The 242,651-nt window shown below is 37.3% G+C and overlaps 1 protein-coding gene across 6 annotated transcripts; it reads left to right on the forward strand.

Moving 5' to 3' along the window:
• The first annotated feature begins 7,059 nt into the window (after positions 1-7,059).
• Positions 7,060-226,999, forward strand: B3GALT1 (beta-1,3-galactosyltransferase 1). Of its 6 annotated transcripts, none has more exons than XM_074911335.1 (6): positions 7,060-7,216; positions 51,964-52,032; positions 104,981-105,120; positions 164,866-164,969; positions 221,568-221,606; positions 222,176-226,999. In XM_074911335.1, exon 6 carries the CDS (start codon positions 222,405-222,407, stop codon positions 223,383-223,385), a length of 981 nt encoding a protein of 326 aa, XP_074767436.1. In that variant the 5' UTR covers positions 7,060-7,216; positions 51,964-52,032; positions 104,981-105,120; positions 164,866-164,969; positions 221,568-221,606; positions 222,176-222,404; the 3' UTR covers positions 223,386-226,999. The 6 variants fall into 6 exon arrangements, with proteins under 6 accessions (XP_074767436.1, XP_074767437.1, XP_074767435.1 ...); XM_074911336.1 differs by lacking the exon at positions 51,964-52,032 and adding an exon at positions 102,505-102,601; XM_074911334.1 differs by lacking the exon at positions 51,964-52,032.
• Positions 227,000-242,651: the final 15,652 nt, after the last annotated feature.

The following is a 242,651-nucleotide window of genomic DNA, read 5'->3' on the forward strand; positions in this document are numbered from 1 at the left end:
GGTTCTAGAAATTCAGAATCTGGATCCACTTGAAAGTTCTGAAAACTGTTAAGGCCAGCACCAAAATGTCATGCTTTATGGACTGTTGGAGTTCTAAGTTTTATAATATTAGGAATAATTCCTCCTAATAATAATTCCTAGTATTAGGAATAATTCCTCCTAATATTAGGAATAATTCAAGTTTTGGAATGATAAAAAATTCTAGAAACTTCTATAATTATTCTTTAAATCACATTAAATACTTTGGTGGAGCAGAAAAGACACCAATACGTGTCAGGGGTGACTTTTGTAAATGACACACTCCTACTCGAGTAATATTATCCTGCTAAGCTGTGATGCTAAAATCTGTGCTTTATTCTATCCCACACTGTCATGTATCATAGAATCATAAAAACATAGAATGGTTTGGGTTGGAAGGGACCTTCAAGATCATCTAGTTCCAACCCCCTGCCCTGGGCAGGGACACCTTCCACTAGCCCAGGTTGCTCAAAGCCCCGTCCAACCTGGCCTTGAATACTGCCAGGGAGGGGGCAGCCACAGCTGCTCTGGGCAACCTGTGCCAGTGTCTCACCACCCTCACAGGAAAGAATTTCTTCCTTATATCTCATCTAAATCTACTCTCAGTTTAAAATCTTGTTACCCCTTGTCCCATCCCTACATTCCCTGGTGAAGTGTCCCTCTCCACCTTTCCTGTGAAAGACATGTCTTAATTGTAGGAAAAGGTAATACCGTTCTAGCAATAGTCTTGCACACTTGCTATTTAAAAAATGCTGGTTTCAATTGCTTATAATTTTGTATGACGTAATCTATTTGGGTTGAAGCTTTCTGCACATAGGAAATGACAGACAGACTGATTTCTTTTTAAAGCTTTACTGAAAAGGCTTCCTCCATTTCCAAGAAAAACATCTGGTAAAGGTATAGAATTTTGCCCATGCTAAAAAATATCTTTCAGTTGAATAAACTTAAATCAATCTAGCGCCTCAATTTTTATATGGTCCTATTTTGACTATATTTACAATATAGATTTCAATTGCAACATCTCACATTATTTTTTTATGGTACAGATCATGTCCTGGTGATATATAGCCAGCAGAATGCTTTTAGGACTTCTATCTGAATTGCTGCAGCAGCTAGAAGATACACAGGAGATTGTAATCAATAAGGCCTGAGGTCATATTTTTAATAATTCAATAAATCAAAGTATTAAATAATTGTGCAAGTAGCAGGATTCATCCATTCTACACTCTGAATAAGGTAAGAGTCCTAAGAAAAACACCATGCAATCACAAAATTAAAGACTATCAGACAGCTTTTGAGTTCAGGCATTCTCACTTTCAAACTTAACGTTCGTTTAATGTAATATGTCTGTATGCATATAAATAGGTAGATACTCATGTATACATAAGTAGAACCACAAGCAATCAGCAAATTACTGTAACACCAGCAGTGTATATATAGAACTAGCAACATCAGTACCACTAAATTGCTTTGTAATCTGGTGGCTTCACTTTTTCCCTTCATTCTTTCTAACTATATACTTCATTTTTTCTTTTATCTTTGCTCTGCTTGCATTACAAGCTCTTTGGGGCTGCGATGATGGACGACTTTTTCTTCCAGGTGATAAGCAAAAGGACACAGGCTTCTTCTGTCTTTACTTTGAATAAATTTTGGCAGCAATGTCCTCAAGCCCCTTCCTAGGCAGACATTCTTATCTACATGGATGCCACAAACAGAAACAGTAATTTTTCTTAAGATGCTCTTCAATGAAAATAAGTGTGACAGAACGAGGCCGGTGTGTCAATCATAAAATAGTACCAGTGATGACAATTCCAACCTTTGCAGTGCTAGTACCAAGGGACATGAATCCTGAATTCTGGGAGATGTGTCCTTTAAGAAAATGCAATTTAATGTCAAGTCACATTCATCTGCTGGTCACATCTCCTTGCTGGTTAGCAAATCAAATGACATCTTTATCAGATGACACAGAACCAAGATCTCTGGTTTCTGAATAGCAATTGCCAAATAATCCTGCAAGAGCCTGAAAAAAAAGATTGCATGCAAAATTATAAAATAAATGAAAACATTAATCATGATTAAAGAGAACCACATTGATTTTTGCCAGCTGGATTCAGGCACTGACTGTGATGTGAAGGCTCTTTTCTCTTGGTTAACCCAGCTGAGAGCTGGATTATTTTTTTTAATAATTTCTTAGGTAATAGTGCAAATGTTTGTCAAAACAAATGATCCACCACAAAATGAAATTTGGGGTGGGGAACAATAAAATCTCTAGTATATTAAAAACAAAGATAAAAAAACCTAAATTGACTGGACCAGTGAACAAAAAAAAAAAAAAAAAAAAAAAAAAAAGGTTTCTTTCTATGTCCTGGTCACTCATGCAAAGCAGAATTGCTTGGATCTTTAAAAACGCTCCACCGCTCATCCCTTCCTCAACACAAAAGGCCTATTTTACATCACTGTTCAAGGCACTTGCAAAGAAATATGTATTTGTGGAGTCTTTAAATATTTCTAAGTATATTCATTATGTTCATAGTGACATTGCTATGAAGGACACTATATAAATGGAAGCTGCTGCTTGCAACTGATTGCTTCAGATAAACAAACATCTTGAAGGACTCACCCAGAACACAAAGGAAGTTGCTTTGCTTTGTTTATGGGGAGATTAGCTCTCTTAGCTGACATAATATGGTAGATAAAATAACAAAAGGAAATACTTCTTTATGCAGTGTGAAATCAGATCACAATGCACTTCCAGAAGAGATCATGTGAGCAAACTCTTTGGGGCAAGAACTTTGTTTCCTTACTTGTCGATGTAACACCTAGCACATAACTGGGATTTGCATCTCACAACATACATCTACATAATATTAACAAATGGATTACCAAATGAGGTTAAATAACAGTAGCAAATTGTAATGCATTTAAAAAAAATCAGATATTCCTCCCACAGATCTGTGAAGGCAGTGCTCCATCTATGCATCAGTTAAATATTCAAATCCTACCAAAAGGGAGGAGTGAGATAATGTTTATCTCTAAAAGGTTATTTTACAGTTTGATGTAAAAAATCTGCTGATACACTATGCCTCACAGAAGATCTCAATTAATACATCGTTTGCCTTCAAACACTAACTGCCAATACACAGCGAGGACAGTTGACCCCAACTGACCGAAGGGATATTCCATGCCAGATGAGGTCCTGCTCAGCAATAAAAGCTGGGGAAAAGGAGGGGTGGAGGGGACATTCATAGTTACGAAGTTTGTCTTCCAAAGCAATCACAGCATGTACCGACGTCCTGCTTCCCAGGAAGTGGCTGGATGCCTGCTGATGGGAAATAGTGAAACAATTCCCTCTTTTAGTTTGCTTATGCACATGAGCTTTGCTTTTCTTATTAAATTGCCTTTATCTCAACCCTCAGGCTTGTCCAAATTATTTTCTGCCTCTGTCCAGTTGAGGAGGCAGAGGAGAGAGCACCTGGGTGGGCATCTAGCCACTGGCCAAGGTCAACTCACCGCAGTGGGGAATATCCACAGTATTTCATAATTTGGAGGTTTTGTCAGTCTGGAGATTATTTTGTTTTCTGGTATCCCTCCTGGACATCAAACCCATATTGTAATTATTCCTCTTAGGAAGTTGGTCTGGGATAGACTCAGCTATTTACTGCCCATACAGTTATTTCCTAGTAATCAAAAATGTGACTCATGTCAGAGAACAGTAGCAGATAATGATGTAATTTATGTACGTCTACAGGTAGAGCCTTCATCTGAAAAAAATGGGAGCAGGGCATTAAGAGACGAAGAAGACAGATGAATCACTGGAGAAAAGACTAGATGAAGCATAAAAAATCTGAAGATTTGATGTTTAGTATAATCAGTCTCCAGCTGGATGCACAGTTAATATCAAAACATAACACTAAGACGCCACTTACTGCTACCTACATTAGCAAAATATCAACTCCCTGTGAGGTGATTCTCTCCAAAACCAATAAATTTCTTATGTATAAAAAGATAGCAGAGAGATGAAAAAAGTAAAATGCCTGCATGAAGTCATGAACAGAACAGGTGGAAACATAACTGGGAGTGCAAACCACTTTCTTTAATTGGGGAACCACCTGGGTCCACAAAGACTTTCTGGATGGAGATGGAGTAATTTTTCAAAGCATGCACATTGTTAGTAGAAAGCAGAACCCCTCCTAAAACCTGAGGTTAAAGAACAAAGGAGATACAGCAACTGCATTGCTTTTTTCAGTGTTGAATTTCAGCATCATTCCTACTGTCTGCCAAGGTCCCCAATACCAGCACTCAGACCACAGTTCATACCTTGCTGGCAGTCTTAACAGCTAAAACCATGATTTAGTAGGTGTGATTCCTGACTTCTTCTGTCACCCCTAGAAGCCTGTTGATCCAGGACAGAATGGACTCCTGCTGACAGAACTATATGGGGATTATATTTCTTATACTGTTTCTGCTGTGAGTAAGAGTAGTTCAGCTCCTGTTAGTACTTTCCAAAAATACTATATTGTTTACCAGAAAGAACTGTCAAACTCTTCTGCCTTATGAGAGTGAAGGCTAAATTACAGTTTTGTGGGCTAAACCAATCTATGCAATTTTACTGGGATACAAAAAAAAAACCCCAAACAACCAGCTTACCAAAGTACTAAGAGCCCTACTAAATTTTAGAAAATGTTATGCATACTATAAAGCACTTTAATGAACAGGCCCATATTTCCCACGTGCTGCTTTCTCTTTCCCATGTTTTCTGCAATTACTCCACCAATTATTTGGTGCTTCTACGCCTGTAACAAGTCTCCCTCTGAGAAATTTTGTCTCATCAACAATTTAGCTGTTATGTGGTGTATTGTCTATTTGTAACAATTTTGTTCAGCACTTTTGAAAAATTGTCTGAAGATATATTACTTGTTTTTTTTTTTTTTCATTCTTAGCTAAACTGCTGGTTTATCCTGGCAAGTAATGATTAGTTACCTTACACACTGAGTTGTGTATATGCTTGCGAAAAGCTGCTGTTGAACCTTCAAGGCCACTCTTTTAACACGAAAATAACATTCAGACAGGATATCTGAATTTATGTTTACATTTTTAGCTAAAGTTTAAAATATTAAGAATAATGACATTTATGTTCTAGTTACTATGAAAGAGCTTCACTTATAAGGATTATTTCTCATATTTCCTTCTTCTTTGCCAGAATTATTAAGTTATAACTGTGCAACGCTTTAGTTAGTTCTGCAACATCTATAAAACCGTCAACAGTAAATAAAGTATATTTGGTTTTTTTTTTTCCAAGATAAAGATATGGCTGACATCAAATGTTAAAAAACCCACCTGCTTTAACAAAGAGTAAAAAACCTCATACTTTCTAAAATACTAACAACACTGTACTTTCTCAAGGCTTGAGGTGGCTCCTGAACTAATAAAACCAATTTGCTAGAAGAAAGACATCTCTGACTGAGCTATTGCACAGTGTCTAAATCTGTAAGCATTTAAAACATTTATTTCCTTCCAAACAAAAGTGGGTGTATACAGTGATCACAGCAACAAAGTAAACTCAAATGTATCATTGCCACCAAAAAAAAGGTAAACTGTTGAAGAGTGGGAGGAAAAATCTGATGCTGTAGTGGATCAGTCTCACCAGAATAAAATTGGCATTAAACAGTTGCTATGAAAGGAAAGGGCATGACTTTCAGGTTGTTTAACACTAGTAGCAGTTCTGAACTCAGCAAAGATGAGGGTACCCATATGATGCTCATGTTTATTTCTTCTTCCTCCTCGAGGATCCACTTGAGGTAATTTTTATCTTTGCTAACATGCGTTTCTACCTTTCTATTTCTTCACTGGTCTGCAGCTCCAATTCTACACCTGAATTTACTCTCTGTTGCCTTTTAGATAATTCAGATACTATTTCTTTGCTACCCCCAAACCCAGTTTTGTCTAGCTCCAGGCCTGCATTTCTTTAACTTACGATGGGTAAGGCATTTATAGCCATTAGGTCTCCAGTACCAAGTCTGTGCCCCTTCTCTTATCACCTTACGCCAGTACTCCTCTCTGGTACATCCCAGGTCTTCACTTCCCCAGGGCCTTTGCTACGCCACCAGGCCTGCACACCTCAGCGCTACATCACTGTGGTTAGGGTGCAAAAGACCTCATTCCGCATAGAGTAACTGGGATGCAAAACTAGGGTTGTGCCCCATAAACAACAGTTAGCCAGAGACACCGGGGTCTCCGGCAAAACTACTGCTACAGCTGAACCAAGTAAAACACGGGTGCAGGCAGGTCAGGCACAGCCAGGGGAACAAGCCCCTGTTCTGAGGCCTTATAAACTCGTTACACGCCTCACGGCGCAGCGCCAGCCGTGGCGGCAGAGGGCACCGGAGGGCCCACGCGGGGCGGCGCGGCACACCCACACCGCAGCGCGGCAGCTCTTAAGGACGCGGTCCCCTGCCAGCCGCGGCGACGCCAAGGTCGGCGGCAGGCAGCCGCCGCGGGGATGTTGCCGGCGGACGCGGTTTCAGCCCCGCGGCATTCTGCCGGAAAAGATACATCTCCCCCCTTTTTAAATTTTATTTTAAACAAAGCGCCTCGGCTTGAAGTTCGATGTTGCTGCGCACGCGAGGGAAGGGCGACGCGCGCTTCCCACCTGAAAGGCCGGCCCTCAGCCCCGCTCCCCTTTTCCGGAGCAGCTGGGGAAGGGCGAGACCGGCCCCGCCGCACGCGTTACCCTTGCCGGCAGCCACCGCCGGGGCCGGAGCGAGCCCCGGAGAGGCCGAGGCCCTGCCCCAGCCCCGCTCAGACCCGGCCCAGCGATCCGCACGGCCCCGCCGCCGGCCCTGCGGGCGCACCCCGACGCCTCACACCCGCGGCGACCCCCGCTACCCGCCGCGGCCCCCCCTCCCGGAAACAGCGCTGCCGCAGCGGCGAGCTCCCATTGGCCCCTTTCCGTCACACCCTCCCGCCTCCTCGGTGCTGAGCGGGCGGCGATTGGCTACTAGCCGTTGTCAGTCGGAGAGGGCGAGCCCCGCCGGTGCCCGGGCTGCGCTCTCCTGAGGCGGGCGCTGCTGCCGGGCGCCGCGGCGGCTGGTGCGGCTGCGGGCGGAGCAGTGATGCCGGCTGCGGGGCGGCGTATGGCAGCGGGAGCCCGGCAGGGAGCGGCGTGCGCCCAGGCGGGCGAGGGCGGCGAGCGCGGCCGGTAAGGTCCGGCCGCGGGGAGGGCGGATGCCAGCCTCCGTGCGCGTCCGATGCGCCTCGTGCTGAAGGGGCCGGCGGCAGCGCCGGGCAGCGGTACCGGCACGGGCGGAGCGGCGGGCGGGCAGGGTGTCTGGGGCGGGCGGCAGCGCTAGGCGGCGGTGGGCCGCAACGGGCCGGGGTCGCGGGCGGGCGCGGTCGTCCGCCGCCCCTTGCCGTGCCCTTCGGCGCGTTGGCCCTGGCCGTGCCCCGTCCCGGTCCCCGGGCGGGACCGGCGGCGCGGCGGGAACTTCGGTGCCGCCGCCCGCTTGGTGGCGGCCGGCGGTGCCGCGGCGGGGGGCGATACTAGCCCGCCGGTCGGGTCTGGCGGAGGGGCTGCCGCGCCGTCCCCTCCGCTCCTCCGTCGCCTCGGGAGGGCCGGAGCGCGGGGGCGCCGCCGAACGGTGCCGCCGAACGGCGTCGCCGCTGGCCCCGGCGCTGCCGGTGAGGGGCTGCCGGGGAGGTGGGGGTGGTCGCTGGGAAGGGCGGACGGCGCCGCGTCCCCGCACCTATCCGGCGGGGTGCTGCGGGTCCCGCTTGCCGCGGGGGGGGCTGAAGGGGGCGGCGGGCGGGATGCCCCAAGCCCGGCTCGCGCGGGGCGGGCGGCCGCTGCCCTGCGCGGGGAGCTCGCGCGCGCGTGGGGAGAGCGGCAGCTGCCAGCGCGGGCGCGCGCGGCCCCGGCCGGTCGGTCCGTCCGTCGGTCGGTCCGCCTGCCTGTCCGCCGGCGGCGCCGGGGGTGAGCGGCTCGGCGGGGTTTGAACTTCCCCTCGCGGAGGGTTGTACGCTACCGTGGTCCTGGACGCTCAGCTGGGTGGTTCAGAGGCGGGGGAAGCTAACGAAGGTGGTGGTCTTGTTGCGGCCGCTGCCTCAAAGCTAGAACTGTTCAAAGAAAAGTTCCTTTAAAGTAAGTGTAACGGTGACGGTTGAATGTGACCACCGGCTGTTGAGATGGAGGAATTCCAAAGATTAAATCCCCTTTTTCCGTGCACGCTTTTTCATCATTATTCAACCTGCTGTACTTTTAGTGATATAAGATAATATTGGAAGGCTTTGAAGTCTTGTCAAATCTTGTTAATTAAAAAATCTCAGCCTTTAGATGCTCTTTATAGACGTTAAGGTAAACAGTTGGAATCGTGATTATATAACATTTTAGAGAATCAGGATGCTGCCAGACTTTGTGATGATGGACCTGCTCCTTCAATCACGGAAATCAAGAGGAGTTTTGACACTGATTCAGTAGGAAACAAGACAGCATCCACAATTCACAGTTGAAGAGAAAATAGTTTTCTGTTCTCTTGGCTATTTTGTATGTGATGGGTTGGGCATTTTAAACATTAAGAAACAGTGTCTGCTGAAAACACAAAAAGTGATAATTCGGTTCTGTTTTTCCTTCTTTTGTGGCTGGCTGTAAGCTTCCTTCCCTACTTTCTAGAAGCGCTAGTAGATTTGGTTCTTTCTTTCTTGATACGGAGTACTCCGATACATTAATTCGGTTATAAGGACATGTTTGATCACATGATGCATAACATGCTTTCAGAATTTTTTTAGAGTCATGGGATAGGTGGCAAGGATGAATAACCAATGTAAGCACCATTACAGGTACATGCTCTGCTCTGGAGAGCTGAAGGCCAGTTTCACAGCTGAGGAGGCGGCAGTAGTAAGTGGAGAAGATTTGAGGTGTGGAACATATAACTGATACAGGTTAATGTTGTTCCCTCCCTGCATACTTACCCACAAAATAACGTTTTTGACAAAACATATATTGCTACTGAAATTTGAGTTTCTTATTCATTACAGATTCTGGATAGATCCAGCAAATGTCATATTGGCAAGCCAGTTTTTAAGAAACCTCATATAGTTAACTTGAGTCAGTGTCCTCAGAGTATTTTAGCTTAATTGAGAGAGCAATCCTGATCCAAGTAGACTGCATGTAGCTATGATGCAATGTCTGAGATGCACTCAGTCGTGCTAGTCTGCCTCATACCTCACCTGTGTTTTCCTTACGTGGTTTCTTAGGAAAGAAACCCCTGAATTTTTGTGGTGGTTTTGTGGCACAGACCAGTGGAGTTTTTGCAAAAATTACAGGCTGAAAACACCAAGCTTTTTTTTTTCCTCCTTGTGAGTGACACCAAATTTTAATCTAAAAATCTAGTTTATGAATGGGTGAACTGTATCATTTGTGATACTCTTTTCACTGGGATTGTTCTCAGGAAGACACACATACAGGAGAATGTATGCCAGTGTATTTGCTACACACCTTATCTTTGTCTTAACTGCTTTTTTTCCTCAGAGTTCTTAGGAAACGTTTTTCTAAAAGATCAAAATATTTAAATTGTATATCTTCAGAAGGGTGCTTGATTCAGTGTTGATTTCTCTCTTTGTCCATTAATAAATAATGAAATTTTGGGGAGCAGGGAGCATCCCACCACTAAAGTGAATATAAGTGTATTAACTACTTACTTATCAGCTATAGACTTAATTATTGTCATTATATAATATTATATAATATTATTATACCTAGTTAAAGCTAGAGGAGAACACAGAAGTTTGTTTTTCATAGTTTTTTTCTGTAGAAAAGGAGTCCATCTGTATGCCTCCCAAGTAAAAGGACACTCATTAGAAAACAAAATCTTAAATTTTTCTAAGTTGCTTTTGTAGTAATAATTTTTACATAGAAGTATTGCTATATGCAATATAATAGGAAATTTGGAACTGAAGCAGTCAATTCTGTCACATTCTCCAACCTGTTGCCAGTTTAGTTGCTTAGATAAAGATGAATACTAAAATATTATTGATGTAATTTGCCAGTAGTAGTAAAATTATTTCGATACAGCTAGAGAAAACAAGTGGCATGCTTTTTTAGAAAGAAGAACATATGTACATTTAGATTAACTACTGAAGACTTGCAGAAGACCATAGAAAAGATGAATGAATGATGAATCTCTGAGTTGTATTAGAGCATGCAAACAATATGCAGATCTTGGAAGAGCTAGTGCTGTTTTTGAAATACAGTTAAAATACTGACTCGTAGCTGTTAGCACTGTCTCCAGCAAACACAGTGACTGTAAATGCTGATGTATGGAAGCTCTGCAGAATTCCAGATAAACAGAAGTATAAAGTGTGTCTGCATTCAAGTGTTCCCTTTGTCACTTACTCACAGGCTTCAGATGTTTCCAAGCCATGATAGTATCTGTTGCTGCCTAACACTGCCGTAGGCGTATGTGAATGACCAAGATTGCTGTTCTTCAGCTCCTGTGTCTCCAGTGAATGTTTTCCAAGGAACTTAACAAAAGATGCTCTTAAACAGGACATGGGAATTCAGCCCCTGATGCTGAGGACACAGCTCTTCAACAGAGTAACAGAGGGAGAGAGGTGAAGATGGGCAAGTTGTTCTTTGATAGGCAGGCAGGCGTAAATTTCAGCAGAGCTGTGCAGACTACAGATGTGTTGGTGGCTGAGATCAGCTTTCTAGAGTCCATCCAGGAGAACAAAAGGATGCACAAGAGTCTCTCTGAGCCTTGGGCCTGCTTGTGGGTAGCATTAATACAGAGATAAATCAAGATGTGATAAAGAATTACAGATGTCATTTAGAGCATGTCCTTCTTCTTGTATTACTACCTAAAATGTAAAATTGCTAGGTATTTTGCAGGTGTAGTAGGGGGTGGACACTCTTCTTTAACCTTCCTGCATTCTGATTTTTCTGGCTCTCAATTTAACGTCCCAAACTATTGGGAGTAATCTAAATATCTGCAATAATTACTCATCAAAACTGTACTGTATTATTAATTTAAGTGTATAATGTATATATAAAGGTATAAATTATAACATAATGTATCACTATCCTTATTTATGAAATACATAAGTATACATTCTTTTCTTCTGAATAACAAGACGTTACCAAATACAGGAGAGGGAACTAATGATTAAGAGTGAAGTGAATGAAGAATATGCTATACAACTGAAACCATGTGAGAATTCTGTTCAGCTATATTAATTTCTGTGGAATGTTGCCAGTATACCTTCTCCCTTTGCAGAAGGTGTTCTGTATTATCAGTAGCCTCAAAATATTTTAGTTATTATATGCCTGTTTCATGTATAAATACTTTCCGTAGCAAGAAGGGCAGAAAATACCCTATAGATACTGGCTTTTGCACTCACTTTTTTAAGACTGCCATGTGAGTACCAGTAAGCTTTAACTCTTGCTATCTTTTGAGACTTTCTGTAGTAAAAATGTGGATGACTTGCATGCCTAACCTTGCTTCCCTTTGAGCTGTTCTGCAGCTCTGCTGTTTGAGGGGCCGATGTTTGTTTCTTTTGTCCCTCAGCAGGTGGCTACATTTTCACTGAAATAGCTCATCCTGCTGTGGAACAACATCTGTGGCTTTGCAGGGGGTCATACAGGCTGGAGTAATTCATATATTTCCTCCTGGGTCTGACCCTTGTTTAAAGATATAGTAGTAATTTATTGCTTAACACAGGCTATTATATGTTAGAATTTATACTGAAGGTCTGCTTTTACTCATATCTGATCTGTACCTTTCACAGTGGTTAAGAAGCAGAAGTGTAACCTTTTTTTTGTGTTATTTTCAGAGCTTAACAGAAGATATTAGAGACATTGAAGTTAAGAATATCAGAAAAGCTCTGTTGGGTCAGATCAGTGGGCCTTCATACTCAGGTTTCGGTCTCCAACAGTGATGTTAAGGGATGCTATTTAGGGGCTGCACACAAATCTAGCCCCCTTATGTATCTGTTCTCTTGTATTCTCCCAGTATATATGTGCTCAGAGCCCATTTGTGGACCTGCCAACCAACAACTTCTCTTTTTTCAAACTTGCTGATGCTCGTTACCTTCACAATCTTCTGTGGTAACGAGTTTCAGAAGCTTACTGCTAGCTTTGTAAAGAAGCACTTTAATCTTTTGTAAACTGATGTCTTACTAGCTTTTTAAATGTCCCCTAGTTCTATTACTGGAGGATTTAGCTAGCAGAAGTTTTACATTAGTTTACTTACCACTTTCATGGTTCAATTGATCATATCTTGCTTCAGCCTTCTCTCCAACTGAAAAGACTCTTTAGTATCTTTTTCTAAGGCAGGCACTTCATCCTTTTGATGTTTTGTTTGCCCTTGGTCTAACTAGAGTCTGTCCTTGAGATACAGAGACGAGAACCTCACACGCTGCTTGAGGTGTGGGTGAACTAAGGTTGTATAAATGTGTTCTATCTTGTTCTCAATGCCTTTCCTCATGATGCCCGATGTTTTGCTATTTTTTTTGGTTGCCGTTGAACATAAAACTTAATTCCAGAGAATCTGTCAATAATGACTCCTAGATTTTTCTTCCAAGTCATTTCTCAGCATGGTGATTTAGATTATATTTCATTAGATGATTTAGCTTACTTGTATCTACACTGAAGCTCATTTGTCATCTCTTTGTCCACTCTTGAGTTTTGCAAGGTGCTTCTGGAGTTCTTTGCCATCAGCATGGCATTAGTTCTGTGCTGGAAGGCAACTTCTTGTCTTTGTCCTAATTTTGCCAACAGTATAATTCCTTAAGAGTTTTTTTGTGTGTATGTCTGATGTTTGAGAGAGTTAAAAGAGTTGTGGCAACTCAGTCAATGGGTTCATAGATCTTAAAAATATCTTGTAGGTAACACAGGCTTTGCTTTTTGTTGTTTTTTTTTACTTTGAACCTCAGTAAACATGAACTCAGAAGAATAACAGGTTAAGGCTGTGTCCAGAAACCCAGAACAGATAAAAAAGAAAGAAAATTCTGAAAGATGACATTCATAGCACTTAATCCAACTGCACTAAATGGGAAAAAAGAATGATGGTACATGGTATTTGAGTTGCATTGATTGCTTTTAAAATTATGCTTAATTAAAACTGAAGAAGCTTTTAAAAATATCAGCGTGCAAAGTGATGTTTACTCAAATAACTTTAATGCTTTTCTAGCCCCTCTACAGATTGACTGCACAACAGTCTTAACTGCAATACCATCTAATTAATCGTCTTCTATTTGTGAACTACATTTCATAGTAATGTGAAAATAATAAGCAAAGGTTTTCCCTTCCTCCCTCCCAGTTTTATAGAAAGGATCCCACCATATAGAAAGGATCTCTTCATGTTCCTTGTTCAAAACCAGGCTGGTCATTTGATATTCAGAGCATGTAACTTAGAAGAGCTGCTGCACTGCAAACAGCGTTGAGAGTGAGGTTTAAAGAAACGTTAGAAATGTATTATTAGTGTGCTGCATTATTACTTGGTGTTACTTAGTAATAAATGTGGTTTCACAGCAGTATAAGTGACTCCAGCAGTATGTCTGTATGATCCTGTCTTCCCTTCTCCCAAACACAATGACTCCATCCTTCCTAACCCTTTGCAGAACCATTTCAGCACATTAGTCTGGCAGAAGACAACTCCTCCCCACTGTCCATTGGTTTAAAAAACAAAAACAGAACAGAAAACCACTTTCTGCCAGCTTGAATCTGCTTCACAATGGACCCTATGAAGACTGATGCAAGGGAGGACATAGAACTATGAAGGTAAAGTCAAGAAGAGAGCAGGATGGTTGACAGGCAGCAGTTAAATTGCCTTATGTGCTTGTCAAACCCCAGCCCGAAGTGCTGTTCTGTTTCTTGATTTATTGTTGTTAAAGTACTTGGCAGAATTACAGGACCATTTTAGCAGTCACCCTTTTGCTTTGTTAATTTAAATATTTAGCTTCAAAGAATGTAAAATGAAATTCTTTAAGGAAGGTCTCAGCTGTTCTACTATCCATTGATGAGGTCATCTCCTGTGTAAATCTGTTTTAGGCTGTGATACCAACTGTAGTTATTTGCAGCAATAGAATTCTTCTTTCATTTTGTTTTGTACCATAAGACAGTTCAACAAAACAGCTTTTTCAAATTAGCATTTGTTCAAATATGTAACAAATATAATATTTCTGCTACTTGTATTTAGTAATGGGTCATTTAAAATCGGCTTCCTGATCTATTTCATGAGTGCTGTTTGCCAAAATCTGTAGCAACCAAGCCAAGGCAGTTGTTTGCAATGGGAAAAGGTTTTGGTGTATCCCTTTTGTATGATCAGCTTGAAACCCACCTAATGCTACTGTGACAAACATGTCCTTGTGTACACTAGCTGTGAAGTCATAGCCTTCTGTTCGCTGATGCAGCTCAAGATTAGTTTAATGGAGAACAGTGAATTCATGGTAGCCTGCAAGGATGTCATGGATGGACGTGAACACTGTTAGTGGATAGGCTGCATAGTCTTTCTACAGGCCATGGTAGTGGTAATTGATGAATCTGTGCTGAATACATTTAGCAGCATAATGATAGAGCAGTGCCACTTGCACTGCTTATCTGCCTTAAACAGACTATCATTGTAAAAAGTGGAACTTGTCTTCCATTGTTTAATTATGACAATATCTTCTTGTGTTAAGATGTATGCAATCAGTCATCTAACATTTTTATAAGATACTTCAGAATCATCAGTCAAATTTTAATATATTCTTTCCTAGAAAAATACTTTTATGTAGGTAGGATGGTACATGTAAAGGAATCCACACTGCTGTGGGCATCCACAAAATATTCTAAAACCGTTAATTTCTTCTATGTACATTTTCTAATATGACAGTTTAAATCTCAAAAAGTCACTTGGTCTGTTAGGCAGTTAGTAAGAGTGGCATTAGTACATTCATGGCATTGTACTGTAAAAAATTATTTTATAAAAGTTAAAGCTTTCAGAATTTGAAAGATCTTTCTTTGTAGAAAAATACTACATTTTGCTTGGATTTCAGACTTTGTAGTAAACCCACTAGGCTTTTTTTTTTTTTTTTTGCTAAGCTTTTGAGTATACTAGGTGTTTATTAATAGGCCTCAGAAAATGCATCTTATCTCAAATGTAATCATAACACAAATTCTGCTATATGTAGTTCACTACTGTATTTGCTTAAAATAAGCTAGGAAGTAACATACCACTGCTGAAAGTTGGCTGAAAGATTCAAACGTATGAGCGTAGCTGATCATACTACAGGTTTTCATCACATGAATTAAGCTTGAAATGAAAGTTTCTCACCAAGTTAGTGGCAACGAGGTCAGGTTGAGTCTGAGGTCTCAAGTTTATGTAAACTTGCTTGGGATTCACCTCTATCTTACCTGTTTGTTAAAGAGCACATTACTCCTTCTGCTCTGTAATACCTATTACACAAATATTTCTTTATGTTGCAGCTCGGGTGAAAAAATGTTCTGCAGACTCTGAAGAGACTGGCCTACTTGCTGGAAACTTTCATGTGCAGATTACTGTACAAAGTCAAACATAGCCATTGATAAATTGGGTTGAAATAGACTATAATATAAAGTCTGGAAAAGAATTTGAACGTCTGCTACTGATGTTGCAAGTTGGAGCATATTAAATATTTCACATGGAAAATATACTGCTACTTCGATAAAATTGTTTTATCCATATCTCTGTATAGTTTATAGAATTAGAACTGAATGGGAGTAGAATTCAACACATTATGTCCTAGTTACAAGTGAGGAGGAGATACTGAAATGCTACATTATGGGTATCTTACATTGAATATTTCTCTGGAGAAAATACAAAGTCTTTATAGGTGTGGGTATGAACAAAAGAAGCATGTATAGAGGCATCAAAAAACTAGTTAAACTAAGAAATAACTTACAGAAGTTCTATACTGTTTATTCAGTAATATCCTCACTTAAAAGGGAAATGAAATACTATTGTTTGTTACTGGCGCATATTCTAAACATCAACAGACAACTCTGTTGAAAATTTCCAAACTAAAATATTTGCTGTGGATTGTTTTTTATTTGTAGAGAAGAAACAGTAATTCTTGCTCTTTAAGGTTTTGTATTTACATCACCTGAAGTCTTCTGCAAAGTGAATTTGGTACTTCACCTCATTTTGTAAAATTGCTCTTTGTCTTCTGACTCAACTAGACAATACTGTAATCTCTGGAATGGTCATGACAAAAGTGAGTGGCAAGAGAATTTGCTAGTAAAAGCAAAAAGCTCACCTGCAGGTTTTTGGAGAGGGAAGTTGTGCCATAGCATGAGCTGTCCACATTCAGACATTTTGTCATTCCAGTTTTCTGAAACAAAATTCATTCATTCTTTTAGAAAGTAAAACAGAAAATGACACACTGCAAAGTGGCTCAATAAAAATTGCACAGGAGATAACTGAGTCCTAAGTAATAGGTTTTCTTCTAAAGATATTGCACTGTACTAGGTATAAGCCTGTGCATCAAGTCATAGTAAAATGTGTGAATGAATTGGATGATGCAGCAGAAGCGGTGGATCTCGTAACAGGAAGACTGTCACAGTAGGCTTCTGCTAGGTTTTGTTTGCCCTGCAAGGAAATCTTGGAACAAAGTCACCCCACCTGGGGGTGGAAAACTTCCCTGAGCCTCTGCCTATTGCTGCAGTTCATCACTGGCTTTTGACTGAGGCTTCTTGACTGTTGTTGGCTGGGTTATTGTAGAATATTCTGCCTGGCTTTCAGGGGATGACAGGTCCACTTAGAGGCAGGTGCCAAGGCATAGGAGTTTGATCCTGGGCTGGGCAATATCCACTTTATATAATTTTAAACTATATATTACTATATGAACCACAAAGTCTGGGGATGCCTTATATTGATTAATGTGTCACAGCTGAGGTCACCTGGAAATCATTTCCTTCATAATTTGAAAACTCTGAGAAGGGAAGATTTCTTTATAACCTAATAAAAGTAAGCAACATACAAGTGCTAATGTGTCTTTTGTAAAATATGTCTGTATTTATATGGGACACACATACTCATATATAAATATGTCCTCTGCACACACCTGCAGGGCTGTGATCTTATTGGTATCACAGAGATGTGGTGGGATGGCTTCTAGGACTAGAGTGTTGGAATGGAAGGATACAGGGTCTTTAGGAAAGACTGATAAGGAAGATAAGGAGGGGGGTGCCCTTTGAACAAGGAGCTCCTGGGCAAGATCAAACATAAAAAGGAAGTCTACAGAGGAGGGAAGCAAGGACAGGTAGCCAGGGAGGAGTAGAGAGAAACTCTCTAGGTAGACAGACATCGGGTTAGGAAGGCCAAAGCCCTGATAGAATTAAATCTGACCAGGGATGTCAAGGGCAACAAAAAAGCTTTTTCAGGTATGTAGATGATAAAAGCAAGACTAAGGAAAAATGTGGGCACTCTCTGGAAGGAAAGGGAGACTTGGTCACCTGGGATATGGAAGAAGGCTGAGGTATGCAATGACTTTTCTGACTTAGTCTTCACTGACAAGGACTCCAGCCACACCATCCAAGATGCAGAAGGTAAAGGTGGGGTCTGAGAGAAGGAAGAACCACCCACTGTAGGAGAAGATCAGGTTCAAGACCACCTAAGAAACCTGAAGGTGTACAAGTCCATGAGACCCAGTGAGATGCATCCATGGGACCTGAGAGAACTGGTGGATGAAGTGACTAAGCCAGTATCCATCATATTTGAGAAGCTGTGACAGTTCAGTGAAGCTCTCACTGACTGGAAAAGGGGAAACATAACCCTCACTGTTAAAAAGAGAAATAAAGAGGACCTGGGGAACTACAGGCCAGCCAGACTCACCTCTCTGCCTGGCAAGATCATGGAGCAGATCCTCCTGGGAACCATGCTAGGGCACATGGAAAATAAGGAGGTGATTGGTGACAGCCAACAGGGCATCGCTAAGGGCAAATCATGCCCTGACAAATTTGGTGGCCTTCTACAATGCAGTTACAGCACTGGTGGATAACAGAAGAGCTACTGATGTCATCTACCAGGACTTGTGCAAAGCAGTTGACACTGTTCCGCGTGACATCCTTGTCTCCAAATTGGAGAGATATGGGCTTGATGGATGAACCACTCAGTGGATAAGGAAGGGGCTCGATGGTCGCACTGAAACAGTTCTGGTCAACAGCTCAATATCCAAGTGGAGAGCAGTGACGAGAGGTGTTCCTCGGGGGTGGGTGTTGGGGCCAGCACTAACATCTTTGCTGGTGACATGGGCAGTGGGACTGAGTGCACCCTCAGCAAGCTTCCCAGTGACACCAAGCTGTGTGGTGTGGCCAACACGCAGGAGGGAAGGGATGTGCCATCCAGAGGGACCTGGACAGGCTTGAGAGGTGGGTCTGTGCAAGTCTCATGAAGTTCAACAAGGCCAAGTGCAAGGTCCTGCACATGGGTCAAGGCAATCCCGTGCACAAATATAGGCTGGGCGATGAGTGGGCTGAGAGCAGCTCTGCAGAGAATAATAGTGGATAGAAAACTGACTATGAGTCAGCAATGTGCATTTGCAGCCCAGAAAGCCAACTTTGTCCTGGGCTGCATCAAGAGAAGCGTGCCCAGCAGGTTGAAGGAGGGGATTTTCCCCTCTACTCCACACTTGTGAGACCCCACCTAGAGCTCTGGGGGTCCCAACATAAGAAGGACATGGACCTGCTTGAGTGGGTCCAGAGGAGGCCACAAAGATGATCAGGGGGCTGGAGCACCTTCCCTGTGAGGACAGGCTGAGAGAGTTGGGGTTGTTCAGCCTGGAGAAGAGAAGGCTCCAGGGAGACCTTATAGCGACCTTCCAGTACTTAAAGGGGGCTACAGGAAAGATGGGGAGGGACTCTTCATCAGGGAGTGTAGGGATAGGACAAGGATTGTAGTTTTAAACTGAGAGTAGATTTAGATGAGATATAAGGAAGAAATTCTTTGAGTGTGGTGAGACACCAGAACAGGTTGCCCAGAGCAGCTGTGGCTGCCCCCTCCCTGGCAGTGTTCAAGGCCAGGTTGGACGGGGCTTTGAGCAACCTGGGCTAGTGGAAGGTGTCCCTGCCCCTGGCAGGGGGTTGGAACTAGGTGATCTTAAGGTCCCTTCCAACCCAGACTCTTCTATGATTCTACGATTTTCTGGATGGTCACCCAGCCAAGTTACTGCGTGCTTTCATTTCACTATTAGATTTCATTTGAGGTGACTGCCCTGTAGTGAGACTTCTGACATGAACCAAACAGGTCAGTTATGACGTTTGAGGAAGTCCTATGCACTTTGTACAGCTGTCAGTGAAATGAAAACTCATACTTGTGTAAGACCTTTTGGGCTCAGGTGGGTTTGACTCTGACTGTAGGTTACCTGCTTTTTTGGAACTAACTTAGAGCGTATACAATTCAGAATTACTGTTAATGCAGTTCTTCCTAGCAAAATACCAGTAAGAGTTCAGCATGGTTTTTCCAACTTTTATAGACCTACCCAAAATTTTTTAAAACATGTTTTGCTTGTCTTTCAAACTGTCAGTTTTTATGTGCTTGGGCCAATATGACCTATACGCAAGGTTACACTTGGGTACAACATGTAGTTGTTCGAAAGTAACTTTTAATCACAGTTTTAACAACATGGCTTCAGGCAGCACTATGAAAAATATTACATGTTTTTACTTTTTAAAAGCTGTAATTAATTTTATAATAAAAAAGCATGCGTGCACAGATATAAAGAAGTGTCTATGATCCTGTATGTTGAAATGTCCTCTGAATAAAAAGTACAGTTAATAATACCAGAAATCAGTTTTAGTATGTTACATTACAAATTCTTTGAGTAGTACTTGTTTCTTTATGTCTTTGAGACTGAGTTACCTGTAGAACAATTTAAGAAATTTCTACACAGTGCAGCAGAGACATGCTGTCAGTTTTGGTTCCTGGATTCCATGTTGCTCTGAACACCAGAGCAGATCTGCTTAGGCCAGAGATGATCAAGAACAGCAGTCATGGCTGGATGTGGTGGATCAGTTTCCAAGTCACATTCTGGCCACTGCATGCTGTAAAAAATTGGTCCCAGCCGCTAGAAAGCAGCTGAGAGGGCCAGATGAGATCTCCTGGGTCTGAAAGTGCTCACAGACAGATGGACATACTGGTGTATTTGTACCTGGTGGCACTTGTGCTTGCTTGGATGGGTGAAGCTCAAGGGTACTGCAGTTTGGTCCCCAAGGAACCTTAGCCAGGTGGCCTAAGCCAAATCTGTGTTGGTGCTGAGGACACTACAGAATCAAGTAGCTGTTAACTGGCTTTGTGACAGCCTGCTTCTCTTGCAGAGTGGAAACTTCATGCACCCGAGGGCCTGGCCTAGCATTTCCACAGTGATGATAAAAATGCTGCTCAGAACTTTAGTTTCATCTTTTCTCAATGCAAAAGCCTTCTAAATATGCAGTACGTATATATTTATGCATGCCTAAATTGTTAATCTGTTATGTTGTCTTGTGTACTACCTGTGAATTCTGTAATTACTTCAGTTTTGTATATGTTATTCTTATGTGCCAGGTTTTTGTAACTCACTGGATGACGTTTTTGCCTGATTTGCCAAGAAGAGCATAGTATTAATAAAGTTGGCTCTAGTTTGTCATCTGATGGACTATTTCCATGGAAAAAAATAAAATAATTTGTTTGACTTTAGTATCTTTTCATTGGTGAAAAATAAAATCATGTTAAGCTTTTGAAGATGACCATGGCTTTCCCATGTAAAACAATACAAATTGTTGTAGTCTTAGTTTCTTTTGCTGTATAGTAGCTAGGTAAGAATATAGTTATATTAGATGGATAAGTATAGTTACAGTACCAGGTTATCTCACAGGATATTAAAATTTATGTGATTGTTCCTCTCTGTCTTGAAAGACAAAGATTTATAGTCTTTGAACAGTTCTGATAGGTGGAATTACAAAAGATATTTAGAAGTACCATGGAGATGACATGTGGGGTGTAGAAAATCTGTAATGAACCCCAGACTGGTTGAATTGAGGACTCCAAACTGTATCAACACTTTTTTTTTTCCCACTAGTAGAACTTAGTTAGGCTAGACATTTTTTTGATGAGATGCAGTGACATACTTAAAGACAAATAGATTTTCTAAATGTGTAAGTAATAAAACAATATATTGTAATGAAAATTCGGGAGGCGTTTCCTGTGAAGCATAGCCCTAATATTTCACATATAACCAATACGGAAGTGATCAAATCGCTTTACAAGGAAAAGTTGGTACCATGGTAGCAAGGAATATTACAAGCTAATACTGCCCCTATCTGAAGATGTATTGTTTTTTTGGTTATGAAATATTATAATAACCTTGCACACCTCTAGAGAAGAACCTTAGCTATAGCTCTCTGGAGTTATTTTTCAAACTATTATTCTGCATAAATAATTTTTATGCAAAGAACAGTTACAATAAACAGAACCATAAGAATGAAATGACCATATTCAATGTTAACAAATGCATAAAAGGCAGGCTAATATACAAGTATGTAGATAGAAATAGCATATTAAAGAAAAGTAAAAATAGTTGATTGCCGCATGAGTTTCACATTAAAATCCTTATCCAATACCCACTGGACTAACTAGAAAGTGATCTTTTAAGTCCTCAGTTAATTTCAGTGAACTTTGAGTCCTTTTCCTTCTTCCATGAGCATGAAAAGCCAGGACTTCCCTGAATTTCAGTGAATCCACCTTCAGTGCATTTACCAGCTTTCTCTTGAACACAGTGTTGTGAAGATTTATAGTTTCCTTTGCCCCCAAAACTGCAGCCTGTGGGTTCATCAGGATAGTATCTGTACTATTTCATAATGTTTGTTTTATCAGGGATTAGGAGGACTTTGCTTTTATAGTATTTGTTTACTGTCAGGAGCACCTTGCTCAGTTTTTGTCCTGTATTTGTTCTGGAAAGAGTGGGAGAGATAAAACATTGAAAACTGTATGAGTTTGGGCTAGAAATTTAAGTTGGCAGCATAGTTAATATTAAAGATTACATGCATTTTAAGGTTTTAAAGGAGTTTTGAATGAATTCTTAGAGGAAAGGGAACTTTGTTGTTTAGCTCATTCAGTCGGTTGGTTTTTGTTTTTTTTCTGAAAATGTTGCCTTCCAAGCAAAACAATAGTCTCTTGTTCATGTAGCATTTCAGATATTTAACTTTAATTGGTATTATTGGGAGTTTTGGACGTATATCCAAGACATAGTACAATTTGATATTCAAGAAAGTAAAAGAGAGAAATGATGACAAAGATAAGATAAATAATGTTTTTCTCAACCTATGTTAAAATTTTTCTGGCTTTGTATAAGGGGTAAAACTGTGACACTTGTTGGTCTCTTTATATTTAAATCTTCAAATATTTTTATTTTCTCATTTGTACAGCAACTTGTGTACTGCACTTGGCTTTTTGAACCAAAGAAACCTTCTTTCTTTCCCAGGCTGCTTTTCTTTCTTTTTAAAATTTATTTTATTATTTTTAATTTAACAAAATGTAAACAGATTTGCATTTTGGAAAAGGAAAAAAAAGTCAAATAAAAAAAAAAAGTATGCTCTGTTTTACAAGGATGGTTTGAACATTCCTAGGAAGCCTGTATATTATTTTTTGTTTTTCTCTGAGTGTAAACCATGAAAAACTATTTATCAGCTTTTCCTCTTCTGATTCAAGTGGATTTTCATACATAGGAAGACATACCATATGCATATGGTGCTTTGTTCCCTTCAGATATACAACTTTTTCATCATTTGGGGAGTAAGTATAAGGCAGTTACATCTCATTATGAGGAAATACTGAACTGTATTAAAAGGTGTTACCCAGAAGTTTTTGTGCCTGTTTTTAGCTTAAAACGGAAACAGCTTTGCCTCTCTTCTTGGTATATTACACCTTGTGTACTGGTATGAAAATTGTTCTTTTGATTAGGTCATTAAGATATATCCAGGAGGCCTGACCTTGCAGACCTAAAGTACATGAAGCTCATAGAAAAGTCAGCAGGATGTTTGTTCATGAAATGAGAATCTTGCTGAACTGAAGACTGTACTGCTACTACTAAAACTTTGCATCAAGCTTAAATTCATAATACCATACCAGCTACACCATATTGAACTGTCCTGGAAATGCAGTTTGAACTCCAGTGCTCACCAAAGTGATGAATACATGGTTTTAATGGAAATACTGGGTTTTGGTGCCAGGTAGTTACCCAGTCACACTGAAGATGATTACTTTGGTACAGGAACTGGAATGTCATTTAGCAGTGTTCTAGTTAGGATTCATTTCAGTGGCATTTTATTAAATATGTCCTTTTCTATACAGCATTTGCCTTCTGGTGGCAGTGACATACGGCTTCTTAGAAGATGCATTTCTGCTTCAGAAAGTCAGATGGTCTTCAGGACCCTGTTCTAGGGTGATGTCAAAACTTGCCGTAAACTTGTATGTGAATGTCATTTGCACTTTTTATTGGGGTCAGTTTCACAGAAGGGTATCAAGAAGGATGCTTAAGGAGTAGCCACATGCAACACATGCAGTGCTTTTTGTCAGAGAAGTATCAATCAACAGAGGTTTTATTTATTGTCTTTTCCTGTTCTATTGAAAGGACAAATTTCATTCCCTCTAGAACTCTGTAACAGTTGCAAAGATAACTAGAATTTCCTAAAGGGAAAGGATAAGTCTGCTCTGCTTTTGCTGTTTGTTGAATTGCTGTTGTCTATGGCTAGCTAACAGGTGCTGTTTTCTATTCTGGAATTGCTATCTTTTTGACCATACACAAGGCTGCAAGCCAGTGGAAGCTGATGTAAATCCTAAATTCTTAAGCCGTTATAGGATTTCTCTTTTGAATTGATAAATCTGCATGCATGTACTTATTTTTAGACCATTTGCAACTGAAGCACATATGTTTAACAGCATGATAGGGTACAAGAGAACTGGTTAGGCATGATTAACGATTCTGGCAGCATGAGGGCTGTGTGCCTTTTTAGAAAATAATGTTGCATAGTAGGTGTTTTTGAAAGTGCGGTAGGGGTTTTTCAGTTGAATTTGGTAGTGGTGACAAGCGTTGACATCTGTAAAACTTGAGCTCATCTCTTTATCCACAAGACAAACACAGCACAAGTAGCAGCATCTTAATATTCTCTGTGCTAGTATTTTTGTCTTTTATAATTTAGTATCAATGCCTAGTGAGCAAATTTATACACATTCTTTATTTTTTGCTTACTTACTGCCTTTAGTTAAAGGTTTTTCAGGGTTAATTTTAAATTGCCAACAAGTGCGACAATAGCAGTGCTTTTATTTTTGATGTGGACAAAATATGCAGTAAACTACTCTAAATGAACACAACTACACTGAAACTCTACTCTCTCTGTGTGCAGAACAAATATACCCAAATGCCTCCTGTAATAGAAGCAATATAATCACAATAGCATGGAGCTCCTTATATGTTGACTCAGTTGAGAAAATGCAATTGTGGAAGAATAGTGTAACACCTAAACTGAGCTGTCTACCTCTTCAGTGAATCCAGAGCAAATCATGTGACTTTTAAGGATCTTGTAATTTTTATGCTGAAGCAGAAAACAATAGTTCTGGTAGCAGAAATGCCTGTAAAATCTTAATTAAGATTTCTTCAGTGTGCATCGCTTTCTTATATACCGGTATTATGTAAAGACAGCAAGAGAGATAATGCATTAATGAATGTTATTTGGAACAAAAGTTTCTCTAATGTTCCTTAAAATATTTACTGTTCAGAAAAAAGAATTAGAGAGAATGGAGAAAAAGAATTAGAGAGAATGGAGCTGTAATCTAATAAAGATGACAGAAGTTAGTTTGGGAAAATTCTTTATCCTTTTGGAAAACTCAGAAATTCACCTTACACAGCACTGTACACTGTACAGTACACTGTGCTGCTCAATTTTCCAGAGGCTGGTGCATGACAGGGGATGTGATATACCCACTCAGTGCCATGTTCTTGTTCTTTTGTTCAAGTGTCTATGAGGTTATTTCGGAAATGAGTCCCATTATTTGACTCAATTCTTTCTGGGGTACCATGCCACCACAAGACTTTCAAGGCCCAGGATAATATTCCAGGCGGTGGCATGGGGCATGGCTTATGTTTCCAGCCATCTGGTGACTGCTTCCACCATTGTGGGCATGTAGCATTTGCCATGCCGAGTTTGTGGGAGCAAGATATAAATCAATCTGCCAGGCCTCCCCATATCTAGGTCTTAACCATCACCCTCTATAACAGTTACTGTTTGGCTTGATCACAGCCCATGTTTCACGTTCATGGGTAAGTTGTGCAATAGTGTCCACGACAGATTCAATCTCTAGGAAATATGCTTTGCATAATGTAAGACCAGCACTATGTTATACTCTGGCTGTCCTTGTCTGCAGTGACTACCACCATGTTAATTAATAATCTAAACATGGTACCTAATCTAATCAAGTGTAGAGATAGACCCATAGTACAAAGATGCCTAAAGTTAGTTTGACATTTTATGTTGAGAAGCCAGATGAATAGTCTGGATTCAAACAAACTGTTACGAGGAGGTATCAAAGATGCATTGTATGCTCCAGTCTTCAGCTTTTCAGCAATTCTCTCACAATTATTTTGGTAATAGTTTTGATTCACTAGTAGGGCCCTATACAGCAGCACAACAAAACCAAACTAGCCATTGCCTAAATGTGCTAACCTCCCCAGCCTGGATAACATCAGATTTGAAGGCTCGACTTTACCCTTTCCCATGGCAGAGGGGAAAAATTCCTAAATTTTGATGCTGTTTGGTGGAAGGCTCTGTTCATGTGTGAAGTATTAATTAGCTATTATTACTCAGTTACTTCCTTCAAAATATTTTATGGTGTATTAAATGAATACCAGTCTCACAACAGCCACATCTTATTCACTAGGTGTGATTTAAGGATGAGGCTAGTATTTTTAAATAAGGAGTAGTAATTTCTGGCTTTCCACAGATATTAATTAAGTTCATTTAAATAGATTTGGGGTAACATAGGAAGCAATAGCCTATTTAAAAAGCTCATAGTCCTCTTCAGTATGTGAATAAAGTCCAACCAAAAGACCCTTTCTGGTGTTCTGCAAAATAAATCCCGTGTCTCCACTCTTGTGAGCATGCTAGGAGTTTCGTTTCTCAAATGGATTTCTAGCTCATGACATGATTATAATTCTTGTATAAATGGTTAGTTTTTATTGGGAAGATGTTTCTTGGTTTGGAAATTTTTTTTTCATTGGTGCTAAAATTACTGAGGTAGGAGGTTTGCAAGAGAGAAGCTTCAGTATCAGAACCCAAACTAAGCAAAGGGCTAAAAATGCATCTTAAGGACTATTAGTCAGAATAATTTGAGCTGACAGTAGCCAAGATTGTTTTATATATGAAGTTCATAATATAGCAAGTTGGTTTCTTTAGCTGGGAAAAATACTAAAGGGGTACATTTTTGCTGTGGTTGCTAGGGAGCAGCTTATACTATGTCTGTGGGATATAATGGGAGTCACGTGTGAAATGCACTATGCTGATAATTTATTTCAGAGTGGTTAGAGCTGAATATTACATTCACAGAGTACATCTCATTGTACAAAATAAGATGGTGAGATGGATGCTGTTAGCAATGTTAGATGACAGAGCCACTGTGGTATACAAGGTACAGTACACATGTCAGTAGTCTGTCCAAGAGCATGGTTCATAGGTGGGGCTATGATTAGGTGAGCAGAGAACTAATACATTGGCTACATGGGTGGAAAGAACAGACCAGGTAAGAAGAAGGTAAACCTGTATTTTTATCTGTTTGACAGATCTGGCAATGAACAAGGTCCTGAGAATCCTAGGTCATGGATTCTTTTTAAGACAAGTGCATTGACTGGGAGTCCATGTTGCCAGTAGTATGTTGTTTAACAAAAGAAGGATGGGTAAATCGTAAGGGGATCTGACTGACCCTGCTACAAAGTGAAGTCGCCACTGCATTTGGAAAAACAGCTGCTTAGTTATGAAATGTCAACATCTTTAATAGCAACCTTTATAATGACTTGGTTATAGAACTTCATTATTTTCTTTCCAAATCTGTCTGACTGGAGTTATTTTTGTGGAAAAAAAAGCCTTAACAGTTTATTATTATAACTGTAAATGTAATACAAAAATCAGACATCCATAACACTGATTTCTTATTTTTGTAGCATTAAGCATTTCCAAAAATTATCCAAATATTCCTAAAGATTTCCATTTTAATATCATATTTAAAATTTCAGAATATTTTTTCCTTATTGAATCAATACAATTATACTGTCTCAAAGCTTAAATTAGTTACTTCACTCCTTTGAGCACTGGTGCAAGTTTTTCTCACATACTGTACACAGAGATTGAGTGTGTTTTCCTCAGCAATTACTACATTTGTTCAAAGTGAATTAGAAAATCAAAAACAACAGGAACTCTCTTTAATTAGATGATTAAAGAACCCAGCAAGCAGTGTGATGTTCCGATGAAAATGAAAGGTATTTCTTAGCATTTTTAGGCCATGTTAGAATTCAGATAGAACACTAGTTGTGCTGTGCAGTTAAACTGCCAGAAAAAGGTTTGCAGTCTCTTGAAATGTTGTATGGCATATGTTCTCAACCAATTTTATCTTTCCAGGCTCAGCTGCCTCACCTTGAAGGATGCTTTCAATAAGCAATCTTACTGTAAGCAGTCTGAAGACGTGCTGTTATTTCTAACAGCAATTTGAAACCCATTGGACTTGGCCTTCACAAAACTTTGTGAACAGATTCTTGACTAATACATACTATCAAAATGCAGTTGAAGTTAGTGAAGTTATTTATGACTGTGTACACTTGTCAAAGATTTTTTCGACAAAAAAACCTTCATGATCTGCTTTTGCAGATTACTAGCTTCTCCAACCTTTTCTAAATGTTAACGAGTTTTTTTTCTTTTCTGCTCAACCTTTAGGTATTTGACTTTTAGCCTTCTTCTATCAGTTTAACTTTGGTAATTTTTTCATAAAGGTCCAACATTTTTTTCCCCCAAGAGATCTTTTGGTATTGAAGCAACATCTCAAATTGATTTCAAAGGCTCTGTTCACTGTTCAGACTTTGTGATGCCTTCTTTTAAATACATTTGTTCCATGCACATTGTACTTAGAAAGCTATTTAATTTCAGAAATGGCCCTTATTAAATAAAATTCAGAAGCCTTCTTCTGTAACATTTTATATTTTTATAGAATTGATTTCTGTGTGGCTTATGTTATCATAAATTTTAATTATTGTTACCTACATTGACATGCTTTTCATTTAGCTGTTTGGGTTTGCTTTTATGAATGAAGCATGTAAAACTAATAATTCAAAAGAAGAAAGGACTAGACATTGTAGTTGCTTTTGTATATAGTTCTCTATTATCCCACCTTTGTTCTATGTTACTTCAAAAACAGCATAATAACATTTCCAGTATTAATACAAAGAAGAATTTTTTATAAAGAAACAGTTTAACATCTGGAAAGTATTTTTTTTTTTTAATGTCTCTTAAAATATGAAGTACATTATTTCCTCCCAGTCAGTTTAACTGTTCAGACCTGGACAATGAGCATGGGAAACATCAAGGCAGAGTCAAATACTTTTTCTTTCCTTGGTATAGTGAAATCTCTATATGTTTTTTAAAGTATCTACTGTTGCAAGTCTTTCTAAGATAACTTATTTCAGTTGAAATGGTTGGTACTTATAAGATTGTTGGTTTATTGCCCGTAATGATCCTAATATTTAAACTGTTTCTTAAAAATCCTTGAAAAGTCTGTACAAAAGGTAGCTAGGACTAAGAGCTTCTTATTATGCATTCTTTATGTAAAGTTTTAGAGCCACTGGAGCAGTAAGAAAACCATTAATTGTAGTTGATTTTGTAGTTTGGCATTTTTCATGCCCTGGATAATGCCTATTTTATTTAAAAATACCAGATCAGAAGAGATGCTTTGTGTTTCTGCTGCAGCCTTTTTGTATTAGATTTATAGTGTGCTCTCCAACTACCTTAACTCTGTGGAAGTGGTTACAATTTGCTTTAATGAACCTGAAGCAGAAGATTTGATGGAAAGTAGTGGTTCCAAATATCCAATGTCTTATGGGAAGAAGGGACAAAACTTGAAAAATAAATCTAGAACTGGATTATGAATATTTAAATGACACTGCTATTTAGAAAGGGCAAAACCCATCCCATCTGGTTAGCTACTTAATAAAAATCTATTTTTTGCTGAAGTCCAGCTCTAAATTCTTAGCATGTTTTTGTGAAACTAGACAAAATGTTATATCTTGTTTAAAAAAAACCCTTTTCAATCTGCAAATGCCAAGTGAGTTGTCCCAGAGATCATACTCAGTCTTTTATAGTGAAATATTATTTTTCTTCTATACCTGTGAAGGCAAATGTGATTTTTAGGTAAATATCTCTTCATGAGGGGCATTTATAGCAGGTTGCAGTCAGTTGATACTCTGCTGGAGTTAGTCCTTGTAGTTATATTCACAGAAGTCTGATATAGCAATGTAGTTTAATTTCTCAGATAGCCATATAACATTGCAAAATGGAACATCTTCAGAGAGTCACACGTCATTTTAGAGCCACTCTATTATTATTGGTAGTATTATAATAGTGTTACATACCATGTTGTTGTTATTATAGTATTTTTCCTTACATGTGTGTAACTTCAATGCCTTTGCATAAGGCAGAGTAAATGTAAAAAAGGACAACAGCCTTTTCTCTGAAGCACTTGAAGTTTGCCATTAATGATTCAATCTACATTACATATATGAATTATAGGGTATCACTGACTTTGTAATTTTTGCTGTCAAGAAAAAACTTGTTTAAAGGAAGGGAAATATCTTCTAGTAAGCTAGAAGCCATTATATATGAAGCTAACTAGAAGCTTGTTGACAACCCACTGATTTCTCTTGGGAGATCTCTTAAGTTAACTGAGAATTCAGGGTTTCATGAAAGATAACAAAATTTGTGAAGTCAACATGACTAGCGATGTCTTGCAGACTGTCTGCAAATTGTCTTTGCACTTCCAGTATTTTTTCATTTTGTAATATCACTTCAAGTTGATTTGAGGAGAAATATTCTAAAACATTACTAGTGGAAAAAGGATGTAACAAATAAGCACATTAGCAGTAACCTGTTTTAATAGCTACCTATTAAATTGATATTTGCATATGCTAATAAAATATATTTATATTTTGAGACGAGTGAAAAGGCTTATCTGTTTATCAGGCTTGCCTGTGCTTTTGTTTTGGTTTTGATAGGAATTATGCTTTTCACAAGATTGGGATTTTCAGGACCTACAGAAGAAAAACACATAGTAATAGTAGTGCATTCTAATTTTATCATTCACTGTATTCTTGTTGATTTTGTTGGAAACAAAATCAAGTAGGCCTTGGCAGATATTTATAGGAGGCAAAATGAACATCTGTGAAATCTCTATTTCCAGAGCAGCAGTCACCCAAAGTGTAGGCACTTGTATGTAAATCCTGAGCCCTCTTAGGGAAATGTTCAGTAATTTGAGGTGTAGCGTACGGAAAGTAACTGAAATACTGCTTCTGCTCCTTTAATCCTTATAAATACCTACCAATAAAAATATGTAGCTTGTTTGGCTGCAGGGGTACACTGAACAGTGTTGGGCTGATAAAACTTGAATTAACAGTAATAGTCCTGGAGGCAATAACAGTCAAGAGTTGACAGTGTCATTACACCACTGGTATATCTCCTGTGTCTGAGCGAGGGCTGGCATTCAGTTAGTTTGTTGGTTTACACCACATACATAAAATTCTTAAATGTCCAGAGAGAGAAATTTTATGACTAGTAGACTAATTTCAAGGTTAAATTCTGACTCCTTGTCTTTAATGCCATATATTCTATATTCTTAATGCTACACTCTTCCTGATGAACTTGCAAAGTTTGCAATCAAAGTATATTCTTAGTGCAGACAGCAGCTAAACTGCAAACAAAATCACGTGAGTTTGTATGAGTGTACTGGTGGATGGTATTCAAAATATATATATTTAAAAAAAATAATTGCACGAGTTTGGTTTTATCTGACTTTGCTGGTGGGATAAGGTTATGTACCTTTTTAGAAGCACTGGTATTCAAGCTGACAGCACATTTCATCATTCATCGTGGGCATCAAGTTGATGGAAACAAAATAGATCTTCAAGTGCTCGTTTTTATAATATGCTCATAATCAAGATGTTATCTCTTTTCTCATGGGCTAACCACACATACAAAATTACTCACTTTGTCAGTATTTTACTAAAGACATCTTTCTTATGCCCGTACATTTAAAATGGTATTATTAGATGGTAAAGTTCTCATACTTTATGATTTAAGTATGTGACGTGTCAAAATTAGATATCACAACTGAAGCTGGTTATGAACAATTCTGATAATGACAGTTATTAACAGAAAGTTTTTCAGAATGAAATATTTTTGGGTTGTTTTTTTTGAGACACACATCTAAGGAAAGTAAAAACAAGAAAGGGAATTCTGGGATTTAAAGAAACAGAAATAAAAGGCTCAGTTAACATGAATGAAAAATGCATGCTAAGTTTATCATAACCTCTGTTGAAGTGCCTTTCCCTGAAATATGATCATAAAATGCTTATTTTTATCTTCTGGTCATATTGCATAATAACTGATTTCTGTATTTCAAGTCTTTAGCCATATAAATCTGTACAAATCCTAGTGTATCTAGGGAAGAAACCTGCAGTACCAAAAATCTGAATGTTTAAAGATGTAAGAGAACTATAAAAAGGAATGAATTATTAGTCCTCAGAGGGATTTTTGTAGCCGGAGTGGATAGGTAGCTTTAGTCTCTTTGAGAGATAAATATTATATAGGAACAAAATTCATAACAGGGAAGACTAATTTGAAAGCATATATTGTCCATTTCTGAGTTATGTTTACGTGTACAGATCCAAATTAGGGAAGGCGGTACAATCAATGTTCATTGGAAGAACTACAATGTAATTAATCTTCAAACAAGCTGCCTCCTTCCCAATCATGCATTTGTTCCTCTTTCCTGCTTGGGATAGTTTGGGGTGCAGCAAACCCAGATAACACCTGCGTGTTTGCAAAAGGCTGAATGAACTATGGGCTGCTCAGAGACATGGTCTGGGGGAGCAAGCGTTCTTCTGTGCTGTTCTGTGTTGCAACCATGGGCTAGGGCTAGGAGCTGTTTCAAGCAGACAGCACTGTAGCTACTTGAGGAGGTAGCCTAAGGTGGTGTACCCCTACATTACACAGTTTGGCCTTGAACAGTAGTGAATTATCTTCTTCTGCCATTGCACCCTTAATTTTCACTGCAGTCTTTACCCCATGTATTGTATTTCCACCCAACTTTAGAATGGCTATAAATTGCTTATGCAAGTTGTAAGGCAAAGAAAAGGATCTATAGGAGTGAAACAAAATAGAAACTTGAGTGAATTACAGCCAAGGTCCAACAATCCTTTTCCTAGTAAAGATTCCACTATTGCTGCACAGCAGGCAAATATTCAATTTCAAACATTAATTTTGACTCATTAAAATCTCTTGGTCCCTCTCACCCTCTCTGTTTTCTAACAGCAAAGGTGGTTCTGCAATGTAGTTCATTTGATAATCCCAGCAAATGGTTGGACTGTTCAAGAAAGACCAACTGCTACTGTTGCTAGACATTTTTATCATGTTTGTGGATGGTTTCATATTACATTAGCAGAGATATTTTCCTGGATCATTCAGCCAAGCCAAAATCAACAATATAACAGAATGAGGAATATTACTTAGAATTAAATTTTTGGCATAGTTTAACATAACTTAAAAAATGCTTCTATCATAGTATGTCTAAATGTGATGTATTTAACGTGATATTTTAAATACTAGCAATTCAATGGTTAACATACTGAATCTTGAGATGTGCTCTGAAAACTCCTTTCCATCAAGGGTTCTCAGGGAATCACCTGTGAACCTATTACAGTCCACATAACTTTGCATATGACTAGCAAAAGGTCTCTGTCATAAATCTGTCCTGACTAGACCCAGCTGGTGAGTTTGGCTGTAGGAACTACAGGTTGTCTCCAACTGTGTGAGGATCGAGGTGAGAGGTCAGCCAAAGCAGGTAGCTGGATTCCAGTCTGTGAAGAATTCAAGCTGAATTCTTTTAAAGCTGACTAGTATCAGTCTACCCAGGAAGTTACCATTTCTTCCTCCCTACCCACATACTAGCTACTCTTTTTAGAGCCACAGACTTATGTAAGAAAATCTTTCAGTGATCATTATTAAGTCTGAGCAGAGACTGACTAATGAGCAACTTCCTTCAGCTTGCTACATTGTGGCATCAAGTTTTGAACCATCCTTGACTCCAGTCACCAGCTATAAGGACAGTCAGTCAGTCACGAATTAAGTGATGTTACTGAGTTCTCCCCAGTGCAACTCTTTACATGTAAATAAAGTTGCAGGAGTTGCACTGCAAGATAGTTTTGTTACAGTAGTGCCCTTTGGTAGATGTTCTGACTTCCTCTGGGAATGAAGTTGAGAACTCTGGGTTTTTTAAACTGATGAAGGTACCTAAATCAGTAGCAATTACTGTCCTCTTAATTTAACAGTTGCTTTTAAAAGGAAAGTAAGAAGGCCCACTCAGCAACTACATCATTTGTTATTTTTGCAGATTCTGGAGATGCTGAACAGGCATCACGTCCTCCACGTGGGTTATGCTTGCTTAGTGCAGACTGGGTTTTGTTGTTGGGGTTTTTTTTAGCTGCCAACTAATTTTAAGAAAACTTGTGATCAGCATTTCCTCAATGATAAATGAAGCAGGTAAACAACTAAGACAGAGCTCTTTGTCTGCTATTCTGAAGTATGGGACCAGTCAGATTGATAGCATCTGCAAAACAGCACAGTCACTCGCACTTTCCTACTCTCCTGCTGCTGTCTTTGTTATCATAAGATATGGGGTCAGGATGGAACACCAAAATTAATCATTCCAAGACCTTGATGAATGGGGAAGAAGTTTTTGTTCGCCCATTTTCTAAATGGAATGTGATGCAGTACAAGGATCTTTCAATAGCACTGTATAAAGGATCCTTTCTATGCCTGCATTAGACAACCAAAAGGGTAAATGGCAGAGTTCATGCTTCCCTTTTCTAGGAAAGAAGATTGGCATGATACATTGACTAAAATGGTGAGAGCTTGTAGTCAAAAGAGAGGCCTCTAATGCCACAAGCTTGTCATACACGTTTGTCTGTACCATATCCTTTGTGTCCATGTGTCTGGCTTGTGGACAGCCTGCAGACCACCTACATGCATGAATTTAATGCCCTAATTTTATTTTTTTTTTTGACTACACCTGACAGGCAGATAGTAGCCTTCTTAGAAGGTGATTTGTCCCAAACATGACAAGGAGTTTCTGTGGTCTAATCTGATATGTTCTAGATATGCAAAATGTAACAGAAGAACTGCATTAAGTATATATTCTATAGTTTTTATGAATCTTTGGATTCAGAGCCCCCTGGAATTAAAAAAAAAAAAAAAAGGTATATCTAATAAAGATACTTCTCTCTGATAATAGCAGTTTAATTTTGCATTGCTTTTCACCAAAATCAGTGGTCCTCCAGATAATTGCTGCTAATTTAAATTCTAAATCACTGTTAATGCCAATTAAGATTACTCTTATTTGTAGTCTTTGTAACACATCTGATGACAGAGAAGATGGTTCTGAAATATTGGTATGGTACAGGAGTCCTTGACCTTGCAGCCAGTCCTTTTATCAACTGAAGTGCAGAACTTTGAGGGGAGCAGTTGGGCTTCTGACCCTTTGGGAAGGGCATCTCCTTTTGACAGACCAAGCTGTTTCAAACCACAAGTCAAGAAATAGGGTTAATAGATGTGAAAAGCAGTTGCCTGCAGACCATAGCCAACAAGAAAAAGGTTAAGGCAAGATTCAGACAAGCAATAAGTCTGAGAAGGTAAGAGGTGAAAAAACAGTGTTGCAGCTGCCATTTGTTTACTAGTAACCACACCTAAAACTATTTGTCCTGTATAGAAAGCCAAAGAAATTAATAATTAGATTATTTTGGAAACCTTCAAAATACCCCTTGGGAAAGCTATTGCTTTCTACCTGTGCATTTAACATGTGAATTATTTTAGTGTAATTCTTTTTATTATTCCTGAACACTGGAGTACTTTGTTTAGAACAGACATCTTCATATAGCGGAGATGAACTTGCAGTAGATACATAGATAAATGTCTAAATTATGCTGTATGATGATAAGCATTCAGAGACTATAGTATGTCCAAACCATTTTTTCATACAGGATGTCAAGAGCCTAGTAGACAGAAACTGTAATGATGATTGGCACCTATAGGAGGTAGAATAATACAGGCAGCAAGTAATAAGAATGATCCTAATCGAGCCAAAGGAATATCTAGCCTGACTAATTGGGTGGTGGGAAGTTTGTACCATTTTTAATGAGGTTCTTCATATGTATGTCCTGGCCTATCAGTCAGCTTTCTTTATCTGAAGCCAGCTGGCAGGTGACAGTGCAGTTTATCAACCACTAGTAAATAAAATGTTACGCTCCAGAAAAATTAAATTCTCAAAGCCCAGCCCTAAAAATCAGTAAAGCTTCTCCTCCAGCTGAAGCATCTTATAAACATTAAGCTTTCAAATATAGCATTTTTCCTCACCTTTCTTAAAAACACAGATAAAATCAAAAATCAAATTAAAACCAAATAAAACTTAAAAGCTACAGAAACGATGGAACTAGAAACTACAAATCTGGTTTTAATTTTCATAGACTTTAAACATTTTTTTTCATTGGGGTTGACAAATAAACATCTAAAATTACTAAAGATGCAAAGATTTATTATACAAGTCCTTAAAAATTAAAACAACGTTTAGAATTTTGAACAGTTACAGTAAACCCTTATTTTCACTTTCTGAAGCTCCTGTTCCCAAGTAGAATATAACAAGACCAGTTACTCAGTTTAGGATTTTACTGCATTAAGGTGTATCATAATACACCATCTCAGTGCCCAGCTGTGGTTTAGTTTGGAGTATCAAACTATAAAGAACTAATAAAATCCAAGTTAATCTTCATTAGAATTTACGTTTTTCCCTTTAAATATTTTGATGCAATCTCATTCAGGAGACGGCAGAGGAGTGTGAGCAGTCCAGTTATGGAGGCAAAGGGGTCTTGTATGCAAAGAATCTGAAGCCCACATAAGCTGCCACACAGTGCAAACACCTTTTCCATCTCCCTTCCCACATCTCCTCTTGTTCTGAAATATTTTCTTAATAGGGTCAGTTTAGTTATCCAAATACTTATCTGGATCAAACTGAAACCCAATTCTGCTGTCCTATAGCAGAGAAAAATTTAATTGGTTTCTGAACAACCTAAACGTTTGAAGACATTTATGTCTTTGAGCTCTCCTTTAAATGGTTACATTCCAGCTAAGTCTTCTAATGAAAAGCACTTGCTCTTCCATCTAAGAAATCTAAGAAGAATCAGTGTATCAAAGCTTAAAATGCTTTAACAGATTATATATAATCTTCCCTGATGTTGTGGTTTTATAAAATTAAACCTCCTGGAATTCTTTGTGTCATGCTGTATTTCTGTAGTCTACAATGATGTAGTTTTGCTCTCAAAATTACTGAAGTAGCCAGGCTTCTTTCTAAGTTAACTTTTAGGATATTAATCATTTGATGCATTCCTCTTCTTTCTGATCTTTTCCAGAGCCTCTAGAGCTCTCTAACTCAAAATGGTTCCTACAGCTTGCTGTTGGTGCAAACTAAAGCATTCAGCCCTTCATGGAATCGGTGGAGTCTGATAACTTTATTGTATAAACATCCTTAAAAAGATTGTGGGACCTTCATTGATGGACACGATATGATTAATTGTCCATTTGCTCTGTATTCTGTGTACAGAGTGAATTGTATTATTTTCTAATCCCATGATCGTCCTTCAGAGAAGCCTGTGTAGATCTCTGAAGAAATACCTATTCAGACCTGATTGCTTCAACCCTCCTCCGAGATGAGCCACCACACTTTTAAGGTGAATCTCGAATGTAATCAAAGTATTACAAAAAAACAGAAAAATATCCATATGGAATTCTAACAAATTGATATGTTGGAGAGCTCATGTTCACTAACATATGTTTTTGCTCCAAAAAATGTTACATAATAGAAAAATGAAAGAGTTTATTTTGTTCATGATTATACAAAGAAAAAAACATGCTTGAATTTAGGGGCTTTTGTTTGGTTGTTTTGTTGTTTGGTTTTTTTTTTTTTAAATGGGCTGCTTGAGTGCTCATAGGTTTCTGGACAGGAATACTACTAGTACTCCTAATACTTTAGGGAGTTGTGCGGCACACTTTCAGTGGGAAAGAATTACCATCCCTCTATCTTGAAGATAAATCACATGGATAAATTTACTTGATCAAAAATAAGAAATAAAAACATTTCCAAAAGAAGATGAAATTCAAAGAAATCATCATAAGACCCAAAAGTAAGCTCAGATCTGTGTATTAGAATTGAGCTCATTCACTAAATTAAAAAAATTGGTATAGCATTTATATATTTCTGACAGTTACATTTTCTTATCTTACAGCTGAACATCAAGAAGGACATTATATTCTGATATATTTGGTAACATCATCTTCAATAACTAGAAATACATTGAGGCTTGTATTTCTCAGTAGCATTAACAAGGAGATAACTGCTAAAAATTCTGCCCAGTGTGTGGAACAGGCATTTTGGGAGTTTGTTTTGTGTCAGCTCGCTCTTTATGCTATAGCTGTAAAAAAGTTTTCACTAAGGGGAATGCAGAAATATAAGGAAGAACCTGAAAGACAAATTTTTGCCCACAGTTTTTGCTCGTCTTGGTAGTAGAATTTATTTTTCTCTACTGAATAAATTTTACAGGCACTGGGAATAAAGTACTGCATTTTTTGTGGTCCCACTCAGAAAACCAGTCTGTGTGCAGAGAGTCCACTCAAGCTGGAGCTTCCTTGGTTTGGGCTTGCTCCCCTGCTAGCATGCAGCAGGCCTCCCTGCACTCTGTGACTGAATGACTGTCCCTGCCTTATGTAGCTGCAGAAGCAACTCCTGCAAATTACCAATCTATGTTAAGAATGTGTCTTTTCTGTAAATAGTTGTTTTCATTTCAAAGCCATTTTCATCACTGAAAGTCTTTGACTTTTATTGATGGTAGCTAATTGTTATGGCAGATGAACTTGCTGTTGGGAACAAATAGTGTTCCAGCACCTCTGGAAATAAGACCATGTAGCACTGTGATGCGACAGGGTAAATTCAGGACACCAGGCTGAGGCTCTGTCTGGTTCTAACTAGCTTCCCAGGATAAAGATTCCCTAGTTCTTTGTCTTTCTAAAAAATGACTTGCCTACATTGGAAAGAGGAAAAGCTACCAGGAAAACATACAGCTTTCTGTTTTGAAAGCCTATTAAAAAAGTGAAACTAATTTACTTCACTTTGTCATCTGGATGATAAAATAAATACTGTATTTATTTATTTATAATTATTTAATTGTAATTACTATATATAAATATTGTAATATTTTTTTTAAAAATCATTCTTCACCAAATGATATTGGTGCACAGAAATGAGGAGAGCTGTGTTGCACATGGCTCTTCCCTGATAACTACATTTGCTTTATTCTATTGTAATTCCCATGTAAATGCAATTACTTGTATGTAAACAATAAGCAGAATAGTCAGGACCCTTTTACCATTAGAAGATCTATAGCATCTTCAAATAAGATTATTTTTTTTTTTTTCTCTCACTCAGCTGAGAGGGAGTTCATCTGTGATGAGACTTGTGGTTTTTACATTTCCTAAAAAACAATGTGGATAGGAGGTTCAACTTAATGAGTTTGAAACCACATGTGACCAAAAACATTGCCACAGCAACCTTTCTAACATTACTTATGGATGTAACAAGGACAGTCAACTCCTATTATGTCATCTTCCTCATTGGCCCCCACCCCAGCCCTGCTGAGGTTTAGGGCTGGAAACACAGAACCCAGCATTCAGCTACATTCTTACAATGAGGTGTGAGAGTCCTGACCAAAGCCAGCACAAACAGTGAAAAAAGGGGGAATTTGTAATAATAATGAAGAGAGATGGTATTGACAGTCTGACATGGCACATCCTTTTTTGCAGTGGGAATGACTTGCAGTTAGCAGATAAGGTCAGACAGAGGATGTTTCCTATCCAAGTCATCAGCTACAAAAAATGTTGCTACTTCACCCCTAGGCAAATCGGCCTTGTCATCTACACCTGCCTTTGCCATTTTTCCCTGATAGAAAACTGAGCTTTTTATTTTTGAAGCCTATATGCTAACTATACACATGTGTATCCTGGGCAAAGAAGGTAAAGGGAGGAAATGTGAGCTTCTATTATCTAAACCAACATTTAAATACATAAACAAAGCAGCTAGTTCCTTAGTTTGTTCCATAAGGTATTCTGGTCAGTAAATACCTTAGTCTTGACTGTATTCATAGCTGTTTTGCCAAGGAAGATTCTACATTAAGATCTAAAAGACTTGTATAAATATATCACCCTCCAATATTTATTCTTGGTTTTTACTTTTGTGCTATTCCTGGATCATTCCATCCATGGTCTGCAGCTACGTGTGCACAGATGTACCAAAGGTCACTGATACCCAGGGGAAAGTCAGGCAGTGCTGCACTGAGTAGGGAAAACAACTGCTTCTGTTATGCACACCCCAAGGATAATCCCTCTCACGGGAGGCATGGAAGATGCTTGTGGATTTCTTGGCATTATTTTCTAACAAAGATGTGAAGTTTTGATGCTCCTTTTCAGCCTTGAATTGGCTAGCTAAAGCAGCATGGTGCTGTTTGAACCCTCCCCAAAATCACTTAAGGTGATTCACTCCAGATCTGTAGAGAAATGTCATATCCTCTTTGGGTATCTAACAACCCAACTCTCTCTATTAATTACATGAAAGTGGTACTTTTTTTACTCCACTCTTACCAAACCTGTCCCCTGATATTCATGTGAAAGAAACATTTTTACACCTTTTAATTCCAATTATACTCTGAAGAGTGAAGCATAGCAGAAGTTTAATTCAGTGTCACCTTTTTTTTCTCCCTGAAAGCATCAGTGAATGCAGGGAGACTGTGCAAGTTCTTTCTGTACCTATAATCTACTAATAGAATCCTTTTCTTAATAATAATAATATATGTGAAAGAAAGAGCTTCAATGGACTGATTGGTTCCAGGTGCTCTAACCATATGCCTCAAATGATAACAATGAAAGCAGGGTTTTTAGGGATGGGGGTAAGAAAAGAACGTATTTAATATGTTCTTTTAAAAATAACTTCATATCCGTTCATTTTATGGGAGCTAATCTAACCACACACTTTTAATACATATTCAGTTTCTGCACTAATCTAGGATTTTCAGTTTTTGTCAAAGCATCCCTGCTGTACTTTTGTCAAGCAGAGTTTGAATAAAATGCCTGAATAGAAAGTAGAAGACGCTAAGAAAGAAATCAAACAATAAAAAAAATAATAATATTGTAATAACTATATAATATATTGTGCAATGAAACAAAAGGAATGTTCAGTGATTTTCCAGTGCACTCCACTGGCATTCAACCTTCATCTGTGTCATACCTGCTATAATAGTGAATTAAAATAAATTAATTTTCAGCTTTCATTGTTTGTTGTGCCCTCTCTCCTTCTTCTTAACTTACTTATTGAGTTGACTTCCAAAAGGCTTTGATCAATTTTGGTGGAAAAGACAGCATACATTCAGGCTTCTAATCTATTAAAATAGGGGACAGATTACTAGATAAAATGGGAAAATTATTAAATATAAATTGACATAGCTGGAAGTGGAATTTCAATCTCACTCTGAGTTATGTCTTATTATCAATTGAATTTTGTGTAACAAACCAAAACACATGGAAATAAAAGTACAAAGGGAAAATTAAATAATTCTATTTTTCAACTTTAATAAATGTTTCATTTTTAGTAGAGAAGCAGAGCATCTTCCCTTCATAATTATAAGCAAAAACCAATGAGTTAGAGATCGAATGAGGCTGGAACCAGAGGGGTGGAGAGCAGGAGGGTACACAGGAGGATTGACAGCTCCTGGAAATGAAGAGAGAGAGTGAGAGTGTGTGTGTGAGAAAGAGAGAGAGAGAGAGAGAGAGAGAGAGAGAGAGAGGGGGAGAGAGATATCAGGAAAAATTGATGGAATACAACTGTCTAGGATATAGAATGAAGAGTAACTCAGCAAGGAGATTAAGAATGAAACTTAGAGGTGCTGGGATGTGTTTCCTAAGCAGGCTGCTGCTACTCTGCAGGCAAGAGCTGTGCGACTGCAGTGAGAAGATAAGAGTGAGACCAAGGAGGAAACAAAGCAGAAGTGGGCAGATAACCCACAGAAGTGGGTTATTTTTGAAAAGGACAAAAGTCAGATTTGCAAGCTGAGTCAGCATTATCACTAAATATCACCTAAATATATACTCTGAAAGCTCCCAGGAACCTGACATTAAGCTTTTAACTCCTGTTGTATCAATATAAGCAATAACTCAAACTTTTAAATGTTTATTTTACAATCAGCATTTCAGCTAAGCCAAGTGGATCCCACAGACATGTAAGCAATTCAGTTGGCTTTCACAATACAAACGTTTTGTACTTGCACACTATTATTAATCACTGTTTATGGTCTTAACACTATTTATAGTAGACATATGCTTCTGGATAGTAGTTTCGTTAGCCAGAACGGATGCAAACAGTGACAATATATTCTGTCCTTTTTAGGGTTTGTTTCTTCAGTAACAGTATAGCAACACCTGCTAAAGATGAAGTTTATAGCATGTTTGCCAAAGAAATAATTTGAAATGGCTACTTTTGATGGCTTTCTTTGCACCACAACATAAAAACATGGTTTATTATTTTGTTGGTCAGACTAAGTAACTGCAATTCAATAATTCAGAAGCTGAGCACCCGCTGATGTAGGACACTGTGCATGGGCATTGCTAAAGAGAGCGACGGGGCCCCAGAGCATCCCCCGTGACAGGGAGTGCGGCGCAGGGTTCTGAGTCATCGCCCGTCCCGGCTGCCTTGTGCTACTGCTGCTGTATTGCTGCAAAAACTGAGCTGCCTCTCTGCAGCCACATTTGTGCCTTTCACTTCTCATTCCAGGATTGGATGATTATTTGCATCAGGACTGTATGAAACCCATAGAAATAATTGAGTTGTACAGAATATAAAGATCTCACAACAGTGTATTAAAACAAATGATTGTATCACTAAATCCTCACCTGTGATTTTGAAGACATACAGAACCCGTGTGTTTCAGTGTGCATCAGGAGAACTTGTAGTTAAATTTATATAAGCTGACAATATGCACCATTAGTAGAATTGCATCTGGCTTTCCACAGGTATTCTCCAAACATAAACTATTTTATGTGCTGAAAATCCTGAGATGGAGCTGTTGAGAGTAATTGTGGAAATACAACTTGCCCCAGGAGTGATACGCTTTTGGAATCAGATTTTGAATCCTTTTTGTTATGAAGAAGATAACCTACTGTTTAAAGACAACTGTACAGTTTCTCAGGTTTGCATAATTATACCTTCATCTTACCAACTCACTGTGGAAAGTATCATAATGGAAGATGAGAAAATGTTTTAAGGGGGATGGAAGTCTTTTTATCCACAAAAATCACCGGTAGTCCTCAGCTGTTCTTTTAAAGTATCTGTCAAGACATGCAGAAAAATGCTCTTGTAGCTTGTCATTTTAATTTTATCACAATCAGGATAACTTTTCTTTCATATTCACATACAATTATTACCTTAAGAGAACACTAAGGTCACAAAAGAAGAAAACACAACCATAACAAACCTGGGTATCCTGGTAGCTGTGTTTTCCTCTATTATTCACTGAGCTATCTTTGGTTCAAATGCAGCGTATGTTGTTAAAAACACTCATTTTCTGAACTTGGAGTTCAGAAGGATTTCCAAAGGCTTCCTGATCAAAATGTACCTTTTTCCAATGAAAGCTGCAAAACTGCCTACTCATTGCAAGGCTACTAAAGACACAGAGATGGATAACTTTGGATCAGTGATATGCTTTCTGTATGTTATTATTTTAGTGATAAAGCAGAGCAAGAGCAAAAGCACAACTTCTCAGTGCCAACATATGACCGAAGTATGCAGACACATTTGAAAAGAATTAATTAAAAAACTGAACACATGGCAGAAGAGATTTGAGAAGTTTGTCTTCCGAAGATTTTAAAAAGTTGACTTCTGAGAACAGTCTTAAGTCGTGAGGCAACCTATTCCCAGTTAAGAACTTTACACCTAACATCTATTAACATAATGAAAAAAGCTTCCCTTGGACCTGGGTGATTGTTCAATTAAGTGTTCGTCTGCCTAATGGCAGATTCCTCACCTTGCAATGCTGATCTTTGTATGAGATCAGTCTGTATCAACGTGGGCTGGGCAGTAAGGAGAAACAAAACAGAAGGGAAAAATAACTGGAATGTGATTGAGAGAAAAGCTTTGTCTGCCTTTGCAACATGTGATATTATTTAGAGTTCTAAGAAGGGGATGCAAAAAATACTTTCCTGTAACACCATTATGTTTTTGTGATGCAAATTGATCTCATATTTTACAGACCATAGGAAATGCTACACTGTACAGCAGACTACTAAAGAGTGACCACTGATTAGTTCTTTTTATATCAGTGTTTTGACTGTGGAACAGTCTTGTTGGGTCTACTAACACCTTAAATCATAGGGGAAGGCAATCAAGTCAGACTGAGAACTCAAATTCTCATTATAGCAAACAGCATATAGTACCTAATAGACTAAGATACACATTCAGTGAAGTAAAGGTCAAGTACCACGAAGACAAGAGAAAAATCTACTGCACACTGTGCTTATATTATGCTTAAATTATAAAGCAAGTTCTTTGTCAAATGTGTATTATAGTATTCCTAGAAAAGAACTCCTTGGTACTGAGGATTTAGATTATTTATCTTTCTAAAAATCAAAATATTTATCATACTAAACTCACTTGAAGTAAACAAATTTGGTGTAAAGATAGTGATTTAAAGAGAGATAATATTTTATCTCTGCCTGTAGTAGCAGTATATGTGAAAAAGCCAATCAATTCTGTCATGGACCAGGATGGTGGTTAAGAAATGGAAAACATTTCTCCTGGCAGGTTCACTATTCATTTCTGTCACCTGGCTGGTACAATATTGAGCACTTAAATTTATGGAAGATGATAGTCTGAAAATAAAGCATTATGCTTTCATCCACAGAACCCCCTTCTGAATTTCTTCACAGCTGATTTGTACAAACTTTTTTTTTTAGTAAAGAATTTACTTCAGAAAGTTTCCTTATAACTGCTTGGTTATACATGGATAACCATTTGCTTTTCATGCTTGTAAAAATTGTATGAAGTCTACCTAGAAGCCTTTTGCATCTGTTACAAGACTAAGGTTGTTTTGGTTTTCCTTTGTATTTGATGGGTAATTTAATCTACAAACGGAAAGCGTATTTTGCTTGCATATTGTTTGTAGCAAAGGCTGACATTTTACTAAAGTTTTTTGGCACTGAAACTTGCAAGTCTACTGTTGGCAAGTAAACACTCTCCCACCTACTGAAAGAACAGTAGGAACCTGATTTTTTAAATGACACTCAACAGATGAAACAGGTAGACTCCTTCCACAGCCCTACATTTATTCACTTTTCTATATTGCAGTTGCCTTTAAAATGCTAGAATTGTATAAAATTGGTCATACAGCCCCTATTGGAAACAAGCTTCCTTTTTTTACTCACTATATAAACACACAGTCGCAGAAATCCCAGAAGTGTTTATTTTCACGTTCCGTAGACTGTGTCCAGAAGTTTTTATTTGTTTTACTAGCTGTAGTGAAAACTAACCTACATGTGTTTTTCTGTAGATTAGCAAACCTATACAGAAAATAAGTGCTCAAAGACAACAAACACCCCACATTTCCTACAAATGCAAGAATTCGATATAATATTTCAAAACTGGTCAGCTACAGTGCCACAGTGAAATAGCCTGATACTAAGAACTGTACAATATTTGCATCTCCATTTAACCTTGATTTTCTGTCTGGGTGTTGAGCCTTGAAAAATCAAAGCTGCTTTGTTTAAATGCTTTTATACTATTCTTGCTGACAGGATTGACTGCAGGATTTTGGGGAAAAAATAAACTGTGTGATTTCAAGCTGAAATCTTACTGGAATAGGAGTAATTTGAGTAATGGCCAAGATTTTCAAAGAGAACTAGAGTATCTCTGATTTCTCCTTCTGAGAAAGCCAGAATCAACATGCTGTAGATGCATTAATTAGCTAGTTTAATTAAGGTTTTATAAAAATTTGCAAATAAATGACTTCTTTTGTATGAAACATTCTTTGTTATACTTTGTTATGTGTGCTTGTTAAAAGACCACCCACAGTGGTAGTACAGAAGGATTGTGCTGCTCGGGCATAGATTGAAGCGCATGAACTGCAGAAAATCTGCAGTCACTGCAGTTGTGCTACAGGCCTCTGTTTGCTGCAGTACAACACATGCACCAACTTGGGAGCAAAGGCACTTGCTCTGTTGGCAGTGCAGAAGGGCAAATCCCGAGAAGAGTTAAATTAGAGGGGATCTGTAAAGCTGCTTTGGGTGAAAATAAAAGCTAAAGGGGGGGGGGGGGGGGGAAGACTTTCAGGGACACATTTTCAATACAAATTTTGAGAAATATTTGACTGTAGTTTTAAATGAACATTTAATTTAGCTGGACCAATGCACTGACTCCATTTGATTGCATTTTTTCTGATGGATAAATTTGCAATGTCTTTATGTGGTAGAGGAGAGCCATACTCAGTACAAAGTGTTTTCATGTCTGGGCAAAATTTGTAGTAATAAAGATGGATTGTGAAGATGGTCCACATTTACATTGTTAAAAACAGTTGTGAAATCCTTATCTTATCCATTCTGTATTACAGTTTAGTCTCCAGAAAGTGGAGGGGGAGAATTAACAGGGGAAAAAAAGAAAAAAATGACAACTAAATTAACTGGTTTACAGAGATTACTAAAATGTTGTAATTGCATACAATTATCTGTAACTAGATAGAAAAATATGTGCCAGTGGAGATGTAACATGAAGTTACTTCAGACAGCTGTTATTTTCTACCAGAACAGTCTGTGCTCAATTATGTAAAATCAGAATAATATGAAGGGATATTTTTATTTTTTATATTTTAAGGCTATAAATCAGCTCTCTCAATTTGTTGAAATACAATCTATATTTCTACACAGTACTGATCATTGTGGGAGAAAGTGTTTTGAAGAAACTTTTAAGAACTAGATTTATTGTACTTAATTCCATGCTAATTCTGTGCAATTATATTTCAAGTGGGGAGTGTACAGGACCACTGCCATTTAGTGTAGTGGTCTGGTCAAGACCTAGATGTTCAGCCATGGCTGAGGAAGCAAGCAAATCATCTGTGGTGAGCAGGCTGTTAGTAATTTTTGTAGAAGTTTTAAGCTAATTTCTAAGAGGAGTCTTGTCTAGCTTCCTCTCCTCCTCAGCTTTACATAATGACTCTGACCTAAAGAGTCTGATGAAGTCTGTAAATCTGGACTTGACAAAGCTAGTCAGGACAGCCTGCAGACACTATGAACCAGTACAATTAATTCTTCATAAACACTGAATTCACTTTTGAGAGAAAGTGTGGGAAAACTTGTTTATTCTATAAAAAACATTGCCTCAGCACCACAGATTTACAATAACTTTTTCTTCTAGTAGCTTGGCATATTGATCTTTGGTGACTACACTGTATAGTAGCCCATCATCAGTGAACTGCTAAACTGGCATTTCCCTTTTAGAACAAGTTAACAGTGAAGTCTCAGCTCATTACTATGAGTTTTCCCATTGATTTCTGTAGCACCTGGACTTTGTGTAGCATGAAAAAGTTTTACAGGCTAGAATAGCTGCATGTTAATTACTTTGTGATACCTACACATTTGTAGAAACAGAACGTGTAATTCATATAATTTCAGGTTTTGAATAATTAAGGGCATCTTATGAAGAGGAAAACATGAATAAGTAGATAAAAAGCTGAATAAATCCAAATAAGTGCACAAGACAAGAAATACATGTCTCTCACTGATGGTAAAGTTATAGAAGATTATTTTAAAAAGCAATTTGGAAGAATAAGGAATGAGATCATCAGATCTTTAACACAGGAAGAATGAATGGCAGTGAAAAGAGGAACACCTGAATATGAATGTAAAGTATACATATGTTTTGGGGTTTTTTTAAACATGTGTGACATTTTTTCTATAGTGCTATAACAAAGGTTTCAGTAACTTGGGGTTAGCCCCCATTTAAAGGAAAATGATGTTGTCTCTCAAACACACCAAAATGTAAAGAGACTGAGTCTTTGTCTTTAAGAAACACAGGTGTGAAGGTGGTGTAGCCAAATATTTTTTATACCTAACACAAATAGCAATTATTTCTAATACAGGTGAGGGAAAAGAAAATGTTAAAAGTGAAAAAATTAGTATTCACTATGAAGTTAAACGAAGTACAAGCAAATCAGAAGGCCTTTTCAGAGTTTCACATCTGTCTTATAAAACAAACATTATTCCTGTAAGGCCCATGTCAGGCTAAAGAAAGAATAGAACATTTGTCTAAAGTGCTTCTCAGTTACACAGAGACAGACAATAAGTACTGCAGTATCATTTTTAAAGATAAACCTGTTTCTCAGAGAAAGTCACAGATGTCTACATTATTAAATTGCCTTTTATGGAAACTTTTGAAAAAGTTCGTAATGTTCATTGTGCACCAACTATCTCATTTTGGAACTGGCAAGATTTGTACATCCAAGATTGCTTAAATGTTGTAATATTATTTACAGTGTTTCCAGTAAGAGGAAAAAATATTTTCTGAAGCATTAAAATCAAGTCAACACTCCATTACCTTCAATGAAAACAGACTGGAAGAAGCTCTCTTTCCCAGATTGAGGAAGAATTTAATTGCACTGCTTCTGAGGCTTGGTGTGCCACCCGTAACTGGCTCTCCCAGAACGGCTCAATGTGCACACTGCTCAAACACATGGAGCCAGGTCAGGTGCTGCATCTGGGTCTGCCTGACGCAGCAGGACATTTCGGAATCAGTAGGGCATGGCAGGCAAGTTCAAACTGGCTTCACTTCAGTACATTACCACACAAGTTGTGTCCTATTTGACCTCTCCAGGAGCCACATTCTGTGAGCACCCCAGAGCTGGTATGACCTTGTTGGACCTGAGCTGGCCTGGACTGTATCAATTTTTTTTTCCTGACAGACAAGACTACAGACCTCAAATTTCAGGGAAAGAAGCATTTTGGTAGAGGAGAAAGATAAGGGGTTAGGATCACTAATGAGTGAAAAGATGCAGTATGAACTGTATTATATTGCCAGGGAGTCCATGCAGGGCAGAGATACTACAAATGAAAATTCAGAATATAGTAGGGCTCATAAGATTTGCAGGTTGCAGGACTGCTTGTTCTTGCAGAACTATTCTGTTTTCTGTCAAGATAGCATATTCTTAGTTTACATCTATTTGTTGGGCATGTCTGCTGCCTCCAGTCACTGCAGTGATGGGGACCTCATCTGCCTCTAATGAATCAGCAGATACCGTGTATTGGAGAAAAGAAAAGGGAGGGAAAATTGTTATCTTAATGACATCTGTCTAAGATGGTTGTAAACTGGCTCCATCACAATCTAGTCTAAACTAGCTATGATGTTTTCCAAAAATAAATACTCAGATTTTAATTTTGCTGTACTTAGAAACATTAAAGTAATTTTCCTCGACTTCTGCTATTTTTTCTGATTATCAGTAGTTACTCAGAAACTCAGAACTGCCCTTGCAAGGCAGTTCCACCTTCTCCTGATTTGAGTAGTTTATTTTGCAACCAACATCATTATTTTGGATTTTTTTCTTCTAACCTTTCTTACTAGGTCACCATCTGTTATAGCAGCTGCATATTTTGTGTAAAGTAGATAGGAAACTGATTTTGTATTTAGGAGCATGCACCTATGAGAACCCAGTGTCCCCAGCTCAGAAGACCTTAGCTGAGTATGGAGCCAGTGCTCAGGCCCACCTCCGGACCACTGCTATTACTCCCTGCAACCCTAGGACGTTTTATTGTTCTTGAGACCCACTGGCATCAACTGTAGGAAGGACATTAGAAATAATGGTAAGCAGTACTGAAATATTTACAAATGTATAATTTGGACAGGGATGTTCAGCACAATGGGCATGCCAAAGTGCTTCCAGTTTTGGAAGCATTAAGATTAATCAAGTATGAGGTTTGACTCTGCAGTTGTTACTGAGTAAAGACTATAGATGTTTTTCCTTAAAAGTTACCATAGGATTTATCTTGAATATCTTAGAATAGATGCACAGAATGATCTGAAAAAGTAAAAGAATTAAATAGCTGGTGCCCATATGCAGCTTTCAGTAAGAAGCACACATTTAACAATATCTGTAAAATACACATGCTGAAGGAATGCTTTGCATTTAACAGATTATGGTAGAATAAATCTGTGCAAAGCCTACTGGGAAGGCAGCAGTAATACCACTGATTTAGGATGTACTGGACATATCTTTGCAGCGTCTGTAAGTGAGGCAATAACTAATCTAATTTTTGTGCTAATAAGGTGATGAGAAGTGAATTGATTACTACTTCATTATATAAAATTATGACTTGTTTGAGAAGATAGCAGTTTGGGGTTTGATGTACCATTTAAAAGTAATTTTTGCTGATAATACCTTGTGATATAGTTGGAAGGATTTACTTTTTAGAAATATTGTAAAATTAAAACCAGCCAGCCACAAAAACATCTCTTCTTCTCCCTGCCCTTCTTTTAACTTGAAATAACAAGTGTGTAACAAGTGTGTAACAGACTTCACCAACAGTTTACAGTCTTAACCACTTCCTCATTGAACCTGATCAAGTAGATACAGTTATGGCTGATATGCCAGCCATATATATGGAGAATGAGTTATTCTTATGCAGAAGTCTGTCTCCTTTATTTTTTATGGATACATATATAATGTGTATTTATGAAAAAGTATATATTTCCAAAGATATATATACATAAGAAGTATATATAATTATCTACATTTGTATATATTACTAATAGCAGTTAACTTTTAAGCAGGAAATCAACTTGACTCTACAGCACCTCATGATATGCCAACCTGCTTTTAATAATAGAAAAAAAAATGCAGATTTCCACTCACATGTACAAATTAAGAGGCCTTCCCTGCATCTGGAAGAATTTATGCGACTGCTCTGAGAGTTGCAAGCGTGTCAAACAAATACTGTGCAGCAAGGGAACTAGTTCTGCTTCAGGCACCTATGGACCACATTCAGTGCTAAGTCAGGAACTTTTTGATAGCTACAGTTTTTTCATAGAAACTATCTATTCACATGAATAATCAGTTTTCTTAGTGATATTCCTTTTTTTTTTTAGTAAGAACTCATCAGAAGAAAGCCCCTTTTTGTTTTAGCTGCTTTTTCAAATAGTTTCAAATTAGTTCATGACTCCACGCAGACTTAGTTCATCTGCAGGATGACAAAAAGCTTTCTTGATCACATGAACGTAATTTTCTGTTAATGAGAACTCTTGAGATTTCTAACATGAGCAGTGAATTTACAGAAATGGCGCTTTTTTTAAGATTCATTTAATGAAATACTGCTAAATTAGGTCAGGCATGAAAGTTTGCGGCTCATATCTCTAGAAAGAACATAACTGTTATCATTCGCTAGTAATAATGTATTTTAATAACATTCATGTTGAATCTCTAGGCATCCCCATTTGCCTCTATTTAAAACTACTGTAGTATAAATGAAATACCAGTCCCATGTTTCAGATAAAGGTAAAAATTGAGTCCTGTGACTAAACTATGCTGGATGTGATTTAAAGAAAAGTTTCACTACGCTATATAGAGCTATTAATAAAATTATTAAAAAATCAATAATGAGATTTATTCTGCTTCTTAATACTATTGATTTTTTTTTAGTGCAAAGAGTAGATCATATTAAGCACAATATATTTTCTAGTTTCATTACTGAAAATGGTCTTTTTCTGTCTTTGAATAGCCAATGCTCCAAAAAGAGAAGGAGACAGATATTTTTTTCAACATGTTACTTTCCTATCACAGTTTTGATTTTCATTTAGAGACCTGAAGAGTTCATATGGTACGTCTAGCCATAATTTCTCTCTATTTCACATACCTTGCAAAAATTGTTCAACAAACTTCTTTTTCTATAAATTAAATAATAAAAGTCTGTCAGTATTTGCCCATTATGCTATGAAGAGTTGAGTGCAAACAGACTGCATATAGCAGCTTTGTGATCATAACCACTGTTAATGGTAAACAGAAAAATTATGTTTAAAAAAAGCCAACACTTATTTGTAATATGTAACCAGTGTTAGATTGATTTTCCTCTGGTGGGTTAATATTTAAAATAGGGTTTACATGATTTCATTGACCAGCTGGCATTTTCTTTGCCATCCACAGGGGTTTTTACTCTGTCTTCAAGTGTAACAGAAGTTATTTTAATTAGTATTTCATGAGTATTATTAATTTAATCTTTATTATATAATTTCAGGATGGCTCTCAGGATGACTGATAAGAATTCAGGTGTAAAACTGATATCTTTGGAGCAGAGATGGTTTGACTCTGCTGGAGTTTGAGCTGTCAAATTCCTCCATGGAGAAGTAGAGACTACTAGAAAATATTTTTCTGCTGCTAGAAAATTGTGGGAAATAATTTAAAAAGCAAAAAGAAATGCCCTTATTAGGTAATTTCTGTTTCATATAACTTTTAAAACTCTAGATTAATTTAAGCTGTTTGTTATTTCAGGATACAGAAGACTTGGTGATGGGGGAAGGCATGTGAAAGAGAAACTAACCAACAAAAGGCAAAAGTCAGGTAGAACGAATTGTTAGACTTACCAAGAAAGAATGCTGAATTCCCTTATGCAAGTTGTTCCTCTAAAGTAAATTCTTCCTTCAATTTGGTTTTGTGGTGCTGCAGTACTGGGCTAGACTCTAGACTGGAGACCAGTAGCATCAAGAAATCCAGTGGTAACTCTTGAAGGTTACTGAATTAGAGTGTCCTACTTATGAATATTTGGAGAATGTATATCTAATCTTTATTATATAAACTCCTTTGTATCAACTCCTGTGTTTCTCAGAGTGAAAGCTGCCGCATCATTCAAAGCTAGTAGGTGGTACTGGATTTTGTAAAATCCAGTTGTAAAACCTGAAAGTTTAGTGCCAGAGCTTCAGGTGGCTGTCCTTGTACTCATCAAAGAACATTCTAGCAGACCTTGATACAAAATAGGAAACCTCTTACTAGAGTTTTCCACTCATTAATGGTTTTCCCAGTTGGCAGTATGGGAATAAAGCTTTTATAAATGGATTGAAGGGGTGTGGGGAGAAATACAAGGAGAAAATCATTATAGGAATTAATGAAGAGAGGATGAAATTTATCAGTTTTAACATAGTTGACGTGCTGAATAAATGTATTCAAGAAAACATGCTGTCTTCCAAGGGATAGGAGGAACAGAATATAACGTAGAACCTGTAAAAACAGCTATTAAAATAATACTAATCAGGAAATGCTTGAGAAATTTTAATATTCAATATATTGTCAACATTTGCGCTCATTTTAAGATGCTAAAATAAATTATTAATGAATTTTCTGAACTTTCAAGAATTGGTTTCGTAAAGTTATGCACAAACTTCCATGAAATCTCTGAAAAATGCAGGAAGAGAGAAAACGAAAGCAGCATCATCAATCTTTGTTCTAAATTTTAAACCTGAAGAATTTAGTACTACCTGCCATTGTCCATACGCTTGCACCAGCTGGTAGTATTGTTCAGGCTTGCACTATGATTCATAGGCAGAGCACACTCAAAAACTGTGTATGTCAAAGATATTGTTACTTCTCTTGTAGTTTCCTACTAAGAAACTAGGGGAAAGATGGCATATGTAATGTTACCTCTGTGTTATGCCAGGGGTGTCAACTGAACAAATTGATGATTTATTTCTGTGCTGAATTAGAACAGTGTTATCTCCACAAGTGTCTGCTACTTACACAAAGGCAGAAAGTGCTGGCAGCTATTTGGAACTTTTAAATTGTGATTTACAAGAAAGTTACATAGAGTGCTTGGTTGAGAATTTCTTCACAGCTTTGTTCCCCAGTCTCCTGTGTTCAATATTCATCATATAGCAACTTATTCTTCTTTACCAGTTATCATATCCTAATAGTTCAGTTTGTGGGTATATCAGTAGGCAAGGACATTTGTCATTTTAGCTCCTTCTCTTAGTTTTAGTCTTTTTTCCCTTTGTTTTCATCATTCAAGGTCTTACCAGAAAATGCTTTAAATCTGCTAACGTCAACAACAGAAAAAGAATATGTCGCATTTGAATATTTTTGGCTGAATGAAAAGTGGCACTTACACCATAACAAGATTGTAAGTGGTCTACATGCTATTCCATAATTATTAATGTAGAGCTGCAGTTCAGTGTTTACAAGTTGTAACTACCCAAATTAAATTACATCAATTAAATATATTTTAATTTAAGAAACTTTTAAGAGTTGAAAAAAAATCACTCATACACTGCAAAAATAGGTCTGGCCATGATTAATGCAGTGCTGTGTTTGTGAATGGATAAATAATTCATTATTCCATTAAATAAGTAGTCTGACTAAATATTCACAGATATTCTGTTACATGCAAATTAAGTAAATACCAATTGATCCTTGGGGTAATGTTACCAATATGGCTATGTTTTATAGTGTCTATGTGAGAAGATAAATTTGTGAGGAAAAGAGTAAGGTGAGGTCAAGCTGTGGAAAAGGCAATCAGAACCTCTGAGGGGGCAAATGAAATGGAATTTGAACGTTCTCACATCCTGACAAAAAGGAAGTATTTTCTCTTTTTGTTGATATTTCTTTTGAAATATCACAGTTGCCTGAAAATGTGGTTGTTAATGGTACCTGAATATGATGGTAACAATGATGCTTTCCTCAAATCAACACATCAGCAGTTTAGGGTGTTACAGGAGAAGCTCAGATGCCTTGGAATCAGCTGATTACTGAAATATCACTTGTTCAAATGTCAGAAAGAAACCACATTATATGCACCCTTTGACTCTTTACGAACTTTCTTACGTTGGCTAACTTCATTATTTTACACAGACAATTTTTTTTCTCTTTTGTCCCTTAATGCAATTGTATGAACAGTAAAATTACATATATACACAGTTTTTATGGTTTGCTTCTCAAGGTCCTATTTTGTTTGTCTATATGCAACTGATAATGAATGACATAAGACACATTACCAAGCATAAAACTATTGCTTTTGACCTGACAAAACTGGGGAAGGGAGGAATCTGGCGCTTTTTTTTTTTTTTTTTTTTTTTCTTCTTTTGACACTAACACTAATTTAATATACAGTGCTCAGTATTCCTTAGTTATTCTACAGATAACATCTGTGAAAATCCCAGATCACTCCTGGATGACCCAAAGATGACAGGACACAGAAAATTTCATATTCCAGATCTTTTTAAACCAAAGCCTGAGGTTTTAGAGTGAAGTAAAATGTGGCACCTTCGGTGAACTGCATGAGAAGTAAGGGGGGGAGGGCAAAGACTCCTGCTTTCTTTAGTATCTCTTTTTTATGACATATTTCTCCCACTGTAACAAGCATTTACATTTTGAGAAGCCAGAAGTCAAGTCGTTTTCTATAAACACATACTGGTAGGGAGGTGTGAACTCCTTTGACATCATTCTGATCCTGTTTGAATGTCAGTGGTTAAAAGTTCACTGCTACCATTCTGAATCCTTTAAGGAAAATTGAAGTCAAAGAGAAACAGACAGAAAAGTTCAAAGGGGGAAAAAAGGGGATGGGAGAATGAGGGGAAGCAGTAGAGAGCTCTTAAGTAAAGCATGGTCAGTGGGAAGACTCAGGAAGAAATGGGGAGGTAACAAGGTGGTAATGACATTCTTAATTTTCAGTGAAACGTGGATACCTGCTATATAGGTTATCTTTCTATTCCTGTCTGTTCATGTAGGTCACATCCTATGCTGGTTTACCTTCCCTGTGAGTAACATAGAGAAATTTTTGCCTCCCCAGGAAGTAGTGAAGTTTTCTATTAAAGAGAATCTTTAAATAGTGTTTTTTATATATATTATATACGTATGCATATACATATACACATCTATATTATATGTATATGTGTACAGAATCATAGAATCATTTAGGATGGAAAAGACCCTTAAGGTCATCAAGTCCAACTGTTCACCCAACACTGCCAAGTCCACCACTAAACCATGTCCCTAAGTGCCACATGTACACGTCCTTAAATACCTCCATGGTAACACTTCCCTGGGCAGCCTTTTCCAGTGCTTGACAAGTCCTTTCAACAAAGAAATTTTCCTAATACCCAGTCTAAACCTCACGTGGCACAACTTGGGCCTTTTCCTCTTATTCTGTCACTTGTTACTTGGGAAAAGAGAGTGACACCCACCTTACTGTAACCTCTTTTCAGGCAGTTACAGAGAGCAATAAGGTCTCCCCTCAGCCTCCTTCTCTCCAGGATAAACAACCCCACTTCCCTCAGCTTCTCCTCATAAGACTTGCATATATATGTAATATACATATGTATATGCTATGTATTTTTAGTATGTACATATATATGCATAAAAAAACCCAGATACTCTTATTAACAGGTGCCCTTTTAGAATGCTGAATTGTTGCCTAGGACTATTGCCCTGTTTCAGGGCCTATTTTTTAAGACAATGTCTAGATGACAAATAACAGGCAACAACTTCTATGTATGTATGCTGGCAGTTTGCTAAAGAAAAGTTTGTACTTTGCAGACTTTATTCTGAAAACCATGCAAATGCAAGTCTAAAACAAACTGCTGGAATCCACATGCTAATTGCATACTATTTTATGATATAATACATTGGTATATATTTAGTGTGATAATTATGTTCGTTATGGTTCACAAGTTCTATAAATAATTTCTAGTACTACAGAGGTGATAGGTTTTACAAGCTTGAAAGAGACCATAATTTCTGCAAGCTAACAAAATAACGTCAATTTAAAATAAATAGTCTGTTACGTTTTATTTTATTTTATTTTATAACAAAGAGTGGACCCCTACAATGGGTAAACCACTTTTCTATATCCATTTCCAAGGCAGTATGTAGCTCTGAGAGTGCCTAGTGAGGGTAACACTGCCAGCTCCTGGTTATCAAAATTATTTCTTCAGGTAAATTAGCAGGGAAGTGAAAAAATCTCTTGAAGTTCTGTGTCCCCTGTTTGGCACTAAGTGTAACAATTCTATTTACCATGGATTTTATGACTCCACCAAATAATCAGCAAAACTGAATTCTCAAATGGCTAAGTCAGGCTGAAAGAAGGGGTCTTTCCAAGAGCTGAGCTCCTTCTGGTTGTTGGATATGCACTCAACTGTGTTTTCATCTACACTAGCAGCTAATTAGCTAACTGGAAACCACAAAAAAAACCCATCATGTCTCAAAGGCTTTTAGTCCAAAGAGTCATAATGCTCGATGGAGTGGTAAACTAGGGTATTAGGGTGATTTTATGCTTTCCATATTTCAGAGGGGAGTGGAGTTCTTTGGTTGACTGAAGAGACAAGACAACTCAAGCTGAAAAAAGAGATCTCAGTTGAGACAAAGTTGAGAACTTCAGCTACATGTCATTGGAACTGATCGAAACCCTGTCTTGTTTTAGCTTGATTTAAAGAGAGTACAATGCCACCCAAAAGAAAGCAGTGTTGTACCTACAAAAAATATGGAGGATTAAATAATATTGCAATCAGCTGACTCACTATTTAGGTGGGAGACAGTAATGTTGTTTTTCATTGTTTCCTGTAAAGTGTGTGAACTGATCCATCGCTTCTCTAATTTTTTAAATTATTTTAGAGGTTGAGACTAGCATTTTAATTACATTCCTCATTTACCTAATTTAGTTAATTAAATATTAAAATATTACTGTGTCTGATACTGCAACAGTATGAAAGCGTTTAGAATCAAATATCACCTCATTAAAAGCAAGATTTAATTTTTCATACTCCTTCTATGTCTCACAGTAAGCAACAAAAATACTAGAGAATCAGTAACAACAAAAGGTATTGATTCAGGTTTCATTCGCATTTTCTTCCAGCACGTGGCAAATGCTACTGCATCATATAACACCAGAAGACAAGAAGTAAAGCAAATGTAGTTTCTTCATTTATTTACCTCTGTCAGTCTAAAATAAATTATTTTCAGAAAAAAAATAGCATTAGACAAAGTAGCTTAATACAGAAGCCTCAAGCTGACATTCACCAGTTCCTACCAGAACGAAAGGTAATTCTAGCTATCTCTGCTTACTGTTGAAAGTTTGCGGCACCGTACGATGGCTACATCTACTGTTAGAGCTTGTAATACTTCTCAGACTCCAAAAATGCCTTAGTAATCTTTGCATCTATTCTAGAATTTCTAGACCTAGATGAGTTTGGCCTTTTGGGAAATTTGGCCCTGTAATTATGTTGCTTTCATGCGAGAGTGATTCTTGGAATCCATATATCCCCCCTCTGTCTAATGTTGTACATGACCCAAACTCTCTCTCTTCAGAGGCCTTCCTGTGAATGGTTTCTAGGTTTGCCTTTGCGCTATTGACAATTACTTTTCTGTCACTCATTTATTCTAAAACAAAGCCTAAAAATTAAATGTTCCTGTCTATGTAGAGACTCCTCAGGATTCTGATGATGAACAGAAGTTTCTTTCATTTTCATTACTCTAGCACATAAAGCTATTGAGGGTGACAACAGAAAGATACGAGTTGGCTGGCAGGTTGGTTAGAGGAACCCTATGATACATACAGCAATGATTTTGTCAAATGTTAAATAAAAAGTAGAGAAAGGCATGTAGCAGTGAAGATGAGCTAATGATATACTTTCATATCAGTATGTCAATTTACTTAATTAAAAGAGAACAATTTTAAGTCACTGGAAAAACTGATGGAGTATAGTAGCTGTAAAGTCTTTTTTCCTGTTTCTTAACTGAGACAGCATTGACTGGCCAGACATAATACAGCACCATATATACCAGATTGGTACAAGATTGCAGCTAACTGGAAAACTGCTTGTTCTTCAGCAGGAAAGCTAGATGATAAGCTATGTAGTGTGGTATGAATTTAGTTGCTTGAAAAATGAAAACCGGTTTGAGAACTCTGATACACAGATTTCAGGATAGCAAATGAAGAAAAAATTATGGTAGCTGTCTAGATGTCTTGATTTAAACTTGGCTTATCTGGCAAAACTGGTACTGGCATATTTGTATCATGATTTCACTCAATAAATGCATAACAAGAGTGTTATTAGGAAATAAGCTGAAGCATTTTGGAACAGAATAGTTCAATGAGGCCACAAAGAGAAGAATAACCTCAGGTAGAAGAGTTAGTAATAGTTGCAAGTAACTTCTTACTGGCCAGTCTATAGTCTGAAATATTTGCCTGTCTCATTCATCTTGGGAAAGATACAGAACATAAAATCAACTATTTTTTGATGTTGTGCTAACATTCAAGTGTTAGGTAACATACACGAAGACTTAAACAATAAATGCTATCTTTTGATACTGGTTGTAAGGGGCTGAGGTTTTCTTCCCAAAAATAATTATCAAAAAAATACAACAGGCATAAAAGAGATTATTCATTTAAATTACATTTTCTAAAAGTAATTCACAACAAACTGCTACTTAGAACACAAACATGCCAGTTAAATATAACTCCTTATTGTAGAAAATCATAGAATCATAGAATGGCTTGGGTTGGAAGGGACCTTCAAGATCATCTAGTTCCAACCCCCTGCCATGGGCAGGGACACCTTCCACTAGCCCAGGTTGCTCAAAGCCCCGTCCAACCTGGCCTTGAACACTGCCAGGGAGGGGGCAGCCACAGCTTCTCAGGGCAACCTGTGCCAGTGTCTCTCCATCCTCACAGTAAAGAATTTCTTCCTTTTGTCTTATCTAAATCTACTCTCTTTCAGCTTAAAACCATTATCCCTCATCCTCTCCCTACACTCCCTGATCAAGAGTCCCTCTCCATCTTTCCTGTAGCTCCCTTTAAGTACTGGAAGGCCGCTATAAGGTCTCCCTGGAGCCTTCTCCAGGCTGAACACCCCCAACTCTCTCAGCCTGTCTTCATATGGCAGGTACTGCAGCCCCCTGATCATCTTTGTGGCCTCCCCTGGACCCACTCGAGCAGGTCCATGTCCTTCTTATGTTGTGGACCCCAGAGCTGGACACAGTGCTCCAGGTGGGGTCTCACAAGAGCGGAGTAGAGGGGGAGAATCCCCTCCCTTGACCAGAAGGTTGGCTTTCTGGGCTGCAAATGCACATTTCCAGGTCATTTTGCTTCTTGTCAACCAACATCCCCAAGTCCTTCTCTGCAGAGCTGCTCTCAGTCCACTCATCGCCCAGCCTGTATTTGTGCTTGGGATTGCTTCAGTCCATGTGCAGGAACTTGCACTTGGCCTTGTTGAACTTCAGGAGGTTTGCACAGACCCACCTCTCAAGCCTGTCCGGGTCCCTCTGAATGGCACATCCCTTCCTTGCACAGCTTGGTGTCACTGGGAAGCTTGCTGAGGGTGCACTCAGTCCCACTGCCCATGTCACCAGCAAAGATGTTAAACAGTGCTGGCCCCAACACCCACCCCCGAGGAACGCCTCTCGTCACTGCTCTCCACTTGGATATTGAGCTGTTGACGAGAACTGTTTGAGTGTGACCATCCAGCCCCTTCCTTATCCACCGAGTGGTTCATCCATCAAGCCCATATCTCTCCAATTTGGAGACAAGGATGTCACGCGGAACAGTGTCAACTGCTTTCCACAGGTCCTGGTAGATGACATCAGTAGCTCTTCTGTTATCCACCAGCACTGTAACCGTGTTGTAGAAGGCCACCAAATTTGTCAGGGCATGATTTGTCCTTAGCGATGCCCTGTTGGCTGTCACCAATCACCTCCTTATTTTCCATGTGCCCTAGCATGGTTCCCAGGAGGATCTGCTCCATGATCTTGCCAGGCAGAGAGGTGAGTCTGGCTGGCCTGTAGTTCCCCAGTTCTTCCTTTCTTTCTCTTTTTAACAGTGAGGGTTATGTTTCCACTTTTCCAGTCAGTGAGAACTTCACTAAACTGTCACAACTTCTCAAATATGATGGTAATCCCTTATATTAACCTGATGACTACATATTTTGCAATAAACAGAAGATCTAAAAGTAGTGAGAATGCCAGAAGAGTCTTTGCCAGTAAAATAAGAACTCATGCTCAGAATCCATAAAGCTTGTATTTAGTTAAGTGGTAATTTTCTGATAATATGCACATTTTACAGCATGTGTATGTCAGTGTCCTGATACATCTTAATTTTTATATAATTATACCTTAGTTCATTTAGCACAGGGATGCTTTGTGTATGTAATGAAATAGAATGATGAAATGTCACTGTAGAAAACCTGCAATCTCAAGATTCACCTGCATAAATAATACTGGCAGCTTTGCTACTAGTCTACTTTCAACATCTTCCTTCCAAAAAATAGATGGCAATGTATTTCCCATACAGAAATACTCCATGCTACTATCTGAAAAACAAGACCAAAATCCCAAAATATCTACCTATTAAGCTCTGTCTATACAACTGTATGCCTTCCTCTGTTTCCTTTTACTAGCCGTTGTTGTACTTCTACCTCTCAAGAGAAATTATCCGAAGGCTTCATTTCTTGCACCCTGAGTTTTAACTATTACTTGAACCATTGCACCAGTCTGAATTCTAAACCCAAATTTTGATGTTCTTTTAAAATAATCAAAATGCAGTGGTTTTTCCTGTTTAGAGACACTTCATAGGAGACACCAAAACTGGTACCAATTTAGGCTACAATTTAATGACCGGACCAGTGCATGTAAATTGTGTGTCAGCTTTGTTTGAGTACCAAAATCATCCACAGTCATGCACTGCTTGAATATGCATCACAAGGCAGTTTGATACAACGTGGCTTTTTGATGACAGAGGAGGCTATTCAGGAGCAAATGACAGTGATTTGTTCTGAAGGCCGCTGAAGTCCACATGTTGTGTGTACATATCACAGCCTCAGGATTAGACTCAGAGGGCTGTTGGATTCACTAGTGTCCCTGCTAGGCTGACATCTAAAATGTTTGCCTGCCCTACTGTCTACTAGTAAAATCCTTAAGTGCTTGAGTATTTTTCAGAAGGAAGATGAGAATACTGAATATCCTGAAGCTTGGAAGATTCGTATGGAAACGACCAAGTTCTAACTCTGTCTTCAGTTGATATTTCGCTATTAATACCAAGTTCAGCAGCTTCCATAAGTCCATTTCAGAATACTAATGCTACGGTACACTGGCAGGAGTCTGATATTTGGGCAGATACAAAATACACATTTCAAGCCTCCTAGAGATTAGTCAGAGATCTAAATCCTAAATTTGGACCTGTTTTTTCTCACGCCTTCTTAATGGCTCTGAATATTGGATGAATCTATATGAAGCTTCTCAGTTCTTTTTTGAGAGAGTACAATACCTGGCTTAGACCCAGCTTGGGGGCAATGCTCAGCACTCTTGACTCCTTAGTGGAAATGGGCACCTTTCTTAAGTATCAACATGTCAGGCCTCCATTTCCATCCTGTGAATGCAAGTGGCTGCCTACTGACTGGTTACTGTAGCAATCATTTCTAAGCATCTTGCAATCCCTGTGGATACCACAGAAGAAACTTGGTACTTATTTCAGGACTGTGATTTCAGCTAGAGATGAGGGACCTAATGAATATATGCTCCCTGCCATTTAGTCTATGTTTTAGTAATCCAAAAAAAAGTCTGTATTTTTCAAAGGATATTTTGCATGCCAGATTTTCTTTGTCTGTTCATGACCTTCTAATAACTGTTATGTGAAATTGCTGAGTACAAAACTGGAAATATTTCTTGTAACATTTAGTAGGACTGAGCAAATACTTCACAAACATGAATAATTTAATAGCTTTTAATCTCTTTCCTCACAATTGTCTGCGAATATATTACCTTCCTCAAAATATAGTTTTTATTCTTTTTTTCTGCCAAGATGCAGCTATACAGTGTAGTATAAGATGTAACTAAAGTATATTTACATTGATTTATCTGCTTGACGTTACTCCATTTGACTATGCAGAGCTAATTTTAAAAAGAGGCTATTAGAAAAAATAATCTGGAAACAAATCAGTGGTTGGAGGTATGAAAATGTCTTGTGACTTTGTGATATCAAGAAAATAATGTGTGGGCAGGTAGAAGGAAATTATCAATTGGAAATAAACGTTCTAGTAAACTGACTAGCCAGTGTGCAGATATTTAAGGTGGCAGGGAAAAAAGTAATACTTGTAAAAAAGGCTATCCTAATCGTACAGAGGTTGCATGGTAATGTGGGATCCATGTAAACACTGGAAAAACAAATGTCCTAGAGCAACCTACAAGATCTGTCTCTTGTAAGAGCAAGGTAACACGGAAGATCTAGCTCAGGTGTGTAGGCTGCACAGTGTATCTTGTCATATAGAGGGAAGGTAAAAAATACTATTACAAGACTGATACTCAACGGAGACTGCAGTAAGAAGTCTCTCTTAGCACAACAGTACAGCGAGGATAGGGTGCCTCACAAATTATGAATTTCAGCTGCATCACAAAGTGTAAATTTTACTGGAGGGGGAAAATTGAAAAGTAGAGAGATCAAAAGTGCAGCTTGTCTCTGAACTATGATGGAAGTTATGTTTAGAACTAGAAATAAATCTGAATTTGCCTTTGAATATTATTTAGGTGACAAAGGTGATGAATGAATAGGAGCATGAAGGTGCATCCTCAGAATTTTATATTGATGGTTACTAAATCTAGGAGTGTTTTTCTCTAATATGAACAGAGTGCCTGTGCATACTGCCTCTATACTACAGACAAACGTAACTGAGAGGCAAAAGACAGTGGGTTTTTAACCCCTAGAGATTGTATTATTTGTTAAACACAATAGGAATTTAAATTATTTTCAAACTAAAAAAAAAGTATACTGACTGCATTAGGAGAATGTGTAGGTCTTAGGAGCTAGAGGAAGAATATACAGATTGTAATAACAGCATAATGAATGTAAAGTCATATTGTTTGAGACTCATTATATATAGATGAGGATTCAGTATAGTTAGGAATACCTATGTATTTGTGTCCTTTCTCTGAAATACAGAGATGGTGCTTAGATGTGAAATTCAGTATGGTCTCCAGTGAGACACAGCTATTAATTTTTAAACTGATTAATTTAGGTTAGTATTGATGAAAGACTTCATAGGACTAAGTATAGAGATACCATGGGCAAGTATACTGTTTTATAAGTAGGTATCACTGGCCTAACTAAGCTTTTAAAGGTAGCCATTTTGTCAAGTTTTTCTATATACAAAATTACAATTAAGTAGAAAACGTAAAAATAAAATTCAGTGTGTTATTCCATACATGGAATATGGTTTTTAGTCTTTGTAGTGAAATGTGCTGCACTAGAAGCACAGATATGATTAAAGAACCATAATCTTGAAGAAGAAATGGACAGAAGCATGCAGGCTGTTCTTCAGTATAAGAAGAATTGCAAAGAAAATGGCACCTATGGGTTTATCTAATAAGTTGTTTCTTATAAACTGTAGAAGGTAGGAATATGTAATCATCATCTAGGCAGTCCTTGGGGAAGATTACCTGGTTTTGCACAGACTGGAAACATCATTGGGAGTTTCAGCCTGAACATCAGAGTTTGGAAATTACAGGGAACGGAACAAGTTAGAGATTAGGCTTGGAGTTTAGATCATTTAGTAAAAACTGATATTCTGTGTTTATTTTGTGCCTATTGGGTGAATAAGTTAAGAAAAATACCCATCAGAGATACTTGGTATTATCACAAAGACTGAAAGTCACTGCAAAATTAAAGCATGAAGTGAACGTGTTATGTTAAGTCATTCTCTGGGTATCAAGTGTAAATCAAATTGGATATACCTCCACTGAGAAGAGACAGTACATTCCTCATGTTTGTGTGTTACATGCTCTTAAATTTGCTGATTAACAAAGAACCGGTCCCCTTTACTAAGTCTCAGCTGTAAATCTCAAAGGATTAATGTGCACATCTAATGAACACCATCATAACTGACTTATTATGGTGAATAATAACTGTAGTTACATAGCACTATTGCCTTTATTAAATGCATTTACTGAATATTGAACATCCACAAAAGTGACTCCTGAAAGAACTTTTCTAAACAAACAAACAAAAATAAACAAAATGGCCCTTGGCTGTGCCAGCGGGATGTTTTAAAATGATAGAGTAATAATTTTTTGCAGTTTTCTGTACACTTTTTCTAGTGAAGTGATATATGCAAAATATAAGAGATTTAAAGTTTTAGCAAACAATTGATTCACTGTATAGACAAAATTTAAGAATAACAGATGTGTTTATAATACAGAACTCTACAATTAACTTGAGTGTTTAGAAAAATGATGAAAATTATTCACTCTGTAAAATTATTACTTCATTTACACTATGTCTCTTGGAGCATCTAGCATCCAACCAGATGTCTTGAATTAATTTGAGTAGACAGGAGTGATAAACTTTCAAAGCTCTGCTGACCTGTGGTAGCTATCACAAATTGCTGTACCTGATGATCTTATCCTTTTGCTTTTATGAATAATTTTATCTTTGGCTAAAGGTCAAAATTAGTCCATTCAATAAGCAATTTCAAATTAAAAGCTGTAATAATGGTTCAGTAAAGTTCTGTCATTCTTCTGCATAAAGTGATTAAATATGTAATTTTATGATTAAATTTTCTACTTACTGGTCTTCATGTATTAAAGGAGTCTTAAAATACCCCATGCCATTGTCAGAATAGTGTATATAAGTACATTTTTTTACATAGATTTACTGATGCCTGTAAGTTCTGGGCTGTGTTTTTTTTTAAACATATTATTTTTCATGGGATTTACCTCAGAAGTCTTAACTGTGACTTAATATAATACTTATTCTGAAGCAATATTTTTTTTAAATAGAGGTGTTCATCTTTTCATGCATGTTGAACTAAGGTTTTTGAGTACTTCCAATAGAATAATCTACCCTGCAGGGTTTACTTTTATTATACTGGTTTATATCACATAATTGTCTAAGCACTACTGTTACAAGATATGGATACAACAGTATCAGCTCAAAGAAAAGATAAATTTACTCATAATAAACTACAAGAAGAAAGCTAATTTTTTTTTTAATAAATTTTGTACAGTAATAATTTTTTAGTATAAATAAGGAACTGTATCTTATTGCTAGTAACAGTGTATAAATCTTGAAGGTAAAACCTGATTTCTAAATGGATAGAACAAAAAATTCTGACAGATTTGTTCATGAATACCTTTTTGCAAGGGGAAAAATCAGGAACAAGAATCAGAAATTACAGTTAAAAATTAATCAAATTTGATTTACATCTACCCAGTTTTGTTAGAGCATCGTGTAAAGGTTTTCCTTGAGTATGAACTCACATTTATTTCATTATTAAATACATATAGGTTTTACATTTGCTGAAGTTTGCCAGGGAAAGCTTAGTCCTTTCTGTGAGGGTCTGTGTGCAGGCAACAACTTGTGTTGTTAAACAGTGCAACTCAGTTGTAAAGTACAACTTTACTTGGAGAGATAAGACCATAGAATCACAGAATAGTTTGGGTTGAAAGAGACGTTAAAGATCATCTAGTTCCAACCCCCTGCCATGGGCAGGGACACCTTCCACTAGCCCAGGTTGCTCAAAGCCCCGTCCAACCTGGCCTTGAACACTGCCAGGGAGGGGGCAGCCACAGCTGCTCTGGGCAACCTCTGCCAGTGTCTCACCACCCTCACAGTAAAGAATTTCTTCCTTATATCTCATCTAAATCTACCCTCTGTCAGCCTAAAACCATTAGCCCTTATCCTGTCCCTACACCCCCTGATGAAGAGTCCCTCCCCATCTTTCCTGTAGCCCCCTTTAAGTACTGGAAGGTCACTTATAAAGTCTCCCTAGAGCCTTCGCTTCTTCAGGCTGAACAATACCAGTTCTCTCAAGATTAGGAAGACTTCTTTAGCTTGGCTGCACTTTTACGTATTCTACCTTGTTGAGATTGTTGAATGAACTGAATTTATTCCATATTTAATATGGAATTTAATTCCCTAGGAAAGTCAAACTGGAAGACAAAACTCCATGAACCTGGACAATGTAAATTATTTATATAAAGACTATATTAGTAGAAGCTAAGATGAACTAAAAACAATTCCAGGGGCAGGGGAGTGGGGGAGAGAGGAAGGAAAGGTTGAGCTGTTTTATTAAAAAATAGTGATCAAGAATCACAAGTAATTGTTAGTGTTCTGTTAATCGTCTGAACAGTTTCCTAAAGACAGAGATTTAGAGACAGTGAATGTCTCCAGAGAGAGCCTTTATTATTACAACTGCTTTAAAAAAGAAAAATTAATACATTCAGGGAAAAAAATAATCCTGAGTTCCCCATTATATGCTTCATTTTGTGAAAAGTTATTTTCTATCTTCCACCCAAGAAAAGGTATTACAACTCCTGCTGTACACATAAGAGTGCTTCAAGCCCAAAGTACCTCTATGTCCAGATTTTCTTGTTGGAATCCATTTAATCAGTTGCTGAGATAGAGCATACTAGTGCATGCTAGTTTAAAGGTATAATACAAGCTTCAGTACAAGTTTACAAGGAAACACTTGGTCAGCCTCAAAAAAAGTCTTTGAGTTTCAGCTCGCTGTGCCTTTTCACTTGGCCTAAATCCCTTGATCTGCTCTTACCTGGGATGCTACAGAGAAGCACAGCAGTGCACTTACTAGGAGAGCTGAGGCCACTGCATTTGAGGCATTTGCAGCTTTCTCTAGCCCAAAGACTTCAGGAAGAAAACTTGGTGTTTCCTATAGTAGCTGGAACATGAACAACAGGAACAGCAATACATAAAAGAAACCTTTGTAACACTGACAATATACACAGTAAAAGCATTCAAAAGCATGATATGGGTTAAAAGAAAGTATTGTATGTGGGAAGCTGGGGCAAAGAAACAAACCTATCAAGCCTAAACAATGACTCCTGCCAACTTTTTTCTTGTGTTCATATATTCACATCTATTCAGGTTTCTTTGCTGTGCCCTTTACTGATGGTTGACTGTTTGGCATAAGCCCTGACCGCACATTCAAATCTGTGAGGGAGCAACACTGAGCCTCTCTGTCAGAAATCCTGCTCCTTCAATGCTCCAGGCAGGCCATGAGCGAGTCTTGATAGCTGCCCAAGCAGCGTGGGCACAGATTAATGATTACCTTGTCCAGTTTCTGGCCATTCTAACACAGCCCTGGGTGGCTGCTGGATGCCATCCAGTCAGCAGTTTTCCAGTCCAGGAAGCTGTAGGTAGCTGTGAAGAAGCACAAATCACAGCTATCTGTCCTTGGCCTGTGCAGTAACAGCCCATGGTCAAAACCCAGTCAAAGATAAAAGAAACCTAGGGATTTGACAGTGCTATTTACACTGGTATATGACATCTCTGCTGTTTATAAGGGCACTTGGCTAAACTTGCTGTACATTTTGGGGATCACAGCATGGTATTTTAGTCATATTAATGAGCCAAGATCATGCTGTGTGGAGATCTACTGTACCAAAAAATTAAAACCATATTGCAGTGTCTGTTAATTAATATTATTCCAGCTACTAATTTAGTCGCTGTTTCATTGATATAATCTGCCCAAATTCTTAACTGATGAGGCGTAACAAATCCAACTCATTTGTTGTGACTGACGACATCAGGGGCTTTGTATTAGTAACAAATGTCAGCTATTAGATTTGAACCCCTGTCCTTCCATTTGAATTTTGTGGGAGGTTTTTTAAACTCAAGGCTTCAGTGGGGAAAGAAAAAACCCTCCCAAAGTAATATGAAGATGGATGCATCCTGTACAGTTCTGCACACTCTTTGCTTTTAATCTTCTTTATCACTGTGCTGTCAGAATATATTTAATATCATTTAAATTCTGATCTAAGAGAATTAGGTTAGTTCCATATCCAGTGAATGACTTCATTGTTTTGGAACAGTGAAGTCTTTATCTTGTAGAATTAAGTTGCTGGCCCAGCACACCATTAGCTTCAGGTTATTAATGCAAATTTAAGTACATTAGCACAGTATTTAATAAAATAGGTCCTAGCCTTCTTCAGAATTCCTGGGACCTTGATGAAGGAAGCTGTCAAACAAAAAGAACCTGGTAGTCACTGGTAATGGCATATATTTAAGTTTACATGCTCCTACACAGCAAATCAGTTTGTCACTTACTGACTGCTGGATTGGGCAAAGTTGGCTTTAGAGACAAGGTGGGGGTCAGCTGGCCCAACAATTCCTGGCATGCCTCAGTGTGGTAAACAGATGGCTAATGGGCATGCACACATGGTTTCCTATACCCTCCCATAGGCAAGGGAGAGACCATAGGTACAAGGATTTTGTTCGGAAGAGGCTTAAGCTTGTCCATCCATTTCCACTTTCTGCTCCTGCTAAGAGACATTCAGGTTCCCAACTGCAATGCTGTGGCTCATCTGAAGAACCGGGAAGAGGGCAGTGTTGCACAGCGTATCAGTAATATCAGCACCATGACAGGGCAACAGAGGATGGGAATTAAAGGAAGATGGGTGGTTTAAGATTTACAGTCTTCTGTATAAGTCTTCACCTTAATCCTTGCTATTTTTTTGCCCACTTAATAGGATAGCTTTGGGTGTGGGGAAGAAATCTTCAAGAGTGACATAAACTGTAGTTTTGACCTGTGTCACATACAGCAATATGACATAGCTTTGGCAGAGATGATTTCTAAATCTGAAAATCACTCGAGTGCTAAAACAACAAAATAAAAGATGAAAAGGCTGCTGTATATCAGATTCAAAGTGTGTATTTTAAACATGCCAGTAAGAAATATGAAAACATCAGTTGCACAAAACTGAGTTATCAGATCAATGCAGCTCAAAACTGAGAATCAAACATGACAGACTTATGGACGTACATTTTTTGTGGCTGAAGGAATCATTTCTAGGATAGAGAAATAGAATATAAACTAGTCATAGAATATATCAAGAATCTATGATCTCCAGAAGCATATTTTTTGTATGCCTGTTTATCTGAGATGCTGGTTTAGAGTAAAATTGGAGATTATGGTGGTTGATTGACTAGAATCAGAACAGGCTTTAGCAATTACAAATTCCAGAAATACAAGAGGTGAGATATTTGTACATAGGTATTTTTTGGACATTCAGAGCATATCAAATACCAAATATAATTAGCTCTAAGGTCATGCATCAGTCTGGAGATGACGATATTAATGGTTTTCATGAATACAAGGTCACAGTATTTTAAGTAAATCATCTGACATCAAATGTAGTTTGACAGAACCCAGTAATATGGAACCCACAACTGCACTGACTGCTTGTCTAATTTTGCTGATAATTAAAACTTACCCAATAATAATACTACTTATAAAATGACCTGCACTAACAGAAGTGAAATATGATAAAGCAGTTAGCTTGCTCTGACTGCTGCAAGTAATGCTAAACAGTCTAGATTTGATCCATGCCTATCTTGTAAACAGTTATTTTTGTTACTTACTGAGATTGGGGAAACAGACTTATTTCATGTAGATGCTCAATTTGCTGTTATTTTTTCTCAGTCCTGTCTCCAGAGATAGTTGTTTCAAATTGTACTGTGCTGTTGCTCTATGTGATGACATCTGAACAAAGTTTTCTCAGGCAAACAAACATAGCCAGGGCCCAAGAGTGAAATGATGATGTAAAAAGGCAGCAGCAGCCTCACACCAACCCCTGCACTGACAAGTTTGACCCAAAGATCAATACTAAGAAAAAGAACTACACAGAATATAGACACATCTCCAAACATCATTTCAGATAATTCCTGAAAGGAAGGACCTAGCAGCAAGTCTCCAGAGAAAAAACATTTGGGTCCTGCCTTGCTTCAGGAGGCAGGATGCACGGACGGCTGAATCTCTGAAGGAAGGAGCAGCCTGCTATCCTGGACTAGGACTGGAGGCCTGTTGTGTCACTTCAAGCACTTGACATTCCAAAAGAAGTAAAAAGTACCATGAATATTGAATTATGAGCAACTGAAAGGACCAACTTTACTCCCCTAAATTCTGCAGTAATACCACAGTCATTTAAATCAGCTGTCTAGCAGATGTGATATCTGGAGTATGCTCTGTTAGAAGAAGCCTCATAAGCTTTGGGGTGACTTTATGTACTCTTTTCTCCTGCATGACACTGCAAGATCCATCAAAAGTAGAAGGTTTGATGGTATGTGAGGAATCTAGAAGAATTTTTGTACACAAAGATGCCTTGGACTCCAAAGTCAGTTCTGATGACACATTTTGGAGAGCAGTCCTATAATCATAGTTTAACTGATACAGCCAGCATCCGCTCTCTGAAGAGGACATAAGCTCTCTGCTAACCAGTTACTTGCAAGAGGATTCAGTAGCACATGGGAAAAGAGGAGATAAAAGATACTTACTCCAGTGGTAATTGCTGTTCTTCGAGAATGTTATGTTTAGAATGGATTCCAGAATCTTCTCCCTAGTTCATTACGATGTAGGCGGTAAGGGAAACCTGGAAGATTTTGGCTTTCCAGACTTTTATATCTTTACATGGAAACAGAAACTGGCACAAGGTACTTATGTTACTGTTCCAGGGTCTCCGAGCTTGCTCAGATGACAAATAGAGGTCCTGTATAGTAAAAATTATATTAGCAGCAAGATCTTCAACCACTATAGCTTTTCTAATGTAAGTGATGATAAAAAATGTGGAGCATGAGGCAACATATTTTCAAGAGGGAGATGGGATACTAGAAATTATCTGCAATAGCTCAGGCAAACACATCAGTTATTCATTTACCATTAGATGAAGGCAGTGATGCACCTACAAGCTTCATTCTGTACCTGACCAGTTACTACTGAAGGAATCAAAGTATAAAGAATAACCATGAATGGGTTTCAGATTTTATTTGTTTTGCCAGAGACATCCTGAATAGCAAAGACCTGATGCAGCAAATATCCTCTGAAGGGTGTACAAGGATTATATTTGCATGATAGCCTGATACTAAAATAAGGATAAAAATAGAGAATAATAATAGCCACACCTTGAAAAAAAAATTTTAGTATGCCAAGTGTGTCTAAGCCTATATTTAGTGCTGAAACATTTGCTTCCTTATAGGTGTCGATGAATAAAAGAGGTATAACTTTCAGAATTACGATGTTAAGCTCTCCTAAGGAAATGACTAATTCCATCATACATTCACAGAATCATCTAAGTTGGAAAAGACTTTGTAGATCACCTATTCCAACCCTTAACCTGACATTGACAGTTCTCAGCTACACCACATCCCTAAGTGCTATGTCAATTAGCATTGAATTATTTCTATTTTCTTTTTTAAAATTAACTTAAAGTAGAAGGAAATTATAACTACAGTTGCAATATTTCTGTGACTGTAACCACGGTGTGTTAGTGTGAAGCAAATTTTATGTTGTCTCATCAAATCTGTGGCCAAGGCCACTCCAGGCAGAGCTAAAGTGGAAAGCCACAAGGATGTTCTGTGGATAACAGTAATCCCAGATTATGCCTGTCTGTTCAGAGTTATACAGAAGAGTTCACAGGTATGAGGTGTATGAAAAATGTATCTTTTGGAAAACTTATTTGTGTGAAAACTCATCTGATCTTTCAAGATGATAAATGCACTTTCAGTTTCAGTAAGGAGATTTTAGAGAAAAGTAGAAAAAGGAAAAGGATGATGATGAACTCACAGGGGAACATTTTAAGTGAACAAACATTTCAATACTATATTCTAAGACAAATATTAATTTTTCATTTTCTGACTACTTTTTTCCTGGAAAAGTTTATGCTAATTTCATACATATAGAGGCTGGGAAGGTTAGTATTACTTGGGAAAAATTTATAGATGAACTTTTTTTAATTATTACAAATTATTGCAGTATGTTATCAAAAGGTCCTCAAATTTAATGCCAGTGCACAGTCGCAGAACACAGGATTTACAAAACCAAATTAAGGTACTGTAACACAATTTAACTTTTCTAGGTATGCTGGATATGTAAACTCCCTTCTATGTAGGGTCAGATTAACGTATTTATTGAGGTTTGGTTCTAGATTCTCTGTCTTTCTAAATTTTCTTTTCTCTTTTTGCTTCTTTTGCTAGACATCTCAAAACATTAACATCAGCAACAGAAAACAGATCTGTAAATCAGCTTTACAGAGCAAACAAATACCAAAGGAAGTAAACTTAGGGATAAACTCTACTACTCCTGCATTTTTCCACATATTACATGTTTTTGTGCCTTCTATAGACAATCTTGTTACTATGCAGGCTGCTGGAAATGACTGAAATCATTGTGCAATTGTATAAAGGTAGGGAGTATTTTTTTCTTTGATGAATGGAAAGCAACAGTTAGAGGTAAAATTGTGTCAAAATTGTGACAAAGTTGAGGAAACAAGTCTTAGCCCATGAAAAGTAATATTTTAGGTTTTGAAGATGAATTATAAGACAAGGAATCCCAAAGCTCTTCACACAGGAAGAGAGAATATTGCCTACTGCCAAAACATTCGTACTCTGTGGATTTCACTGAAAACTCCTCTTAAATCATTATTGAAATGACCAGAATGCAATACTTCTGGCCAATCAGAGAGAACAATCCTAGACATGTTATCAAAATACTGAAAAAAGACAAAGAGCAAAAATGAGTTGGATGCACTGTTTCATCCTAAGCAACGTGTTTATAGAGAAATTTATTCATTATGTCAAAATGAAATACAGTAATTTAAAAAATATAAATATATTAGCAAACACAGAATCTTGTAAACATTAACTGAAGAAGTGTACCCATCTTCTGTCACACTGGAAAGAGCCCTCCTCATTTCTATAATCTTGTAGTCAGGTTGTTAAGAAACATAATGCTACATGCGTGTAATTTGAAAGCCAAATCATATCAAATTGTTTCGATAATGGAAACTGTACATGCATCAAAACCGAAATTACCAGCATTAAAGGTGCTTAAACATTCTGAACAGAAATTTGTATTTCTGAGTATGAAAACCTGTGCAAAAGCATGTAGAGCAAAAAATGTAGGAGATTGCTATGGAAGTGTTAGCTTTAGGTGACTTTTCTCCCCATTTATCTTGAGAATGAAGGTGCTAGCTAGAGGTGTGAAGCAGGCCCTGCCTCTTCCTGCTTATATAGCAGTTGGGTTTTTTTTCTTTTGTGAAGTCTTAACCTGACATTTCAATCTAAGTAAATCACACCGAGAACAGAGGTGAGGCTTTTTTCAAATGCCTGTATCTTGCACAAATCCTTCAGTGTTTTAAAATGACACTACATTCTGTGATAGCTTTTCTTTTTCTCAAATTGCTTTATTCCATTTCTGTTGCAAAGGGAAGTATTCAAGTCTGTGGGTAAACATAGGTCAAAGTCTCATATGGTGTCATACATTCTTCTTGGCAGCTGCAGCTGAGCACATTTCATAACCTGGTTTTAGGTTTGCGTCTGAAGAATCATAGGCAGTCGCAAGGCTGCAAAATTCACCTAAGCCCCAGACAGCCCCATTCACTAATTAAAATATGAATTTTGTTTCCTTTTAAGCTTGTTCTCTTCAATGTCCTGACATATGGCTTGTTAGGGTTCATCTTTAGCCTAGCTTCCTTCCTCTGTATATATGTATTTTAGCTAGGTATTACACAAATTAACAGATAGCCTGCCATCTCTGTCTAGCTGGCAGGTCTACATCTCCCCATGTAAAAAGATTATCAGTATATATCAACTCAGAAGCTCAGTGTGGATTTCTACTGGTTGTCATTGTCTGCATTTGTCTCTTCCTCTTTTCAGTGGGGTAAGTGACAAGGTCTTAAATTTTCCACTATAAATATTCCTACAATTTCCATGCTATCAAGGCTCATTTCCCCCTCTGCTCTCCCCAAAATGAGAACACCCATTAACTTTCATTATTGTCAGGAAATCCTTGTAGGACTTGTGTTAGGAATCCAACCTGAAGAACACAACACTCTGAAAATGGCTACAACAGTTAATTTTTCTGTGCTTCAGAACAGTCAGTAATCTGGGGCTGAATCAGCCCTCTAATTGATACAAACTGCATATACCCCAGATTAAAGTAGAAATAATTCTTATTTATAAGTAATGTGCTAATATTATGTTTAAGACACTAGTTTGGAAAATCCTTTAATCACTCCCATGAATTTTAATACATAGTTCTTGTTAATGCAGTTTTTGTAAATAATTTTGACAACAGGTGCTAAAAAGAAGAGAATTACTAATTAATTCCAGAACATGTATGAGCAAATCCTGAAATTTCTTTAATTGTAGAAATCCTAGCATGGGTTAGTTATTGATGAATAATGCATAAATAGTGAAAAAAAAGTTATTTATGGTAGGAAATGTTTATTTAATTTTGTCCTTAATGAAAAATTTACATGATTTTCATTGTTTTTCTCCCCTGGAACTTGAGTACTTGTATGGAATCTTAATCTTTGTTATGGTGAAAAAGAATCCACACTGTCTATGTAATACTTGAATTAATTTTTAACTGAATATGGTAAGAAAGCATGATGTAGCTTTACTTTTAACAACCCTGTTGCAACTGGAATAGCTCCATCAAGTGAAGTAACTCCATCAAGTGAACTACGCAACTTTAGGATAACTGGTAGCAGGATCTGGCACTTGTGCTTCTGTGAATATTATTGTAATGAAGCATTTCAATGCACACAAGAATTTAAAAAATATTATTAATCAAATAAAAATATTAATAAGATTCATGATATGGGCTTGACTTAAATATGTAACTAGAAAATAATAATACTGAATGTAAATAAATACCTAAAGTGCTTAAAGATTTCACAAGGTTAAAAATTTGGATGTTTCTGTTCCTGCTATCTATCAGATAGATATCCAGAAGCATTCCATAGGACCCCATTCTGAAATCCTTCCCCCAAAGGTAATGCATTACCATTCCTTAATATTCATTATTTCTCCTGGTCCTTTTACCCTTTTAGTTACCTAGATGTTAGTCTTTTGTTCTGGCTACTGATTGCTTTTTGGTTCCAAAGAACAGAATTCGTCTGGCTGCTGCTCCGAAGTTATGCTGTTTTACCATCAGATTTGCTGTTCTTTGTTCTTTCTCCAAAGGAAGTGAACAATAGACTGTGCAATCCTTAAGCAAGGATCCGTGTAGTGTGGATGATTTAGCGTCAACATTCCAAGTGATCTAAGAAAACATACTATCTTTGTTTGAAATAATCATAACTACATAAATGTTCCATAAGCCAACAGATAAAAATAGTGCCAAATATGCTGCATCTTTCAAAGTTTTCATTGCCAAGAGTACATTTTGAACTGGCCAAGTTCAAGTGGCTTTCTTTTTATTTCTGAAAACACAGTGTGAAAAAGTTGTGTACAGCTTTTTTGAAAACATACAGCTGCAAATCATAAAATGTTCTATTTATGATTATTTGATTAAACTAATGCACTACATATTGTCATCACTTTCAAGCCTTATGGAAAATTTTGGCTCTAGAAACATTTATTATTAGGAAGGAAATGAGTAGATACAGTCATTGGGTATTCACTTTAAAAGCAGGCTATCTAGTATCAAAAGCAATGCTCAATATATTGCTCACAGGGCTGGCGTGATATCTCGAGAGCTCCAGAAACCAATTCATTTGAACCTCCAGCAGCTCATTTCCCCTCCCACTGTTTCAAGACTCAGAGCCAAATTCCTTCCCTGATGTAGTTTTGCTGAAACATTTTGTGTTACTGTAATCTGAGTTTAGTACTGTCTCTCTCCTTTCTTTTACATGTTAAATCTTTTGGGACAGATTTTCTTTTATCTTATGCTGGTGTTTCTCTGTTGACCTGAGTAAGGGCTGCTGATTACTTTTGTCCAAGTGAAAAAAACTGGGATCTTTGCAATATTGTGTTGGAAATTGTCGTTTGATGAGTAGCTCTTTCATGCAAATCAGATGTTTCTTGATGCCATCCTGAGTTAACATGGAGACACCTCAACTTGTGAAAATGGGAGCCCTGATCCTCTATTTCAAACAGTTAACAGGGCTTTTTTCCTCCCTTTGGCTTCCAGGTTGAGCAGGGCTTACTGCCTGATTGACACTACAACTCCATGGCTGCTTTAACGCAAGATACGTATGGGCAGCTGCTGAAAAGGGTGACAGCACCTTCTCTTCCCAGATTTGCACATTTGTGCAATGAGTCTGACTGAGCCAACTGAAAACTAGTTTTTTTTTTTTGCTAGATTAGTTTTTAGCCAGATTAGTCCATGATCTGATTCATTGCCTGACTATGCAAATGTTAGCCTGCTAATGTAGGGTTGGTCATGAGTAGACAGACCAATGGGAATCACACCTCCAGTGAGGGGCTGCAGCACTCAAATCAGGTAAAGGTGACTGTACACCTACAGCTGAATTACAGCACCTTGTCTTGACAAAGCAAAGGAAGAAGGGAGGATGTGATGATCTGCTGTTAACTGACCATGAAGCAATCCCGTAGTTTCACCAAACACATGGGAAGTGCACAATGAATTCAGTTTCTTACTGGCCTGGGTAGAACTGTGTCCTGGTTTCGGCTGGAATAGAGCTAATTTTTATTTTTATTTTCCGTCCTTCTGAGCAGCTAGAATGGTGCTGTGTTTTGGATTCAGTATGGGATTTGATATGAGAAGAATGTTGATAATGTACTGTTGTTTTTAGTTGTTGCTAAAAGGTAAAGGACTTTCCAATTCCTCATGTCCTGCCCATGTGCAGGTACAAGAAACAGCTGGGAAAGAGCATAGCCAAAACAATGGACACAAATTGGCTAGTGGAATATTCCATATCACCTAATGTCATGCTCCATATATAGATAAGGATGGTTCAGGAAGCTCACTCTGGCTTCTGGGAATGTGGTTTCAGGATTCTCTCTTCCCTGGGATCAGTAGCTGGGAACAGGATGGGAATTGGTCACAGCGTGGTGAGCAATCACACTGTGCATTACTTGTTTGCATTTTCTAATATTTATTATTATTTATTATTATCATTATTATTATTTTATTTCAATTTTAAAATCATTTTTATCTCAGCCTACAAGTCTCCTTACCCTTACCCCTCCAACCTCCTCCCACATTTCCCAGGGTAGGGGAGGGTGAGCGAGCGGCTGTGGTGTTCGACTGCTGGTTGGGTTTAAATCACAACAAACTGTAACACACTATCTGTCCTGTTTCTGATGTGACAGAATTCGTGTCATGTATTTTCCCTTTTGCCCAAATATATGAGGTTTAATTAATGACTTCTGTTAAATAAAAGAGGTAGAACAATAATGGATCAGAGTGACCAGATTACAGTTACAGAAATGCTTACATTCAGAAAGTCAGAAAGCAATTCTAATATTCAGAGATATATATATAAAGGGGTAGAAAATGGAAACAGCAGAGTGTATCTATAAATAACTTCCAAATGAGTATGCAGTATATGGATGAGATGAAAACATTTTTACTCATGCAGAACTCCTAACGTATCCTCAAGGCAGAACAAGTACTCAGCTAACAGATACTCTGTATTTCAGGTCAGATTTTCTAGTAAACTGCATGGAGTTCTTATAATCTGTCTTTCTATTAACATTTTAAGTGCACAAAAAAAGCATTAGCAGGAATACAGAAACCAGAAAGGATGGTGGAAAAGAACAACAAACGGAGAAAAAAACCCAAAGAATACAGTCAGGCATGGGCAAAAGAGCATTAAAGTAATCATGTGGGGAACAGTCCCAAAGTAAATCCATAATAGGTATCATTGTGGGTTAATCTCTGTTGTAAATTACTAGTGTAAATTATAGAGTATAATGCCACCACTAAAAGCTAAAGGAAAAAATAAGCACACTATAGTACTGTCTTAACCATTGAGACAAAGATATTAACAGCATTTGTCAATGTATTTTTTTTAAACTCAGGCCTTACTACATTCTGCAAACATCTATGTCTTAAATCCACCAGATGATTGTTTAATCTATTTCTGTTATCTAATAACTAATTCAAAAGACCTTATAAATATTCATTTAAAAATGCTTGAGTAAATAATAGTTTAAAAACAAATAATACATAAGTATGTCTGGTTTGCAATACAGGTGTTTTAATATAATTATAAGTAAATTATTTCATATGTACAGCATATATCCAACATGATTTGTAGAAGTGTTGAGCTTTTGTCATTCTTTTGGTAACATTTATCTTTTGTAAGGTAGAGGCAGTTGTGAACACAGCCTGTGTAACTTGATAGAGTACTCCAGTACAGGTAAGCAAAAGTGAAACACTAAGCTTCTTGGTATTGTTCCTTTTTTAGCCAACTCCTAACCCTGATGTCTTTTGTTCACACACTGATCCAGTATGCCTTTGCAGAACTCCTGCTGTTGGCCCTTCCCCCTATTACTGATAAATAAATACTAGGGTGACATTTCTTAACTCTTCTATAAATGCAGACAATATTCACAAGACTGGTAATGAGTGAATAACGCAACAAAAAAAGAAGAGTAATGCTATTAATATTTGGAGAAGTTGCAAATCTTGGCTGTGGCACACAAACTTCCAGTTTTCCCATGACCTGACCACTCAGATGAGACACAAAATCTGAAGCAGTAGCAAAATCCTGTTATTTATAGGATACTATTTGCTGCTTGTGCAGAATTTGTATCTATTAACTCTACAATTTCAGTTCAACTTCCTTAAAAGCATGAGTCCATGTTTTATTATCATGCTGCAGCAGCAAGAACAGGGCAGAAAACACTCTGAATTCCAACATTACTGAAGTGAGAATTTTCTCAATAAATAATATATCAAAACCTGGAGGTCTGGATGAAAGAAAAAACTTGAAAACATGCTGTGCAGAGTTTACAATACCATAAGCTTATACTTGGAACACAATTATTATTTTTTTTTTATGACCCTGTGAAAGAAGGCTGTAGAGGGTGCAGCCATTCACTAAAGCATGGATCCTTACTTGCCAAGTTGTCCAACATGAAAATACTTCATACTTTTTTAAGGAGGAGTAAATTCTAATAGGTGGTTTATTCTGACTTCATATGGTTTGATTCAAATTAAACTATCTCTATAAGGACAGAAAATGTCTGGGTAGATACAAATAAGTGTGTCTTTGCTGGTATCATCATGATTGTGTCGAAGCTTCCTGATATATTGTGGATGAGCTGCTCTTCCCCTTAGCTGACCTAAACTCTGTTGAAGGAAGTATCAAATTTTGAAGAGGTAGCTGAGAATACAGTTCAATACTGCATTGTCTTGGCAAAGCCATAACCCAGCATTATAAGAACACATACTTAGTCAATTCCTTTACAGAGTTCATAATACTACTAAGTAAATAAGAGTCCCATAACATAAAAGCTATGGTGAGTTTTCTTGCTATGGAAAAATCTGCTAGAATGTTTAAGTCCAATGGTGAAACACAACCCTTCTGCCAATTCAGTACTTGAAATAAGCATCAAAAGTATACAGAATGCTTACACAATTTGTAACTTGTTTCAGAATTACCCAAAACCTAATTTACTTAATCATGATAAAGAGAGGTCTTGTTATTTACAGTATAAAATTGAAAAAAAATCATAAAAAGAAAACTACCAAGTAGTAACTTAAAAAGTACAATTTGCATGTGACTCGGGAGCCTTCATTCTTTGTAAAGATTATTAATTAGGAAAAAAAAAATCTTGTTATGATTTTTATTTCCTGGAGGCAACAGGAGAAAACCAGCTTCTGTCAGCTGGCAGCCTAATGTGCACAGCCATAGAGACAACCTGGTTAGAAGGTCGTGACACAGACGGTCTGTCATCTCTTCTTTTTGGCACAGTTACTTGCATAGCCTGAATGCTAGAGAAAAAAATGAGAATGTTGAAGACATTGTCCTTGTCTCAGCAAGGATGTTTTCTGTCCTCTTGATGAGCCTGTGCATGCTGGTCTAGCATACCTGTGTGTTAAGCAACATCTGAAATCAGTTGGATTCTCAACAGAGCTGATTAAAGCTTTCTGTCAAAATGTTCTGCTCATCATTATCAAAATCTGTTGAACAATAAATACTTATAAATTATTCTTTATAAAAATACACTGATGCTTCTTGAAGTTTAGGATTTAACTACTCCAGCTAGAAATATGTCCTAGTTTGACATTTTGAAAAGAACAAAGAAGATCCTATGTAGTCTTAGTTTTGAAACAACTTTTTAAAATAAAATTTGTACATTAACCAAGTCATAAAGAGGGTCAAAATTATCTTGAGTTTATTGATAGAAAATGCTTTGATTAAACCTAACCGATTCTGGTATGGATAAAGATTCATTCAATTAAAAATTTCAGAATGCTTTGTTTTCCATTTTGTACCTGAAAAACTGAAGTAGGAGAGTTTCTAATGAAAGAGAAAACTTGGTTCCTCTATTCAAATTTTAGCTCAGTGTTAAATGTAGTTAAGTTGCAGTTCAAACTAGAATTAATTACTGGCTTTATCAGCTAAATATAATGCATTTGTATTGCTACTTTAGACAAGAAAATACCTGAATGCGTATGGAACCCACTGTTCCTGCAATTTGGAGATGAATCAGTAGGAGGACTGAACAAAGAAAGATAGTACAGTCAGTCTTCACATGACAGAACAAACGAAAATTCTTATCTCCACCAGAATACTGTGCAACATAAATCACAAGAGAGAAAATAAATATGAAAGACCAAAAAAAAGAGAGGCAGCATACTGAGCTTACATGTACAACTGAAGAAATGAAAGGGAAGAGAGAGCTAAGTATCACACCAGTATAATGGTGGAAAACAAAATATGCAAAAAGTCCTCAGAAAGATTCAAATCACTGGAATATACCAGCAGGCATGACTTCACTACAGAAGCAAAATCTCAGAATTTGTTCATACCATTTAAAGAAGTTTCAAGCATTCTGTGGCATGTCTCCAATGGCCAGTTGCAGAAATTAGAAATTATTCTATTTTGTAATTTTAAAATCCCCCAGATCTATGAGAATTATGAGCTGACTGTCTGTGGAAACTTAAAAACACCAGTGTTTTATTTTTCTCCCTAGTGAATTTTATGTTCTTTAGAAGGCACTAATCTGATAGCAGCATGCTGTTTATACACTGAATGCACTGTCACACTCTCCCAGCATCCCTAAAATCTCAAGCTGGAGGAATCAATTCTAATGTAAATGAGGGTAGTTCGATTTCCCTGAATACTGAAGTCCTTGTTGAATCTGCTGAGACTGACAACATGGTTACCATCTGTCCAGCTTGGAATGTGGCAAAGATAAGCAGAGTCAGAAAAAACCCTATTAGCTGCCTAGCTGTTCTTCTCTTCTCAGTGCACTCAGAGTCTAATTATCAGGAGGTGAAGTGCTCTGCATTTCAGCCAGCACAGTCATCTTCAGAAGCATGCAATGCTGCCTGCATTTCATTTCATATATTAGAATGAATACAATGAAGTTTTTGCAGGTGAGGTTCCCAAAACGTTCAAAATCAGACCTGTTCTGCTGCAAATGAAAGCAAAAAGAGGCTGACTGGAGATGGTAATGACATTGAGCCAATAGTGCATGCGAAACTCTTGCTCCAAATGTGCTGTGAGGCACAATCCCTACTTGGGGATTTTTTTACCTTACAAAAAAGTTAAGTTCTCAGCTTTCTTCAATGCATTGAACTTCAACACTGGCTCTCACAACAGAATGGGTATCCGTTAGCTTTCACTACATGTTGGATGCAGGTATTCGATCACGTGAATCAGAAATACTGGGAATCTACCTTGTCACGTGAGGAAGAAGGACTAGCAGCATTAGGAGTCTGCCTTTTAGCAGCACGCTGTTTGGAGGCTGCAACGTTGCACTGGTCTTTCAGCCTGGAAGCTGATGTGGTTGACAGATCACAAATAAAACTGCAGATCACAGATAAACCCTGGTGCAGGATTCAAGCTGTGCTATGCATGTATGGTATTTGTAGCTCACTGCAGAACGTGTGATATGGGAATGAAGGGGAGAGGCTTACGTCCAGTCTATGAGATTTCATATAAAAGACTCAAGAAATGAGCAGTGACTGCTATTTCCTGTAGATGACTTTCTTTATTCTTTCTCTCCTTTTTTAGTTTTGGGGTTTTTTTTCCCCTTCAACTTTATTTTTTTTTCCATAGAATTTGTCCACTTCTATTTAATTTGCCCAAAGGTTTCAAAAACAATAGGGATGGTGAGTCAGAAGGATGCAATCTAGTCATTCTCCTTGCTGTCCAATGAAAACAGAATACAACACAATTGAAACTCAGAACAATAAAAATCCTCTTAGCTAAAATGTTAGTATTTGGAACTTTGTTGCTTTAATGACGGGGTTTTTCCTAGTAGAAAATCACACTTAGATATAAGAAATCATGGAAAAAATAATGTTCTGCTAAGGCCTGTGAAAATGGATTTAGCGCATTATAGAAAGCTGTGGTTTGTTACCAGAGATAGCTGACTTTCCTTGCTAGGTTTAAAAGATAATGCCTTTAACTTTCACCAATGGGAAGATACTTTAGAGAAATTTTTGCCCATTTCAGTTTGGCAGTGGACAAATTTAGTATTCTAACAGACCTGCAGCCCCTCATAGTATGCATTGAAAAAAAATGCGTAGAAACAACTGAAGACCAACACATACTCATAAATTAATGTAACAGTGTAGTAGAGGAGCAAACTGGTAAGAGCGTATAAGAGAACCTACCATGTACTGCTGCTAATATGCCTGAAGGATAAATTGTAGTACAGAAAGAGCAGACAAGCTACTGTCAAAAGGCATCATTTCATCTTGAGAAGACTGTTGAATTAATAAGAATGTCAAACAGAAACATATTTGGCCATCAAAAACATGAAGAAAGACAACTCATATCTAGCAAGACTAAACAGAATTACCTCACTAAAAATGTGTTCTGAACAAAAGACAATGATTATTCTCACTATTGCAAGTAAACAGACAAAAGGAAAAACTATGTGAAAATAGCAGACAAGGTAGTTACATCAAATACTTAGGACGGAAGAGTAAGGAAATAAGTGCCTGGATAAGAAGATTACAGTAACCTGTTCATAACCTTCACCTTTCTAATATAATTCACTATAAAGCTAAATTTCACAGTTCCAATTTGATTTTTAGTTGCAAGCATTTTGTCTATTTGAGAATACAGCATGAAATAAAAAGGAAGACCGCAAAGGACATCCTTAATTTCATATGATACTGGATCATGCTCCTAAGCTTTTTCCTACATTTATCAACATGAGATGGGGAATAAAAATATTGTCTATGCTTGTTCTGTTGAAGTTAAGCTACTAAATGTGTTGGGGGGGGAGGGGGGAAATTCATTCTTGTCCTTGCTATATTGTTTATTAATTTTATGATCTTGCAGACTCCTCTGATAGCATCCTTATCAGCATTAACTGCATACTGTACTGTGTGTTCCCAAGAGAGAACACTCAGGTAAAGGCTTGAAGGGGTAGTAAACTGCTACCACAGGAATCAGGAAAGCCACAGTGAGATGACTTGGGTACCTGAAATGACTACCACTGACTCAAATTCTTGGCCAGTTTCATGGCAACCTCTCAATAGAAAATGTCAGTTCTCAGTTTGTCTTTCTTTCCTATAGAGACAGCAAACATTATGGCCCTTTTAAAGCCTTGTACTTCATTTATATTACCAAAATCCTACTGTACATGCAAACCTATCATTCCTAATGTTCAGTATGTCCAAGTCAGACACCTGAATTGGAATTCTGATTTTGATGGAGCATCTATCATATGTTTTTCTCATTGTGTGTATTTGCCAAAACTTTTCCAAAAGTTTTTTCCATACTATCTTGTAGGGCAATATATATGGACTTTAAGTTATAATTGTGATACAAGAGTGAAACTGAAGTTTGTACTGTAGTTATAATGGTGTAGCTGTCTTACTAGGACTGTGCCTGTGTGCCTATCCAGCACACAGCCATCAAATTCCAGCATTGGTCCAGGAACTTCCTAGATTGTCTCTGTAGAGATGAGCCCAGCAAAAGACAAGGGGGTTGACTGAACATTTGACTGTCTTCACAACAAAGTATTTAACTAATTGTTGCAGGTCTACTGGTGGGAATTTCAGACTGTCCTGGAAACTCCAAAAAGCAGCCTTTGCTCTGCATAAGGCACTTGATAGACACTGTATTTATGCTTGGATTTGTTAATTAACATACTGGATAGAGAATCTGTCAGTCTGAAGGAGTCCCCAGAACAATCCTGCAGATGCAAGAACAGTAACACAAGACAGTCTCTTGTATGTAAATAAGACACTAGGAGATGGTTTGTACATAGTTTAAACTGATTGATGGAAAAGTATCATACAGAGGCTGGAATGGTCACCTAAGACACTATTTAAAAGATTCCAATAAATAGATTTTGTCTGTAAATAAATACTCAGTGAGTGTCTGTGGAACACCAATAGTATATGTGCTGAAATGGACAACTCTTAGCCAGTTTTGGGTTTTTTGGGAGGCACTTTCATTTCTCAAACTATACTCCTTTAGCATGCAGCCCTGTTCTGCTCAGCAGCTGTTTCAAATGGTAGGATTCGCTGTCAAGTGATGAAGCTGAAGAAATTCTAAATCTAGAACTTAAAATACTTGTAAAGGATACTTTTTTGTACTGTTTGTATCAGGAAAGAGATGTTGGCTTTTTCTTGTATTTTAAGAGAAAATTCAAAGTAGATTTTGGGTGTCTTTGACAAAGAACATCAATCAAAACAGATAATTACCAAGTTTGGGAAAGGAGATGAAGTGAGTTGATGGAAATATCTAGAAATATTTTTCTAGCAGTGTTTGTGTACAGACTTCACAGTTGCACTTTCACATTTTATTTTCATTTCTTACTGTACACTAAGGAAAATTGCTTGTTCTTCTCATTGAACCATGATAAAAGAAAGGATATCTTCTTCTAATTAATCTTCCCTTACTTTTAAATATGTTCGTTGTTAGCAAATGCTGAAGGATACTTAGTACTAACAGGCTTAAAGGGGAAAGTAGTGCTGTGTAATCTCTGTGAGACAAACGGCATATTTGACAGAGAGTTTAAATTGCTATGTCTTACTGGAGGTGTAAAATCACAAGGAGCAGTGCTTTCAATGGATTCTTTGGCACTTGCATATAGTATTTCAAAAAGTAAGATCCTTAGAATTCCTTATTCAAAAATTATGCATAAAAACCCAAGCTATCTGACTGTTTGGAACAAAAATAATACCATCACTTTTTTTTTTTTTTTTAATTAGAATTTTTGTTTACTCACCAAAAGTCATGAAGTATTTTTTAAATCCTGCAAAGCACTATATGGATACTCATTATTTATCTATGAATTCTATCAGGAGTCATTTCGATTTAGAATCCTATCTGAAAGACTTTCCACTACTTCTCTCTACATTTTGAAGTGATAACCTTTCCTATCACTTGATTTTTTAAAAAAAGTTGTAGCATTTGATTTTAGTTCACAGAAAAGCTTTGTTACTGCTTAAAATTGAGTCAGCATTTCCAGTGTATCAGAGAAAAAAAATGAATGGTCGAGATAAAAATATACAGGTTCAAATATTCAGATAGGGAGAAATAAATCTGATTTGCAAAAGAGTACTTCAAGTCTCTTTGCTAGCATCAGCATAGAATTTTAGTACTGTCCAGCAGTAAAAGAGAAGAGAGATCAGGTGTTCCTCCTGTTCCTATCTAGATGAGTATATAGACAGTATAATTTTGATTAACGGAGTTTCGCAAGAGCTGGAACTTATTAGCATCCCCATGAACCAACACTGTAAATCGAAACTTTTTTCAGTACTTGCTTATATCAGAATAATTGCATAAATCGCTTAGGCATCAAGTTTGAAAATATTTCAGAAGTGTCTCACGTTTTAATGTTGGAAGGTACCACAGGAATCTTCTACAGATATTGCACAAAGAAGAAACAGCCTTTGGCAAGATGACTTATAGACCAAACTCATGATATTCTGGGTCTTGAACATAAAATTGAATTTTAGAAACTGAAGATCTACAGTATGTATTGTATTGAAGCTGTTAATGACACTAAATCATGAGTTCATTTAGAACTTTATGATGAATATATTTTTGTCTAATATGCGGTTGATTGAAAAAACAGTGAAGGATCATAAATAAAACTACTTTTAATGACCTAACATGAATGGTCAGTGAAGGACTTTAAATAACATGGCTTTCCTTCACAGCTTGTGAACCATTTGTACCTCAGTGCGTTTCAGGTGGCAAGACAATAGCCTTCTTATATAGGAACAAAGCAGCAACTCTATAAACATACTCAAATTCTGTTTTTTTCTTCGAGGCTTTGAAGCAGTAGTCTGGTTTTATTAGTTGCAATTGAGGTATTCATGTTTTTGTTACCATAATGCTGCAGACTGTGCTGATGTGGCCACAGTGAATCCCACAACTTTGTGCTCCACTCTCTCTTCACACAGATACCACAGATGTATGCTTTGTAAAAATAGGAAATGTTTGGCTCTTAAAGCCAGCTGCCACCACAACCATTGTCAGTCTCTTGCTTGGCATAAAACTGTATTGACATAGATGGAAATGTCCTTGTGGACCACAGCACACTATGGATTCAGGGAACAGACGCAGGCACAGGTCAGAGGGTACAACAGTAATGACATACAGCATGTTCCTACTGAAATAAATACTGTGCTCTATTGCAGGCTACTGCTGTGTAACTTTTCCACTGTGTTTTTTCCTGAGCCACAGAAACCTTGTTCAGACTCATAGGCAGAATAAAAAGAGAGCAAGTATGAAGGACATAAGACACAGTTTAGGATCTTTGCAAGAATGTCCTTGATTTCTTTCTGATTCTCCAAAATCTACAACCTCTCTGTGTCAGCACGGAAAGATGACACACCACATGGTTAATTGATGCAAATGAAATGTCAGAAAGAGCTCTTTCCTTTACAAAATCTTCCCTTGATATAAAAACAAGAGGACTGGCTCCCTGTTTTGATCTGTATTTCTCCAAGTAATTATGCATATATTGGTTTAGGATTCTGAATTACCTGAAGGTGTCCTCTAAATGTTAATTCCCTTTTACTGGTATGATAGGATATATTTTGAAACAATATGATCAAAGATACGGGCTTTCCTAAGACAAGCTGAAATAGGTTTGAAGATCATAAACAGACTTCTGGGAGGTAAAACCTACATGGAAATTATTTAGTTAGATTAAGATGCAGAATTTAAGACAGCTCTTATTATTTCTGGTAGGAGGATGACAAATATAAGGGCAGAGATGAGTAAGAGTTCAGGGATGTATATTCTGCACGGCTTCTGGAATTTATTGCAATGGAATAAAGCCAAATTTTTAAGGAGCAGCTACTTCAGAATTCAAATGCTTTTTTTTTTTTTTTTTCCCACTCGAAAGTGAGTAATTTCAGGGAACTTTCTCTCAAATCTAATGTTTAGGTATACTAAGTACTCCCTCACTTCATCTTGGGAAAACCAGTTACACACTGTTAAGGAATCTGTGGTCTAGCTCTAATGCCTCTCTTATGCCTCTCTTTTTTTTTTTTTTTTTTTAAAAAAAAAAAATTTCACAGGATTTTGCTTGCATTTGTCATGTTTAAATGTTTTATGTTATAAATATTTAAAGGATCACTTGAAGGTGACACAACTAAGGGAGATAATGACTGTTGAGATTAGACTCTGACTAAATTGTTAGATACATGCTAAGAGAAACACTTGGAAGCCTCTTAGTTCAGGTGAACTGCTGGTAACCTCAGGCAGATACAGAATCACAGACGTCTATTTTAAGAATACTCCAATGCAGTTCTTCATGCAAGGCAAATCCAATCCCCACGAAAGAAATCCTTTCATCATTGTTTCACCTGCATGCTGTCATCATAATTAAGAAAGCTTTTCATGGGAATTTTTTATTTCCTCATTATTCAATTCTAAACAATAGTTCCTTCTTCTTGTAGGGGGGTGCTTAGATGGCAACAAATAATACCACCATGCAGAAGAAATACTAGCTAACTCAAGCTAACTCAGTTATTAAGAAATTAAAATTTCAAAACTATTGAGGAAGTATGTGTTATCATATAAAATATTAAGATCGACTTTCTGTTTAAAGTTTTAACAGATAACTTCAATTGTTTTTTTTGTCCTAAACATTCCAAATTTTGGTAGAATTCATCATGGAGAACCAATTATGCCTTTGCAATTAATGGCTTGAAACATTTTGATTTCACTGAGTCTTAGGAGGCAGGAAGAAGCATAAATAGGAGAAATAGTTTGGGAAAAACAGTTGGAACTGGCAAAGGCAGCAAGGGGTAGAGAGTTGGAACTGAGAATGTGAGACCTGATGATTAGTAGTTTTCTTAAGATGTCTTCTGCTTGGGCTTTGTAGCTAAAGATAGGGGCCTGGCCTTCTTCCCTGCCAACCCCTTATAATGATGCATATAGTTCTTGTCTGGTTGACATGTGACTGTTGTCATCATCCACCTTGCTGCCCCTTCAGGACTGAAAGGATTTTGCTGATAGTCTACAATTTGCCAGTCTCCATATAAGCCCAAGCATTATCATTAAACATCCTAGACAGTTATGAAGTACACACATTAAATGAGTCATGAAGATAGAAATACTCAAGAGTCCGTTTATGAAAGATTCTTGCAGAATTTTAAAACTAGAATTTGGACTAGATTTTTTTCAGTACAGATTTGAAACACAGTCACAAAGTTTGGGTTCTTCTAGCTTCCCAGACAACAAAGTTGACTTATTATAGCAACTACAAGGTTGGGGAAATGTTGGTTCACACCAAAACCTATTAATATTTTACTCCAAATTAAATCATGTGTTGGAAGGTAGAAACCACCTTTATTACATCATATGACAATAGTTTTAAAAGACCTACACACCCTCTGCCAACAAATAAGAAACAGCCTTACGTTTGAACAGGAACATCATTAAAACTAGGAAGGCAACCCAATTTATGCTTTACTGTCCAAAATCCCACTTGGTTTCCTCTAGCAGCAATACATCATGTACTACTACCCAGCTGATACCTCTTCACTTTAATACAGGGAGCTATTCACAGTGTTAAAGAAGAATGCTTTAAACCACAGAAGAAACAAAAATCATTTAGTGTTCCCTCTGCACAGGTAAAGGGAAAAAAGCTGAAGAGCTAGGAGAACTGTATGTTGGTACTGCGCTTTTGTTTCTCAGTAGGCACTGTTATATCTTCCAGTTTGCAAAGGAAGTCTAAATAGCAAATCATGTTGGAAAAGAGGTTGCTAGAGACAGTGGATTTGCTGCACTGGGCAAGCTGCAGGCTTTTTTGTTGTAATTGCAGTCACAGAACTCTACTGATTTTCCTTTCTACTGAAACTTGTTTTGGTCGTTCCACAGCGCTCTATCATAAAACCTCTGGTTGTTTGGCGGTGTCCCGGTGCCAAGATTTGATAACTTCTTTTAAAACTCTGGCTTACTTAGCCATGTACTAGCAGCAGGATTTGATAACTCATTTCAGAGTAGCATGAAATAGGACCATCTGGCCATTAGCATTTCCAAGGCAAGTATCATGCATTAAGCCTGGGAAAGGCTACAGGTCACCAGTGTTCTCTACTTTTGACAGATCTTCATGGGCTGTTTTTCTGAGATTGAGTTTGTACTTTTATTTCCTCCTGTGGAAGCCTACTTATTTTTTATTGATTTCCATTAAAGTAAGAAGAGCACTGATCCAGAAACAGTTCATGAATTGCATTATCCCGTTTAATTAGAGTGAACAGAAAGTTTCTCCACAGACAGAAGAGTCAGCATACAGCCTAAAATGCAACTTCGGACAGTGATGGCTGATGCTAACAATGAACTGAAGTCACAGCCAGTGACAATTACTCCTTCCACTCATGATGCTACAGCACATTCTGTTTTAATATTTAGAAATATATAGTAAATATATCTGTTTAAATTTATTTCTCAATTCTAAACCATGTCAGAATCAGTCCAATAATGAATTTGAATTAAGTCAAATTCTTGTTTGGCTTTTTCTATTTGTCTCAAAACAGTATTTTTACATCAAAACAGTTAAACATTTGTAGTAGCAAAAAGCTGATAAGCTGTATACACTGTTTTTACCATGCACCTGCAATAATTTTATGGACAGGTTGTGAAATCTTAAAGTTCACTGATAAACCTGCACTTGGGAGAACATAAAGATACACACCAGCTGAGAACTGGGCCAGGGAAGTAAAGGGAAAAAGAGCATGCAGAATCTTTGCCAGAACCATGTAAGCTTAAATTCTGTGATTGTAGCATGATGATACCCAAATACATGCAAGAAATAAAATGGTATCAGTTGGAGGCAGATACCATACAAGCTGTTCTCAGGTTCTGGCAATAAATACCTTGTGTCTCCTTCTCAGTACAGGCACAATGTTCAGGGAGGGCAAGGTTTGATAGACTCAGGCCATTCTGGGATCTGTTATAGCTCAGTTTCACCATGTTGATACTATATTGTCAAAAAATTCAAAAGAAAAATAGAGATTGAAAATACACCATAGAACTCATCTTTCACTCTGAAATAGTGGGAAAACTACTGTATGATTAGAGAGTATGAGGGTATGGCCAAGCCAACAGTTATGTCTCCAGAGCTATTCCAGACATGATACTAACTTTTTTTACTTCTTTGGCTTGAAGGATAACTTAGTCTCACCAGATCACACCTAGAGTATTGGGTCACATACTACACTAACTGATGAATTACAACTAGCATTTACTAACCTTTGGCTTTTTATACATAATGGCTACAGAACCCATAAAGCATATTCTGGATTCACTGCTAAAGTCTTTATCTTACATTTGTAAAATGGAATCTTTGTTTCATAGAAGGGAATGAAATATCAAAAAGTCAACATGTACTTTACACTGGATTTGGAGCCCCCTAGCAGTGCAACACAGAAACTAGATGCTTCTCAAGAGAAGAGAATTTCTGACAGTTTGTTCCTCAACAAGGATGCCTAAACCAAACATAGTTGCAACTCTGGTACACCATCTTAGCTAACTAAAAATACCTGAGTTTTGCCAATACAAATTTATACTGTGGCCACTTCCAGCTTATGCTTGTTTGGCTTGTCTCTTCCACCTGATAATTGAGCTGGAAATTTTTCTAGTCATTAATCACATAAAACAAACACCTCAAAAGTACTAAGAGAGAGAGCTACATCATACACCGTAAGTAAAGACAAAAAAAATACACTAGATTCTGTGGATTAATACTAACCTGAAATGTAGTTTCTTCCAACAGGCATTACTACAGCATTTTAGAGCTGAAAACTACTTTACCAGTGAAGGTACTTTTTATCCCTATAAGATAATGTCATGGTAGCATGTGAGACACGAGAGAAACATTACCATTTAGATTTTCAAATGTTGAGTTGTTTTGTTATGAAAGGTTTACTACTGAGGCCATGTCTACAAGGTGGTTAAAAGTAGGGTTGCAGCTTGCATAAACATATCCAAGCAAAGCATCATTTCCCCAAGGCATAGGTGGTAGTTCAGGCAAGGCCACACAGAGTTCAGTGCAAGCTGACCACCTGTATTATGGGCTCCTGTGTAGATTGTGCATCCCATGTAAAGTTCTTTTCTGCAGCAGATGCACAGTCAGTGTTTGAGTTGTGAAACATAAAGTTCCTCCAGCTACAAACATACTACACAATAGGACACAAGAGATCATGGGCAGGGTAAAAATGGAGTAGGTCCTGAGTAGATTGCTTTACATTATTTTCATTGTTAAATAGTAAGAATGTAATTTTAAAATAATATTGGCACAGCTTAAATCCCACACAGCAATCTCCTTTGATTTGCAAATCCAATCAGTGAAGTTAGTGACGGCAGGGGAGTAACATCCCTCTGTGTGAAGAGAATCCATGACTAGAAGGAAGATGACACAAACCAACCCCTCCACAGCTAGCAACATTTTTCCCATTGAAATGTAACGTTGGTGCCTCAGTCCTGTTCCAGGACATTATACTGCAGGCAAAACTACTAGACACATCTGCTGATCCGCTACCTCCAGCATACATGGTCCAGGATCAGGAGAGGAGCTGCCCAGCAAATACATGACATGCTACCGCCATGGCCAAGGAGCATGAAACTGGGTGGGAGGTGGAAGAGTGACTCTGTACTAAAAGAATGAGACCTAGCAGGCATCTGAAATCAAATCAAAGAAAAATGAAGTAGAATGGATGGATTTAAAGAGTTGATAGAGAGATAGAAGTTTTCTTAATACAGTCTGTGTAGAAATAAAAAAATCATAGGATCATAAGGTATTCTGTCACTTCAGAGCACCATTCTTGTCTCTTCAAGAATTTATAGCAACTCCTTACAGTTTATTTCTTAAAACCCTCACCTTTTTACCTTTTCAAGTGCAGGTTGTTTACATGCGTAATATACAGTATGTGCTTAGTATTCATGTAGGGTTTATGCTGATGAGAATTTTTTCTTCTACTTTGATAACACTTTCTTTATTTGGAAATAAACCCAGTTTTAAATCTTTTCAAACAGAAAAACACAGTTCATTTACTTGATTGTCCTCCCTATGAATCATATACTGAGAATCCGCTGGGGGGGGGAAAAATATTCTCTCTTTTCCTTTGTGCGCTATAATGTATCTGTTTCTGCAGCAATAATTTAAAACTCCTAAATGTTGCTAATGAAATCATCTGTTATTACAGTTCTGGAAAAGAGATATTTAAATACATGGTTTCTGAAATGTATGGCCTTGGGAAATGTTAAAAAGGTGGCACTGGATTCTTTGAATTAGGAGAAACAGTAGAAAGAATATTATGCATGAATTCTACATGTGGGATTTTTTTTTACTAAATGCTCCCAAGATATAATTATTTTCTTAGACGTGTTGGAATTCTCATAAGCAAAAAGATCTCCAAAATTAGACAGTTTTGCCATCACAGATATATCCTCGTCTTAGTTATTCAGTTGACATTTCTACTTCTAGCACTGGACATGTAGAGGCAATGTAAATAAAACAGATATTTAAGCACAGGTAGGTCTGACAGGCCTATGTATGTGCATGGCTAAGATGCACATACTTCTGCTGGAGACGGGAAGCTCAGCACAGTGCAGTGATGCTTTGAGTGTTTAAGAGACACCTTATGGTCTGCAAATAGAGCATCATGGTTACATGCTCAAGGTTAATCAATAATCAGAGTTAGGTGAAGAATATGACACAGAATCAGACGGGCATGAGCTTTTGATTTTCATTTGCCTCCTTGTACATCATGTGGTACGTATCTTTCTCAGTCATGTGAGCACTTTCACCAGGTGACCTTCCTTCTATTCTAGATGCAGGATGTGCTGATGTTGCACAATGCCTTTTGCTCCCTTCCTATGCCACATAACAGTTTTCAAGGATTTGTCTGTTTTCAGTAAGTACTTAAGTTTGTGAGTCTCTCTAGGGAGAGAGATATTTTTGTTTGTTGGTGTACAGGAAGGTGGAATTAAAAAAAGCAACTATTCATGTGCATTAGTCTTGACAGTGTCACTAGGTAATTGTCTGGGGTCCAGGGAAATTTATTTTCTTTACTCTCATGGTCCCATGAATTACAAAAATTAGGTATTCTCATAGAATTCAGCACATAGTTGGATGGAAATCAGATCTGCTATTCGATCTAGCATTGTACATGGGCCTAACCCTAATATTTTTCTCAGCTGTTCCATTTTCTGTACTCCATTATCATTTGTTCCTTGATGTGAGGCACTAAAGGCTGACTCTGCCCTGATATTTTGCATAGATAAGTACCTTCTCTCAAAGAAAATGACATGGACTGGTATTGTGATGACACTCCTTGAGAAAAAAACTTCATTGCAATTTTCTAGTTACATATAAACAAATTTATAAATTGCTTATATTTATTTTGCTCCAAAATGTTTTCTCAGAGATGTCTAAATATATTTCTACTTAATAATAAGTTGACAGTTTTTTACCAGAAAATCTTGGTACAATGAGACATGCTAATAAGCACAGCTGTATGTTCCTTTCTTACTTACAGCTTTTTTGTGTGTTAAAGAATATTCTTCTGGCTTGTTGGTTTAGCATCTTAAAAAATGTAAAAAGAAAAATAGCACTTATGTGACATTCCAGTTTGAGTATTCATAGTGTTGTAAGAATCAGCTAGTGTATTTTTCTTACAAAAATACTGGAAGTTTTGTAAGATAATTTGAGCATACAGAAAGAAAACTTTATAGTGAAACAATAAAAGTCCCTTTGTCAGATTCCTCTGTGAATTGCAAATATATTGTACATATAGCAGAACTGGCCATTGTAAATTCCTATGTCATTTGAGAAATCATTCTACCACCAGTTATTAAAAGCATCTCTGAAATATTATCTTGAAAAACTGAAGATCAAAGTTTATGTCCCTAAAATACATGAAAGGCAGAGTAGATAGATTAGATATCTAATTGTGCTGTGGCTGCAGGGTTGCAGCTGATAGGCCTGGAAATGAACCTGAAAAACTCTTTTTTTTTTTTTTCCCCAAAATATCCACCATTAGATAGCCAACGTATAACAACTTATGATCCAATAGTTCTCCCACCTTTAGTATAATTCTTTTATGAGCTGAAACACACCGTGTAATTGTCACACATACTCAAGACTGTCTCACAAAACTACCAGAATAACTGTTTCATTATGGACAGAATGTTCAAGAATGTATTCTCATTACCGGACTTCCCAATCAGTTGTCTAATGCTTCAGGAAAACATCAGCCGATAAAAGAGGTTTTGAGTGGGAAAATGCCTGACTGAATTTTAAAGTCTGTTCATTGACAGTGAGAAAGCCATAGTACCTCATTCAACAGTAATGGACACTGGGCTTAGAGGGAGAGTAAAGATAAGAAAGAATTAACTCATCTGAATCTAGTCAAGGATAGAGTGAATTTTTTCTTACATTCATTCTACTATACACATTCCCTATGGCAAGTATAATGGAAAAAAAAGGAAAAAGATTAGTTTGTGTAAGGTCTTCTAAATATAGAAAAGAGAGAAATGCTGGCTTATCTAATTGTTAAAGACACTGCTAAAAGATAATCATTAACCAATGCAGTGTGGTGAGAGCAATATAAAGTAGGTTAATCATCTGAAGCTCATGCAAGCCATGTTAGCCTCTAGTTAGTCTTTTCCCTAAGGTATAAACATAATTTGAATTTCAAAAAAGAGTTTAACAGAACATTCTTTCTTTTCTGATAAATAGGGATTTGGAGCATAAGGAAATCAACTTTACCTTTTCTAAATTTCTGTGTTATCTGATCTGAGCTAGTAGCCTAAAATTGGGAAGTGTGAATACTCCCCATTACCTCCCCAGAAGGCATTGGTCAAGCTCCCACCAAGTTCTGAGGTCCTTGGTCCAAGATACTAAGTACTTTGAAATTCTCATGCAGATATATTATCTCTGCTCAATGAGAAAGCTTTTATGCTAGGCTATGTTACATGTACATGCTCTCTATTCCGTGGGGATATAAATCCATAATACATCAGTGCAGTCAATGTAGGTAATTTACACCATCTGGGCATCTGACACAAAAAATAGCTACAAAGTTATTTGCCAGTGTATTATTCATAAAGATTAAAAGCAAACCTAAGAGTAAAAAAACCCCATAATTCAACCTATGACCATATATGTATAGAAAAGCAGCATTTGTTTTAATAATTTTTCTTTTTTACTTCTAGATTTTAAGAATTCTAAAACTCAGTTTTTCTTCTCACAGTTGTTAATAAAATGTAGTACTGTAGGACTGAGGATCTGAAGTTTAGTGAGGAATAAGAGACTACGTTAAATCTAATTGATCTTAGGCAGCCATCAGTGATATTAATAACAGTGAGAAGTGACCTTAAAAATACTGAGCTCTTGCATTGTATTTGTAGGATAGGTTAATGTTCTCTCTCAACTTGCCCTCCTCAGCACTCTAACTTTTAAAATCTAACTTTTGCATTGCTGAGAATATTACATCCTTCATTTAGAAATTAAAAAGAGCCTATTTATTTAAAAAAATACATTATTTTAGTTGGTTTTAAGTCCAGCATGGCTGGTTTTGCTTAATTTTAATGGCTTCAAAAATTACTGGTTTTGTAAATTTTACAGTAGTAAAGAAAGTACTGAATTCACATGAGTGACTAAGCTTCTTGAGTATTTGTCTTGCAACTTCTGTTCCTCAAAATCATACTGAACAAAAATGACAAAAAAATCTAATCACAGTTGAACAGAAAGTCCCACTGCTATGCTACTATTAAAACAAAATTAGTAAAAAAAATCCACATTTTTATGTTTGCCTATTATACTTAAATTTCTCCATCAAACAGTTAAGTCTGGGTACCAACTGAGAGGGCTTTTGATTGACTAAGTACTAACTAGTGTCTTCCTAATGAAAGTCACACATAAAGAAGTTACTTAGCCATGTAATCTTATGAATATAGAGAATAAAGAACTGGACAGTTTAACAGCATAAAAGAGATGCTATAAAGATAATTTTGTATGTATTAAAAGCAGTGTTAGAGATTTTCGGGGGGGGGGGGGGGGGAGGGTTAAAGGTAGGGTAGAAAAATTCTGCTGAGAAAACACCTGAACATCACAAAGATAAAAATGTCTATACAAATGACTGTTACTTGCTTTAGAGGGTTTTTTCTTTTTTTACTGTTTTTACTAGACTCAGGTCAGCTAGCCAGCTCCTCAGCATGTGGTTTGGATTCTGCTTTTCTGGAGATCCTTACCATAACTTTCTCACAGGCATTTTTTTTTTTTTCCTACTTAAAGCTGAACTGCTTTAAATGTTACAGGTTACACTGTCTTAAATAAGTCTTGATTTTATACTTGTGTTTTTGAGGGCCGCAGGGGAAAATACAGGTGGCTTGGGAAGCTTACAAGTTTTTCTTGAAATGTTTGTCAAAATCTTTGTGTGTCTTCCCAATACTATTTTTCTAAGAAATATTCTGGTTGCCTAAACTGACAGCAAAAATTAACAAACCTACTTCCCACTGAGCATCAGTTCTAGTTTAAAAGCACATACATCTATAAGGCACTCTGGACTTCAAATCTACTGAATCAGCCACATACCCATGGCATATGTAACCTTGGAATTCACAGTATTCTCTATATTAGATTAATATTTGCCCCATTTTCTAGAACAATGCCAGACCCAGACTGATGATATCACCTTGTTGATTGACCCCGCTTTTATTGTTTTAGCTGCCCTATTACACTATATTTAGAATAAACAAAACCTGATGTTATCATAAAACTTATTCAAGACACATGCCTCCATAGCTGATTCTTTTCACACCTGTAATTTAGAAAAGATTAATTCTTTTCCCTTTGTAAAAGGAAATGTAATTGCCATATATTCTCAAGAGCCCAACTGAGTTCTTCCATCTGATTTTGTGTTTCCTTCAAATTGTACTTTTTTAAAGAAGGAAGATGGAAAATCAAACAAGCTAGTTTGGATTTTATGAATAAACAAACCCACAAACCCCATATTCTCAGCACACAGATGAAAATGAATTGTTTATACAATACTTGTAAAATTAATACAGGAAGTTTTCATTTCTCTCTAGAAATGAACTGATACAAACTTTTCAAGAATGATACATTGAGCTAGGGTTATAACATCATTGAAAAGTTTCACATTGGAAGACACAAATCTTTGAGTAAATCAAGGTAAAATTATGACACTTAACCAGAAAATAAGCCTGATTTATTTTCTATTTTCTGTTTAGGTACACTACAACTCTCCCATTCTTCCTTATAATAGTTGGGAATCATAGAGCCTGGAATGTATTTCTTACCATTGCACAAATTAAGGAAGTCTCATGGTCTCCATTTTATAGAAGAGGGAGAAAAGCCCAGAAGCCATGCAAGGAACCTGAGTTTTGCCAAGTCCTACTCACTGGCCTAACTCTGTTATAATCCAGACCTAATGGCTAACCACACCTTTGTCACTTTGAGAGTGCAAACTCATTTTGAAAATATGCTTATCTACTTAGTGCTATTAGTTAACATGAAAACGTTGTGTTTTGGCTTATTATTTTCAGTGATACAGGTTATCTTCCAAGTAAGGTGGAACTTCTATAATTTATTTTAGTGTGACCTGAATGTGGTTTTTAAAAACAGTTCTGCTAAAAAAATATTACTGATCAGAGTAGTCCCATGTGTCAATCTTGGTCACAAGAGTTTCTAGAGACAAGAATCTCTTAATTAAATTGAGTGGGTATGACCTTAGTTTGAAATTGACTTCTGCACAACCTTTTGGCCTTCAGAACAGAACAGGGTTTGGTGGTCTCTGAAGTGTGCCTGAAGGCTTGGTTTGAGCTCTTGGCTTTTCTGCCCATTGCATCTAGTTGCTCTTTCCTATCCTGCATCATTATAAAACAAATCTTATTTACTACTTGCCACAATAAAGATTGGGAGCATTTAGTGCAACAAGTTTTACTGCCAGATAGGACAGTGCCTCTATCAGGAGGAGGGCTGGAGGCAAGAGAACAGAAGAGTGTGACTATTGACGTGGTGTGGTTCTGACTGAAACAAAACACAAATGCTCATTCAGTTTTCTGAGCCTTTCTACCCTGTTAATTTGGTCAGCAAGCAACTTAATAATCCTGATAAACTTGCTTTCAAACTCCTGTCTTGGCTGTGCTACTTACAGGAGGAACGGGCAGAGAGAAGAAATAAAGCACCGCTTCCTTCCTTCACACCCTGCAAACGCTCTGTCTTTGCACCTTCACTTGCTCTCCTGTAACTTTCACGATGGTATTCCTCTGTTGATGTCTTTTTGTGTAGTATACTTCAAAACATGATTTCTTGCATTTAACCAGGGAGAGGGGATAATTTTGCATAGGAAGAATAAAATCAGAGAGATATCTTGGACGTAAGTTTAGGGCGTAATTGGGAAGTTTGGAGGATCCATCATGTAGGAGATACCAGCGCCAGAGAACCAGGAAAGTGGGAGATTGAGGTTCAGATTAGCATTGCAAAGTTCATCCAGCTCAAAAACACAGATGGCAGCAAACTGGTAATACAGGCACAATTAAATTCTTACAAGCTGCTGATTCTTATTTTGCATACTTGTTTATACATAGCCTGTTTGGCCTCCGTCAGCAGAGGTGTCTGAGATTTGTAACATGAAGGTTCATAGATGCATGAATATTTGAGCATTTATTATTTTATCCAAACAGGTTTGTTCTACTTTAATCACAATATAATTAGCTTTCAAAATAAGATATATATCTTCAGAAAGCACAGTGGGGGGGGTAAAATAGGTACTAAATAAAATCTTATTAACTGTATGTAAAATGAAAAAAAAATCATATAAAGCAGCACATAAGGCTAGTCATATTTATAAAGGGGGGAAAAAATAATTATTTAAGGAACAGAGATTAACTATTTGGAATTCCTATCAGCAAGCAACTAAATTAGTAATAGATACTGGTATTTCTCAAATACTTGATAATAATTAATGAGATGATAAAAGACATTTCAAAGTAAAAAGAAATAAAGGACTTTTTTTTAAAAGTGTAAATCAGGCAGCATAATGAGCTAAAAGTTAAGAATTTAACAGTAATTTATAGTTACTTAAAAAGAGGCAGAAATATCAAATGATACATTTGAGATAGTTTTTCAGTTAACAGTTGATCTGTTGTACATGTGAACGGTATTCAGGGCAAAAGAAAATACAGCCTGTTGCACCACACAGTAATTAGCAGAGCAATTAAATAAAATATGAACTGTATTAAATACCATCTCTAAGAAGACATTTCCCATCTCAAGTAGCCAACTAGTATGATCAGTTTTCACATCAAACTACAGTATTTCTGGAGCACAGATTAGTATCAGGATGGAATCAGTAATGCTATAATGATGAAGAGAGGCACAGAATCAGTCCTCCTTTTTATACAAAGTATTATGAAAGGCATAAAAAAAGATGAAAAGTGTAAGCATATTTAATTGTTAAATTGAGTTAAAAGAGCTTAAATGGATTAAAGATAATTAACTACTTTTTTTTCAGTTGACAAAGCATCAGATGTTATTTATTTCATCTGGAAACTGGAGACCAGTTGGTTGGACTAGTTGGTGAACTACTGAAAAAATAATTGTGAGAAAGTTAAAGTGCCCACTGGGAAAAGCATAGTTCAATTAGGCACATTCTGCACAGATCAGTCAGAGGAGGTCATACCTTACTGTCACGCAGCAGTACGGTGAAGATGTTATTGCCATGACTGATGAAAAGAATTCAGTAGATTTATGATACCCTGATTTGACAATGCCCTGCCCTCAGAAATTAATGTCTATAGGACAGTGTTAGGACAGAGGGGGTAAATGAAACTTCTAGGTAAAATAAGATGTGGAAAAAATGCATTTGAAAGCCTGTTTTTTCAAGTTGTTTTGGGAGGAATTGTGTAGGTCTAAATCAAACATGTAGTACACCTTTATTATTTGGTTTGGGACAAGGATACTTATCCTTTTCTGTGATGTTGCAACTGAGTTTCAAGATGATCATATTATCTAGATGAATCAGTAGATGACAATCAAAGTTTAGTCTATGTAAAAGTAAACAGTATAAAGGATATGACATGCATACACCTTGCATAGTAATGCCATTCAGAAATGAGGAGGTGTGAAAAATCACTGAGCAGTGCCCTTCTGTGTATTGCTAAGGACAAGGCGGCAGTATCTCAGACTACCGAAACTATGAAACACAGTGCAAACATGGACTTGTTTCTGTTATTTAAGATGCTTAATAGGGGCCAGCTGGGCAACCACTTATCATGGGAAAATAATACTGTTTTGTCCCATGCCAAAACATGAGATCTTTACCAAGTCTTTTTGGAATGTCTGCCTGGAAGATAGAGCAGTGTAAAATTATTTTTCATAAATTCAGTCAGTGCCTCCTATGGAACAAAAACCTTCCTATACAAATATTAAGCTACCTGACACAACTTAGAAGGGCAGATCTAGTACAAAAGTTGTAAGAGTTTTTGGTATCACAGGGAAGGTGTCATCTTCTATGAAATGCACTAAATTTTCAGAGTACTTGCTGAAGAGCTCTATCAGATCTACATTAGAAGTTGTTTTATGATTTCACTGTAACTAAAACTTGTTAAATTAAAAAAAAAAAAAGTTTTTTCCTAGATGAAATTCAAGGCAGTATAAAGAAGTAATCAGAATTATGAAAAAGACTGTCAAAGACAAAGTCAAACTGGGTCAGAGAATCAGAAATTATGAGTACAAGAGATGAGCTGGGATAAGGGATAACTAAAGGTTGGATAAAACATACATATCCACAGTGGTGGGACAGTATCTCAAGATTCTTAGAATCAATTAAAAAATTCATTTGTTTTTTCTGAACTTTTATTCCCCCTTGTTCTAGCCTGAAGGGAAGGTTTTTTCCTACCTTTGTATAAAGTGTTTTCTAGAAGGGAGACACTCTGCCTCTTCTGGTTCATTTCTTAAAAGATGCTATGGTCCTTGGAGCATTCAGCCCCACTGTAGGTACTGTACACACGGAGGGATCCTTCTCCAGTGAACTCAAAACTCCAGACACTAACATGGTTTACTCCACAGCATGCAATGTGTAAACACGAGTCAGTACTCTGAACCCTATACATCTCTGAAAACTGAGATTTCCAGATGGCAAAGAATCTGATGTAACTTGGGTTAGTGAGACAGTGTTGTAGAAGCTAAAGGAACTAAAGCAAATGGAGTGACACCTCTAACCGATTATTTTTGAGCAATGGGAAAGGTGTAATTCAGGTATGGGCAAGCACTCCAGCTCATTAGCAGTTTAACCAAGCCATTTTTATGTAGAGGTTTTAAAACAGAACGAAGTTACCATGGAAACTGATTGAAGCAGAGACTTACTGTAAATTCTTTTCTATACAAGGATAACAGGACTGACAGGTGGGCTGTAAAAGAAAATGAGTGTAATATAGAGTTCGGCATGATGGTCTGTTTTCTCTTCCTAGGTGTGTCTTTTATAGCTCTGCTTTATCTCTACTGTTTTCTACAATAATATATTGAACATATTTTAAAAAGTCACTCCCACTCAAATGAACGTTTTATTTTGTCATAATCCTATTTGCAAGGGGATGTGCATGCTCGAGAGAAAAGAGCTGAAGGGCAGGACACTCCACTTATTTTCCAAAATTATTATGTCTTGCCAGAATCATCAGGGAGGAAGAGCCATCACTCAGGAAATACATTTGCATAAAGTGCCCTTTGCTGCCGATGTTTATATTTTGCTCCTGAAATATGCTCTAGGTACGTTCACACTATAGGACAGCACTCTCCTTGTACAATATGAAAGAAGGTAACAAGAGTGGTTTTAGTGAAGAAATACCCCTTTTCACTTCCTCAAAAATTTTGAAAATTCACCTATTTGCTGCAATCCTATGCAAAGTCAAAATGATGCAGCTCTGTAAATATCTTTGTCTGATGGATGATGGTAAGAATAACAGAAATTAGATACACAGCCCCCAATATATGGTGCTAGAGTTTTAAGAAGGGAAGTTGGCAGAGAGTGAACAACAGCAGAGCATGTACCTTTTCCACTTAGAATAGTTATCTGTCAGCACTAGAAAACATTTCAGTATATGAATATGCAATATCTTTTAAAATCTGTGCTGGATGTTTCTACCTGCTGTGCTTAATTTCAGAATCTGTGTTATCATTAGAGAAAAATAATTCTCTTCTCCAATATCATTTTCTACCAAAAGAATGGCAGGAGAAGGGGGAGATCTTACTTGAACTCATCCTGATACTCTTCTAGCCTGAAGTTTCTGCTTCTTGGTTCAAGTTCCCAGCTGGAGCTTTGTTTTTACATGCCCTCCTGACATAAGCCATAAATCAGTTTTCCTCCGGATTTTAAGAGGTTTGCTGTCATCAACAGTCATAGTTGGTCCCAGTGCACTAGAATCACAATAGATAGTCACCTTTTCCGGCATGTTTGCCTTACAGCTAAAAGTAATGGCAACAGCTGGTTTTGTTGTCAAAAGTAAATATACTTCTCACCTTCAGCCTCTGCCTTCCTTGGCACTGAGGGGGTGGGGACATGACAGATGGTTCCTGCTAACTAATCACAGAAAACATGGTATTTGGTGTATAGCATGAATTTCCAGACAAATCAGAATGCTTCTCATGTAATATCCTCCCTATGAAAAGCTGGACACTTTAATAAAATGTGGCATGCTCTAAGGAAACACATATGACATGTTAAAAGTGTATGATGATGTGACTAATGGCAGAACTCTGTGGTAAATGATGCACAAGCTAACTTACTTGTCATAACTGAATTTTGATGACTGTGTTTATTATATGTAAAAGCTATTTGACAGTGAGACAAAGGGAAACATGGAAGAAAATTCTGCTGGGTTTAGACTAAATTCATCTTTGTTTCAGGGCTCAGTCCACCATACTATATTTGTGTGTCTCTGAGCCACAGAAGGCTGCCGGTCCAGGCTCAGTGGCAGGCAGGCTTGTGCAGCCCTTGAGACTGAACACTCAAGGGCTCCATGCATTAAAGAGTAGAACCATTTTTGTCATTTAAAGGAAGCCACTTTAAGTATTCCTATGCTTTTTGTCTTCATTCTGACATAAATCCTACTGCAAAAGGGCCAACAAATACAGCTGTTGTCCTTCTTAAGAAAATACATTCTCCATGAATGTAGAAATTATTTTAAAGATATGCTTTTAATTTTAGAAAAAATGTCCCTAGAGTCTACAGTTAATTCGTTTAAAATTCCTTGGTACCATTATATGTTCCCAAATTGCAATTATTTTTCATACCTGTTTGTATGACAAAAATATGTAATTTCAAATAATCATGACCAAATTCCCATACAGGTATTTATAACTGTCTTGGACTTAATTACGTAAGAGGATTAGAAATTAGAATGTTGGGAATAGCTAAGTTTATAAAACAGGACAATACAATTTAATTTACAAACTCTTGCCTAAAGGCATGATTGCTCAAAAACAAAGGTGGAGAAAAGAGGCACAAGAGATGAAGCATTGTTAGGAATTGGGGAAAAGTCAGGAAATAAGATCTGGCAAAAAGAAACACCAAAGAGTGATAAAACAGAAAAGGAAACAGGCAAACCTTCTTTAAATTGCAATTTAGAAAACTGCCATTTACAATACAAGGATAATTCTTGCAAGCCTCATCAGTATTCTGTGAAGATCACTGAACCCTGCAGAAGTGTCTCAGATAGGCACCTTGTTGTAAACTTCAGGATCAGGCCTAAAAGAAAATAGATACATGCTGCAACTAAACTAGTCTGTGGCGCTTCTAAATACGACTGGTCGCTCTGAAGGTGTTGCTTGGGCTTGCAAAGGACAACTTGCCAAATAGTAGTAGTTTCTGTTTCTCATACACCCACATGTTTTGTGTTGTAAAACACTTAGATTATTTTTGTGTTTGTGTTGACATTTTTTTTTTCCGAAAAAAAAGAATTATGTAACGTGGATTTAAGTGGTTAGCAGTATAAAAGTATGGCAGTATTCATATGTGCAAATTGATTACATCAGAACTTGACTCCAAGTCTCTCATTGTTCTATATCTCTTTTCATTGAAGACAGAAGAGTAATTTTAAAAAGTCTTTTATTTACCCATATGTAACTCATGGATATTTGTCAATGCAGGTGTATCAATATACAGTCCACACTGGTTTCATATGTGACAAGGAGGCAAGCAAACAGTGGAGAATGGCCATAGATATGATGCAGATAAGCAAGAAAGAAAAATTAAGGACAAAAAGACAGAGCAGTTTCTAAAAAATCAGGTAAGGAATTCAGGTGATTCTGTATGAAGTGTAAATGGTACAAAGAATCGTATCAAATAGTTTATGCTTATCTTGTAATTCCTAGTATTTCTGAGAATTACTGCTATATGGGTTTATGGACATACATACACACACACACATATATACCCTACTTACACCCACTCGTACAATGAGTTTCGGTTTTGAGCAAAATTGCCATTACCCTCAGTGCAGATATTTACTGGTATTTTACATTTCTTTTAATAAAATCAATTTTCTGTATTTCATTTTATTTTGTTTAAATAGAACATTGTACTATTTCCTACAGAAAAACAAACAAGTCATATTTTTACAAAGGAGTAAAAGAGAGTTATGCTCTGTTTGTAACTGTTCTTTCTCAACCAATCAGTTCAAAGTTCTCAAAACTTACATTATCGTATCCTAGTACTGATCTCTCGGGGCATTCAGTGTGCACTGCAGAAAAGCAACATGTGTTATGACCTACCTCTCCCTTCTTACACTGCAGGTGAAAACTTCATTTAGAGCCTGAGCACACTTCTATTTCCTAAGCCTGACTAGAGAGGAGTAAAAATATATTCACCAAAAAGCAAAGCCAGAGAATAGTGAGCAACAATTCATCCTCTGATCTTCTGCTCCCCTGCTTGCGAGAAAAGTTGCTGTACCACTTGTAGTGACACAGTGGGAGCAGTAAATGTGGTGGAGACTGTACATTCTCTACAGCCTAAAACAAGCTGGGAAGCTAAGCTAACTACATGCTACATGATGCAATTGTTCGTGACAGAAACATTCTCTTAACTTCTTAGACTTACTTTTAGAATAAACTGAAATTACATTTTTGCCACAAGCATAAGATGGAAACAAATACTCATAACTAAACATTACATATCCATCATTTGCCTCTCTATCTGCTTAATCCTTACCTCTCCCTTCACAAAACTAAAGCTAACGATGCTGGTATAGCAATACACATCAACTATTAAGAAATGGTTACTTACAGGGCTTTGCATTCCTGAGTAACATCATCAGCTTATTGCATCCATTTAGTATATCCACAAAAGAGTTCCTTTTAGAGTCTAGCCTTGTAGAAGTGCTTTAACCCTTCTACAAAATGCCTGTGTTATGCTTATATTTAACTTCCACAGAACAGCACCTAATGCTTCCAGACAGCATGTTTCAGATGACTGACTAAACCTATGGAAATTCAGTACTGAAATAACACATTCTGTGAATTCCCAGGAGCTCTACAGACGTTAAAAACAAGCAAACAAAAAACCCCAGTCAAGCTTCCCAAACTACATAAAACTCAGTATTACTGTTACATCATATCAATTATATGTTGCACAATTCATGATAACACAATATTGTGTTCATGCTAACTTTTTGCGGTTTGGTTAAGAGTACCACACATTGAGACATTCTGCCTCTTCCTTTGTACATTGTTGATTCTTGCAAAATGACAGCTGCTGCATTTATGTTAAAAAAAGGCACAGAGTATCAGCAAGGATGCCTCTAATAGGAAAAGCAGCATAATACAGCCAGAGTTTCTCTAGGACATGCAATATTCATCAGTTACAAACTTGGGAATGTCATATTGTAAAAGCTACATGATAAAAGATGCTGTGTGGCGTTACAGCTGATTCCATTTGCCATATGGCATGTTATTATTTTGTATTACCTTGGGGAGTGCACTAAAAGTGAAAGGAGAACAGAACCTCTCTCAAGGTATACGGAATAATAAGCACAAGTTGTATAGTTCTTAATTATAGCAATAAGGTCTGTAACTGAAATGGAGATGGAACTAAATACAGGAGTCAAATGTACGCTATACTACTCTCCAGCTACTGAAAGGTAATAAACTCATATCAGGAATATGCAAACAGGAAGAAATTGCCAGCCACCATATGTAAAACCCTACAGACAACCTCAAAGCAGGTTGACTGAAAAGTCAGCAAATGCTATGTGCAGTGCTACACACATTACCACCGTATGGTTTTACATCAAAAATACAGTTTTACATGATGTAGGCTGGAGAAAACATTAAATCAGTGATTTCTAAAAAGGAGAGTCCATATGCACAGCTATAATAAAATCAAATGAATCATTAGAACAATAAAGTGTGGGGGAGTATTTGCTAAAAACAATTTAAGTAAAAGAATCCAAAATTAATTGTGTCAATTTGATATCAGGATAAGTGAGCTGTTCACAGGGCCTGAGAAATCCCGAAACAAACAACATCTCCAAATTTAAAAAGGCTCTCCTTTTACAATATATCATAGTTCACGAGCAGATTGTTATTAACATGGCCAAAACTTAGCCAGTGTTTCAGGAAAGCAGGTGCAATGAAAAAATTCTTTGCAATTTCTTGTGGCAGTATTTGCCTGCAAATTCAATTCTTCTTATGCCAGTACATTGAGCTTCACCCCTCCCACCCTGCAGTACCATCTTTGGAAGTGTGTTCTGACTCTGAAGCAAAATCCAGCCAAGGTTAGATCATTCTTTGGGAGCTATTTTTCAGTCACCACTTAAATTTTAAATTACAACTTTTGTGATACCAAATAATGGAAATGTACAGGCTTGATGGTTTTTGGAACAGTTTGGTGCTAACACCATAGTCCATTAGACGAGGCATATCAAGATCTGTTACAGGAACAGAATATTTTAAAATTATTCATGTTAATTGTGCAATACTTCAGATTACATCTTCAATACCATCATTTATTCAAGTGTTCAGTTTGAGCAGCCAAAAAGTAGATCATTCCCTTTAGCCAGACCTTTAGCAGGAATAAATCAGAGAAATTCTAGCAACTCAGTACTTCCTATAATGGGTTATGCATTTTGCTTTTCTGTTAGCTTTTACTGCCTATTAGGAAGATAACTTCTTTTTTTAAAGTGAGCTAAGTGACTCAATGCCATTTAAAGATTACAGAACTTCACAGTAAAATGAATAGAGGATCATGGCTGTAAGCTTTGCCCTCCTTGCCATCACTAGCAAAACCCACTGGGTACAGTTTACCTATCTCAAGGTTTGACACTGCACTGGTTTATATTTGTAAATGCATGCAGACCAGTGATGGCGGGAAGGGCTGAACAGCAATTGCTGTGCAAATTACTGCATCCATTTCCATTTCTCAGCTAATGTTAACACAAACTCAGGACACATTTTGCACTGTATTATCAGAATCTATGAAGTTTTCACGCATTTCAGTCTGAATGCTACTCATGCTTATTCCACGAATAATCTTCTGCTCCAGCCATAAAAAAGGCTGATGCAAAAATGACTGATGTCACTAAATGTGGGTTATTATTCAGTGAGAGATCAAAAGAGGGAGGGAGGAAGGGAGGGAGGGGAAAAGCCAGTTCTCACTATTGTACTCAAACGTGTTCTTCCCTTTTAAATTAGCAGGAACTTTGAATATGTGTTAAATGACAGCTCAAGTTTAAAGACTCCATGTTGTAAACATACTTGCTGAATTAGCAAACATTTGTATATTATTATTCAAACATTTGTCTATTATTATTTAAAGGAAAGCTATGCATTATTACAAGAGAGAATAATATTGGTATTTTTTTTCCTTTAAAGAATGCATTCAGTTCCATACTCATGAAAGATAACTAGTGTCTGACAAAATTAGTGTTGACCTTACTCTAATAAATTGAGAATTTACAACTACATTTTAAATACTTTGATTTCTGTTATTCTGATAAACTTGAAAACAAGCATAAAAGTATGCATTATTTCATGATAAATTTTCAGTGTAGAAGTTTTAAATTGGTAATGGAAAAAAAAACTTTAAAAAAAAATTATTCTGAAAAGATAAAAATGTTTAAGTAAATAATCAGAAATGAAATATCAGTATGAATTCTTCAACCTAAAATCTTATTATAACATGGTAATTGTTGATACTGTTATTTTTTAATAAATTTACAACCTATTCAAGTTTATATTGAACAGCTCAGGAAAACATCAAGAAAATAATGAACTGAAGAGTTTAGGAGTTGAATTCAAGGAAAGAATCATGTTCCAAAGTTTTTTCATGACAAAGTTTTTTCTGCTAGTTCAATTGATCATGACAGTATTATAGGATAATATCGATTGTATTAGATGTATATACTTTGAAAGTCTTCAGTTAGTTTAAGAAAACGCAGATAGGCCAAAAATTTGCTATGCTTCAGAGGAAGAACATTCAATTACATTTAGCAGGAAAATCACAAGTATCTAACCACAGTTTTTAAGTAACAAAGGGGTGAATGGTGACAATATCTTAAGAGAATTTTAGAGGCAACAGAATCTTAAAGAGATGACCTGTTTAAGTGGTATATTGTGCATTATAAAACCATACTGTCAGCTATGCACAGCAATTTTAGTGAAAATGCAGGATGTAAAAATTTAGAACACTGATTATATAAACTAGAATAATAAAATTGTTAATATGGTCAGTCTCTGACTTTCATTTCCAGAGGCACTAATATGCTCAATTTCATAAATACACCTCTACTTGTAAAATCAAGCAACTGCCCTGTGCTTTGGAGGTGCCTAAGACCTAGCTAAATACAATTTCTGTATCTATTTTAGGGCTTCTTTTGATATGTATTCAACTATGAATTGTCATATGTTTCTTCCAAAAAGATATTCTGCTGGATATTTGCAGGATATTAGGAACAGATGTTATTCCTGCTCTGCTGATTCATGGTAGAGGATTTATATCTTTTGATGGATTATGAAAAGTGGATGAAACCATAAGTGAACAACACAGTATAGTAAACAAAATATTTAGGATTTGACTTCTTTTTCTAAATGAATTTATTCACAGCAGATTATAGACCAGTGCTTCCATACTATTCTAAATCTAAGTCTTTTTATGATGTCAAAAGCTGACAGACTCTCAAGGTAAATCACTGGTGAAATCTTACATCCTGATCACCCAGCATGATCTGTATTTGCTGTAGGCCAGAAGATACCTCAATATCATTTGAGAGGAAGGACCACAATATGCCCTTAATGGTCCAATATTATTTTAATATCAGGAATTTTCAGGGGTATAGTAAGCAGATCCTGTTTTTCAGGCATGGCTTTTCAACTGCAGTGCCTGCATTGCCTGTTTGGCCAATCCAGTCACTAGTAAAGTACTGAATGGTTTCCTATCCTTTTGCTCACAGAGATGTACATATATTTTTTTTGATATACTGTATAGATTTTTAAAAAATCGAACAATTATTTGAGGTAAACAACAGAATCTGAAAAATTAACAAGATTAAAAGGATAGAACAACATGTTCTGAGTGAGTTCATTTTATTTGAATGCTCAGGTACCACAGTGGAGGCTCTGCCACCTTATTTACACCCTCATCTACAAGAACACTTCATCTTCTGCTCAAGCCTGCATCCTAAAAGTAACATAAGTGCTTTCCTGCAATACACTAGTGAACTACATGTGCAGATGATCTCTATAATTTCTTATTTTTAAAAGCATGAGACTGCAATAATATCATGCTAGCAACAAATTATGTTATAAATACATAACTATACGGAAATAAACCTGTAAGCTATGTAAGTCTCCATCAGAATGGAATAAAGTAGGAGAGAGCTTTTTTTAAACTGAAAAATACAAGACTCAACATTGTGCTTACAATGAAAATAGCCTTTTGTAATTCCTTGCTTACACCACCAAAGGACCACCTGATTTCTATGAAGTGAGTTAAAACAGAAGAGATATAAATTCCTTTTTGCTGTTTAGAATGTTATTGAATTTTTTTTTGACATCGCGGATTACAGTAATATGATTAATGGCTGCTGATAATTGGAGTTTCTTTCCAGTGGTTACTGCTTGTCAGTAGCAATTAATAGCTCCACAAAACCTCCATTCATTTCACAATATTAAAGAATGATGGCTTATGGGAATTATGCTAAACTAGCACTTTCAATTAGATTTTGAATTTTATAGTATATTGAATAACAGTTTATGGTTTTATAATAGCAGTGATGGTTTACTGTTGTATGGTAATCACTCTTATTACATGTATGTTTATCTGGAGAATTAAAATGTATATAATCATATTAAAAAGTCAATTGCATGTTACTGTTTCTTTAAAAGTATAGAGTGTTTTGGTATTTATCAGTAAAGATGATTTTGAATGTCAGTTACATAGATTTTGTCCCAGTATTTGATAGGGAAGATGCAATGGTTAAGGGATGCAATAACAGTTTAAGTTCCTCAGTATCAAGCACCAGCTGGTATGGCATGTGGCACAGCCACTCAGTTGTAAGTCTCCTGCCTACAGTTGGCTGGGCTGTAGATGTAAGTCAGTAACTGTCTCATCTGATCATTTCCAGAACTGTAGGAAGAGAGAAGGAGAAATCATCAATAAAGAGAAAGATACTTATTTTGGAGAGACATTGAGAAGCATATTCACCTTTGGCTTTTTCTGCAGTAAATAACTTCCTGCAGTCAGAAGGAAAAAAAAATAAAAAAACAACCCACAACAGGAAAGGTGAAGGAATCAAGGACTGGCATGGAGGGAGGGAGAATGAGTTGTGTAAGATAAAGTTGATTGAAAATGTCATCTGAATTAGGACAAAACAGTGCACAGAGTTTGATGTGAGAAACTGGAAAGAGTATAGTTCTTTTCTGTGACAACATTAAACTTAACAGAGCAGATTTTAAAAGTTTCTTAATGGCTCTGAAATTTAACATGCTTATAAAATAATTCTTGAAAATATAATAAAAAAAATTCTGGCCCTTATTAAGTCAGTACATTTTTAACAATGACATCTGTTATTGCCAGAATCCAAGTCATAGATCATCTAATAAAGTTCAACAAAGTGAAAAAAGGAACAATGTGGAGAAAGAGTTTTATCAAGTTAAGGTCTTAGCAAGGCACATACTGATTTCACTTGCATAAGTGTTTTTGCCTAGGACTCTCCTTGACTTCAATTTTTTTATGCAGAGAATACATTTTCTGTGAGAATACTCTAAATAAAAGTTTCTTCTACTTTTTATTTTATTTCAATATGTTCTTAAAATTTACTGATAATTTTTATTATTTTTCTAATTTTACGTATGCAAATTATATAATGAATCCTCCAAATAAGGAAAACTCTTGTCATTCAATCTTGTAATATTCTTCCAGACAATTAAGTTATCCTTGTGAAAAACAAGATAAGATGAGACTCTGTCCCATGAAGCACTGAATTATTTGAGCAAACGAGGTTAAGGAAAAAGTCAACAATAAAAATGACTGTGATACTTCTTATGAAATTCCTAGTCAAAACTGCAGCCTGTTTCACATTCTATTTCCACCAGTAATGATAATTTCGAAGCCAATGCCAAACTCTAAAGTCAGTGAGAAGAGGAGCAAGACCTTTTTATTACTATTTGATTAGTTTGTGCAAGTTTGCAAAAGCAGAAAATGACTGCTGGTGATAGGGGAACCTCAGAAGATGTACTTGTTCATTTAAGAATCATAATGTAGAAGTTTGGATGATTATACAGAGATATGTAAACCTGTATGATTTATTTTAATCCTGGCCTTCAGACCATTTGTTGAGAAGTATTTTTCTTACAGTTTCATGATACTACTATTAGTTATTTGTTGTATACTAGCACCTAACAGCCCTAATCAGTAGTTGTTCTACTGTGGCAGGTGCTGTATAGACCATGGTGAAATCAAGTGCAGAATAAGATGGGACTAAATACAAAAAATAAGTAGCTTATAGAACTATATACAAAAAATAACTAGTTTTGCAGTTGCCAAGGTAAATTTCAGCTAAGTGTACACAAGGTGTTATTTTAGAACAATTGTTTTTCTTATAGTTTCTTTTCAATTTCCAGTGTTTATTCAGAAAAATAAAACACACCAAAAAGTGTCACTGAATAAATTAACAACTATGATGTAAAATATCATGATTAAAGAGAACAAAGTACACAGTATGTATGTCAGGAATCTGATACAAAGGGACAATAGAGTTCAAAAATGCAAATCAGTTCTATGCTTTGATCTAATCTAATAAACCCTTAGTCTTTCTATTGTAGAACAAAAATTCAGGCATTGCAATGCCTGTAGATCCAATTCTAATCTCTTATTCAGACAAATCATTTCACCTCTCAGTAACGCTCAGGTTTATGATACCAACAAAAAGAGTCCCGTAATGTATGTCCCATATCCAGTACTGAATTTATTGGTTAGGGGGTTACTTATTTTATGATTGAAGAAATCCTTTTGCAAGAGAAAAATGAAGCTTTTTCTTCCTTTTTTTTTTTTTTCTGAATGCTTAAATATTGAACTTTTAGTTCTTTTTCAAAAAATCAATATTTCTCATTCCTTCTATGACATTCTTAATCATTTTTTTAACAGCAATGGTAAAATACATTGTGATGCTCAGTGTCTTGAAGCCACAATGATATTCAGCCTTTTCTGGAAAAGAGACCTTTTCACTTGCGCTCTGTTTTTAGTTCAGTTCAGCTACAATACAAGAAAACTGAGCAATAAATTATCAAGTCAAGAATAGACTTCTTTTTCTATATGTATGTAAAGGTAATGTTACTTGAAGTCAGTAAAAGCAGTGGTTACTAAGCACCTGAAAAGACTAGATATTGCTAAGATGCTCCAGCCAAAGGTCTCAAGGTCAGTCAAATATAAATTAAGATCATAAGAAACGGCTGTATTCTCATTTTCTTCAGCACAGTATTGCCATTATGAGTATGTGTAGTATTTATAAGCTTCTTAATAAATTCAGTTACTTCTGAATGGTGAACCTTAAAAAAGGTATAGCAAGAAAGACCTTCAAGTACAGAAATGTCAACTATGAAGTAAGTTTCTCTAATGGGAGAAAGATTATATTCTACCTGCTTCAGGTTATACAAGCATTTCTTAACTCAGTCAATTTTGAGTGATAAACAAAAGGAAATTTCTTAAGCTGCACACACAACGGCCATAGCCAGCTCAGGGCTCTGACTGAACTTAAGCATCTGGCCCAAAAAAGAGCAACATGAATAACCTTTTATCAGTGTTTTTCCTTAAAGGAAGATGTAAAATTTATGCTCTGCAATCAGCAAGGAGCAGCATATTCCTTTGTGGAGGAAGTAATTCAGTCACAGTTTCCACAATCCTGATCCTGGTAGTTTTGTTCTTGCTGCTTCCCACATCCTCATGGCCACGTGCACAGAGAGAGGAATTCAGTGGACATGCAGAGTCTGCTCTGCTTTGGTGCCATGGCAGTGTGCCACGTAGGACAGGTACCCAAACAAGCACCAGAGGGAACTTCTCCCTGGTAACTGCCCCACCATAAATGAAAGGTGCATTACTTCTCTTTTACAGAGTGATGAACAATTAGTAGTGCCACTAGATAAACTTAAGTGCTTGCTACAGGATAGCTAGGCATGCTATATGATTGCATGCCATCCTACCTCCACGTCTCCTTGTCCTTCTACCCATCCCATGTCAAAAGGATGGCTATGAACCCGTGTTTAAGGAATGGTTTGGGCTGTACACCACCTCCCCGAGTCCTCACGGTGCTATATCACATGAGGAAGTTGGCCTCCTAGCACACACATGCATATTTCCATATACACAGACTATATCATCTCCTGGATGCTGGACAGAAATCCATATGGTTTTATTAAATGGTACTTCCTCTAATATTATGCTTCATCCAACCATTCAGTGTATTTGTAATGAACCCAAACAGTAATGAGAGACTTGCAATAAGTATCCTGAGTAAAATCTAGTGCCTTGAAGTCAACTGAAATTTTGCCATTGATGTAAATGAGGCCAGAATTTCTGCCATAGTCCTAAAACTGTTCCCCCTTAAGAAATGCAGTCTATTCCAGTAGAGGATTCCTTACCAACCCCCTACTCCTATGCATGATAAACCTGCAATAATAATTTTACTTAAGTTTAGTATCACAGTTACATGCAGTGTCATTTCAGTTACATTCATTGCAATCATTTGCAGTTAAGATGCAACTCATAAAGAAGTTTATCCAGAGTTTTCCGGAAACATCATGTAACTGCAGATCTTCTTCCTTAATACTGCTTCACAGCTGTGATCTCCACCTGAGCACACCTTGATTTCCAAATGACAATGTCAGTTTGCTTTCAGTGTCTGAGACAGTACACTAATGGCTGTTCAGTGGTGTGGGAGACACCTTTATAGTTGTGTGACTTTAAAGATATCTCTTTAAAAGAGACATTATTAATACAGCTTGGTGCATTAGAAGGGTACTTTTCATTACGAGTGAAAGTTTCACCTTGAAAATTCAGTTTTTCATGCTCATTTAGAATCAGTAGATATGGACTGAAGTTCGGACTTTGTGTTCTGTCTAGCTGTTAACCATAGTAAGGTTGTACATATGGCACTTTGATGTGAAACTGGGATTATATTTCGTCCTTCATATTAAATTTGGACTTCTGGCTGCAATTATAGTATCTAATATATGTGTTTGGGGTGTGGGGGAGAAATATTGGAACACCTATGTTAGTGAGTCATCAAAGTTTTAAGTTACTGTTAAATGATTCTATTGTTGGACAGGAGTCTTTTGATTAGGGTTCTTTACAGATACTCCACCTTCTGATAGTTTTGACAATTGTGAGTAGAAGTTACTTTTTCATTGCCATCCTTTTCTCATAGAATCTCAAATGTTGGATATAGAGTCATTCAAAGACAGATCTTCTGAATGATGATGCATGGGAATCCTTTCTTAATTAGTTCAGATGTTTTGGGTACAAATGTTTTTTTAACAAAGTATGCTACAAAATCCGCATTGGTAATTCAATCACTGTTTTCAAGATGTAGTATTTTACAAAACACCTAGGGGAACCAGACATTTCCTCTAAGAAAACTCCAGGGGAATGGGAGAGCCAGTACATCTGGGCAGAATGTCAGAGCCTCATTAGCTGTCCTTTTATGGGTGTAGCTTCTGCCTACCTTTCTTGTTCTCAAGTGGCCAGCAGTTTTAGTGTGCCTTGGGTCATCAGATAATTAAAATATGCATACATGCAGTAGCATAAAATTCATCAGAACACGCATGCAAAAATTTAGAAGCTCAGGACCAGATGTTTGCTGCTTTGAAGAATTGTTTCTTCTTTTTTTTTTTTTTTTTTTTTTTTTCTGAGAGTAGCACCTGTAAGTACTGAGAACAGCAAAGCTAAGCGGAATAAGCTATAAGCAGAACGGAGGAATAGGTCATGCAAATACTGTTTTGTTAGAATGAAATTGAGGTTGTCTGCATATGCTTTCTAAACTCAGCCAAAACTTCTGCTGGAAGACCTCTCAATAAAGCATTAGCTACTCCATCTTTTCAGGGGATAGTGTGTATTCTAGTGTCTCTGACCAGAAAACTACTATGCAGTGAAGTGGCAATAAATTCCCCAACACACTGTATGGTGCTCTGGAAATCTATATTAACATCAGAGATTAAGATCATCTTTTACCTTTACTCTAAAAGTAAAGGCTTTTAGGAGTTTGGGGATTTTCTGCTTATTTACTAATTATGTGTATGATATGACTGTAGTGCTGGAAACTTTGATCTGATTAACAGAGCAAATAAAAAACTTAAGGTTTTACTACTGCTGTGTTCACTCTTGCACTTTGTAATTTAATTCCTGAACTTCAGGAGAAGCAGGATTGGTTTAGTCTACATTGTCTTTGCTAAAAATTCTGTTCTACTCCTGCCTTACACGCAAAAAAATAAACTCAACTAGTTTGGTTACAACTTTCAATAAAAGGCTCATCAGTATTTGCTATAATTTCACCGCAGGAAAGACCACACAATTATACTAAGAAGTTTCCTACAGAGGTCTATATCAGAGCTTCTATATTCACATCATTGTTATGCTTATCAGGTGCATGGATTTCAGGCATTTACCTTCTCTGACTTGTCCTTCTTACCTTCTATAACTTACGTTTAATAAGCAGGCAAAAGCTCCTCTGAGCTTTACTAGCAGGAGATAATTGTTCTATACTCTCTGCAGTTTCCTTTCCAGCACCATAACATACATCAGTTGCTAATGGTTAATTACTTTGTGCACTTGCAGTTCAGTCTCCTGAGGAGTGAAATGAAATTTTGTGGTTTTAGCCTAGGAGAACATGGACTCAAAAACCACACACATTTAAAAGTTTTTCTAAGCACTAGTCAAAGCAGTTCCTTGGCACACAGGACAGGGAGTTGCAGGCCTGACTTTTATTCCAGGCGGCACTTGACTTGATGCTCACTGATGGCATCAGTGGCCAGAACTATTTCTTTGCGCCTAACACTGAGTATGACCTTTCCTCTCAGTGAAAGACTGTTTATCCACTCCTGCAAAAGTCTGTACATACAACTATAACTGATTCAGTAATTTAAGAAATTCCTCATTCTATCTGAATTTTGCTTACATTTGCCTGAAACTAACAGTTGTCTTGGCAAGAGACAACCAACCAGCCTTGGAGCAGTGTCAATGTTAGGAATGTAACACTTGAATTCATTCATCCTGGAAAGTTGAGTGCATTGTCATCCTCTGCCCAGACTTAATTGGATAGCTAGTATTTAAATGTGTGCACTGAAGAGAACAATTATGTTTTTCCTATTTTTACTAGAAATACTGCTGATCCCTATGTGCGTTGTGTAAATTATGCCCAGATACTTTGAAAACATGATAAACAGAAGTATTTAAGTAAAAAGGTTGTCTCAAGATCTGTTTTCATAAACTGGAAGTATTTTCCTTCAGCATTTTTGATTTTATGAATTTTCACTGAGTGAAAATCAGATTCATAGGATCCTTTGTCTGCATTCCTGACAGGTTGTCCCAAGAGATCCAGAAATTTTTCAGATTTTTTTCGTTCTGAGCAAATACAGTGTTCTGAAAAAAGTTGGAATCAATTCTTGCAAAATTGAAATCCTATTTTATTAAGCTTTTTAAGGCATATTATTTTCTCTTTTCATATTTCCTTCCCAAAGTATGACCTCTAAGAAGTACTTGCAATTTCCAAAACTGCTGATGGCCCCTTAAAGCCTTTATAATACTTCAGGCAACTGCAGTTATGTCAGCATACAACCGGAAAAACAAAACAAAACAAAACAAAACAAACAAACAAACAAAACCACTGTCCAAAAAAAGGCCAGACAAAAGAAGTCCCAGATGCTTTTTCAGATACAGAACTAGTGCAACTTTCAAGAAATAATTTTTGCCAGAGTTTTTTGTCTGCTTTGATAAGTTTACCTGACATGCCTATATCAGCTACAAATTGTTTCTACTAGAGAGCAGGCTTTATCTTATGATTTGTATGACTATCAGTGATGATAAAAACCCAGCAAAATAAAAGGCTTTTCTCATGCTAGATAGGGAGCTTAATTAGCATTAATTTAATTGAAAGCAACTCTCACTTTGTCTCCCTTATTTCATAGAAGAGCTGCTGCTATGTTGCCATCTTTTTCCATCCTATAGGACAAACACACCTTGACCTCCTCCTTCTGTTTTTTTCAGTACAAGCAATTTGTATGAAGTATTTATATTGTTCTGAGATTAAAAAAAAAAACAAACCAAAACCAATAAAACTTGTCTATAATTCATTTGGATTTGACTTTGATGAGGGCTCTTCTTGAATTTAGAAGAAGAGAAGCTGACCCAAAACTTTTCTTCATAAAAAAAGCAAGCAAACAGCAACCTAAAACCATGAAAAAAACCAACCAAACAAAAACACCGCCACAAAGGACACTGTTTTTTTACAATTAAGGAGAGGAATATATTTGAAGGAAATAGACAAGTCCTGAAATTTTGTAAGGAATTTTTTAGCCAGCTGTAATAAAAGAACTGACTTGTAATATTTTTATGTTTCTTTGAAGCGAAGTTCTTTATCTTCTCTAATGCTAGGTTGCAAATACCAGCAGGAGAATTGCACAGTAATTTATCAGTGCCTGAAAACACCTGAGTTTGCCATATGGTTCTTCTGTACACAGTTACAGTTCTGAGTTTAAGCTATGCAACATTTCAGAGTAAACTACATCAATTTACATAACAGTGCTATCTGAGATTTCTCCTCAGCTAGTTTTAGTAGGACTAGGCATCCTAGACAAAGTATGTGTAAACTCTGGGCTACTGTCTGGCATCTCAACAAAAAAGACGGAATTCCTCATAAATGTGCATTTCTCAGAATCACCACCTTTAAATTAGTCATTTAAGAATAAGGTTGGCTGCATTCAGTTGTTTCAGCATATAAACAACTGAGCGGAGCTTATTCCACTGACAGATGGGGAGGCTGCACTACAGTTCAACAGAGTAACACATAGCTTTTTTTTGTACAATCCTCCTATCTACTTGGCCTGGCGTCCCACTTCCTTGGGGGCCTGAACATATTTGGACTGATACTGTATAAAAAAAGCGTAGAATTAAGTGCTGTCAGACTGGCTGGTTGTCTTTGATTACTTCCTCTTGGAAGCAAGAATTAGAAAATAAGCCCTTTAATACTTCCGTATTACTTTGAAATAGGAATTTCTTCATACTAAATCTCTCCCGCGAATACTATCAGATAGACCTATATTTTTCAAATTTTTGTACTGTGGTTACTTTAGAAAGGGCAGTATTCTGAAATTCTCTGCAATTTATTTCAGCCATTCTGCACAACTAAAGCATTTTCTAAACTCGGAGCTTTAATATAGATTAAAATAATGCGATAAATTATGCTGAACACATTGATGAAGAAACGGTTAAATGGGCAAAAAGATCTGAAAACTGAATGAATGTGCACCAAATTCTAAACAATTCTATTATCCTTTATTTTGTTTCTTTGAGAGGGAAGAAGACAAAGCATATATTGCTTGGATAACCTCTTATTTTATATTTAAAACTAGAGTCAATACTCTTAAATTGTAAGACTTCATTTTCTAGAACATTTACAAAGATTAAGCTTCCTAAGTACTTCTAATTTTTGGCTATAAAAAACTTCATATATTCATAGTGATGAAAAAAACAATCACAACTCTGGGCCCAAAATCACGCAGACTTTGTAAGCCTCTGAATCACAGCAAAGTGGCACTCATCTTTAATTTCAGTGAAACTAAGTTTTCTGTTTGTTTTAGAGAGTATAATTTCATTGGAAAATACTTCTGGTTAAAAACATTTCTGACTTTTTAGTGTACAAATTGTAGCGTGTTGGAAAATCATTCTTTGGTAAGAATGCTTCCTGAGCAAAAAGACATCATCACTTTAAAAGATGACAAATACAGTAACTGTTTTCCATTTGGAAATAAGTAAGCTGACATAAAGCACAAGAGAAATGTGCTTTAACTGTTTCCCAACATTTTATTCAAATCAGAAACAGTAACAAAGAGCTCTGGGGATTTATTTTTTTTTTACATTCTTTCTAATTGATTCTTAGTGGCAAAAGCTGGTAGACAACGTGTGTGATGAAAGACAGAATGCTTCCCCAGAAAATGTCAAGGTGGAGCTGAATGCTTGTAGTATATTTTGTGTGTGTGTATTAGTCTCATTTACTCATTTTACATCTTCCAGTTGGATAAACAGTTAAAAATATTTGAAAAAAAAAAAAAAACTATAACGAAAAATAAAATTTTAAAATAGATACATTTGGAATACATAAATATATTGCAGTCACCACAAAGTTGGGAGGGAATGTTGATCTGTTTGAGGGTAGGAAGACTCTACAGAGGGATCTGGACAGGCTGTATCGATGGGCCAGGGCCAGCTGTATGAGGTTCAACAAGGCTAAAACGCCTGGTCCTGCACTTGGGTCACAACAGCCCCATGCAACACTGCAGGCCTGGGGAAGAGTGGCTGGAAAGCTGCCTGGTGGAAAAGGACCTAGGGGTGTTGGTGTACGGCCAGTTGAATATGAGCCAGTGGTGTGCCCAGGTGGCCAACAAGGCCAACAGCATCCTGGCTTGTATCAGCAATAGCGTGGCCAGCAGGGACAGGGAAGGGATCTTACCCCTGTACTTGGCACTGGTGAGGCCGCACCTCGATTCCTGTGTTCAGTTTTGGGCCCCTCACTACAAGAAAGACATTGAGGTGCTGGAGCTGGTCCAGAGAAGGGCAACGAAGCTGGTGAAGGGTCTAGAGGACAAGTACTATGGAGAGTGGCTGAGGGAACTGGGGTTGTTTAGCCTGGAGAGAAGGAGGCTCAGGGGAGACCATATCACTCTCTACAGCTGCCTGAAAGGAGATTGTAGTGAGCTGGGTGTTGCTCTCTGTTCCCAAGCAACAACGGACAGGATGAGAGGAAACAGCCTGAAGTTGCACCAGGGGACGTTTAGATTGGATATTAGGAAAAATTTCTTCACTGAAAGCACTGTCAAGCATTGGAACAGGCTGCCCAGGGAAATGGCTGAGTCACCATCCCTGGAGGCATTTAAAGACATGTAGATGTGGCACTTTGGGACATGGTTTAGTGGTGGACTTGGCAGTGCTAGGTTTGTGGTTGAACTCCACAAGCTTAAAGTTGTTTTCCAACCTAAATGATTATAATTCTATGCTATAACCCTTGCCATAAAAAAAAAAAAAATGCTTTTACATTTCAGAAAGAAACCATCAGAAATGTAATGATGACTGCAAAAGGCTTCTCTACTGCTATTGTATTTTACTTGAAGGGTAACAGAAAAAACTAAAATATCAAGATACAACACTGTATTTAATGTCCTACATTGCACTTTTACTAAGACAGAAGGGTCTTCTTCAGTGAATTGGTTAGCTGTATTTAACTAAAAACTCTATATGAAATTATTATATCAATAATTAATTGTCAAATTAAGTCAAATTACTGAAAGAAAATTCTCAAATGAGGACTAAATTCTGGGACTTCTATGTTACAGTGTCTGGGTGCTATATATGCAGGTTTTTGCTGGTTTAAAAAAAAACTTTAATGGTATATGTTTCATGAATTCCTTGTTATGCTCCATTCTGCTGTGTACTTTACTTACAAGTTAAATTCTCTGTGAAGAAAATCCAAAATTGTTCATGAGCTCGGCAATAAAAGTTTTATTTTTTTTGTACAAGCCAACAATTTTCATGTGAATAGAGACTTTATAAAACATATTTTAACACTCCTGTAGATTAATAACGTGTTAGAAAATGACATGTTGAGCTTAGCTCAATTATCCTTCCATCCCAATTATACTGTGACATTAAATCTTGTGACATTTAATAAGAAAGGCCATTTCACCCATGGCTGCCTCAACTGCTGACAATTTATGCAACAGTGTTCCCGCCTAAGAAACTATTCTAAAAGAAGGTGGCTTTCTCACATGCTGATATGTCTAACTGCCCATATAAATTAAATAAGATGCAGCAAAATATATAAAATTGTTCATCTTACAATTACCTGATGCCTTTGACTACAGAAAGAGGAATTAACCAGGCTGGCATAAATTTTGGGGGGGATTACAGTAGTGTTAATGAGTTAAAACTAAAATAAGAACGAACCAGGGTACAAAATAACAAAGCATTTTCATGTAGATATCTCTCATTTCTTTATAGTGTTTCACATTTGTGAATATGAATTCAGAGGTTTAAATATCTTCAATTTTTTATTAAAAAACTGCCATTAAACAAAACTTTTAGTGACACCACTAAATAAGCCACTGGAATAAACCTAGTGTTGTCTTCCTCAAGGCAGAACTGAGTGACAATCTTTAAGACAAGCTCAAGATTCTTTCCGGGACAAGCAGCATACATACTCCTTATCAGAGATTATAAGCAAAGAAATCTCAGCCAGCTGTTCACCTGGCTCCAAAACTGGCTGTTGCATAGCTTGGTCCGTATCTGAAATAACTACCCTTGCTTATAGGCAACTGGCTTCAGGATTTGAGCTAGAATGTAAATGCAGCACCAAGCAACAATATATGAATGCATCAGCTGGCTTTGTAGATGTCTTGAGGATTTTTGCAGAAAGTCCCTGCATGGTGGTGTAAAAAATGCTCAAACCATTTCAAAATAACCTCTAAAAGTTACAAGTATATTGAGTCAGGTGTATTTAAGACCATCATTTTCATATTTTCAGATAACTATGAAGTCACACACTTCAGTAAATGGCTTGGCTTTCAAAAAGAGTCTGAGTTCGTACAGCTATTTATTTTACTCCATTATGAAATAGAATATTATGGTAACATGGCACATCTGGTCTATTGTTTAGGTAGGACAGATGTTTCAAATCAAATATCCAAGCATTGTAGAGCAGGCTGTTTGCTGCACATAAAACCTCTGTGATAGTCACAAGGACTAAAGGATTGCATCCTGCCTCATTAAGACTGAGTAAACTAATTCATGTTCATGCTCATGGTAGAAATATTATTTTTTTCTATGGCTCTATTCTGCCCGGCAATAGCTATTCTGCAGTTTTTCTGTGATGTTACAACAACATAAAGTATAGGAAAATATGGTAACAAAAAGCAAAATTCAAAGCTTGATCTTGTCAATCTTTTTAAAGAATAAAATAAAGCAGCTAAATTTTAACTACTCCATGCTATGAAAATCACATGCTTTTACATATTTGTGGGTGAAGAGAACAGCGTGTGCCTTCATGTATATTGCCAAAAATTAATCCAGCTGCTCCAGCTTCAGGGCATGCCACAAACTGCTGTGCAGGATGGATAAATGAATGAATCATTGAGCCATGATCTTCATACTTCTTTGAAAATCATAGTTATTTTTGGAACTAACATAAAAAGATATTTTTTGTAGAAAATGCCTTTGCAGGAATAAGTGCTGTACAACATCTTCTGAAAATAAGAATTATAGAAAACACAGTGCTTTCACTGAAGATGCCCCTGGCAAGGACTTTATGGCAATATCAGATTTCTTGCACCTTTTCACAGAATAAAGCATTCATGCCTAATACAGAAGAAGACAAAGTGTTTACATTTGTGGCAGGAGTAGATAAAACCACAACCAGCAAAACACACTAACCAAATAAAAATTGGGTGGGAAACCAAAACAATTAAACTAAGGTCTGCTTCTTAATTGTGAAAATTCTAAGGACAAGAGAGAAGGAAGAGAAATATTCCAAAGCTCAAGCCCATTTTTCTCTTTTCATTTCTGTTTCTTGGGAATAAATTTATGTTTATAAGAAGAGTCAGATTTTACTGCACACTGAGTACTGAAGCTAAATACCACCAAAATTTCTTTGGCACTTGTGAGCATTTTAATGACAGAATGAATAGATTTACAAGCTTCCCCAGCATAAAAAGCCATAGGGACAGGTCTAGGTGTTGGCACAGAGCAGTAAGCTGCTCGCTTGAAAGCTTGTTGCCTTTGCATGTGCTGGTGAATGGATGCTGGCTTTGAACACTTGATCCCTATTTGCACAACCCTCCTCTGCTGACATTCGGGCACTCATGTCCTTTCAGCCAGGAGGAGCCACTTACCCATGGTGGTGGCACACAGATACTGTCCCTAACTCCCTCTTCTCTTAGGGTTGGTGGCAGAAGCAGAAAGCCCTGCTTCCTGAGGCCTTCTCACCATGCTCTGTGGTCCCTTCGCCCCTGCACCCCACAGGGGCAGCCTGGGTGCAGGAAATTGTGTCCATAGGAATGGATTTTATAATGGTATTTCATTTCTTCTGCTACAGCAGAAAGTTGATTAAAGTTCTCTGGCTCACACTAACAGCTACAGTAACTAAGCCTGACTCATGCTAACTGCTGTGGGGTGAGATCCAGCCTGCCTGGGGGGACGGAAGGAAGGAAGGAAGGAAGGAAGGAAGGAAGGAAGGAAGGAAGGAAGGAGAGGTTCTCAGAAACAGGGGGGACTGCAGTCTCTGTACAGAGAAAGGGAGAAGGGGAAGCCATGCCAGTGAGCCCCCTTTCACTTGTCCAGACATTCACTGACCTCTCCTAGCCAGGTTCTCAAATCTTTGCTTCCCTTCCAAGCCTTCCCCTCTTTCCTCACTGACTGAGCCCTGCTCTGCCAGTGTTGCAAAACTGACCTTTGCCATTCCAAGACCAACAGCCTGTTTTTCTCCATTGCCAAAGGGCCTCAGGCTGGTTTTTGCTGTATTTCTCCATCATTCTTTAACCATATGTGCACATTAAAAAACTGTATTTAGAACTGCATCAGCTACAAATGAAGACCAGTAGGGGGTTTTTGGCTTTTTCTCCTGTGCATTATTGCTCCTTCAGTAATTACACTAGAAGTCAGAGATAATAATAAAAATCATGTACATAACCCTTTACATCACCAACCTTTCTTCTATTACATAGAACAGGGCACAAAGATTAGCTATTTCTTGTTTATGCATCTAGGATGAAACAGAATTTCCACCCCAAAAAGGTACGTTTTTTATTATTTCAATTCAAGAAATAATTAGAAATCATTTGGAGCCTTGTCATAGTATATTTGACTCTCTGCCAGATAACAGCAACCTTTTTTGAGAAATATCAAAGCTCACATCGAAGGTTTCTGTTTGTGGGCTGTTTTTGCTATGTCCTTTGAACAAGGGCAGTAAAATATTTTGATTTTTGAATGCGTATTGATACAGCAAGTATTCAACTAAAAGAAAGACCTGATTCTACTTCTATGAAAGCCCCTGGGAAATTTCCCTACAATTTTGATGTATTGAAATTATAGCTCTGATTTCTGTTTTGGCTTCTAGAAGTCCAGAACTAGTTCATTAATTACATTCCAGAATTATAACAGAACTCTCCAGATGCAACATTTTGTTAAATTCTGCTTTCTTTTCAAAAGTTATTCTTCCACTGTGATCATAAATGTTATTTACACCAGGATTCTAGAATCATTTGCGAAACTGGAAAATAAAATCTGTCATTTTTCCTGTTCTGCATGGAAATTAATGTAACAGATTGTTTAATTTGAAAGAACGCATAAGCACAGTGTTGATGAATTGCTTTAACTATCAACATGACTGGGAGATAGTAATAAAACTTCCTTGATATGTAACCATCAACAATGCAATTTTTGAAGGAGATGATGATTATCTGTGGATAAAAAATAAATTCCATCTCTACCATGCATTGGTCCGCAAATGTAAAATTTATTAGGATTTGTGCTGGAGCTGAAGGATGGTACCTTTGAGGTAGGTGCCATAAAAATTAAAAAAAAAACCCAGAGTTATGGCACACACAGTGTAAAATAAAATCACAGCTCCTGGTAAGAAAATAATTGTAATTATTTTGAGTAGCCCTGCATTACTTTTCTGTTCGCTAAAACCTAATTACTGATAAATAACTTGAAGCAAGTCCATTTTCTCCTCATTGTAGCTGAATTACATTAATGGACATTATGGGTCTGATTTTGCTTCTTACAAAGTCTATTGTAGCTTGTCAGCTTTCATTTAAATTCTAATCTCTAGAAAACTTTTCTCTTGATATCTAGCACAGCACCTTTTAATGTATCCCTATTATTATCAGTCTAATAACATCACACAAGGCATGCTCAGAGAGTCCAAACACTACCCTTTGCTTTAAATTAATATATACCACTGGGACTTCCCCCTTATCAAACATTGAGTTGTGAGTGACATAGTTGTTACAAGTGAGGCAAAGTTTGTAGGCAGAGAAAATGTATTTTATTGGACCAACTGACATAGCTAGGAAAAACAAACAACAAACCCAGAAAATTTTCTGTTCCCAAAAGCATGTTTCACTCAGCCATACCAGCTAGTTTTAGCAAAATTCTCCCTTACTACAACCTTGCCTTGGATTGTCACAAATAAAATGCAGCCAGTACAAACATTTTCAAGTAGTGATGATGCCATGGTAACATACATAAATATTGGGTTTTGCCTCTACTGAGGCAACATACACCTACTGGGAGGGTTAAGAGAGAGTGTTCCACACAAAAAACAGTTCTTGCAAATACTAGTCCCCTGCTCAAGCTCCCCTGCCAAATTTTACTGGTTTATATTTTTAAATTTGAATAAAGTTACCTCTCTTGTTTAACACAAAGATAATAGTGTTTTATTCACCATACAGGAAAACTGGGAAGTAAGGTACGCTAAGTGTTGTCAGGTGCATACTGAAGACAAACCCACTTTGACCCATTTAACTAATCTAATCCTATATGATAAACATGAGACTTCCCTGTGTGAAGGTGATGTGAAGAATACAAGGAAATACACCTTAAATGACTAGACTAGTATATAGCAACTGGAACAATAGAAAGGGTACGCATTTTGAGCCGTTAATTGGTAGTTTCTTTAAGTAGCTTTATTTCCTAGATAGTAAAATAGACTCACGAAAGTATTGCAGTACAACTTTCCATAGCCCTTTCCTATAGGTAAACTGTCTCCCTTCTTACAGCAATAGAATTTGCCATAGACTTACTGTATCCATAAACATTGTTAAGTGTTTTCATATATGAAGGAAGGTGCAAGTGATTGCTTTCCAATAGCCCTCAGCTGTGCAAGCAATTATTTGTCACAAGCAGGAAGGCCTGTTTGTGTGGAACAGGCAGGCAGCTGCGTTTGGAGTTACACTGACTATCCTTTGAAAACATGTTCCTTAAAGCTTCAAATGAAGCAACAGTGGTAATAATTATCAAATGTTTCGAGATAATGCTAAACAGATTCCAAGGCTATGACAATGCAGAAATAATTCACTATAAACATACATCCCTGATCCTAATGCCTGAAGTTGGAAAATATTTATGACAAAGTACAGCTAAGGTCTGATTCCACTGCCATTAAAATTGATTGGAATTTTACCCCTAGCTTCCATGGTAGCAGTTCATAAAAATGTATTTACTGGGGAAGGCAGAAGTAATTCATATGTATGACTGCATGAATGCTTATACATATGCATACAGATATTACAGCTCAGTACATTCCTTTTTTTCAAAGTCAAGGTACTTGGAAAAAAACCCAACTCTGTCCTTTGTCTAATTTTATGTTCCTACATTCTTATGATATATTTTAGTATCATGTCTTCAAGTTTCCCATAAGCTTTCTTTTATGTCTAAAAACACACCAGTAATAATATCTTTAAGCTCTTCTATTTCTGCTATGAGTTAAATTTATATATATATATATATATATACATTATGGCCAAGTTTCTGTTTAAAAAACTCTTATCTTTGAAATAGGATTTGAATTTCCTTACTCTATTTAATGCCAGCAGTAATTACAATGCAGGACTTTCTCTCATGCAATTTCTTTGGCTTTTTAAAAGCAAGAATTAGAAGTTTGATAGTAAATTCAAATGAGCATATTACATGGTTTATCTGAAAATGCAGAGTCAGATTCAATTAAACACGATTAACCTCAAAAACTGCCAACACTTCTGAGACTGAATCATATCCCTCCCAGCAGTCGAACCTTCATGGGATGAGAGTCTCTCAACAGGCACATATGTCCTTCAGCCCAGAGGGACTGACTCTGCTGAGCTCCTGAATGCCCACATTGTCCAGTTAACATCACTGCAGGTAATTTGTGCAAATGAAGCACAAGGATTCTTCATCTTTACAAGAGTTTCTTGTGCTTAATGGGTGGAGGAATTGAAGGACCAGTGAACTGTAAGTTGTATGGGACTGATTAGCTGTATCTGGGAAGAAGGGAGGCAAAAGATGCAGACTAACAGCTTCAGTAGAAAAATGGTAATCATAGAGCAGTTCTTTACCTTACAAAAGGATTAATTTTATTCTCTACAAAGACAGAAGTAACAAATCCAACAGCTCAGTCAGCTGGAAGATCCTGATAGAATTTGGCCAGAACTAAATCAATAAGACTTAACAGAAATGTAGCAATACACCTATAGAAGCTACTTTGTTGCTCATAAATAAGTCAGTAGTTGATGACATCTTGGCCTCCTTAACGTGCTCCGGCAGTGTAAGTAAGACCTTGTACTGACTAAAAATAGCTATCTTAGGATTCCTTTGCACTCAGGGTCCTCCAGAGGGAAGACTGAACAGACTGACCCTGCAGAATATCTCAAGAACAAACCTTTTTCAGGATGCAGCTGTGGTGGCGTCCTGGCTTTTCTAACTGGACAGTTAGGAGTTGAGAGCTGGAGAAATAATTTGTCTCTATAGATCATCTCCATTTGCTGATTTCCTAGAATCCTGCATTAAGTACATCAAGATGTATGACTTTTTACATCTCATTCTATATCAGCCTGCAGCAGGTACACATTTATGTGAAGTTATAGTCCAAAGATTCAATTTAACAGAGCCACATGGTCACAGAAAACCCATTCTGTTACTTGTGGCTGTCTATCCATTGAATAATTGGCCTGACCTACGTCTCTGAGGTGCCATGCTGAATTTTCCAGCTTTTCCAGCTTTTATTCTAAAATTGATTTCTTCAGACTCATCAAAAAATCTTTGTTCTTCCGTAAAATCATTTTTCTTTTATCTGGAAGCCAATTAAAACATCCAGAAGTGAATGAAACGAGGAGAAATGGATTTTGGCTATCCCCATGCTATCTGAGGAGAAGAGATGGAGTTAAGAAGCCTCAAGCCACCCAGAAACATAAAGAACCCTGTTTGTGAGCGGAAAGATGGAAAATTTTAAAATTCAGAGTAACATTTTACTGACAGAAAGATTTTAAGTGCCTGAAAGGATATGATCTTTTAACACAATGTGCCTTCTCAGTGACAGCTGTAGTGTTAGTTCCATGACTATAATTAATCAGTATCACAACATATACTGTTAGGCCAACTAAAGGATTTCTGAAAAGATGTAACACATTCAAAACACCATCTAACTTCACTAATCTCCAGTTTAATAATATGCTCTAATAAAATTTAATGCTAGTGCTCTTCCAACAAACAGATTTAACTAGGGAGTCAAGACTGAAACACATTATTAATATGGGAGAAGACTGTTTACATTCAGAAAGGAAAAACATGGCATATATCTGATGGAGTAGTTCATTAAAAAAAAGTCAAAAAATCACATCAAGGTCAAGAGGAAAATTTAAAAGGATCTATGCAGACAAACTATAAAAAACACTGATGTGTTGCATATTCGGTGGTTCTCGGTAAAGTGGGATAAGAAGTTTCAGACGAATTAGAAACTTCATTGCAACCTAAAAATCATCTCATTGTTTTTGCAAGAAAAACAGAACTACTGATAGGTCAGCTTCATGACTGTCAACACCCCTCCCCAACACCTCCTCCCCCATGCCCTCCCTGAACAAACCTGTATGTCTTTGAACTGGGCAACTCTGTTAGACATCAGCCAAACAATAGGAAACAAATGGTCAGTTCTCTCCACTACCTTAATTTGACCTTACCTCTTTCCCTCCCAGACATCACCATAGCCACCATGCTAGTGGCTGTTTTAAAACAGTATCTCTCATTTTTGTCTGTTAATACTCATTTCACTTTGAAGGGGTAATTTCATGCCCACTCCATATTCCAGTTCCCAGATATGACAGTCACCCTCTGTCTCCAGCCCTCTGTGACAGTGCAAGTATTTAAAAATAAAATGCTAAAAGAGGGGTTGAAATTATCTCTATGGCTCCATCCCTTCCAAAATATTATCACAAGTATTCTTAAAATTCAGTCTGTCATGTCTACAATTTTCTAGCAATACAAGTCTTGTTTGTGTTAAAAGTTTCGATTTTCTGTTTTGTTGGGAATAAAAGCATTTAATCTAAACCAAGTTGTTCTCTCCTTTGGACCTCCACTTACAGCTGTGAAAAATTAATTTTTCATATAGCTTTAGTTTTCAGATACTTCACGCTGTGACTTTTTCAGCTTACAACAAAAAAGGGTGTATCCATTTGTCCTCTGCATTTCAAATACACAGAATGATGCATAAGTTTATCAGATAAAGAACACAGCATCTTTTCTTGGTGTTGTATTGGGTTTTGTTGCACTGGACTGCGGTCCAATAGTGCAATGTTGTACCTCATGAGAGGCAAATTCTTCTGTACTGACTAAAATATGTTATTAATTACAGGCCTCTGTGGGTTATATTAGCACTTGCTATATGGCACTTTACGATGCATATACAAATGGAGTGCAAACAGGACACAGCTATATCTAAATTTCCCCCTGATATGTAGAGAGGCATGCATATGTTGTCTTCTTTTGCGGTGGTACTTTTAAAACATTATTAATTTTACCTGTCAGGAAGACATTTTAATAGTATTTAAAGGTGTAGTATATAAATTCTACATTTAGATTCCAAAATGCTGCAGGATAAACAAAATCTAAAACAGTTTATATAAATATGCTTTTATGATAATATCTAAGGTTCCAGAATTGTACACTTGGCAAAGAAAAAAAATCTATTATTCGGCAACTTTTTTACAAGTGTTTTCAAGCTACATACATGACAGATACAGCTTTATCACCAAAATGTTGCATTTCTGTGTTGATACTAACTACTACAAAATGGTTTTGTTTAATTGTAAAAGCAAAAGTTGTCTGTATATTCTGGTGTTGAGTAATAAAGACATTTTAAAAGTGTAAGAGAGACACAATAACTCACAATCTAATGAAATTAAAAAAGAACAAAGCAAAAAAGAACAATATTCAGAGGGGAGCAGAGAAAGAACCACAAAAGAATAGTTTTAGGACAGATAGAAAGAAAAAGGAGTCACAGGAGATAAATATGTGTAGTTAGTAGTCAGGAAATTTAATTCTGACAAGATATAAGGAGAAGTACTAATGAAGACATCATTTGTCTAGTTTGGAGAAAAGGAGGCTGAGGGGAGACCTCATCGCTCTCTACAGCTTCCTGAGGAGGGGAGGTATCCAGTGATAGGATGCATCGGAATGGTTCAAATCTGCACCAGAGGTTTAGACTGGACATGAGGAAGCATTTCTTTACTGAGAGGGTGATCAAACACTGAAACAGGCTTCCTAGAGAGGTAGTTGATGCCACAAGCCTGTCAGTGTTTAAGAGGCATTTGGACAATAGATGCCCTCAATAACATGCTTAAACATTTGGTCAGCCCTAAATTAGTCAGGCAATTGGACTAGATCATTGTAGGTTCTTTCAAACTGAAATAGTCTATTCTACACTGAAACAGACTTCCTAGAGAGGTGGTTGATGCCACAAGCCTGTCAGTGTTTAAGAGGCATTTGGACAATAGATGCCCTCAATAACATGCTTAAACATTTGGTCAGCCCTAAATTAGTCAGGCAATTGGACTAGATCATTGTAGGTTCTTTAGAACTGAAATAGTCTATTCTATTCTACTATAAAACAAACAAAAAATAGAAAAATCAAAGAAGCAGGAAAGAGGGAGGACTGACAAGCAGTGAGAAGAGCAGGAGAAGAAAACTAAGGCAAATACAACTGTTCAAGACACAGGTATGGTGTGGGAGGGAAGGGAGTTAGAAAAGAGCTTGCTCTTCAAGAAGTGTCGTGGTTTAAACCCGGCTGGCAGCCAAACACCACAGCTGTTTGCTCACCCTCCCCCATCCAGGGGGTGGGGGTAAATTGGAGGGGTAAAGGAAGGCTTCTGGATTGTGATAAAAACAGTTTAATAATTGAAATAAAATAAAACAATAACAACAGAAAAAGTACAAATGGATAATGCACAATGTGATTGCTCACCACCCACCAACTGATACCCATCCCGTTCCTGGCTAGTGATCCTGAAATATCAAGATCCCACAGTAGCAATCCTGGAAGCTAGAAAGAACCCCCTCCTTCCCAGCTGCCCCTCCTTTATACACTGATCATGATGTTACATGATATGGAATCTTTCACTGGCCAGTTTGGGTGCGGTGCTCTGGCTGTGCTCCCTCACAGCTTGTACACCTGCACACGGGCAGGACATGGGGAGTTGGAGAGTCCTTGATCTCTTAGCAACAACTGAAAACATCAGTGTATTATCAACATTCTTCTCATACCAAATCCCATACTGGATCCAAAGCACAGCACTATTCTAGCTACTAAGAAGAAAAATTAACTTTATCCCAGCTGAAACCAGGACAAGAAGTCAGAGACGACGTGAGAACAATGAGAAAAGGAAGTGTCAGTTCCCCATTACCATATGAAAGAATCAGGTTTCTTACAGTTTGTTCCTACCCAGGATAAACAGACCTGCCTCTCCATTTCCTGATCTGGACACCATCAGCATCATCTCATGGGGATGAACTTGGTAAGATACAACTACTTAGATAGAAGCTAGGAAGACCAAGATGCCCTAAGTCAAGAGGTTCCTCCCACATCTCCTTTTCCCTGGGGCTTATATAGGCTTTTCATTTATCTGTTGGTTTAGGAGAAAAAATTACTTTTTCTGTTTGTTGAGGTTGCACTCAGGCTTCTGTGCTTTCATATGCTGCACTCATGCTTGTACCCCAGGCAAACTCAACTCCCTGAAACCCTAGATAAATATGGGGGGAGGCCATCAGACACATAGAACAACTGTTACCATTCTCAGCTTCCAGCGGTCTGTAACCTCACCCACCACCGTGCTGAGGAAGGGGGCCAAATAGGATCAGAGAGCACCTAACACAGCAGATTTATACAGGCTGCTAGTACTCACTGCCTTTTTCTGCCATGCAGTGTAGCTACAGCATTCATCCAAGGAATGAGAATGAATGGCCTTTCGAAAAGTGCCCTAAAAAAAATAAATATAAGTGCAACATTTATTTAGGAAAAAGATTCAAATTCTGGGTCCCTAGTGACATGCAAGGCAGAGAAAATATCAACTAGGAAAAAAAGAAGCAAAAGCAAAGATATTCTTAATGATACACAAAATTCTAATTAAAATGTCTCAGCAAGCATTGAAATTTATTTGCCACTGATATTATGACATGCATACTGGATTGAATGTGTAATCAGTGCTGATCCATTCCAAGCTTTGCTATATCAGCAACATTTAGGGCAGACCACAACTGGAATTACACAAATAATGAGAGCAGCTCAGAAAGAGAGTTTAGAAAGGTCCTCTAAATATCATTCAAGACAACAGCGAGTTTGCAAGAAATTCTGTGACCTCAGAAAACTATTGGTCTCACTTCTTTCCTGTCTTGTTCTCCTTCAGGCCTAATTGAGATCTCTGCAGCTGGGTGCAGTATCTGTTCCTTTTAACAAAATGTCAATACTGGGGAATTATGTGTCAACATAACTGCTATAATTCTTTAAATCTTAACAATAAAGATTCTTTATTCCTGCCTACAGTCCAGATCAGGACTTGAGTGGCTGTAGAAGCCTATTTCAATTGTTGTCTTGGAAAGGACAGCATACATATTTTTAACTTTTTTTTGACCTTTCATGGTCCTGTTCCTTCATTTGTTCTTTATAAGCTGATACACACATACACTTTTTAATATCTCTTAGGATGATTACATTGTTTACTATGATAATTTGCTTATAATTTAATTGATGCTTCTGAAAAGCCAAAACAGAAGCATCTACAATCATTTATAATGATCTAACTTGAAGTGATCTAAAGTTACTCATGTGACTTTATTTTAAAAAATAAATCTCAGCAGTTTCTTAAGGATTGTGCAACCTGGTTGCAACCAGGCCACTGAAGGATTTTTACTTGTTTTATAGGATTTAGTGTCTGCTGGACCAAAATGCGCTTCCCAGATTACATTCCTGACCCTGACAGGAAAATAAATCTCAGGTTGCAATCATGAAAATTATAATTTCTTCCTTTTCTACAAAAAGCTCGCCAAGAAAGTCCAATGAATTTCAGAAGTATGTAGGGGCACTGCTGTTAAATTACATGGAAATCTGAATACTCCTTCATCATCTTCTTCCAAAGTATTCTAAAATCTAAGTCAAGTGTATTTGAATGTTGCACTGGTAAAACCTGCTTGCTTCTCTAAAAGGCCACCAAAATGTCACTGAAGTTAAAATGGATGAGTTAACCTTTTGAAAAGTACTCACAGCACCACAATTATTCTGACCTTTGACTGTACAATCCTTTAACTTTGCTAGCTATTCATTTAATGCCCATTTGTATTTTTTAAAATTATTATTACATGATTGAAAACATTTGTTTGCCAATCCATCACTATGACATGTAGCAGTTAGCAACAATGAAGTATTCTGGTACAGACAGTTTTAATTATTTAACCAATAACAAGTAAGTCAAGGACCTATATGTGGGGGAGACAAAAACTATGGGAGGGGCAGAAGCCCACAGAGTATTGGCATGAATTATTTTTACAATCATCTTAATACATAAAACTGTGTTGGTGGATAGATAGGTGTTGAGATTAAAAAAAACAACCAAACAAAAAAACACAACACCCCACCCCTCCCCCCCAAAAGCTGATGCTGGTTATGGCTCATCCTTCAGCAAGAAACATAATTGATAGGCTCATCTCCACAGCCATGGTGCCTTCATTTCAGCTGTGAGGAGGGAACGGGCCACATCCCACTTAATCCTGTAGGGCTAAGGCAGAACAGGGATTCTCACCTTGATTCTGTTCAAAATAAAAAGGTACTTGCATTGCCTATCAGTAAATTATTATCAAGTCATGTAACAACAGCCTATCTCCAGACTCCTTCCAAGTCGGGTGACTGCTAAACCTTACAAGTAACCTGTCTTTTCCACTGATAACAATTAAGCTGTTGAATTTGATCTGCAGCCTATTGGTTGAAGCACTAGTGACAGTACATTTTGGTCAACAAAGTTACTTCACAGCCCAAGTGATCTCTTGGACACCTGTTGTGCATGTCCAGAACAATTTTTCTACATCCCACCCCCCCTCTCCAAGTGTAGAGGATCTAAGTTTGTAACACCTTTTCAGAGAGAAAATGTCCAGTTCAGCAGGTTGAGAAAGTCAGAACACAGGTCTGCCCAAATCCCATATATGAAAAATAATCATAATGGGAGAGGGAACAAACTCTGATACCTAAAGGAAATATAAAATTCAGATGTAATATCATCACATCAGCCAGTATAAGAGCATAATAGTAGCAACAAAACAAAACTAGTACTTATACTGAGTTCCGCTAGCTGTGGCAGTACTTTTTAACCTGTTTTCCTTCTCAATACCAACCAGCGTATAATCAACATAAGGTCTTGAAAGTCACTCAGGTGCACTGATATATATAAAGGCCAGAAGGCGAAAGCATCCAGACCTCAGCAGTTCAGTTATCTACACTTCTGTCAGCACTTCCTTATCAACTTGAAATTTTTAATGCCATTTGAAGCAGCAAAATGGAGAATTGTCAGTTTGAAAAGAAAGCAAATTAGACAACTAAAGCAAAGACAAAAAAAATCTGTCATGAGCCGACTCACAGATATTAAGTAACTCAGCAACTGCAGTGCACCAAACTTGGAAAGCAACAAAAAAAACCCCATTTAAACCACAATCAGTGCATGTAGCTCTGTTTAAGAAAGTACATTCAAAATAGTGTACTTTTTATTGACATTATCATTTTAACTTTTATAGGAATCTTAGAATAGTTCACAATGTCTGTTACAGCAAGCTAAAAGGATAATATTGTAGCTGCTTGACCTTCCTGTACAAAGGAGGTTCATACATCATTTTAAGTTATTTTTCTGCTACTGTATTATTTACTGCAACTGTAATGTCTCTCATTTATCTAACATTCTCAAGATACGTATTAACAAAGGAATCTGGGAGTTGACAGTGAATATTGTTCCAGCATTGATGATTCTTTCAGCACACAAGAACTGTGACAAGTCAGTCTTGCACTTCAACCTTGAGGAAATTTTAATGAGTAAAGAAACAATGAATCTTCCAAGAAGTTCACTAGAAACATGCCAACTTAAACAAGAATAAAAAAAAAAAAAAAAAAAAAAAAAGCCAGCCTAGAAACAAGAAGTTTTAGTGGAAGGGAAAAAGCCATCATGAAGTTTCTGAAGAGGTGAGGAAAATGACATGTTAGCAGGTTTAAATCACAGAGGAAATAAAGTAAATATCAAAAGAGAAAAGCTGACTGCTACATTCCCAGTGGAAACGCCTTAAATTAAAGCTGAGAGATGCAACAGTGAGATCTTACAACGCTAACCTTTTGAGATCATGTCTGCATTGCAAAACTATTCGCAAAGGATAACTAAACCCTCATCCTCCTGTCTCATTGTGTGTACAGGGTTCAGAATTAAAGGCTAGATATTGAGACAATCCCTTCTCTGGCTCTTCTCATAATCTGAACAGCAGGAATCTAACACAGTCATTCGTGAACACGAAGAGCTAGACTGGAAAGTGATTACATTACAATAAAAGATGTTCACGAGGTTTTCCATTAAATATGTTATTAAATTATCAGATTAAATATATAAGAAAAAAGATATAACGTTAAATATTATATCCTATGAAGTCAAGTCACAGCATTTTCCTTGTAATGGAACCTTGAAAATGTGTCAATTATATCCCCGTATCTTATTCATCCAATTGACACCTTGGCTGGCTGGCAATTTTATACTTTTCAGAGAAACTGTAAACCTGGAAATATTCATACCCTATTACAACTGTTTTTTAAAAAAGGCTTTATCGAGTGTGCACTGATGAAAAAACAAGTATCACCTGTATATTTACTTCTGTATACAGTAGAGGCAGTGGTATGCAGGACTGCAGAATGCCACAGCCATGCTGTCCCATAAAAATGCATCAAAGAAAGCAAAGGGAAAAAACACCATAAATCATTTTAATAATTTTTTCATAAGAATTTGCCAATTTGTCAAAATCACACCATTATGTAGAGAACTGAATTATTTCAGTAAAAATAAAGGAGAATTCAAAAGCAGATCTCCAGTAGAAGAGAACCAACCTCTCAAAAAGAAGTCTGCCTGGTTTTCTGTCAGCACATTTATCCACTTAGCTGTCAACCTGCTGAAGATTAAAATGTAGAAACTAGCAGAGTCTGGAACATGCAGGTGTTGCACTTATCATCTCTTCACATAGTTTATCAAGCATAAACCTGAATAACTTAAGTTGAGTTAGGCCACTGGAAATCCATTTCCAAAATTAAAATCATCATACATTTTTACAGTTTCATTGGTACAACAGCTAAATATCAGTGGTAACATTGGGAGTAGCATCACCATTTCACTTGGCAAGTAACTGCAAATTAGGTAGCTGGGCCTTATGTATGGAGACATAATGACGGGAACATAAGTAATCACCAATATCCAGAATTGACAGATTGTATAGTTTTCTATAACTTTACAATTCAATATAACTTGGCATTTTAATCTTCCATGTTGGAAACTGTGTTACTCCTGGTCTAAAATTATGCTTACCGTTATCTGCAAATGTGGGTAAACGGTTCAATTTCTTCAGAAGCAAGGATAACTGTCTCAAAGCAGGAAATGAAAGAGTTCTCCAACTGCCAAGATCAGGGCCAGAAATTTAAGATGTTGCCTCGAGATTTCCTGATAAACTACCAACAGATCTCCATTTAACTTTACATTTAATGATTGTTTGGTTATCAAGGTGAAAAAGGCACAAAGTTCAAACACCTTCTCACTGTTTCAGTGTAGGAACAGTATGGTTCGACAATGAAAAGATCAACATTCAGGAATTACCAGATAAGAAGAGAAAACTTCCCAGGTACTCCAGACATCAGTTTCTGTTACCCAGAGCTACAAAGCTTTTATCTCATTCTGTGTTGCTGTCAAAAGAGGTGATTGCTTCTCTTGCTCACTAACATTGCAGTGGTCCCAGGAATTAGTTAAAAATTCATTCAATTGAAGTCCTTTTTTGTCTTGGCCATACATACTTAAAAGCAAAGAGTATATTGTTGCCTGTTCATACATTCTATGTATACTGCAGAACCTGGTCTTGTATGAACATTACCTGTACTATAGTACAGGTTTTCATGCACAAGCTTTTCCATTAGAAGAAAGGAATTTTGACTGCAGTCCATTGTGACAGATTAAAAATATCTGAACAGTTTTTCAGGGATAGAATTCTCATTTGCTAATAACAGCATGCATCCTTTCTATTAAACATCAAATTTTACCAGCCCTAATCTAACACTCACTGGCATAACAGCAGGAAGAAGGTACAATAAGGTCTGAAGTAACACTGCTATTTCCTTCTTAAACAGTGTAGAGACATGAAACTGAAAGCATTAGACATGAAACACATTCATCTAGGAATCTAAAGTATTTGTATCTTAAAAATAGGAAGATATATAAAAAAAAAAAAAAAAAAAAAAAAAAAAGCATAAGAAAGGGAACCTTTCAAATAAGCCTTTTGGAGCCTGGAGTGGAATAAATGCTTCTGGAAGTTGAGAAAAAAAGCATTCTCAAGGACACGTGATAAACTGTCATTTATCACTCTCTCTAAATGCATGATATAGATGTATGGTTAATAATGCTCACATTTACTCTCAATAGTGTAAGAACTAGGGTCTGAAAGTAACAGTCATTTGTAAAACCAGCATATGTTCCTATGATATGTAGGAAGAAATATCTTCTCAAAACTGTATTTTTGCTTTATTGGATATAAAACTGTGAGCAAATCCCTAAAATGTCCCAGTTGTTGATAAGCACAGGCAAATTTATAGACTCTTGCACAATTTAAATATTCTGTAAGTTTCCACAGGAATGTTATATTACTATTTATTAATTTTTGTAAAGCTCCAATTCCTGAATAGTTTATTGCAGTAAGACATTTTTTAAATCATTTATACTGATAAATATTGTAAAGGAAAATACCAGCATTTTTAGCTATATATGTGCAGTGTTTTTCAAACCCTAATTTGGATCTGGTACCCTGATCAGGATGCTATGTAAGATAATGGAAAAATTACAGTCACATAGATGGGATTTCTGCTTCACTGAGCTTACATTCATTATGTGTGACTCAAATAATGTAATTCTCTTACTGTTCTGCTTAAAAGTGTGGTTTTGTGTAATAAATAGTAATACATATCTTCCTAATTTCCAGAATGATTTCCCACAAAAACTTTATAAACTATGAGAAATGATTACAACACAGATGTGTACTCACTGCATTCACAGATAACTAAGTAAAAGCCCAGAAGGCCTAAAACAATTTCCTTATAACATAAAAGTTCTGATTTCCCTGCAATGGTCTTCAACCAATAAACATCACCATATTTACTCTGTAGCACCTAAGTAGGATATAACCACCTAGGATCATTAGGGATCCACCAAAGATCCCTATTACCAGCGTGGTAATCCAGCAGCAGCATTTACCTCTCTGGCCTGAAAGCCAAGCTCATCTGAAGTAGAATCTCCACCCCTGGAGATACCCAGAAGCTGTCTGGACATGGTCTTGGGCAAACAGCTCTAAGTGACCCTGCTTGAGAAAGGAGGTTGGACCAGATGACCTTCAGAGGTCCTTTCCAACCTCAACCATTCTGTGAAAATGAGACCTGTAAGCCCATGTTGTTAAAGCACGCTGTAACAGGAAGCTACACATGCTATTATTACCAGAAATTAATATATCATGCTATGTGGCACTTCATAAGTATCCAGGCCATGCCTTTCCCATTCATTAGCTGTGACTAGCCAGCCTGTCCCACCTACCTATCTATGGTCTAACCTAGGATCCAGCAAACCCTTGGTGATATGCTTACCTTCAGATACATAAACAGTCCAGCAGAGTCAACCAGCACTTTGATATGTCTGAAGGCAAATAGACCCATTCATTTATATTAGATAAATGCCTTTACATATGGTTGCCTTTAGTACAGCAATATGGTACTTAGGATTTATATACAAGGGTTTATTACTCCTGTGAACAGTATCTGTATTTTGAACTCAGAACCTGTCATGTTAAAATAATACAAAACCAGTGAGAAGAAATCACATACCTACTCTGAGTCATTTCAAAGTCAGCACACAATCTCTCAACACTGGAAATTATTAATAATTTACTTGCCATTCATAATTCAGCTGACAAGTTTTGCCTTTTTTACTTCCTAATGAAATGCCTATGAGTGGATCACAATTTTCTCATATTTATTATTCATTACAACTATTTGCTGAATAATTTCTGCAAACAGTTCCTCTTTTGTAGCTCACTCCCATTGTGAAAGTTTATTATTCAAAATTTAGACAGTGAAACTAATTCCGTAAGCCATACATTAGATTTTTTCACTGTTTGCCTGAACATTGCTCTTATAACCAGGATGTGTTCTCCCAAAACCCTCTCCTTCAGTATAAACTTAAATCGTATTCTCCTATGAACATTGCTTCCATAAAGTTTATTTGCTAGAATGTTCATAAAAAGCAAACACCATTAAACAATTGAATTTTAAAATCTGTACAAATATTGGGGGATATTTTTCTTCAGGACCAACTAAGTCTATCAATAAAAGAGCAAATCTCAGTTATTCAGCTGTTAAACAAATGGCCAAACATGAATCACAGAAACATAGAATCATCTAGTTTGGGAAAGACATTGAAGATCACCTAGTCCAACAATTAACCTAACACTGACCATTCTCAACTACGCCATATCCCTCAGCACTATGTCGAACCCTACTCTTAAACACCTCCAGGGATGGGGACTCCACAAACTCCCTGGGCAGCCCATTCCAACGCCTGACGACAACAACACTTTCTGTACAGAAATGCTTCCTATTATCTAGTCTAAACCTTCCCTGGCACAACTTGAGGCCATTACCCCTTGTTCTATCACTTGGTACTTGGTTAAGGAGACGCATCCCCAGCACTCTGCAGCCTCCTTTCAGGCAGCTGTAGAGGGTGATGAGGTCTCCCCTCAGCCTCCTCTTCTCCAGACTAAACACCCCCAGTTCCCTCAGCCGCTCCCCGTACGACCTGTGCTCCAGACCCTGCACCAGCTCCGTTGCCCTTCTCTGGACACGCTCGAGTCATTCAATGTCCTTTTTGTAGTGAGGGGCCCAAAACTGAACACAGGAATCGAGGTGCGGCCTCACCAGTGCCGAGTACAGGGGTAAGATCCCTTCCCTGTCCCTGCTGGCCAGGCTATTGCTGACACAAGCCAGGATGCCATTGGCCTTCTTGGCCACCTGGGCACACTGCTGGCTCATGTTTAGCCGGCTGTCAATCAACCCCCCCAGGTCCCTCTCTGACTGGCAGCTCTCCAGCCATTCCTCCCCAAGCCTGTAGCGCTGCTGGGGGTTGTTGTGGCCCAAGGGCAGCCCCCGGCATTTGGCCTCATTGAAACTCCTCCAGTTGGCCTCAGCCCATGGCTCCAGCCTGTCCAGGTCTCTCTGCAGAGCCTCCCCACCCTCGAGCAGATCAACACTCCCACCCAACTGGGTGTCATCTGCAAACTGACTGAGGGTGCCCTTGATCCCCTCGTCTAGATCATCAATAAAGATGTTAAACAGGAGTGGCCCCAAAACCGAGCCCTGGGGGACACCACTCGTGACCCCCTGCCAATTGGATTTAACTCCGTTCACCACAACTCTTTGGGCCCAGCCATCCAGCCAGTTTTTTACCCAGCAAAGCGTGTGCCCATCCAAGCCACAAGCAGCTAGTTTCTCCAGGAGAATGCTGTGGGAAACGGTGTCAAAGGCCTCACTAAAGTCAAGGTAAACAACATCCACAGCCTTTCCCTCATCCATTAAGCAGGTTGCCCTGTCGTAGAAGGAGATCAGGTTTGTCAAGCAGGACCTGCCTTTCATAAACCCATGCTGACTGGGTCTGATCCTCTGGTTTTCCCGCATGTGTTGTGTGATGGTACTCAGGATGAGCTGCTCCATCAGCCTCCCAGGCACCGAAGGCAAGCTGACAGGCCTGTAATTTCCTGGATCATTCTTCCGACCCTTTTTATATATGGGCATCACAGTGGCCAATTTCCAACCTGTCAGGACCTCCCCAGTCAGCCAGGACTGCTGGTAAATGATGGAAAGCGGCTTGGCGAGCACCCCAGCCAGCTCCTTCAGCACCCTCGGGTGTATCCCGTCTGGTCCCATAGACTTGTGTGTGTCTGTGTGAGCAGCAGGTCACTGACTGTCTCCTCCTGGATTGCAGGGGGTTTGTTCTCCCAGTCTCTGTCTTCTGGCTGAGGAGGCTGGATTGATGCAAAGAAGGCATTAAGAACCTCGGTCTTTTCCTCATCACGTGTTAATATCTTTCCTGCGTCTGGCAGGAGATGGAGGCTCTCCCTGGTCTTTCTTTTGCCGTTGACATACTTATGGAATCATAGAAACATGGGCACCTTACTACAAGAGAGATATCAAGGTGCTGGAGCAAGTGCAGAGGAGGGTAATGAAGCTGGTGAAGAGCCTGGAGAACAAATTCTATGAGGAGTGATTGAAGGATCTGGCACTGTTTAGTTTGAGGAAAAGTCTAAGGGAATACCTCATCACTGTCAACAACTACCTGAAAGGACAATGTAGAGAGGTTGGTGCTGGTCTCTTCTCACAGATAATTAGCGATAGAACAAGAGGGAATGGCTTTAAACTCCAACAGGGAAGGTTTATACTGGATATTAGGAAAAACTTTTTCACAGAAAGAGTGGTCAGACAGTGCAATAGGCTGCCCAGGGAGGTGGTGGAGTCACCAACCCTGCATGTGTTTAAGGGTCGTTTGGATGAGATGTTGGGGGATATGGTGTAGGGGAGAACTTTGCAGAGTAGGGCTGATGGTTGGACTCGACGATCCCAAGGGTCTTTTCCAACCTGAATGATTCTGTGTGATTCTGTGATTTCTTGTTGTCCTTGATTGCTGAAGCCAGACTAATTTCTAGCTGGCTTTCGACTTCCTGATTTCTGCCCTGCATAGCCTTACAGCATCTTTCTAATAATTTTGAGTGGCTAGCCCCTTCTTCCAAAGGTCATAAACTCTCCTTTTCTCCCTGAGTTGCAGCCAAAACTCCCTGTTCAGCCAGGGTGGTCTTCTTTGGCACTGGCTTCTCTTAGAGCACCTGGGGACAGCCTGCTCCTGAGCCATGAAGACTTTCTTCTTAAAGAGTGCCCAGCCTTCCTGGACCCCTATACCCTTCAGGACCTTCTCCCAAGGGATTCTGTTAAAGAAGATCCCATTTTGGAAGATCCCATTCTTCTCCTCACAAAAACCATTGTAGCATCAAAAGTTACACATTTCTTGTACCCAGTTTTTCCAAGTACTCCAAGCACTGCTTAGAGCAATATAGCAATCATCTAAGTGCTACATCATTGCAGGGCCACTCATAAACTGACTATGGTTTTACTGGGAAGAAGAAGAGTAAATCACACATCACACACCTCTCCTATAGCCCCAGAAATTTCACTTAACTGACCTCCAATTGCTTGTAAAAATCCTCTTCAGATGCCAAGAACTTAAAGCTTTTTCACTTTCTTTTTCTGGTTTTATTTGATTTCAGATTTTTGAGACTTGGCATACATTTGCTCATGTTTTCAGACTTCTTTCAGTAACATTAGGACCGAACAATTTTTTGAGACTCTGATTTAGCAGCTGGGATTTTAAGGAAAACACCAACTATTGTGAGATATGTAATAAAACTGAGAGATCTGGCATTGTTGAAAGGCACTAGTGTTGCAGAGTGCCTTTACAAATTTAAGAGGTGTAGAATATTTGCCCAAATTCAGCTACCCAGCAATACACATCAAACCACTGCTCAACACAGTAGCATCAAGATTTAGAACTGAATTAAGATCTAAATGACACACAAATTCATAAAGGCCTTTCTGCAGAGGGGTGAATTTTACACTTACTCCCCTGTCAAAGGTTATTAATTTCATCAGAACTCAGAGGCATTATTAATACTAGCAATGATTTGATTCAAATTCAGTGATGGCTAGAATTAATAGTTCCACTGTATTCTAATGAAATCATTTAGAATTTGACTCTTTGGGAAACAACTCTAGAAAATGGTACAATGCAAAACAATTTTTTAAAATTTGGTCCATCTCCACTAGTGGGTACTAAGACAAATCAGCCATATCTTTCAAAGAAAGATCTCACATTTTACTCATTGAATTGCTACTTACATTCTCTTACCAGCGTGCTTTGATCTTTGTGCTGGTGCTGCTTTTGTTTACAAAATGGGAATGGTGCAATGTAAAGAGTGATTTAGAATGAAAAAGCATTTGGAGTACAGGACTGATTCAGAACAGTAGAAAAATATAGTAATTAGGATGTTTTAATCAGAAGAAATATCAGGTGGGAAGGGCTGGTGTTTTTTTTCTTGTCTTGCCAAAATCTCTATTGACAGCATTCTGTATTCCTTTCACAAATTTTACATATTCTCTAGCTATTATCTCTCCAATTTATTGCCTCCAATAATATCGATAATTATCCTAGGACCATCACTCCTCACAAGACTCCTAAAGTTTAATGCTTTATTCAAACTGGAAATCTATTCACTGGTTACATTTCCAGTTTTCTCTTCAGAGGTACGTTGCATGTAGACAATTGTGGGTCTTTCTCCTTCCAGGTTAGGAGCTGAGATTTTCCCTTTATTATGCAGTGTCTTGGGGTGGGAGAATCCACAGACCAAGCTCTATGTACCACATACAGCACTCCCATAGGGAAGTGTAATACATTTCATGTCACAGTACCAGCCACAGTTAAGAAACTATATGCTGCCAGCTACATTACAAATTATTCCAAGTATTAGTTGCTGCATTTTCTGAAAATTCAAAATTTTTACAGCCCCATCAAGAAAGCCTGGTTGTCTAACTTGGGTGTTTTTATCTCAACTTTAATGTTAGCTCCCAAGTCATAGCAAGGTACCACAGCTAGAACTGACCACAGCAAATAACATCCAGATTCTGCTGTCATTGATTTCAGTGTTCATACCCCATTTTTTAAGACACTGTGATTGCTAATGAATCTTGTAACAAATTTCTGAGATGCTTTGAAGAAGCACATCACTGTTCCATTTTCTAAGGAAGAAAAAGGTTTAGTGAGTGCCTACTTAAGGTCAAGAAATTTTTTCTTAAAGTACTCTAATGTGGTTACCTTTTAAACTAAAAAAAACAAAAAACCAGCCAACCAGGCTTCTAGGACAAATACAGTTGTTAGGTCATAAGATGTCAGAATTTGCATCTCCTTCCCAAATAAATTATATGCTATGTGTACCTGATGGCCTACTAGCTTAGTTTTCTTCAGGTGCATTTGCTGGCCATTTCATGTCAACAGGCAGTGGAGATAAAAAGATAATCCAAAAGAAATTAAAACTAAAAACCAAATACCAAGGGATTATTCCCTTTGTTCCAATTTATGATTCCCTTTAGAAATATAGGAGATAGCTATGAAAACTGACACTAATATGTCTGAAATAAATTCTGGAGGTCCAGTGAATTGAACTTCCTTGAGGTGCATTTTTCTCTTTGTTGCCAGGATAGGTTCATGAGGACAATCTAAATTTGTCAGTAGTCCTTCAGAAACCTTTTAGCAAGTCTGCAGTAACACTGTCATAGAGACATAGATAAGTGACTTTGATTATAGAAAGAAAATTCTACCTAGCTTACTAATAATTGCTGGCAAAGAATACACACAGAATGCATGTGCATGCTTCACTGGAATAAAGAAGAATTCTATTTTATTTATTAAGAATTTCAAAGACAATTTGGGATTTTAATCTTACAGGACAGAGTTATTTTCCCTTGGATTATCAAAATACAGAATAATTTTGCAACCAGTTATATGTTTTCAATTTTGCAGTCTTCTTTCCTCAGCATTAAAGCAAGCTTCCATGAACTTAACAAAATTTAATAATATCTAACTAGCTGACACTGCTGCAGGTCTATAATTGCATCTCACCTTGCAACACTACTTTGTCTAAATGATTTATTTTCCCTTTTGGCAAGCTACTGAATAATTCCAAACACTGCTGCTGAAGAATTACTTCTACACAAATATTTCTTATTAAAATATCATACAGACAATAAAATTTCTTATTCAGATGTAGACAACATTTGCTGAAAGACATTTAATATTAATTTAGAACCTTCTTACTGACAGCTGCTCAGCAGGACAAAATCTCTTCATTTGATTAGAGTCTTGAGGCAGTCTCATGAAGGTTGCTACTGAGAAAGAGTCATTAGGGTTCTCCCTCTTTTTCACCTTCAGTTATGGGATATCTCAATGTGCAAGGAGGTTTCTTTTTTTATTTTAATATATGTATTAAGAGTATGAATATATTCATATAAAAGCTGACTAAGGATGAATAAAAAACAAAGGCAAAGTTTTATAAAACTAAGGAGCTACATAAAATTTAAAAATAGTAGAAATTTTGAATGATGGACTGAAAGACAGTATTAGTAAAATAGTTGCCTGAGGGTGCAGTTTGGTATGTTTTTCTGATTTATTTTCTATATCACTGTCTCCATTTAGCTATAATACATCCCAAAGTTTAGTTCTGCCATTTAAAGAATAAGGGAAAACTGTTAATTCTGACTAACACTTGAGGTGTCTCCAATCATTGCTTCCTACTGATAATTAATGTTTAGAACATCCTTAGTACTTGTTTAACTTACTGCCTTCCCCCAGTGACCTAGACCTGAATGAAGCAGACCTAGAAGATGGCAAAGGCCATATGAGGTACAAATGAACAAAACAAATTAGCCACTTAGCCACTAAAAAAGGTAACTTTGAAGTCTTTCCATCCATCCAACTGTGCCCACCCATTAATAATGAAATGTCAGGTTCTAAGGAGATATGGCTCAATTTATCTGCAGAGTACTGAACAACCTGTTCATGACCACAGTCGTGCCTCCCTGTGGTATTGTGGTTCATAATGAAGTGTAGGATCCAGCCTTATTCCTGACACTTGTGAGACTCGTTCAAAGATTAGTTACATGTACATTTAGGGAAGTTTCCAAAAAACAAAACACACACACAACTAGTTTACTCACTTTCATCTCCTGGATCACTTGGATCACAGCTGACTACATATCCATATGGTCCCAATGAGAGTGCATAAAAAATTCTTCATTCTGTTCTTGATACTCATTCTTCTAAAGCTTAATTTAGATTAATGTAATATCTTGGGTATATGGTTTTATGTCCCTAAATGTACATGTCCTTAATCTAATACACTGTTCTGCTGAAAAAAAAAAAAAGCAGCAAACTGTCTGCAAATTTATTCAATGCCTTATCTCCATCCTCTCCCATTCTATACACAAAAGCTAAGCAAGACAGCTCAGTTTTGCTGCTATAAACACAGATTCCATGAAGTGGATTTAGATAAGACAAAATGTTAATCCTGACCCGATCTGGCAGCATTTAGAACTAACCACACAGGTAGACAGGATTTAGAATGCTAATTAGGTGTCATACTGCAATGCTTAACTCGCAATTCCACATCAATGGACTTCAGTGAAAAGCTGGCTTAAGAATTTCCTTACTTTCCTTTTTAGCACCATAACTCCTTGTGAAATTCTGCTATAAACCATGCCATGAACTGATGTCAGTTAAAAATAACTCTCTGGAAAAGACTCTGTTCTGAAGTTAGTATGCCTATGCCACAGTAATATATAGTTCAACCAAGAGAATTGAGAGAGCTATCTTTCACCACATGAGGGCAGGACGCATGGTTACAGATGGTTAAACCAGCCTCAGCACCAAAGTCACCATGCCCTGACTTTTAGCGCCCTGACTTTTAGCCCCCAGAGCAGGCTTGTCCACCTTACCACCTTGTGAGAGAAGTCCTTAACTCTGTACTTCTAAATTTTCAAAAGTGGGCTTCTTGCATTTTTTTTTTTTCAAAGCAGATTTATTCACAACCTCCACCCTCTTCCCAGCATCGCTGAAAACAACTTCTAATATAATGACATTAAAGAAGATGCCCATTTGAAAATCTGGCCTTAAAAGAATAGCACAAAAAAAGTCAATTTACTCAGGAATTCCTTCTACTATCAAACCATTTTTTCAGTAAAGATGTGTTGAAGATATCGCCAGAGAAGAATTCTGAAATGTGTCATTAGGTCAATCCAGTGTATCTCACTGTGGACCTGAAATATTGATGTAATTATAGAACAAAAAATGGCATGGGCTGCATCATGTAGATACAAAGCATGTGCATTTTGCAAGTGACAGGAGTGAAAATGCCAATGGAGGTTTTAAGCTAAGCTCAAGAGCAAAGATTGTTCTTGTTATTACTTAAGTAAGATGACTACTTTTATGGGCATAAGAGGGAAAACAAAAAATAATTTAACATACCTCTTGCTAACTCCTACTCCTCTGTGAAATATTAAGCATCATCATTTTTTTAATGTAAAAAGAAAATCTTGTCACTGCAGTGCACAGGAAAGATGATGCTCAGAGGATAAAAGCCAGCTGTATAGAGAATGGTCTTGATGTTTGTAAACCCACCTTCCTTTGTTACGGAAATTGAAAGGAGGCCCAGGTTTTACGCTAAAGAAAGTAGAGTGGAGAACTGATTTTTCCCCTTAGTTGTGCTGCCGATTCCTGAATGATCCCAGGCAAATTGCTTCAGTCAAAACTTTCACAAGCAGCTGCTGTGTATTCTGAGCACTCAGTCTGACACACAACAGATTAAGTTTGCAGAAGTTTTAAGAATTCATAGCTACAAGTAAAGTGAATTGACTTACTGGTTTTTAAAACTCCAGATCTGGACAAATATTAAGAAGTATGTACTTTGAGAAATAAGGTAATGATCATTTTGCATTAGGCACTCAACTGGTCTGTGCTTTGAGGATATATTACCATGCCATAGTACCATGTTGTAAAATAGAGATAATAATAAGCACTCATTTCACAAGAGTATTATAAAATGGAGACACTAACGTTTGTGAACTCTGAGATATTGTAGTTTCAATGGAGCCCATCACTCTTATGAAGAAATCAATAGTGTCGTATTCAGAGAAAGATTTGAGTGTTGCAGCAGGCAAGGGGGCCACAAACTGAATGAAGCACATTTTTAAATGACATATTGGAAAACTTCCCATTAAATGAGCACTATCCATCTTGTGACCTGAATGAGGCAGCCAGGGAATGAGTTGGAGAATAGTGTGCTCTCACATAATTAAATGCTGTATCATAATGCAAACCCACATTTTAGCCCAAATACTTTAAAAGTTTGGCTAAGCTCCTAGCAACTGAATGCGAACTCTTGTAATGAGAAATTCTGGGAAGCTTACAGTCTTGTTTCCTGTGTCACATCTAACATACACTTATTAGCAAAGTCCTCATGAAACTAATGAAACACTTGGCAAACTAACACAAGAACATTTTGGAATAGCATTGCAATGCTGGAAGATCAAATCCTTCAAAATTCTTGGGTTTATGTTGTAAGAACTTGAAGATAGAAATTCTTTTAGAAGTAGTGAGTTTCTTAGTTATTTTTATGCAAGACAAGAATTATGAATGCAACAAAATCTTACTTGGATAGGATCTGTTCATGAACTGAGTCTAGTTATAATCACTCAGATTATGATCTCAGAGTCAGTGCCATTTAATTAGTATTTAAGTACATGTACTGTAGCTACATTTAATTACAATCCCAGATTCCTATCTATTATCTGACAGATGATTGCTACTATTTGGCATTCAAACAGCCTCCAAAAAATAGGAAGTGAAAAACCTAATATGAATAACAATAAGCAATACAGCATGCTGTTACACAAAAGAAGCCTACAATAAATGCTAGATCACACACACAAAAAAAAATTAGTCACTGAATCATTATCAAAGTATTAAAGCAAAAGGCGGCCCTAAACAAAGGTTTTTTTATTCTTTTGCTGGTGGTATTTTGTGTTTTCTCTTTGTTTAGATTCTGATCTTACATTTCAGTCTTACAGATTACAAGCTTGTGTGGTGGTGCCCATGAGACCCTAATATCACAGATAAATCTAAAGAATCAGAACCTTCAGATATATATATTTCCAAGGATAAACTTGAGCACTGCCACCATACTGATGCTGTACACTATATACTGCTATACATTATACTGTGCGTTGTCAGGCTTTGTGATACTATAAGTGTTGTTGCCTCTATTTGTAAAATTGAAGAATGCCGTGGATTCAACTGATATCAAAGACAGGGACAGTGATATTTGTAATTAAAAATTAATATTGCAGTCGAGTTATCCTCACCTCCAACTTCACATACATTCCAAATTTCAAAGATCTCCCCCCAGTTCCTCCAAATATTGTTTTGTCCACACAGGGACAAGTAGGGACAAAAAGTATGAAAAATGCGTAGTAAACCCTGCTAAATTTCTTCTCATTTAAAAATGAGCTTTAAGCTAAGTTTCCTAAATACCTTTAAGATATAGTTTAAGTGAAATAATAACTTGAACCACATAGTAGTAAAGGTAACAGAAAAGAAAGGTCAACCTTCACAGAGATATACTGATATAATAGGTAATGCTTCTGCACCCCATAGGAATATCACAGAAATATCTTCAAAAGCAACATCCTTAGCTGTCCCACTGCCCCAAGAGACTCTCCCCATATGTGCAACTACAGTGTTCAGTACATATATTAAAATTTACCAGCTAGCTTCTAGCAAACAGAAGGTATAAAGACTGAGTTGTTCTTTTCATTCTCTTAGCATGGAAAGTAATTTTGGTCTCTCTCTATTCATGCTGATGATTTTCACAAAACATGTGTGGGATCTTTAGGAAATCTATCATTCTTTCAAATTTGGCTGAATTTACCAGAGAAAAATTATGGTTAAATATTTTTAAAATATGCAATTAAAAGTTAAAAAGAGATAGATGATGTGATCACGTAAGACTCATTTCTTTGAAAGGGTAGATAAAAACTGAAGGCTGAATTCTGTTGTTGTGCATAACCATTGGGAATGAATTTAAGGAAAAACTATGGGATCAGTTCTGTAAGTAACAAAAGCAATTGTGGTAAAGTAAGACAGAGGTACAGGTTGCCAAATGAGAAGGAACAGTTTGGTAGGGAAGGATGTTATATTTTCAAACTTATTAAAATGTATTACAAACAATTATAATGCACAAAAATAAACACATTGGCAAGTGTCTTTCTGTTAACCAGCACCTCCTAGTTTTAAAAGCACCAGCTGTTAAACCTGCTATAGTTTTAAAAGCACATGTAAAAAGGTAAGTGACAAATGCACATGAGTATGAAAGCTGTGTACTGAAATTATATGTTCCAGACAGATTTCAGCTCTTTAATGGGGCTAAGATTACCGCTGCATATACAAAACAATGTGAAAAGGATTTAAAGGAGCAGAAGGTGAGAAGATTAAACAAGGTGAAGAGCCAAAAGCTAACTTCTTCATGTGCAACGCTAGTGCTAAAATCACAGCACAGCTCAATAATATGAAAATTCTGATTTAGCCTATGTACACAAACATAGGCTTTTATTTTCATCTATCTAAATTACTCCCTTTCATGACAGGATTACACTCCTGCACATTAGAAGTGAGTACAAGACCAGACTGAACTGTTCTTTGCTTAGGACATTTCCCTATTCAGACCTTCTGACCCAGAATTTTGAGTTTTAATTTAGTTATCCATTGACTATTTTGTTATTTTACAACCAGAAAATCAGTGAGCACTGCAGTTCAATTAAAAGCTCTGCATCACTCACTGGTTCTTTGAACAGATTGTAACTACATCATACATCAGTGGTATTGCTGTAAGACAAAATTCCATAGGATTTTGCCTAATATTCTGGAAAAAGAAATTTTAAAAATCAATACACAAAAGTGATCTAGTGCCCCGATCATGAAGCAATAGAGTTGTCTATTCTTAGAGAGGCCAGGAGAGGGGGCAGCAGAATTGACATCCTGGACTTCCAAAGGGCTGACTTTGTCTTGTTTAGGCACCTGCTTGACAGGATCCCTTGGGAGACAATCCTGAAGGGTAAAGAGTCCAGAAAGGTTGGGCACTCTTTAAGAAGAAAGTCTTCATGGCTCAAGAGCAGGCTGTCCCCAGGTGCTGTAAGAGAAGTTGGTGCTAAAGAAGACCACCCTGGCTGAACAGGAGAGTTTACTGCTTTTGGAAGAAGGGGTTAGCCACTCACAGTGATTACAAAGATTCTGTGAGGCTATGCAGGGCAGAAATCAGGAGGTCTACAGCCCAGCTAGAAATTAATCTGGCTTCAGCAATCAAGGACAATAAGAAATGTTTTTATAAGTGTGTCAACAGCAAAAGACAGACCAGGGAGAGCCTCCATCCCCTACTAGACACAGGAAAGATTGTAACATGTGATGAGGAAAAGACTGAGGTTCTTAATGCCTTCTTTGCCTCAGTCTTTAATAACAAGACCAGTTGTACTGAGGAAATCCAGCCTCCTCAGCCAGAAGACAGAGACTGGGAGAACAAACCCCCTGCAATCCAGGAGGAGACAGTCAGTGACCTGCTGCTCACACAGACACACACAAGTCTATGGGACCAGACGGGATACACCCGAGGGTGCTGAAGGAGCTGGCTGGGGTGCTCGCCAAGCCGCTTTCCATCATTTACCAGCAGTCCTGGCTGACTGGGGAGGTCCTGACAGGTTGGAAATTGGCCACTGTGATGCCCATGTATAAAAAGGGTCGGAAGAATGATCCAGGAAATTACAGGCCTGTCAGCTTGCCTTCGGTGCCTGGGAGGCTGATGGAGCAGCTCATCCTGAGTACCATCACACAACACATGCGGGAAAACCAGAGGATCAGACCCAGTCAGCATGGGTTTATGAAAGGCAGGTCCTGCTTGACAAACCTGATCTCCTTCTACGACAGGGCAACCTGCTTAATGGATGAGGGAAAGGCTGTGGATGTTGTTTACCTTGACTTTAGTGAGGCCTTTGACACCGTTTCCCACAGCATTCTCCTGGAGAAACTAGCTGCTTGTGGCTTGGATGGGCACACGCTTTGCTGGGTAAAAAACTGGCTGGATGGCTGGGCCCAAAGAGTTGTGGTGAACGGAGTTAAATCCAATTGGCAGGGGGTCACGAGTGGTGTCCCCCAGGGCTCGGTTTTGGGGCCACTCCTGTTTAACATCTTTATTGATGATCTAGACGAGGGGATCGAGGGCACCCTCAGTCAGTTTGCAGATGACACCCAGTTGGGTGGGAGTGTTGATCTGCTCGAGGGTGGGGAGGCTCTGCAGAGAGACCTGGACAGGCTGGAGCCATGGGCTGAGGCCAACTGGAGGAGTTTCAATGAGGCCAAATGCCGGGGGCTGCCCTTGGGCCACAACAACCCCCAGCAGCGCTACAGGCTTGGGGAGGAATGGCTGGAGAGCTGCCAGTCAGAGAGGGACCTGGGGGGGTTGATTGACAGCCGGCTGAACAGGAGCCAGAGTGTACCCAGGTGGCCAAGAAGGCCAATGGCATCCTGGCTTGTGTCAGCAATAGCCTGGCCAGCAGGGACAGGGGAGTGATCTTGCCCCCGTACTTGGTACTGCTGAGGCCGCACCTCAATTACTGTGTTCAGTTTTGGGCCCCTCACTACAAAAAGGACATTGAATGACTCGAGCGTGTCCAGAGAAGGGCAACAAAGCTGGTGCAGGGTCTGGAGCACAGGTCGTACAAGGAGCGGCTGAGGGAAATGGGGGTGTTTAGTCTGGAGAAGAGGAGGCTGAGGGGAGACCTCATCGCCCTCTACAGCTGCCTGAAAGGAGGGTGCAGAGAGCTGGGGATGCGTCTCTTTAACCAAGTACCAAGAGATAGAACAAGAGGTAATGGCCTCAAGTTGCGCTAGGGAAGGTTTAGACTGGATACAAGGAAGCATTTTTTTCCAGAATGTGTTGTTAGGCATTGGAATGAGCTGACCAGGGCAGTGGTGGAGTCCCCATCCCTGGAGGTGTTTAAGAGTCGGGCTGACATAGCGCTGAGGGATATGGCGTAGTTGAGAATGGTCAGTGTTAGGTTAATTGTTGGACTAGGTGATCTTCAATGTCTTTTCAGATGTGTGTGATTCTGTAAAGAACTGACTGTTATCACTTAAAGGCATGCTGATTTACCTCACTGTTGGGGATTCTTAGTGGGCTTTCTCTCCATCCTCTCGTATGACACCATCTATTTTTAATGTTGACACATTTATATTTTAGAACAACCCAGAGACCCATCTTTACTTGTATATCTTGCTACATGTGAATAAAATTCAAACTGAAATGTATCAATATTTCTGCTCACACCCAAGGTATCTATTCCTTTACCTGAATTCTCCATAACCCTTTACTTGGATTTATAAATCATATCTTTAGTGTAACAGACTGTATTGTCACCATAATTTGTGATTCTGTTAAATATCTCACAATATTTTATAAGGTATTTGTCTTTGGTTTTCAGGTCCCTCAATCAAAAGTGTTTATGAAGAAGTCTTAATCTGTCCTGGTTTCAGTTGAGTTGATGGCTGGAGTTAAACCATGACATAGTCTCTTTTGCTTGTAATTAAACTGCACTTTTAGGTGTTACAGAGCTTAAAGATTATTTTTTAAAGCCCAAAATACCTAAAATTATTTTTAAAATGCATGAATAAACATTAACAGGGAGCATCAGAGATTGACAGATCGCTTTACAACAGTAACCTGAGATAAGCATAAAGTCTAGCATCATACTGAAACTGTCATCAAAGTCTCTGCTCAAATTCCCATTTTGCGTAATCAATGAAAGATCTACTCTAAAATGATCCTAAGTCAAGAACAGGAAAAGTAGAATACAAGAGCTTGAGACGTAGGAGTATTGCCAGTAGGGAAGCTATGTGAACAAATCCAAGGGAGATTGTACTGCAAGTGGGAGATCTAGGGGTAAAAGCAGGAATCAGGGGCTAAAGAGCCAGGCTAATGAGCAAGCCACAAGACAAGGTTGAGGTACAGTAATATGCAGTGTGAGTAAAAAGAAAAGCAACCTGCTGAGTGACTTAGAACAATTAGTGTGATTTTTTCCTATGCCAGATGGCAGGCAGCTATCAGTCAGACTGAGAGACCAGTCTTCAATCCTGGTAGACCAGCCAGGTGGCTGGCTAGAGCTGAGTCTTGGAAAAAGATAACACAAATGTCCAGCTGAATTTGAATTTTATGAACACAGGATAATTTCCATACACAAGTATAATGTGAAGACTTAAAATATATTAGATACTGCTACAGACAGTATGTAATAAGAGGCCTGATTAGATCATTGAGAGCTTTGAGTTGCCAATGATCTCAGCCAATTCTTGCCTCCTACTTTTAGCCTTGCCTTCATTTCAGACACAGATTTTAATGAGATCCACATCTTTCGCCTCATATGTAGATATATTGCTAGAAATAAGCAGTACTTTATATGTGTGAAAGCAAATGTACATGGCTGTAGACAGTTTATTTTATATGCCTTGGCAGAAAAAGTGTCTGCCATGACTGTTTTGAACCCATCAGCACAGAGGTAGACATAGTGAAGAGAGTAACGGTGTATTCTTCATCTGCAGCTGAAATCTCTTGTCAATTGCCAGAAAAAGGGAAGAGTGACATAGGAAATACAGACACGTGATAGAGAGACAGAAGTTTAGTAGCAAGTATACCAGAAAAAAGGGTATAAAATACATTTGATATGGGTGAAAGATGTCAGCTTATTTCTTTTTATTTATAGACCTTCACAGATGTGTATAGTGCTTTGTCATACAAAAATGAAATTGATGCAGATAGGTCAAGCAGTAGAGATGTGAGATCAGAATTGGTATGAAGAGAATATTAGAATGAACTAAATTATTAGGGAATAGGAACTTCTTTATCCTCTGGTCATCACAATAAATATTCAATGCATTATTCTGAAGAAATGTTAAGTGTCTTACTAATGAGGCCTAGGGTGTCATTGTACAATGTAGGGTGCTCAGACAGAAAATAGGGATAAGCAGATAAGCCTTTGGTAAAAAAAAAAAGTGTAAGACTTCAAAATACGCAATAGCAAAAGCCACACCGTGCAAAGACATACCCAAAGAAGAGGTCTAATATCCTAAACAGAAATTATTTCCTGAATGAAGTCCTCTCAAAGACCACCCTTTTCTACAAACTACAGAAAAGATACAAACTTCACTAACAGAACTGCTTCTGAAGTCCAGAAGAAACACCAGTTAATTTCTGTTCCCAAAATACACCATAAAGGTATCAGAGTCCAGAAACTTTGTCTCAAAATACATCTTTCATATTTGTACACACTTAATTGTTCTGAGTGATGCAAGACTTTTTTATTTACTTCATTAATACTTGAATTCCTTTACTTCATGAATACATAAAATAAATGGAGAAAGAATTCAAAGATTCAAGAGCAATTAAGGGACTGACTGAGAGCTAGATCTAGAATAATGCTCAGCTAGCACCAATTTCTCACATTCTGACCCAAAAATGTGAGTGCATTGTAATAGTTATGATTATCCACCAGGAGTTGCCATTTGGGGTGCCACTACCTATGATCTTTGTGGAAAGGAAGTAAGTTCTGTGAAGGTTGAAGTAACAGAACAAATCTGATTAGTTTTCTGTGAAGTTAATTATTTACTTGGTTCTTCTGAAAAATTAGCACAAAGCTTGTATGAGGATAATGGATACATGTATTGTATTGTATGTATATAAATTCCCATTCATATGGGATAAGTCACTGTAGTAATGCTTTGTAGTTAATGAACCCTCTCAGTTCATTACAGATAAAATACCATGTTTCCACCTATAATATAATATGAATGAACTATTAGGTGTGTAAACAACTTTTCGATTTAATTTCTGGTACTGCAGAAGCAGCAACAGTGATTTCATATGTTTGAGATGTATAAAGGTAGGGCAGTAAACACTAACTCTTCAAAAACTCCCCAAACTGTTTTTAATTACTTTTCTAAATTTTTTAAAATTAAGACATAGGATCTTATTTTTATTTCTAGCACTATGAAACAGCAATGCTTTATTACTTAGTACTTGATAGGAAGATGAGTGCTATTTACAGCTCTAAATGATTCTGATTTTTCAAAGTCTTTGATTCAATTTCACAAAGCAGCAAAATTATGTTTTAGAGTGCATGCATGAGAGAATGTGAACTTGCTGGGAAACAGACAGCTCGAGAATATCTCTAATGGGAAATGTTTCAGCTGAGAGAAAAAATAAAATGCATTTCTTAAAGCACAACGAGTTATTTTTACTTGTCTTTCTTCTTATGTTTAAGTGCTTTTTTTCCTTTAATGAAGGTGCTATGGCAGAGAATTCATGTTTTTGTTGAACACAGAGAAAGCAGCAAACTAAATTATATACTCAATACAAATCTCGTGCAATAATGATGAAATAAGTGTAAAATGATGGTAACCAAAGCAGACGCTTTATGGAGTAGTCTCCTCTAAATTCACTATGTGTAGGCAATATAGAGAAAATGGAAATGCATTAAAAAAAAGATGAAATTGTAGACTAGACTGGCTGAAAGTTTTAATGAGACTGTAAAATATTATGATAAGCCTCTGTTTAAAATATACTTGGCCTTTGTCATTGCAGATAAAAACTTAGTGAGATGTCAGGGAACATAATTAGAAGTCAAGCTGGCATGGAATTATGGTGCTCAATGAACACAAGGAGCCAGTTCTGAGCCCCTGGCCTGTGATGAGAATTTCTGCTGACTTCAGCACTGAGAAAAAGAAAGAAAAAAAAGTGGGCTGCAGGACTGGACCTTGGTCATTATTTAATCTAAAAACAAAAGAGCTTTAGTTTAGTAAGGGTGGCATGCACTTTGCAACAAACAGCTATTTAAGAAAGAGGTCAAAAAATCTGCTGCTGCTACTAACTAAAGAAGCAACCACTTAATCTCAGGCAGCATACAGATGCCCTACTTAAAATATATTGCAGTCATTACAAAAGAAATGGATGTTTATAGTCAAATTTATCATCCTTACATTGTCATATACACACACACAAAATACTCTTTATTAGATATGTTTAGTTTCAGGGGTTTTTTTTCCTAACTCTGAGGCTGTATTTTAATAGAGGCATTTCACAAAAGGTTTAAGGTTTAGAATCGGATAAACTCCATTCAGCTTTCCAAGGATAAAATATGCATAATAGGGTTGCAATTCGAGATCTTCTAGGAATAAAATTTCTCAGGAAATATCTGACATTTCCAAATGGAAATATAATCAGAACAAATCAACACTTGAGATTCAATTCTAAGTTTACAGAAACAGCTATAGAAAATAAGAATGACAAAACATTTCATTCTAAAATATAAAAGCTTTGATCATAGCCAGTGGTTTCTAGTTCACTGACAGTCTTTAGCTTAAAGTACAGCAGGTATGATAGTAGGTCATAATTGTTTTCTGTTTGCTTAAAAATATTAGTAGTGCTTACTGAACTACTCTGGCTTGATTAAATGCATGGCAAAAGTCAAGCAATGCCTATTTTCCCATGCAAAGGTATGCAATGACATATGATCCTACACCTTTCCTTTCAGATGGAGTAAAAGAAACAAGGTAGGACAAATGCCTGTGAAAGATAGGGGTAACGAAACAAGTCATACACCAGACATCATCCTCTGCAGTGATAAATTCTTCAGTGATCTGGGTGTCTGGGGAAAAAAAGAGGGCTGAGGAAAATGAATGTGCCTTAAACATGATCTTCACCATTCTAATGAGTTAATTACACATCCCTCTCCTATTGCTCAGTAGGAGGATATATCATGGTAGCCATTCTGCAGAATAGTCATCATCACAACATCAGGTTCCTTACACAAGCTTGTCTGCTTGACACCTTATTTGTGCATATACCCAGTATTTTGTATTTGTACCTGTCTGAGGAAGTTTTATATATAAAAATTTTTGAAGTATTCAAGGAAAAACAATATAATCTATTATACTGCGAAAATGTTTGTCAAGAGTCAGAAGGAAGTATTATCAGAGATTCAGAACTGGATATTTTTTAAATTACCTCATTTACAGGTCGTCCTATACTAACCGTATACAGACGACAAGGTGCTTTGATTCCTGTTTCTATCACTCAAAATTATTAATACTAAATATTCTAAAAAATGTCTCCAGACTCCCCATCCTATTTCTTCTTCAGTGTTCTAGAAATCACTTTATATGCTGCCCCCACTCTCCCCTCTCCCCCAAAAAAGCTTGACATTACATGCTTTACTGGAAAATTCATGATTAATCACAGCAGCTTTTCCTGTGACCATTTAGTGAAAAATAAAATTAAATTTATTCTTTTAAAAGGCTTATTTACCAGTGTGGAAAGAACAGTTAAATTAATAAGGGCAAATAAGGACCTAGTATACTAAAAGCATACATTTTCTTTATAGCAGATGAGATTCATGTTCACATCTAAACATTTTACAGACCTCTATACATAGTTAGTTACACATGCAGTAACATAAACTCACTGCTAGAATAATTAAAGCCACATATATACTGTTTGGGGGGGCTATGGAAGAAACCAGCATCAGTTCCTAGGGCAGTCAGTGAGCAGCAGCTCATACCCACGGTGTTCAGACCTAGCAGGAATAAATTTACCATGTTCTTACCACATCTAGCTGGATTGCTTGGGAAAGCAGCCTACAAGTCAACAGGATATGAGAGATGAGGGGGATCATGGAATCAGAATCTGGAACAAAATAAGTCAGACACATTGACAGATAGGTGTATCTTCAGAAAACCTTCCTCTTAGTCCTAACCTTTTTACACTTGCTCTCTCTCTGTTTCTTGCTATATTCTCCTCTGGTTTTTTGCTATCCTATTTCTTCAAGTTTTATTTCTAATAATCACTGTTGTCTCTCCAATCTCTAGGTGCCTTCATACCTTAATTTGCTCTTTTCTTCATCATATTCCTTGCTATATTTTTCCTGTTTGCCTATGTTTATTTTTCATTTTCCTGACCACCTCCCCTCAGCTTTTCCTTACATTCGCTCAAGCCAACTAATCTAAATTGGCTTTAGTCACGGCTTGAGATTGTTAAAACCTGCCTCAAGTCTTTATACTTTCTTCTTCTCCCTCACAAAGAAGAGGTTGCAATTTCAGTAAGAATAATAACTGTCAGGAGGAAAAAGTGCTTGCCCAAAACTTTTTTTTTTTTTTAAGATTCTGGAATAAATAACTAAGAATAGTAGATGAGAATCCCCAAAGATACAAGAAGAAATGTTGTTAACAGCCATCAGTTACACTGAGTTTTACGTTTCTTTGTTAATTTACTACTTAACAGTGAAACAGCAAAACAGAGACCAAGGTTATTACTATCACTAATTTGAACTTTGAAATTAAGCAAAGACATATTCAGAACAATTCAATAGCAGCATTTTTGTGCAAGGACACATACGAGGTGAAAAGAAAGTGTTATTTACAGACCATTCAATTCATCAGTGGTGGAAAAAAGAATAATAACTTTCTTTTTTTTTTTTTTTTGATACTACAATACCTAGTATTCTGTAATTCTTTCTACCAGTAAAAGTATTAGGGCCTTCTGACTGCTGGCTAGCACGGTTCTGTTGGGGAGGATGGTTGAAACACACACAGCACACTCCCCATAGCCAGTCACACCTGAATTAGGGCACACAAAGTTAAGGTGGGGATCCTGAACTCCCAGGCCCCCCAAACTCTTTCTGGCATATTCCTTTACCAGTTATATGGGTTATACTATTGTCTTCATAATCCACTCTCTCATTTGTAGTCATTCACGCTGTTGAAAACTAAACTGAAGTAACTAATTTGAAAGGTTTATCATTATCTGAAATAATGAAACCTACTTTAACTTAAGATTCTAATTTCATATACAGAATGGAATATGCTGTTTGGTTGATTTTAGTAACTGAACTAATCCAATAGATTAATTCATATATATTGCATATACATAGAGAACAGAATACACTTGTTTCACCTTGCAGCTTAGATGATGAAGCTCAACTCATTTGCAAATGATTGTCTGACTGACAAAAATACAGAAAGAAACAGTTCCTTGGTAAGAGTAATTTCCTGTATGGGAATCTTGCTGGATACTCAGTTCTTGATAGATGCTCCAAAAGCAGCAAATATACCAGGCATTTATTCCCATTTGTACTTGTACAGAAGATTATGACCTTTCTTTTCACATTATGCCCCACAGCTGTTTCACAGTCATATTACTTTAATAAGATAACTTGTACAGATGCTTCCTCCAAGCAGAACAGTGGAACCGAAACCACAGAGATGATAGTGCAAGGAGGCATTTAAACTAGCATACCACCTTTTGTAGTAGGTATAAACAAGACCAAACACTTGCATTTTGACCACTTTAGAGACATTTCCCATTTGCTGCAACTTAGATTAGCCTTAGCACTTGGGTGACAATCTCCAGCACCTAATTGCTGAGGACTGCCAGGCAATTTTTAACAAAGGGCTCTATTCTCTGCAGTGCATACACGTTCTTTCTCTCTTCACATAAGGGCAAGAAGCCCCACATTTAGTGATCAGCAAGACCCTTGTACAAGATTGCTTTCTTTTCTAAAAGCATTCTCTAGGGAATTAAAAGCGATCAAGCCATTTGAGAAAGGGCAATCTCATTCTGGGCTGAATACAAATCAAATATATAAACAAAGTTGCACATCACTTAGAGTTACTGCTGATAAGTATTGACAGCAGCATGGCCTTTTCCCTCTCCTTTGACTATCTTCTCTTCGTGTCTAACTTACATAGATCAAAATAATTATACTACTCCCCTGTACTAGTATCAAGATGTTCCTGACACTACATGGTGCCAGGTTTCAAGGAGCTGAAGGGTTATCTATTAGGGCAGACTTATTAGTGGCCATTACTTTTAATAAGGATTTAAGAGTGCCTATTTTGTGTGTTGCAGGCTTGTTTGTTTTCAAAAGAATTGTAGTAGTAAATAGTAAAATTCAGTCTGAGTTTAATTTTCAAGGCAATTCTATGCTTTCAAAATGAATAAGTTATAATTACTTTCCATTTTAAAATTACAAAAATCAAAAAGAATTCCTCACTGTTTTGATCTTGGTTAAGATTTTAAACTGTCTCTTTCAGACAGATGGCTTAAGAAAGCTGGATAGTTTATCTCTTACCTGCTTAAAGGAAACATTATTCCATGTCTATTTTATTCCAAACTCAGACTGGAAAAGGAGTGATTGGTGGGGGAGGCAAAGAAGCTCAATGACTACAGAGATATGGAATTTTCTAGTAAGTCCCAGTAGAAAAAAAATAATGGCAATCATATTAAAGCTTCTGCAACTCAAAAAAAAAAAAAAGAAGAAAAAAAAAGTATCATATTTGTATCTGCATAAATAGAGCTGTTCTGAAACTAGATTCAGATTGCTAATGTTTTCTAATTGAAGGAAACCGAACAATGATTTTTCTTCCACTTCAGTTATGAATCCAAGACAAACCATTTCCTTCCTGTTTATCCCACCACACCCCTTCTGAGCTATTTGCCTGATTCATAGGCTACATCCCAATTGAACAGAGATTTGTGTAAAGGTAGGAGGAGAAGATGATGAGTTTTGAATGGGACTTGTTTATGGCTGAAGACTGTACACCAGCCTCTAGCACTCATGATAGCCAGCACTGCAATGCTCACCTTGAATGAGATAATATAGGGAAGGTAATCTACAGTCAGCTAACAAATTAAAAAATTCAGGTTTTGCCACATTAAGCTCTAAATTGCATTTTATAGATTGATGGATAAAGTCTAACCATTCTTTTTTCCTATGAAGACAAAGCATCATATTTGATTTATGTTTTATTACAGAAGTAGTGAGCCTAACCCCTAAAATGGATATTTTTAAATAGAAAATTATTTTGAAAAATTTAAGACAATTGTGAACTTTTAATTCAAAATATTAATAGGAGACTTTAAAAGGAAGTGAGAGAAAATCAGACAGAAAGCCAATTCCAAGATTCTTGAGTTACAGACTTTTTCATATTTTTGCCTTGCTGCACCAAAATATAGTGGCTATTCATGCAATGCCTCTATGAAAGAAAACTTCCTGTTATAAATTCAAAAAGAATTAGAGTAATTATATATTCTGACCTATATTTCTTCATTTCTTAAATATTTTGAATACAAGAGTGATTTCTATTGTATTCTACAATTTTTGAAAGTCCACTAATTGGAAGACGTTCTGAAAGAACTGTAAATTGTCTGGATGGGTTTCATACAATTTCTAACAGACAGGTGTTCATATAAAAATTCAACAGTATCAGCAACAAGCTGGCAGTTACTGGTGGTGTGAGGGGTGTTAAGAAATTATTTGGCTCACAGCTGAACTTCCTATTTAAACACGGGGATGATCAAATTAAGTCAAGGTCACGTATGTAACAGAGCAGCTGTGCCATGCAATAGATAAGGACTGCTGGTATATATATATAGTAAATTTGTTCTGATTTTCTAATCCACCATTTTTGTCTTGCAATTGAAGGCTGCTGCAGGAGAGAAAGTGGTCTCCTGCACTCTCAACCTTTACTTTGGACTCTGCAGGCTCAGCTCCTTCCCAGTCTGCTTGGAGCCTTCATGGTGGAGCAGCACCCTAGCACTCACTGTACGACTTCAGTAGCCCACCTCTGGTCTACAAGCAAAGCTTTATAGCTGTCCAATATGGCAGAATAGCCAATGAACCTTCCGCCACTGAATGAGAGATGTTTAAATCTCCCTAACAGAATGAAATGGCTGGACTGGGGGTGAGGTTCTTTCCTGCAGAAAATTTTACTCATATGTGGCCCATCTAGAACTTATTAACCAGTATAAATATGCTTTCAACATAGAGCGGTTTGGGGCCCTGTAATGCTTTGGCATCATAATCTGTGATTTTCCTTTTTTAGTAAATGAAAATAAATTGATTTATGGCAGCTAATGCACAGGTACTGAAAACGGTAGCTGTAATTTTTTGGTACCCATCTGTCCTCCTTCTACTCCATCTGTTTCCTTCACTCATTGCACTGGAATCCTGCTTCACAAAATGGAATCCAAACCTGCTCATGTAGCACAGTGTAAGTTACCTAGTTACCCAGCTGAAAGACATTTTCGAAATAAATCACTCTCCTTGTACTCTGTAGAAGGCAACAGACATTGATTTTGTTGTTAATACATGTCTGAGCAATCCTTCTTTCAAAAAAAGATACAACTGTCAGTAAATTTCCTCTAATTTCAGATTGTGCACTTCAAAAGAATACCATAAAGGCTCATCATCTTAATCAATTATTGATTACACCTTGGGACTTTCCACCAATTCCATTTGATGCTGCTGTTAAAATGGTAAGTACCTACATAACTGTACAATATTATAAACTGGTTTAGATTTTTTATAGCTAATACAACAGTATAAATGCACAATATTATATGATTTCATTGGATAGTGCAGCTTTTATTAAACTGTGTTGACTGCCTTTTTTATTGTTTAACAGTTCTTTGGGCTCTTAATGATTAAAGATTTTGTTTTGACTCTTTACACTAAATGTAAGTATTTAAAAGGATAAGAAAACCTAAGAAAGTTCTCCCCCCTTTACAATCCAAGATGGACGATACAATATAAAGGCTGAAATTAATTATTTGAGAAATTTTCTGTAGCACAAATACAAAAGCCACTACTAAAGAACATCTGTTCTATGGGATAGTTCCACAGAACAAAGGATACTTCCATTATTATGTCATCTTAAGGCAATGTGAAGTAATTTGAAGGTTGAGAAAGGAGGGGTTTGCTGTTGCTCTATAAAAGGACTCTCACTTTAAATATGTTTCTCATTATTCATGGTGTCTTTCTTTTCTGTATTAACATGGTATCTAGAACATCTACATGCTTTAAATACTTTGTTTTATGCATCTACCGCTTCATTATTAGCATCATATTAAAAGGGAATAGTTACATTTTATTTGCAGCTACAAAGGACTTTTGAATAAATTCATACAGAATAGAACATACAACAATACTAGCATACAGAATACAGTTCACAGGAACATGCATTTAAACTCACAACCTGTGACTAGGATGATAGTAACTCTACTCATCACTTCTTTTTAAATCTCACATGGTATTTTACCAAAATTTCAGTAGCATTTTTTGAGTAGAATTTTATTGAGTCAAAAGCAATAAATTACCTAAGCTCTTGAGACACAGAAGGTGTATTTATAATATATGGGAACTGAAAAATATGTAGTGAGAACTTAAATTGGAAATTAAACATTTTTCCAAGATGAAAAATAGAAACAAGTGTTGATAATAGCACTTTGTAAAATAGAACTTTCATGTTAGAGATCCCATTACAGGGATGTAGGTGACTGAAAAAAAAATGAAGACTGCAATCCTTTTAATCTTTATGTGTACACTTAAATACATACAGCCCATTTCTCCTTTCTGTGGCAGAGTCTGAATTACTTACAAATGAAAGCAAAAAACAAATGACTGGTATTAATAATACAGAAAAGTCTATATACCTCCTGTGGTCTTTTAAAAAGCATTAATAACAAAGTATTTGCATAAAGTTAAAGCAAAAAAACACTTATATGTGAGAAAACATGCATCTTTTTGACATCTGCGAGGTACTTCTCTTGATCTGCTCTATAAATAGAAACTAATTATGGAGAGACTAAAAACAAGACAATGCCCTAGAAAATAAGAGAGACTGTCTTTTTAAAATATATTCAAAATAGTGTGAGTAAATCTGTATCATACAGATGCACAACCATGAAACACGTCTGAATTACAAATCCTTTTTACTCTAGTCTTCCTCCTTTTACAAGCAATGGTTAAACTGCCACCAACTCCATTCAAAACAGTATCAGCCTTGATGCATTCTTTCTCTAGTAATATTTTCTGGCCTATAGAGTATCAATATTAACTGTGAATGTCAGAAGAAATGTACAGGCTCTAGTGAAAAGAAAAAAAAATGTATTCAGTCCTCTAAATGAATGCCTAAGCTCTGACTTTTAAGTGAAGACAGAGATCAGCAAGTCAGCTGCTGTTCATATTGCTTTCTTACCCAGAATGAAAAACCAGAGGCTTGGGGAGTGCTTAGTAACATAAACCATTCCTTCCAAGGAATTTGATATGAGGGTTTTTTTAAATAACTTTATTTTCCTGCTTTGGTTATAAATATAATTTCAGAAACAACTATGATCCAAGGCTAAATTCCAAACCCAAAATCTGACACAATATAGGAGTCAGCAGTGAGATTGAAATTTCAAATTAATATGCTGAGTCAAGCCTGTCAAGGTGGGTGTTAGGGCTTCTCAGTTTCAAAGAGTACCTCAGCTGCTCTCTTTGGACAGTAATGTTTCCCATGCTCACTGCAGAAGTGCATATCAAGTTGTTTCCTAGAGTGAATATACTGTTTATATATTGGCAAAAGGAGGCTAGCAAAGGACAAAATAGAAGGCATTTCAGCCACCCAGAGCTGGAGAGCACTATTAGAGGGACTGAAATGGAAATTTATCCATTTTACTGTGAGGAAAGTTATCTTTCCTGGGAGCTGGGGGGAGGAGGTGGCTGGATAGACCTGCAGAGCTCAGCCAAGTTAAAAGCTGCGTGCTGGATTTCACAAAATTAAATACAACCATGGCCTTTTTAGACATTAGCACTAAAAGAAGGGAGATTAAGATGCCAGAAATTATTATCCTTCACAGGCAGAGTCACTCAGGAATCTGATCTGAATGATTGCAGATACTTGCAAACATTGATTTGCCAGGATACAGAACTGAGGTACAATTCACACAGTTTTAGCGCCACGCAACAACCCAGCAGTCAAAAAATTTGTCCCATTAGAACAGTGTACAAACTGACAATCTGCTATGCTGATTTACAAAATCATCATGGGAGGGAATATCTTTAGGTTTGCCTTAACCTACCATCTGTCCACACAAAAAGTCAAAATGCATTAATTTACATACAACATTTTGCCACCCAGTAGCAGCCATTAAGCATTATTCCTTTCCCTCACCCTTCACCTTAAAAGGGACTATTCTGCATCCCCCTTCAGTCACAGCATATATATTTTCTGTGATGAAAATAAACCAAAGCAACTGGGTATGTATCAGTGTGCAGAAGAGCACAGTCTAGGGTGGAATACACAATGCAGTGCACACGCTCTCTATTTGCTATATACTGCTACCCTGAAGTGCAGAATATTTGCTCAAACAGAGGGAATGCTCAATGGCAACAGGAGGCAGCACTTGTAGCCTAGACCAGTCCTAGTCTGTGCCTTCAGAGACCTATTTCAAACCAGCTGAACATTAACCTAAATAGCTTGATAACCTAAATAACTTGAGTTTCAGATAAATTACACATTCTTAGTCCTAACTTCCTGTTTCAAGAGTGCAACAACATTTTAATCTATCCTAAAGTGAAGACAAAATGAATCATGTAAGTCTAAGTGGATGTATTGGGCATGCTAAATGAGGAACGGGCATAATAATTTAAAGCAAAAGCAATTAGATCACAGGGAATGCATTTAAATAGTTACAACAGCAATTATTCCATTTCCAGCTACTTGAGACTATAAGACCGTAACCTGAAAATTTAGTCAATGACTTTTGGTTTGTAGACAAGTGTTAAACTGCAGAATTTTAGATTTCCATGGTTAACTGATCAGAACATGCTTTTTATTCATTCTCGTTTTTCAGATTTTATTGTTAATGCATAAAATCTGCGTAATACTGAAAGCTGAAAGTGCAGTGTCAAATAAATGGAACATAATATCAAAATAACAGGGCCTGTTGCACTTTTTGATTATTTTTCATATTTAATTAACTGAAAACTTCACTTCTGAATTTTAACTCACTGACAAATAGCGTCATTAACACAAAATTATGATTGCCTGTGGTGTTTCATGTCCTTCCAGAAGGTTGACTTCAAAAACATACAAACTTTGGAGGGGGATGGTGGCAAGAAGGAAACACACTGGAACAACTTTAGCTTGCAAAATTCCCCTATACAAACTCAAACTGAATGGTATCGTGGAGGTGAGAATAGAGCAGGGATTATGTGAAGCAAGTTGTGGGAATGATGACTGGAGGAACCTGGGAAAGAAATAACTATCTGCATTAATTTAAAGAAACAAATTAAGATGTTGATGATGTGATCACATAGCCTTTTGAAAGAGAGAGAAATAAACTGGAAGAATTCAATAGGATTTCTTAATTGTCAGAGGGATATGCCTCCTTTTCTCCCCTCCACCTTCTGCATCATCAAGATCAGCATTATCAGTAGAACATTTTTCACCTTCTCAAAGTTATGAACGTCAGTTACGAACATGGCAAAAGTTGCTCAGTTGTGACTGGTTCTCTCTGCTACTGAATAATCTACTGTAATAAATGTATTAAAGAATAAACCCAATATAGTTTTCATGAAGTCAACCTGAGGAGCTATACTAAAATTACAGTTAATTATGTATGTATACACTGAGTTTAGCCCTCTATAGAGGACCCCAGGTTTGGTATGAAATTGCTGATCAGCTTGATAGACTGACAAGAACAAACTGCACTGGTGTTTAGCTCACCACAGTGGTGATATCTACATTGCAAAGCAAAGAGGTGAAATTTCACTTTACTCAAACTCATATCTAGTAGAAAGAAATAGCATTTGCCTCTTTTATTTATACAATTTAGAGGACACTGACATGCATACATATAAAAAGAAGCACTGAGTACAGTTCTGTTATGTACTACAGGAGAAGCTGCAGAAGAAATGTGTGAAAGAGAACCATATATATGCCAGTCCTCAATAGGTTGCATATTTGTCCAGAATAACCACTGAAAGTATGCCAAAACACACCACGCTAGTGGCCAGTCTATTACTTGCTTTATTATGCCAAAACATTTATAGATAGGTTACAACTGCGTGGTAGCTCACACAGGAATTTTTGATCTCTTCTGGTCAGGCTATTGCAGCCACCTATTCTCCATTTCTTGCATTAATCCTGTCTCCCTTCCTTTCAGACACTACAGCTTTTGGCTGGGATACAGCTAGTTTTCTTCATAGCAGTTCATATGGTGCTGTGTTTTGGACTTGTGACCAGAACTGTGTGGATAACACACCAATGTTTGAGCTATTGCTGAACAGTGCTTGCACAGCATCAAGGCCATCTCTGTTTCTCATACTGCCCTACCACTCAGTAGGCTGCAAGTGCACAAGCTGGGAAGGGACACAGCCAGGACAACTGACCCCAAATGACCAGAGAGATATCCCATACCATATTATGTCATGCTCAGCAATGAAGCTGGGGCAAAGGAGGAGGAAGCGGAAACATTTGGAATTATGGCATTTGTCTTCCCAAGTAACTCTTATGCACCATTATGCCCTACTTTCCTGGAAATGGATAAATAGCGCCCACTGGGGTTAACCTTCAACTGACAGAAAATACTCATTTTAATTAGTAGCAAAATAGCCATGTCCATTGTCCTCTTTGCACCTTTCTTTTCTTCAGTTATTAACAGAAAACTCAATGCATTTACTACGAGCTAGAATGAAAAGAATACAAATATCAGGGTTTTACAAGGTCACAAAATACTCGTTTAACTCTGGCAAGTTTGTGTAGAGAAAAAGTACCATGAATGGAAGAGGTCTAGACGGTGACATCTGTCTAATTTTATCAGTATTTCCTTCACTCCTCTGCTTCTATTTCATTCCTACAGACCATGTCATCTAATTAGTCTTTGTTTTACAAGTTTATTGAAATAGAGTTCTGTAGCCAGGCGTATGAGTCGTGCTTAGTTTATCTGTTACTAACATAAGATATTCACAGAGGCAGATAACTCTTACTTTAAATCCTGTCCTAAGAGACATAAGCTAATCTACTGCACTGATAAAATAAGATTGGTTTAGATTCACATACACAATAAAAATCCTCTCAAATAATATTTCATATGCCGACCAAATCCAAACCAAAAAATGAACTACATTACATAGTCTGACACAGAAATATAATTGTTAAAATTGCATAAGTCCAAGTAGGTCAGAACTCCCACTGACTTCCATATGAAGTTGTGGGGTTTTGTACTTGTCTTCTCTCTGAAAAATATTTATCTATGTGAAATATTTTGCAAAATGTTTTTGATTTCCTAACTTTATTTTCATAGGGTCATAGGAATTTTCTGTCTAAAAGACTGTTCTAGAACATCAGGAAAATATGTGCAAAAATAAATATATTCTGTTCTTGCACTTATTCAGTTAAAAGTAACAGCCATATTAGTGAATAACAAACATTTCAGGTAGACTAAAAACCATTTTTCTGTTAGAAATGCATTAAAGATGTAATCATAGATTTTGCTAATACATCAAGAGTTAAGCTCAGGAAAAGATCAATAATGTATTATTGACTGCAAAATGAAAAAAAAAAAAAGTTAACAGCCATGTCTACGACTGGAATTTTCATTAAACCAATGTAAGACCTCTGGAATGTATTACTGTAGATGGCCTGACTGTCTTCTACAATGACATAATTTTGCAGAGAAGAATCTTTTGATGAATGATTAAAATACAGAAGCAAAAACATATTGAGAAAGAGGTAGCAATTGTTTTACATTTCTCTCAATTTATTTTTCCTCCAGGAGTAAAAAATGCTTCACAAAAGGAATTTAAACCTTTGAAGAGTAAAATATGCTAATAAAAACCAATCTCCCTTATGTAAAATAATACTATAAACACACGACTTTCAGAGGCAAAGCAGGCAAGATGACTGGGTAACATATTTGGAACAATGTCAGTATAGAATATCAGAGGGAGAGAAGTAAGAGAAAGAAAAGTTACATTTTGAAATTATATTACTATCACAGCAAAAAAAAAGATGTAGGTTTTTACCCAATACCATTGTCTCTCAGAGAACACTAATCCCATTTATCAACCAAAAATGACATTTACCCTCCTTCAAAAGCAATCTGGGAAATGAATCTCTGTGCTATGTATAAAGAGCACACAGCCTGGATATAGCTTTTTTAGTTAGTCATCATAGCTGATTTAAAAGCTATGTGAACATTGCTACTCAGACTTTATTATGGACCAAATGACCATTCTTTCAACCTCCTCTTATCAGAGGGCTTGTCATCAGAGAGATATGAAAACACACTCTCTGCTTCAGCAGATTCTTAGTCGTTCTTCAAAGAAAGCAGTAGGGGATTCCTGTAACATGAATTTAATTTGCGTAGCAATGATATTAGGAGGCATTACTTTACATGCACAGCGCAACTCATCACATGGTAACAGTCTGAACATTCATAAACATCAAAACAAATGTGAACATTTTTAATGCCAGGGATTCAACATACCAGTGATGCTTCTCTCACCACAATGTTTTTTCTGGTACTAATACACACACACAGATAGTCTCATATCTTCACCATTTGCCTTAACATGATGTCCTAAACTTTTTTTTTAATATGCCCATAAATCTTTCTAAATCTTGTTGCTTCATCTTCAGTTACCTTGTTATTATCTAACTTCCCAAATAGTAGTAAATACTAAACATTTTCAGCTACCGAATAATCATTATCTTAATCTAGAATTTGTAGTCATAGGAGCATAACTCATTTTTTCCACTAAGTACCTCAAAAAGTAGCAGCCAATAACAAATTTTTACCTTTTGTTTCCATATTGTGCTGAATGTCACAGTGAGCAGAATGAGTTTTGTCACTGATTTTAATGAGATTAATCTTGTACCTAATTAATATATTTCTTCTTAACAAGACAAAAGTTGCTAAGCTTCCAGGCTTTATATCTCCACTTGAAAACTCTTGTTTCTTCGTCAAAGACTTCTCTAAAAAGTCTTTTTGACTTGTACCCAGACAAGTGACCCAGAGTGCTGCAGGATAGGGCTAGCATAGTGTTATACTTTTTGCCCAGAAATAGAACAGATTGTTTTGGAATCTTACTCTTAATCATATTTAAACATAGATTCCAGAGACTATGGACTAAAACACAGCACTCTGAATTCCACCTCCTATCTTCTAAAACATCTGTTTTCCTACCTTCTCCATCTGGATGACTGTACCAAAGAGCATATATTGGTCTTTGTTTCAGAAATAGCTAAAGTGTACTTGTCACAGCTAGAAGACACAAAACAGAACACAAGAAAAGTCTTTTGTGGTATATACCTTCTAACACTAGTCTGGGCAAAGGGCCAGAACTAAGCATTGTACACGTTCGTGTATCCAGAGCCCAAGGAATTTGACAAGTTTTCACAAAGAAGAGCTTATAGCATTGTGCTCCTGATCAAAAAAGTTTGCAGCAACTCCAGCTTTAAGCAAAATAAAATCAAACTATATTTTAGTACTCAAGGGTGGCAAATCCTGAAAGAAATCTTGGTAAGAACAATATTTAGGCAGTCTAAGTGTCCACTTCCACCTTGAATGCAATTCTAACATGATCATGCAGATGAACTTGAATTTATTTAATTCTGTGTAGAAAAAAAAGTCTGTTTATGAAACCAAAAATAGTATGACATAAATATTTTAAACAAAACACTTTCCTCCAGCATAATGGAAAATGGATGAGAATTAAGGATTCTTTCTCCAACAGGTATTTAGCAGTTTTACTCATCTAACTACTTCTACGATGACAAAAATCAGTCAAGTGTTTTTTTCAAAATAGGGATGAACCAAAGTTATCTCATTATGAGACTTTAATTCCTCCTCTTCAGAATTTTTTTATGAAAGAGATTTAAGAAGACATCCAGCTGTGCCAAATTAAGGTTGTAATGACTGATCAATAGATAGGATATCAAATTCAAAACCAGAATCTCTTCTATCAAAGAAAAAAAGGTGCTCCTGAGTACAAAAGCCTGTTGTCTGGCTATACATAATACTGCCATTATTGTTTCTTACTAGACAACATATCAGGTAAGAGCTTCAATTACTGTCCTGCTCTCTTTTTGTTCACTGATCATAACATAGGGATGTGGATAAGACTCAAGAGTCATTCTGGGGAAAAAGAAATTAAAAGAATGCAACTCAAACTCACCAATTAAGCTAAATTTCAGCTTGAAAACTGCTTTTAGTCACAGAACGGTAAACATATGCACCTTGCCTCTGAAGATGATGAAATAGGCTTCAAACACATATCAACAAGAAAAGTATATGGTAACATTAGGGAGTCTCCTGTTTCTTTTTAATTGATAGCTCTTGAGTTTTGTTCATAAGCAATACTAGCAGATTTTTGTGTTCAAATAGAAGGAAAGACCTGCCTTTGTAAAACTTTGGTTCTGGAGGAACACCAGTGATATTTCTGAAAACTACATGACCTTGGATCTTTAAACTGGGACACGTGACATCTGTCTTTGAGATCAGTGTCTGCTCAGCTTTGGAAAAAACAGCACCCGGGTCATCATGCATTAAGGAAGTTGTTTGAAGCTTTAATAATGCACTAGTACTTCTATTTCTGTTAACACGTATTTATTTTGAACTTTATAATACATTAGTTTGTCTGGTTTTGAAATTACAGATGAGGGAATTGATGATTTTTTTAAAAAAAGTTAACTTTAATTCTTTTGGCCAAGGTGTCCTGCCTATACAGAACTGATAACCATTATAAGCATCAGCATAAGATGTTACTCACTTTCACCATTTTGCTATAATGCACCTCGGTATAGAAACAATGCTTACTGATGATAAATTCAGAGAAAACTCAAGCCCACAAAAGGTATATGATTCATACGTTAGAGTCTTCTTGCATATATGTGGATTATCTTAACGATCAATTCACAAGAAGAAGGAACCTTGGGACCTAGAGGGTACATTTTCAAAGGTTTTTGCAGGAGGTACACTTATTAATCCTATTAATGAATAATAGGATTAGTATATACACCACTTACATGTGGCTTTCACATTTAGACCAAATTTAAGGAAGCAGATGAAATAAAAAAAGATCCTAGTAACATGTCAGCCAGTGATTATTCCATTCTATTCACGTATAAGCTGCTCAAGAGTACTTTTATGTCTTTGTTGGAATTACCACTGCAGTAATTCTAAGGCAGATTTTATTGTTTTGGCTACTAACATAGAAATGATCTTGTCCTGCTGAATCTTCCATTTCTTCGTTCCACATTGTAAAAACAGGCACCCTGATGTTTCTATACAAGATACTACACAGCATAACTGTGTCCTCTACGTTAAAGAGGACATACAGGTTAATGAAATGTAGGATCAGCGTTTCTCTGACAGTGTCTGCACATCTTCTGGTTGCCAAGCTACAAAATACATTCAAACTTTTTGGTTTTTCATATATGAAAACAGCATTTGGGGAAAGTGACCAAACAAACATCTGTGGATGAGAGATTTTATTTGCCCACAGAACAGACACTACATCATGAGGATCAAACTTATCCACTTCATCTCCCACAAGCAATCTAAAAAACTCCATGTTTAGTTGCCTGAGAATTTGCCTTTCTTATATCTTTAAGCTTGACAAAAGGACCTCAAAAGGCATCAGGTAAAGTCAGTTTTCACAGTTACTAGGCTAGACTATCTTATTAGGAAACAAATCAAAACCACAAGCTCATTCCACAAAAGCTGCAAAACAATTTCCTTACAAAAGTCATTTTGGCCAGAGTAAAGCGACACAAAAGAAGGATTATCATCAAAAATTAAAATCAGCTATGCATCAGCTCAGATATAAACCAGCCGACATTCTTTCTAGGTGTCTGTGTATCCATCATACCCTGTAGAATATTTTCAGGTTGAGCTTTGTTGAACTATTAACTGTTTCCACTTAGAAGAATATACATCAGAAATAGCTGATAAAAGCCTTTGAAGAAAAGTAATTGAAGCAAAAGTTGGATACATTATTTTTTTTTTAAGTTAATCTTGGAAAGAGCACTATGGTGAAATAAATTGCATAGGGCTACTCCTGCTATTAATTTTCAGCAAAACATGAGCATTTCTACCATTGCCATTAAATATTCTGAAATCCAAACATAGGGACTTTACATGAAAACCAACTATTTCCCAAGGAACATGGCAAAATCCTAGTTACAGAAAAATTATAGGAAAAAAAATAAGAGAGAAAGAGAAGAAATTTAAACCAACTGAACATTGACAGACAAAGGCACATTTTAGATGCAGTAATAAGTGCACACCCTTTAAGCTTTTCAGTTTTATAGATGAGTGAAATTTAATATTCTTAATTCTATGCAGATGATTATTTTTACTCCTATAAAGCTAGCACAAAAATGTTCTAAACCATCACAGAACTAGTATCTTCTGGTTTATTCTATAATCTTCTGTGCATGGTAAAGGAACAAGACCATCACTTATGAATTCTAATGAAAGGTATTGAGTGAACCTTTATTACACTGTTCTGAATGTCTCCTACTATATTAGTTCAAAGTCTGAAGCCTAAGTATTTTGGACAGTGATCCTGAAACACAAAAATAAGCTGAGTTTGGATTAATTAACAACCAATTACACAACAATTTTCGTGAAATACCACCAAAAGATAGCTCCTCCCCCAGAATATCATCAAACACTCTGGGAAATGAAAAGTGTCTTATAAAATAGAAGTGTTTAGCAATTCCCTTTTTCTGCTCTGTGCATCTGGTGTCATTCTGAATGCAGAGCCTATATATAGCATCGCTGGATGAAATAACCAAAGGGCAGAGCAATGACAAACTCACCAAGTCGTCCAAGCAGAATCCTGCCTCAGACTCCCACACAGGCAACAAGTTGATATATACAGGGGCCAAAGATCGGTACTACCATTCACCGATGATACCCTCAGTTTCAAGCTACTTTTTATTAATAATATAGTAACATTCAAAGTACAAACCTTGCCTATTTCCAGTTTCCTATGGGAGTTATCATGTTGTTTACATCACTAGTCAAAGCACTGAAGCTACCAAGCAGGTATGTTAGACCATATGAATGCTTCTTGCCAAAATACAGAAATGATTTAAGTTCATATCTCAGTTCTGAATATTTCTGAAGAAGAAAACAGAATCTAACTTATTAGCTTTAAAGGACAGATGACAACTGTAGAATTAAAATTGCATCAGAGCATGACAGGCAAGGAAGAGAAACATTTCCCTTTACAATGACTGAACATGCTGAGGGTGCTGCTGAGACACTGACCTTTGTGAGGAGGGAGATTAGGGATGGGAAGCATTACACATCTCTCATCTTTCTTCCCCAGTAACAGCCAGTCACTGCAAGAAAGGGTAGACTGCACATATATAAGGTACCATATTTATGTTAGGAGGGAGATTTTTCTTTTTTTCCCCTCCATGTCCTGCTGTAATTCATTTCCACTTGGCATTCTACCTGTAAACCTTGATGAGTATGGGCTTTTGTACAGAAAAAGCAATAGCTGCCCTACAGCAGAGAAGTGGAACCAGAATGCAAAAAAAAAGAAAAAAAAAGGTATTTTAATACTCAGCTCTAACAAGGATTCAACAAGGTCTGCCTGATTATCTTGTTATAATAATTTGTTTGATATTTTCTAGTAATTTTAAACTTGCATTGCTACTTCATTTCTCCATAGAGCAAATATTCCTGTTTTGCACAGGTTATTAATTGGTTAGAAAGGTATTTGGAACCTTAAGGTCTGCACAGGCTCCTTTAGTTGGATTAGTGTTCCACGTCACTAATGGAAAAGTGACTAAAAGTATTGATTAAAAATAGCTTAATAACATTGTGGTTAACCATCATTTCAGAGTCCCACCTCAGGGCAAGTAGCTTCTGACATATGCTTGATTGTTCTTATTGGAAAATTTATAATTTTTATCCTTAGATATATTTATATTTTACAAACAGACTAGAAAAAAGAGATGAGGGAAAATGTAAATTTAAAGCAACATAAACCAACTAGAATTATATATGCAGAGCAGTGTAATTGGCAAGTTACTTAAGCGCACACCTTAGCCAATAATTCTGGGGATAATAATAATCTTTTCACTTACTTCAGAGCTATGTGAATATTAGGTTTCAATTTTACTGCACTTCTATGCAACTTAAAATAACAAAATATCCGTGAAAGTCTTTGTACTTGTTATTAGAGAAAAGGTCTTTCTTTTCATGCCATATGTAGTATCAAGGTATTAATATGAAAGCTCTGTTTATCTAAAGAGGCCATCTGGAGCTCTGCATCATATTGTCATCATACAATGCATTTATCGTACCTCTAGCTACATATTTGTACGTAAGTAACTCATGCAAATCAGATAGATGGTTCCAAGGATCAAACTTTGTCCACTGCATGTCAGGATTCTGTCAATCAAGTGCTAAGAACCAGCCATTATACATCTATTCTATTAAAATGCAAACAACACAGAACTTGAAGATTCTGTGTACATTTCAGGAGGATCATAGTGTTCAAAAGAATTAAACAATAAGAGGTACTGACATGCAAGTGAGTGGCTGTTTAGGCTAATCAATGTGCTTTTATTTTCTAGCATTTTCTGTTCTTACAGGTCATGAAGATTGTCTAAATGCACACAGATTAGAATTTTCATTACACAAAAATCTGCTCAAGGACATTTGCTTCACTGACAAAGAATGCAGAAGGTATTTGAAAAAGACTTTTAGTTGCCTTAGCAAACATGTCAAAGGCATAGTGAGGTTGCATGGTAGCTGGTCAAGACTGTCTAACTCCATGTAACAGGATGGATCATAATACAAAGTAATCGTGTGTTCTAACCTCCTTAGGAAGTCCATGAAAAGTATAGTTTGGCCTCACACATGCTGTAGTTGAGAACCATGACTAACTAGAGCTGGAAACTCTAGCTCAACTATAAATTGAGACTGTCAAGAGGAATGAGTGGCATATCTGATTTATAATGTATAAATGAGAAAGGAAGAAGGGGTAAAAGACTATGGACAATTGTTAACAAAAGACACTCTATAAACATAATTAAAAAGCATAGTAGGACACTCTGTGGTACAAGAAGAAATATGAAAATATTGCTGCACTTTTTTTTTCCATAGTAGCTGAGCATCCAGGGTGCATGTTGCTTTTTCAAGGGAGCAGTGAGAGGCCTCAAGCAACAGAACAGATGATTCTTTTAAATTCTGGTTTCTGTGACAGCATAGACAGTCAGTGTATACATAATGAGAAGTGCTCCAGCCTCCTCCTTTTTCCTTCTATTGCTGAGCTGCACTAGACTCCTACTGACTTCAGTGGTTTCAGTGTGGGCAACATTCGTTCTGGAATTTTGTAGTGTTTTACAGTCCACTGTAAGATGTTGATTTACCTTTATTGTTCGTCTTCTTGATTTTTACTTAAAGCTGTTTACTTAATTAAATACAAGCATTTAAATGGTCTTTATGATACTACTCTTAGGATATTAGAGTGGTATTTTTGCTATCATTACAAACCCAATTATTTATTTACTTGGAATTTAAAAATTAAAAAACCAAGCACAACTCATCTATTCTCTCCTGCTCTCAATGTATGGCTAAACGTTTCTCAGATCCTTGTAATTATGTATATACAAACTTTAATTTTCACAGAATAAAACATCATGATATTTCTAACAACACACAAAGAATAAAGTGGCTCTGTTAGAATTGTGTTTTTCCATCTATGAGGATTTTTCTCACTGGTCTGAAGAGTGTATCATGAAGAATTATGCATGCCAAGATAAGAGACATCTTGGATTTTTATATAAATATCTATGCCGAAACTGATAAACATGGAGTTTTCTGGACATCGCCATAATGCAACCCAACCGTCAAATTTTGCAGAAGATTAAGAGTACCTCAGAAAAACTTCTGATAAGTAGAAAGCTCTGTTAGATTACTTCCAGGTTAATGATTGCCTGATAGTCCACATAAATACGAAGCTATTTGTAACTATAACATTCAAAAGCTAACAATCATTTAATCTTGTCAAAGAAAGACTCTGGTAAAGGGTTTAAAAATAGATTTTTACTTTCCATAGAGCACTCCCCATCCTAGAGCACCAAAAACCTCACAACCACACCTATGAGAGTAATCTGAAACAATCACTACATTGTTAAAAAGGATTTGGGAAATTCTGTCATGTGACATAAACATATATATATATGTAGTAGGGTGGAAAGAAAAGACAGGTTATGTCAGTCAAACTAGTATAATGTAAAGTTTGACAAGCAGATACTTCTGTAACCAATGCTACTGCTTAAACATAAGCAGTGATAAGGGCTTGAGCTAAAGCAAATGCATCTTTCAGTTCAAGTTGTAGAAAAAGAATAGGTAAAGGACATCTGTTGGGATCACTGAACCTGAAAAAGTTGTCCTCTGTGACATCCCAGTCTTCAAGCAACTAGAGTACTCACTGCATGATTAAACCCAGATTTTAAAAGACCACTGATGATAATAAAAAGCAAAACTGAGGAGCTAATTTTTAGATGCCTGGAGCACCATTCACTCTACTGAGGACAGTAACAATTATGGTACTCCACAATTACGCTGTTCTGAAGTTTTTCATACTAGTCACCACACAATTTGGCCATCCAAAAGTCAGACTTTAATTTTCTAGAAGTCTCCTTCACTAATGGCTGTGTATAGCTGGGAGCAGCTCAGTGTAAAATAGAATTTATGTACAGCTGGGTAGGAAACTATTGTTTACTTTTTAGAAATTGAAAATACTGTCCTAAATAAAATTCAACCTAGCATATTTATACTAACAAAAAAGTAAAAATTTAAGTTATTCCAAGTATTGAGCACTTACTCTTGCCATGCTGAGGACTGAATTTTAAAAATCAATAAAAAAGCTCATTTTTTACCAAAAAGATCCCCTTTTGAACCTGGAAACCAGAATACCATGTATGAAGAATTTTAAATCAAAACCAAATCATTCTAAGAAAAATATGTGTTGCAGACATATGTAAAACAGAACTTCTTAATGAAATATTTATTCAGAAAAAAAGTCTATTTCAGATTGTAATATTTTCAGAAAGATAAAAATGATTACGTTTGTGGTAGCTACATACAACATTCCTTTCTGACTAAAAGGACAGAAATGTAGTATTGTATGGTGACTGGTTAAAGGTATTATCTTTCCATATACTCAGTGTTAATATATAATATTTGTAAACTTAGTTTGGTGTTTTCCTAGTGCAAATATTTCAGCACTCATTCAGCATTCCCCAAATTTGTCACCCTTGTTGTTTTCTATAGGACAGTTGATAGACAGGATCCTCCAAATCTTAGTAATCTATTACTAACAAAGCTGTACCCTTCATAGGTTCTTAGTATTTTATACTCTCAGTTTGGTATATAACTGCTGATTATTTGATTGTAATGAAATCATGGAATGACAGATCTTTTTACAGATGTTTAAAGAAATATTCATTCTTATTAAGAGATTTGTGACATACACAGACCTTCTAGTCTTAGTAATGCTTAGCTTAAAAATAATCAACAAAATATTAATCTGTATCTAAATGTCATTGGGAAAGTCAGAGAAGCCTTTGAACAGCAAAAGCACAAGCTACCTTAAATGTACCTGAAATCCCAGGCAGGGCTGAAAAAACATAACACAAGAGTATATTTTTCATCTTCCTGTGAAAGTGCCAGCACATTTAAAACCATCACTCATAACAGTAAATCAAAATCTCTCAGTATTGCTTGTTGAAACTGGCTTTCAGGATAGAGGGTGAACAAAAAGACCTTTCAAAATAAGTTTTAGGGAATATATAAATTGTCTGAACACTGCCACGGACAATCAGTTTTAATAGCATATGTCCAACAGCCTAGTATGGTTACTTGCTGTTCTGGGAACCTGCCAAAGAAAGGGACTCATCCAGAAATTATGAGGAAAAAAAAACTCAAGAGAAAACTGATAATAACCCATAATTTATACTCTTCTTTATCTATTCTAAAGCCTTTCATTCAGTATCCATCATCATAAAATCAGTGTTCCTGACACAGCATGGATTAAATCTTCATTTTAATAGAGAAATACTTTTTTTAAAAAGCCTGAAATTCCCTATCTATTGACAAACTGTACAGTAACACATTCAAGTTTTATCCTACTGTGCAACTTTCCAGAAGAGGATCTGAGCATTATTAATGACAAAAGCATCACTGAACCACTGAATGATATAAAACCACCTAAGTCTTGTAGATAGAGAACAGCTAAACAGCAGAGGCCATACACCAAATGAGCAGAAACCTTACAGCACAATTAATATCTCCTAAAATATACTCCTGTTTTAACTTCTAGAAAATGTTTCAACCGGAGGAGAATATTTGTTAAAGCAGTAACTACCTCTCTTTTTCTAAATAATTTAAGTGAACCTTATTTCTGACAGACTGGCAACTCTACTTACCAAGGGTTAATTTTACTATTTAATGTAGATCTTTGGGGAGACCAGCTTGAGCACTACCTATCTGGACTCTGTAAATAAAGCTGTGTCTGTCCTGAGAAAGCATGGCATGGGTGTGTGCTAACGAGCAGTGTTCTGTTCAACCACTCAGAACATCTTCAATAGCTAATTACAACAGGCCTTGACAGCATTTCAGATGCTGAGCCCAGAACCCAAGAATGCAGAGCATGGCTGGCAGACAGCTTAGCTTTAACAGGGAGCTCTAATTCTTACTTCCAGGACTATTTATTTCTTTTTTATTCAGAATAGCAAGGATGAGATGAGTACCTTAACTTGGAAGGGCTCAAATACAGAACAGATATGAGATCTGCAGTTTTCCTTTTCTGCAGTGACTCCTGCTTTACCAGTTTGAGACAGGCCCCCAACCACTACTGTGAAGCACTGAATTCAGTGCACGTGCCTGGAGGCAATTTTGGGGTGCCACACTGCACAGCAATAGACTGACATACTTTATTTGTAGCTGCCTATACCCCCTTATCGAATCTATAAGTTAGGGCTGCAGCTAAAGTTGAGACTGAAGAAGCTTTTGAGCTTCTTACAAAAGGAGAATTTATCAAGGAATTTTAAAATATATTTTGACATAGTCTGTGACATAAAAATCAACCTGCCTCTCACAGGATCTAAACATTTAAGACTCTCTTCTTTCTTGGCTTTTTTGCCAGACTTCTAATTTTTTTTTTGTCTCTGCAATTTATGTCTATAGTGCAACATTTTCAGGAACAATGGCATGTGAAATTTTAAACCTCTATTTCCTTTTCTATAACACTTCTCATATTCCAACCTGTGGGTTTTTTTTTCACTGTGTCTGAACACACTTTAATTTCTTTTCCACGCTTCTTTTCAGATTTTCCAGTAGTCAGTGGCTGCAGTTATTGAAGCAATGAATTATAAATATCTGCAACAGTAGGAAAGGCTCTGCTAACATGTGTTCTTAGGCAAAAATCATACAGGAATACTGAAGTATCACTTTAAAATAACATTAGTTTCTGGACAGATGTGAAAGAGCTTACTTTCATATTAGTCCGTGTAAGCCTACATAATCTCCTAACAATCCAGGATCTAAAATACATGCTTTGTGCATCACTGCATACTCATCTGACAAGTTTGATAACATGCTTTGGCTTGCTATGGATGACTGGAATTTTGAAGAAACTGTGTAACCCAACAAGCTCACAGAAATTTACAATTTCTGGTGAGATTTGAGAAGTGCTCTGTACTCATCTGACTGCTTTTACAGCACAGTGGATATCAGCGTAGTGAATATGAGTGGTAAAATGCCAGTTGATTTTAATAAAATCTAAGCTATGCAGATGATGGATGCATTGAATCTCTAACCCTTACTGGGTACCAGTTCCTCTAGGCACTGTCATTTTCTGGTATTTTGTGTACTTCCAGATGTAAAAGCCCCATAAACTGAAATGTTTGTATTTTAGTTTTTATAAATTATGCTTTCACAAGTCCAGCTACTCAAATCTACATTAATACAGCTCTGGCTTTATGTAGCAGATGGTTCAATGGGACTGACCTTCTGAGTCTGCCCAATATCTCCCCTTAAACCAAAGGTTCATTTACAACTGTCGAATATCATATCCTTTAGATGCCAAGCACACTGAATAGAGGCATGCTTTTCCTAGAGGACAGAGAAGTGGTAAAAGATCTCAATAAATGAAAGAAATTACTATGAACTTCCAGGCAATAGCAGATATTTTTTAACAGTTCAAACTACTTATGCCGCTATTTATAGAAGCTACTTCAATGGTAAGGACTTTTCAAGGCTGATACACTCTTGTCTGGTGGAAGGATACGCACTTTACAGAGAGCCTGGAATCTGGCCCTAAATTACAGTGAAGCTGGAATGAGTTGAACCTTCACAATTTATATTTTACAGAACAATGACAGTTGAAAAAAAAAAAAAATCTTAAAATCACATTAGCTTATATAAACAACACAGAAAAGCAAAATTCTAGCAAAACCATAGCTATCTCTAAGCCACCTCTGTATCTCTTCTTCTCCCTTCCTAGCATAAATAATATTAAATACAAAATACCTGGTTGAATGAAGAAATATTTCCTTTTTGTTATTACTGCTTACTGTTAAAGATGAATATAAAACATTTCATTACTTTATCCTTCACTTTAGGCTTCAAAAACCAGTGCATTTAAAATAAACCTTTGCTGGAAGCTTTATTCCATGTCTCAGTTGTAACAAAGTCTATTACAATAACATGCATGAGATCTAAAGGTTCAGTACAAAGATGAGTGTATCTTTCATATCCACAGCAGGGAGATAGTTATTTCGTCTCCTGTCAGGATGATTTATTCAATAAAAAGAGAGAATATAAATTTTAAAATGCACCATTTTTTCTCTGCACCTCAAGAAATAGCAGAGATCTTACGAAATTAAGAAAATTGACTCCACCATAGATATTACAGCAAACTGCATCTCTGGGAGAAAAAAAAAAAAAAAAAAAAAAAAATATATATATATATATATATATATATATATTGCAAAGACTTTTATACTTTAGGGGGTTAACTCAAGAAAGTCTGACCTCTGTGTTCCCTATGGTTTTGTGCTCCCTCCTCAATTTTTATTTGTCTAACTATTAAGAAGTTTATGAAATTTTCTGTATAGATATGTATTCATGTGGCTTATATCCAAAGACATAAACCAATCTTCTTTCAGTGCATTAATTAACAGAAGAAATTATCTACAAGGAATTTTAAAAGCTGAAATTTAAGCAGGAGGGTTTTGAAAGCATGAAGTACGAGGGATAAAGAAGGAAAAGACAGACAAGGTTAAAACAGAATCAGGTCATTCTCTGTATTATGCTTCTTCATAAGATATAGGGGATAGTACAGTTAGTCCCAGCAATAGAAAAGGAACTATCTCTAAGGGTCAACACTCTCTTTTACAGATTCAGTGCCCAAAGTTTTGTATTTCATTCCCATCTGAAATGTTATCTGAATCATTTTCTCAATCTCTTTCCTTTAATGTATTTTCCTAAATCATGACAGGAAGAGTGGAAGTAGTGTAAAACTTACAAAATCTTAAATTTTCCCTAGAAAGTTTTGTCTTCTTAATTGCAGGAAATGCAGTTGCAGCAGGAAAGGAACAGAAAAGACAGAGATGGAGCTTGGTCTCTGCCAGCTTTCTAGAGCCAACACTACTGTGGTGACTAGTACTGGCACTCTGAATACTACCAGGAGGTTCTCATTCACTGTAAAATTTTGCAGCAATATTGGAAAACAGCAAACAACAGTGTCAGGAGAGGTCACAGTAACCACATCCTCTAATGAAGTTTTGTTTCATACTCTAAAATCAGGGAGTCTGGCAAAGCAAAACTCACAAAAGACTATGATCGCTAACTCTCACTTTTCATGTTTACACCTTCTGAATTGGATTTTTAAAAAAGAGACTTTTCCCCCAGAATAATAGACCTTGGCAGCATCTGGAAGAATGACACTGCAGTGAAATCCATAACACAGACTGCGAGCAGATGTCATGACAAGATGAGAACAGTCTTGAAACAAAGAAAGTGACCACACACAGTGATAGCTTGTGAGAAGAAGCGAGCATTGCTAAGAACAAAAGAACAATGAAACCATAAAATGATACTATTTCCTCATCGAAATTTCTCAACAGCTTCATTCAGTGCCCCTTCTTAGAAGCTGGTAATTAGGAACATTTTAATTATATGATTGTAAGATGAAGACAACCATGATAAAAGGAATCACAAGGCCAAACTTAGACGATGTAGATTCTACTAACATGGGATATATTTACTTGTTCATTTTAGACAGACCTCTTCTCACATTACCCTGAACCAATGTGGATTTAATATCTCTGTAATCACATCTAGCAAGGTATTGTGTTCCAACAAGAGCATTTATTCAGTAGGGTTTACTAGGCATACAGGATTATTTTTTTTTTTAGTCTCTAGGTCAACTTTATAGACCTACATGTAAGTACATATAAATGCACATTCTCTACGTTGTCTGAAAGGCCAGCATATGTCCGCAGTTTTCCCCTCTCTTTGCACATATGTGTATCTCATAATATATGCTCCATGTTTCTACTAAGATAGAAAGACGAGTGAATCCAACTACCTTCCACCAGCTGTATTTCTTCATGGTCATCCAAAGAGGGGTTTCTAGTCCCTACAACTAACAACACAGTCCTCTTCTTCCATTATCATTTATTATTACATGTAGGCAAGGGGTACACGTGTTCAGATACTGACCTGAATATCTGAGGCATGATCCTAATGAGTTATAAATACATTCTGGAGAGTCATCAAGAGGAAATCAGAAAGGTGCATTATCCAATAAAGTGAGAACAATTGTAAAGCCATCCACATTTAGTCACTTTGAAGAAATTAATGCATTTCCCCAGACTCCTTTTTTAAAATCCCAATCATCCAAATAAATGACCTGTGAAATAAACTTCTGTCTAAATTAGTCCATAACCTTCAAGTCTTTCCCCCATCAAAATCTCTTGAGTCTTTAACAGGACCACGTCTCACTTATAAAGCAACATTTAAGCTTCATAGTTTTATTCCTCAAGGAACATATCACAGAGAAACAGTGCAATTCCCCCTTTATTTCCCTTAGTTCTAGAAAATATATCACAGGAATGTCCAAAGCACCATTAGACTGCTGACAATTGGTTACCATTGCAAAATGCAGCAATCTGATACTGCAAACATCTTGTCAAGAACATGCCCTATGTTCTTTATGTAAATTGACTTTCCTATTGTCTGCATTTTTTCATTGTGTAATTACTGAGTCAGCTTATCCCCAGACTTATCAGAAGTTATGAAACTGCAGTCAGTATCCATAACTTACACCACTAAAGGCCTTGATATATATTGTTCAGAGTGGAAAACAACATGAAGTAGAAGAAAAAGCACCACTTCTCTACTACATTTCTCATATGCCATTTCTTTACAACAGGGTATATTGTTATTCCAGATATGTATTTAAGTACTCATAATAAATTCTTCTATAATTTACATGGATAGGAACCACACTGTGCTAGAATATATAACATAAATAGCAGTATTTTACTTTTGTACCACAGACATAAGTCACTTGCTAATTGGATTCTCACATTTGGACATCAGCCTTTAATCTCATGCTTCATTGACCAGGAAGCAGTTGCATTTGTTCTGGGCTTCCTAAATGATATATCTCTCTGATAGTATAATAGTCAGTTAGACTCACCTGATGTTTAAGAAGTGGGGCCTGAGGAAATTACAGGCATCCTCCTCCTCACTGTGCCCTATAGATGACGTTCACAGGAAAAGTAGGAGTGATCATTGTGTCTCATGGCTCCATGTGAGACATGTAGTATTGCTGATCCGTATTACACCTGAGCAGATAATAAAAATAAAATGTTTACTTCCTTGAATTTTTGCATGGCAAATAAATATTTAATTAAATATTTGTGCAAGAAGTATCAGAATTTTCTAAAGTGGGTAGAAGAGTTTTGGTTTAAAAACACAGGGTAAAATCCCACAAGCAGAGTCACTTGTAAGTCTACATATAAGTCAACACAGCTGCAAATCAAAAATGTCCCAGCAGATCCATTTTCAAGTTGTTGTCAGGCAACATTGCAAGATCCACTGTAATGCGGACCCTCTGCAAAAACAAAATAATCTTGTTACCGGTAATAACAGATATTGCAGATGTAATAGCCTTTTTTTTTTTTCTTTTAATCTCTAATTTAGTTAAGGATACTAATTCAAAACAAAGCAAACAGGAAAAAAAAACAAAAAACAAAAAACAAAAACCACCACCATTCTGCTTCTTCAACTGTTAAATATATTATGGGTACCTATTGTGAAGTTGTTCAAATTTATCAGGGTTGTGTCAGAGACCCAACTACTAAATTGCACAAGATAAGAATACAAAAACATCCTCTCCTAAGAAGAAGGAAAATCATCAGACAAGGCAGAGAGAGCAGTAGAATCACCTTTGTACTCAACAGAGAATTTGTAATCAATTTATAAAATGCATTTAATAATCTGTCAAATTTGTAAGGGTTACAGTAATTCATCCTTTTTTCAATCCACGTTTTCTGTACTGAGTCTCCAGAATTTCTTCACTTTTAATACTAATTAGGAGATGACTGAATAAATGCTTAGTCTCCAGTATTATGTTTATTGCCCCCTTTATTCTTTTTTAATATCACAAAAAAAGTACCAGTTCTTTATTTTAGATTCTAAATCGCTTACTTGATTTTCTCCAGACTCCTTAGCATTACCTTTTTAGAATATTCAGGTACTTGAGTTTTGTTAGCACAAATACAAAGAAAATTTCAAAACTGAATGTATGAGAATTCATAAAAATAGAATGGTAAATTCACACACATGAACCTGTTTTAGAAACACTTGCAAACTTATCCCATGAATAAAGCTCTACTGTTTTGCTTATCTGAACAGGCACAACTAGTAGCACAGCATAATTTTTTAAAATTTGCAGTCCTTTGAGATAAAAGCTCAGAAGACATTTTGGCAAATAAACATGAACATTGTGAAGAAATCAGGATCTAATTATTGATACTGCACAAGCAGAAAAAGACTACATTAATCATATAAATTATTCATTCCACAAGCTATAGGCACAACTGGGATGATACATATTGATGAATTTTACTTTTAGCTACTTTTTAGGCAAACTAAAATGTCAAGTTTTAGTACTTATATATAATTCCATGTAATGCTACAACTAACATCTCCTTAGAACATTAATAGTACAATAACCACTACTAAGAAAGGAGAATGTGCTAGCAGTTAGCACCCCAAAATTATTAAGAGAACAGGGAGTAAACCCACTAATAATTTAGCAAATAATATATTGCTAAATGTCAACTTTTATATAATATCCATCTCACTTTAAAAAAGTGACATGGAAGCAAAAGAAGTGGCTTGCTTTAAGTATGATGTCCCTGTAGCAAGAGAGTCTGTACATGAATTGGTTTGCTTTTGATCTTAAATGTTCATTTAAGTTGTTTCATATACATCAGTCAGCAGATTCACAAAACTAATAAAGAGACAGCCACAAGGATCCATTTTGGAAAACAGGCCACAGCAATACTAACTTTTCAACAAGCTGAAGGGTTGCCACGGGCTTTTTGAGGCCTCAGGCAAGTGCATATCACATGCATGTATATAGGAAGTCCAACATACCACTGCTGGGCAACAAAAGGCTTCCTACACCTGCCTGGCAGACCTCCCTGCACGCAGCCATGTGCAGGGTGGCACAGCTCACAGCACTCCCTCCATCTCACATGTCCATAACAGGTTCACTGTGCTGGGGCTGATGAGCTGAGCAGGGGAGTGAAAATAGGGAAGGATGCTTTCTTGCATGTAAATTCAAGGTTTGAAAGTGTTGCACCATTTCTTCTGAATAATCTGTTTTTCTTTCCTTAAAATGGCACTGTGGTCTATCACCTCACCTGCTCTCGAGTACTGGCTCTGTACAGCTCATCTGCAGCACTGGGCGTTACACTGGACAGCTGGGCAGGCAGGGGGAGACAGCAGTGTCATATAACCCGCATTTATGTGAGTCCATTCGGAGATGATATTTTGATATAGGAATGCAATTTGAAAATACAGATATTCAGACCTCCACTGTAAGTACAGGAGAGTGACTTCAGTGGGGCAACAAAAACTTTTTATCAGCTGACATCCTGCCTCGTAACTCCTACAGGATTTACAGGATTACATTCCTAGTGTCTTTTGAGTCTCACAGCCATATAATTCTTTTAAGCCTCTTTTTCACCTTCTTTTAGTCACAAAAGTACTCAAACCCATGCAAATATATTTTGAAACACAGATTCTTTCATGTTTAGTAAAAGATTACTTAAATTATTTTCAGCTTTGTTATCACTGAATATTGTGAAGTCTTCCAATGAACTGAACGAATCTCCATTCTGTTCAAACAAATCCACTTCAGTGTTAACATTTTAAGGACTTATTTAAAATATAAACAATATCCATACTGAACATGCAGACTTTGTTCCACAGAAGCAAGACGAAACAGGATTCTTTGATACATTCCCTGTTGTATTGCAAATCATAAAGATACTTCAGTTCTTTAATCGTGTTTTGCATAATATTATCCATAACACTTTCCCTGTTTATTTTTCATGATTATTACAGTCAGGCCTTACTCAAACCTAGAATCAGCCTGTCTCACAGGACACCAGTTTCTCTGGCTATGGAAAGGGCTGAATAACTCAAAGGACCCCAAGCCTCATTTTTAGTCCTAAACTCCCATCACAAATCTGGAAATGATTTCACATGTGAGTAACTGTATAAACCTTTATCATTTAATTAACCTGGTGAGAGGGGACTTGCTGTGCTGGAGACCAAGCAAGGTCGCTTGTGCAGCAATGGCTGATCTGGCCTAAAAACTGTGGGGCCTTAGCTCTTCACTGGGCTCCCAAGATGGCTGCCAGCACCAGCGCCCACCAGAGCCTGCCTTCGTCTCGACTGGCCAGAGGCTGATGCAGGCCTCTGAAGAGGCGAGCGGTGAGCGCTGACAGGCTCTCCAGCAGACAGGTAGAGGCAAAGCTCCCGCCAGACTGGCTGGCAGGGCCTCACCTGCCAGGAACCCTCTCGAGGGAACAGAGCAGAGGCCGCTCCGTCCCCAGCCATTAGCGGAGCTTTTCCAGAAAGCAGCTCAGCCCTGAGGAGTTGCCTGAATTCAAGGCGATGCTATCAAGATGAAAACATCTTTCCCCTCCCATCTTTGTGTGTGAGCGCTGTGCTATCAGCCTTTCAAATTATCCCTCAGTTCCGTTCCCAATTCAATTTTTGACAGCAATGCCACTCATATTTTGCATTTAGTCATCACAGAAGCACAGCATTAAACATTTTCTAGTTAATGTCACATTCTAGTTCTGGTTTTATTTCCAGCTCTGTTGGAGAGATGTTAAATTCTAATCAATCTGCCTTGATAGGATTTTATTTTAAATTCAGGAATATATTCTTATTTGGTCTTATAAACCACCTTCCACTTTTTTATATCTACAGGGTCTATATTTAGAGCTTAAATACTTGATTATCATCCTATTAAAACAAACAAATCTATAATCGTTTAAAGACCAGCCAAAGAAAAAGAAAAATCCTCACTGTTCTGGACTGCTAAAATCTGTGTACAGCTATACAACTTCTCTCTGTCTCTCAAAAAATTGATTTTCAGGGCTTTGCCATGAGCCTTTGCAGTGTTTAAGACAAATGGATTGTATTATTGAATCCAGCCCTCAGGAGTCTTACTTCAAAATAAATCAAACCCAGAACCATTCCTTCCTGCAGGCCCACTAAAACCTGGATAGAAAAATAATTAACAGCTTTACAAAAATAAAACAAAATCTAAATTTTATATGACTAGAGCAGTATATAGAACACTATTAGCATGTTTGTAACAATTAAATGAAAAATGCAGATAATAGAAAAACACGAATAACCCTAAGGTACAAGGACAGTCATCACCAAGTAGGAAAAAATTAATTAATAAATTATTGTGTGAAGCTGTCATTTAATATGTAGCTGTCAACCGCCTCAGTTTCATTTTGTCCAAGGTCTGGAAAATGAGGTCAAGATCAGTTTCTGCAGATTAATTCAGAGAAAATAGTTGTAATAGTCACAGACTTTCCGAAAAGTGAGCATTTTCTGTGGGCTCATTAAAATCCTAGGTAGAAAAAAATCAGTTTCAAAGTTCAAAATAAAGTATAACATTCAGACATAACTAACCATGTATATTTATATACTTAGAGGGAGTTCTCTATATAGGTACATACACACACATTCACACTTAAATATGTTATACAAGTAATTAACCATAGGTTTAGTGACTCATGTTTGCCTCCCACACATACATGTGGGTAATTAATGTGCATGGGCTAATCTTTTACTCTCTTTTATTCTTGTGCAGTTTACAAACTCAGGTTGCTATAAATGATTCTTCCCTCCCTTGCATTACTGATTTCTTGCTGTGCAAAGCAGCTACCTGTTAGGTGAAATCTGCTGACACCTTAGGGGATGACATCGCTGAGGTTTCCCTGCAGCTACACTGATGTTGGGTGGGCCCTGATTTTCTGTCCCATATCTGGAACAAATTAAAGCTGTTTGCTCTAATTTGTTCCAGGTGGCTGTGGTCCTCCCACAAGATCTTAAATGGGGACTATAACTCATCATACATATAACCACCCTGCTCACCTGCCAGTGTCCCATGACCAAAACAACTTGTTTACTAGCAACTGCAAGAGGCAACTGCATCGATTTCTGCCTGCCAGAAGAATCCTGCTGGGGACTTGAATCTGAGCACTTGTAGGAAAAAATATAAACATTAGTATGGGAAGGAGGGACATAGAGGGCGTACTTGGTATTATGGGCATAGTAACTGATTTTATATTTTTCCTTATATCATCAACAATGCCCTAGTTTGCTCCTTGTGCATGAAGAATATATTGTTCAGTTACCTTTGCAGAATGCAGCTGAAAGAATATAAGAGCTTTCCCTGAAAACTGTGAATTTAACCTTCACTTTTCTGTATTTCTAATGTATAGGAGGATATGGCTGATTTTTTTTGTAGTTGCTTCACATGTCTTCACAAATTCACATTCATTTCAATTAATGATGGCCCACAAATCAGTCCAGGAGCCTGATCTGACCTATGAGCCTGCTGTGTTTCCCTCTGGGTGGAGGGGTCAGATAAAAAAGCCAACCAGAGAAACAGAGAATGTGGCTGCATCGAGCAGGGTTTCCTAGAAAAGCTGCTGTTCACAGGAAATGTTACTATAGTGGTTTGGCCTATCTACCCGCCTGGGAATGAACATGTCCCCCAAGAATACAAAGGTTCACCCTTCACAGCTTAAGCTATTCACATTTGCCTCTAAATTTAGTTTCAACTTGCATCTCTGAGACCTCTGAGTTGTTTTAGCCTTGTTAGATCAGATTTCCTGTCTCTTCTGCAAATGCCATTCCATTTTCATCTACGCAGGTGTCTCTGAGTTCCTCTTGACCCAATCAATTATAGAACTTATTTTTCTTGTGGCCAAGCTACATTTTTCCTTTGATCCATTTAACCAGCCTACATTCACTCTCTGCGAGGTGAAAAGCAGATCTGTAGCTGAGGGCATTTATTTGTTCTATGACTCTTTGAAAGAAAATAAGTTGCCAGTACAAAACCATACTTCTCCAGAATGCATTCAGAAAGGCCCACGCAGCTTCTGCAAGTGCAGGAGAAAGCGATCGGAGCCAAAGGGCACCATGTATATGCGAAACCTGGGGCAATGCCACACACCCACCAGTGTGGTATTAGTAGTAGTTGGTTATGAAGGAGTCAGTCAGTGCAGATGATCTGTCCAAGTTTTTCTATGCACAATATTGACTTCTGCAGAAATATTACACTGATATTTAAAACCAGGTTGGTTTTTTTTTTTCTTATGTAAAACTAAACTCACAAAGAAGAGGAGATAATCATGACTTCCTGAGAATCAACATTTATGCCAGTAACTTTTGGCACACCACCAATCCATCTTCATATCTCAGGGTTTTTTACCATAAGTTATACCTTAGACCAAATTCTCCAAGTTTCTGAAATCTGCACAAAATCCTCATCTCATCACTTCCCTCACTTGTTATATCTCACACAAGCCCCAGAGCATTATTTGTCCCTTGGAGGCTGCCAGCTCCATACTACTGCCAAGCACCACTTCTTGGAGGCTGTCTAAGCCTTCTTCACTTTATCATAAGGATATTGTCTCCACTGCCCCAGTGGCAGGGTCCAGCATCTACCCCTCTAAATTAAAACTTCAGCAATAGCCTAAGATAAATCTCTGACCCAGGACAGACAGGTCTAGTGGGTTTAAGAAACTAGTCCCTGCTTTGGAGTGCCTGATAAATAATGGCTGGTGCTGGTGCTCTGTACTTCTGGAAAAAGAAAAAGGTAGTAGATACCCTAGAAGCTGGTCTTCGAAACATACATGTAGGTGATTTTTCACACTTGGATAGGGTGTTAGAATCTGAGGATATAATCTTCCATTTTTTTCAATGTGTAACATCAGACAGTACCACAGTATGAACAGAAAAAGCCTAGACAGGAAAAAGCCAAGTCTTGTGTGCTCGTCTAATGCAGATGAACATGTATTGATTTGTATAAATCACAACCCTCTTTATTCTGAGTTAAAATAATAATAATGATGATAATGTCACTGTTTGATATTTTATTATGAAATGTTGTTAGTTAACTTCAACCCGTATCTGTGCTCAAAAAGAAACAACCTTACAAAAATAATTTTACTCCCTTCAACTATTTTTTTTTTCATTCTCTCTAGTAAACATGAGTCCAACACTCTTTTACTTTGGTCATTAGACAAAAACTGCTTTCTTCTTGTGCGAGAAGCAGTACCAGATCTCAAGTTCTGTAATGAGCTGTAATGAGGTGATGAAGATGCAATGAAGAAACACATCCCAAAATTGCAACACTAGTAGCTGCAATTTTCAGGAGAATTCCTGAGTGCTCAGTTTCCTATTTCAGATCAATGCATAAATTATAATTTAATTTTATTGCGACTTCCACTATGTTCCCAGAAACATCAGAGCTGTAATTTGCCATTTTAGTCTAAATGGAAGGAGTACATTCTGCTTTCGCTTAACCACGTAACCTCATTGACTTCAGTGAAACAAGGCAGCATGAGACCAAGTCAAGTCTAACTGCAATTTTAGTGCGTATAAAGAACACTACATTTGCTATTTACAATACAGTGACAATGTTTTCAAGTGAGAGGTCAAGGCTGATGGCATTACATCACTGTATAAAGATAAATTTGGTCAAAGGAGCAGGAATAATACATTGTGTGTAACTTGAGTTCTGCTTTAGTGTATTTCATTTGTTAACACTTCCATTTGGTACTCACCAAACTATCAAGTTAATGAAAAATAATAATACGTTACCATAGCGCTGTGTTTTAGGTTAAAAGATGGCTACAGCATGTTATGGTTCTGCTGTTTAATTTAAATTAGGTAATGTAACAGGAAATCTTACAACCTTTCTTGGAGATACTTTCTGTAGAGAGAGAACGTTAAAGGCATGCCATATAATTAACCAATAAAGGAGTGTTTCAAATCAAATGTTAGAATACTAAATAATGAGTGAAATTCAGGCTTGCTGCAACTCTAGTGAAAAAATATAACTGCTTCAAGCTCTGCAAGCAATATTTATATGTTGAATTTTCACATCACCGCACCCATGTTTTGAAGATTATGCCCAGCAGCCATTTCACCTCTTCCTCACCCAGCCCTGTCCTGTTATGAGAGGCATGACACTGCCTTAACAGCATATCATGGATCAAATCCATATCAAAGCATTCACAATACAACTGTCTCATAAAAGTCACCAAGAATTCACAAGTTCCAGTTATACAAAGCCCCCAACTGCCAGACAATACTGTAAATGTATAAAAATATCTGCATAGCCATTTTGCATTACAAGTTGGCAACACAAAATTACAGTAATTATCAATAATGAAGTCTCTGTCAGGCTTCAGTGATGGGAAATCTGAAAAAAGCCACTCACAGGGAACATCCCTCTCCCTTCCCCACACAGGCATCTTTTTAGCTAGTGCTTTCCCACAAGGGCACAGGAGAGCACAGCCTGAGAGTGAGGAAAAGCGAGGAACGAGCCATTCTACCCACCACACTTTGCAGTCACTGCAAGGTGAAGACCCCTTTGGGAACCAAACTTCAGGAGGAGCTCAAAGCAACGGCAATTCTGCTCTGTGAGCCAATGGCAACAGTGCAGAGGACAGCTGCAGGCTTGACAGCTTCTGCTGCTCCAGCATGCACAAGGCTAGTCCTGTAATTGGGGATCCACAGCTTTGGGGATTTGTCCTTTGCCTATACTACAGCACTGATGCAAATCCACATAGAGATTTTAGATTACTTTGTTCTCTTCCCTATGCTTTCTATTAAACCATGTTTACAGAGGATTAAAAACAGCTGATAAGTAAGGCTCCGGTGATAATGTGAAACAAACATTGAAAGTACTTTAGATAATACATGCAGAATTTAGACATATTATCCTCAGACAGAATCAGAGGAATAAAGCAGGTCACAGTAAGGGCAAGTCAACTGGCAGACACAACCTCAGCTGGTTAGGGAAAACGCATTTTGCTGGCAGGTGTTAAGCTTTTCTTGCCCACCCTCTGTGTTGGAGTCATATGGTTGTGGCTGGACACAAAGAGGAAACAGGAAGTCCAGGACTGTCTGAGAAATGCTAAATAAACATACTCCACAGCTTCCACAAGTCTCCAACTTTTCAGACTTCACCAAAAAAAAAAAAAAAAAAAAAAGCATAGTTGTATATTCTGAAAAGCAATGACACTTTCTTACTAGTAAGTTAGATAGTAAGAACAATTAACTACATAGCCATACCCTCCTTTCTCTCCATCCTGCAAAATTACCTGGCCCTGAAGAGAAAGACAAAGGTTTTTAAAGCACTTTAAAAACATTAAAAGTTACATCTCAAATCTGGACTATAAATAATACTGAAATGTCATTATTTATCAGAAAGTTTAAACAAAACAGGTACCCAGTGGCTTACTGAATTGGGAAGAACACTTGGTGAGGGTTGTTCACTGAATTTTGCTCCAGCATAGTTCTGACTGGTTTGAGGTGCAAAAACAGGTTGCAGTTTGATAATGTAGGACTCTGATTTTGATTATTGAGAAAATGAATGTTGTTCTATGCCTCTTTGACAGAGATAGCAAACATCTTCAGCATAGTTGGGTAAGACTGTAGAATGGCCTGGCATATCTCTTCCCAAATTCATGACCAAAGAGAAAAAGTGATCCAGAAGATTGTAGCAGGAGGAAATGCCTGTCAACTCACTCAGTACAGCTGACTACGACTGCAAGATAAACTACGTTTTGTGATGTTTTTTCAGACTACCTTTAAAATCCTGAAGTGTCTAGATGTAATATATTATTGGAATAACACTATGAGCATCATTAGAGAAATGTATTTCACAAAATGTAAAGATTTGAAAAGCACTGCTTCTGTATAGAATTTTACTACTTTTTTTTGGCAATCTGTGCAGATTTGTCACTTGTACAGCTGTTCCTAATAGGGTCATTTCTGTGACAAGTGTATGGTGGTTTGTGTTTGAGGATGATACAAAGTTTGCAATAGCAGAATCACAGAATCATCTAGGTTGGAAAAGACCTTGAAAATCATTTAGTCCAACCATTAACCTAACACCACAAAAGCATTCCACATTATAAAATCACTCAGCAGAGTAATTCCTCACTATGAATGCCCCCTCCCTGGCAGTGTTCAAGGCCAGGTTGGACAGGGCTTTGAGCAACCTGTCTAGTGGAAGGTGTCCCTGCCCATGGCAGGGGGTTGGAACTAGGTGATCTTGAAGGTTGCTTCCAACTCAAACCATTCCATGGTTCTATGATTTGCTTGCTATGTGAGGTGATTGGATAGTCTGCTCTGAAAAGCTCAATTTCACTTCTATTGAAATGCCTTGGCTTTCGAAGTGCTTAATCTTATTTCTTGTATGGAGGATATGTCATTTGGTCTGTCAATGTTCTGGAGAGAGGAGAACTTTTTTTCTCTTTAATCATCGTCATAAAGTTCACAAAATCATTTGTTTCGAAATACCTCAAGTTTGAGATTCTAAACTAAAACTTGATTGCAGAAATGTCAGTGCTCTGTTCAGAGACGGCAAGGACATCTGGTAGCTAGGGAACATTAAACAAATGTCCTATTACACCTGTCCTGTATAGAGGTTCATTGAATTAGTAGCTTATAGCAACTAAAACCACTCAGCTTGACTTTTAGCTGGTGACACATCTCTCCTTAAGTCCCTGGCAGCAGCAGAACTTTCAGTGCTTAACTTCATAGGCTAGATGAGCAAAGAGTCTAATACAAAGAGAACTTTTAGATCAAAATAGAAAATTTGAAATAAAGTGATCTAAATAGGTAGCAGAGCTATATTTCCATTAATAAGCATTTATGAACAATTATTTTTGCTGTTTATATCCTGTACTACCTGCTGGCATCTTATCAAATGAGATCCTATTAAATCAGGTTATATCCGTGAACTTAAAAGCTTACAATCTAATGAAAAAACCCAAAGCCAAGCAAAACAAATTACATAAAACTATAAGTAGAGAGGAAAATGTGCAATGTAGGAAGGATAATAGGAACTAATAAATGAATTTTCTAAGTAAGAATCACTTTGTAGGGAGAGGTAGCACTTTTTCTGAGACAATATTATAAAGCAGACAAAAGAACAGACATGGTTTTAGGCATGCAACACCAGCAAGGCCTGAAAAAGAAACCACAGACTTCAGCCTAAGGGCAGCTTGCAAACAAATCTCCATGTTTAAATTAATTATGGTAATCATTTATAAAACTGGAAAGAAAAAGCACCTTTAGAGAAAAAGGGAATGTTAGCAAAAAGGGAGATGATTAGGTCCTGGGGGATAAGCTTGACAGATAACCAATTAATTGTTGTCCTTGGAACACCAATGGTGTCTTACACAGAAAACTGCAATGTGCCATAAATACCAGTATCTATTGAATAAATTATTTGTATCCAAGAGTCCTAAAAAATTTCTTTTCCAAGCTCATCTTCCATGCAAGGATGATGTTAGGGATAAAGCTATATTCTCACAACTATACACTTTTATCTGTTCTCACATACTTGAATGAATTCTCTCAGTGCACAGGAGTCATTTTCTCTGAAGAGCTTTCCCAGGGTCATCTGATGCACTGGGTGAAGTTTGTTGCACTCTGGAAATTCTGTGTGTATGGGCCACTCCACAATAGGGAGCATTTATTGTAGCGGCTTTTGCATCTAGATATTTCTTGGCTAACATCTGCTTTATTTAGTATATTTCAGTCTGTAAGAACTTTCTGATGAAAACAGTGGCAAGAAACAGCAGGTTGTTAGAAGCCAGGGAGAGGCATCTCTGGAAAAATTATTTCACTGTATGATCTACTGCCAGGAGAAATTATAATTTAAATATACTCAGCATCTAGTTAATTTGCATGCTGTTTTATAAAAAATGTAAAAGTCAAATGAATTATGTTCTTGTTAATGGACTTGCTTAAAACCGATTGGGTCAAAATACAGATATTTATACACTACAGTCCACTGAAAATGTAGCTCAGGTTTTATTTTATTGCAGTTTTTCAAGTAACTTTTTAAAGGAAGTATTCCCTGAGACACAAATATTCATTTCATTTGATACAAAGATCTTTTCCCCTCTATTTTTGTTCTTTTAAAAAGGAATGGTTAGATTTTTGGAACAAAAGAAAAATGGGCAGTAGTTTTACCACAATAAAGGAGAAATGGAATGGAAGACACAGCAAAGCATAAAAAGTGTAACAATAAGCCTCCTGGAAATCTCAGCATCTCATTCAAACCCATACTAGTCACAGAAGCAAAGTTCAGGATGATTCCAATGGGAGTTGTGTCTGCATAAGGATAATGAGACCAGAAATGTCTTTGAATAAGAAATAGCCAAACTTTTAGATAATTACCTGATACCAGAGCTTTTAAGAATAAAATGAGACATTTTCTTTTGATGTTTTAAAAGAATTCTAAATATAAACTGTATCTGTCAACTTAAGCAATGTTCTGTTTATTTTATCTCAAAGTTTTGTTATGAAGAAACCAAACAAAAGACACTTTTGGTCAGTATTGTTTGAAGACTGAACTTGATCTCACATTTTTAAACATAGAACTTTGAAATCAACATTTAAATTTGCAAGGTTTTTTGATATCCCCTTTTGAAAAGTGGAGGAAATATGATTCCCAGAAAGATAACTTTTCCAAAAGAAACTTAAATGAGCGAAGTGATGAGACGTTAATTCTCATTCCAGTGACCCTGATGGTCCTTGAATACTTCCTGAGCAATAAATAATGGCAAGGAGTCCATATTAGTAGTCTTGCATTTTAAGTGTCTGGATATAGCGTTAACAAACAAACAAACAAATCTGTGTTCCTCAACTCAATTTGGAAAAATACTAATAGTAATTCCAAATAATTTAACATATTACATAAAACACAGAAAGAGGATTCTGCATTCATAGTTACGCATAAAGAACAGGCTCTTCTGGTGGTATCAGAGGTTGAAGGAGACAATGTTCCCTGGTGGTGTGGCTTTGGGGAGGCTGGAGAATCTAGAAAAATTGTCCAAACACACTGACTAGTTCACAGCGGAAGTGAACTTCAGCTTGTACCATGTCCATGGTTCTTCAAACCTCATATGCAAAAACTCTGTGTGGGAAGCACGTGCAGATATCCAAATAATTGCCTGGAATTTACAGTCTTATATTAGGCTTCAACATGTATGTATAGTTTTGTGAATTTTGTCCAGAATAGCTTAGCTGAAATATAAGGCTTCAGTATTTTTAGTTTTTAGCATGGTTATTGCTGAAAACAAATAAGCAAAATAAAGTAGCTTTTATAGGCTGGCTTTTTCTGATTTATTTTTCAAGCAAATGGAGACAACTGTTAATTCAGAGCTCAGACAAACTGGTCCTGACAACTATGCTACAGAAATTTGAAAGGGGAACTTTTTGACTAAAAGAAAAGGGCAAGAACTCTGGCTGTGTGGTTGACAATATGATTAGGGCTTCTACTTTACATAACGTGTGCCACCATCATCAGCGTTAGAACACCAGTGTGGGTGATTTTCTGACAGAAAGTAATATTGTCATGAACATTAGACAACTGCTTGGTACATTTTTTTTTATAACTTCAGCAGCAACTTTATCTCAACTCTCAATTTTAAAATCTGGAGCCGTCGTTCATCAGAGGGGTGTTTAGGCTTCCTTTAAAACCATTACACTTTTAATGCTAACCTGCTGGTGTTAAGAAGCATTTCCACTAAACGTTTTATTCAACAAGACTTGAGAGAGCGTTTTGTCAGATGGGCTTCCTGTCATCCTTTATTACACTAGATCTTTTGATATTTGAACAGAAAAGCTAGAAATAAAGATGAAGGTCAGTGAAATGGGAGGTATATAAAACTTTTCCTCACTATTCCTGTTTTCATATAGCCCATCAAAATCACAATTTGAAAATGTCAGATAACAGGAGTTTCATTTTTATTTTAATCACTTAACCGTGTGATAATATAATGTAATGGCTATGAAGCATATTTATCATGAGAAACAAGGAATATAATCTGACAATTCTAGATTACTGTTCCTTATACAGGGAATTTAGTGCTAATTATGCAGTTTATGTGATCTGGTATTTTCAAAGGAATGTCCTTATAGAAGACAAAAGCAAATATTTAAAGGTTTGGAGCTCAGGTGAGCATCTTAATTTCTGAGACTGCAATAGCGAGCTGTAAATCTCAAGTGAACATGCACTCTTTCTTCAGCTATTTAGTGTTTATATTTCTAATCGTGATAAGAAATCAAAATTAAGATATATTTAATTATTTCAAAGCTTTTAATATGATTAATTTTAAAAATTAAAACAACATTTTCACATCTAAACATGCTCAAATCTAAATTAATATGACTTTAGGGGTTCCATTCATATCAGAATTCTGATCATTAATTTTCCCACCACTGTAAGCAATATCCTTTTTAAAGGAGATGCAGATTTTTAGCTAAAGCCTGAAAATATGAAAGTTGCACAGATCAATAGCTAGTACAACTATCTAATGAGCCGTTAGATTGGACTGTACATATTTACTCTTATATAAGTCTCAGCATCTCCACTACTGACACCATTGATTTTAAAGAGTCATTTCATCAGAAACAGATTACTTCTCACTGAAGACTAGATGTAGCAGTTGACACATAGGAGCTGTACACACAGTGGCTGCTGCAGCTTAGTTGTCATTTAGGGGAACCTGAGAGTTACTTTATCTTGACTACTTTAGGTTCATTTCTGCACTGCTTGTAAAGCATAACAGATAATAAAGCACAAAATGGAGTTGTATGTGAGACCATCAGAAGTCTATCATCAGGATTTAAAAAATTTTGTTTGGCTTGTAGTCTGCTTTTTTATACTATTGTTTTTCCAATGCAGAGTAAAGACTCTAAAGGCCTTATTAATTTTGAAAATAATGGTGTTTATATTAAAGTGCTTGAGAGCATGAAAATCTTGATCTAAGCACAGCCCAGTTCCTTACTGCCATTTGTTGTTAAGTTTAGCTCTTACCATAGTGCCAACAGAAGAGGAATGCAGCATTTTGCTCCTAACAAAATGTCTTATAGTAGCGATAAGCAGACATGCTGGACTTGGACGAGGCTTGGAGTCATGATGGGACAGAGGTGATAATAAGAATTTTTAAATCACCAGACATGAATGCACAATCATTTGTGAGTTGAAAAGCACAGGTCCTCTTTGAGTTAGCCACTGCTTCTCTCAATGTTTACTAGATACGATACAGTATACCAGGAATACATAAAATTCTCATCTGGTATTTAAAATCCCAGAAGCCTGACTGTCTCTTTAAATGTTATCACGTGTTAAAACAGGAAAAGCAGATGTCACATTCACAAAGTCAATGTGCTGCATCTTAAAATGCAAGAGCTGCCACAGCTAAATCTAGTCTGTCAGCATTGAACAATTCATCAGCTAAACAGCATAAACTTTAGCAGAGAAATAAAGCATTGCATGTTGTGAGATACAAACAGGCATGCGTAGCCCAGGCCAATTATAGGCACAGGAGACAGAAAAGCAGGCATCAGCAGGACTTTGAAATGACCTCAGTAAATTTGCAAAGGCTCAGAAGACATACTGGATTTCTCATATTTGGAGTCTGTGGCCATGCAGTTGCTGCTGATCAGATGCTGCTATGGCTATACATCCCTGGTAGGAAGCTGCAGATGTTCAGTAGTTAACTAACTTTCCATGAAGCAACACAGGGCTCATAGTAAAGAGCTCTGTTTCTTAGAACTTGTCCTGGTTTGAGTGAGTGGCAGGGTTTTTTTGGTAGCAGGGGAGGGGGCCAAAGCAATGGCCTGCATAGCAGTAGCACAGCAGGCTACATAGCAGTCTAGGCTTTATTCAAAATACTTTAAAAAAACAAATATCATAACAGGCCTGAAAACATACTAGAAACATACTGTGGAGCCATTTCAGAAGTATTTAAGTATTTCAGGTGCCCTTCAAGAAGAGACTAAGCAACAAAAAAGAATGCAAACATCACAAGACCCATCCCAGTAGAGAAGAAACTGAGATGACAGCAAAAACAGTAGCACATGAAGAAGCTTGCGACCCATTTATAAATTTAAATGTCAAAACTGTAACTGGAAACCATATCTGTATGTGCACATGATCTTGGAGCGGAGAGAAGTACAAGCAGCAGAAAGGAAGAATCTCTCCTCAAGTAACCTCTGACAGCACTGGTTGTGTAAATGCTATTGACACTGGGAGGCCCAGGCAGACTGCAATATCCCTCATCAAAGCAAGAGGAAAGACAACGACGGTCTTGGCCAAAAACCCTTTCGTTAGCCACTGAGAAAGCACTGCACTCCAAGCTGTGTGCAAGTCATGGGTCCTTCTGCTGACTTCAGCAATAGATACCTGGGCTAGGTTTGCTCCCTGAAGGTCTTTTCTTATGCACTGGGATACAAACAGCTACACTGTTCAGGCAAACCCTCAGGCAAAGTCTTTGTGATAACATTCAATACAAGATGCATCTGTTCAGGGCAGAAGAAGAAAACTCCAGATGACGTTATCAGGCATCCACTGTAAACCAAAGAACTCCTCCCAAATGCGATGCCTGTAATTAAATGCTCCATTTAGACAGAACGCAGAACAGCAAAATGAGCTGCATGCTCAGTTTTAGCTGGCTGAGAGTACTTCTGCAATCACCTTGTTCTTGCTCATCAAGTCATTAATTTGCTTAATATCCAGTGGACATCAAGAAAAAGTTCCATCAAGCAGGAGAACAGAAAATGTGTTATTAGGCTGCATACAATCACAATTAATCACACCTCACGAGCACCTCTTCTAGCACTCATTGCCCTTGAAAGTTTGGGATTGTTTCAGACCACGAAAAAACACTGGAAAAGTTTAACTTCCATGCATGTATTCCCTACCACTTCTAAAAGTGAGACACAGAACTGGAAAATTTTATTTCCTGAAGCATAACAAAATATAATACTATCTGCATTCACATTCATACTACCCTAAACCTGTAGCAACTAAAATCATTACTGACTTCTGAAATCTTAGCACAATTATTGTGCTACAACTGCTTCCATTGTTATTTAAATATTTCATCCACCCTTGAAATCAAGCACATGGCCATTCCTGGGGAGCTTTAAAGATATAGTTTTACATGGCCACCTTGGAAGTAATGGTCAAGTTACAGTAAAAAAGAGCAGGGAGGAAAGAATTGCAATGACATACCTGATACAAATGGTGCCGTGTATGGTCTTCTCTGATATCTTCAGTCTAACAAGACAAACCAACATATTCTGTGAAGCAGATGCAAGCTGCAGTGATCTATTATGGAGCAGGTAACAGTAAAAGGTGTAGTGTATTCTGGAATAAGAATTGTTCAACTCCAATTAAATTGTTCAACTCCAATTAAAAAAGTGATAATGCTGGGGATAATGATAGCAAGAAGCTGTTTTCTGTAAGTGCTTTGTTTGATTAAGTCTGCAAAAGCATCTCATCACACAGCAGCAGCTTTAAGATACAAAATTAAGTGATTCTTGTCTTCTCCAGAAGAGTTTTGATGAAAATTCTTTCATCTAGATGAATTGAGCTCTAAATTACTGTTAGAATAACACTAGGCTTGCAAATCACTCTGAACTCTTCACTAAATCCATAATGTCTGTAAATGACTTTAGCTCTGTCCTTTACTATCACAATTTCAGAGAAAGTACCGAGTATTTAAAAGGCAATTCTAGGATGCACTGGATCAGAATATTCTCTTTACTGAGAGTTAAAAATAGAGTTTACAGGGTTTTACATTTCTGCAACCAGAAAATATTGAAAAAATAGTAATCTGTATGGTACATCTCTAGTCTGCCAACAGCTACCACATCCAGTACGAGCTTTCCATGGACTGTCCTGGATTTTTTGGTAGAAAGTTACAGAACTAGGTTCCCAGGCCTTAACACAGAACTGCTGGGATGCTTCCCCAGAGCCAACACAAGAGGCAAAACCACTAAGCACTGGCTCTGAGGCAGACCCTGCCACACAGGGGTTTTGTGCTCACCACCACTGCTGGCCGTGGAGAGGGCAGTCCAGGCGGGCACTCTCAGGCCGGCCTCTAGAGCATCCCAGGTCTCTGCCCTCCATCTTTTTCATGCTGAATGAGGATTGGGTAGATAAGAATTGCATGCGTAGAGCATTGTTTTAGCACTGAAAAAATTCTTTACTGTGGTGTTGTAGCGCCAAGATTCACCACTGCTTTCATAAAGGAGTTATCCTGCTTTGTAGCTTATCAGATCAAGAAGCTAAGAGAGCACCGCAAACAGGAACAAGATAGTGCCAAGCATTCACAGCTCCCATTAAGTTAAGTATTAACACTGACAAATTTTGTATACACCTTGTAACAAAGAGATAGTAGCTGTGCTAATCAAAGGTATTTTTCCTAGGTAGAAAGAGATGATTGAAATAACACACTACAACAGGCTGTTAAAGTCTTGTGGTCCTGACAAAGTTTTATTGAAACAAAAAGTCATAATCCTTAAAAAAAAAAATTTCTTTCATCCCCTGGCATTTAATCCCAAATGTCAGTAGTAAAGCTGTTACAAAATGAGTTTAATAGGCTATGTGTGCACCCAAGATCAACGGCCAAATGAAGAAGAAAAGCGGAATTGAAATACCTTGCTATATTCCTTTTCTGTATGTATCAGGTAAAGTTACAGCTAAACAACGTCTAAATAATACTGCAAAAGTAAATTCACATCTCTCAGCAGGTTCTCAGAGACTTAAAGGAGGGCTGCCAGCAGAGATAATTTAATTGTTTTGGTACTTATTTTTCAGACTGGTTTCTTATGAGGACTGTAAAATGCATAATCCATCCTACAGAAAATTGCCCCTTCCCTCTGGAGGGCAGTTATTAAACGGCAGATGCCTAGGGGCACTGTTATTTAATGGGGGCCTAATTTATGAATGGCATTCGAGGCTACAGATGTCAGCTGTATAAAGACAACTCTCTGCAGTCTCTCTCTCCCTCCAGAACTTGAGATGCTGGAGCATGCTGAAATTTAAGACCCTCTTCAGTGTCTCTAGAGCTGTACATAGAGAGACATAAATGCCTTAGAATACATAATCTTGTGCTGCAGTCTCTGGCTTTGTGTTACAAAGCTAACTTTTTTGTCTTCCATTTTATTTTATCTACAGGGGTGGCTGACAAATGACCTACCTCTCAATTCAATATATCTACTTTTAGAAACTTGCAGTTTTGCTCTTGTCACTGCTGGTTTCATCATTCCTCAAATTAAAAGATGATACGTCTAAACTTTTAGTTACTTGACCAAGGCAACCAAGAAACCATTTCTCATGTATGATACCATCTGATGGCTTTTCTTCCATATGTGCCAGATAGAGCTATAATTTACAGGTTGTTTCCTGCCAGCCAAGATAATAATCTGGTATTGTTTGAGGCAGAAAATCCTTTCGGTGGTCCAAATGCAGCATATAGGACACCTAAGGAATGTTTGTAGATTTTGTTTGTTGTCATATCACTCAGATGCTGAAAATCTCATCTACACTCCTTCCAGACAGCCTAAATTAGCAAGCCTACTCTTATTTAGCTTGTCAGATCACTCTTAAAAACAGTCCTTGTTTTTTGGAGGATTTTTGCTTTGCTTTGTAGCTCATGGCAAAGCAATCTTCTTACATGTGTTTTTCACACAAGCTGTCATTGTCAAGTATTTAAAAAATATTATATAATACTGAGTATCCTGCTCTCTCCCGCTACATGTCAGAGACTATTTGTAGTAGCTTATTAAAAAGGCAGTATATCACCATATTAAAATTACTTTTATTATTATAAACGTCAGTGCATTAATTTTAAGTCACCACCACTTTGGCTATCTTGGATTGCCGTGAGATTGAATGAACACAGTTGCTATAACAAAAAGTGTTTATGATAAATAAAGTTAAAGATGAAAGTTGATGGAGACGATTGACTTCCCGCAACTGTTTTTGTCTCTAAAGCTCTCTATATTGGAAGCTTTCTAGATTACAGTGACTAAAATGTGGTCTGCATGCCACTCTCAGGGGGTAACTTTTTTCCTAGATGTGTTTAAACATTCTCAAACACCCAAGAGCCAGAAGGTGGATCACTGCCATTTTGTGACCTCTTGAAGGTGCAATTCATATCAGGTTTATTTTAAAGACGAGTGCCAACAGGAGGAAGAATCAGATATCAAGGTGTTGAAAAACTATACACTCTTTAGTTGGAAAAATATTCTATCTCATTTTTAGCTCTATTTATAATTATAACTTCATTTAGATGCAAGAAGTTTCCTGGGAAATTCCAAATGAAAAGTGAATTTCAAAATCTAATAAATTACTTAATCACATCCATGAAAGCAGATCATTTGTGACACCAAATACTTTTTGCTTTTAATTTAGATGTACTATAGAGAAAATCACAGGCAAACCCAAAGCATTTTTATTTTTAGCTGACCTGAAAGATTTAGCGACTTAGGTTTGAGGTGCAGAAATAAAAAGGGATCAGCGGCATATTGGCTCTTACCATCCTAACAGTGGACACTTTAACCAACATTTGGACTGAAAACATACCAAATTTCATCGCTCTCAAAAAATTGGACGAAACTTGTTGACAGGTTTGGCCTGATGACAAAGGTTTGACCCTACATGCAAGAAGTGTAGGAACTTGATGAGTGATTGATATGCTACTTTCAAAATTTCAGTTTGGGATTGCATTTTGCCACAATATTATACAACCCTTGGCAAGCAATGAGCAGTCTATCCCTCATTACACCATCTGGAGAAAAAACCAGCAGCAAAAAAGCCCTTACACATGCACACTGTTTTGGCAAAGGCACGTGTGGGAGAATAGCCTACCTGAGCCAAGAGCTGTCTTCAGCTTCTAAAAAGAATCTGGCTGATTCAGAGGCTTGTGACAGCCCCTCACTATGTTTTCATTTTACGTCAAAATCAGAAAATCACATCAATCTTTCAAAGAGCAGCACATTCTCAAGCACTATACTATTCATGCCCTTTAAAGCTGCTATATGCATGAACAAGTTTCCTGTTAAAATCCAATTAAGTTTCCAGTTTAAGTTCAAAGGGATCTCAGGAGAGTCAAAGGATACAAAGATTCATTAGGTATTGTGAAAACAAATGAAAAAATGAAAAAAGGGAGAGTTGTTTTTTTAATTCTCAAGAATTGCTTGAATTGATTTCCAAAATATTCCAGCCATCACTGAAACGTAAACCTAATATTTAATAGGCAAGCAAAGGCTTTTTAGTTTATTGCTTGTTTGCAACTGATGCAAGAGGAAGAAAGGAACTCTTTTCTTGGTCTTATTCTAGTATAAGGAAACCTTGGGGCTACTGACACAGTCCTCAGAGGAAAAAGGGGAGCCTCAACTCTCTGATGATCATTAAAGGCCATGAAAACAGGTCTGCCCATTTTGCCCCATCCTCCCACTTCAGGCTGATGACGGTCCTTAGCTGTGCTGATCCAGGCTTTTGTTGGGACCATGAGGCAGATCTGACTGGGGAACTGATCTGATTTTTTTTTTGTGGCAGTGCCAGTTTACATACACACTGTGGCCCTCATTTCCCAGGTGCAGATGTAAAGATATGTTTTCCCATCTTGATCTCATGTAGTATTTCTCAGCTCCTGAAGCACCCGTCTCCAAAGACAAAGCACAGCAGCCGAGGAGGGGCAAAGCAACCCTCTTTCTCCTCCTCTCACTCCGCCTGCCCGCAGGCCGGGACTGTTAACCCCCCTCGGCCACGAAGGGATTCCTGACTGCTGGGGGGGCTGTGCCCTGGCTGGAGGCGAGGGGCTGCCTCCTGGCAGCCTTGGCCCTGCCCTCACCCCGCAGCACTCTTTACTGTTCCCCCTGCCTTCTGCAGGAGGCATGTGTAGCAAGGGGTTGAGAGGCAGGGAAGATGATCAACAATAAGGGTTAGGAAAAGTAAAAAAAAAAAAAAAAAAAAAAAAAATTACTTAAATCATCTCAAAAACTTTCTATTTGGAGTTTAATTGATCCAGGCAGTAGACAGGGAGAGATAGAGCTTTTACCCAGTTTGTGCATATTTTTCACAGAATGAATTAATGCCTCACTGAAAAGGTGATTTTGCAGTGGCATTTCAGGCAGCCTTACTGCGTGGCTCTGGAATTATTCCCATTGTTGCTCACACAAAGAGAAAATAAACTCAACCACTCGGCTTCCTTTTCCCCAAAATATATGTCTAAGATCATAGCTTAGAAAGGAAACTAAATGGCAGATGGCAGCATCTTTGCAAAGTACGTGAACTCTGAGCTATACAGACTGGCAAATTAATTTGTTCAAAGAAAAAAGACAGAGAAAGAGAGAGCTTTTCTTCAAGCAAGGAAGAATAATAAAACACTGAAGTTATCTTTGAAAGTACTGGGGCAGCTCTTAGTTATGTTGTTACCACATAACTAAAAGAAATTATTAAGAAATTACTTACATCCCTTTGCTTTGGGGCATTAGTCTTCATTGCATCAGTAGCAAGAAGAGCTTTTAGAGAATAATTTGAAGTTTTATGCACATAGATTTTTTTGTCCTCCCCTCACCTTGAACCACACGGTACGGGGACGCTTCACTCTGCACACCACGGGCTGGATTGCCTGTCCTCCTCTGCGTACCCAGCAGGGTTTAGCCAGATACCCCTTGTCTCTCCAGCAGCTCTTACACCGCTTTGCATGAGTGTGCCATGAAATCAATTATTTTCTCCCAAACAGCAGGGCAAAGCATTACTGATGTTAGCATCAACCCTCATGTTTCCTGGCTTTTTCTGTATGAGGAGTGACTCAGAGCACACCTTCTTCCTCGCTAGATAGAAGGCGCCAGAAGAGACACTGGCTGTGTCATCTGATGGACTCCCACATCAAGCATTCGGTCACACAGCAAAGCAGTGTTCCTCCCATGGCCTGTGTGATCCCACAACAGTTGGCCCGCCAGCTGCTTTATTGCATTTCATATCATTTTTGCTTTGTGCTGCCTTTGATATCAGAATAGCTGGGAAATAAATGGAACCACAGATTGCAGACTGCTTTTAAATCTCTTTTGTTCAAGAGATCTCTCAGATTAAAATAATGTTGAAAGGAGACCACTGAAAGCAAGGGAAGGGTGTAGGATGTTGAGGGAAACCTGCACAGAGTTTAAACATGCTCAGGAGAATCCCTGTTGTTTCCAGTCATGCTATAAGCCAAACACCTTCCTCCAGAGAAGGTCTGAATTCATGTTATTTATATAGCAATCTCTTCTGATTCTACTCAAAGACTAAGGACCCCCAAAGTCTGGAAAGTGATCAAAAGGGGGATTTGATCTTTTTCTTATAAAAGCAACATAAGTCTCCCAGAAAAATGTCTCTCTGTGAAACAGCTCTATTTAATCCTTTCAACCCTGAGGTATGTATCAAGATTTGGACCCTTAACTTGCTTGGCAGATTTTATTACCGTATCACCTGCCTCCTTGGGGTATACAGCTGCTCAGTGAGCTTGTGTTTATAAAGCTCTTGAAGGTCCACAGATGGAGAGTTAAGAGAAGCAATCTATATTTTTACACTGTATATTCATGTACCTTCTTTCTCCTTAAGGCTTGGCCTTGAATACATGGATAACTAAGGTATGATATGATTCCCCTTGGGCACAGTGACAGAACATGTTTACTGTTTATTGCTTCACAAAGTTGATTGCTATCAGTAATGCATTATATTCCTATCCAAGCAGAAGTCAACACACACCAAAGAAAAGTGGGTGATAAAAAGACATTTTTGTCTGTTGAGCTGCATCAGAATCAAGGCACACAGACATCCTCGGCGTCAGCAATGCTAATGGCACAATGCACCAAAGCAGAGCAACAGAAAGCACTGAGTTAACACTGCATACAAGTTGCTGCATAATATTCTCTGGAGTGGCATTGTAGTTGCATGCTTTATCCATGCCACAGTAGAGTCTCAGTAAAAGTCAAGCTGGGAGGTGGAGGAAGACTGCTTTCCCTGGTTTTCAACTCTGAATATGCTTGAGGCCATCCTTTACATAACACTACTTTGCCTATGTTTTGATAACTCCTTCAATATAGACAATGAGTCTACATTTACACCTACATCAGCCCACTAGGGACAACACAATTACAGGTGGAGAAGCCAAGTGGAGAGTTTCCAATTATTCTGAGAAGTCGCAATTGCAATAGTTACGCTTCCCTAGTCACAATAGGAAAAAGAGAAAGCAAAATGTGCTGGCAGCATAATGAGCCCACAGAAATGGACCCTGTTATGTTTAGGGAAAGAACGACAAACACACATGCACATGTATTAAGAAGAAGTTTGCTTAGCTATTTTCCTAGTCACCAGTCACTGCAAATACCCCTAATTAGGAAAGCTCACAGACAAAATATGTAAGAAATCAGAGTTAGCATTCCTGACTACTCACACAGTTCTTCAGGATTTGAAATTTATGCTCCCTAGTGAAAACTTTAAAAGTACACATGAAGGACATCTCTAATGACATAAGTGATAAAAGTGAGTTGAAACAGGAATTCAGATTTACTTTTTACCAGAAGGCAGTTCTTCCCACAGCTTTATTAGATACCAGAGATTATCAGCCATATTCTGCCCAGCTGGGAGATAAGAGTTATTAACTGAGAAATTCTCACGAACTGTTCATCAATAACAGTTTGTGAGAAAACTTCCTCAATTTTTGCCTCCAACAATTCTCACAGGGCTCAAGTTAAACTCTGATCTGAGCAGAAATGGAAAACCTGTTAACTGGCTGCTTTCTCCAGAGACACACAGGTTTCTTTCACTGAGACTAATAGACAATGTTCACAATTTTTGTAAAGGGAATAAAGTGGAAAAATAAAGAAACATTCTTTTGGGAAATAGGGTGGACTAAGTAGGCATAGCTGATAACCCAGAATGGGTTTACAGTTTAGCTAAGGAGGCAGCAATCCATTTACGATCCCAAACAGTATTTCTCAAACTTGCGTCTCAGCTGAGAGCACAATTTGCTGCACTTTTGAAATATCATAGAAGAATGAGGACAAATTTACTCCTGTGAATTCACAAGGATATATATTTACCAGTTTACTACAGCATGCACTCCTTTATTTGATTCATCCAAAAAACTCCAGTTACTATGAGCCCATTTTTAAATCCTTGCCACAAGAGATAAGCCTCTTGTGATGAGTGTATGTTCTGTGAATGTGTAAGTGTAAGGTTGTGCAATGGTCCTTTCAACCGCCAGCTTCGGGAAAACTAAATGCTGACAAATTGTCTGAGGTCCTGTTTGTGAAATGCTCCATAGTGCTAACTGACATCACCTTGTTCTCAAATGTTAATAGCTTTGCAAAAAAAATGCCCTCTTGTGCAGCTGAAATTTTTCTTGTTCAATCCCCAGTAAAAGTAGGTTTTCATTTAAGTTCAAGCAAAACCCCATCTACCATTTAGTTATGACAAAGTGAAAAGAAACATGTTTCTAGTCTTTGTTGTAAAGGCAATTATATATAGCCAACAGGTAGAAGTGCTGGCCCTCAGCTGGACTAAGCTGCACAAAGGTCAGTGGGCCTGTGAGCGTGTGTGCACCAGCTGATGGTTACACCACCTCCTTAGTGGGAAAGCACCGCTCCCTGTATTTAAGGCAAACAGCCAAGCCAATAAAATGTCGTTCCAGCTCCTTCTAGTGCAAAGGAGATGGCAAATCCCACTTTTCCAAGAGGACTATCCCTTCTCTGCAAAGTAACTTGTTTGGAAAGCCCAGCCGGCAGTGCGGGCGCCAGTGCTGCAGCTGGAGAGGCGCCGGCGGAGCACCCAGGAACACCCACCAGCTGGAGGGAGGGGAGGGGGCCCGGCCAGCCACCACCTGCCTGCCGTACAGCTGCAGGTTTTTGTCTCTGCCAGATTTAAGGCAATGCTATCAGAAAACTGTGCCCAGAAGAGTTCCTATAAACTGGGGAATCTCAATCATGACTAACCAATTACCAAAAAAAAAAAAAAAAAGTGTTTATCTAGGAAACGTTTTTCACATATTTGAGAATAAGTCATCTGACTGAAGTATGGGCCATATTTTCCAAGTTGAAGACAGAAGTCATTTGTTTGGTTGGGGCTTTTTTTCATGGTACAGTTCTGTGAGAGACAGGTGCAATTTTGAAAGCAAGAGCTTGTGTTAAATGTATCAAAACTACTTCACAAAGGGAATTAGACACTTGACACTTGACTTATAAACAGCTTACGGTGACAAATGCTTCACAACATAGCTTCACGTTAATTACTGTAATGCAAACATGACAAAAACTGAATGGCGACCTGTTCCTGGATGGAGAAAGCAAGGCTCTGGGAAACTTCATCATGGGGAATATTTTCAGGGAAAAGAAAAAAAAATTCCCATGTAGCCACAGTGTCACAACATCCAACAATTTCCCTTGACATCTGTTAATATCTACTTTTTTTTCTTAAGCACAAAATGTTGGAGCTATCCTACTACATGATCACCAAAATTCACTGTTTACAAAATTTACAGTAACTATCAGTAAGAGCTATACTCTGAGGTTATAAAAATGTATTTATACATAGCAATAATCAATGTCTCCAGCCTGAGGTGTCCACAGTTTTGATGAGGTTAAAAGCAAAGTTCCCCAAGGATTATGACCCATACCTTAATGGGCAGGTTCAAAACTATTTTAGAACTTTTCCCAGTAAATCCAAGGTTTTATTTGTTTGTACTTTTCTTCCAATGCCCCTGATAGCATGTGAATTATAGGAAGTAGGTTCATTATCCAGTTCAATGAGTTATCATCACCACAGACACTATGATTTCAGGTGTTCCAGTCTTCACATAATTGTTGCTCCTCTTTTTTTGTGACAAAGATTGAGAATGGCAGTGCTGCTAGGTTAGGCATCTCTATAATCAAGGCCATTGTCATCTATTCTTGGTGTCATAACCCAGACCAGCATTTCACAGGCATTGCTGTGAATACAAAGGAAATCAAATAGTGAAAATTAAGTTTAGGCAAGAACAGCAGTATATTTGATTTCAAACACTAATATTTGAAGGTAATTTAACCTATTGGATCTGGTAATAAATTATGTAAAATTCTTTCATGAGTAATAAAGATTTTGTTAAAGCCGTTCTAAAGGTTTTCTCCTCAACTTTTTTTTTTTAAGAATTTACAGCCCCCCCCCCCTTTTTTTTTTTTTTGTCCTAAACTTTCATTAGATGCAAAATATTGTAACCAATTTGATGGTGACATGAGTTAAGGAACCTTGCTGTGAGATTTCACAATAGAACACAGAACAATAACTAAAGAAAATAATGGTTGTGGCTATGGTAACCCAAAGTGAAATACATTATTTACATCAGTTTATAACCATACTGAGATGCAATTTATATGTTACTGATGTAACAGGACGCAATTGATGTAATCAGAAATGACCTATCACAACATGAAGTCACAAAGTATTTTTAAAAATTGTTTCTGAAAAGCATTCATGGGAAAAAATGCACAGATCTGACACTTGACATCTCCTGGGCAATTTTAAAAGAATAAAAGACAATAAAATAAAAGAAAATAAAAGAAAAGAAAAAAAAAAGAAAAAAACTACTTCTGCTTAAAATTATTCTGCTCTTTCATTTTATGTTCTTCATTTCTTTTCTCTCCCCTTTAGTTAGTGCAAAGGATATATGCTTAACATGCCTGCTACTGAAGTCAGCAGCAAAACTGCCATTAAAAGCAGCATGCACTGGCTCCAGGTAAATCACTTGCAATCAGCAATACAGCAAGACAGAACTGCCAGTTGGCATGTCCCAAGTTCTAATAGTATTTTGACTTGAGTAAAATCTAGCTATTAAACATACTAAATTAATATCTGACCAAGCATAGCGGGTTTGCTAAAACTTGAGAAACCCATCCTTCGTACAGACAGTCCTCAGGGTCTTGTCTGTCCTTTCATCTCCTTGCCCGTGGAGTCAGCTGTGTGGTACCACTGTTGGAGACTTTGGAGAAGACTAGGCTGTCACAAACATACAATGACTATGACCAAGAGACTTGATTTCAGAAACAGATCAAAACAATAAGGCGGCTACTGAAAATACAATGTTCAGACATGCCACATGGGATAAAGAAAAAAATTCAGTCCTATGAATCTTACAAAAATCATACTTTTTTTCTTGTTAGCAAACCAACTGTGTATGTTTTGCTTTTATAAAATACCCAAACCCAGACAGGCACAGTGTCCAGTTTAAATCAACATTCAAGCTTGTGCATCACCACTTTGTCCTCCACCACCAGCACAGTGGGTTCTCCAAGGCCAGTTTTATTCATAGTCAGATTTACTAGGAAGAAAATGCAGCTACAGAAGCCCCACATAGCACATCTGGTGCAGACCAGGCTCCTAGTCACCACAAGAGAAGGCAGCTACTTCCCAGTCATGCTGAGACCAATTGCTATCACCCAACTCCCTGAGAGTGCTCTGTGTATATGAAAATCACTGAACAGTGTGTGTGGCCAACCTAGCAGCTCTTAAGTCACTGCTCAGAGAAAGCAGGGAAATATCTTCTGCATAGAAAATACTTCCTGAGCTGCAAAACTTGGATGGGAATTTATAGCTACAAAGCTCCTGATGTACAAACCAAGCCAGAGAGAAAAGCTGCTCAAACCAACACTGAGATCCTACCTCTGTACATTGCCAGCAAAGGAATGGTTCTTCATGCCAAGCTCACATTTCCTAACCAGTAACTTATCCCACTCTCCTCAGCCATGATAAATCTGACATTGATGTTGATCAAAATATTCCTGAATATTTCTTTCAACTGTTTGATCTTCTCCAACTGAAAAATTGCACTTCACAGCTTAGTCATGGTGGAAACTGTTAACTTTTTAACTTGCAAATTATTTTGTGGAGAAAAAATAGGTTCATAATTCATTCTTAAGCATGAGAAAAAAGCAATGAAAACACATTTTAATTGTTTTAATTAGGCTGTCTCAGCACTTCTTGAAAAAGAACAGAAAATCCTGTTTATTTCATAGAGATACATTCACTGAAAAAACAAAGTGGAAAATAAAAAAAAAGTCACTCATATGCATATTTGCTTTCATGTAGAGTTAACTTTTAACTCTTTTTAAAAGACTCAGCAGTAGCTCTTTAAAGGTTAGAGAAGTTTCAGTAGCATGGGCACATTTACTGGAAATTCTGAAACTTGCATTTTCCCTATATAAGACTTAGAGGCTTTACATAAAATTCCCTAATGCATAGTCATTCTTACCTTTCTTTCACATTAAGGGTGGGTAGTAATTATTGAAAAATAATTTATAAATCTCAAATTTATTTCCAGTTCTTTAATTCAGTGTGGAAATACAACATAAACCATCTGCAAATCAACTTTCATGAGGAGAACTGTTAGTATGAAAGAATCCCTTGTGCAAATGCTTGCTTTCACATTCAGTTACTGCTTAGGGTAAAGCCCATCATCAATATTTCTGTGAATAAGGAATGATTCTCTATGTACAAACAGCATATCTTAAACCAGCCTGATTTTCAGAAATTATTTGTCCTCATTACCTTTGAAAGAAGAGCAGGGAAGACACCCTCTTTTAACATATGACAGCTGGGACCCCCCAAAGAACTGATTCTTCTAAAAAACATGGACCTGAAATGAATGCTTGTACTTTCCTCCCCTCAACTCAAGACTGTGGCTCCTACATCTATTACAAACCCTTTCCATATATATTCTGGAGAGCAAGGTCTTTGCAGCACTGATTTGGTTTCAGGTCCATTACACCCAGGCACAGCAAAAGCATTTGGAACATTTAAGAAACCTTCAAATGAAGTTGCCAGAGAGGAGCTTGCAATCTCCTGTTAAATCACCTCTGCCATCTGTCCAGAATTTCCTCAAGAAATTACTATGAAAACATAAAGCCAAGAACACAACAGCATCCCCAGATTTCTTTGTAGATGTGTTCTTAATGTTCATGATAATTATCTTCTCAACAAGCTTCAGTAATAAACACAGACTTTTCCTGAGGTAATTTAAGGACTTCATAAATGGTGAAGATATTTCAGTGTCTTGGTCTACATACAGATGAAAGCCATGATCATAGAAAACTCTTACAAAAATGTCTCTTCAGGGAAAACGAGAAGAGCGAGTTTGCTACAGCTGCTAAATAATTTAGCAGCTGCATTCCCCCCCCCCTTTTTTTTTTTTTTTTTTTTTCCCAGGGAAAGGAATAGGTACGTTTTGGCAGAGATGCATAGTATTAATTGGACTCAGTCATGCTCTGCCTAACAGGCTCCTGGGTGTCAGAATGAGCAGCTGTGGCCTCCCTCGGCTTCTCATCCAGCATCATCCCAGGGGCTCAGCATCCTGACTGACTCCATTCAGCACCTACGTTATGCCTCAGCAGTAGCTAGTGACACGGTCTGGATTACAACTATGGCAATACATCAGGCTTCAAGACCTGTGGTTTCTATCATGTGCGTCCAGCATGATCTAGTTACATTAATGTAACCACACTTACATAGGAAGGGATTTCTTGAAAGAAAAAGATCAACAACCTCTCAGCAGACACAGCAGCATTCCAGAATATTGGCAAAATATTGCAGTTGGTGAGTAACATTTGCTGAACTCATTTGACTCTGCCTGAAAATTGCCTGTGAAGAGTTAGCAAGATTCTGGAATGTGCTCATTATCTGGAGAATTATTCTTGATATGCAGTCAGCTCGTAAAAGGTTTGCTGCAAATATTCAGTCTCCATCAGGTCAATTACTTACAAAAGTTACACAGTACTGCTTTCTGTGCTCTGACCCAGTGGCTTCTCTGGTTCACACAGCATGAGCTGTGAATAGTGTAATTAAGTGCAGAACTTTGAGTCACAATATGGAAACATGGTGCTAAACATTTGCTTTTTACAATCATCTACCCTAGCAAAGCTTGAGCCTTTGATTACTTATAGTATGACAGTCAGGTTGGGAAAAGGGTCAGATTGAATTAAAACATTTTTAAAAACAAGAATCCAAGAGCTTAACATTGCTGCTGCCCTGCTAAAAGCTTTATTTTACCCCACAGAACAAAGGAAAGGAGGTGACATTTCCCTTTACCTGTGCCAATGTTCCCAAACATGACACACCCTAACCCAACAGACAAAAATATCCAAAGCTGATAACGCTTTCTGCTCTCTCTGTGACAACCCATATCCTGCTGCTAGAGGGTCTCCAGATTTCAACACCAAATTCAAGAATATCATGGCAAAACTTAAAAAAAAAAAAAAAAAACAAACAAAAAACAAGTCATCCTTATGGTGGCAATATACTGAATCCAGTAGCAGGACTAGAAACACAATGTATTAATTAATTTGCTCCTTAAGGCAGCTTTTGATATATGTACTATTGACTAGGTTAAAAATGCTCTGAAGAACTTCTCGGCAAACTGCAAAGGGAACCACAATAACATGAAGACACTGAAGTGCTTTCAATTGTTATTTAGATTAAAGTACTGACCTTAGTTCACATACCTTATTCTTCTTCTTTTCCAAATGAGTAATTAACACTAATTTTACACTCTGATCTCATTCCTTGTAATTCACACCCTTGATATACAAGTCCCGCATATCGCATGGTGGCAGAGTTTAGTTTCAGATCACAACACATGACAAGGAAAAGGTTTGCTGTCACAAACTGAATAATTGTGCAAGATACCTGCAACACAGGAGGAATTCTAGGAAAGCCCGAGTTCGGCACTTGTTCAAGTCCTTCATGAGTTAGCATCATCTTTAATGACAGAATTTGGCAACCTCTGAAATTCTTGACTGCTAATTCATCACAAAATAATGTATTTCACTGCTTAGTTCATGTTTCCCTGCCTAATCAAGCTATGTATTTTCTTGCTTGTGCAAGCTAAACATTACTGGAATTACAGTGCAGGAACAATGTTGCCAGAAAAAATTTCTAGGAGCATTTGCCCTAATGGCCAAAAAAATACAACGTAGCTACTTATCTAACCCCCTCTGTCATCCCACAAAGAGTGAGAGAGAGATCAGTAATGAAGGTGACAATAATCCCAGCTAAAACAGCAGACCAAGACTCCTCAGTAAATTTTGTTTTGTATTTGCACTATTTCTTAATTTTGTTTGTGCTATTTTCTTCCAAATCTGTTCCCCATATAGAGCAAAAAGCTCAGGTAGAGCAGGAATGTGAACTTTAATCTTCACATCTTCTCCTCACAGCAGAGTGGGAATAGCAGTTACCCATCTCAGGAAAGCAGGAAGCTCTCTTTTTGTTTTTACCCTCAATCTTCTTAAAAAAAGAATGAAATCTAAAATTTTGCTTGTCAGGAAAACTACAGCCAGTTTATTTATAACTACTTACACTTTGCTCAAAAATTACCACAGGAATGGTATAAACCACTCCAAACTGAAGAACACCATCTAAACTCTTATTTTTCTTTGAAAAAAGGCAAAACTGTAAAAACCAAAAAACCCAAACGAAACACAGAACAGAAAAAGCTAAATGTATTTCAAGAGACAGCAATCCAAGGGCAAGTATAAGAAATATTCATCCTGGACAGTTATCTGTCGATTTCATAACTGAGCAAAAAATTCCCTACAATAGCTTGGAAGATTTCTTCAAAATGGTGTAAGGCTTTTGTTGCTTCTAATGCTTTCAGAGCACACAAGATTGGATATTGCAACCATGACATTGCTGAACTGAAAAGCTATTTTATGTAATTTTGTAGTTTGTAAGAAGCACTGGTTACAGTTTTCTTTTCCCTCAGATATCTTCACAGTATTCATGGTAACTAATGCACCTACCTTTATTACAGAAAAGATGTAGAAGAATGTACATGTTTAGAAAGTGCAATATATAGTTTCCTAAAATAATTCATCATATGCAGACTATTAGAAGTATTTGTGAGACCTTAATGCCGGAGTCCATTAAGAACACTGACCTACATAGTATATCAGAGATTCACAACAGAGCCAGAAAGAAGACGAACCTACCAGATCAGGGATGCATTTTGCCTTTCTCAGAACTGTATCCCACTGATCCCAGTGAGGAATTACTGCAGGACAGATCCCCTCTCCAGACAATATTACAATAGCATTTGTGTATATATTTGTCATAACTGTTTACAAGGATGCACATGCATGCACCAAGATCTTTATGTCCTTTAGCCCTGTGGGGCAATTAAAGGGCTCACTTAAATATACTGCTACTGCTTGGTGGAAAAAGATCAAAAACCTCAATTCCTGACAAGTAGCAAAGGAGATCACAGTCAACCTCTGCCTCACCAAATTGCCCCAGTTATAGGGCAAAACCAGTTGAAACTGATGAAGCTCTGAAACAGGTCACAAATTCACATTATCCTATTTCATGGAGGAGGAGAGGGGTATGTGGGTTCTGGTCATAACTAAAAGGGCATGTCATGAAGACGAGCAGGAGAGCGTTAGCTATAAGAATCTGTGAGATTACAGTCTTTACATATTTAGCAAAAGTTCAAATTGTTTCTCTGCTGTTTTTACACCTCGGTGTGAAATAGTGACACAGGATAACAGTCCTTGAACTCTTGTAACCTGCCTAGAGGGGGTTGGAACTCTGTCTGCACAAACCCTAAGCAACAGATCACCTGGGAGGAGACTCTGCCACGGGGCCACCTCCAAGGCTACACACTCATCTGCTTTTGGAGAAAGGGAAAAAGAGACCATACATATCCAACGAGGGGTGTGGGGAGCCACGGGCTCCTTAAAAAGCAGTTATGTAATCCAAGCAATGTGTCAAAGCAGCGTGGAAACAAAGTATGTTTCTAAGACAGGGCTTCTATCTTTTTATCTGAATACATGTATGTTTTGTTCTATCCAAAGTAAATATTAAATATTTCAAAGACTTTTGGTTAAAGCTTATCTATTGCATGCTTCTACTGTCCTTTAGCTTTGAAGCAATGCAACGGTAAAACCCAGCAACATGGAGCCTAGCGGCACTCTCCAGCTACTGGTGTGCCTTGGAGGAGTCAGCACTGATCCAGCGGGCTTAACGCAGCTTGTCTCATTTGCATGAAATGATGATAAACAAAACCGGTTCCCAGAAAACACGCTAAGAGCAAAGGAAGCCTCAGGGCTGGCACATGCCCTGGATCCCGAGAAGCCTCGCAGCTCCCTGGTGCCGGAGGCAGGACTGGCGCAGCGGCGGTGTGCAGGGCTGCCGGCACACCAATCCTGGCCCCGCAGCTGCACGCCGGCCAAGTGGCGGTGTTAACAGGCTGCCACTGTGATTTACTTACGTGGTATACAAATGCTGTTTCCTCATGAAAAGTAAAGACTAGTTTGGGGGGAGAGGAGAAGGAAGCCAACAAGAATAACTGAATTGTGTTAATTTATTTCTAGACTTTTATGGAGTCTACTCGGGTGCTGATCTTTACATGGGTAAGACTATACATATCCCTCTCCTGTACCTTTACCAATCACTCCCACTCTGATTTCCACTGAAGTGTGCTCTTGTTAGCAGAACAGACAATAACATTTAGACCAAATGAGATTTGAAGGTATTCACGTGCATAGTTGCCACTAACGCTATTAACCCTAAAATAAAGTACCTTATTTTTCATTCTTTAAATAATTTGAAAATGTTCCATGGCATATTTTTGAAAGATTGTTCAGAAAAAAAGCTAGGAAGCAAGAATATGCTAGAAAAGATAAAATTATTTTCATATACCTTTAAAATTATCTTAATAGACAACATGCTATGCATGCTTAAATTTTTTTATGTATTACTATCTATGAGAAATTATCAATCATAAAATCATTACTTCAGTTATATAGCTATATTCTAGCATACTATCTGCTATTGTGGTACCTCATGAGGAAAAAAAAGGCTATCTGAGAAATGCATTAAGACGCTTAGCTTATTAATGGCCAGTCATATTTAAGCTTCATTTTTCTTGCCCTAGGCTTTTATGATCTAGCAATGGAAAATTTTCCTTCATATTTTTCAGAAATAACAGAAAATTCCAAGAAATGGAAGCCGCTGCTAGTAAAAGAAGAAAAGCTGAGTATCATCAGGGTTAATAGCTCCTATATGAGATCCATGAGTGATTACAGAGTTACTTTTCTATATCGAACTTTCAAGTTTCATTAATAATATGGTGCCTCTTCAGGACGTAGGTGTACTTATGGTACGAAGGCTATTTATTCATCACATGAAATAGAAGAGCTAGAGGAACAATGGCTTCAAAGGTCTCATGCTTATACGTTTTGACAGTAGTTTGTTGGGCAAGCGCTCTTTGGTACTTAAGTATAACTCGTCCTACTTCTTCCTACACTGGCCACAGACAGCTCAGCAGCATATCCATAGCCAGAAAAAATGTTTCATTTGGCAACATAAGAACTCGACCTATAAATCCACATTCCTTTGACTTTATTATCAATGAACCCAACAAATGTGAGAAGAGTGCCCCTTTCTTGGTCATTCTTATCAGCACAACTCACAAAGAGTTTGATGCAAGGCAAGCCATCCGAGAAACATGGGGAGATGAAAACAACTTTAAAGGAATTAAAATCGCCACACTATTTCTTCTCGGAAAAAATGCAGATCCTGTGTTAAATCAAATGGTAGAGCAAGAAAGCCAAATTTTTCATGACATTATTGTGGAGGATTTTATCGACTCTTATCATAACCTCACTCTGAAAACATTGATGGGGATGAGGTGGGTAGCAACATTTTGTTCAAAAGCAAAGTATGTTATGAAGACAGACAGTGATATTTTTGTAAATATGGATAATCTTATTTATAAGCTGCTCAAACCTAACACCAAGCCAAGGAGAAGGTACTTCACTGGTTATGTCATAAACGGAGGACCAATAAGAGATGTTCGCAGTAAGTGGTATATGCCAAGAGATTTGTATCCCGACAGCAATTACCCACCCTTCTGTTCAGGCACCGGCTACATTTTTTCAGCTGACGTAGCAGAACTGATTTACAAAACCTCCCTTCATACCAGACTTCTTCATCTTGAAGATGTGTACGTTGGACTCTGTCTTCGGAAGCTGGGCATTCACCCCTTCCAGAACAGTGGCTTCAATCACTGGAAAATGGCCTACAGCTTGTGCAGGTACCGCAGGGTGATCACAGTGCATCAGATAACACCAGAAGAAATGCACAGAATTTGGAATGACATGTCCAGCAAGAAACATCTTAGATGTTAAGATTTTTACAGATGTAAATACCTTTTTTAAAAAAAATTTTGGTTTAGTCTGGTTATTTTTTGACAAAGTGATCTGCTGATTTACAGGTTAAACTGTGGGATATTAACTGTGAGAGGATTTTTAATGACTGATTTTTCATTCTTGTTTTGACTACTGGTTTACAGACTTCGGGCTCTTTTCATAAGGACATTACACCAACCAAAAGGATCTAGAGTCAAATCTCAGATTTTGTATATTATCCTCTATTACATATATCAGCTCCTACACCTGTATGTAAAAGGACAGTAATAAACTATTGAGCTGCTTAACAGTTCATGCCCCAGCCTCTGAGATAAGGCTCAGGCCCTAAGCAATGAAGAATTACAAGCATACTTTTATTCCTTTTTGACACATAACAACCATCTCTATTTAGAGCTTTGTTAATAAATTGGGCGGTATACATCTGCACTGACCTTATACACCTATCTTGACATATATATTTTATAGTACAATGTGTGTAAATCCCAAACAGCTTACTGAGGTATACAGCAGAATTTAGACAGGTAAGACCATCAAAGTCTCGTAGGCCTTAGAAACAAACCCACACACTGAAGTATGTTTTTATGAACCAAATGATATTCCTCTAAATTATTTCAGAAGATACCCCATTTCTTTCCACTCCCTAAAGTAGCCCCTAAAAGATATAATACAATTTTAAAATTAAGTAGAATCTGTAGGTGAAATAAGACAGGGGAGATGTATGAAAATCTATCTTAAAACTACATAAGAAAATTCTGAATATCCTTTAACTTTTAATTTCAAAGCAAGTGCAATGTTTCTCATTAGTACAGGTGGATCTCTCCATTAAGCATCTTGCATAGCAATATATAATTATATTGAATGATAACAGTGTCAATAAGCAGCATATTTCTTTAACATCAGTCAGTGCACTATTTATCTAAAAAGAGTAACAGAAAAGCAGCTTTTTAAGGGTAAGCTCTACTTTTTGCTACAGTACATATATGAATGAGATTCTACCAGATTTTTAATGTGTAGAAAAGTAAAATTTCGTCCAATGAAAGAATGCAATCAATTTTCTGTTGATTGTGCAGAGGACATTAACAGTTACATACAACTTTCACCAAAAAAAAAAAAAAAAAAGAAAAATAGAGGGCTTTTAAGAATCACCTATTAAACAAATTCTAGCCTTTGTTCCAAATCCGCAGCTGCCAGGTTACTCATCACAGAGCCAATACTCACTGAAGTCCTGCTTAAGAGATCTGCAGAGCATGAAACAGAAATCAAATACACAAGATTTTATTCAAGTTTCATTATGTGTTTTGAATATGAATGTTAGTGAAATGTCATGAAAATTCTTTCCTGGAAAAATCTTCAGTAAATTTAAGCCATCTCTATTTCAGCACCATCTTCTAACAAAGAGCTAAAATATGACATCGCTCAGCAAATAACTTAGAATGAAGAATTCACAGTCAAGTTATAAAGATACAAAACCCATCAAATATAATATTAGCTGTAGATTACTCACACTGTCCACAGCACACAGAAAAGTCTCATTCATTTCAGCTGGCATTATGTGTAACATACGAAAAACTGTTAAGTCGGTACGTTATTCAGGATACCTATAAAGTTGTCAGAAATTAACAATAAGAATTTAAAGGAAAACTCTGACCTGATTTTGCCATAGGTGTACATAGCACTTTAGACCGGTCACAGAGGAATGAAGATGCTATCCCAAAAGGTTTGCTGTTTCATGACAAATTTTTAGTCTTATTCACAGATATAGCACTACTGTTTTGAAAGAAACTACTTGTAAGTAAGGTAAAGTGTACTCGGCCTTCAAGTCACAAGCAGTAATTGTCTTAAATCTAGTTCAGATCTAAAGGTGAAGCTATACAACAGACAGCCCAGGAATTACTTCTAAACAACAGGAGCTGGTGCACCCTTCATAAATGAAAGTTGGTAATTTTATTTAAAAATACTGAACCTCTTGCAGCATAATTAAGATTTATCCTTCCCTAGATGACCTAGTCCTTATTAAAGTTGCTCTTGCTTCCTGTCAGACTCAGAACTCTAGCTAAACAAGGTTCAACTAATTGCATTAGATGAATATAACACACACAGATTGGGTGAAGTTCAGCTTTCCTTACCCAAGCCCCAGAATATGCTTGTTTAGGAAGGAAAACGGGAGAAGAATTCATCCCCAGCCCTGTGGTAAATCAGACAGTATAGATGCCATCCTACCGGAAACACACTTTGTAATAATTTCAACCCGCAGGCTGCAATCACTTCTGCTATCCCTCTGCACTGTGCAGCAATTTGGGGTTTCTGAATTTACAGGTGAGTGGATTTGGTGGCCTTACTTCTCCTGCTGATGCTTCTGTGGCCTTTAGTTAGTAACCAAGAGGACAGCAGGGCTCCCAATCCAGATACTTCAGGGCTCAAGCAGCATGACAGCCTTGAATTTCTCCTAGTACAGGTAGACTGCATTAGTGATTGGAAGGTACACCTTGAAAATAGTACGTGAAAAAATATATTTCCTGCCATTTAGAGATAGATCTTCAACAGAAATGTAAATGTTCATCTTGAAACTGATGTACATATTTCTAAGGCATTTTATTCTGTATTCAGCTGTATATATGTGTAGAGTCTGCTTGCTGTGTAGTATTCTGTTATGCATGGAGCTGAGTTAGTTATTATATTTGTCCAGTGTTTCAAGAGCCTTAAGCATGTGTGCCCTAACTTCTGAATGTACAAGATTTTTTTTTTATTGTCAAGTGAATTTAAAAGAACACAACAAAAGCCTAATTTTCTACTTCTATTAATTTTCTCATGCTAGACTTCACTAGCTTGTTACACTTACATAACAGATTTTATTATTTAATATTGCAGTATTGCAACCTGGATCTAGAAAGGGAGCAATACGTCTACTCATAGGGGCAGTTTACTGTCCCTTCCACTCAGTATTTGTGCCACAGGGGGTAAACACTGTTAACAAGCAAGTGTTTGCATTAGGTTTCCTTTAGTCAAAAGAAATATCTATGTTATTTAAGGGTCATTTTGTTTCACAAACAGGCATGAGACAAATGACAACTTGGTTAACTGCTGGCTTCTAGTCACTTCAAAAGTTTGACTAGAATCAAATTTCCATTCTAAAACCTGTATGAATAAATCACATTGAGCAAAGAAGGTAGTGGAAGAATGCCTCTCTAAGGAGGAGATTTTCACAAAAGTTTTTTTTGCTAAAACCATGAGAGTATTTAAACAGAAGTCTCAAGGTTCATTTTCCATCTTTTCTAATAATAATGTTAAGTATCAATTTTGATTCTTTACTGGGTTGGGGGTTTTTTTGTCTTTACAATGTAGATGGCAATGGCAATTTGTAAATGAAGAGTGTAATTAACTAGAAAAGCTTGTCAACAGTAACCGAACTTTAGGTGTATCATTATATATGACTGGCTGTACTTATGTATTTATTTGTCTAAATTGTATATATTGTTTTATCTATAGTGTCTGTAGGAGTGTATTCTTTTAGATTAAAGTATTATTTACAGTTTTGTGGGATTGCCATCAAAGCTGCTAATCAAGATACTATTTTTTTGTATCAATGTCAAATAATAAAAAAAAAGAACAAAATCAAATGAAAAATTGAAGGTGTCCTGTAAGTTTTCTTCACTTCTTTCTAGAAATGTAAATATTATTCTCTGAAAATGCAGTATCAGTGAATAGGCTCATTTGTCATAGGGAAAAGTATTGTGCTGTAAAAGCAGATTTTTAAAAAATAATTTGAAAAAATAAACACAACAAAAATATTACTTTTATTTATTATTTGTGCAACAACTTCATCAAGCTGATGTCCATACTGATGAGGCATACTACTTCATTTGACACCAAAAACTTAAGTCTTAAAACAGCCGTGGCAATACCTGGAAAATTAGCACAAGGGTTCATCATCTGTTTTGCCCTATTCAGCTGCTTTGGCATCCCCAGCTAATGAGGCTGAAGTTCAGCAGTTCTAAGGTGGCAAAGCTGTTTGACTGCCTTGGCCTTGAAACATAACACTTCCACTGCCTCCATGCTACCTTAATGCATGTACTTACAGCCATTAAAACTACACACAGGAGAAAAAGAGAAAGTGTGAATGTCCCAAAAAACACATCTCAGGAAAACCACAATAAACTCACTTTGAAGTTGCTTGTGATTGCTCGGGGGGTATCCACACAGGAGGATCGGGTCCTCCCCTGGCTTCTTAGAGCCAGACACTGACCCTGACAAAGGCTTTTAATTCCCCAGGCCTCCAAAAAGCACCAGGAAATAAATGAAGCAACACAATCTGAATACTCCCAGATTATCCAGTTAGACTCATTTAGTGTTTGTCTCCCAGTACAACTATATTAACATGCTGTTTTGTCTGGTAGGAAAGCCTGAGCGACCTTCGGGTCTTCACATCAAAATACAAACACAAAACAAAAGAATACAAAAGCAGGACAAAGTCCCTTGTATTTTAAGAGCGAGTCAGAATAACTCCTCTCTCTCCATTCTGCCCTTTGCAGTTTCCTATCTACAATGAAGTATCTAACCTCTTTGACTACTGGTTTTAGAGCTCAGTAACCCAAACTCATTCATGAAATTGAGGAGAAAATAACATACACTCCTGAGAAGAAACATAGCTTTTGCAAACCAAAGTGTACTTACTTTGGGTCACCCGTTTCTGTAGTAAGCTTCAGCTGCTTCTGAGTCCTGAGGCATCCCAGAGTGTCTGCGGCAAATTATAACTAAATGCCTTAAAACAACTAAGAGTTTCACATACAGTAAAAACCTCTCCAATCATTTTATTTTTTCTTTCGTTTTCACTACAGCAGCCTAATTGCAACACTTACATAGTGTTTAATATACAGCTTGGAGATATACAGATATTAGCACTACTAGGGTGGATTTCATGTAGTTTATCTTAATTACAAGCATTCTATTTTCTCATTTACTTAATTGATTGTCATAGATTTCCATAGAAATTTGCACTGCCCTAAGTGAAAACAATGTGTAAAAAAAAATTAAAAGAGCTGAAGCTGACCTATTCAAGCACCAATATGCCAGAAAAGGAGATCTGTATGACATGAAACATTGTACTGAATAATATCTGCTTACTTTTCTCTTGTTAAAAATAGGAATTTTTGAAACGGAAGGAGTCATCTGGGGAAAACAATGAATATGCCTTATTGATTCAACTGCACCTGTAATAGAGTTGTCTCAAGTATCTCCTCTGATGACATGCCTAATGCAGGAAAAGATCCATTTTTCTGCTAGGTCTGCATGTTAGCTGACTCTACATTATATCTCTGCCTCACCTGAAAGAGCTAAGGAGAGCAAGAGGCGATTTATTTGTCATGCAAGATTTATCCTTGAGCATTTATTCTGCAAAGGCAGTGTTACGTATCAAGCTGTGCAGAATTATGTGCAAGGGTTTTGTAATGCAGACAACTTTTATTTAGGGGAAGAAAATATCCCAAGATTGAGGTGTGCTGGGTAACACCTAACATATCTGCAGCTAAATCAAGACTATCAAGAATAATTTCAATCCTTATGTCCCTTTTGTTTTTAGGAATTCCTTTCTCTGGACTATTTACTAGCATATCCTCTTTCCTCAAACAGAAAGCAGACTTTGTGCTCTCAGGTACCTTAATATAGCAGGAAAAGCAAGGGGGAAGCAGAGAGCTCCCTACAGTATTGTTAGGGAAGTGCTAGCAGACCCAGAGTACAAAATTATTTAGCACAACATCCATCCTCTTTTGGCAATAAAGATAGCAGCCACGTAAGTGAGATAAGACACAACCTGTGCCTGGAATCATCCATCTTGATACACCAGCCATTGGGATCTAAGTGCATCATGCTCAGATCATGCATTGATTCTTGCTTGGCATAAGACATTTATAGGAACATATTAAAAGAAACGCAGTGCAAAAGTGTAGCAAGAGCCAAAAGGTATAAAACATTTTGAAACATTCTAAAATTTTTTATTATTTATTCAACTTCATTAAAATCCCCCTCAAAAAGAATTTTCTATTGCAAGAATTTTCACCAGTTATCCATTATCCATCAGATTTTATCCTCATACATATTCAAGGAGCAATGAAGTAAAACACTGGTCTCAGCTACCTGCTGTACTGCAGACTGCATTTGGACTGTGTGAGGCAAATCAGATTTGATTCAAGCCAGAAGCCCCATCAGTTTCAATGGGTTTATACCTGTTTACAAAGAGCTGAATTTCATTTTCTGTGTCCAACCCAGGTCTTAAACCTACTCACAGTGACATCAACTGAAATATCATCAAAGTTTCTGGGGAAGAACACTGTATTCCAGACAGTACTTCACTCACCAGAAACTTAAACTCTTATCAAACACAAGCAGGAATACAAAGCAAGCAGCAATCTCTCCAATTTCCCATTAAGCCTACTCCTTATGAAGACAAAATAGAACATGGGACCTTACTGGTTTGTAATCTGTGCCATGAAAGCAGGCATGTAACACTAACTCTTGACAGGAGAGGGATCTATGTTATCTATCACTTGGCTCTCTGCCAGTTCACAAACATGTTATATTCTGCTCATAAAAAGTCTGTTTGGCAGCACTAACAAATACATGGCACTGGTGAGAGCAAGAGCCCCAGAGGGCCATACCTACCTCTCGCAATCACTCCTTTTCCATTCCCTACACAGCTCTCATTTTCGCAGTCATTGCATTGGAGAAAAAATGGTGATATAATGATGCCTTTTCTAAACTTCATTCATCTGGAAGAATCCCAACAATCTAACGTATCCATTCAAACCAGACACAAAAATAAGAATACAGAGTTTATGATGAGATGGTCCCTACCTGAAGGGTTTACAGTCCTATGCTGTCCAATATCTGGCCAAGTGAATTCAGTGAGTTTAAGAGAACAATTATCCCTTGAATTAGATTCTTCAAGAACCTTTTCTTTGGTATTGCCTGGTCTAGTTTTAGATATATGGAAAACACAGGTCCATCATCTTTCATCTTGCCTCTGCCTGCAGAGATCATTGCACAGCCTGAAAGATCTTGCTATCACAAACTTTCTTTGTATGCTTTCTTTTCCTTATTCCTTTTACATTCCTTCCTCACATATCCTTGAATTCAAACATTTTTTCACATCTCATTTTCACTTCCATTTAATCAAGTATACCTTAATCTGTAATTTCAATGTTTTAATCTTTTTATCTGCTTCTGCTCAATATGTTGCCTCCACTTTTCCTCGTATCTTTCTAATAGTCAGACATCTGGCATGGAACCTATTGCAAGAGTATTTGCATGAAGGCACAGCAGTACTTTTCTCTGTCCGTTTTTGAGGTATCAACAACTGCATTACTGGACTAGTTTCACCAGACAGGACAGCTTGTCTTACCACATTTAAAACAGAAAACTAACTTTTCCTAGCATCTGGAAATACATGGCTAGAGTACAGACATGGTAGGTGTCAACATACCCATGCTATTTTTAAAAGTATCTAGTTAATGAATTTCCTTACATAGAATCCTTTCCCCTCACAAAGGCCACTAAAAGGTCCAGATCATTCAGGATAAAGTCAGTGAGGTGCGCTGAGGCTTGATATTATGGTTGCCATCACTTTGGAACCACTTATTATCTTCCAGTTTCATCAAGTTTTGGTTGCAGGATGGTTTATGAAATGAAGTACTGCTGCCTCTGGGGAGTGGTACCCTGTACTGATGAGGCTGACTTGATACTTCCCAAGCACCATTTTATTCTAACCAATTACAGCATATCTGTACTTTGAATTACAAACTCAGCTGATGCCAAGGTTGATGATAGGCTGCTTTAATTGGTCATTAAAAGCCAGTATTATTTACTGCCTTGTTGCTTGGATTCAGCATTTCTACACATGGGGATAAAAACTAATGAACTAGAATAAAGAATATATACAGCATGTAATTAAAATTACATTTTTTAATAGAGGAACATACATGCACACAATACAAGTGCTGGCATATACTTAGATGTACAGGTTATGGAAATACACATTTTAATTTGTATTATACTGCAATTTAGCTGTTACTTGAAACAGATGGGTGAGTCGTGCAACATTTTAAAACTGATTTAATTACTTGTAAAAGTATTGGCTTGTGTTAATTAGGTGCAATAAATTACACAACAGTTCACAGATTCCTTTAAAAGGGGGTTTGAACATGTAGTATCTATAGGAAAACAAACTGAGCCTTGCTAGCCAGTATTTGATGAAATAGTTATTGGCTATTTGTTTTTTCAATACAGAAACAAGATCAAAAAACCTCACCATTCAAACAAGACAAAAATGTGCCTAACATGACAGGTATTGCTGTATATTTGTACCTCAGAGATAGGTGAATGTCAGAAACATCATGTAGAAAATATATCCATCTACATGGTTAGAAGAATGATCAGACTAAGTAAATGTAAACTGATTACCCTTACCCTCCCCCCAAAATACACTAGTTAAGTGTGCAGCTGAGGTAGCTAGTGTGGGATTACTACTGTTGTCCTTGTTTACGGCAAAGTCATTTGCTAAACAAAGTCATGTGGAAGAAGGTCCACAGGTTAATCTGAACATGTATTAACCTATAAAATATCTAGATGTCTATTCACTTTCAGTTTAAGCTCTAGATGTTTCTTCTTGTCTTGAACTCCAGGGGTACCCTGTAACAAAAACCTTCATGACCAAGAAACACCAACTCTATGAAAATAAACTACAAACAAAAACAATGCATCCAATAAGTCTAAGTAGACAAGTAGAAAAACATCTCACCCAGTAAATACCACAGAGGAGTGTACCCCAATTAGATAACCAAACAAAATCTGTAGGGCAGGAACAGTTATTAAACTCCCTGGTTGCAATATTAGGAAAGCAGATACTGGCAAGGAAGGTCCTTTGTGACTGATGTGACTGGCAGGTCCTTCTCACCTCTAAGATCTGCCCTCATACATGGTTACTAAAGAGCACAAATGAAACATGTCCTGACCCCTTGAGTTCCTACATCCTGGAGACTCACATCAGCGCCAGGATTGGGTGCTTTCTATCATAACCAGGCAGAAACCTTGCAGGATCCTTGGTTACACTTTGGCACAAAGTTTCCACTTGGGAACAGCACATTTTACTTTGGAGAATAAATCATAGTGTCCCCAAACATTACTTTTTAGGATTTCTAGGCTGTAAGCAGAGTGAATCCTTAGCAGATCATTTGTGATAGATCATCTATTTCCTAGACATTTTAGATGGTGAAATGCTTTAAATTTTTTTATAATTTTGAAATTGCTGTGCTGGAAATGTCACCGAAACAAGCTTCCACTTTTATCTTCTGCTAAACCTAAGAGAAATACCTCTTCAGAGGAGTAGATTACATTTAATTTGAATGCTAGGACGGCCACATCAGTAAGTAAACTAAAAACCATATGGATCATCAGTCTTAATACTGCCACCTGCCCATATTTTCCCTTTCCAGCTCTGATCATCAATCATATTTCATTCTCTTTTCCATGCCCTCATTTCAAAAGGAGGAGGGGCATGGTTTATGCATCTCAATTTCAGTAAGGCTGCATTTTGTTTAAGGAAAAAAGAAATGTTTAATGCAATTCAAACATTTTTTAAGACAAATGGAAAAAACCTGAACCTATACAGCTGTACTTGCATGTGCAGAGAGGCTAGCAACATGTACATGAAATATTGAAGTGCAATTATAAACATTTTGTTGTTCTTTGACATGTGCTATGAGGATGGGTTTCAGCTCATGAGGAGAGATTAGAGCAAACAGGACTGTCCTTTCCCAGATTTTACTTCTACTAATTATGCTATTGTTTGAGAGCAAACAAACCTGATCTAGTCAAAGATTGCAGGTTGGACTAGATGACCTTTAAAGGTGCCTTCCAACCCAAACTATTCTATGATTCTATGTTCCTGATCCTTGCAGGGGGCATTGGACTAGATGACCTTTAAATGTCCCTTCTATGATTCTATGAAAGGAAGGAAGGAAAAACAGCATTACTGCCCATAGGAGAAGAAACTTTACAGAGGAGGCGGAACAAGTGAGCCTTACATATAAGGACTGGACACAAAAAAACTTGGAAGCTGCGGAAGTTTAAATAGAAGTGATACACTACAGGTAACAAAACTACTCATATCTTTGAAGCGTATGTCAGGTAGTAACGAAACTTTAGAAAAACACACGTGTTTTGAAATTTTGTGTAGACAACCTGTCTCCAATCCACAAGTTTATTTTCAGTTTTCTGTACTGCCAAGAAATGTATTTACTTTAAGCACCAATTCACAATAGGTGAGACAACATCATCTGTGGGATTTGCAGCTGCCTGGAATGCATCAGACAACTGGCAACAGATTTATCGCAAGTATGTATTCGTGAAACTGCACTTTGAATCATATCAGTATCCACATGATCATGAAAAGCAGCATTTTCAAGAGGAGTAGTACGTGGTCTTCTTTCCACAAGTCATTCTAACACATCTTCCAATCAATTCCGTTCAAACAGTGCATTTAAGCCAAAAATACGTATTTGATACCTCAAATTTAAATTGCAACATAATTTAGCTATAAGCAATGTTTTCCATTTCCTCAACACAATATGTCACCAATAGGCAAAATTACTAACATTTACTTCAACTTAAAAATTTATTTTTTGTGGAAAAAAAAAAATCTTTGTGCTAGTTTGAAAGAATATCTAAACCAGAAAGAAGTTGATAATATAAACTTAAGGGGTATACACCAAGAACTTACTTAGCATCATCTGCCTGACTGAAAATGGAATCTATATAGGTACAAATTTTGTATCTTGCAAAGGAAGTACATTTATATCCTTGTTCCTAAATTTGCGAATATCTGCACTAAGAGGACATTATATACAAATAATCTTTCTTTGTATTAATTTACTATAAATTCAGACAGTAATATTGTTCAGTTCTATGAGAACAGATAATCTTTGAAATCCTCTCCAGAAAGCAATAGTTTTACCTTTAATTATAAAAATTATTTTCACAGACATTTCTTTTGTGACTGAGACAAGGATTATGATCTCTGTTAGATAAGCAGTAGAAGCCTTAATTTCCACTGTTTGTTATATATTTATATTAGTTAGTGTTAGCATGAACTCGTATTTGTCTCTAACAGAAATTTTTAGAGTGTTCTCATTGAGAACAGCATGTAAGCAACTGAAATTGTATCAGTTTGAAGGCTTTTTTTCAAATGCCTTTAAAAGTAGTAACAAACTGTTTAAGTGCAGAGATTTATTTTGTCAAGCATTGGTAATGCTCCATTAGCTTAATTTGTGTTGACATATAAACAGAACCCAGGCCTAGTCAGAAAAATGCAAGATCACAGAAAAAAACCACAGTATGTACATACCAATGCACATCACAGAAGAGAAACACAGTATGTACACTGAAAGAAAGGACCAGTTAGGTATACCTCTGAAGTACCAGCTACAAAACAGGTTTGGATTTTTCCCCCACATTACACAACTGCACAGACATCAAAGCTGTGGTTTGGTTTTGTTCGCAATTATAGTGGTAGCTTTTAAAAACCACAAATGACTGCTGGAATAAATCAAACCTGGGGGAGTTCATATTACAGAACATTTAGAAATTGCTCAACAGTTACTGCGGCTGCATCTTGGTCTCCAGTGATGACTGTCAAGAACTAAATCAAGGAAAGCTGCAAGCAAGCTCTGAAATGGTTTCCTGGAAGGGGCAGTTCCCAAGCAACAGCAGTTATAACTTCTGAACAGTCTGCACGTTCATCGTACACTTCCACATGAACCACGGTGCATCTGTGGGGCTCGGAGATTTCCTCATTAGACAGTGAGTTGTCCATGGAAAGGACAAAGGGGAGAGAGAAGGAAGGAGGCTGAACAAGGGGCCTGAGACCTCTCACACCAAGTTAAGTGCTTTGATGCTGGGACCCACCCAAAGAAATAAATCCTCTTGTAAAAAAGAAAATTTCAGAACAGAGGGAAATGAAATTATTTTGTGAGCTGCAATGTTCACAACTGTTTCATATAAATATACATGTGTGTGTGTATAAATCGGGAATGAAAAATAAACACTTTGGAAAACTGAACAGTTACTGATGTGATTTTTTGAAAAATCATATGCCGCTAGTAAAATTAAATTGGTATGTGAAGTAGTGGAGTTTTAGTTGATTAAGAAATTGCTACCATGTACTTTCTAGGTAGGAAGCAAGGGTGACATATGAACAAAGAAGAACAAGACAAAAGCATGTATACACCTCCAGGATGGATTAAATACTTTATCAGGAACTCCGTCCTCATCCTGAATTTTTTATAGTCACGTAACTCAGTATAAAGCAAGCACTAAAACCACCAAGTGAAAATAACTGAATTTACAGGAGAGATGTGCTGGTGCAGGATGAGAGAACCAGAGCAGAGGTTCTTGCTTTCAGGTGCTTGTAATTTACATATACGCTACGATGTAACAAAATACACTGTGTCTACTGGCAATACTGCACTCACCATCCTGCTCCGCAGAATTTTCTCCTCTTCTCTTGGACTGTATGAGAGGTACAGACTAAGCACTGAGACTATATATATACAGGCAATGTTCTGGAGGTCCATACATGCTCGTCCTGCTTGCACTCCATGCACACACAGGCTTGCTCCCCTCTGTGCTCTGCAGTGACCAAATACTGACTTTAGTCTCTATTGGAAAAGATGCTTCCAGCCACAAGGACAACGTGTCACAGCAGAACTGCTTCTCATGTCACTGTCTGCCCTCTTAGTCCATGGCTTTTACACACCACTCTGTGATAATTTCCAGGCAGCTGCACTAACGAACACACTCTCTGAGGGCTGTGGCCTGTGTGCTGCCTTGGAACGGGTATCTGCAAAGTGAACTGCATTCCAAATGCAGTAGGGGCAGGGGAAGCATCACTTCCCAAATTCAGGTATGGCTTAAAAAAAAAAAAAAAAAAAAAAAAAAAAATTGTTTTCATGGACTATTTTTGCAAAAGTTCCTTTCTTCTTCCAGTGGCACCTAGGGGGGATGCACCAGAGCCAGCACAGGGACCAGCATAATTCCAGCTCCTGCAGCACAAGCCGAGTGTGGAAGAAGCATGGGGCTGACTGCAGTGCTTGGCAGCACTCAGCTCCCCAACCCGGGAAGACCTCTGTGTAGCTTTGTCCATATCCCAGGGGTTACAGCTGCTTCACATTTGCAAGGATCACAGCACAATCCTAAGCTGATTCTCTCTAAAGCTTCTACAAAACCATGCTGACTTTTAATAGCATTTGTAGCCTCTGTTTTAGGTGAGATTTTTCTGGTAAACACAAAATATAAATTAACATAGTATCTGGTTAATACAAGTTTAGTTCTAGGAGAACATGAATGATGATGACAGTTCAGTATAGAAAAAACACTATGACAGATAAACATATGGGGACATACAGAGTTACAAAATATTACAGTATAAATAATTTTTTCTATGCATTGCTTTGGCAGTAATTAGCATAAATAAATACATAAAAAGGTATATTTGATAAGTGGTAGCCCCACGGATACCTGGCATATGCAACAAAACAGGCCTTTTGCAATTATTAACCAGTCAAAATTTTATCTGAGGCTAAAAGACACTTTTTGCCTCAGCTGAATTTCAGAATACATTATCTGCATGTTGCAATATTTCAAAGTATATCCCTTGCTAAACCAAAACAGTACCAAACATTTTTGGGATGCCAATTTTACAGCAAGTAAAACACCGTCAATTTTCTATAACACCAAGAGTATACATCTAACATACCATAAATTGGAAAACAAATCTGTTTACACTCCTGGACTAAAACTGAATGTATAATTCATTTTGTTGTAATTTTTTGCATCTAACAGCTGTCTTCCATTTAAAGTGACATCGATTTGATTTGCCACAAGGTCACTGAAGTACTCTTCCAAAAGGTATTTTTAGGCCTTTGGTTTGTACCAGAAGAGGGAATAATATTAAATTTACTTCAGTGCTGTTACTCTTCACATAAACTCTTATGTTGTCTAAAACAATTTATAGGGCATATGCATATGTAACAGCCCTAGATGTCTTTGGATTTAATTACATATAGCCTTACTATAAGACATTATCTATTGACATGCTGAACAATGGAATATAATGATAAAAAAAGGAAGAAAGTAATACTTATTTGCTTAAGCACAGCCCTGCTTTGATTTCTGCAGACCAATCCAAGCTACGCTGCAGGAAAGACCTCGGAGATTCAGACTTTTTTGTCCTTATAAATCCAACAAGGAAGCACTGTTATACAATACATATAAATCCATTAACATAGAGTAGTTTTAAATATGTATAGTAATTTATACAACACTAAATTGTAGCTCATTCGCTCTCATCCAGAAGTACAGATTTATCTTTATGAAAACCCTTCTTGAGAAGAAAAAAAGGTATCAGGCAACACACAAGTACAGGAGTCTCCTCACCCTTTCAATCTTTTGTGAAGCATCAGGTTTACGGATGATTTGACTGTGCCCTATCTGACAGACAGATTTACAAGGTTAGCACTGAACCTAATCAGAAACAATCAGAAAACTCTTTCTCTCTGGTGTCATTTTCTGCTTGGATGGCTCTGCTGTGCTATTATAAATAGGAAAAGCTTGCAGCACAAGCAGGGTGAAAGACTTCAGGGAGATTTTAGTAATCACCTTCCATTCAAATCATACCTACTCTTTAATCACGATTGGATCCTTTTCCATTTTATAGCCCCAGGAGTAAACTGAGGAGCTCATAATCAAAACAGATAGGGAGTGAAATTTTAGTCCCACTGAAGCTATTGTAAAATATTATTAATTCACTGGGCCGAGATTTCAATAATGGTCTTTCCCTCTGGATTTTCTGTTCTATTTTAAGGTGTTTTTCTCCACCCTCTTATTTCTCATAATATAAACGCTCCAGTGAAGTTAAAGGTTTTTTTAATCAGAGGTATGCTAACAAAAAAAGATACAGAATTCTGAATTCAACAAGATTCTCAGCTGAGTTTCTGAGATGCTGGGAACAGTTCCAGGTTTAACAACCCCAATCACATATCTATTGCGCTTTTCCTCAGCATGAACACTTCACAAAAACCACAGCCACCAAAATCTTTCCATAGAGCTGAAAAAAATGGTTAGGAATTTTATTTAGTATCACAAATTGCACATCTTGCACTGTCAGAAAGATACAGGTTTCAGCTTATGCTAAAAACTCTGCAAACAGCAACCTAGAAAACCATCCAGTATATTTCTTGGTTTAAGTAAAATCCTTTCTCTCTACTGCAAAAAGAGACACAGAAAGTTTACCTTTAAGAAGGTACTTTTTGCATCAGGACAGCACACTGCTGTCTTCTTGCTTAGGCACATACAGGGCCAAAGGCATTGCTCGCTGTTCGCCATGAGCAGCCTCACCAAGGCCACAACACCCCGCTGTGCTCTCGGCCCACCAGACTGGGTAGGAAGGGAGCACTGGCAAAGGGGACTGACTGATCCATGGGGAAGCTTGGGACAAGAGGGAGCATTGTCATCCACACCTCTTTCTGGTTCTGAACAAGCTCGTGTTTGCTGACCTTTGATTTTATACTCCTTTCTTTAATTTAGCATTTTGTTCTTTCTTGGTCAATAATAGAGTACTAGCACAATAAAGATTTACCAGAACAAACCACCAAACTTTCAGCAACCTTAGTAATACAAGTAACAACGGGTTAAGGTTAACATAATAATGGCTTACTTGGGTCCCTCAACCTTCTTTGATATATTGGAGAGAATAGTAACCATTTGAGATATAAGGAGTTTTCCTGGTAACAGTCTCCAAAAACTTTCCTTGCCCTTTACATTATGAAACAGCACAGCTACAGAGGCTCTAACATCAAAGTGCCTCAGCATTGGGGTTTTTTGCCTTTCTTCACCACCCCCATCCCCCCCCACTGAACAAGTTCCAAGCTTTCAAAAACATGCAGGCAGAAACACAGGCCTCTCCCACAAAGAGGCTTTCCAATTTAGCACTGCACAGTCCATCTTCCAGAATACAGAAGTCTTCTTACTGGGAGATATAATCTTTTTGCCTATTTATGTGTTTTTATATATGACATGAGTTGCATGGAGTCCACATCCTCAAAACCATTGGACACACTCTGGTTCTTCTGGTTCATTATTTATAATTGCCTGTCGATGACAGCCACATACTCTACCTTTATGTGAAATGACAGTTTTGTAACCAAAATAACCTTAAATTCCTTTACATTTTGAGATGTCATACCTCAATTATTCTCAAAGGAAACAAAGCCAGATCTATAGGGTCTACAGATGCAGAGTGAACATGACAAAACTAGAAAAGCCTTTTGCTTTAAGTGAATCTAAAGAACCCTAGCACTCCTATGCATGAGCAATGTCTTTTCTTAATTAATCTGAATTATTACACGGATTAAAAAGAACTAAACAACCATTTAGTTTCTTTCCAAAATAATAAATAAAGTTCCATATTTGAAAGATAGCTGGTTTTCTTTAATTATTAAAATTTGTACCTATAGGGAAAAAATAAAAAAAGGAGAGGCATGTGTTTTCCATCTACTCCCATTCTATTTCTCATAGCTGTGCCTCTACATAAATGCATCCACTTGCATAAGTGATTTTCTACACCCTACTGAGACAACAAACAAGCATAGCCTTTCAAATTCACATTTGCAAATTAGATGGCAAAATATTCATGCTCTGAGAAAGGACAAGATTGCCTCCCTATTGGTTTATGCAGTGAAAATTAAAAATTTCTCCTTCTTACCAAACACTCTTCCGAGTCCCTGTAATTGCTCATTGATCCACCATTGACCATATTCTGAACATTACTAGAAGCAGACAAATTTACAACATCTCAGATTACAACGACTATGCAAGCATCTTGACGAGCATCAATCTAACAATCATAAAGCAGCTATAAACCCACATTTTGATGTGCACTGTAATGTTACTCTTAGTCATTGAGAGAAAATTAATAACTAAAATGTCACCATGTTCAACTAATACGCCTGAATATTTCATAAATTGGATCATTGTGTAATAAAACACAAGTAAACCAGAATTTTGGGGGAGTTTTTCTGGTTTGAGTAAATCCAACTGCTTCATCAGCTCATTAGCAGAGCACATGCCCAGGGAACTAGATGATGTAGGCTTCTGCTGCTTTTCCAACTTCTCATTTTAAAGTAATTAGCATTCTTAGAGCATGCACATGCATGAGTACATTGCAAGAGGGTGGAAAGGCTGCCCACTTGATGCAGTGGAAAAACCCACAGCAGTTGACTGAATAGTTATCTCACAATTGATCCAGAAAAAAAACAACCAAAACCAACTGCTATTTGTTATCAACAAGGTTGCATATTATTTTGTTGCTCTGAAGAAACACTGGGGGGTGGGAGCATCCTCTGCTCCATGCTAAACAAAAATCAGCATTTTCAATGCACTCAATTAGCAGTGTTTTAGGTCTGTGTCAGATTTCTCATCAGAACTAATTGATTTCAGGCACAGGCCAATATCACCATCCAACCTCATTATGCAGAGGTAGGTGGTGAAAAGGAAAACAAATCTCTGATTAAGAAAAGCATGAGGGGGAGGCACACCATTTACAAGCTGCACACAGCGTTCCCTCACAGGGAAATAATGGTGTTTAAAAACATTCTGAAGGGATGCCCCACAATCAAATTTTATAGGACTGCTCTGGAAGCCCCCAAATTGGAGATTTTAAAATAAACCAAGCTGGCTGAAAAGCCACACATTCCATCTTTATCTCATGAGAGAACATGGGGGAGAGAAAACTCAGTGATGTTTCCTGGCTTATTTCCCTGCTCCCCCTTCCACCTCCACACACAAAGCAGAAGCGTGCTCTGGGGCAGGGAGGTTTATACAGGAAACTGCAGTAGCGCATAGGATAGTATTTCCAGAAAGCAAAAATATTTATTACAACTAGCTAGCTGCATTACATTTTGAATGCAATTCTCTGTATGTGTCAGTGGGAATATCTGAGGTCAGCACTTGTCAAAGGAAAGGGACATGCGCGCCTGTTCTCTTGGTGTGAAAGGCATATGTTGCCAAAGTGGGAGGCAGCTTTCCTGGCCTGAAGCCCACACGAGTCCCAGGAGACAAAAGGCTGGGAATGTCCCTCCCTCTCCCACTCCTTTATGCATGCACAAACCAGTTATTCTCCAGACCTGGTTTTGTGCAGAGCTAAATTCTATGTTTATAATTCATCCTTTTTAACACTTTGAAAATAATGAACACAGAACTGTGTTTCATCGAGCGGCTTTCATCTCAGTCCACATCACAGAGCTACTTTCAGCACACTGGCAGGGCTGGCTCCACAGACGTTGACATTCATCAGCCCACAGAGCCTCTAAGTGCCCAGCTGCAAGCACTGGCATATAATCATCACTATAGATTATAATATTTTTAGAACCATCTAATTAAGCCCTATTTTTCTGGCCTCAGAGACAGCTATATGGTAGCTCACCTGTTAGAGCTTCACCTCGTTAATTAGAGACCTCTTCCTTCAAACACAACCAGGTGCTCCAGCCAGCAACAGGCCCAAGATATTAAGTACAACATCTTTCTAACAGGAGCACCAAAACTGCTTTCGGGCAAGTCATGTCTTACATATGACAATTATATCCATCTCCTAAACGCTTTTCATGTAAACATGAATAAATGGAGAGTTCTTTTTTCCATTGTTATGCAACAGAGGATGTTAATATAGTATTCAGAAAGCAAATTCCTATCTATTTCTATTCTTCTTCCATCAGTTGCACACCACTTTCTATGCAACCTACTGTATATTTTTTTTTTTACCTTCTTTACACCTGTATGTAGCTGCAAGAATAAACTACTTATGAACTTCATTTTAACAGTCACTAAAGCTTTAACTACCTTTTCTTTCAGGTCATTGTCCTTCTGAACTCATTTTGCTTACATTGTATTTATTCACAATAACTTAGTGACAGCAAATAAAATTTAAAAAAAACAAACACAGATGTGATAAATAACACTGTTGCATGGATTTGCTGTCTCACTGAACCAAGGAAGCTCAGCGAAGCTTTGGCATGTTTCTGCATCAGACTGCAAGTGAGCAACAACTGTTACAGCTTTATCTTGGTACAATACTGCTGACTGCTTCAATTAAAGTATTACATTCTTCTTTATTTAGATACCTCCCGCAGCCCCAACCAGCACAAC

This window comes from Athene noctua, chromosome 7, assembly GCF_965140245.1.
Source record: "Athene noctua chromosome 7, bAthNoc1.hap1.1, whole genome shotgun sequence".
NCBI lineage: Eukaryota > Metazoa > Chordata > Aves > Strigiformes > Strigidae > Athene > Athene noctua.

Excerpts from the sequence above, each read along its gene's own strand:
- B3GALT1 (XM_074911335.1), top strand. The coding sequence starts at position 222,405 with ATGGCTTCAAAGGTCTCATGCTTATACGTTTTGACAGTAGTTTGTTGG.